At 41.5% G+C, this 247,165-nt stretch overlaps 1 protein-coding gene and 1 non-coding gene across 5 annotated transcripts; one reads left to right on the top strand and one right to left on the bottom strand.

Annotated features, from left to right (window-relative positions):
• Positions 1 to 3,759: 3,759 nt before the first annotated feature.
• Positions 3,760 to 203,175, bottom strand: LOC132386035 (speckle-type POZ protein-like). Of its 4 annotated transcripts, none has more exons than XM_059958326.1 (9): positions 203,068 to 203,175; positions 147,172 to 147,265; positions 134,823 to 134,944; positions 91,876 to 92,027; positions 81,314 to 81,441; positions 59,536 to 59,713; positions 29,944 to 29,999; positions 20,914 to 21,036; positions 3,760 to 4,308 (listed from the first exon to the last, which is right to left on the bottom strand). In XM_059958326.1, exons 1-9 carry the CDS (start codon positions 203,166 to 203,168, stop codon positions 4,165 to 4,167), a joined length of 1,098 nt encoding a protein of 365 aa, XP_059814309.1. In that variant the 5' UTR covers positions 203,169 to 203,175; the 3' UTR covers positions 3,760 to 4,164. The 4 variants fall into 4 exon arrangements, with proteins under 4 accessions (XP_059814309.1, XP_059814310.1, XP_059814307.1 ...); XM_059958327.1 differs by lacking the exon at positions 203,068 to 203,175 and adding an exon at positions 202,809 to 202,829; XM_059958324.1 differs by lacking the exons at positions 3,760 to 4,308; positions 20,914 to 21,036; positions 29,944 to 29,999; ... (3 more) ...; positions 134,823 to 134,944; positions 147,172 to 147,265 and adding an exon at positions 175,067 to 178,309 and having other exon boundaries at positions 203,068 to 203,132.
• Positions 203,176 to 221,651: 18,476 nt separating this feature from the next.
• Positions 221,652 to 221,723, top strand: trnaq-uug (transfer RNA glutamine (anticodon UUG)). Its single transcript has one exon. It is a non-coding gene; the product is annotated as a tRNA-Gln (tRNA).
• Positions 221,724 to 247,165: the final 25,442 nt, after the last annotated feature.

Raw genomic sequence — 247,165 nt, 5'->3', positions numbered from 1 at the left:
TGCTTTACAAAGAACCAATACAAAAAAGCAATGCAAAGAACCATAATTATACAATCCATAAGATGGCAAATACTATGATGAACAAATAATTAGAATACATAAATTTTGATAGATTTATAGTTGTACTTTTTTTTTAAATCTCTTGAATTACACAGAGCTAAATGAAGTTTTAGATTGCAATTGTTACAACCCAATAGTGGTTAAAAAATGAAAGCATTTAATGAAAGCTTTGCATAAAAAGCTATGTACTTAGTATAAAAAAGAGATTCTGCAGATGCTGGAAATTTAGAGCTATACACACAAAATGATGAAAATGTCAGCAGGTCGGGCAGCATGTATTGAGGGGAATATACATTTGATTTTTCAGGCCAATACCCTTCATCAGGACTGGACAATATGGAGGAAGAAGGCAGAATAAGAAGATAGGAGTAGGGGTATAAGTTGTAAGGTTTTAGATTAAGCCAGGTGAGGGGTAACACAGGTGGATGAGGGAAGGATGATGGTGTGATGGTCCACTTGCCTCTTTTTTAGATTCCTTCTTCTTTAGTCCTTTACCTTTTCCACCAATCATCTCCCATTTTTCTTTCATTTCTTTTTCTGAGGAATGCTTATCCAATTTTATCAATGAAAATCATGTAGTGCATGCTTTTTTTGAATCTTCAAATATGATTAATGTAGAAGAACTTAGAAAGCATAGCTTTTTTGAAGTCCTTAACAATATCCATTTTATGGGGGTCTTACTAAATATAAGCATACTGCTAATTGCTGCAGCATTGAGAATTAGGCACTTTTAATTATCAGTGCCTAATTTAATTGAATGCAAAATAAAATCTAATTATAAATACAAGTAAAGTTTGAAACACAAAAATTAGTGCATGTTTTTCAGGAACAATCCTCCCGGTGAGATTAAGATGGGGATTTCCGGTAAGATCGTGGTGCTTTCAATCGCAGCAAATTTTATTCAGCCAACCAAAGTTTTTATTATCCATTTTAAATGTATATTTTTAGTAACTGTAAGATCCTGTTAGAGATTAATAACTTAAAGTACTAAGAACTTAAGTACTGCAGGTTACCCTTTCAGCAAGTTGCTTGTTGGCAGTGAAACTGAAGGAAATGTGCAGGGAAAGGGCAGGGTGGCAAGTGCCCAAACTGGAGTTAGTACTGGCCTAGAGAATTTGTTCTGTAGAATTTTGTTCAACTGCAGACTGCTGCAATATTCATGGACAATATTTTTTTTACTGTAGTTTACTGATATCTTATTTATACTTGATTATGAGTTATACAGTACAGTATGTGGCTGGTGCTGTGTGTGACTGTGTTATGTACCTCGGCCTCTGTGTAACTATGTTTCATTTGGTTGTGTTCATGAATACTCATATATGGTTGAATGACAATTAAACTCAAACTTCCCTTAGCATTTTACTGGATTTTGGAATAATGTAGAAATATTTAGGAATATACCAAAACTCATTAGGATACCAAGCAATCTTAATAAATTCAATTATATCCATTCAGAATAACACACAAAATGCTGAAGGACTCAGCAAGTGGATCAAACTCCATAGACACAAATGGACAGTTTGCATTTGGATCAAGACCACTTAGTCTGTCCACTTACCCAATTAGTCTTCTCTGTAATTGATTATGTCAAGTCCATTTATTTATCTTTTAACTATATATGTATGTGTATATGTACTATATGTGTGTGTGTGTGTGTGTCGTAACACACACACACACTTACATACAGGTAGTCCCCAGGTTATGTACCAGTTCCATTCCTGAGTCCGTCTTCAAGTCGGATTTGTATGTAAGTCATAACAAGTACATCTGGTATTATTTAGCGTCAGTTCGTCAAACATTTGTCTTAGTATATAGTATATATTTTACCTTTCCGTGCATATAAAACACGTATGTATTTCAATAATTAAACCACTGCATTGCGTAGCAATAATTGTTTTCATCGGGGCAGGGCTTTTCACATGTTCCATTATTCTCACTTTATCTGTTAACCTTTAAAATTGTTCCAATCGTTGACCAACTACAGCCTAACGTTTTTTCCAGTGACCGATGGCGTTTCACCTCTTTCCAAACACTTTACTGTTTCCACTTTATTTTCAATCGCGATCGCTTCCCATCAATTGAACAGAAACACTGCAGGTGGCAGGTCACGAGCTCCGCCAGCTCCAGAAGTCCACTGGGTCTTAAGGACCACCGTACTGAGGCAGGCTGAATGGGACAACTAGGGGCTGTGCTGGGTTTGGGTATTTGATCCTCCACAATATTCACGTGGGAATTTAAACTGGAGGTGGCAGTGTTTTTTTTTACGAGGTCGAATTGCGAGTTCGACACGGATGGTATGGGAGTCACTGGATCGACATCAACCCGGTACGGGAGCAGACTGTCACTGGTTCCAACCTCTGTTCTTGAGGTCAGCACTGATCTCACTGCAAAGGGAACGGGGGGGGGGGGGGGGGGCACGGGGTCAGGGTGAATCCTACTAAGAAAAGTTTAAGCCAAATACAAAGTTAAACATTTAACAGTGTCAACGGCAACGACTTAAAATGGTGGACGGAATCAGGTTCTGACTTAAAATGTCCGACGGCAACGTGATCTGACTTAAAATATTCTCCTTTCTCTATTTGTAAGTACGAGTTGTCCGTTAAGTCAGACGTTCATAACTCGGGGACTACGTGTGTGTGTGTTTGTGTGTGTGTGTTTGTGTGTGTGTGTGTGAGTGTGTGTGTGTGTGTGTGTGTGTGTGAGTGTATGCGAGTGTGTGTGTCTGTTTGTGTGTGTGTCTGTGTGTGAGTGTATGCGTGTGTGTGTGTGTGAGTGTGTGTGTTTGTGTATGTGTGTGTGTGTGTGTGTGTGTGTGTGTCTGTGTGTGTGTGAGTGTATGCGTGTGTGTGTGTGTCTGTGTGTGTGTTCGTGTATGTAAATCTACAAATGAATTACGTATAACTAAATAATATATTAAATGGCACTGTATAAATTAACTGTTAATACTTCAAATGTAATATAGCAGTGAGTTCAAAAGCCTAACGGCCTGAGGGAAGCGATGTCTCCCATTCTGACCAGGCAAGCCAAAAAAAATCCATTCCATTAACAAACAGCAAATTACCCATGTTAAGCTTTTACCAAAGGTAAACCCATTTGTCATTAACATTGTTGCCACATGGCAACCTCACCAAGTAAGCAACATGAATTTCCAAAATAACAATTATCATTGACTGTAACAATTCATAACCACTCTCAATAGTTCCAAATCATCACAGTTCTTGTTCAATTTGTAGCACTGGTAATGATAAATATTGCAAGAGCAGGAACTATAAACTGTCATCTGTTCTAAAATTTCCATTCCTTCTCTAGCAATTATTAAAGGTGATATTGGTATGATTTGTAAAAGTAAGGTAAGTTTCTATACATTTATCCATGGCAATTCACCCACATACAACTCCCTCATGCTGCTCATCCCTCAGTTATTTTGAATTTGATTCCATTTGTCTAAAATGGTTCATTCACAGTTCAAGACCCAATTTAAAATTCATTAAGAGATTGGAAATCATCTATTTTATGTGATCAACTTGTGCTGAAATGTAACTGTATTGATGCACAAAACTGAGAGGGTACTAATGTCAAACCCAAACATCTTACTAGCCAGAAGACTTAAGATTTTCAATTCAAATTCTAAAATTGACGACTATGATTCAAATTTCAAAATTTTCCAATAAATTGGTAAAAGAATGATTATGAGGAAAACAGAAAATTAAGTTTGATAGCACAGTGAGAGATAATGTAACTCCGTACGTTGAGATCATCAAGATAGGAGATTGCCAACAGAAGACAAAGCTCTTTTATTTAGGAGATCCAGTATCAACATCAAATATTTTTATGCAGAATAGTGCTCGCTCAATACCTTAAGCCTGATTTCAGAACAGTGAAATACTGAAATATTACTGAAACACTACACTGAAATACTAGATTTCATAACGATCACAGGAAGATCACTGAATGTCTTTCAAATAATAGACAGCCTGGTATCATTTACCTCAGAGATTAATTCCATTTATACCCAAAGTTGTAAAGATGCCAGGACTGATTCATTAGCAATAAACACACATAATTTGATTATAGTTTTATCATAGCATTGAACTTCAATACTCACTAATTTATGAAGTCTACTGCTTGAATTTTGAGTTGATCTGCACTGTGTAGATCTGCCAGGATTAAAATTTCTGCTACATTTTCTACAGACAAATCGCTGCAAAGAGCATCCTCGCACATAACCTTCAAGCGCTCCAGAGCATACTGAAACAATAAAAGTTTATATTATTTAGAAGCAGATAAATGAAAAATATTGCATAACTGCGGATTCGCTATCGCCAGTGAAACTAATTTAAATTACAGTCTTTTTTGCACTTGTGACATCATTTCACCAAACCCTCAAAAAACCCATTCATATTTTAACAACTCATCAAAGGGAAATATGTCCTTACTATTTACTCCAACTGAACCAACTGTTCAATTAACTCTCACTTCAAGCAAAGATAACACCTTAGCCTACTCGAAAAAATCTGCAGATGCTGGAAATTCAAACAACACACACAAAATGCTGGTGGAGCACAGCACGCCAGGCAGCATCTGTAAGAAGCACTGTCACATCCTGACGAAGGGTCTCAGCCCAAAACATTGACAGTGTTTCTCCTTATAGATGCTGCCTGGCTTGCTGTGTTCCACCAGCATTTTGTGTGCGTTGTTTGACCTTAGCCTATTCAATCATTTCCAGTGAAAAACTATTTCTCTGCAGCAGCATTTCCCCAGCAACTAAACTATGGTCAAATGACGATGTCTCAAAAAGGCAAGCCATTAAGGACTCCATCAAGAAAGACATACTCTCTTCTCATTACTATCATCAGAGAGGCAGTATTAGAGCCTGAAGACACACACTCAATGTTTCAGGAACAGCTTCTAACATCAGATTCCTGAATGGAGATTAGACCCATGAACACTACCTCACTATTTTTCTTCTTTCATTTAGGCACTATTTATCTAATCTTTAAATTTGTTTTTATATTATTTATTGTCACAACATATGCCAGTGATATTAAACACGATTCTGATTCTTTGTACATTTCATCTGCACATTCCTTTTGTGCTATCAGATATTTACTGCATTGTTACAAACAACATAGTCAAGCTATATCTGAATCTAAATCTGGTAAAACACTAATTCTGATGTTAAACATATAACTCCCAAATGACTATTTAACTATAAAATAGTAAGAAATGACTTCCAAAATTATGTATAACGGAGAATCAACAAAAATGAAGTACTAATAATGTGTGAAAAATGTGATAAAGCTAATAACAATATTCATATATTAATGGCCAAGCACTATTTTTGTTAGACTGGTGAAAGTTTTTTCTAAGGGACATTCTATTTGTGCTAACTCCACAAGTTAGCTAGAACAGGTCCAAACTCAGATGCGAAAGGAAGAGGGTTGTGGACAGGGCTAGCAACTCCATCCTGTAAAACCCCAATGCTACAAAAACACCAACAGAAGCTCCAAAGACCTCATTCCTGGGAGAGAACGGATACACCAAGAAGATGGGCAACACTTGAAGATTACATGAAAGAGTGGCTGAGAACAGAGGACTCTGATGAGCTACAGTCAGCTCTGTATGCCCCTGTAGAGTGATGGGTTTAAGTAACCAATTCTGTTAATGCTAGTATCTTTCCAAGTGGTCCTGCTGCAGACTATCAATGGGTTGATATTGACAAGTCAGTTCTACTTTGGTTTGCTAGATAACGTAAGGTGGATTATTAAGAGTTTCATGAGTACAAAGTCTGTTCATATATATCATTGTTTGGGCTATTTGCAGGACAAAGGAGATTTAACACCACACAAGTTGAGTAGCCACTGAGTATTAAGCTTAGGGGATCAAGGCAGCATCTTTATGTGGACATCCCCCAACCATATTAAAAGTTTGTAACTGAACTGATCTTTTCATAGACCTTAATTGCATTCTATTCCTGCACAATTGTAAGTTAGTAAATTGTATAAATATACTTAACCATATCTCACACCATTGAATCTGAAACTGGTGTCTACAATCAGGCAACAATATAGAATCATGCTAAGATCCGTGAAATGAATCTGGTTTAGTTATCTGAAGAAGACAATCTTGAGGTTTTGTTGTTTGATGGCTAAATGTAATGAAATGAATTGAATTGTCTCTATTACTAACATCCTTCGTATACATAATTAAATATCTTTGCGTTTTGTCTCTGTTTAAATGTGCAATGAACAACTTATAGTATTGTATAATAAATAATATGTACAAAAAACAGAACAGTTAAATATAACATAGAAATACAGTTGTAGTTAATCAGTTATAGTTGTGAGTTAATCAGTCTGATGGCCTGATGGAAGCCGTCCCAGAGCCTGTTGGTCCTGGCTTTTATGATGCCGTACCGTTACCCGTACCGTTATCCAAGGCAGCTGGAACAGTTTGTGATTGGGATGATTTGGTTCCCCAATGATCCTTCAGGCCCTTTTTACAAATCTGACTCTGTAAATGTCCTGACTGGTGAAAAGTTCACATCTACAGATGTGTGGGGCTGTCCACACCACTCTCTGCAGAGTCCTATGATTGAGGGAAGTACAGTTCCCAGAACAGACAGTGATGTAGCCAGTCAGGATGCTCCCAATCATGCCCCTGTAGAAAGTTCTCAGGTTTTGAGGGCCCATACCAAACTTCCTCAACTGTCCGAGGTGAAAGAGGTGCTGTTGTGCCTTTTTCATCACATAACTGGTATGGACAGACATGTGAGATCCTCAGCGATGTGGATGCCGAGGAACTTCAAGCTGTTTACTCTCTCAACCCCAGATCCATGATGTCAATAGGGGCTAGCCCATCTCCATTCCTCCTGTAATCCACAACCAGCATCTTTGTTGTTGTGACATTGAGGGAGAGGTTGTTTTCTTGACACCACTGTGTCAGGGTGATGACTTCCTCTCTGTCGGCTGCCTCATTACTTTTTTTGAGATTAGGCCAATAGTGAAGTATCTTCAGCAAATTTAATTAGCAGATTGGAGCTATGGGTGGTGACACAGTCATGGGTATACAGAGAGTAAAGGAGATGGTTTAGGACACTGACCTGAGGGGCACCTATGTTGAGGGTCAGACAGAGGTACAGTTCCCATATCAGGCCGAGGTCTCTGAGCTTCTTGTCGAGCCTGGAGGTAATTATGGTGTTTAATGCTGAACTGTTGCAACAACAACATTCTCACATCCTTCTCCAGAAGGGTGGTATGTAGAGCTGTGGCTATTGGGTCATCTGAAAATCAGTTGTGTCAGTAGGCAAATTGTAGGGGGTCCAGTTTGGATGGTAACAAGCTGCAGATGTATTCCTTGACCAGCTTCTCAATGCCTTTGCTTATTATTGATGTAAGTGCAACAGGACACCAGTCGTTCAGACATGTTACCCTTGTCTGTTTTGGTACAGGGACAATGGTGGATATTTTGAAGCAAGAGGGCACTCTACACTGGGAGAGGGAGAGATTAAAAATGTAAGTAAACACACCAGCCAGTTGAGCCACACAAAAAATGAGTACCCACCCTGGGACACCGTCCAGACCCTCAGCCTTGTGACTGTCCACTCATTGGAAACACCAGCATACCTCAGCCTCAGGGATGACAAAGATGCCATTCTCCTCGGCAGCTCTCCTCAGAGGCTTAGTGTTGCCACATTGAATCGAGTGTAAAAAAGATTTAGCTCAACTGGGAGAAAGGCAGCGATGTTGGAAACTCCACTCCATTTAGCTTTGAAGTCTGCGACGGTGTGCAGACCTTGCCGTAAGCTGTATCTGTTGTTCATGGAGAGCTGTGTCTATATTTTGTCCCTGTGCTGTTGTTTCACTGTACGCTGTCTTGATGACTTGCAGATCGCAGCTGCATTTCTTGAGTTCCTGTTGGTCATCAGCAATAGATCCAAGGTTTCTGGTTTGGATAGACTATTATGGATTTCCTCAATGCACTTCCAGATAAAACTCATTTGACTCCTTCTGTGAACTCGGAGACATCCTCATTGTGGAAGACATTCCAGTTGGTTCATCAAAGCAGTCCTGTAGCATGGAGGCAGATTGGTTAGATTTTACTATGGCCACCTCTTATTTCAGCTTCTGCCTGTACTTCAGCAGAAGAAAAATGAAAGAGAAATCCAATTATACAAACTGTGGGCAGAGAAGTGCTTTGTAAGTGATGCAGAATGGAGAAAAGCAGTGGTCGAGTATGCTACTTCCCCATGTGCTTAACTGAATGTATTGGCAAAACTTAGTAGAGACTTTAGTCAACGACGCTTGATTAAAGTCACCGGCAATGACGAAGGCCGCCTCTGGGTGTGCAGGGAGCTGATAGTCTCAAACAGTTCCTAGAGAGCAGGTCAGTATCAGCCAGTGGCAGGATATACACCACCGTGATAATATTAGCCATGAACTCTCTAGGGAACCAATAAGGTCTACACAGCAGCACAAGGTACTCCAGATCTGGGGAATAAAAAGGATTTGAGGGCATGTACATTCTGGGGGTCTCACCAAGCATTATTGGCCATGATCCATGCCCCACCTGCTTTACTCTTCCCAGAGAGGTTTTTAGATCTGTCTGCCCAGAACAGGGAGAACCCAAAGGGCTTGATGGTGTGATCTGATACCTCCTTCATCAGCCAACAAAATGTTGCATGTTGAGATTCCCGCTGGTAGGAGATTATGGCTCTCAGTTCGCACAGCTTATGGTCCAGGGACAGAATATTAGCCAGAATGCTAGAGAATGGTGGCTGATTAGCACACTGGCTCAGTCTTACCAAGACACCGGTACTTCTCCCTCACCTCTGCCACCACTTCTGAGGTACCAGTGGTGTAATAAATGAGCTTCCCAAGGATTGTGTAAGTAGGAGGTTCCCAGCGTAGAAAAGGTGACACGTTTTGGGTAAATGCCATTTTCCCAATATTCTGAAGAGTCAGTCTATCATCTGATGTGACTATCAGCTACTTGAACAAGAAATGTAGAAAGGAATCACAGAAATTAAAGGTACACTGTAAAATTGAAACAGAGTTCACAAAATGGTTGTCGTATGTAGCATCATCTTGATTATTTTTTTAAAAGCGCTGACAGAATAAGAATTCTTTAAGAATGTATTACATGATCAAGTCTTCCAGATTACAAATGGAACAAATCACCTTCATGAATGGAATATCGTATCTCCCTCTACATATCAATGTTCTCATTAAATTAAGCAATGTTTGTAAATTGTTTAAAATAGAAGCTTTCTGGAATGTTCATAAACACTACTAGGTAATCCAAGGTACGTTTAAATGCATAACTTGGGTTCAAGATGATGACTTTAATAAATTTCTTTGGCAGTCTCTCAAGATAAAGATTAAGTTGTTTCAACTGATGTTCACAACTTACCATAACTGACAAAAAACTTCTTGGATCATTAAGACAATGCAGAAAAATTATTTAGCCAAATGCGTGAACTTGATTATTATAATATTATTCAAACCTCTGTAAATATATATGTATTTTAAGAAGTATTTTATACTTACATACTTATTAGTTTTCTCCTCTTTATCCATCTACAATGTTTAATATTCTGCTCCCACCTCACTGCCAGCACTTATCTTGAATATCTTATAATATTAACATTCAATGTCAAGACCAGAAGTCAATGTGTAGTTTGCTTCGTTTCTTCTATAATGCAACCACAATATGGAAATATATTCTACGGCTATAGTTAAACTGTTTTATGATCTGTGTGACTAATGTCCAGACAACAAATCAAAATTATTCAGATCACAATATGTGAATTCAATTCATTCTTTTTTTAAAATATTGTTTCAGATACTTCCACAGGACCTTGGATTCATTTAAATGACTTACATTATTCCACTAGATATGATGGATAAAAGGATCATTATTTTAATTGTACTTAACTTAGTAGAATTCCTAGGGTGGAGCATTGGCTGATTGGTAGAAAACAGAGTGGGAATAAAGGGATCCTATTCTGGCTGGCTGCCGGTTACCAGTGGAGTTCCACAGGGGTCGGTGTTGGGACCACCGCTTTTTATGATGCATGTCAATGATTTGGACTATGGGATTAATGGATTTGTGGCTAAGTTTACCAGTGATACAAAGATAAGTGGAGGAGTGGGTAGTGTTGAGAAAACAGAGAGCCTGCAGAGAGACTGCAGGAGAATAGGCAAAGAAGTAGCAAATGAAATACAATGTTGGAAAGTGTATGAACATGCACTTTGGTGGAAGAAATAAACAGGCACATTATTATTTAAATGGGGAGAGAATTCAAAATACAGAGATGCAAAGGGACTTGGGAGTTCTTGTGCAGGATGCCCAAAAGGTTAACCTCCAAGTTGAGTTGGTGGTGAAGAAGGCAAATGCAATGTTGGCATTCATTTCTAAAGGTATAGAATATAAGAGCAGCAATGTGATGTTGAAGCTCTGTAAGGCACTTGTGAGACTACACTCAGATACTGTGTTCAGTTTTGGGCTTCTTATTTTAGAAATGATATTCTGACATTGGAGAGGGTTCAGAGAAGATTCACAAGAATGATTCCAAGAATATTGTATTCCAGGGTTACTATATGAAGAATGTCTGGGAGCTCTGGAGTTCAGGAGAATGAGGGAACTCATAGAAACATTCCAAATGTTAAAAGGCCTGAACAGATTAGATATGGTAAAGTGATTTCTTATGGTAGGGGAGTCTAGGTCAAGAGGACACTAATTCAGGACTGAAGGGTGTCCATTTAGAACAGAGATGTGAAAACTTTTCTCAGAGGGTGGTAAAGCTGTGGAATCTTTTGCCACAAGTGGCTGTGGAGGCCAAGTCATTGGGTGTATTTAAGGCAGAGATAGATACCTCCTTGATTAGCCAGGGCATTAAAGGGAATGGGGAGAAGGCAGGGGAGTGGGGATGACTGGAAGAATTGGATCAGCCTATGATTGAATAGTAGAGCAGACTCAATGGGCCGAATGGCCTACCTCTGCTCCTGTGTCTTATGGTCTGATGACATACAACTGAAACAGCAAGCTCAAAAAAGAAACTAATTGACAATATTGCAATATATTTAATTTCTCTTAATTTACCCAACCATATTTCAGGTAAATAATATGTGGTAATCTATTAATTTTATTAAGAAATGCTCAGTTTTAAAATTAAAGAGTTACAACACAGAATCAGAATCAGTCTCTTTCAATGACAATTCAGCTTTATTTTCTTAACAAGCAAAGCCTTATCGTATTTATTTTTACTTATTTTTCATTATTCATCTGTTCAATTTAAACATTTGCCCCCTGGCATTACTCCCTGCAGATACAAGCAAACATCTTTATATCAGCACTATAATCAATGACCCATCTCCTGATTATATCTATCGAAATGTCTCCTCTTTCCACAAAAGTCCTATCTGTTCATTCCCTAAGATTTACCTCAGTTAAGTAACAATCCCATATATACTTTCATAGATCTCTAGAACAAATATATTTACACTCATAAGTTCTAATATGTATCCAGCAGCAGGAAGCCAAAAGAGAAATAAAATATGTAAGGCTAATTTTCTGCTCAACTGTAATTTCAAATATCCTGGGCCAACGTACCAATCTGATGTGCATTGTTTTGGTTGCGCTAGCTCTGTTCATGTGTAATTTTGTAAATTATTTTTTATTGAAGTTCATCATCAAACAAACATTTCTATAAGATGTATTTCAGACATTGTACATATATATCATATAATCATATATATCACAATCTCCACAAAGTATTTATCTGAGCTATACACTTATAGAAAAGAGTGGAAAGAAAAAAACAAGCAAAAGGAAAGAACTATGTACAAGTAGGGAGTGATTTTTTTTACTACATGTTCATTGATTTGTGAGAATAAAATCAGGCCTATGAGGCATTATGTAGTTAAATCATTTTTCCCAGTATGAATCAAATTGTTCCAGCTTATGATTAACAGATGTTGTTATCTTCTCCATTTTGTAAATGTCCATTGCAATTTCCATCCATGTATTTAAAGTTGGGCTCCCCTGTGATAACCATTTCCTAGTAAGAGTCTTTTTACCAGCCACCAACAGTATATTCATTAAATATTTATCTCTTTCCAACCATTCTTGAGGTATATATCCAAAATATATTGTCTTACTCTCCAAGGGTATTTCACATTTAAAGGGCATTGTGTATCCTCCTCCAATAGTTTTTGATAAAAGGGCAGTCCCAAAAAATATGGTAATGAGTTGCATTTTGATTTCCACAATTTCTCCAGCAGACAGGGAGGTTACTATCATAATAGGATTTCTGAGAGGGTGTAATAAAATATTTTATCAAGTTTTTCCAGCCAAACTCCCTCCACTTCTGTGAACTGGTACACTTCCATTGATACCTCCATATTGTTGTCCATTCTTCCTCAGATATAATTATCCCTCCTTCATTCTCCCATTTTGTTTTAGTGTATGAAGTCGAATGAGTTTTAAGATTTGACGAACCCTTATACATGCTTGAAATGATTCTACTACCATTATCTGAATTATGTGCTTTTCTAAAGAACTCTATCAAGCATGTACTTGCCTTGGTTACATTTTTAAGCGTCTTATTAACATATTGTCGCATCTGTAAATACTGATAAAAATCTTGTTTTTCTAATAAGTGTTTCTAATATCCGAGTAATACGCACACCATTTAAGAATTGCAATATCTCCCTCTAGATTATATTCTTTTATAGTAGTTTTCCATATTTTAAGAGTCAATTTCACAATAGTATTTATGTACCTTTGTAGGTTGTTATCAGCCAAAATTGCTTGTATGGGGATGGGAAGTACCTGCTCCTCAATGTTTTTCCATTGAGCGTCATATGGTGGGTTACACCAACATATCACAGCTCTCAACTGTGCTGCAAAATAATAATCTCTAAGAGAAGGCAAGGCCCATCCCCCCTTTTCCTTTGCTAATTGCAAAGTTTTGAGATGAACTCTAGGCCTTTTACTCTGCCAAATATACCTTGATAACATCTTGTTCCATTCATTGAATTGATTTTGATTAATCTCTGTTGGTATTGTCTGAAAGAGATATAACAGACTGGGCAGTATTTTCATTTTAATAGACTCAATCCTTGAACTGTGACTGAAAAAAGGAATCAGGCTCCATCTTGCCACATCTTCCTTAATTTTTTTTTATATAAAGGCTGATAATTACATTCTAATAATTTTGCCAAATCTTCTGACATAATGATGCCCAAATATTTGAAAGACTCTGTGTGCCATGCCCAGGGGTATCGACTTTCAATTTCTCTTGGTGGGCTATAGTTATATGAAGGTAATTGGGTTTTATCTATGTTGATCTTGTATCCTGATAATTGACCATATTGTTCAAAGGATTGCATCAATTTAGGTAAAGAGTATGTTGGTTGCCCTAGATAGATCAAAATGTCATCTGCACAACAAGCCAATTTATGCTCTGACACTTTCAGAGTAATTCCCCTGATATCTTCATTTGGTCTGATGTATTGAGCTAATAGTTCCATATATAACGCGATGTGTAATGGTGACCATGCACAACCCTGTCTCGTGCCCCTTTCTAGCATAAGACTATTTGATAAATATCCATTGATTTAATCCTAGCAGTAGGATTGTCATATAGTGTCTGTACACAGCAAAGATTTCCCTCTGTACTCCTCCTATATATACACACATACACACACACACACACACACACACACACACACACACACACACACACACACACATACACACACACATACATATATATATATATATATATATATATATATATATATTTGTGTATGTGTGTGTATGTATATATAGAGACACACACGCACACATATATATTATATACATACATATATTCTCATTTTGCTGGGGGAAAAGGAGTAAGTGAGCAAATAAAGAATAACAACTAAGTAATATAAAATCCACATTATAATAGGTATTTCTCGAGATAGGTATATCACCGTCTACTTTTGCTTCCGTTTAGCTTCTCAACATTTGTAAAGTTCGCCAAACCTTATGGCTCTTCTGAAGGGGGTGAGGACTGTCTTTAGGAAACTCCCAGTCTCTTCCTGATATATTTCTCTTGGCCTCCTTCCGTCTCCTGCCTTCTCGTTTCTCGTACTATTTCCCAAGTGGGGCGGGATAATTCCTCTGCCAGACTTTCCCTCATTTTGGTCACACTGACAGACAACTCTCTGGCCTTCAGGTCTGTAGTCACCTCTTCCACTGTCTGGTACAACCGCGTCCCATCGTCATAAAACACTCGAAATTTAGCAGGGTATGGAGTTTGAAATCTAATCTTGTTTTGCTGTAGTACTCACAAATTTCACAAAACAACTTTCAACTGACTCTTGCAATAACCTGATCGTTTCAATATATTTTGTAAAGTTGCCATTATCTTCAGCACATTCACTCTGCTCTTTTAAGTGCAGTAACTGGCTCAAATCCTCATTTTGTAACTGAGAGGTGAACAGTTTTAACTTCATCTTGAATGCATTGATGTCATTCGCTAAGCTAGGAAACAATTTGTTCTTGCCCTGGAGTTTCAAATTTAGATCCTTGAGATGGCTGGTAACATCAACTAAAAATGCTAAATCAAATAGCCAATTGGTATCACGTAAAAGGGCTCTTTCCTCAGGCAGCTCATTTTCTTTTCTAGAAAATTATGAACAATATTTTTCAGTTTCTAAATCTACTCAGAACCTGTCCTCTAGAAAGCCAGCGCAGCTCGTAATGAAGGACGAGATCGCCATATTCCACATCTAACATTTCACAATATTCTCTGAATTCTCATCTGTCTAATCCTCTTGCTTTAACTTTATTCACAAATTTCTCAACCAGTAACATAACGAGAATCTAGTTGTAGGTTTTCAAGGCATGATTTTACTTTGTCAAATGTGTCTGATCCTCTTGTTTCTCCATGAAGTGACTCAGACCGATAAGTTCTTCAAAGACACTAAAATTATCATCAATTCCTCTTATAAAAATGCTTAAATGGGCTATATCACATATGTCAGCAGATTCACCCAAAGTTAAAGAAGAGAGTACAAGTCTGAACAAGGACTTCCAGTTGCTCAGATACATCATGAGAGAGTTCCTCGGTGCATTTCATAACTCTGCTTTGACAGAGCAATTTCATCCACTTTCCTTTCAATATTCTAGCCTTTGACTAGATGTGTGCCACAGTGATCAGTGCTGGGTCCATTGTGGGATCCCCACAAGAGAATGAATCCCAGGAAAGCATCATCTCCGCAGTGAATACCTAGCTGAGTACTCAAGACCTGTGCTGACCAACTGACTGATATATTCACAGATAACTTCAACCTCTCACTCTGGTAGTTTGCAGAACCCACCTACTTCAAGCAGGCTTCAATTATACTGGTGCTCTAGAAGAGCGTGTGGTAACCTGCCTCAAGGACTATCAAGTGGCATTTACATCCACTTTGATGAAGTGTTTTGAGATGTTGGTAATGAAGCAAATCAGCTCCTGTCTTGAGTGGTAACTTGAAAACACTCCAATTAGCCTTCTGACAACAGGTCTACTGCAGATGTTACCTCACTGACTCTTCACAGAACGCTGGAACATCTGGACAGCAGAGATACATACATCAGGATGCCCTTATTGCCTACAGCTCAGCATTCAATACCATCATACCCTCAAAAACCAACCAATAACCTTCAAGACCTGGGTCTCAATACCCCCTTGTGCAATAGGATCCTGGATTACCTCAATTGTAGACCCCAGTCTGTTTGGATCATCAAAAATCTCCACAATCTCCATCAGCACAGGAGCACCATGGGGATGTGCCCCCTACTCTACACACCTATGACAGTGTGGCTAAATACAGCTCCAACACCATAAGGAAATTTGCTGATGACACCATTGTTAAGGGCTGCATTAAAAGGGAGTAATGAATCAGCATGTAGGAGGGTGTGTGGAGGGTGCATGCAGGAGCAACATGGCTTGTTTGGTGTAATAACAACAACCTCCCACTCAATATCAATACCAAGGATCTAACTGTAGAATTCAGGAGGGGAAAACCAGAGTCAGTAATCATCAGCAGATTAGAGGTGTAGAAGACCTCTGAATGGAGAATCCTACAAAAGAGTGTGGATTCAGCCCTGTACATGGTCCAGTGCTCCCAACCACTGAGGATGTCTACATGAAATGTTGCTGTAGAAAAGCAGCATCCATCATCAAAAAATCCTCACCAGGCATGCCGTGCTCTTTTCTCACTGTTGCCATCAGGACTCAAACACAGGAGCCTCAGGACTCAAAGTCAGGTCAAGTCAGTTACTACCCCTCAACAATTAGGGTCTTGAACAAAAGGGGATAGCTACACTTATTTAAGGGGTCTGTTAGAGTGTTATTTCATGCTCAATATTTATTGTAAATTACTGTAAATTCCGGACTATAAGCCGCTACTTTTTTCCCACGCTTTGAACACTGCGGCAACACTGCGGCCTATACTACGGTGCGGCTAATGCATGTTTTTTTCTCATGCCACCAAAAACATTTTGCCTCGTAACAGTAGACCAATAAAATTGATGAGTAGTTCACAGAGGTCCAATGCAATTGTACGATAAATCAAGCGCACTTTCACAATTAAATTACTGTAAATCAGTCATTTGTACTCACCCTCATCAACATGGAAAACACTCGAAGAAAAGCATATGATGCAGCTTTTATGTTAAAGGCGATCAATCTGGCGGTTGAAGAAGGAAATCGAGCTGCTGCACATAATCTTGGCATAAATGAATCGATGGTGAGACGGTGGAGACGCCAGCATGAAGAACTGAGTCTATGCAAAAAGACGACAAAAGCTTTCAGAGGTAATCATAGCAGATGGCCCGGAACTTGAAAACTTTCTTGAAGACTGAGTTAACACACAGAGAGCAGGCGGCCGCGGTGTTTCCACCGTGCAGATCAGACTGAAGGCTAAAGCAATCGCCACCAAAATGAAAATCGAAGATTTCAGAGGTGGGCCATCATGGTGTTTTAGATTTATGAGACAAAAAGGCCTGTCCGTCAGGGTACGCACGACTCTGTGTCAGCAGCTCCCTCCCGACCACGAGGAAAAACTTGCTAACTTCCGCACATTCACTCAAACAAAGATAGCGGAGAATTCCATCGGGCCAGATGATATCATAAATATGGATGAAGTACCTTTGACGTTTGACCTGTCTCTCACTCGGACTGTTAATAAAAAAGGTGACTCATCCATCACACTGAAAACAAGTGGCCATGAGAGAACGCATTTTACTTGTGTTCTGAGCTGCACAGCATCCGGACTAAAGCTTCCACCGATGGTGATTTTTAAGCGGCTGACAATGAAAGTTCAGTAAAAGCTGCCATCAAGAGTACAAACTCAATTCCAGCTGTGATTCCTGGGGGCACCATGAAGTATTTGCAGCCACTGGACATCAGTGTGAACCGGGCATTTAAAGTGGCGCTGCGCGTTGAGTGGGAGGCTTGGATGACGAGCGGCGAGAAATCCTTTACCAAAACAGGACGCATGTGAACAGCATCTTTAACTCAAGTCTGCCAGTCGATCCTAAATGCGTGGAGCCGTGTCACAACATCCACCATCACCAACGGGTTTCGAAAGGCTGGACTGCTGTGTGATGAAGAGGACCGCGTGCGCTCAAGTGAGAGCAACAACGAAGAGGCTGAAGTGAGTGACGAGATCCTGAGGTTTTATTCAATTCGGACACTGAAGAAGAGGACTTTGATGGTTTTAGTGCGCAGGAGGAAGATGAAGAAGGCGATCAATAACTTTTCCTGGTAGGCTGCAGTATATATATATTTTTTACCAGTCGTTAGGAGATATTGGAATGTTGTTCGTGCACTGTTCAGTAAAAAAGTATACGCAATGGAATTTGTGTGTTACCGATACGTATGTATATTTAAAAGTAGCTGTGTTACAGGCACTGTTCGAAAAAAAGCATTTGCAATATGTATTTGTTTATGTTACCATACCGATTTAATTAAAAGTTAAAAAATCCTCACGTGTAATATCTTTCTATGTAAATATCTCATATTACAACGTGGGACACCTGCGGCTTAAAATCCGGTGCGGCCTGTACAAGTACAAAATTGATTTTCTTTCTAAAATTAGAGCATGCGGCTTTTAATCAGGTGCGCTCTGTAGTCTGGAATCTACGGTATTTATTATCTGCAATTTGCACAGTTTATTTACAGTTCCTGATGTTTACAGTACAGAGATCCTGTTTACAGCTGCTGTTCTATAGATTGGCTACGTATGCCCACAGAAAATGGATCTCAGGGTTGTATGTACTCTGAAAATAAATTTTACTTCGAAATTTGAACATCATACTTTGAAGTCGATGCCATATATACTTAATCAGCAAACTTCAGTGAGCTATATCTTCTCATGCTTTGGATCCCAAATGGCCACTGCTCAAAATCTATCATCCACATATCTGTTACTTAAAAGTCCCTAATGTATTTACATTTGCCAGCACCCATGTAGGATGTTCCACAGATCTACCACCCTCTAAGTAAAAAAGCTACTTCTGACATCCCAACAGTATTTTCCTCCAATCATCTTAAAATAATCCCCCTTGTTTTGATTCAACTTCTGGCTCCATTTCTGCTCTGGTCAAGTCCAAGGGACCCAATCCATCAGTAGAATCAGCTGCAAAAGACACGTCGCTGAACTAGGTGGCTATAACAGTGTGCATGTAGAGAACAAGCTTGGATTCCAAGACTCCAAGTGGCAAAAAGCTGGCCATAGCCCTATGGGTAGCCTCAGTGCCAGAAGCTTGTGGTGGGTTCATGCCCCACCACAGAGAGTTGAGCAGATCATTCTGCCACGCTTTCACATAGATCTGAGAGACATTTGTACCAAGATGTTGTTCAACTGAAATAAATTTTACTTTGAACTTTGAACCAGCTGAACCACCATTTGGTAGGGGAATTGCAAGGCATCTGTCTGTAACTTCCTACAAAGGGTTTGAGGACTGCTGAAAGGATCATTGGAGCCTCTCTTTCAGGATATTTATCAGGAGTGCTGCATGTACAGTACCCTTAGCATTGTCAATTATTCCCACCCATTCAATAATCTCTTTGACATCCTGGTACTGCACAGGAGGTACTGCAGAATTAGGACAAGGTCTATTAAGGATGTGAAAGAATTTCTTCCCACATGCCTAAAACTGCTGAACTTCCTGCCAACATCTATGTCCCATTATATATGAAGCACATGTAGCATTATGCTATTAACTTTTTAACTTATACCAGATTCACACCTTATTTTTGTTGGTTTCTTTGTGATAATATTACTTCATGAGTTAAGTGTGTGAGTTATACATATTGGAATGTGCATTGAGTTCCAGTCCTGAAGATGGGTCATGGCCAAAAACATTTACTGTTTATTAATTTCCATAGACACTGCCTGACATATTGAGGATCTAATTGAAATCTATCAAATATTGGAAGAGTTTAGTAGAGTGAATTTGGAGAGGATGTTTCCTATAGTGGGTAACTCCACACCAGAGGGCACAATTCAGAATAGAAATATGTTCCTTTGAAATACAGATATTGTGTTATTACTTTTGTCAGAGGGTGATGAATCTGTTGAATATTGAATTTGTTTAAATTTGAGTATATTTCATTGAAATATGGAGTATATTTAAATTAAAGGTTGACAGGATGTTGATTAGTAAGGGTGACAAAGGTTATGGGGAAAAAATAGTAATATGAGGTTTAAACAGCTAAATAACCATTATTGAATGGCAGAGCACAAATGATAGGCCAAATGCTCTGATTCTGCTCCTATAGACTTTTTCCTCCTCAATGCTTTTCAAGGAGTTGTAGACGCTTTTAAAAGCTGTTTTAAATTCAGATATTAATGTCATTTTTCATGGAACTTTAAATTGTTGCCTGTCAGAGATATTAAGATAATTGACCAGATTAGTTTTGCCATCCATTATAAAAATGGATACTAAGATCTGTAGTACACATAATCTCTAACATATAAGATGACCATAGAATCTTACTCTCAGTGTCCTCGGAATTAGCATCTAAGGGTGCTCAGATACATTCTGTTAGACCTTGATGATTTTTATACCTTAAATGTACTAGCTTTAAAGTCTATTAGCTTTAAAAAAAATCCTAACTGCACCTCATCTCATTTTCAATCCTTTCAGCTTTTCTGATACCCTCTTCATTGAAGATCGATTCAAATACTTAAAATGTGAATTATCTGTCAATTTTTTCAATAACTAACATCTAAACTTACTCTAAGGCTTTATGTTACTGGCAAAAAAACCAAGGAAAATAGCCATGAATTAAAGTAAGGATGACCTTAAAGTGAACCATAAAATAATGAATCATTTTATCAACTATACTTCTGCTTTACAATGGTATCACACTGATATACTGCCATCATTATGAGTACTCAATTACTAAAGCAAAGTTGAGAAAACTGCAGTACTGTATTACAAAGTAACTAAACAGTGAAAATCAGTCATTCTTAACAAGCAGATGAATGATAAAAATGTCCAAAAATACCATAATGAATTTTAAGCCAAATATCTGTTTGACCAAATCTTCATTTCAAGTTACTGATAATAATGGACCACAATTCCATTCACATGCCTAAAACGAAACAAATCCCAAGAAGAAAAATAACTCCAACCAACATGAAGAATCATCAACTGATACTAAAGTATCAACTGATACTTCCAATGACAGAAGTATTTCTTTAGAAGTCAGTAGAACATAACTACATGTAGAAAACTTTTAAACTTATTTTGTTCACATTAAATATAAGCCAACTATGGACTCCTCCCACCCTCCTGTCTCACCTTATCAGCAGCTGCAAGCAAATCATCTGCCATTTTGTCAAGATTTGGTGCATTCCCTGTATAAATAAAGCACATCATCTCCTTAAATACTTCAGGCTCCACGTCATTGATTTCCACACGGTTCTAAAAAAAATTAGGGAAAAAGAAAATCATTTTGAATAAAATCCATCCTTATCAACAGTGTCCACATTTCAAGTATAAAAAAATTTTAAAAATTAAATTAACTCAGACTTTATAATTACACAATTACAACTTTTATATAAAGAATACTGTACAGAAGCATCTTGTTACTCCTTAGCTTGGCATAACTATACATTCAACAATTTAAAAAAACAAATTCCACTGGAGAAAGTATATTCATTTCACATTTTAAAAACTGGTAAGGCTAATGAGGGTTAATAATTCTTAACTGTCTAAATTCTAGAGATCTTATAGGTATAGCGGTGCAATAATTTTTTGCATTATCCTACATGCACAAGGAAATTTAGCAAACTATTCCCATTATGTAAAGTTGCAAAAAATTACCTGGTTTTCTGCATTAATTACTCATAAAATGTTCTGAACTTCATCTAAATCACAATAGCAAACAAACACAATTTGCCTTAACTAATATAACATACAATTGTACCTCTTCTTGTCATTTCTGAGTACAACCTTTAAACAAATAAAGTCTAGGTTAAAATAAGTATGTGATCCTCTGGGGTAATCCCTTCTACAAAAGCTATTTGGAGACAGGTGATTCAATTAATGAGATGAGAATGGAGATGTGGAAAGTAGACGTGCCACACCCTATAAAAAAGAAGTCACACAAAGTAAAGTTGCTATGTGTGCCTGCTCTTCTCAAGAAAAATCTCTTAATGTGCATAAATGCCTTGATCTAAACAACTCTAAGAGGACCTCAGAAGAGGAATTAAGAGCTGCACAAAGCTGGAAAAGGCTATAGAAATACTTCTGAAGACATGTGTGTTCATCAGTCCACAGTAAGAGAAATCATCTACACGTGGAAAAAACTCTGTACTGTTGCTACTCTCCCTAGGAGTGGGCATCCTGCAAAGCTCACATCAAGAACACAATGTGCAATGCTGAAGGAGGTGAAATAGAACCCAAGGGTAACAGCAAAAGACCTGCAGAGATCTCTAGAACTTGACAAAGCCCATGTTTATATATTCCCCGTATGAAAAACTTCAAACAGAAATGGTGTTTATAACCATATAACAATTACAGCATGGAAACAGGCTATCTCAGCCCTCCTAGTCCGTGCCGAACACTTACTCTCACCTAGTCCCACTGACCTGCACTCAGCCCATAACCCTCCATTTCTTTCCTGTCCATATACCTATCCAATTTTACTTTAAATGACAATACCGAAACTGCCTCTCCAACTTCTATTGGAAGCTCATTACACAATGGAAGGGCATCACGGAAGAAACAACGGCCCTCCAAAAGAAAAAATTGCTTCATGTCTCAAGTTTGCAAAAAAATGTCTCTGGATGTTCTACAGTGCTTCTGGGACAATGTTCTGTGCACAGATGAGAGAAAAGTTGAACTTTTTGACAGAAATGCACATCACTATGTTTGGAGGAAAGACGGCACTACAACCAACTCTGAAACTTCAACCCACCTGTGAAGAATGGTGGAAGAAGTATCATGGTTCGGGATTACTTTGCTGCCTTAGGGCTTGGAGAGCTTACAATAATTGAGGGAATAATGAATTCAAAATTGTATCAAGCCAGTTTACAGGAGAATGTCAGGGTAGCAGTCCATCACCTGAAGCTTAATAGATGTTGCATGACAAAACAATACAATGTTGTGAACCACAAGATTAAATAAGATATAGGAGTAAATTTAGGCTATTTGGCCCATTAAGTCTAATCTGCCATTCAATCACGGCTGATCATTTCTTTTTTCCCTCCTCAGCCCCACTCCCCGGCCTTCTACCCATAACCTTTGATGCCGTGTCCAAACAAGAACCTATCAAGCTCCTCCTTAACCAATGAGCTGGCCACATCTGCCAGTGGTAACAAATTCCACAAATTCACCACTCTCTAGCTAAAGAAATGTCTCCACATCTCTGTTTTAAATGGACAACTTCTATTCTGAGGCTGTGCCCCTTGTCCTAATTTTGCCCACCATGGGAAAGATTCTCTCCACATCTGTTCTGTTTAGGCCTTTCAACATCAATCCTCTTAACTTCTGAATTTCCTCAAGTACAGATCCAAGCTATGAAATGTTCCTTGTATGATAACCCTTTCATTCCCAGAATCATCCTTGTGAACCTCCTCTGGACCCTCTCCAATGCCAGCACATCTTTTCTTAGCTGAGGGGCCCAAAACAGTTCACAATACTCCAAGTGTGGTTTCACAAGTACCTTATAAAGACTATTCTAGAGCTCTTAAATTAATGCTAACATTGCATCATTGCATTTGCTTTCCTCACCACCTTTAGAATGTCCTGCACAAGACTCTGAAATCTCTTTACATCTCAGATACATTTTGTCCCCATTTAGAGAAGTCTGCACATTAATTTCTTCTACCAAAGTGCATGAACATGTATTTTCCAACATTGTATTTCATTTGCCAATTTCTTACTGATTCTCGTAATCTGTCTCAAGTCCTTCTGCAGCCTACTTGTTTCCTCAACACTACCTGCTCCTCCACCAATCTTCAAAGTTGGCAACAAAGCCTTTGTATTCTATCCTCTAAATTATTAATACACAGCATAAAAAAGTATACCACAAGTCAATGTTTATTACTCAATCTCTCCACTCTCCTCTCATTCTCAACACCAAGGAAATCCTCACTCCTGGTGACTTCAACAGTAACCCAGCTCCTCTCCATAATTCTCTTAATTGTTATTAAATATCTCCTTCCATTAGAATTGGTCTATTCACATTCAAAACTATTCTCTCTAAACACTATCTCTCTCATTAATCACAAACACATTCCAACCCTTATACCCATAACAATTGACCTCTGCGGAACATCACTAGTCAATGGAAACTAAAAAAGGATGTTTATATTCCCACTCGCTGTTTCTTATCAATCAGCCAATGCTCTAACCATGTTAATAGTTTTCCTGTAATGCCATGTGAGTGGCAACCTTGTTAAAGGCCTTCTGAAAGTCCAGATATACAACATCCACTGCATCCCCTTTGTTTATGCTACAAACCCCATTTCCAGAAAAGTTGGGATATTTTCCAAAATACAATAAAAACAAAAATCTGTGATATGTTAATTCATGTGAACCTTTATTTAACTGACAAAAGTACAAAGAAAAAATTTTCAATAGTTTTACTGACCAACTTAATTGTACTTTGTAAATATACACAAATTTAGAATTTAATGGCTGCAACACACTCAACAAAAGTTGGGACAGAGGCATGTTTACCATTGTGTTACATCACATTTCCTTTTAATAACTTTTTAATCATTTTGGAACTGAGGATACTAATTGTAGTAGATATGCAATTGGAAATTTTGTCCATTCTTGCTTGATATCAGACTTCAGCTGCTCAACAGTCCGTGGTCTCCGTTGTCTGATTCTCCTCTTCATGATGCACCATACATTTTCAATAGGAGTCAGATCTGGACTGGCAGCAGGCCAGTCAAGCACACGCACTCTGTGTCTACAAAGCCACGCTGTTGTAGCCCGTGCAGAATGTGGTCTGGCATTGTCCTGCTGAAATAAGCATGGACGTCCCGGGAAGAGACGTCGCCTTGATGGCAACATATGTCTCTCTAAAATCCTAATATACGCCTCAGAGTCAACGGTAACTTCACATACATGCAACTCACCTATGCCGTGGGCACTGATGCACCCCCATACCATCACAGATGCTGGCTTTTGCACCTTTTGCTGATAACAATCAGGATGGTCGTTTGGCATGGAGAACTCGATGCCCGTTTTCTCCAAAAACTAGCTGAAGTGTGGACTCATCTGACCACAGCACACAGTTCCACAGTCTTTCGGTCCATCTGAGATGAGCTCGGGCCTAGAGAACTCGCCGGCGTTTCTGCATAGAGTTGATGCATGGCTTCCTCCTTGCGTAATACAGTTTCAAGTTGCATTTCTGGATGCAGTGATGGACTGTGTTAAGTGACAATGGTTTTCCGAAGTACTCCTGAGCCCAGGTGGCTATAATTGTCACAGTAGCATGACGGTTTCTTAGTCAGTGCTACCTGAGGGCTCGAAGATCACACGCATTCAACAGTGGTTTCCAGCCTTGCCCTTTACACACTGAGATGTCTCTGAATTCTCTGAATCTTTTCACAATATTATGTATTATGTAGATGTTGAAAGACCTAAATTCTCTGCAATCTCGCATTGGGAAATGTTCCTTTTGAACTGACTAACAATTCTCTCACGAATTTTGGCACAAAGGGGTGAGCCACGACCCATCCTTGCTTGCAAAGACTGAGCCTTTGATGGACACTACTTTTATACCCAGTCATGATACCTCACCTGCTACCAATTAGCCTGCTTAATGTGGAGTCTTCCAAACCGGTGTTACTTGAATATTCTGTGTACTTTTCAATCTTATTTTAACTCTGTCCCAACTTTTGTTGAGTGTGTTGCACCCATCAAATTCTAAATTTGTGTATATTTACAAAATACAATTATGTTAGTCTGTAAAACTACTGAAAATCTTTTCTTTGTACTTTTGTCAGTTAAATAAAGGTTCACGTGAATTAACATAACACAGATTTTTGTTTTTATTACATTTTGGAAAATATCCCAACTTTTATGGAAATGGGGTTTGAACATGTAACTTCCTTAAAGAATTCCAACAGATTCATCATGCAAGATTTTCCTGTAAGGAAACCATGATGACTTTGTCCTATCTTGTCCAGTGTCACCAATTACTCCAGCACCTCATCCTTAACTATTGCCTCTAATATCTTCCCAACCTCTGAAGTCAGGCTAACTGGACTTCAAATTCATTTCTGCTGACTTCCTCCTTTCTTCCTTGTAATAGTAACTGCACCCACTTCTCTTCCTTCACACACTACAACATTTGGTACATGGCTAGTTCCTTCCACAGTGAAGACTAATGCAATATACTCACTTAGTTCATCTGCATCTCCTTGTCCCCATTATTTTTCTCATTTTCTAGCGATCCTATATCCACTCTCATCTCTTTTATTTTTTACATACTGGAAAAAACTTCACTTTGTTTTATATTTCTTATTTTCTTTTTTTATATTTTCTTTTCTTTATACTTGCTTTAATATTTCATCTCTTCCTCCTAATGATTCTTTTAGTTACTCCCTGTAGGTTTTTAAAAGCTTCCCAATCCTCTGTTTTATCACTAGATTTTGTTTTGTATGCCCATTTTGAATTCCCTAACAACCAGAATGATATAAAAAGAAGGAAATCTGTGTTTTGGAATGGCAAAGTCAGAGTCCTGATCTAAACCCAATTGAGATGCTGTGGCATGACCTGATGAGAGCTGTTCATGAAAAGTAACCCAGAAATATTGATTAACTGAAACAGTTTGTATGGTCTAAAATTCCTCCTCACCATTGTGCAAGTCTGATCAGCAGCTACAGGAAATGTTTGGTGGAGGTCACTGGTGCTAAAGAAGGCTCTACCAGTTATTTAATACAAGGGTTCACATACTTTTTCCAATATATTTAATAAAGACATGAAAAGTACAATTGTTTCTGTGTTACTAGTTTAGGCAGATTGTGTTTGTCTATTATTGTGACTTAGATGAAGATGAGGCCACACTTCAGGAATAATTAATGCAGAAAACCAGGTAATCACAAAGGGTTCACAAACTTTGTCTTGCATCTCTATATCTTGGGGATTCACAGCTTTAGACCATGAAAAGTTTGATCTAAAATTATCACTTCAGGGTCAAACTATCTCCATCATTAATGTTAACAGGGAAACTCAGAGAGCAGACATCCCAAATTAATCAAAGCTTCAGTGGATTAAGCAATCTAATGTTTTCACTGATGTCATACTTAAAGTTAAAAAGGAAACGGGAATTATTTCAACACGTATAACAAACTGGATAAACTCAGCAGGTCAGGCGAAACCGCTAAAAGGAGCAGTCAACGTTTTGGGCCGAGACCCTTCATCAGGACTAAAGGAGGAGGGGGCAGGGGCCCTATAAAGAAGGTGGGGGGAGGGTGGAAAACCAATCAGAGGAAAGATCAAGGGGTGGGGGAGGGGAAGCAATTGGGGGATAGGCAGGAGAGGTGAAGAAGGAATCTAAGGGGAAAGCACTGGGGTAGTAGAAGGAGGCGGAATCATGAGAGGTGATAGGCAGCTAGAAGAGGAGACAGAGTGAAGGTGGGATGGGGGAAGGGAGAGGGAGGGAATTAACAGAAGTTGCAGAATTCGATGTTCATACCAAGAGGCTGGAGACTACCCAGATGGTATATGAGGTGTTGCTCCTCCAACCTGAGTTTGGCTTCATCATGGCAGTAGAGGAGGCCATGAGAGAGTGCAGGGCAGTGCGTTCAGAGGGAGTGAGGTTGGAACAGGAAAGAGGAGTGGTGACGATGAGATTGTTGATGTCTTGGCGACAGTTGAAGAGGGTTGAAGATGGGAGAAGGGATCATCGATAGGGGGAGGGGAATCCTTGTCTTCAACCCTCCTCCTCCTCCTGGACACCCCCACTGGGCCTTCTACCTGCACTCGATCTTTTCACCTCCAACTGTCACCAAGACATCAACCTCACTTCACCACTCCTCTCTCCTGTTCCAACCTCACTCCCTCTGAACGCACTGCCCTCCATTCTCTCCGCACTAATCCTAACCTCACCATCAAACCAGCAGACAAAGGTGGTGCCGTAGTAGTCTGGCGGACGGACCTCTACCTCTCTGAGGCCAAACGGCAGCTCTCTGACACCTCCTCGTACTTACCCCTGGAACAGGACCCAACCAAAAACATCAAACCATTGTCTCCTGTACCATCACTGCCCTTATCAACTCTGGAGACTTTCCATCCTCAGCCAAAAAACTCATAATTCCCACACCGCACACTGCTCGCTTTTACCTCCTCCCCAAGATCCATAAGCCTGACTGTCCTAGTAGGCCTATAGTTTTGGCCTGCTCCTGTCCCACTGAAATTGTATCTGCCTACCTTGACTCCATTTTGTCACCCATAGTTCAGTCGCTCCCCACCTACATCTGGGATACATACCACACCCTCCAATAATTTCCAGTTTCCCAGTCCTGACCGCCTCATTTTCACAATGGATGTCCAATTCTTCAATTCCCCATCAAGATGGCCTTGAAAGCCCTCTGCTACTTTCTTGACAATAGACCTCACCAGTTCCCCGACACCACCACACTCCTCCAGTTGGCAAAACTGGTACTCAGACTTAATAACTTCTCTTTCGGTTCTTCCCACTTTCTCCAGATCAAGGGTGTAGCTATGGGCACTCGCATGGGCCCCAGCTATGCCTGCCACTTCGTGGGTTATGTGGAACAGTCTATGCTTCAAATCTATACTGGTACTGCTCCCCAACTTCTCCTTCAATACATTGACGACTACATTGGTGCTGCTTCCTGTACCCATGCTGAGCTCGTCAATTTCATTGACTTTGCCTCTAACTTTCACCCAGCCCTCAAATTCACTTGGTCCATCTCAGACACTTCTCTCCCCTTTCTCGATCTCTCAGTCTCCATCTCTGGAGACAGACTGTCCACTGACATTTTCTATAAACCCACTGACTCCCATAACTACCTCGACTGTACCTCTTTCCACCCTGCCAAATGTAAAAATTCTATTCCCTATTCCCAGTTCCTCTGTCCCTGCCACACCTGCTCCCAGGATGAGGCTTTCCATTCCAGGACATCTCAAATGTCCTCTTTCTTTAAGAATCATGGTTTCCCTTCTGCTGTCATCAATGATGCCCTCACCTGCATCTCCTCCATTTCCCGCACCCCATCCTCCCATCACAACAGGGATCGTGTTCCCCTTGTCCTCACCTATCACCCCACCAGCCTCCGGATCCACCATATTATCCTTCGCATCTACCTCCATCTTCAACAGGACCCCACCACTAAGGACATCTTTCTCTCTCTACCCCTCTCTGCTTTTCACAGGGATCGTTCCCTCCGCGACTCCCTGGTCCACACGTCCCTCCCCACAGATCTCCCACCGGGTACTTATCCCTGCAAGTGTAAGTGCTACACCTGTCCCTATGCCTCATCCCTTACCACCATTCAGGGCGCCAAACAGTCCTTCCAGGTGAGGCAACACTTCACTTGTGAGTCTGTTGGGGTCGTCTATTGCATCCGGTGTGGCCTCCTCTACATTGGCGAGACCAGACGCAGATTGGGGGACCGCTTCATCGACACCTACATTCCGTCCGCCACAACAGACAGGATCTCCCAGTTGCCACTCACTTCAACTCTGCTTCACATTCCCATTCGGATATGTCCATACATGGCCTCCTCTACTGCCATGATGAGGCCAAACTCAGGTTGGAGGAACAACATCTCATATACCGTCTGGGTAGTCTCCAGCCCCTTGGCATGAACATTGAATTCTCCAACTTCCAGTAATTCCCTCCCTCTCTCTTCCTCCATCCCAGTTTAACTCTGTTTCCTCTTCCAGCTGCTTATCACCTCTCAAGACTCTGCCCTCTTCTACTACCCCTAGTGCTTTCCCCTTAGATTCCTTCTTCACCTCTCCTGCCTATCCCCTCCCTGCTTCCCCTTGATCTTCCCTCTTACTAGTTTTTCATCTGATACCCACCAGCCTTCTCCTTCCTACCCTCCCCCCAGCTTCTTTATTGGACCCCTGCCCCCTCCCTCTTCAGTCCAGTCTCAGCCCGAAACGTTAACTGTTCGTTCCCACGGATGCTGCCCGACCTGCTGAGTTCCTCCAGTGTGTTGTACGTGTTGCTTTGACCCCAGCATCTGCAGTGTACTTTGTGTTTAGGAGTTATTTGAAGCATTTCATCCAGATATATTCATTAAGGTGAGCACAATTCATAAAATTACTGAGCATTTCAGAGACAAAGTACGGCTCTTGTTATTTTTGATTATGTACCAGATTAGGCATTACCTTTTTGCTCTCTTCCATTTCATGTTCAAACATAGCACTGAAGACTGGAGAACGAGCTAAATATAAACAGAAGTTTTTAAATTGAATTATTCAGGGTTTCTTGTTATAATTAACTCCCTAAAATTTCTTCCATTAAATATTATACTAATGTTAAAATTTGAATGAAGGCAATATGCAAAGTACAATGGCATGTAAACTAATTCATATTTCCATGTTTTGTACTGATTATACTTTAGAGAACTGAAGACTGACTTAAACTGCCAGCTATATACTAAATTAGAAAGTACAGATTTTGATAAAAAGTACAATCATAGGTCAACCTATCTAGCAGCTCTGGATCAAATTGTTAGTTTTTATACTTCAAACTAAAAAGGTTCAAGAGCTCAAAGTTTCATTTATTATCAAGGCATACAACTCAAAGTATATAATTCTTCAATTCTCAGGTAGCCATGAAACTAAGAAAGAAAAGAAAGGCAGCATTATCATCAACCTCTAACACCCATCACCCTGCAAAAAAAACCAAACACAGAACAGGCATATCAATTCCCAAATCAAGTAAAACGGATCAGGAACATCAAAACCCCACCCCAAAATCCCTACTTTTGCATTAATATAAGGAAAACAGATCAGGCACATTGAGCTCCAAATCCCTTTCACCATATGAAAAAACAAACAGAAGTTGGGTGAAAAAAAAAATACAGAACATAAAAACTACAAGACTGACAACAGTCTACAATCCAGGTCCACATTCAAAACACAGAAAAGTTCTTGACAACACTATGAACTTGGAATCTGCAGAGCACAGGATCACCCAAATTATCTCCAAACAGCAAAACAAAGGCACCAACTGTTCCAGAACCATGCTTCAAATGAGAAACAAATGTTAAGGAAATAAAAGAAGTGAAAAAGATGGTTTCATGATCTATCCATAAGATGTTGATCAAAGGAGCAAGGTATACAGGCACCATCTTAACCGGCAGAAAGAACAAAATTCAGACAGTTTTTACAGGTTTAAGACTATAGCTTTCAAGGATTGTAATATTATTTTCTATTACAGTACATAGCCCAGTGCATGATTAAACAAGGATAACACACAATCTAATGATCAATGACACAATCAGTTGAATTAACTCAACTGAAATGGATGTAGAAGGAATCAAACTGGATGAAAGACAACTAAACTTAAAGGTGATGTGTGGCAAATGTGACAGTTTAACCTTCAAATCATCAATTCAAACTGACATTATAGGAAGATTGAGCACATCAACAAGTCACAAAGTGTTCATCACGCATCAACCAGGGCACTCCCAAGCAAAAATTTTCTGACAGAAACAAGTTCCAAGATGTACCACCCAAGCTATTCTGAAGGAACACAAAGAAACAGGTAAGTCTGAGGATCAGAAATTGTGATTGGCCATGGAATTTGACTGCAGCAGACAAGAGATACATCAAACTGATGTTTCTTCTAAATCGGAAGAAGTCTAGCACAGCTATCAGCTCTGAAACCACAGAGAATCCAAGTATACTCTTCTACAATCCAGAGAAGTCTTGTCAGAAGTAGTCTTCTTTGAAGAGTTGCTGCAAAAATGCCATTCCTCTGAATGGAACAAAGCCAAGAGACTTACCTAAGCAGAGAAGCACAAGGAATGGGGTGCTGAAGAATGGCAGTAAGTGCTCTGGACTACAGAGTCAAAATTTGACATTTTTATCTCAAACAGGAAGTTTATAGAAGGGCTTGACAGAGCTCATGGATGAATATCTGCAGCCAATAATGAAGGATGATAGAGATTCTCAATAGGTTTGTGGTTGTAACAATGCCAATAGAGTTGTGATGTGGTCAGAATTAATGGAACAATCAAAAGTTGAAAAATACAAGGAGATTCTCATCCATCACACAAGACCATCAGGGAGGCATCTGACTGATCCCAATTGCATTCTGCAGCAGGACAATGACAGCAAACAACCAAGGCCATAAATAACTTCCTTCAATGAGAAAAAGAACAAGGAGTTCTGCAACAAACGGTATGGCCCCCATGCAGCCCTGATCTCCACATCATTGGGACTGTATAGGATTACTTGGAGACAAAGAAATAAGTAAGATAGCCAAATCTGCAGAAGAACTATGGTAAGTTCTCCAAAATGCTTGAAACAGCCAATTTTCTTACAAAACTTCATGGCAGCGTACCTAAGAGAACTGACATAGTTTTAAAGGCAAAGGGTAGTCACACCAAATATTGATTTAGTTTTTTACTGTTTACTGCTCTTTATAGAATTTTTTTGATATTTAGACACTTTTCATTTCATTATTTTTAAAGTATTATCACTTAACACTTTTTTTACATGTGCATAACACTTTTGCACAATACTGTATATATCTACAATAGACAGACTTCACCCTACAATTTAAGTTACCCAAGCAGTAGTCAACCAGACAAAACTGTTAAAAAGATGTTCACTAATAATAATCATAATGACAAAATATTTTAATTATTCAGTTATCAATATTATGGTAAAGGTAAAGATCCAAGTAAATTCTGTAAAACTTATCACTACTTATTCCTAATTAAAAAATCATCCATTACAAGTTTTTTTCACAAAATAGTGTGGAAATAAGGGTTTTGGCCTGAAATGTCAACTGTACTTTTTTCCATAGATGCTGCTGACCAGCTGAGTTCCTCCAGCATTTTGAGTGTGTTGCTGGCAATTAATGGTTTATGGTTAATAAAGTCACCGATCTTTACTGACAGTCTGGTAAATATGTTAACACATATACAGTGCTAAATATTCCATTCAGAAATCTGATGATAGAGGGGAAAGATCTGTTTCTGAAATGTTGAAGTGTAAGGGCAGGTGTAGCACTTGTTCCATTTACAAGGATAAATGCCAGGAGGGAGATCGCCACATCCCACGGGATCCCACTAACAAACACATCTTTCCCTCCCCCCAACTTTCTGCTTTCCGCAGGGATCGCTCCCTACGTGACTCCCTTGTCCACTCGTTCCCCCACCCCCCCGTCCCTTCCCACCGATCTCCCTCCTGGCACTTATCCTTGTAAACGGAACAAGTGCTACACCTGCCCTTACACTTCCTCTCTCACCACCTTTCAGGGCCCCAGACAGTCCAGGTGAAGCGACACATCACCTGTGAGTCGGCTGGTGTGGTATACTGCGTCCGGTGCTCCCGGAGTGGCCTTTTATTTATCGGTGAGACCCGACGCAGACTGGGAGACCGTTTCGCTGAATACCTACACTCGGTCCGCCAGAGAAAGTAGGATCTCCCAGTGGCTATGCATTTTAATTCCACGTCCCATTCCCATTCTGATATGTCCTCTTCTATTGTCAAGATGAAGCCACACTCAGGTTGGAGGAACAACACCTTATATACCAGCCAGGTAGCCTCTAACCTGATGGCATGAACATTGACTTCTCTAACTTCCATTAATGCCCCTCCTCCCCTTCTTACCCCATCCCTGACATATTTAGTTGTTCGCCTGTTCTCCATCTCCCTCTGGTGCTCCACCCCCCTTTCTTTCTCCCGAGGCCTCCCGTCCCATGATCCTTTCCCTTCTCCAGCTCTGTATCACTTTCGTCAATCACCTTTCCAGCTGTTAGCTTCACCCCACCCCTTCCGGTCTTCTCCTATCATTTCGCATTTCCCTCTCCCCCCACTACTTTCTAATCTCTTAGTATCTCTCCTTACGGTTAGTCCTGACGAAGGGTCTCGGCCCGAAATGCCAACAGTTCTTCTCCTTACAGATGCTGCCCGGCCTTCTATATTCCACCAGTATTTTGTGTATGTGACTTGAAGATTGACAGATTGGCATAACATGTGAGCTGCATGTTTATGTAAGTATAAAGTTACTCGCATTACTACAAAAACATAAGCAGTAGTATAAATATGTGACACATCAGTAATAAAAATTAAAACAGATACAGGTGAGAGTATGCAAGTGAGTTGGGAAGTTAATTGGGGTGGTTGAGTCAATAGGTATACATGGAGAGGTAGTAAATTGGATTAGACATTGGCTCAATGGAAGAAGCCAGAGAGTGGTAGTGGAGGATTGTTACTCTGAGTGGAGGTCTGTGACTAGTGGTGTGTCACAGGGGTCAGTGCTGGGTCCATTGTTATTTGTCAACTATATCAATGATCTGGATGATAATGTGGCAAATTAGATCAGCAAATTTGCTGATGATACAAAGATTGGAGGTGTAGTGGACAGTGAGGAAGGTTTACAAAGTTTGCAGAAGGATTTGGACCAGTTGGAGGAATGGGCAGAAAAATGGCAGATGGAGTTTAATGTGGACAAGTGTGAAGTATTGCACTTCGGAAGGTCAAACCATGGTAGAACATGCAAGGTAAATGGTAGAACACTGAGGAGTGCAGTAGAACAGAGGGATCTGGGAGTACAGATACATAATTCCCTAAAAGTGGCATCGCAGGTGGTTAGGGTCGTAAAGAGAGCTTTTGGTACATTGGCCTTTATAAATCAAAGTATTGAGTATAAAAGTTGGAATGTTATGGTGAGGTTGTATAAGACATTGGTGAGACTGAATTTGGAAAATTGTGTGCAGTTTTGGTCACCTAATTACAGGAGGGATATTAATCAGGTTGAAAGAGTGCAGAGAAGGTTTACAAGGATGTTGCCGGGACTTGAGAAACTGAGTTACAGAGAAAGGTTGAATAGGTTAGGACTTTATTCCCTGGAGCGTAGCAGAATGAGGGGAGATTTGATAGAGGTATATAAAATTATGATGGGTATAGATAGAGTGAATGCAAGCAGGCTTTTTCCACTGAGGCCAGGGAAGGAAAAAAACAGAGGTCATGGGTTAAGGGTGAAGGGGGAAAAGTTTAAAGAGAACATTGGGGGGGCTTCTTCACACAGAGAGTGGTGGGAGTGTGAAATGAGCTGCCAGAGTGTGGATGAAGTGGTGAATGGATTTGTTTACTGACTTTTATGAATACTGCAATGGGGGTCCTCAACTCACAAGTAGGAGGGGTTATCCCCCACAGCTGGACATTTCCTCTAGCTCAATGCAGGGTCTTCTACTAGAGACCTCAGCCTTGGAATCACACATTCGTTGCCACTTTTGTAATTAATTGCGTTTCTTGGTTCTTAATTGTTCAGGGAGTAGATCAATTAAGTCTTATTCTAACTTCAATGATACATTGACAGATAAATACAGATGGCTAAGGACAAGGTAAAATTAGACAATAGACAATAGGTGCAGAAGTAGACCATTCGGCCCTTCGAGACTGCACCGCCATTCTAAGATCATGGCTGATCATCTACTATCAATACCCGGTTCCTGCCTTGTCCCCATATCCCTTGATTCCCCTATCCATAAGATACCTATCTAGCTCCTTCTTGAAAGCATCCAGAGAATTGGCCTCCACTGCCTTCTGAGGCAGTGCATTCCAGACCCCCACAACTCTCTGGGAGAAGAAGTTTTTCCTTAACTCTGTCCTAAATGACCTACCCCTTATTCTCAAACCATGCCCTCTGGTACTGGACTCTCCCAGCATATGGAACATATTTCCTGCCTCTATCTTGTCCAATCCCTTAGTAATCTTATATGTTGCAATCAGATCCCCTCTCAATCTCCTTCATTCCAGCATGTACAAGCGCAGTCTCTCTAATCTCTCTGCGTAAGACAGTCCGGACATCCCAGGAATTAACCTTGTGAATCTACACTGCACTTCCTCTACTGCCAGGATGTCCTTCCTTAACCCTGGAGACCAAAACTGTACACAATACTCCAGGTGTAGTCTCACCAGGGCCCTGTACAAATGCAAAAGGATTTCCTTGCTCTTGTACTCAATTCCCTTTGTAATAAAGGCCAACATTCCATTAGCCTTCTTCACTGCCTGCTGCACTTGCTCATTCACCTTCAGTGACTGATGAACAAGGACTCCTAGATCTCTTTGTATTACTCCCTTACCCAGCTCTACAACGTTCAGATAATAATCTGCCTTCCTGTTCTTACTCCCAAAGTGGATAACCTCACACTTATTCACATTAAACGTCATCTGTCAAGTATCTGCCCACTCACCCAGCCTATCCAAGTCACCCTGAATTCTCCCAACATCCTCATCACATGTCACACTGCCACCCAGTTTAGTATCATCTGCAAACTTGCTGATGTTATTCTCAATGCCTTCATCTAAATCGCTGATGTAAATCATAAACAGCTGTGGTCCCAATACCGAGCCCTGTGGCACCCCACTAGTCACCACCTGCCATTCCAAGAAACACCCATTCACCATTACCCTTTGCTTTCCATCTGCCAACCAGTTTTCTATCCATGTCAATATCTTCCCCTCCCCCCAATGCCATGAGCTCTGATTTTGCCCACCAATCTCCTATGTGGGACCTTATCAAATGCCTTCTGAAAATTAAGGTACACCACATCCACTGGATCTCCCTTGTCTAACTTCCTGGTTATATCCTCAAAAAACTCCAATAGATTAGTCAAGCATGATTTGCCCTTGGTAAATCCATGCTGGCTCTGCCCAATCCTATCACTGCTATCTAGATATGCCACTATTTCATTTTTAATAATGGACTCTAGCATCTTCCCCACTACTGATGTTAGGCTGACAGGACAATAGTTCTCTTTTTTCTCCCTCCCTCCTTTCTTAAAATGTGGGATAACATTAGCCATTCTCCAATCCTCAGGAACTGATCCTGAATCTAAGGAACATTGGAAAATGATTACCAATGCATCCACAATTTCCAGAGCCACCTTCTTTAGTACCCTAGGATGCAGACCATCTGGACCATTCATTTCTTTTAAAGCCCATGGGCTATTAAATCTAATCAAAAGGGAATTTTATCCTAAATGAAAAATGAACAAGCCCATGTAGTATATTTACAGGAAACTCACTTAAGTGATAATGAGCATAAAAAACTAAAGAGAATGGGCTTTACTAATTTGTTTTTCTCCTCATATAAATCAGGACATAGGAGAGGTGTTGCTATTCTTATCTCAAGTAAGCTAAATTTTGAAAAAGTATTCGAAATGGGAGATAAAGAGGGTAGATATATTCTGGTAAGGGGGAAGAAGGACGGCAATTCAGTTACTCTAGTGAATATATACGCACCCCCGGGAAGTGATATTGGTTTCTTTCAGAAAATTATTGATATTATTGAAATAATATAATAATAATATTGAAATTATTGATATTATTGAAATAGGTCTCCTAATATGTGGGAGAGAATTAAATTTACAATTACAACCAAACTTAGACTCTTCCAATAGAAAAACCTATGAAACAAAATCTTTACATAAGAATATTAATGCACTTTTTGATGTTGGTTTAATTGATATATGGAGGGACCTATTCCCTGACAGAAAGGATTACACTCATTATTCTGCTCCCCATTCTATATATACAAGAATAGACTATTTCATAACATTTAGAAAAGACAAAGACAAAATAAACACCCGTGGAATTGGGACAATAGATGTAAGTGACCATGCACCTATATATTTATCTGTTGATTTTGACCTACAACCAAAGAATACTTTTTGGAAACTAAATTCAAGTCTACTCAATGATCCGTACTTTAAGGAACAAATTAAAAAAGAAATAGGTCTCTACTTAGAATTTAATGATAATGGAGAGGTTTCACCTCCCATTTTATGGGATACTCTGAAGGCGGTCATAAGAGGGAAAATTATAGCGATATCTTCATTTAAGAAAAAATAAGAAATAAAACATTAGAGGAATTACAAAATAGGCTGAAAGGACTCGAGAAAAAACACAAATTGAATTTGGCATGGATACATCAGGGGAAATTAGAATTAGGAATGAAATAAAGGAAAAACAATGTTTCTGAAACAGAGACATTATGAAAGTGGATCGAAATCTATGAAAATACTGACGTGGAAACTGAAAAAAAAAGATAGCAGAAAATACAATTCATAGATTTAGAGACCCAAGAATCAAAATGATAAAAAATAATCTAAGTGAAATTCAAGAAGTTTTTGAACTGTTTTACAAAACTCTGGGGGAAGCATACCCCAAATTGACATCTTCTTAAATTCTCTAGAGTTACCTACTTTAAGCGGAGAACAAAATAGAACGATGACCAACATATAATTCTCCGTAACTTCCGCCACTTCTAAAAGGATCCCACTACCACGCACATTTTTCCCTACTCCCTTTCTGCTTTTCACAGGGATTGCTCCCTACGCGACTCCCTTGTCCACTCGTCCTCCCCATCCCTTCCCACCAATCTCCCTCCTGGCACTTATCCTTGTAAGCGGAACAAGTGCTACACCTGCCCTTACACTTCCTCCCTCACCACCATTCAGGGCCCCAGACAGTCCTTCCAGGTGAGGCGACACTTCACCTGTGAGTCGGTTGGTGTGGTATACTGCGTCTGGTGCTCCCGGTGTGGCCTTTTATATATTGGTGAGACCCGACGCAGACTGGGAGACCGTTTCACTGAACACCTACGCTCGGTCCGCCAGAGAAAGCAGGATCTCCCAGTGGCCACACATTTTAATTCCACGTCCCATTCCCATTCTGATATGTCTATCCATGGCCTCCTCTACTGTCAAAAGGAATTCAAACTCAGGTTGGAGGAACAACACCTTATATACCGGCTACCTGATGGCATGAACATTTACTTCTCTAACTTCCATTAATGCCCCTCCTCCCCTTCTTACCCCATCCCTGACATATTTAGTTGTTTCCCTGTTCTCCATCTCCCTCTGGTGCTCCCCACCCACTTTCTTTCTCCCTAGGCCTCCCGTCCCATGATCCTTTCCCTTCTCCAACTCTGTATCTCTTTCCCCAATCACCTTTCCAGCTCTTAGCTTCAACCCACCCCCTCCAGTCTTCTCCTATCATTTCGCATTTCCCCCTCCCCCCCAATTTCAAATCTCTTGGTTAGTCCTGACGAAGGGTCTTGGCCCAAAATGTCGACAGCGCTTCTCCCTCTAGATGCTGCCTGGCCTGCTGTGTTCCACCAGCATTTTGTGTGTTGTTGTTAGAACGATGACTGCTGACATAACTCAAGTTGAATTAAAAGCTGCAATTAGTAGGCTTAAATTAATCAAGTCACCAGGATCAGATGGATATACGGCAGAGTGGTACAAAGAATTTAAAAATCAGATAATTCCTGTTTTACTCCCCACACTGAACTGGGCTCTAAAGAAGGCACAAATGCCACCAGTTGGAAGGAAGCGATAATCTCAGCTATACCGAAAGAAGGCAAGGATAAAATAAAATGCGAGTCATTTAGACCAATATCTGTTCTTAATGTAGATTATAAATTAATTACCTCCATCATGGCCAAGCCATTAGAGGAGTTTCTACCCATACTGATACGTAACGATCAGACAAGTTTTATACGACAATGTCAATCACAAGACAATATACGAAGGACACCACATTATGGATCATATACAAAAAATAAAATCGAAGCAATAGTGATAAGCTTGGATGCTGCAAAAGCATTTGATTCGGTTAATTGGAATTTTCTTTACAGAGTTTTACATAGATTTGGTTTCCAAGACCCAATTGTTAAAACTATACAGACGCTATATGACAACCCTACTACTAGGATGAAAATCAATGGATATTTATCAAATAGTCTTACCCTAGAAAGGGGCATGAGACAGGGTTGTGCATGGTCACCACTACTCTTCACATTATATCTGGAACCATTAGCTCAATACATCAGACAAAATGAAGATATCAGGGGAATTACTATTAAAGGGACACAGCGTGTTGGCTTGTTATTCGGATGACATCTTGATCTATCTAGGGCAACCAACGTACTCTTTACCTAAATTGATGCAATACTTTGAACAATATGGTCAATTATCAGGATACAAGATCAACATAGATAAAACCCAATTACTTTCATATTACTATAGCCCACCAAGAGAAATTGAAAAGTAGATAAAGGAAAATTATCAGAATTATCAGAATGTAATTATCAGCCTTTATATAAAAAAAATTAAGGAAGATGTGACAAGATGGAACCTGATTCCTTTTTTCAGTCACAGTTCAAGGATCGAGTCTATTAAAATGAATATACTGCCCAGACTGTTATATCTCTTTCAGACCCTGCCAATAGAGATTAGTCAAAATCAATTCAATGAATGGAACAAGATGTTATCACGGTATATTTGACAGGGTAAAAGGCCAAGAGTTTGTCTCAAAACTTTGCAATTAGCAAAGGAAAACGGGGGTGGGGCCTACCTTCTCTTAGAGATTATTATTTTGCAGCACAATTGAGAGCTGTGATATGTTGGTGCAACCCATCATATGACGCTCAATGGAAAAACATTGAGGAGCGGGTACTTCCCATCCCCATACAAGCAATTTTGGCTGATAACAACCTGCAAAGGTACATAAATACTATTGATAACCCATGGGTGAAATTGACCCTTAAAATATGGAAAACTAATATAGAAGAATATAATCTAGAGGGAGATATTGCAATTGTTTAATGATGTGCATATGACTCGGATTTTACACCAAATAAATTGGATGCTAGATTTAAGGACTGGACAGCTAAAGGAATAACAGTTCTTTGCAACATAATGAAAGAAGGAACACTGCTCAGTTTTGAAATGCTTAAAGAGAAACACTTTAGAAAAACAAGATTTCTATCGGTATTTACAGATGTGACAATATGGTAACAGGACGCATAAAAATGTAACCAAGACAAGTACATGCTTGATAGAGCTCTTTAGAAAAGCATATAATTCAGATAATGGTAGTAGAATCATTTCAGTCATGTATAAGGGGTTGTCAAATCTTAAAACACATTCGAGTTCATACATTAAAACAAAATGGGAGGAGAAAGGAGGGATAATTATATCTGAGGAAGAATAATATGGAGGTATCAATGAAAGTGTACCAGTTCACAGAAATGGAGGGAGTTTGGATAGAAAAACGATAAGATATTTTATTACACCCTCTTGCTGGAGAAAATGTGGAAATCAAAATGCAAATCGTTATCCTATTTTTTGGGACTGCCCTGTTATCAAAAACTATTGGAGGGGGATACACAATGCCCTACAAGACATCTTTAAATATGAAATACCCTTAGCGAATAAGACCATATATTTTGGATATATACCTCAAGAATGGTTGAAAAGAGATAAACATTTAATGAATATACTGCTGGTGGCTGATAAAAAGACTCTTACTAGGACATGGTTATCACAGGAGAGCCCAACTTTAAATGTATGGATGCAAATTACAATGGACAATTACAAAATGGAGAAGATAACAGCGTCTGTTAATCATAAGCTGGAACAATTTGATTCATACCGGGAAAAATGGTTTAACTACATAATACCTGATTTTATCCTCACAAATCAATTAATCTGTTGTAAAAAGATCACTCCGTACTTGTACATAGTTCCTTCGTTTTGCTCATTTTTTCTTTCCACTTTTTCTATAAGTGTATACCTCAGATAAATACTTTGATTTATGATATATAATTATATGATATATATGTACAATATCTGAAATACATCTTATGGAAATGCTTGATGATGAACTTCAACAAAAAATAAATTACAAAAAAAAGAACTGGCACATACACAACTGCCCACACTGACTTCATGGTCATGGAAGTCTTTCTCCAGGTAAACACACGTATAAAGCAGGTGTCTTTTTTTTCGTAAAAGCAAAAATCTTCTTTGGTTAGCAAAAACGTACCAATGTAGGTCTTTCATAACAGCTAGTTGTCATAAAGTGAATGTTTGAAAAACAGGGGCCACCTGTATATTAATTCAAAGAAATGAATCAGAATACAACTGAAACTGTGCACTGTAACCTTCCTCTTTTGCTCCCTGCAGCACAATCGACATTATCACATTACCAATATGGAAGAATAAGACTAGGAGTTTGTTATATTGAATGTTCTCTTTCTATAAAACTGCTATCTCTAGTTGATTCCAATTAACCAGGACACATCAGACTCAGTAGATTTTGGCCCAGTTAAGTGGTTATCCTAGTTATCTGAGGTTTCATGAAAATAATTAAAAAGATACAAATAAAAACTACCAAGTAACAGATAATGTGTTTAAGTAAAATACAGAACAATTCAGAACAACACCAATGCTAATACAGTATTATAAAGCTGCATTAATTGTAATAATTATCATGGGAGTAATTTATTCAGTGTACACTCTGTTCTATTGATTAACAATAATGAACAAAATCAGCCCGAACACCTTGTGCAGAAAATTAACTACGTTCATACAATGCTTTGACAACTGTATCTGAAGATGGAGGGGAAGAAGCTGTTCTGACTGGCTGATAGGGATCATTAATGATCAATGTAAACTTTCTGAGGCATTGCTTTTTGAAACTGTCCATGACGATGATGGATACCATGGAGAACTGTGCACTTGATGAAGCTAACACAAGTGAACCTGCAGATGCTGGAAATAATTAAAAACACAAAATGCTGGCAGAACTCAGTAGGCCAGACAGCATCTATGGGAGGAGGTAATGACAATGTTTCGGGCTAAAACCCTCCCGATGAAGGATTTCGGCCTGAAACATCGTCATTACCTCCTCCCATTGATGCTGTCTGGCCTACTGAGTTCTGCCAGCATTTTGTGTTTTTACTTGATGAAGCTAGCTGAGTTTACAACTCTCTGCTGCTTTTTCCAATCCAGTGCAATGGCCCTCCATATCAGAAGGTGATGGTCCATCTGTAGAAATTTACAAATTACTTTGGGGACATACCAATTCTTCTCTAACTCCTCACAAAATTTAGCCTCTGGTTTGAATTCTTTGTATTTGCATCAACACATTGGGGCCCAGGATAGATCTTCATGTTGCATCAACATGTTGACTACCAGGAATCTGAAACTTCTTAGCCTTACCACTCTGATCACTTGATCAGGAGTGATATGTGTGTTTTCCTGAAGTCCACAACTAATTTGCAATGGGGATGGGACCCGGAGCGATAGAGCAGTGAAAGGTGCATGGAGTAAAGCCAGGTCTAACATATAGAGAGGCTTTGAGGAAAGAGAAGCAGAACAAACGGTGTAAAGGTAGGAAGGTAGAAGGGCTAAAGTGTGTGTACTTCAATGCAAGAAGCATCAGGAACAAAGGTGATGAACTGACAGCTTGGATACATACATGGAATTATGATGTAGTGGCCATTACAGACACTTGGCTGGCACCAGAGCAGGAATGGGTTCTCAATATTCCTGGATTTCAGTGCTTTAAAAGAGATGGGGGGGGGAAGGGGAGGAGGGGTGGCATTACTGGTCAGGGATACTATTACAGCTACAGAAAGAGTGGGTAATGTAGCAAGATCCTCTTTTGAGTCAATATGGGTGGAAGTCAGGAACAGGAAGGGAGCAGTTACTCTATTGGGAGTATTCTATAGGCCCCCTGGTGGCAGCAAAGATCCCGAGGAGCAGATTGGGAGGCAGATTTTGGAAAGGCGCAAAAATAACAGGGTTGTTATCATGGGTGACTTTAACTTCCCTAATATTGATTGGTACTTGATTAGTTCCAAAGGTTTAGATAGGGCAGAGTTTGTTAAGTGTGTCCAGGATGGATTCCTGTCACAGTATGTTGACAGGCCGACTGGGGGAATGCCATACTAGATCTAGTATTAGGTAACGAACCGGGTCAGGTCACAGATCTGTCAGTGGGTGAGCATCTGGGGGACAGTGACCATCGCTCCCTGGCCTTTAGCATTATCATGGAAAAGGATAGAATCAGAGAGGACAGGAAAATTTTTAATTGGAGAAGGGCAAATTATGAGGCTATAAGGCTAGAACTTGCGGGTGTGAATTGGGATGATGTCTTTGCAGGGAAATGTACTATGGACATGTGGTCAATGTTTAAGGATCTTTTGCAGAATGTTAGGGATAAATTTGTCCCGGTGAGGAAGATAAAGAATGGTAGGATGAAGGAACCATGGGTGACAAGTGAGGTGGAAAATCTAGTCAGGTGGAAGAAGGCAGCATACATGAGGTTTAGGGAGCAAGGATCAGATGGGTCTATTGAGGAATATAGGGTAGCAAGAAAGGAGCTTAAAAAGGGGCTGAGAAGAGCAAGAAGGGGGCATGAGAAGGCCTTGGCGAGAAGGGTAAAGGAAAAAACCCAAGGCATTCTTCAATTATGTGAAGAACAAAAGGATGACAGGAGTGAGGTAGGACCGATTAGAGATAAAAGTGGGAAGATGTGCCTGGAGGCTGTGGAAGTGAGCGAGGTCTTCAATGAATACTTCTCTTTGGTATTCACCACTGAGAGGGAACTTGATGCCAGTGAGGACAATATGAGTGAGGTTGATGTTCTGGAGCATGTTGATATTAAGGGAGAGGAGGTGTTGGAGTTGTTAAAATACATTAGGACAGTTAAGTCCCTGGGACCTGATGGAATATTCCCCAGGCTGCTCCATGAGGCAAGGAAAGAGATTGCTGAATCTCTGGCTAGGATCTTTATGTCCTCTTTGTCCACGGGAATGGTATCGGACGATTGGAGGGAGATGAATGTTGTCCCCTTGTTCAAAAAAGGTAGTAGGGATAGTCCAGGTAATTATAGACCAGTGAACCAAGATTCTTGGAGATAGGATCAATGGGCATTTAGAGAATCATGGTCTGATCAGGGACAGTCTACATGGCATTGTGAAGGGCAGATCATGCCTAACAAGCCTGATAGAGTTCTTTGAGGAGGTGACCAGGCATATAGATGAGGCTAGTGCAGTGGATGTGATCTACATGGGTTTTAGTAAGGCATTTGACAAGGTTCCACATGGTATGCTTATTCAGAAAGTCAAAAGGCATGGGATCCAGGGAGGTTTGGCCAGGTGGATTCAGAATTGGCTTGTCTGCAGAAGGCAGAGGGTCGTGGTGGAGGGAGTACATTCAGATTGGAGAGTTGGGACTAGTGGTGTCCCACAAGGATCTGTTCTGAGACCTCTACTTTTTGTGATTTTTATTAACAACCTGGATGTAGCGGCAGAAGGGTGGGTTGGCAAGTTTGCAGATGACACAAAGGTTGGTGGTGTTGTAGATAGTGTAGAGGATTGTCAAAGATTGCAGAAAGACATTGATAGGATGCAGGAGTGGGCTGAGAAGTGGCAGATGGAGTTCAACCCAGAGAAGTGTGAGGTGGTACACTTTGGAAGGACAAACTCCAAGGCAGAGTACAAAGTAAATGGCAAGATACTTGGTAGTGTGGAGGAGCAGAGAGATCTAGGGGTACATGTCCACAGATCCCTGAAAGTTGCCTCACAGGTGGATAGGGTAGTTAAGAAAGCTTATGGAGTGTTAGTTGAGGGATAGAGTTTAAGAGACACGATGTAATGATTCAGTTTTTGCTATACACTGGGAGTGTAAGTACAGCCAAGTGATAAGACTTTCCGAAGTGTTGGAGTGGGGCGTATTGGTGTTTGTCAAGTTGGATTTCTTTTTCTTCTTTGAACATGTGCAGCTTCCCCACTTGAAAGAGATTGAATGCATCTACCCGAAGGTTTTTTAACCCGATTCCATTCAATGACCAAACTTTTCCTTTTTCTTCCTTTTATTTTTCACAAGTTCGGCAGTTTGATAGTTCCATCAACCATTACCCATTAATCATTAGTCATCAGCCATTAGTAATTAGTCATTAGTGAAAAGACAGGCTGCCTCTCCAGACTTTGTAGACATATTCGACCTGCACAGTCTCCGTTCCCTAGTAGACCGTTATGTTTTCAAACCAGTCAACCCTTCCCATCACGAGCTCTTCTTAAGCCTCATGCTGTTTCCGAGAAGAACCTGCGTGCGATGATCCCCGTGATGAAGTTAACCCAAACGCAGTGACAGCAGTGCTCTTTTCCATGAAACAGTCTCTCAAGTTATTTAAAGTTCAGCATCTCACCGCAGATTCCAACGCTGCTCCCGGACTGTCGCTGTGATGTTGCGGGGGCCCACCAAATGTTTGGGGCAGAAGCAGCACTCAGGCAGTGAGTTTCATTCGGTCTATCAGTGGATTCTTGCTATTACTTTTAAATTTCATTTTCTTTTGCCTCTAGGTTCCAATACTTTCTAGAAACTCTAGTTTGACTTGATGCCTCCCACTCAATCTTTCCATGGAAACAATAGGGAGATCTCCAGCTTCAAAGAAAAAATTGGTGGTCCCAGTTCAGTGTTCTTACGATGTATTGTTGACTTGACTTTCCATCTGTTCCTCAGCAGGTAGTAAGACAACCAGCTGCCTGATGTCGCGGGGGATCCTGTCAATTTTCTGTGAAGGAGATTGGATGCCTTGCTGTTACTTTCAGAGCTTTTGTCAAGAGAGCATTAGCTGTGCATTACGTATCTGAGGGTGTGTTCACGTCGGATGTATTGGACCTGTTCCCTGAGAAAAAACCAGTCGAGGGTGAGCTTCAGATACAGATAGAAAGATTAAGGTTGGATGTGGAGGAGGAAAGGGAGCATGAGCTCTGGATAAAGGAGATAGAAGCTGCAAGGCAGAGAGAAGAAGCTGATAGGCAGAGGGAGGACAGAGAGAAATAGAGGCAGTTTGCGCTGGAAATGGAGAGGTTAAAGGCATCGCAGGGAAGAGACCGGGTTGCAAACCCAAATGAGGGGTTCAAGATTGGTCAGGAGATCCAGTTGGTACCTACATTTGAGGAGATGGATGTCGATAAGTTCTTCCTTCATTTGGAGAAAGTGGCTGTGAATCAGAACTGGCCTAAGGGGAAATGGGCTGTTCTGTTACAGGGGGAAGGCTCAGCAAGCGTATTCGGCATTGTCCATGGATGAGTCTGGGAATTATGAGGAAGTAAAAAGGGCTGTACTGAGGAGTTACGAGTTGGTACCAGAGGCATACCGGCAGAAGTTCCGGAACTTGAGAAAGCCGTGGAACCACAAGTATTTAGAGTTTGCCTGTGAGATGCAAATGTATTGTGAGTGTTGGTGTGCCTCAAAAGGGGTCGTTGGAGATTATGATAAACTATTACAGTTAATACTGATGGAGCAATTCAAAGGTTGTATCCCTGAGAGTATGAAGACGTACTTGGACAAGAAGGAGACAGAGACTCTGTCTGCGACTGCCAAGTTAGCAGACGAGTACACCTTAACCCACAAGACAAAGTTTTCCTCAAATAAGAGCTACCAGACAGGCAGTAGGGATGGCAGAGAATAAGCTGGGAGCTAGTGGAAAAGGTAAAGAGGAGGAAAAACAGGCTGGCAGGAAAGTTCCCAAGCTGGTCATATAGCATCTAAGTGCTTTTCTCCGAAGAAGGAGACGGGAAAAGGGAAAACAGCAATCCCTACAGGTTGCATTGAGTCGGTCAACAGATCAATGAGGAAGGCAAAGTTAGATAGAGCCCAAGAGGGACATGAGAAGTTTATCTCGGAAGGGACAGTGTCTGTGAAGGAAGGAGAAACCCCAGTTGCAGTGCGGATCTGGAGAGATATTGGGGCTGATCAGTCGTTGATTTTAAGGAAGATGTTAGACTTTGGTCCTGAGACTGAGACTGGGGAGGTTGTGTTAAGAGTTATCGGAAAAGGGACTGAGGCTGTACCTTTGCACAGGATGTTTCTGAAATGTGACCTGGTATCTGGACCAGTCGAAATAGGGGTGCGGCCGGAACTACCGATGGACGGCGTGGACGTCCTACTTGGTAACGATCTGGCAGGTGGTGATGTGTATTCAGCAGTGAAATTAACAAGTAAGCCTGTAAGTGCTGAGGACCCGCCCATAGATTCCAAGATTTATCCCGCATGCGCGATCACTCGCAGCATGTCTAGAAAGGCGGCTGAGAAAGGGAGCAGTTTAAATTAGTCCAGGGTTGATTTAGCGGAGACATTTTTGCCGACCTTTTATAAAAAGGGGTTACCAGAGGAGAAGGAAAAGGATAGTGGAGCTATGGAAAGTAAGGGAGAAGAAGCAGATTTAGTGATGTCAAGGAATCAGATTTTGAACCTGGCTCATAAAATATCCCTAGGTGGACACTTGGGAGTGAGGAAGGAGGTTATGGAGGCACAGAGTAAAGATGAGAAATAAATGAGGCAGTTAGATCATCCAGGGTTGGACACGGATGATCTGTCTGACTTGACAGAACTGTTTTCAGTTGAGGAAGTGTGTTCCCGACAATGTAAGGGTAGTCCTGGATGAAAAGGATGCTGCTACCTTCAGGGAGTCTGCTGGGTTGGCAGATGAAGTTGTCTTAACCCACAAGGTTGAGTTTACTCCGGAGGGGAGTTGCCTAGAGAGTAACTGGGAGGATCAGGGGAACTTAGAATTTGAAAAAGGGACTGGTATTGAAAGCCTAGGAGAGGCAGATGTCCTGTTTGCTTGTGTTCAGGATGTGGAGTCAGAGGGTACTGAACCTAGTATTGAAGCTCAGGAAAAGTCTGAGGTATCTGATTTAGTTGAAAAGGAATGCAATCCTTTTGGGTCAGATGGACTTGGTTCAGAGAAGAAAGGGTTAACCTTGGCACAGGGAGAAAGTGAGAATTCTCAGTCACTTGTGTTAAAAGTTAGTGAGGAGATGAAAGCTGGTGATGTGAATATTATGGAAGGGAAAGGGAAAAGTATTGTTCCTAAACTTTTGAATAAAGAAATTTAAAGTCGAGTTTGGTTTCAGAATTGTTGACAAAAGTGAAGGAACCGTTAACTAAACAGTGGCTTGTTAACAAGGTACCTGAGAGTCAATTACAGTTTGTTTTGGAATTTAAGCATAAACAACTTGGTGATGTTGATCAAGGATGTGATTTGGAGAGACTGAACTTAAAGTGTTGTTTTGACCAAGAAGGATCACCTGCAGATGTTAAACTGGAAACTAATAGAATTAAAGATCCTGAAGATGAAATTAATGACCTGCTTAAAATTAATGAGTGGTTTGGAAGTTCAGCAAATGGGCTTAGTTTGGAAAACATTGATGATAAGACAGCTCCTGTGAAAGGAGTCTGTGATGGCCTATTCCACACTGGTGAGCAAGCTAACCACGTGAGGGTTAAGTGGAAAAGGGACAAAGGGTTGACCAAATGCCACTTTGAATAAAGCAGGAATTTGATTTTTTTTAAGCAAAGCATGTGAATAAGAAAGACAACATCATGGAAGACTGAATGTTAAGTTTAAAAGTAAAATAGAGATTAGTATTTGCACAAACTTCTGTAATGTACCACAGTATAATCACACATGTATTGGTTCACACTTTGTAATATACACCTAAGTTAAGAACACAATCCCTTTAGTATTTTTGGTTAACATGAAAAATAAAAATAGGTTATTAAGTTGGAGTCTGTTGTTACAGGAATTCGATATTAAAATACAACATGTAAAGGGGAGTGATAATGTAATTGCTGACTGTTTATCAAGATGTTAATTTGCAAGTGTATCTGTATTATTCTTGTAGTTAAGACCACTTCTGTATTTTGTTAAACTCTGTAATTCAGTAATATGATTTATTAGTTAATTTTCACCCTGGTGAAAATTTCCAGAAGGATGGGGGTGTTATGAGTAATGGACAGACCTGATGGACAATGGGGTGCAGAGTTAACCATTCCCAACCCCCCTCCTGAGAACTATGAACTATTGCTGTTGTTATGCTGCTCATGAGAGAGAGAGATAAAGTCCAGGCAAGAACATCTGCTACAGATAAGAGGGGGAGAGAGACTGTTGATTTACTGTATTATGACTCTTCCTGGATTATTTACCTTCCACTACAAAGACTTTACTTTCCTCGTTAGCATTCCTCAGGAGATAGCAGGAGTGGCCTGATTTGATGGACACGGTCATTCAGAGTTGATGGATAGCTGAGACCCCATGAGTGGGGATAAAAGACAGGTCTGGAGAGACGCCCTTCAGACACACCAGTGGACACTGACAGAGTTGGGAACCCACAGAAAGGTGGGGGCTTTGGATACTGAACCAGCAGATCGGTCAGTAAAGCTCTCAGTGTTACAGCAGGGCCTGTGGGGACTTGTGTGTGTGTCCACTCATGCCAGAGTGACAAGTCCACCACAGAACAACGATCTAGCTGAAGACCAGAGGGGTCATAACTGAATGACCACAACGAAATGACGGATTAAGAAAGCAAAGGGTTTGTCTGCTGTAGCTGTTACATCTCGCTCGCTCTCTCTCTCTCTCTCTCTCCAATGATTTCAACACAACAACCATAACTACTTTAGCATTTATGAACAATATACTTTCCTATGACAATTCATTTACCCCTAGATGTCGATATAACTTGTTTATTATTTATTATTATTCCTACACTTTTAGGTTTATTACTGCTAACTTGTTTTATATGTTTATTTGCATTTTTGATATTGCATTGTGTAGTTTACTAATAAACACCTTTAGTTTGGTACCACCAGACTCCAACGGATTCTTCTTTCTCTGTGGGTCAGACACACAGTTACGGGGTTCGTAACAATAGAAACGCTGTAGCTTGGGAAGATCCTGACCTTGATGTCCCTCATGATGCCTTTGCTGTCTGGATTAGTCTGGATGACTCTGCCAAGCTTGAAATGTCCTCTCAGTGCATTTTGGTCACTTAACCAGATGTCTCCAGCAGTGACCTTCCTCTGTGCAGTATGCCACTTGCTCCTGACAAACAAAATTAAGACCAGCGAGTTGGCTCCAGCACCTCCAGAACTTGGTCACCTCTGACCGCATTGCTCGGAGTCTTTTGTAGGGGTAGCTGGAAAAGTCAAAGGTTTTGAAATCCTCACTTTGAGATGCTCAACCGAGTAGAAGAGAGACATACTGAATACAGTCTTCCCGGTCTGTACCCTGGTGTCAACTGGGCGTTCATTGGCAAGGTTGGCTGCTATGTGAAGAGTTGTCTGGAACTCGCTGTAACTGAGCCCAGACTCCTTCCCGAGACTCTGGAGCACTCTCTTCACAATGCATACAGCGGTTTCTGCAGCACCATTCCTATGTGGAGAATCTGGCGGATGGATTTTCCACATCCACTCTGTTCAATTCTTTGCCGCGGTCTCTCACAGGGCTGCTTCGTTCAGACAGTCCAAGAATCTGTACGGCTCCTCCATGACTGGTTTTGCTCCAATGAATCAGTGCCTGGATCTGACTAGATCTTTCTTGGATGTCCCCTGATTGCTGTGAACCTTTGATAGGCCATCAGGAATCCTTCCATTGTCAGGGTGTTTACCAACTCTGCGTGGATGGCTAGACTGCTCCCCAGACTTTCAGTGTTACTCTTCCCTTGACATAATCTTTTACTTGGTAGGGTCCAAAGAGGTCCACTGTTGTGAACTGGAACGGTGCAGCAGGTTCAGTTCTTTCTGGCAGCAAGTCACCCATTACGTTGACATTTCCTTGCTTTTGCCTTCCTGCAGAACATGCAGCCATTGACAAGTTTTCAGGCAATTTTCCTTCCCCTTATGACCCATGCCTTTCTTCTCACCTTGAGCAAGGTTCCAGCCACTCCATCATGACTCTCATTGTGGACCTCCCGAGTTAACAGTGTGGACACCCAGGCATCATCAGGCAAGATGGGGACGCCAATTTGATCTTCTTTGAAGGTTTGCACTCGGCCACCACAAACCAACAGCCCAGAGTCTTGGTCTTTGTAGACTACCAGCCTGTCTGTAGTGGTGCTTGGGAAGGTTACACCTTCTTGTGCTGCTAGAAAAATGTTTCTTAGAGCACCTTCCCGTTCCCTGAGATGACTCCTGCCACAGAAACTACCTCCCACTTTGGACTGTCCACAGCTCGATTTTGTCCAATGAACTTTTTTGCTGCTCTCCAGACCCAGGCAACTGTTCTGACGAGTCGAGTTAGAACACACTGAACTGCTTGATGTCCACAAGACTTCGAATGGCTGACGCTGCAGACGATCTCCGTTGTTCTGTTTTGACCTGGTTCTGTTTTTGTGCTGGTTCTTGTTTCCTGGCCTTGGCCCTTGTCGAAGCAGCACCAAATGCCTTCTTTTGCAACTTATTGATGCATTCCCTGGCAGTGGCTGCTAGTTCTTTGGCTGATTTTATTGCCCACTCATTCACTGGCAAACTCAAGAACTTTGACCCATTTTGCCACTCTGACTCTTCATCCAGGTCTTGAGGGCTGGCTCCTCTGGCGATTACATAAGCAATATTTTGTGGACCAGGTATCCACTACAAGTCCTGGATCCCTGTGCTGTTTTGAATCTCTCCGATCCTATTTGCAAACAATGTTTAATAGACATAGCTTTCACGCTGTATTGCACCGTTTGGCTATCAACAAAATGGTATCACCTCCCAACTTGGATTTGGCTATGCAGCTCAAAGTACTTTCTCAGGCATGAGCCAAACACTGCTCCACACATCTCTGCTTTGACAGCATCACCTTTATGATCCAATGGAGTTAATTTGGCTTTAGCCTGAAGATTGAGCTCTGATCCAGTTCCACCTTAAGTACATCACTGCTCCATAGGCGCACTCGCTTCAGTCAGAGAACGAGCTTGCCCAGGGTTCCTCAGTGAAACTTGGTGGGGGGGGGGGGGGGGGTGGAATCAGTGCTCTGGTGAACTTTACCTTGCCAAGTTGAACGTACTCCTCAAAGAGCTTAATTGCATCCTCCCTGAGGCCATCTGAGAGTGCTATGTCCCATGTGTCTTTGACTGGACTCCTTTTGCCCTTTCCCTCTTGGAACGCCCTTCGTACCAGAATAGTTCCCTTCTGCTTAGCAGGAGTTACCAGGCCAACTGGGTCATACAATCCTGATACTTGGCTGAGCAGTTCTCTTCGTGTCAGGGGGTTTGGCGTCTGGTTTCTGATCTGCTCTTGTAGAAGGTCTTGGCCAAATCTCATATTTTTCTTTCTCTTCGAGAAATTTATTGCAATCATGAAATGGAGCTTGTCCTCTTTTACTATGTAGCCCAGGTCAAGCGCCTTGTTGTCATCATCGCACATTTGGTTTGGCAAGACCATGGTTCCTGCCTTGGACTTCTCCAGCTTGTCATTGCACTCTTTCCTCCCACTTTCCCAGAAAAGATTCAGGGCTTGAGCTCAAAACCTCCGGCCTTCAGGATCTGCTCCACATTTACTGTGATGGATTTCAGCTGGTCAAGGTTGTTGTGGGATGTGAGAATGTCATCAACGTAGCTGTCATGTTGGAGCACCTGCTGCTCCTCTTTGAGGTGGGTGAAAGGAGGGAGGTTAGCAGTTTTGCGCGTTGCTAGCGGCGCAATGCACCCTGTTGGTTTGTCTCCGATGGTCACTCTTGTGATTGAATCTTCCCCCAGCTCGTCCTCGTCCTCGGAGTCTCACCAGAGGAATCTATGCAGGTGCTCTTCCTGGTCTTCCAACCAAACCAAATTGTACATCTTTTTAATGTCACCCAGAGCAGTGTACACTCCACCCATACCCATTTCCCATAAGTGCCTGAGCGAGATGATCCCCGTGATGAAGCTAGCGCTAACCCAAACGCAGTGACAGCAGTGCTCTTTTCCATGAAACAGTCTCTCAAGTTATTTAAAGTTCAGCATCTTACCACAGATTCCAACGCTGCTCCCGGACTGCCGCTGTGATGCTGCGGGGTCCCCCCAATGTTCCGGGCAAAAGCAGCACTCAGGCAGTGAGTTTCATTCGGTCTATCAGTGGATTCTCGCTATTACTTTTAAATTTCATTTTCTTTTGCCTGTAGGTCCCAGTACTTCCCAGAAACTCTAGATTGACTTGACAGTGTTAATGATGATAATACAACAGTGGTGAAGTGTTTTGGCTGTTCTGTTCCATAAGTGATATGTTGCTGGTAGATGTTCAGACTTCTTCAAGGTGGCTTGATTGTAACCTCCCACAATGAAATAAAATGCAGCCGGGTTCTCTGTTTCATGCCTGTTAATAAGGTTGTGCAGCTTCTCAAGTGCCTACCTGTTGTTGACCTGAAGTGAAATGTACATTGCTATCAAACTGATGGCAGGAAACTCCCTTGGCAGTTGAAATTAGGAAGTGTAAAGTCCCAAATAAACAAAGGGAATCCCAAATATTTTGATTAATTTTGTTCTTTATACCCCCAGAGCCTGCGAGAGCGGGAGCTCTCTGACTGACCTCCCGGTAATGAACCTTGGCATGGACACAACAATGAATCAAGAAAGTGGCAATACTCTTGAGAAACCAGCAGCTGGACATGTTCTTCAGACCATGTGGCTGGACTAAAGTAACATCAATTCATGATCTTAAAATTCAACAAGGATTGAAGAAATGATTGAAAATCCCCAACCCAGGGCCCCGCATTGACCAGATTCTGTTACGAGTAAGGTCAAATCAGTCGGATAAAACTCAGCGGCAGGAAGAAACCCACAGTCCGCAGAGTATCAGCACCCTACGGGATGTGGAAGAAGTTTCAGGCACAAGCAGCAGTCCAAGACACAGCCAGGCACATCATAAAGTGGAGAACATGCAAGGACATAAGCCGTTGGTGAAATGACCAAAGTCTAACAGCAAGGAGTGGGAAACCATCAATGCAGATGTGAGCCAGATCTTAAGTGGCATCAAGGGATCAGCAGAAAAGAAGTTGGAGAAGATGGGCGACTGGAAAGGAGAAATTTGGAGTGAAGGAACAGGTCAGCAGGGAAGATAAGCCTCCTCCCCCCAAATCCTGTCGTCTCCAGGAAATCCAATGACTTGTTAAAGAAAGAAGAGGCCTGAGGAAGTTGCGGAGAAAAGCAACAGCAGAAGAAAGGAAGAGCATCAACCTCCTTCAAGAGGTCCTTAAACAGAGGCTCCTGAAGTTGCATAAAGCAGAGAGTTTAAGCAAATGACTTCTACAAAGACCCCTTTAAATATGTGAAAGGCATTTTCACAAAAGAGAAAAGTGGACCCTTTAAAATATCAAAAGAAGAGATTGAAAGGCATCTCAGAACAATCTACACTGATGAGCTAAAAGATGAACCAATACTCGTCCCAGCTAACATTCCACCATTCTTACCTTCACAATATCAATTTAACATCAGTCCTCCAAAGCTGAGTGAGGTGAAAGGCAGAGAAGAAGACAAGATCGGTATCTGTGCCAGGCCCTAACGGTGCTCCATATTGTGTGTACAAAAACGCCCAGCTATTTTGAAATTTCTCTGGATAAATATGAGGGTTCTGTGGGAAAAGCAAGTAATCCAAAAAGCCTGGAAAAGAACGGGGGATGTTCTGATCCAAAAATAAAAGAATTCATCCACCATCCAACAATTTTGCCAAATAAACCTTCTGAAGATAGAAGGCAAGGTCTTTTTCAGCGTGTTGGTGCAAAGACTTACAAAATATCTGAAACAAAACCATTTCATTGACACATCAATCCAAAAGGCTGGCTTAGCAGGCTTCTCGGGATGCCGTGAACATACCAGCGTCATGTGGCATCAAATCCAGACAGCTAAGAAAGAAGGAAAGGATCTGCATGTCTTGTTCCTCGACCTGGCCAACGCCTATGGATCAGTTCCTAATTTTGTGCTGTGGACTGCTTTTGAATTCTTTCAGGTGCCTGCAACAATAACAAATCTGGTCAAACACTACTTCCAGGATCTGCAAGTTTGTCTCACAACATCAGACTTCACCTCAGCTTGGCAACCACTGGAAGTAGGCGTCATGGCGGGGTGCACCATCTCCCCATTGGCCTTCACTATGGCAATGGAGCTCATTATCAGAGCTTCAAAATAGGTTGTGGGAGGAAAACGGCTACAGTTTGGTCAAAGGTTACCAACGATACGAGCCTATATGAACAATATAACAATACTGACAACAACTGTCCCCTGCACCAAGAGACTTCTGCAAAAGCTTCATCAAAACATCACACAGACGAGGATGAAGATCAAGCCCAGCAAGTGCAGAAGCATCTCTATTGTCAAAGGTCAAGTCACAGATCAAAGATTTCATATTGACAGAACACCTGTCCCAGCTGAGTCAGAAATGCCAGTGAAGAGCCTGGGCCGATGGTATGATGCTAAGCTTAAGGACACCGAGCAGTTTAAACAACTCAAAAAGGATACCATCACGTACATAGCTCACATCAACAAGACCTGGCTGCCAGGAAAATTCAAGCTGTGGTGCTTCCAGTTCGGCATACTCCCAAGACTCATGTGGCCTCTAAACAGTGTATGAAATCCCCATCAACAAGGTGGAAAAGCTCGAAAGAGTGATCAGCACACATGTGAAACAGTGGCTTGGACTTAAACAATGTTTAAGTCCTGTTGGACCGTACGGGAACGGCAAATTGGAATTAACAATTACAAGTCTTGTGGAAGAATACAAATGCACCAAAGCAAGGTTGGTCATTACCCTCACTGAATCTGAAGATACTGTTATTCGAACAGCGGCCCCCCCCCCCCCGTGTGGCAACGGGGAGGAAGTGGACCCCATCTGAGGCCGTTCAGAGTGCTAGGTCTGTTCTTCGCCTGAGGGATATGGTTGGCCAAGTCCAACATGGGAGAGCCGGTCTCGGGCTTGTCCCAAAGACTCCTCAATGGCACAAAGCAACATCAGTGCAGAAGAGACGGCTCGTGGCGGAGGAGGTGAGGGGACAGGAGGAGGCAGAGCGACACGCCTGAGCCGTTTCAATGGCCAAGCTGGGCCAATGGACTAATTGGGAGAGCCTGGAAAAGAGGAAACTCAGTTGGCGTGACATCTGGGAGCTGGAGGGATCTCGGCTAAGTTTTGTCATCAGAACCATTTACGACCTCCTACCCACACCCCAGAACCTGAGCCAGTGGAGGGGAGAAGACCCCACTTGCTCTCTTTGTCAAGCACCTGGATCACTAAGGCACATTTTAACAGGATGCACCATGAGCCTCAGCCAGGGGTGGTATACTTGACAGCATTACCAAGTTCTCAGACAGCTGGCATCAATCTTGGAACAGAGGCAAACCACCGAAAATGCTCTCCCACAAACATCGGCAGGAAATATCCACATTAAACGATTTGTACCAGCAGGCCAACCTCCGGAGCACCAAGTAACATCAAAGGATATAAGCATTCTGCATGTTGCTCGGGATTGGAAAAAGGACATGGACTTGGAGAAAAAGCTTGTGTCTCCCCCGGACATTGCGGCTACAATACTCCGGCCAGACATGTCCTGTGGTTCTCAACAGCCAAGCTGGCTTATGTTGTGGAATTGACAGTATCATGGGAAGATGGCGTTGAAGAAGTTTATGAAAGGACAAAGACCAAGTACCCTGAACTGGCAACTGAAGCTGCTCAGAACAGCTGGAAGACCAAGATTTTCCCTGTAGAATTGCGATGCAGAGCATTTAGGCTTACATCTACGAGCAGTCTACTGAAGAAGGTGGGGGTGAGGGGTGTCTCCCTCCAACAAGCAATCAAGTCCTTGTCAAATGCAGCAGGAGAAAGTAGTAATTGGATCTGGATTAAAAGACAACAACTGGGCTTCAAGATGAAGACAGGAGGGTATGGAACTGAGGGAGGTGTGTCTGGGACGCCAGGTAACACCATTGAGCCCTCTGGAGACATCGTGAGCTTATCAACGAAACGCCAAAGAAAGAGGGTGTCCACCTGATGACCCCGATGATGTATTTACCCTCCCTGTCACCACCCCAAGCCACTGCCAACACTGACTTATCATAGGGATTGAAACATCAAGTCCTATTAACTCCACTCAAATTTAAGAGTTGTCCTTCATAACTAATGGCCTAAATAAGAAATGACTCAATTAAAAGGAATCAACTGTATATTTACACATTCAACAAGTTCTTTATTTGCACGAAAATAGTTTATAGTCAAGCTGAGGTTCCACTTACTGCTACCATTATAATCCAACACAAGACAACATGAATGAAAATCAAAATTCAGAAGTAAAATTTGCCAAAAAAATAACAATGTCTTCAGATATTCATCAATGCTCCAAAAAGATATCATTAAGAATTCACTATTTTGACTTTTTCCTGAAAAGACAGGCAATTCAGCCCATCAAGTCTGCTTCACCATGCCATCATGGCTGATTTTTTATCCCTCTCAATCCCATTCTCCTGCCTTCGCCATGTAATCCTTGACATCCTTCAAAAAACCTACCAAACTCTGCTCTAAATATACCTAGTGACTTGATCTCCATAGCCATCTGTGACAATGAATTCCAAAGATTCACCACCCTCCGACTAACTTAATTCCTTATCATAGTATTTCTAAAGGTACATCCACGTAAACTGAGGTTCTGCCTTCCAGTCCTAGATAGGTTCAATATAGAAAACATAATCTCCACATCCACTCTAAAAAGGTCTTTCAATATCCAACAGCTTTCATACAGGTTTCTAATCTTCAGCAAGTACAGGCCCAGAGCCTACAAATGCACTTTATACATTAACAGGATCATTCTCATTAGACTCTCTCCAATGCCATACACGCTTTCATAAATAGGGGGCCTAAAACTATTCACAATACTATTACATTCTTGTTTTTATATTCTAACCCTACCTAAATGAACGTTAACATTGCATATGCCTTCCAAGTCAACTTACAAATTAATCTGCACAAGGACCCAAGTCCCTTGGCACCTCAGATTTTTGAATTATGCCTCCATTTTGAAAACAAATCTATCCGTTTATTTCTTCTACCAAAGTACATGACTCTTTCCTGATACTTTATTCCATCTGAGACCTCATTATCCATTCTCCTAATCTAAGTCCTTCTGAGCCTTTCCACTTCTTCAAAACTACCTGCCCCACCACCTCTCTTTGTATCAACTTCAAATTTGGCCATTGATCCAACAATTTCATCAGTCTCGTGACAGATATCATGAAAATATTTGGTCCTATCACAAACCCCTGTGGACCACCACTAGTCAAGAGCAGCCAGCCAAAAAAGGGTTCTGTCTATTCCCATTTTTTGCCTCCTGCCAATCAGCCATTGATTTATCCATGGTATTATCTTTCCTATAATACCATGGATTCTTATATTAGTTAGCTGCCTCATGGGCAGCACTTTGTAAAAATCCTTCCAAAAATCCAAGTAAACAAAATCCACTGACTCACCTTAGTCTATCCTGCTTGTTATTTCCTCAAACTCCAAGAGATTTGTCAAACACAAATCTTAAGGAAACCATGCTAACTTTGGCCTATTTAATCATGTGCCTCAAGTATCCTGAAACCTCAAATTTAATAATGGACTCTAACATCTTACCAGAGTAATTGGTCTATATTTCCAGTTCTTTGCCTCTTTCCTTCTTAAAGAGTGGACTGATATCTGTAAATAAGTCAAATAAAATAACTAGTCCTGAAGAACCATTGCAGAATCTAACATTTCTTGAAAGATCACTACTAATGATTCTGCAGTCTCATCAGCTACTGCTTTCAAAATACTGTGATCTGGTCCTTCTGATCCAAGTGAATATGTACCTACAGCACTTTCAGCTTCACAAGCACACTCTCCTTAGTAATGTCAGCATTCACCTCTTCCCCCTGATACTTTTGAATTTCTGGCATACTACTAGTGACTTATGCAAAATACTCAATGAGATCGTCTTCTATTTCTTTGTTCCCCATTATTGATTCTCCAGTGTTATTTTTCAGCAGTCAAAAATCCACTTTCACCTTCCAGTACCCTCTTTAATATTATTAGCTAAAAATCTGTCCTTAAGTATGACAGTATTAAAATTAACTATACATTCATGAGATGTACATGTTGGTTACAGTTATATTAATATAATAATGCTCCAAACCTGCTAGAATTGCTTTATGTGCTTGGAATTCTTGGCCGGCTACACAAAGGCAACAGTCTGTAAACCTAGAGTTTTCCCATAATCCTCCAAGCTCATCAGCTAACCGACATTCAGGAACTTTCACCATATTCATAGTGTTCTGGCCTGAGATATTCACCGAATCCTGGACCACACTAACCTACAGTACAAAAGAAATACATAACAGTGGTACGCTATTATTGCATTTAATTCCTAATGTTCCAGTCAACATTATTTCAAATAAATGCAAGATCACCATTATTAAAATAATGACATGGAAATAAAACTTTTTTGGGCTTCTAATTGCGTACAGATATTGATTATAACTGAGGTTTCAATGTCAAACAATGAGGATGGTGGAGTTTGTCATTGAAACATCAGTTACAATTGATACCTGTAACTGGTTAGAAGCCTGAAAAAGTTTATTCATCACAGACACCGAAGCACCAGCTCATTTGTTAAGACTTTTTATGCATATGTATAACAGAGGTCACAAGGAAAGTCAATATTAAATGTCTTACACCTTGATAATCTACTTGGAAAGCCACTTTACCAATAAAATTAAACATCACTAATTGACCACAACTCCAAGTTCAGATAGTCTGCAAAATTTATTGAACTCTGAAAGTGACTGAAACTGCAATTTACAAACTGAAAGAGCATTATGATTTTTAAAACACAGCTAAAAGCTGAAATGTAGCAGCATCATTGCCTTTACTATTTTCCTTTCAGTTATCTATAGTAGTTCCTGGAATAGTTATAATTCACAATTAAAGTAGATGAGTAAGTAATGCAATTTTAACAGAACAATGAGCAGAAAATACACAAAATTCTTGGAAAATTAGAACAAAGAATTTTATTTTGCCCTTCTTTACCTAATAGGAATTAAATATGCATAAATATACACCAATGATAGTTATTTGTCAATCTCTAAATGTTGAAGTAATGACTTCTAAATATATTAAGTGAATGATCTGCATAAAAATAAATTACTGGCTATGAACATTGAAACATATACATATAAATGTAAATTAATGAATATGCGAAGTTTGATTCTCAAAACCCCTTATATCTGTTTTAAATCTGCATTGCATTTTCATGGGAACACAGTTGGAGTTCACTCAGAAATCAAGAGGGCAAAGAAGGACATGAAAGAGATTCAGTATGTATATTAGAGCAAAAGGATATCTAGAGAATGAACTGAATTTATACGTTGAGACACAGCAGAAGGGTGCAGTCTTAAATAAAAACATAATCTTATTTAACATAGCGAAGTTCATGGAAGCTAGAAAATTCCAGGACGAGAACAGTGATTCCTGAAAGAGGTGCGATAGGAGTCCTGAGATTCATAAAGGTGGCTAATCCCAGATCCTGCTCAAGTTTTCAAAGGACAGTGTGAGAAACAAGGAAAGAAATTGCTAGTAGCCTGGCAGAGACATTTGCACCTTGCTTGGCCAAGGGAGATGTACCAGAAAATTATGTTGTTATGCATTTAAGAATGATTGCAACACCTGTTGTCAGCTTTGATAGCTTTCCTCATTATCCACTGCGCCTGCGATCTTGGTGTAACCTGCAAATTTTCTGATGTATTATCATCCAAATCAATAGCTCCCAAACTTTTTCTGGGTTTACAGCATCCCTTGCACTCTGATTCCCAGACCATATATTTATAAAAAATTTTGATAACTGATGCAGTGAAAGAAATTAGGAACTACAAATTCTACAAAGTAGTGACAAATGTTTGCAAAAATTATTCAAATCTGTTTAAAGTTTCAAATAAAATGATTTATTTAATTAATTACAATTTAAACAATTACATCAACAATTTTGGAGGGTACAGTAGTGGAGTAGTTCTGCAACGTTATTACAGCTCCGAGTGTCAGAATTCAGTGTTCAGTCCTGGCAACCTCCACAAGCAGTTTGTGTGTCTCCCCATGCAATGCATGGATTTTCTCTGGGTGTTCCTGTTTCTTCCCACAGTCCAAAAGATACTGGTTAGTAGCTTAGCTTATCATCATAAATTGTGCCATGATTAGGCTAGGATTAAATTAGTTATTGGTGGCGAAACTTAAAGAGCCAGAAGGGCCAATTCTTCATTGTTTCTCCAAATAAACAAATACAATAAAATTCACTACTTTGGTTTTTTTTGCACGTTTCCGTGAGATAGATGGAATGAAATTAGCTTCTCAACATCAGGTCATATGTCACTCATAAGCCTCAGATCTTCACATTCAGTACTATGCAGTCTGTTTGTTGTTTTGAAGGAAGTTGTGCAGCTGAAACTGTGCACCACTAAATATGTTGGAAAGGCAATAAAGAACATCTTGAAATATTCCATTAGTGTAGGATAGTGTATAGAGATTTTACTCTGCAACCAAAAGGCATGATATCATTTTTTTACATCAGCTTCAGCTCAAAGTCATTTTGTAACAAGATCAGTTCTTCATCTTTCCCGTGGTAAGACTGGGCTCCCTCACCTCTGCCCCTCTGACTCTTAACACAGATGCCCCTCAGGGCTCCGTACTGAGACCCCTCCTTTACTCCCTTATACCATGACTGTGTCGCCACCCATAGCTCTAATCTGCTAATTACATTTGCTGATGACACTACACTAATTGGCCTAATCTCAAATAATAATGAGGCAGCCCACAAAAAAGAGGTCATCACCCTGACCAGTGGTATCAAAAAACCAACCTCTCCCCCAATGTCACAAAAACAACAGGAGGACTACAGGAAGAATGGAGACAGGATAACCCCTTTTGACATCAAAGGATCTGAGGTTGAGAGGGTGAACAGTTTCAAATTCCTCAGCATCCACATCACCGAAGAACTCATGTGGTCTGTACACAAGTTGTGTGATGAAAAAGGCACAACAGTGTCTCTTTCACCACAGATGTTTGAGGAAGTTTGGTATGGGCATTCAATTCCTAAGAACTTTCTACAGGGGTACAACTGAGAGCATCCTGACTGGCTACATCACTGCCTGGTACGGGAACTGTACCTCCCATAATCACAGGATTCTGTAGAGACTGATGCGGACAGCCCAGCACATCTGTAGTTGTGAACTTTTCATAAGTCAGGACAGTTACAAGGACAGGTGGGTAAAAAGGGCCTGAAGGATCACTGGGAACACAAATCACCCCAACCACAAACTGTTCCAGCTGTTACCATCTAGGAAACAGTACCGCAGCATAAAAGCCAGGACCAACAGGCTCCGGGACAGCTTCTTCCACCAGGCCATCAGACTGATTAATTCATGCTGACATAATTGTATTTCTATGTTACATTGACTGTCCTGTTGTACATATTATTTATTACAAGTTACTATGATTTCACATAGACATAATGTAAAGATTTCAGCTCCTCATGTATATGAAGGATCTAAGTAATAAAGTCAATTCAATTCAATAAATTTCTCATTAGAAGTGTTCAGGGTTGTATTTATTACCCAAAATGCAATTTTAATCAAGAAAATATCCTAAAATCCCCAACAATGCTTTATTCAACTCAGCCAAGTAGACACAGTATACTTGAAGATTATCATCTATTCTTTCTTTCTCCTTTTGTTTCTAAAAGTCCTCATGGTGATTTTAAATAAGCCAAGTTTGTTTTATCAGAGTGTATTCTGTCCAATTGTTCAACTGGTCATTGCCTCATTTGAAAAATATTTTACACAGAACAAACACATTGGCTGGTGCTGTATAAATTTATTGCTCAGATACTCTAAGCTATATTGACTATACTTATTTTTCATTTGTACTGCTTCTGCCATTTTCAGTAAGGATTAATGACCATGGTCAATTGCCTATTGTTTAAGTCCAACCTTAAGTGCTGCAATTACTAAAGGGAAATGTTATGACTTTATCATAGCTCACACAAAACCAGACTCTCTGCCTGTAGGATTACAAAATGGGGCAGCAATATCCTTACTGGGCCATGCACCAGAGAAGTGCAATCAAGAGCATTTGAAATGGTAGATCTTGAAGTTTTCTCAATTGAACACTATACCATAGTTCAAAGGATTAGAGTATGGAAACCATACTAAAAAAACACAGCACTCGTAGTGAAAGGAAACAATACAAGGACTGGACCCAGAAATATCACGATCTTTTCAGTTCAGATTTATCACTATATTCCAAAGACTGAAGTGTCATAATGCTTTTCAGCAACTATTATGTACTTGGAAAAAAGTCTAAGAGAATGGTGGATTAGCAAGAGATGAAGTGATTGGGTGATTATTGTAATTGATTATGAGGCACTGAGGATCAAATGCTTATGATAAATAATTAATTTTTTAAATTAAGCCCATAGTCCCTTAGAAGCCTCTTGCTACATAATGCTCCTCCAATACTTCCTTTATATTTAGCTCCGCCTGTGATGAGGTCTGAAAGATTAATCAAAGTGAACTGTTCCTTTAAAAAGAGAGAGAGGGAGCAGACAGCATGTGTGCTATCTCAGAGAGAGAGCAACAGAAAGTCTGTGAGTTGCCTTGGAAACTGAAAGGTGGAGCTGTATGATGGACAGCTAGTGTTCAGTGCTTGTGGAATATATACAAGGTCAGTTGGCTTTGTAATCAGACACGCCAGACACCAAGGAAGGCACAGGTTGAGCTTTGCGTGCCCACTACAAAGGTGGGGTTTTTGCTCACATGTGGAGAAAGAGGTGACAAAAGGGATGCCATCAATGTATTTAATCCTTGCCTGGGTTGATAGCGGTACCATGTGAAAACAGCATCATTTTTTTGTGGTCAAAAATCAGTGACTTTGATAAGTTTCCGGAGCAGGAGGACGACGTGGATGATTCATTGGCATCAGCACTGGGAAGACAAAACAACTCTCTCTCCAACTCTACTCAAATCAAATTCTAGAACTGAACTGACTACTTACCATACCACCATAAGACTGCATCATCTAATCATCTGAGCTGGGAGAAGTTTGGGAACTTTATTTACTCACTTATACATGCATATACTTTCCTAATCTGTTTACCTTTTATATTACTTTATTCAGGTAGTTACTAATAAAATACAGTTGATAACAGAGGACTCAGACTCCAGGTGTGTCCATTTTTGCTGGTCCTTTTTAACCCGTTACAGGATATGTAAAACTCCTTAGAAACTCTCACCACCAAGTGCTCCAGTACCTCACCTATGGCTGACATTTTAACTACCTATGCCAGGGCCCTGACAAATTCTGCACTAGTCTTCCACAAGACTATTAGGCCCTGAGGATTTATACACTCTTATTAATTCTTCTTAAGACAAATTTCACAGTTTATTATCAAAGTATATATATGCCACTATATTCATTTTCATTCAGAGAAAATACAAGGAAACAAAACAGAATCAAAGAAAAACCACACCTAACAAAGACAGACTCATAAGCGAATGACAAAAAGAGTGAAAACAATAACCAATAAATATCGAGAACATGAGTTGGTGAGTGCATGGGTTGTGGAATCAGTTTAGTGCTGAGGTGAGTCAAGTTGACTGAATTATCCCTTTGGTTCAAAAGCCTAATGGTTGAGGACAAATAACTATTCATTAACCTGGTTGTGTAGAACCTAAGTCTCTTGAACTTCCTTCCTGATGGTTGCAGTGAGAAGAAATGATGAATTGTAGCAGTGTGCTACACGCAGCGCTAAAATAACGACACGGGAGTCGGTAAACTGCAGTCAAAGATAACTTTATTCGAACTCAACAGCCTTGCTTTAAAGCCTCCCTCAACCCGCCCCCCCCCCCCGTGGGCGCAGATGCTCCAAAAGACACGTACTCACCAACCCCCCCCTAGGCTATCTCCCTTAGCCTGAACGCTGGCTAATTGTGGGCCGGTTCGGGTGTGCCAGGAAATGGGTCGCCACAGAATGCTGCTTTCCTTGAAGATGTACCAAGTCATAGGGAGAGTTTTACCTGTGATTGACTTGACTGTATCTATTACTTTTTGAAAACTTTTCCATTCAAGGATATTGGTGTTTCCATACCAAGTGGTGATGCACCCAGTTAGTATCTTCTCCATTGTGCAGCTGAAGTTCAAAGTTCAAAGAAAATTTATTATCTAAGTACAAATATATCACTATCTTGCAAGCATCTCAATAAATCCATAAAAGAATAACTATTATATAATCAATGAAAGTGCACCAACTTGAGCATTCATCCAGTATGCAAAAAACACAAGAAAGATGAGAAAGAATAATAATAAATAAATAAACAATAAGAGTATAACATAAAGTGTCCTTGAAAGTCAATATATTATGTTGGGGGAACAGTTCAATGATGAATTTGAGTGAAGTCACCCCCTTTGGTTCAAGAGCTTGATAGTTGAGTGTTAACAACTATTTCTGAATTTACTGGTTTAAGTCCTGAAATTCCTGTACCTCCTTCCTGATGGCAACAGAGACTTTACAGTGGCACTATTTTGTGTAGTGCTCACTGATGGGGAAATCTTTCCATTGGATGGACTGGACTGTATCTACTACTTTTTGTAGGATTTCCACCAAGAACATTGATGTTTCCATGTCTTCTTCAATAAATGCTTTTATATGCCAGGCCCAGGACACAAATAATTACACAGAGGAAGTTCTAAATGACCATCTCCACCTATGATTCCCCCAACAAAGACTAGCGCATGGACCTCTTGCTTCTTCCTCCTGAAGTTAATAATCAGGTCATGCTGACACTGAGGAAGATCACTAAGTCAGAATTTCAATCTCCCTCATATGTTGATTAATCATGATAGTGGTGTATCACCAAACAACTATGATACTAAAACTATGCTTAGCCATATAGTTTTGTGTAAAGTGAGTAGAACTGGGGGGGCTAAGCACATAGCCACTGTGATACACCTGTGCTGATGGAGATTGTGGTGATATTATTGCCAGGGTAAACTGACCAGGGTCTAAAACTGAGTAAAACAAAAATCCAAATGCACAAATAGGTATCAAAGCTAAAGTCTTGAAGCTTAGTGATTAGTTTTGAAGGGATGCATTCAATTCTAATCTATAGCTGATAAAATGCATCCTGATGTGTGCATGTTTGCTATCCAGTTGTTGCAGGGTTTGAGTCAAGAGCCAATAGGACAGCATTTGCTGTGGAAAAGATCTAAGCTGCTTCCTAGATAGGAGTTGATATGTTTCATCACTTATGTCACGAATCCCGTGACAAGTTGAAAAGGACCAGCAGAAATGGAACACACCTGGAGTCTAGTTTACTATAAATTAAGACTATAATTATTACTACTACGAATTAATATCATTAAACCGGATAATACGATATAGGTTATAAACTATTATATATCAGGAAGTATAAGCAGTTCAGTTCACTTTGTGTTGCGTCGAGTTGAATTGATGGAGAGGGAGAGAGTTAATTGAGTTGATGTTTACGTTGGCAGCTTTAGTTGTTCTTGCTTCCGTAGTCTTTAGAGTCACTTCGTGTGAACCCCACACAGACACAGTTGGACAGAGCCCCTTCTAGGGAATGGTCTACTAACCCACGGCACGGGTTCCCCACCAGCAGACCCCCACAGGCAAGCTCTTACCCGCACTGGTAATCAGGGGTCGAAATTAATCAGTCCCTGGCCTCTTAAACCCCACCAGTGGTTTCTCAGGTAGCTTCCACACTTCTCCCGTGTCGTGTCTCCTCTGCCATTATCAGACCAACAGCTCCAACTTTTTATAATCCATCCGGAATTCCAACTGTCCGTTAACTCAACCGATCTGAGCTGTTACCATGGTGACTTCCCAGCTCGTGTCTCAGCTGGCGCCGTACTCTCTCTCTCAAGGTCACAATTAAAAATGTTATCAAAACTAAGTCAGAGTCCTCTTGCTCATTTAATTGTCTCCTTGTTCATTAGACTGCTGAACTTTCTAGCAGCTTCTCACTGGCATGGCACTTGCCTCTCAAAACTGTGGATATAAATGCTACTGGATGTATCATCATCTTGTTTTGGATGCTGTTGAGGGGGATGTCCTGACAGAGGATGACTACAGCGATCAGGTCCCTGATACTCAGACTGGTTCCGTAGTATGGAAAGAAGAGAAGAAGATGAGGAATGTGGTAGTCACAGGGGATTCCATAGTGAGTGAAAGAGCAAGGAGGTTCTGTCAGCCTGACAGAGATACCAGCATGGTGTATTGCCTCCCAGGTGCCAGGGTACAGGATGTCTTTGATCAGGTTCAGAGTATTCTGAATGGAGAGGGTGAACCACCAGAAGTCTGGGTACATTTAGGACCAATGACATGGGTAGAAAAAGGGAGGAGGTCCTGAAGAGATAATTCAGGGAGTTGGGTAGGAATTTGAAAAGCAGGATCTCCAGGGTAGTAACCTTAGGATTGCTGCCTGTGCTACATACTTACAAGGGCAAGAAGGTGTGGCTGAGAAACTGGTGTAGGGGGCAGGGATTCGGATTCCTGGATCACTGGGGCCTCTTCTGGGGAGGTACAACCTGTACAAAAAGGACGGGTTACACCTGAACCCAAAGGGGTCCAATATCCTAGTGTGCACATTTAATAGAGGGAGGGTTTAAACTAATTTGACGGAGGGTTGGGAACAGGAGTGATAAAGCTGAGGAGAGGGAAAACAGAAATAAATCACAGATAGCGTTCAACAGAGACTATAGAACGAACAGGCAGGAGATGAGGCTTAATCACAGCCAGTGGGATGAGTTACAGGACAATAGAGGCGTGGTGCAGTTAAAACAGAAAGCAACAAATACTGGACTGAAAATGTTATATTTGAATGCACACAGCATACGAAATGAAATGGATGATCCTGAAATTCAGCCACAGATTGGCAAGTATGACACTGTGGCCATCTCTGATATTTGGCTAAAGGATGGTTACCATTAACCATATAACATATAACTATATAACAATTACAGCACGGAAACAGGCCATCTCAGCCCTTCTAGTCCGTGCCGAATGCTTACTCTCACCTAGTCCCACTGACTTGCACTCAGCCCATAACCCTCCATTCCGTTCCTGTCCAAATACATATCTAATTTTTTTTTAGTAACAAAATTGAACCTGCCTCTACCACTTCTACTGGAAGCTCGTTCCACACAGCTACCACTCTCTGAGTAAAGAAGTTCCCCTTTGTATTAATCCAAAACTTTTTCCCCTTAACTCTCAACTCATGTCCTCTTGTTTGAATTTCCCCTATTCTCAATGGAAAAAGCCTATCCACGTCAACTCTATCCATCCCCCTCATAATTTTAAATACCTCTATCAAGTCGGCCCTCAACCTTCTACGCTCCAAAGAATAAAGACCTAACTTGTTCAACCTTTCCCTGTAACTTAGGTGCTGAAACCCAGGTAACATTCTAGTAAATTTTTACTGAACTCTCTCTATTTTGTTGACATTTTTCCTATAATTCAGTCACCAGAACTGTACATTGGGAGCAGAAAATCCAAGGATATTCGGTGTATCGGAAAGATGGATTATTAAGCAGTGGGGATGTTGTGGCCATGTGTATAATATTAAATCATTGGAAAGAGATGACATTGGATTAGAAGGTGTAGAGTCTCTATGGGTTCAGTTACGAAATGGTAAGATGTGGATTACAAACTACACCAGAAGATAGAAAAGGCGTGTCAGAAGGGCAACGTCATGATAATCGGTGGGGATTTGGAGCATAGAAGGTTGAGGGGGGACTTGATAGAGGTATTTAAAATTATGAGGGGGATACATAGAGTTGACGTGGATAGGCTTTTTCCGTTGAAAGTAAGGGAGATTCAAACAAGAGGATGAGTTGAGAGTTAGGGGGCAAAAGTTTAAGGGTAACACGAGGGTGAATTTCTTCACTCAGAGAGTGGTAGCTGTGTGGAACAAGCTTCCAGTAGAAGTGGTAGAGGCAGGTTTGGTATTGTCATTTAAAGTAAAATTGGATAGATATATGGACAGGAAAGGAATGGAGGGTTATGGGCTGAGTGCAGGTTAGTGGCACTAGGTGAGAGTAAGAGTTGGCTCGGACTAAAAGGGCCGAGATGGCCTGTTTCCGTGCTGTAATTGTTATATGGTTATATTTTAATATGAAAGAGGATTGGGAAAACTAGGTCAGTACTGAACCTCAAGAAAGAGAATTTATAAAATGTCTAAGGGATGGGTTTTTAGAACAGCTTGTTGCTCAGCCCATTAGGGGATCGGCTGTGCTGCATTGGGTGTTGAGCAATAATCCGGAGGTCATAAGAGAGCTTAAGGTTAAGGAACCCTTTGAGAATAGTGATGACTATATGATTGAGTTCACACTGAAATTTGAGAAGGAGAAACCAAATTCCAATGTGTTGATATTTCACTGGAATAAAGGAAATTACAATGGCCAAGGTTGAGTAGAAAGCGACACTAGCAGGAAGGACAGCAGACCAGCAATGGCTGGAGTTTCTGTGAAAAATGACGGAAGTGCAAGACTAAGGAGAAATTTTCAAAGAGAAGAACACTACCGTGGCTGACAAGTAAAGTCAGAGTCAAAGTAAAAACAAAAGAGAGGGCATACAAGGAAGCCAGAGCTAGTGGGTAGATAAAGGGGTGGCGAGCTTTTAAAGACTTGCAAAAGGCAACTAAGAAGGTCATTAGGAAAGAAAAGATAAATTATGAAAGGAAGCTGGCGACTAATATCAAAGAAGCTACTAAAAGCTTTTTAAGTATAAAAGGGTAAAAGAGAGTAGAGAGTAGATATAGGACCAATAGAAAATGATGCTGGAGATATTGTAATGAGAAACACAAAGATAGCAGAGGAACTGAATGAGTATTTTGCACCATTCTTCACAGTGGAAGATGTCTGCAGCATACCGGACATTCAAGAGTGTCAGGGAAGTGAAGTGCAATGAAGATTTCACCTGAGAAATGCTCAGGAAGCTTAATGGTCTGAGGGTGGATACATTTCCTGGACTTGATGGAATGTACCCTTGGATTCTGTAGGAAGTAGCTGGAGAGATTGCAGAGGCATTAACGATGATCTTTCAAGATTGAATCAATAGATTCTGGTATTGTACCGGATGAATGGAAAATTGCAAATGTTAAGAAGGGTGGTAGGCAGAAAGGAAACTATAGACCTGTTAGCCTGATATCAGTGGTTGGGAAGTATTTAATTTTTTTTTAACTTCATTTCTATTCTTTTGCCAATAACAGAACAAACAAAGACAGACAGGGTTATCATAGGTGACTGATTTTTTTCTTATACTAGAAAAAAAAAATAGCGAAACGGTTACGTTGCTGTATCAAGTTTAACCAAACTCTTATGTCCATAATTGTCCTTCAAAGTCTCAGCGGACCTTAAGATCCTTAAGACGTTAAAATCTATTCTGCAGACTCCCTCATAAGAAGAAATAAAACAAAGTTCTTTAAACCAAATAAATGTACAGTGAAGGATTTACCTCAGGCTCAAATAAAATGTCCAATTTTCCCAGTATCTTTCAAATTCTTTAGTGGTATGTCTCAGAGACAAAGTCAATCGTTCTATAACATAAATTTTTTGAACTATTTCTATCCATTCCAAGACTGTAGGAGACTCTTTGCTCAGCCATTTCCTGGTAATCGCTTTCTTACTAGATGCTAGTAGTATTTGTAACAAATATCTTTCATGCGTTTTGAACCCATTTGGTACATTACCCAAATAAAGAACGTTAAAGTCAAAATTAATCTCTGGGCTGATTATTGACTTTATCTCTGTTACCACATCTAACCAATAAGACAAAATCTTTGGATATTCCCAGAAAATATGAAGATGAACAGCCAACGTATTATCACACATTCTCCAATATTGACCTTGTTCAGGTCTGTTACTTCATAACCTCCTTATTTTTGGCATTATGAAAAATCTTAGAAGTATTCTTCCAGGTGAATTCCCTCCACATACGTTTAACCAATCATCTTCTGTCAATTTTATATTGGCTTCTTTCTCCTATTTTGATTTAACTTATATCGTGGAGAAACCCGTTATATTGTAAAATCAAGTAAATCCTGGTTATCAGTTTCTTTTTAATATTAACTTTATACACACCAATGAATATATTAATCAGACTTAACCCTTTCTCTCCAATAGTTTTAATATTATTGAAATATTGTTGTAGTTTAAGATATCAAAGAAGTGATACATTTCTGTGAGTTGTTTAAAGGACTCCAACCATTAATGGAGGATATTGTACAGTATGAGGTGATTCCATTTACTTGTCCAATGTGTAAATCTACCATCCAATTGTGCTGGAAGGAATTCTGTGTCATGTGCCACCCAACGTAGTATTCTTACATTTCATTTCATTCAGATTTTGGGTCTTTAAATTCTTTGTACCAGATGTTTAGAGGGACTGTTGTCCACCTACCGTAGTCAGTTTATTTAAATGCTTCTTTGGGAGTGTTTTATCCCCCAGTAAAGATTGGAGAGGGATATTTATTAGATTTCGTTCTAAATCCTTTGCTTCACAATTAGGGTCACACCAACAGACCAGACTGCACAGCTGTGCTGCTCTATAACAGTCTTCAGAGCAAATCCTCTTTTATCCTTAGGAAGCTGTAATGTCTGAAATCTAATTCTTGGTTTCTGTTTTCCCCAAATAAATGTTGAAATCATTCTTTTCCATTCATTGAATTGCTTAAAAGGTATTTCAACAGGCAATGATTGAAAATGGAAGATCAATCTAGGAAATACATTCATCTTTATGGTTTACATTCAACTATACATATTCATTGGCAGCAATGACCATCTATTTAAGTCTGCCTTAATATCAGCTGTTATGGGAATATAATTAGGTTTGGAGATAGTAAACAAGTCTTCAGGTATTTGCACTCCTAGGTATTTAATAATATTATCTTTCTGTTTGAATTTATTCATTCTGTAAATTTAAAGTTTGGGTTTTATGTAAATTTTATTAATAGCCAGAGTAAGACCGAGTTCTTTCAGCAGGGATAATTATTTAGGCAAACCTGCACTGGGATTGGTAAGAGTCACGAGAATGTCATCTGGACATAGACAGATCTTATATTCTGTATCTCTGATCAGTACACCTGTTATAATCTTGTCTTCTTTGATTGCCCGGGCCAATGTCTCAATAAAAGAGCGAAAAGCATGGGGCTTAGGGGCACCTTTCTTGACATCCCCTTTCAAGAAAAGTTGTTTTAGATAAATTCCTATTTATTTTAATTCTGACTGTAGGGGAGGAATATAAAGATTTCAGACATCCAACTACCTGATTATTAAAACCAAACCGTTTAAGTACCAAGAAGAGATATTCCCATCGTACCTAGTCAAAGGCCTTCTCAGCAACAAGACTAATAACTACAGATTCCAGGTTATTATTGCTCATATAGTCAATGAGATGAAGGGCCCTTCTCTCATTGTCCAGGATTTGCCTGCTTTTTACAAAATCTGTTTGATCTGAGTCAATTAGATCTGGAATTGTATTTTCCAATCATTTTACCTATATTAATGCAAATAATCTATACTCTCTGTTTAGAACAGTTATGGGCCTATAGAAACTGCATTCAGTCCGATCCTTACCACTTCTAGGAATTACTGAAATTATTGCTTGATTCCAGGACAATGGAGTCTCCCCTCCTCCGAGAACATAATTAAAACATTTCGTAAGCATTGGTATTATTATCTCTCTGAAAATTTTGTACCATTCTACTAGATAGCCATCAGCACCTGACATTTTATTTGTTTTTAATGCTGATATAGCCTTACCTATTTCTTCTTCTGTTATCTGCTGAGTTATTAGTTTATTTTGCTCCGTACCTAGAGATGGTAAATCTTTAAGAAATTAGATATTTCTGCTAACTCTACAATTGTGAAGCATCTTATTAGTCTGGGGGGGAGGGGGGGTGTCTTTCACCCTATATATAGATCTCTCAGCCTGTTGTTTACGTATTCTTCATGCAAGTAATTTAATAGATTTGGGAACATAGAAATTTTGTTTAACAAACAGCTCTCTTCTTAACATCACTTTCATAAATATTATTCAGAATTCATTTTGTATCCAAAATTTAAGACATTACTGTTATTATACTCCATACGCTTCCTCTCCAAAAATTGTAGTTTTTCAATAAGATCCTTGATTTGTTTCTCTTTTTCCTTCTTCTTCTGAGCTGACCACTTTATGAGTTTACCCCTAATAACTTGCAGCATCCCAGAGTGCTGGGGATACCGTTACATTATTGTTAAATATCATATAATCTTCAAACTCTTTCTTTAGGTATTTTAAATATAAGGGATCATTCAAAAGACTGGTATTAAGTCTCCACAAGGTATCTTTGGGTTTGTTGTCTAAATGTAATGTTAAGTAAATCCCTGCATGGTCAGAGATGTCTCTTAGCCCTATATCTCATTTTATGATCATGTGTCTCTCTGAATTAAACATTAAAAAAATCTATTCTTGAGTACACAGAATGGGGGTGAGAAGAAAAGGTGAACTGCCTATCGTGGCTGTAACTCTCTCCATAATCTATCATGCCTATTTCTTTGAACAGTTTCTTGACATGTAATGTTTCTGGGTTTATCTTTTTTGTTCTATTGGAGGAGTCCAGGGGTGTAACTGAATATCCAGTCTCCCCCACCTATTACCACACCAGATGTTTCCATAGCTATCATATTAAAAACCTTCTTAATCAGCTGTTTATCATTTCCTGTGTGACCTGTAAACATTCAGTAGAGTAACTTCTTTATGATCAATAAAACCCTTCACCAGTAAGTAACACCCTTCTTTGTCTGTAATCTGTGAGGAGAACTGGAAATTTACTTCATTTGAGATTAATATTGCAACTACCCTTGTGTTTCCCCTCTCAAAAGAAGAAAAACAATTTTTAAATCCCAATTTGCGTTTTTTGCCAAAAGATTGTAGCTTGCTTTTTCATCTTTATATTGTGGCTACCCATTTTCTGCACAGGCGCGGGGGAAGACTTTAGTAATGCACCTCCAACGTCATTTCCGCCTACAGCACCCGCACAGTGCAGTTGCAGTTCGGCGCCAGCTGGTTCACATGGGACTTCACAATGGCCACCGTGGCCCAAGCACTCCTGGGGGCGGACTTCTTGCAAGCTCACAGCCTGCTGGTCGACTTGCAAGGAAAAAGACTCGTACATGCCGAGACTTTCCAGACGTTCTCCCTGGGTGAAGCCAAGTTGCCCGCCCCACTCGATCACGCTGTTGGACAACAAATTCACCAGAATCCTGGCGGACTTTCAATCGATTTTGGCACCATGGTTCACAGAAGTCATGCCCAGACACGGAGTACAGCACCACATCCTGACCCAGGGTCCACCCCTCCATGCCCGCGCACAAAGGCTCCCTCCGGAAAAGCTCCACCTGGCAAAGGAGGAGTTCAAGAGGATGGAGGAGTTGGGGATCGTACGGAGGTCCGACAGTCCATGGGCCTCCCCCCTGCATATGGTGCCCAAAGCAGCCGGGGGTTGGAGACCATGCGGCGACTACCGTAGACTGAACGAGGCTACAACTCCAGACCGCTACCCCGTGCTGCACATACAGGACTTTGCAGCAAACCTGCACAGAGCAAGAATATTTTCCAAAGTAGACCTCGTCCGGGGTTACCATCAAATCCCGGTGCACCCTGAAGACATCCCCAAAACAGCACTCATCACCCCGTTCGGCCTGTTCGAGTTCCTCTGAATGCCGTTCGGCCTGAAGAATGCCCCACAGACATTCCAGCAGCTAATAGATGCAGTGGGACGCGACCTGGACTTTGCACTCATCTACTTGGACGGCATCCTCACAGCCAGCAGTGGTCGTCAGGAGCATCTGTCCCACCTCCGCCAGCTCTACTCCTGCCCAAGTGATTTCGGCCTCACGATCAACCCGGCCAAATGCCACTTTAGTCTCGATACCATCGACTTCCTGGGCCACAGGATGACCGAAGACGGGGCAACACCTCTGCCCACCAAGGTAGACACGATCCGCCACTTTGCCCGGCCCAACACAGTCAAAGGCCTGCAGGAGCTCGTTGGTATGGTGAACTTCTACCACCGTTTCCTCCCCTCAGCAGCCCGTATCATGCGCCCTTTGTACACCCAGATGTTGGGTAAAGGCAAGGACATTACTTGGGACGAGGAGGCCGCGGCTGCTTTCGTTAATGCCAAGGAAGCCTTGGCAGATTCTGCGATGCTGGTACACCCCAGAACGGACGTTCTGACCGCCCTCACGGTGGATGCATCCAACACAGCAGTTGGTGGGGTGCTGGAGCAGCTCATCGAGGGGCGCTGGCAACCCCTGGCATTCTTCAGCAAGCACCTACGACCACCCGAACTCAAGTACAGTGCTTTTAACTGGGAGCTGTTAGCACTGTATCTGGCAATCCGGCATTTCAGGCACTTCTTAGAAGGCAGGCCGTTCGCCGCGTTCACGGACCACAAACTGTTGACCTTCGCATTCACGAAGGTGTCCGATCCCTGGTCGGCTTGCCAGCAGCAACATCTCTCCTACATCCCCAAGTACACGACAAGAAAGGTCAACGTCGTGGCGGACGCACTCTCCAGGCCCTGTCCCTAGGGGTGGACTATGCAGCACTGGCAGAGGCGCAGCAGGCAGACGACGAGATGCCCAGCTACAGGACCTCAGTCTCGGGTTTGCAGCTGCAGGACTTTCTCGTAGGCCCAGGTGAGAGGACCCTCCTTTGCGACGTGGCTATCGGCCAACCTCGCCCTATCGTCCCGGCAGCCTGGAGGCAGCGAGTTTTTGACTCCATACACGGTTTGGCGCACCCATCTATCAGGACAACTGTCTGGCTGGTCTCCAGCAAGTTCACGTGGCACAGATATTGCAAGCAGGTCAGTGAATGGGCCAGAATGTGCGCGCAGTGTCAAACAGCCAAGGTGCAGCGGCACACTAAAGCCCCACCGCAGCAGTTCGAACCCACCCACCGGAGGTTCGACCACATTCATGTGGATATCATGGGCCCCCTACCAGTGTCCCGAGGAGTGCGGTAGCTCCTAAATATGGTAGACCGGTTCACGAGGTGGCCAGAGGCGGTCCTGCTCACCGACACATCTGCCGATTCCTGCACCCGAGCCTGATCGCAACCTGGGTAGCACGCTGTGGGGTACCGGCCCACATTACCTCCGACAGAGGCACCCAGTTCACCTCCAGCTGCACCACTACTGCCTACCACCCACAGTCGAACGGACTAGTGGAACGTTTCCACTGTCACTTGAAGTCGGCTCTCACGGCCCGCCTGAGAGGACCTAACTGGGTGGACGAGCTTCCCTGGGTCCTGCTTAGAAATCGCACAGCGCCCAAAGAGGATCTGCATGCCTCGTTGGCCAAGTTGGTGTATGGCGCACCCCTGGCCGTCCCAGGAGAGTTCATACCAGCCCCAAGGGAGCAAGGAGAAGAACCCGCAGCAGTCCTGGACAGACTACGTGAAAGGCTCGGCAACCTGGCCCCCTTACCGACTTCACAGCATGGACTGACCCCGACCCATGTAGCCAAAGAACTGCAAAACTGTAAGTTTGTGTTTGTACGAAGGGGCAGACACCAGGCACCGCTACAGCGGCCGTACGAGGGGCCTTTCAAGGTGATCAACAACAATGGGTCCACATAAGTTCTGGACGTTGGAGGGGGGGGGGGGGCGAGAGAGAGGAGGTTTTCATGGTGGACCGACTCAAACTTGGTGCAGCCGGTCGAGGTTCAGGCACAGTGACGCAGAGGCAGACCTCCCAAACAGAGGCTGATCCAGACTGTGGACACTGGGGGGTGTTATGTGGCGACCCACTTTCTGCGCAGGCGAACCAGCTCACAAATAGCCAGCGCATGGGGACAGACTTTGGTAATGCACCTCTGACGTCATTTCCGCCCGGAGAGAACAGGCGCTAGGAATTAAATGCCAGCACCACAAAGTTTTAATAAATTAGTCTCGAAACGACTTACAAACTGCATGTCGTTGTTTCTAGCTCTGTATGTAGTACATCGCTACAGCATCTTACTTTTTCATCTTTATTTTAGCTATGCCTCACTCCTTTTTATTGGGTTCTTGTAACCCATTCACATTAAGGGTGATGACTCTGTATTCTTGATATGGCATTCCACACCAATAAAAGAGATCCCTAGATGATCTAAACAAATGAACTTCTGTCTGTACGACAAGCTAACATTTAACATGTATCTGTGACTTCCATCTTTGAAGTTAAACCAAACTTCTAAGTTGGGGGTGGGGGTAAGCCTTTAAACCCGAAGAGGCCCCACCTAGCGCAGGTTGATGCTTCTGAATAATTGAAATCAGGACCATGCACAAAAAAGAACAAAATCAGACATTAGTTCCCAAGCTTGTGGTCCTTTATAGTAATAAGAGCTTACAGAGGAAAAATCATTTATGTTCTATTTTTAAGTTCTTAATCCAAAGTCAATTATCGTTTGGTGTTAGGGTAGATATGATTTTACCGACCTAGCTGAAGGATATTTCATCACTATACTTTTGAGAGCTCTCACAGTATCTTTGTTGCATCGAAATTCCTTTAGCTTGACCTGGGTGTTTTTCAGATGTGTTTCTCATTCCCAACGGGATTTTGCACCAGCTGTCTCCCAGGAAAGCTGCCTCAGTTTCACCGTGGCCGTGCCTTCCGTGGGGGCCACGACACAGTCCAGGAAAAATCCCCTGTTCTTTAGGCCTTCTGTCACCTCTGATGCTTCCAGTGCCAAGAAACACTCAAAGTTTGGCTGGATAAAGAGTCTGGAACCACAGCCCCTTTCCTTAAAGCATCTTTCTGATGGAGGAGTATGCCTTTCTTTTCATAAGTATTTCAGTTGGGTAGTCTTGATCAAAAAAAATACTCTTTTCCTGTTGTAATAAATCTCTTGTTGTTGCCAAGCAGACCAAAGCACCAACTCTTTAATTTTATACTCCTGAAAGTAACTAACTACGGACCTTGGGCTAGAACCTTGTGGTGGTTTGGATCCAAGACATCGACGGCAGCGTTGAATGCCGAGGGCAACATTGGGAAGGGACAAGTCTGTTTTAATAAATTTCCCGTTAATTCCTGTATGTTGTCTCCTTCCACCCCCTCAGAAATTCCATGGATACTTATGTTATTCCTGAACACGCCTCCAGGTCTGTTAGCCAAGCTTGAATAATCTGAAGTTCCAGTGTGCGGGAATGAACCGCCCTGGCCTCGGCCTTCCATTCCTCCACTTCTGTCACCCTTTGCTCCATATCCTCAACTCTGCCTGTTATTTCTTTTAAATCACCAACAACAACATTCAACTTCTAGTTAATTTCTTCTCTGAAATCCTCCAGTTCCTTCTTTAGAAAACCCATGGGATCACTCAGTTCTTTTTTCATATCCGAGCGAAGCGTCTGTATTTTGCCATGATGTTGGCATGAACAGCCTCCATATCCTCGTGTTCAGCTTGGTTGTCCTCACCATCAGTCGGTATTTTACTGCTTGTCTTCGGTTTTCGTTGCGGTTTTCCTCTTCTTTCGTTACCCCCTTTCGTGCTACAAGACCCACTTTTCTACTTAAATAAACCCTTTCTTACTGAGGGGGAAATAAGACCAGCCGCGAGCCCTTACTGATAATGCTGCTGGCTGTATCTGAGCCATACTGGAAGTTGGTGTATTTTGTTTTTAGAAGGTCTTTAACAAGGTGCAGTACATGAGGCTGTTTAGCAAGAAACGAGCCCATGGAATTACAGGTGAGTTAAAAGGATGGCTGGAGAATTGTCTGCTCGGTAGAAAACAGAATGGGTAAAGAAGTGGCAAATGAAATACTATATTGAAATGTGTATGGTCATGTACTTTGGTGGATGAAATAAACAGCAGACTATTATTTAGATGGGGAGAGAATTCAAAATGCAGAAGTGCAAAGGGACTTGCAAGTCCTTGTGCAAGATACTCTGAAAGTTAACCTCCAGACTGAGTCGGTGGTGAAGAAGGCAAATACAATGTTGGCATTCATTTCTAAAGGAATAGCATATAAGGAATATGATGTTGAGGCTCTACAAGGCACTCATAAGTACTGTGTGCTATTTTGGGCTCCTTATTTTAGAAAAGATATACTGTCATTGGAGAGGGTTCAGAGAAGATTCAAGAGAATGATTCCAGGAATGAAAGGGTTACTGTATGAAGAACATTTGGCAGCTCTTGGGCTGTATTCCCTGGAGTTCAGGAGAATGAGGAGGGGATCTCATAGAAACATTCCATATGTTAACAGTCCTGAACAGATTAGATATGGCAAAGTTATTTCCCATGGTAGGGGAGTCTAGGAAATCAGGGCACGACTTCAGGATTGAAGGATATTCATTTAGAAGAGAGATGTGGAAAAATTACTTTAGTCAGAGGGTGGTGAATCTGTGGAATTGTTGCAAAGAGCTGCAGTGGAGGACAAGTCATTGGTCCCCAGGAAGTAAAAGCAGTGTAGCATGGTTCCAACAAACAAGATTGATTACAGGCAGATGAAAGAGAAATTGTAATTGTTAACATATACATCAGTACATTAAAATATTTAAATTATTCATCATTAAAATGTAGAGTAATTCATGGAGTTATTTGAATTCTTAAAGAACATTGTCTGGAGACCAGCATTTCTTTTACTCTGTAGTAACAGCCCTTCATTACTAACCTACAAAATTGAGGTTAGTACAATTCTGATGTCTAAGGACAGAATAAGCAAGCAAGAGGAATTTGGCAGGTAAAGCAAAATTAATGTAAAAGAGTGGATGTTTTGGTCTGAAACCGTCAATCAGGACTGGAAAAAATGGAGAGGTCAGTATAAGATGTTGGGAGGGAAGGAAGGTGGCAGGTGAATGGTGAAACTGGGAGGGGGAAGGGGTCAAGTAAAAATCTAGGAAGATTTTTGGTGAAAAGAGAAAAGGCTGGAGAAGGAATCTGATAGGAGGACAGAAAGTGGAAAATGGGAGGGAGGGACTTTCACCATTTCAAACCAAAACCAAACGCATTACTTCCTCCTCCCCCTTCTGCTTTCCAGTTGACATTCCCTATATGACTCCCCTGTCCATTCATCCCTGCCAACTGATCTCCTTCCTGAAACTTACCCTCGCAACCAAAATAAATGCTACAACTGACCCCATACCTCATCTCTTACTAACATTCAGAGTCCCAAACAGTTTTTTCAGGTGATGTGACACTTCATCTGCGTTTAGTGAGATCATATACTGTATCCAGAGCTCATTGTGCAGCCTCCTTGTGGACCAAGTGTAGACTGCGAGACCACTTTGCTGAAAACTTAAGTTCCTCCCACCAGAAAAAGCAGGATGTCCCGGTGGCCACCCATTGCAATCTACATCCCATTCCCAGTTTGCCATGTCAATCAATGGCTTCCTGCACTGTTGCAAAGAGGCTACTTTCCAGTTATATTCTGTATGGGTCAGGCTCCACCTGATGGCATGAACATCAATTTCTCAAACTTCCAGTAATTTTGCACTTTTCACCATTAACCATCCCCTTTTCACTGTCTCACCTTATCTCCTTATCTACCCATTACCTGCTCTGGTGCTCCTCACTCTTTTCTTTCTTCCATGGCTTTCAGCCCTATCCAATCAGATTCCCTCTTCTCATACCCTTTATCTGTCTAACCATTCAACTTCCCAGTTCACCCCTTCCCCACTCGCAGTTTCACCTTGTACTTCTTCCTCCCCTACATGTTCTTACTCTGACTTCTCTCCTTTCTTTCCAGCCCAAAACATTTACTCTTTCCATAGATGCTGCTTGGCCTGCTGAATTCCGGTAGCATTTTGTGTGTGTTGATTTGGATTTGTAGCATCTGTAGATTTTCTCATATTTGTGAAAATAAGACAGTATATCTGTAATGTACCTCACAGAATAATGTGAGTTTATCATCAGGAAGGAGTCCATTAGCTTCATCCAAAAGGAAATCTCTTCGAATAAATTTCTTAAAACCCCAGTCTTTTCCTTGCACAAATCGATATGCCCGTTGGCTTTCTGCAAAATATATTTGGATGTATACTATTTAGCTTAAAGTGTAACATCGTAAATTTGTTTAACTATAAGTCACACGAATTTTCATTTCAACACAAGAGGTTTAACCAACATAGCATCCTGTACGTGCATTCTAGCTACAGAAAAATAAGTAGACTCCAAAGATGCCACCGAACTACATTAATAAATTGACAAAATTCAAATATTTTAATAGTAAAAATATAATTCTATTTTCTTGTAAATCAATAAACCTAACCATGCAATACCTAGGTGGTAACTGTTTTGGATTTCTGGAACAATAAATGCATTTGAAGTTGATTAAAGTTTTTAAGAGGCAAATTAAATGTAATTCTAACTAATACATTTATTTTGTAAATATTGACATTTTTAAAAATTGCAGTATTTAACAGTTTGTTAGATGTTATAACTTTAACTTCCTAATAAGAGTTTACCATCTGAGGTGACCAACTGAATATATTCAAATTATTAATCCAACCCTACAAGATAAATAATAAAATCTGTGAAATAAATAATTATTTCACTGACAAAAGTACTGAACATAATTTTTAATTGTAAAAAAGAAAGAATATTGCTTTCCTATAAATCAGGAAAGCAGCAACATTTAAAAGTTGGAAGAGCATTCCTCTTCTGGAATCACACTCAGTTTGTAAAGCCACTGTACTACTGACCAGCAAATCTAATTTTAAATGAATCAAGGCAGTCTCAGTCCAAACCTCATTGACAGTGCTAACTTGTCATATTTTAGTATTATACTACTAGAAATAATATAGCTGATGGAAGACTCAATTGTTCTCAGATGAGGTTGATATCTTCTAATGTATATCTTTAAAAGCAAGTACATCTTTAAACTTTAAATATATTTTTAAAATCAAGCTTTAGTGGGTTTACCCACTACAGAATTAAGTGCACTTGACACCTATTTTAAATGTCCCAATTTATTAAATATTCCACTTCAGAATTCAAATTTATTTCCCCTTACATACAAAAGTGTAAGTACTTTCTTCAAAAAATTTATATTTATAGGGAAGAGCAGAAATAAAGGCAGTTCGGCTTTCTTAAAAAATGTTGATCATGTATTGAGTAAATATCAAAAAAAGGTAAGATATTTAGATGTAAGATATACCTAAAGATAGAGATAAAAATATAATTCTTAGATATAAAACAAGGAACATGTAGACAAATTTTTCACTTTTATGGATATGTAAGAAAGTTCATGTAAATTTTGCAATTTGTAATAAGTAACATCTGGATGAATATAGTGTTTTAGATGACAAATTTAGCATGAAAGTAAAACTGAACTACTGACTGCATCCACAATTTATGCATCCACATAAATAATTCTACATGGTTTCTGTCAATTAGTAAACAGACAAAACATTACATACAAATTTAAAATACTTTATTACTTTTAAATTATCAGTTTGATTGTACAACTGCCAATTAACCACAAATCTAATTAATCACTTTTATATAGAAAAGTGCCTGAGTTCAAATAAATTACAATTGAAGTCAATTAAAAAGTTCCAATATTTCGGGAAAATTAACAAAATTTCCTAATGAAGATTTTTGTTACTTCTCAAGCTGAAATGCTGATTTACCTATTCTTAATCACTTAATTATTCTTCCATTATTTTATCAGGATTATCTATTAAAAATGTTAGAGCTGATAAATCTGAGGTTTACTGATCAAATGAGCAATTTCATTGGGCACTTACAAACTAATTATTCTGTGGTCAGAGATGAAGTTGTTTATTTGTCCTCTCCTGCATGCCAACTATAAACCCAGTAAATAAATCAAACAGAGGTATCTTAAAATGGGAAGACAGTACACCTAGACGTGCTGCCAGCATTTCTTTTGCATTAGTTTCCATATCCTTCAACAGAATCCAAATCAGTTTTAATATCACTGATGTACACATATTTATATATGTTTACTATAACTTTTGTTATAGTAAACAACTATTACAAGTTTTGTTCACTTCCTAGAAATTAAAAATTTGGAAACATAGAAAACCAGCATTCACTGGTGACAAGGCATCTTCAAGTTCTCTTTTTAGGGCAGAATGTGCCGCTTGCGTCATGTCAGTAAGAAGTACTAAACGAAGCCTCTCTGGGTCTTTGGGTGGCGCAGGCCCAGAAATGTGCAACGGCACCATTACTGTAACATCAGCTTTCTTGCTCGAGGCTTCGCTGTCTTTTCCCCCAGTTTTACTTCAAAGGTGCATTTTATTTGTCGTGTCAGTGTACAGCAATGTCCTGGGTTGTTCACGATGTTAAATATTCAGTTATCTCGAGCAGATGGCAAAGATAAACAAGTAGATTTTCAATAAAAATCGGGAGCCACACTCACACGCACCTACTCACTCCATGCTCAACTTGGAAGCCTCTTACGAAAGGGTCTTATAAGAGACTCTCAGATAGGTACATGGTACTTAGTAGAATAGAGGCTTAATATTTTATACTAGGTAAGCCTAGTATTTTCTAAGGTAAGGACATGTTTGAGTCAGCTTTGTGGGCCGAAGGGCCTGTATTATATAACCATATAACAATCACAGCACGGAAAAAGGCCATCTTGGCCCTCCTAGTCCGTACCGAACCCTTAATCTCACCTAGTCCCACCTACCCGCACTCAGCCCATAACCCTCCACTCCTTTCCTGTCCATATACCTATCCAATTTTACCTTAAATGACACAACTGAACTGGCCTCTACTACTTCTACAGGAAGCTCATTCCACACAGCTATCACTCTTCGAGTAAAGAAATACCCCCTCGTGTTTCCCTTAAACTTCTGCCCCCTAACTCTCAAATCATGTCCTCTAGTTTGAATCTCCCCTACTCTCAATGGAAACAGCCTGTTCACATCAACTCTATCTATCCCTCTCAAAATTTTAAATACCTCAATCAAATCCCCCCTCAACCTTCTACGCTCCAATGAATAGAGACCTAACTTGTTCAACCTTTCTCTGTAACTTAAGTGCTGAAACCCAGGTAACATCCTAGTAAATCGTCCCTGCACTCTCTCTAATTTATTGATATCTTTCCTATAATTCGGTGACCAGAACTGCACACAATATTCCAAACTTGGCCTTACCAATGCCTTGTACAACTTTAGCATTACATCCCAACTTCTGTACTCAATGCTTTGATTTATAAAGGCCAGCGTTCCAAAAGCCCTCTTCACCACCCTATCTACATGAGACTCCACTTTCAGGGAACTATGCACAGTTATTCCTAGATCTCTCTGTTCCTCTGCATTCCTTAATGCCCTACCATTTACTCTGTATGTTCTATTTGGATTATTCCTGCCAAAATGTAGAACCTCACACTTCTCAGCATTAAACTCCATCTGCCAACGTTCAGCCCATTCTTCTAACCTGCAAGCTTTGAAAATCCACCTCATTATCCACAACAACTCCTACCTTAGTATTGTGCTGTAGGTTTTCTATGTTTCCAAATTTTTAATTTCTAGGAAGTGAACAAAACTTGTAATAGTTGTTTACTATAACAAAAGTTATAGTAAACATATATAAATATGTGTACATCAGTGATATTAAAACTGATTTGGATTCTGTTGAAGGATATGGAAACTAATGCAAAAGAAATGCTGGCAGCACGTCTAGGTGTACTGTCTTCCCATTTTAAGATACCTCTGTTTGATTTATTTACTGGGTTTATAGTTGGCATGCAGGAGAGGACAAATAAACAACTTCATCTCTGACCACAGAATAATTAGTTTGTAAGTGCCCAATGAAATTGCTCATTTGATCAGTAAACCTCAGATTTATCAGCTCTAACATTTTTAATAGATAATCCTGATAAAATAATGGAAGAATAATTAAGTGATTAAGAATAGGTAAATTAACATTGAATTGCCATGCTCCAGGCAACATCCTTGTAAACTTCCTCTGTACCCTTTCTATGGTTTCTACATCCTTCCTGTAGTGAGGTGACCAGAACTGAGCACAGTACTCCAAGTGGGGTCTGACCAGGATCCTATATAGCTACAACATTACCTCTCAGCTCCTAAACTCAGTTCCACGATTGATGAAGACCAATGCACCGTACGCCTTCTTAACTACAGAGTCAACCTGCACAGCTGCTTTGGGCATCCTATGGACTCAGACCCCAAGATCCCTCTGATCCTCCACACTGCCAAGAGTCTTACCATTAATACTATATTCTGCCATCATATTTGACCTACCAAAATGAACCACTTCAGACATCTGGGTTGAACTCCATCTGCCACTTCTCAGCCCAGTTTTGCATCCTATCGATGTCCCACTGTAACCTCTGACAGCCCTCCACACTATCCACAACACCTCCAACCTTTGTGTCATCAGCAAATTTACTAACCCATCCCTCCACTTCCTCATTCAGGTCATTTATAAAAATCACGAAGAGTAGGGGGTCCCAGAACAGATCCCTGAGGCACTCCACTGGTTACCGCCCTCCACGCAGAATATGACCCGTCTACAACCACACTTTGCCTTCTCTGGGCAAGCCATTTCTGGATCCACAAAGCAATGTCCCCTTGGATCCCATGCCTCCTTACTTTCTCAATAACCCTTGCATGGGGTACTTTATCAAAAGCCTTGCTGAAATCCATATACACTACATCTACTGCTTTTCCTTCATCCATCGTTTAGTCACATCCTCAAAAAATTCAATCAGGCTCGTAAGGCACGACCTGCCTTTGACAAAACCATGCTGACTACTCCTAATCATATTATACCTCTGCAAATGTTCTTAAACCCTGCCTCTCAGGATCTTCTCCATCAACTTTCCAACCACTGAGCTAAGACTCACTGGTCTATAATTTCCTGGTCTATATCTACTCCTTTTCTTACTGCCCTCTATTGTGGACCTGTACTCTTCCAGGTTGAAGAAGAGGGCGGGGAACATCATAAAGGTCTCCTCCCATCCTGCGCACGGACTGTTTGAACTGCTTCCATCTGGTAGGCGCTTCAGATCCCTCCAGACTAAGACTAATAGGCACTGGAGAAGTTTTTTCCCTACTGCGGTCACTTTGCTGAACAGATAACTGCTGGTTAACTGTCGGCTAACTATTACTTGGATTGCACTACTTGTATGTATAATCTATATTTTCATTTATATTTATCATCTGTTATGAGCAGAGAGACAACATCTGCCGGAAGTAAATTCCTTGTGTGTGTACAGGTACTTGGCGATTAAAGTCTGATTCTGATTCTGATTCTTGAGTAAAGGAACAACATTCGCAACCCACCAATCCTTGAGAACCTCTCCCATCCTCATTGATGCAAAGATCATCACCAGAGACTCAGCAATCTCCTCCCTCGCCTCCTACAGTAGCCTGGGGTAAATTTCATCCAGTCCCGATGACTTATCCAAATTAATGATTCCGGAAATGATTCTCCAGCACAGCCTCTTTCTTAATATCTACATGCTCAAGCTTTTCAGTCCACTGCAAGTCATCACGACAATCACCAAGATCCTTTTCCATAGTGAATACTGCAGTAAAGTATTCATTAAGTATCTCTGCTATTTCTGCTGATTCCGTACACAATTTCCCACTGTCACATTTGATAGGTCCTATTCTTTCATGTCTTATCCTCTTGCTCTTCACATACTTGAAAAATGCCTTGGGGCTTTCCTTAATCCTGCCCACCAACACCTTCTCACGGTCCCTTCTGGCTCTCCTCATTTCCTTCTTTAGCTCCTTCCTATTTGCCTTATAATCTTCTATAACATTTACCTAGCTCTCTGAGCCTTTTGTAAGGCTCTCTGAGCCTTTCTTCCTTACTAGATTTATTACAGCCTTTGTACATCACGGTTTCTCTACCCTACCATAACTTCCCTGTCTCATTGGAACGTACCTATACAGAACTCTACACAGACATCCCCTGAATATTTGTCACATTTCTTCTGTACTTTTCCCTGAAAACATGTTTCCAATTTAAGCCTCCAATGTCCTGCCTGATAGCCTCATATTCCCACTTATTCCAATTAAACGCTTTTCTAACATGTCTGTTCCTATCCCTCTCGAATTCTATGGTAAAGGAGATAGAATTATAATCACTATCTCCAAAATGCTCTCGCACTGAGAGATCTGACACCTGACTAGGTTCATTTCCCAATACCCAATCAAGTACAGCCTCTCCGAGTGGAGGCTTATCTACTTACTGTCAAGAAACCTTCCTAAACACAGGTAACAAACTCCACCCATCTAAACCTCTTGCTCTAGGGAGATGCCAATAGATAGATGGGAAATTAAAATCTTCCATCCCAACAACTTTGTATTATTACACCTTTCCAGGATCTGCTCCTCAATATCCCTATTACTATTAGGTAGACTATAAGAAACACCCAGTAATGTTATTGACCCCTTCCTGTTCCTAATCTCCACCCACAGAGACTCCGTAGACAATCCCTTCCTGACGTCCATCTTTTCTGCAGCCATGACAATATCTCTGATCAACAGTACCAAGCTCCCACCTCTTCTGTCCCCCTCCCTGTCCTTTCAGTAAATTTAAACTAAAAGGTAAATCAGATGATAACTGAAAACATATTCTTATATTTTGTGTTGGATGGGAGAAGGTGAAGTTGCTGGAAAAACCCAACATTATGAATACATCTGAAGTTTCACTCCTAGATGACCTCAAACCCTCTTATGCACACTTTGAGAATAAAACTAAACCTGCATGAATCTGGTGACCCTATGATCTCTGTCCTGAAGGCAGATGTCAGAACTTCTTTCAGGAGTGTGAATCTGGAGCAAAGCCTTAGACCATGATGATATAACTGTAGAGCTCTGAAAACTTGTACCAACCAACTGTCAGGTATATTCAAGAACATCTTCAATCCTTAGCTGCTGCTGTTAGAGGTTTCTATCTGCTTTGAAAGGGTATCACTCATACCACGAAGAGCAGAGTGAGCTGTCTCAATGACAATCATATCACGTCCACTTTGATGAAATGATGAACTGTTTTGAACCAAGTCACCAAGACACTTGAGGTCTCCTTGCCTTCCCATATCCCAAACCAATACTTAGTACTAGCTACAACATCATAATTCCATGAGTCCATGCACTGAGCTCATCTGCTTTCCTACAACTTGCATTGAAATATATGCAATTCAGAAATATTAGTCACACAAAAGAAGCATTCAACTATCTTGGCTGGCATCACGAATGTTCTAACTGAGCAAATATAAAGAAGAAAAACAATAAATAAACTTGGAAAAAAATCTGCCTCCAAGATAGAGATCAAGTGTGAATTGGGAAGGCTGTTTTCTGGCAAAGATGTATTTGGTAAGCGAGAGTCATTCAAGAATTAAATTCGGAGAGTACAAATCTGAATGTGCCAGTCAGAATCAAAGGTAAAGGTGACAAGTTTAGGAGTTTGCTGCCCTGAGGCAAACTGACATGGATAAATCTGCAAGGTCTGACAAGGTGTTAGCTTGGGACTCCGTGGGAGGCAAATGAAGAAATTGTAGTAGCTCTAGCAGATATTTAAATCACTTTAATCAGTAGACATATTGGAAGATTGGAGGATAGCTAATGTGTTACGGTGTTTAAGAAAGACTCTAATAATATAGCAGCCTTATATCAGTAGTGAGAAAATTATTGGAAGGTTTCTAAGAGACCGATATTTGGAAATTTCAAAATGAAGAGTATATTAGATTAGACATTGACTTTATGAGATAAGTCAGAGTGGAGGCCTGTGACTAATGAAATACCACAGGTTTCATTCCTGGTTCAGTTGTTTGTCAGATGTATCAATGAGCTGGACGATAATGTGGTTGATACTAGGTCTGAGGGTGTAGTGTAAGACTATCATGGTTTGCAACAGGGTCTAAGACCAGCTAGAAAAATGGGCTGAAAAATAGCAGATGGAATTTAATACAGAAAAATGCAAAAAATAGGGCCAACTAGGATATGTCTTACACAGTAGGGCACTGCGAAGTGCAATAATAAAGTGATACTGGAAAACAGATCCATAATTCATTGAAAGTAGTGGCACAATTAGATTGAGCTGTCTATAGAGCTTTAGGTACATTGACCATAAATCAAAATATGTTATGTTGAAGTTTTATAAGATGTTGATGAGGCCTGATTTGGAGTACAGTCTGCACTTTTCGTCACCTACCTACAGGAAAAGTAAAAGTAAGGTTGAAAGAGTACAGAGAAAATTTAGAAGGATATTGCCAGGACTGGAGGATGTGAGTCTGAGGAAATTTAGAATAGGTTAGGACTTTATTCCTTGAAATGCAGAAGATTGAAGGGAGATTTGATTGAGGTATACAAAATTACGACTTGTATATATAGAATAAATGCAAGCAGTCTTTTTCCACGGAGATTGGGTACAAGACATCATGGTCTAAGGGTGAAAGGTGAAAAGTTTAAGGGGAACGTGAAGAGAAACCTTTTCACTTAGAGGATCGTCAGAGTGTGAATCAGCTACCAGTGCAATTGGTGCATGCAAGCTTGACTTCAATGTTTAAGAGAAGCTTGAATTTGGATGACAGGGATACGGTGGGGTGGGTGGGGTGGTGGCTATGTCTGGGTGGTTGTTGATGGGAGTGAGCAGTTTAAATAGCTTGGCACATACTGGATGGGTTGAAAGCCTTGATTTGATGCTGTACTTTTCTAAGACCACACACACACGTATATTTCTTTTATTGCAATATTTAATAATAAAAATAAGACATTAAAGCTGCACCATAACAAATTATGAAAATGGCAATGATATTAAGCCTATTCTGATTTGGGGTATATGTTTTTCTATTAGCAACAAATGCATACAGAAAAGAAATCCTTGGATAAGGGGCCATTGAAAACAATTACTGTAAATTCCAGTGTATAAGCCAAGAATCTAGCCATAAATTTTGGTCCTAAAATTAGGGGGTTGGCTTATATAGAGGGTGCCAACTTTGGAAAAATGAATACACGGAAGACAGGTCATATTTATTGGCTGTTTTTTGCATCAAATTCGTTCCACTGTTGACACATGAATTCTTTGAATGGTTTATTAAAACTCATATCTCGTGACTGGAGCACAAACGTCAGACCACCGGGGATGACTGCAACGTCCATATTTTCAGCTTTCAGTGCTGCTTTTGTCTCACATGACAAGTGCGCTTTGAACACGTCCCAGACAAATAGCGACTTTTCCTTCCTGACACTTTCGGGATGTCAACGCCACACCTCTTTAACCTACTTCAAGCAACCCGCTTCGTCCATCCAGCAGCGTTCTTGAATGTAAACAACACACCGTGGGAATTTTCTGAGCAATCCTTGTTTTTTGTCTCAACACAAGATCACATCTATTCATAAATTGGGTGCACCAACTTCACATAGCTTTGAAATTTTCGCTGACGTCACGGTGTTTTTCGTCCCATTTCAACGCTTGAATTCAAATCAGTTATCTGGTACCGAAGTATCCAGACGATTGCTGGTGATTCACCCATTCTAAAACTTTTTCTTCCAGTTCTGGCCACTGGCATGTTTTCCCACTGTTCGCACATTTCGTCTTTGGCATTTCCCTCAGCGTGTCCTCTGCCTTTCTCCACTCTCTCACTTGTTTCTTGTTTACACTAAACTTCTTAGCAGCTGCAGAATTATTCGTTCCTTTAGGAAAATCAACAATCTTCAGCTTGAAGCCAGCAGCATATCGCATTTGTTTTAATCTTTTGTGCATGGTGGTCGCAAACTCAATACTGAGTACACGTACTGATCCCGTCACTTCGTGTTATGTTTTAACGAGATTACGATGGGCTCTAAATGGTTTCACGGGGGTTACATTTCAGAGGATTCTTTTCTGTTGGAAACCTAATCCAAAATTTCCCTCCCAGATTTATTTATTTAGAATTCGCCTATAACGCTCTACAATGTGAGGGCCTGTTTTCTTAGCAGGTACTGGTTCACTAAATTTCCAGGTTCCAGATCCAGCAAACCTGAGTACCAGCACGTGAGATCTTGTAATCTTTTCTGGTTAAATGAAAAGCCTCTACAAAAGGGTATACAAAGGGTATACAGATATCTACAATAGGGTATAAGCTTATACAAAGGTAACATTATAAAGTCACTTTTTTAACTTGAAAATGTGGGTTGTCTTATACTCTGGGTCGGCTTATACACTAGAATTTATGGTATATTTGATCAAGAATAAACAAATCCAATATCTAATTGTTAGGCTTTTTATTTTAAACTAGATGTAGACTAGATAAACTTTCATTGTCCAAGAATCTGGTCTCAAGCATAAGATAATTAAACAATCCAAAAATTTGGAAATTATTTCTTTTATTTTAAGAAAGAACTTGCCAATGAGGTCAGAAAAGCACAAGGCAGGGAACATTTCAGTTATTTATAGTTGTTACTTTAAACTAGCTTGCACAAATACATAGAACTGCATTTAGGATACTGGCACTTCACTTACCCATTGCCTTAGTTTCTTCACCTTTTGCATTCAGAATGGAGAATTTAAATTTTGCTCTTACTTCATTTTTTGGACAGCTGACTAGCAGCAGGTAGAGTGATAGGTAATCTTTACTTTCCTCATCTAAACCTTTAGGGTTCACTCGGAGGCACCTTAAATATACATAAAAAATGAAATGTTAAAAAGAAAATGAATGAATCATACAGATAAAAACAATGGAAAGCTTTTTTTGTTTGTTTGTTCACCCTCCATTTTCATCTTCATTGTCTTCACCATAACTAAATATCATGTAATGCAGCTCATTTTGAAAAATTATCTCTCTACTTCTTAATTGAAATAAGTCTTTGTGTTACGTATTCAGGCAACAATAAATATATGAGTTCGGCAAGGGTTTCTTATAACAAACAACACGTTTATTAAACACAGAAAACAAACCCCCCCAAAAGTAAACAAACACTACCGTAACCGGAAACAGCTGTTTGAGCGGCTGTTCAAACAGTTCGTAAAGTGATATTCCAAAACAGTTCTTTAAAGTGGTATTCCAAAACAGTTCTTAAAAGTGATATTGCCAAAAGTTCGATATGCTCACAGTCCATTTAAAAGGAGAGACTTTACAGGACGATTTAGGTTCTCTTTCACGTCGCTTGGCTTCGATCCCCGACGTTGAACTTCCCACGAAGAATTTACGAAACAGAACGGCTTAAAGGCACTGACCTTTCCTTCCTCACTATCCTCAATCCTTTCTGGTAAACCCAGGGATTAACACGAAGATAGTCAACTAAATCCTTCCAAATAAGGATCAAACAAAGGTCGCCCCCGTTTCACCGTAGAAAGCGATTCTCCTCGATCTTTAACTTCCAACTTTGAATCTTCACTCTACTCTAATTGCAAAATAACAGAATCATAAAGATCCTGCTGGCAATGACCTTTTAAACTTTAGACATTAAATAAAAACTTCATCCTTCAAACTGCGTCGTCACTTCAAACACGCAGTGGCATGAAGTCAACTTGGCAAATGCTGCCACGAACTGCCCCTCCTCACAGGGTGGGGTCTACCTTTTATAACCTGTAAAAAAAACCTGTCACATGATCTCTACTGGCGGGAAAATGACATCATTCCACCATTACAAGACCATTACCTCAAGTCCAGGACAGCTTCAACCCCAGTCACATGACAAGGGCACCACTGTCATGTGTCACGAGTACGTAACACCTCCCTCCAAAAAAAACATTTTTGGTCTGACAAGAACAAAAATTTTTAACAATTGCTTACAAGAAAAACAAAGGTATAAATTTTATAACATACACAATACACAACACCATCATATAACAGCTTATAAGTCACAATACAGTAGGAGTGTTACAATTGAAAAAAAAATCACTCCATAAAAAAAAATTACAGTGTACATTCAACATCGAGATAGACAATCAGCAACCACATTATCTTTACCTTTAATATGAGTCATCACAATATTGTACTCTTGTAACATCAAACTTCAATTTAATAACCTTCTGTTTTTGTTTTTCATCTTACTCAGAAAAACTAACGGATTATGATCAGTGTAAACAATAAGTGGTTTCTGAGTAGTACCAACATATACCTCAAAATATTCCAAAGCTAAAACAAGAGATAACAATTCTTTCTCTATTGTCGAATAATTTCTTTGATGCTTATTAAATTTCTTAGAAAAGTAAGCTACTGGATGATCAACCTCATCACCCTCATTCCTTTGCATTAATACTCCTCCTGCAGCCTCATCACTAGCATCCACAGCCAATGAAAAAGGTTTCCCAAATTCAGGTGCCTTAAGCATAGGTTGTTGACATATCATTGTTTTCAATTTTTCAAATGCTTCTTGACAAGGCACCATCCATACAAACTTCTCATTCTTCCGCAGAAGGTTAGTGAATGGAAGGGCAACATTAGCAAAATACTTACAAAATTTCCGATAATATCCTACCATTCCCAAAAACCTTCTGAGAGTCTTTTTCCCCGTTGGAGTGGGAATCTCTAAAATTGCCTGAACTTTTGCCTGAACAGGAGCTACCTTACCTTGACCCACAACATAACCAAGGTAAGTCACAGTGGCATGTCCAAATTCACTCTTAGCTAAATTAATAGTTAAGTTAGCTTTTGAAAGCCTGTCAAACAATTTCTCCATCGTAATAATGTGTGCTTCCCAAGTATCATTTCCTGTCACTAAATCATCAATATAAGCATCGGTATCTTTCAATCCCTGAATCACAGAGTTAATCATCCTCTGAAAAGTACCTGGAGCATTCTTCATCCCAAATGGAAGAACATTATACTCATATAATCCAGATGGAGTTACAAATGCAGAAATCTCTCTACCTCTGTCCGTTAATGGAACACACCAATACCCTTTCAATAAATCAATCTTTGCAAGGAACTTTGCCTTTCCAACTTTATCTACACAATCATCTACTCTAGGAATTGGATATGCATCTGTTTTCGTTACAGCATTCACCTTCCTATAATCCGTACGAAACCTAATACTACCATCTGGCTTTGGCACCATAACACATGGCGAACTCCAATTCGAGTTAGAATGTCTAATGATATTATTCTCTAACATATACTCAATTTCTTTCTCAGCAAGTTCACATTTTTCCATGTTCATTCTATATGGATGTTGTTTAATAGGTTTGGCATCTCCAACATCTACATCATGTGAAGCTATAGAAGTCCTTCTCGGAACATCTGGAAACAACTCCCTATATTTAAAAATCAACTCCTTCATCTGTTGTCTCTGCTCTAACTGTAAATGTGCTAATTTTTCATCAATATTTTCCAGAATGGTTGAATTTGGTAACCTAACAGAAACAATGTTGGATTTAGAATGAAAGTCAGATGAATCATCTATCATGTTCCTAGTTAAATCAAACTCATTCTCACTAACCACAACAGTCACAGTATCAGATTGTTTCTCAAAATATGGTTTCAACATATTTATATGGCAAAGTTGTGTTGACCTTCTACGATCTGGAGTTTTTACCACGTAATCCACATCATTGATTTTAGACACAATTTCATAAGGACCATGAAATCTAGCTTGTAAAGGATTTGTCTGCACTGGGAAAAGAACCAACACCTTATCTCCAGGCTTAAACATCCTCATCCTAGCGTCTTTATCATACCAAGTCTTCATTTTCTCCTGAGCCAACTTTAAATTTTCCTTAGCTAAGCTACAAGCTTTATGTAACCTGTCCTTAAATTTCAACACATAGTCCAACAAATTAGTGTGTACTTCCTTATTAATCCACTGTTCTTTCAATAAAGCTAAAGGTCCTCTAACTCTATGCCCAAACACAAGTTCAAATGGACTAAAACCTAAAGATTCCTGTACCGATTCCCTTACTACAAATAAAAGTAAGTTTATACCCTCATTCCAGTCACTTTCATTTTCCACACAAAATGTCCTAATCATATTCTTGAGGGTAGAATGAAACCTCTCCAAGGCACCCTGCGATTCTGGATGGTATGCAGACGAAGTGATTTGCTTAGCTCCCAATTTATAAACTATCTGTTGAAACAATCCAGACATAAAATTACTGCCTTGATCAGTCTGTATCTCCTTAGGTAATCCAAAATAAGTAAAAAAATTTATAAGGGCCTTTGTCACAGTTTTAGCTTTTATATTCCTAAGTGGTACTGCCTCTGGAAACCTAGAAGAAGTACACATGATAGTCAACAAATACTGATAACCAGTTTTTGTCTTTGGTAATGGACCAACACAATCTACAATAACTTTAGAAAATGGTTCACCAAATGCTGGGAGAGGTTGTAATGGAGCTACTGGTGTAACCTGATTTGGTTTACCCACAATTTGACAAGTATGGCACGTTTTACAAAACATCGCCACATCTTTTCTTAGACCAGGCCAGTAAAAATGTTTTAAAATCTTGTCCACAGTTTTCCTTACCCCTTGATGTCCACCTAAAGGCACACTATGAGCTAAAGTCAAAATCTCATTTCGATAAGCTTTTGGAACAACTACCTGGTAAACAACATTCCAATCCTCACTTGCAGGAATTATAGGCGATCTCCACTTCCTCATCAACACTCCTTTTTCCAAGTAATATCCTACTGGCACCTTATCAATTTCACTATCTAGTAAAACCTGCTCTCTTAATTTTATAAACTCAGAGTCTCTATTCTGCTCTGCTATCATCTCCTTCTGAGACAAAGATAAATCTTTATAGTCAGACTTACTCCCAGAATCTTGTTCAAACAACGAAGATAAGAAAGTCTCTGACACATCCTCAAAACTCGAATCCTGAGTCGAACAGTCCTGAATAACAACCTCATTCTGCGCATCAATCTTTTTAGCCATAGCTCTAGTCACAACACAGGAAGAATCTGTGTTAGAATTCAACTCTGGTTCCTCTGACTCCATTGTCAAATGCACTTCAGGAAAAACTTGTCCACCTGCCAAGTCATTACCTAACAATAAAGAAATACCCTTCACAGGTAAACTATGCTGTAATCCTACTTTAACAAATCCAGTAACTAACACCGACTTTAAATTTACTTTATGTAAATGTACAGGCATAAAATCACTTCCAACACCTCTTATGTAATTTACCTCACCAGTATCAGACTCTTCATCAAACTTCAACACACTGTCTAACATCAGTGATTGAGAAGCACCAGTATCCCTAAGGATTTTTATTGGCACCAGAGTAGATCCTTCCTTCACGGACACAAACCCTTCAGTTATAAAATGATCATATCCCTTTCTAACTTGGTCAGACTCTAACAAAGCCTCATTTGTGTTTATCAAACCCTGTAACTTTACAGGTGCTTCAGTATGTTGCACACAAGCATCTGGAACTGCTTCCTTCTCTTTCTTTCTCAATTTGAAACAGTTAGCTATTACATGGCCAGGCTTCTTACAATAGTTACAAGTAAGACCAAACTGTCTTTCCTTCACAGGCTTTCCTTTCTCATCAACTTTCTCATTAACCTCCGATTTAATTTCAAATTTATCTGGAGTCTCCGTGTTATTTTTCCTCTTAAAAATTCTGCCCTGAGGAAATTTGTTCTTATGGATCAAAACATACTCATCAGCTAATCTAGCACAGTCCTGCAATTTATCAGTATCCTTCTCATTTAAGTAGGTCCTTACTTCAACAGGAATGCTTCTTTCAAATTCCTCCATTAAAATCAGCTCTCTCAATGTATCATAGTCCCCATTTACATTTTTAGAAGAAACCCATCTCTCAAAACACATAGCTTTATCATAGGCAAATTCCACATAAGTTTTTTCCACAGACTTTTTCAAACTTCTGAATCTTTCCCTATATGCTTCTGGGACTAAATCATATGCGTTTAAAATATGACTCTTTACAATATCATAATCAAGTGCTTGCGCAGCTGTTAAAGCTGTGTAAACTTGTTGTGCTTTGCCTTTAATTACACTCTGTAACAACACTGACCATTTATCTTTCGGCCACTCTGACATCCGAGCAATAGTTTCAAAATGTTGAAAATACCTTTCCACTTCTGTTTCACTAAATGGAGGAACCAATTTAATTTCTTGACTAGCAACAAAGGTTTTTTTTAGAACCAGAAGACTGATTTCCAGTCTTTAATTCCTCCATTGCATATGCAAATTCTCTCTTCTTTTGTTCTGCCTCCAATTTACACCTCCAAATCAGCTTTACTTTGTTCCAATTTCATTTGTTCGATTTGCAACTGCATCTCCAGATTACTTATTTGAAACGACTCTAAAATTGAGTCATCAAAAACACCCGAATCCACATAGTGCGACGCGATTTTTTTCTGTATCACAGCCTTAGAAGTAGTATGTAAAATACCTTTAAGTCGCAATCTACTAGCTAGCTCAAACACCTCAGTTTTTTTCGCCTTCGCCAACACCTCCGCAGCTGGCGAAGCCAGAAACTCATCAATATTTATTACTGCCGAATACCACAACAAGCCAAACAAAAGAACCGAGTAATCCCCGTTTCCAAAACATTGATTTAAAAGTCAGCAAGCATGCAAACTCAAAAGATTCAATCCCGGACGAGCCCCCATATTTAATGTTACGTATTCAGGCAACAATAAATATATGAGTTCGGCAAGGGTTTCTTATAACAAACAACACGTTTATTAAACACAGAAAACAAACCCCCCAAAAGTAAACAAACACTACCGTAACCGGAAACAGCTGTTTGAGCGGCTGTTCAAACAGTTCGTAAAGTGATATTCCAAAACAGTTCTTTAAAGTGGTATTCCAAAACAGTTCTTAAAAGTGATATTGCCAAAAGTTCGATATGCTCACAGTCCATTTAAAAGGAGAGACTTTACAGGACGATTTAGGTTCTCTTTCACGTCACTTGCTTCGATCCCCGACGTCGAACTTCCCACGAAGAATTTACGAAACAGAACGGCTTAAAGGCACTGACCTTTCCTTCCTCACTATCCTCAATCCTTTCTGGTAAACCCAGGGATTAACACGAAGATAGTCAACGAAATCCTTCCAAATAAGGATCAAACAAAGGTCGCCCCCGTTTCACCATAGAAAGCGATTCTCCTCAATCTTTAACTTCCAACTTCCAATCTTCACTCTCCACTAATTTCGAACTAACAGAATCATAAAGAACCTGCTGGCAATGACCTTTTAAACTTTAGCATTAAATAAAAACTTCATCCTTCAGCTAAACTGCGTCATCACTTCAAACACACAGTGGCATGAAGTCAACCTGGCAAATCCAGCAACGAACTGCCCCTCCTCACTGGGTGGGGTCTATCTTTTATAACCTGTAAAAAAAAACCCCATCACATGATCTCTACTGGCGGGAAAATGACGTCACCACCATCACAAGACCATCACCTCAAGTCCAGTACAGCTTCAACCCCAGTCACATGACAAGGGCTCCACTGTCATGTGTCACGAGTACATAACACTTTGTCCTACAACTTTGTCTTATACTTTAGGTAATAACTTGAGGGCAACCTTTTAAATTCACTTTGAAATCATTTCTAATACAGCAATTATTTCTGAGAAGTTTAGTAGAAAAGGCAAGTCAACAAATGCTAGCTCAAAACTCATATTTTAGTGGTCCCTCAACTCATTTTGAAATCAAGTTGTAACACATAACATTTAACCCCTACTATTATTGTGCAGCACCTGGAGATGTGGAAAACTGAATTAGTTTGGAAAAGGCAAATTGTTTTTCTGCTCTGGTGAGTTGTGCAGTGTGTCATCTCTTACCTTGGGAGCTTTTTAATCAAATTTGTTGATGTAACTGTGTACCAAAACCACAGATAAACCATTTCTTTGAAATGCAAATCACTTCAATTTCTTTTTGACACTATTCCAGGTTATTATTACAAAGGAGTTCTTGCTGTGCTTAAATATTCAAATGCTATTTTAGATCTATGTGAAAATAGTCAAATTCAGAGAAACAACAACACACACAAAATGCTGGTGGAACACAGCAGGCCAGGCAGTTTCTATAGGGAGAAGTGCTATCAACGTTTAGACCGTTTCGCTGAACATCGACGCTCGGTCCGCCAAAGAAAGCAGGATCTCCCAGTGGCCACACATTTTAATTCCACATCCCATTCCCATTCTGATATGTCTATCCATGGCCTCCTCAATTGTCAAAATGAATCCAAACTCAGGTTGGAGGAACAACACCTTATATACCGGCTGGGTAGCCTCCAACCTGATGGCATGAACATTGACTTCTCTAACTTCCATTAATGCCCCTCCTCCCCTTCTTACCCCATCCCTGACATATTTAGTTGTTTGCCTGTTCTCCATCTCCCTCTGGTGCTCCACCACCCCCCCACTTTTTTTCTCCCTCGGCCTCCCATCCCATGATCCTTTCCCCTCTCCAGCTCTGTATCACTTTCGCCAATCACCTTTCCAGCTCTTAGCTTCATCCCACCCCTTCCAGTCTTCTCCTATCATTTCGCATTTCCCGCTCCCCCCTCTACTTTCAAATCTCTTACTATCTTTCCTTTCAGTTAGTCCTGACGAAGGGTCTCGGCCCGAAACATCGACAGCGCTTCTCCCTATAGATGCTGCCTGGCCTGCTGTGTTCCACCAGCATTTTGTGTGTTGTTGTTTGAATTTAAAGCATCTGCTGATTTCCTCGTGTTTGCTCTTTAAATTCAGAGAAAAATGTTTGCCTGCTGTAAACTTAAAAAAACTTTTAAGCAAACAATCCTAATTGTTTGTGCCTCTGGTAGCTTTGACTATGGTCATTTTAATTAGTGTTTACATATATGTGTGTGTGTGTGTGTGTGTGTGTGTGTGTGTGTGTGTGCGCGCGTGCGCGCGCGCACAAACAATCCACTGCCACCAAACTCATAATTTCCTTACCTCACACTATCAGTTTCTATCTCCTAATCAACATTCACGACCTTGACAATCCAGGTAAGTCTTTTGTCTCTGCTTGCCCCTACCTCACTGAACGTACTTCCTCATATCTCACCTCTATTTTATCCCTGGGTCCAGTCCCTTCTCACCTACATCTGCAACACTTCTCTATTTCAATCTTCTTTCAGATTTTCAATTCTAGTATCAAAAAGTCCTTAAAACTCTCCACTTCTTTCTCAAAAAAAACCATTCAATTTTCCTCTGGCAGAATTGATTCATTAACATTTTATCTTCAACTCCTCCCACTTTTCCCAGACTCAGAGGATAGCCCACATGGGCCTCAGCTAAACCTGCCTTTTTATTGCCCATCTCTGCTACAATGAATGAATTGGTACTGCTTCAGGCACCCACGCTGAGATCATTAATTTCATTAACCTCTTCCTGTCTTCACCCTTAAATTCACCTGGTTCATTTCAGACATCACCCTCCTCTTTCCAATCTTTCTGTCTCCACCTCTGGAGACAATCTGTCTACCTTTTCTAAACCTACTGACTCTCACACCCATCTGAACTATACATTTTCTCCCACGTAACTTGTAAAAATGCCCACCCCTTCTCTCACTCCTGCAATGTTGATGCTGCCCTCAACCACATCTCCATTTCCCAAACATTAATGCTCACCCCATCTTTGCACTACATTAACAGTGATGGAGATTCTTTTGTCCTTACCTACCACCCCATGAGCCTTTGTATTAAACACATCTTTCTCCACAACTTCTGCCTGTTTTGATCCAAGATATTCTGATGAAAAGTTTTACTTCATGGTTTTGTTTCAAATCATTAGCCTCATAGAGAATGAACAATGTTTTGCAGTTGAGGAACAGTTTATCAGTTTTGACAGTGAATGTGAAATATTCCCTTTCTAACATTTGTTTTCTTCTTCCTGCCTGTACTTCCTAAGATTCAGTTGTCATTGCCAAAATGAATGTGAATTTAGTAATACTTAATTGTTGTGAGTATTAATTTTAGCCTTAAGGATCTGTTTTCCACAGAAATATTTTGCAGGGGTTTTGTAAGCCTGTGTATTCATTCATCACAATGTCTGAATGCGGTTGTACTACAGCTAACATGTTCGGTAATACCACATACTATGAGCAATTTATGGCTACTCAGCCAGGGTTAGATGGCAATATGTGCTCAGTGTCACACTCCTCTGAATACATGTCTACCAGATATCACAGCAGTTTCTTTGTCTTTAATCTCTAAGAGAAACATTCAGACCAAAAATGATCAGAGCCACAGTTTGATTGTTGTTATAGAATATCTGTCACGATCCAGATGCCCAAGAATGATTTACAGGCAGGGACGTACATAGATTTAAGTGGGTTCTATCACAATGTAAGAAGTACTGAAACCAATTTGCATGCAGACAAGATCCCAAAAAGGTAAACAGAGACTAACAACTTCATCCTCCAGAGATCCTACCATTAAGTATCTTTATTCTCCCCAACATCTCTCTGCTTTCCACAGGGATCATTCCCTCCATTTTCAGTCATCCATTTGTCCCTCCCCACCAATCTCTCTCCCAGCTCTAATCTCTGCAACTGGTTGAAGTGCTACATCTGGCCATTCACCTCTTCCCTCCTACATTCTGGGGCCCAAACAATCCTTTCAAGTGAGGCAACACTTTACCTACTATCTGTTGGGACCTGTTGTGTGCATTGCTCCCAATGATGAGCATTTCCACTCTTTTTTTCCTGGAGGCCATATATTTTAATTTGGATTCCCATTCATGTTCTGACATGCTGGTGCGTGGCCTCTTCTTGTACCACAATTAGGGTGGAGGAGCAATATCTAATATTCAATCTGGATAGCCTCCAACCTGATGGCAAGAATACTGATTTCTCCATCTGGTTAAACAAAAATCCTTCCCCTCCCACCCCTCTTCTTCTATTCCCCAGTTTGGCCGTTTGTCAACTGCTTATATCATTTCCTCCTGGTGCCCTTCTTCCATCCCTTTCTCCTATGGTCCACTATCCCCTCCTACTAGATTTCTTCCTTTCCTGGTTTTCATCTTTCCCAGCTATCACGTTCTATCTATCCTCCCTCTTCCCCCATCTTTTTATTCTGGCATCTTCCCTTTCCTTTTCAGTCCTGAAGAAGAGCCTCAGCCCAAAATATTGCTGTTTATTCATTTCCACAGATGCTCCCTGACGGAGCTCTTGTTTGCTTTGGATTTCCAGCATTCTGCAGAATCTCTTGCTTTTATATCAAATGAAGTTAAGAATACCAACATCAATAACAACATCAAAACCATCTCAAAGTGAAAAATGTTGAAGCAATTATGAATTCATCCCATATCAGAGGCATCAGAGTTCAATTCCGGCATCTTCTATAAGGAGTTTGTACATTCTCTACTTTTTTCTCTCAGCTAGATTATGTATTGCATTGAGCAGCTGCTGCTGCTAAGTTAACAAATTTCATGCCAAATGCCGGTGATAATAAACCTGATTCTGATTCTGACATCTACAGTATACCAGATATTCAAGAGTGTCAGGGAAGTGAAGTTTGTGCAGTGAAAATTACAACTGAGAAGGTGCTCAGGAAGCTTAATGGTCTGAGGGTGGATAAATCTCCTCGACCTGATGGAATGCACCCTCGGGTTCTGAAGGAAGTAGCTGGAAAGATTGTGGAGGCATTAATGATGATCTTTCAAGAATTGATGGATTCTGGCATTGTACCAGATGACCAGAAAATTGCAAATATTACTCCGCTATTTAAGAAGGGTGGGAGGCAGCAGAAAATAAATTATAAACCTGTTACCTGAACATCAGTGGTTGGAAAGTTGTTGAAATTGGTTGTTAGGGATGAGATTATGGAGTACCTGGAGGCACATGACAAAATATGCCAAAACCAACATGGTTTCCTGAAAGGAAAATCCTGCCTGACGAACCTACTGCAATTCTTTGAGGAAATTGCAAGCAGGATAGACAGAGTAAATGCAGTAAATGTGGAGTACTTGGATTTTCAGAAGGTTTTTGACAAGGTGCCATACAGGAGGCTGCTTAGCAAGATAAGAGCCCATGGAATTACAGGGCAGTTACTAGCATGGGTGGATAAAGCGTTGGCTGATTGGCAGAAAACAAGGAGTAGGAATAAAGGGATCCTATTCTGGCTGGCTGCCAGTTACCAGTGGAGTTCCACAAGGGTCGGGGTTGGGACACCTGCTTTTTACGATGTATGTCAATGATTTGGACTATGAAATTAATGGATTTGTGGCTAAACTTGCCGATGATACAAAGATAAGTGGAGGAGCGGGTAGTGTTGAGGAAAGAGAGAGCCTGCAGAGAGACTTAGATAGTTTAGGGGAATGTGCAAAGAAGTGGCAAATGAAATACAATGTTGGAAATTGTATGGTCATGCATTATGGTGGAAGTAATAAACAGGCAGACTATTATACAGATGGGAGAGAATTCAAAATACAGAGATGCAAAGGGACTTGGGAGTCCTTGTGCGGGATACCCTAAAGGTTAACCTCCAGGTTGAGTTGGTGATGAAGAAGGCAAATACAATGTTGGCATTCATTTCTAAAGGTATAGCATATAAGGAATATGATGTTGAGGCTCTATAAGGCACTCGTAAGTACTGTGTGCTATTTTGGGCTCCTTATTTTAGAAAAGATATTCTGACGTTGGAGAGGGTTCAGAGAAGATTCATGAGAATGATTCCAGGAATGAAAGGGTTACTATATGAGGAACGTCTGGCAGCTCCTGGGCTGTATTCCCTGGAGTTCAGGAGAATGACGGGGGACCTCACAGAAATGTTAAAAGGCCTGAACAGATTAGCTATGGCAAAGTTATTTGCTGTGGTAAGGGAGTCTAGGACAAGAGGGCACAACTTCAGATTGAAGGAAGTCCATTTAGAACAGAGATGCAGAGAAATTACTTTAGTCAGAAGGTGGTAAATCTGTGAATTTGTTGCCATGAGCGACTGTGAAGTGTTTAGGTGTATTTAAGGCAGAGATAGATAGATTCTTGATCAGCCAGGGCATCAAAGGATATGGGGAGAAGGCAGGGGAGTGGGGATGACTGGAGGAATTGGTTGGGCCCACGATTGAACCGAATGGCCTACTTCTGCTCCTATGGCTTAATTTGAAATCATCCTGTGACAATTAGCTACAAGTCCAGTTTATTAGAACGTTCAACTACTTCAAGTTAAAACATTAATTGATGGAAATATGAAGTAAAAGAAAACTGCCAGCGCTGGAAATCTAGAACAGCAGATTGAGCAGAATCTGCAAAGACAAAAATGGAATCACCATTTCAGTTCAATAGCCATGATAAAAAAAAGTGAGTATTTGTGGCATGTTTTTATATAAAATGATTCACTCTAGGTCACTTTAAAAGCATTGGTTGAATTAATAATTAAGTATCCAGCGGTCTAATCAGTGTTGGCAGCAGAGCCCTTCAAAAAGGTTACTCACAGGTCAGCAAATTTTGTACAAAAGGAGAGCTTCAATGGTGTTCCAATCAGAATATGGAGCAAAACACTTCAAATTATATAAAGGTACAGGTAGGACAAGTGGGGCGACCTTTGTTGGGGTGAACATTATTGGGAATTGGCCAGCAATGAGATTAGGAGCATTGGACTTTGACTCAAGATGTTTCAAAGAGAAGAAACCGAGGCCAAAGTCACAAGTTAGAGGATTTGGTCTTGGTTTCCCATTGTACAATGCAGGCAGAACGGCAGATATGGCAATGGAATGCTCCTCCTGTAGGATGTGGGAATTCATAGAACCTGATAGGCTCCCTAATTAATACAGCCGAAGGAAGTTCAGCCAACTCCAACTTATGAAAGACCGCATTAAGGAGCTGGAGCTGAACTAAGGATCATCTTGGAGGCGGAACAGCTGATAGATACATCTTTCAAGCAGGTGGCTACACCCATAATGCAGAATTCAAGGAGTAGATGAGTGGACACCGAGAGAGGTAAAGAGAGTAGGAATTCAGTACAGAGTCCCCCTGTGGCCATTCCCCTCAGCAACAGGAATGCCCCTTTGGATATTGATGAGGGGGTTGACCTACCTGGGTAAGACAGCAGCTAGACCAATAGCACTGTGGTCGACTCTGAGCCTCAGAGGGTAGGGTGAAGTCAGGAGGAACAATAGTCATGAGGACTCGATAATTAGGGTCCTGCACAGTACGCTTAGGGAGTTAGGAGGCTGAAGAGCAGGACTTTCAAGATGGTAGTCTCCAGATTACTCAAAATGCCATGATCTAATGCAGGTCAGAACAGGAATATATTGCAGATGAATGAGTGGCTGAGGGGATGGTGCAGGGGATTTCAAGTCCTTGGATTATTGGAACCTTTTCTGGGGAAGAAATGGCCTGTACAAGCGGGACAAGTAGCACCTGAACTGAAGGGGAACCAATATCCTGGGAGGGAGGTTTGCCAATGCTTTCAGAGAGGATTTAAACTAGATGTAGTCTTCTCGCACGGGTGTAAAAACTCTGAACTAAACACCAAGTATAAACCGGTCAATGAGGCGCAGTCCCAGTAAGATTAACCGTTTATTATTCACTCTTCCACAGTAACATATGGTGAAAACTGTTGATAAAACAATACAAAATATATACAGTATTTGTTTCCTTCTTGGCATCACATTTACATCATAAATACTTGCAAAAATAAGACTACAACAAACTATATTACATTAAAGTGCAACATACAGTCAGAATCTACCTACGCCATCAACTGCTTTAAATGCACTTCAACACAAACTATCTGCAACTCTTAAAATAACAAGAACATAAACTTTATCAACCATCATTACTTTTAACAGAATCAGTGTTAACATTTTTAGTTCAACATATCGATTATCTTATGAACTTATGGCATTGCTTCTACGATGTTTCTAGTGCGTAGAAAGAAAACTTTTCTCGTACTGATCCTGCACACACAAGCCCCCTCCTTCCCATTTCTCCAAAGCGGTATTTTCCCGCTGGACGCAGCAAAACCGGGTGTGATGTCATTGCATGCCGCGATATATCACAGACAACAAACTTACTTTCAACAACCTTAACTTTAACTAGAAAATGATTACAAATGAATTACTAAAGTGAAAATATAATAAACTAAATGAATGCCTTAAGGGCAACACACTCCCCGCCTGACCTTTGTAAGGTCACTATGAACATAATACAAACTTCAGTCTCTAGATCAGTCCTTAGGGAAAAGTAGAATGACTTCTGCAACTGGTCTTTGGTAAGTTTTCACATCACCTTGGTCGGTAGTTTTCAACTCAACCTTCCAGACATGTCCATCCCTACCAGGGAATGTGGCAGTGATTCTGGCCATTGGCCAGCTGTTGCGGGTGATCTGCTTGTCCCTGAGCAGGACTAAATCTCCAACTTGAAGATTCCTGCAAGGTTCTGTCCACTTATGTCTGTGTTGCAACAAAGGTAGGTATTCATGTCTCCAACGAGACCAGAACTGATTTGCGAGAGCCTGAACCTGTCTCCATTGCTTTGTGTACAAATCCTTATCTGAGAAGTCCTCAGGTGGAGGGGGAGCTCCTGTCTTCTGTGTAAGGAGCATTGATGGTGAGAGTATGAAGGGGCTTTCCGGGTCAGAAGACACAGGTAGGAGTGGTCGTGCATTTATAATGCCTGTGACCTCTGCCATTAGTGTGCACAGTACTTCATGGGTCAGTCGGGTGCGTTGCTGCAGAAACATTGAATCAAGGATCCTTCTGGCGATACCAATCATCCGCTCCCATGAGCCTCCCATGTGAGAGGAGTGTGGTGTGTTGAACTCCCAGTTGCATCCCTGCTCACTGAGGTACCTTTGCACCATCTTGTCCATCCCCAGCTCCTTGGACGCTCCAACAAAGTTCGTGCTGCAATCAGACCTTAACAGTTTTGCAGGGCCTCTTAGTGCAAAGAAGTGCCTGAGAGCATTAATGCAGCTGGATGTATCCAAAGATTCGATAACTTCAATGTGTACCACTCTTGAACTCATGCAGCTAAACATGATGGCCCACCGTTCACTCTTTGCTTGTCCTCCTCTTGTGCGTCTCGTAGTGATAGTCCAGGGACCAAATACATCGAGACCCACATATGGAAAAGGAGGGCAGGCTTCGAGGCGTTCTGGTGGGAGGTCCGCCATACGTTGAGCTTCCAACTTCCCTCGCAGTTTCCTGCAGGTTACACATCTGTGAAGTACTGAATTAATCAGTGTTTTACCTCCCAAGATCCACAGTCCCACTGCCCTTACTGCTCCTTCGGTCAGGTGACGGCCCCGATTCCTTACCTGTTCATGGTGATGGCGAGTGAGCAGTAAGGACACATGGCTGTCTTTGGGTAGGATTACTGGGCTCTTTTCTGCAGCTGAAAGGTGAGAGTGTATTAACCGGCCTCCAATGCAAATGATATCATTCTTCAGGATCGGGTTGAGTTTCCTCAAAGGGCTGTCCTTTGGTATTGGTTTATTGGCTTGGAGAGCCGAAAACTCCCTTGCAAAAGCTGCTCTTTGAGTTGCTTTAAGGATGACATCCTTTGCCTGGGCCAATTCATCCGCAGTGTACCCACGTGGGATATGAAGCTGTTTTAGATCTTGAAGTGAATCTCTCCAAGCCTCCCATCTGTTTAGCTTGTCTTCTGGTAGGGGAGTATCCCAGTGGTATCCCAGCTCAGAGGTAAGTTCTCTGAGAAGGACTCTTCCCTGGATCGTAACTGGCGCCAGTAGACCCAAGGGATCGAAAACACTGTTGACAGTGAAGAGAACTCCACGGCAGGTAAATGGTTTGATCATGGTCAGCACGGAGAACGTGAATGTGTCAGTCATATTCTCCCAAAGGAGACCCAAACTCCTTTGTGTGGGAATGGTTTCTCCATCTAGATCTAGGTTTTTGATTGCCGGAGCACATTCATCGTGTGGAAAGGCCTCCATTACTGCCTGACGGTTTGATGCGAACTTGTGCAAGCGGAGGTTTGACTCTGCGAGTGAGGCTTGTGTACGTCGGAGCAGATCGATTGCTTTGTCTTCTTTCTGTAGCGATATCAAGCCGTCATCGACATAGAAATGCCTTTCTACAAACTCAATGGTGTCGTCACCGTGCTCCTGTGTGAAAATACTCTGAAGGCTCTTCACAGCCCATAGATGGCCACGGCAGGTGACGGACTATTGCCGAAAACGTGGACTTTCATCCGGTACTCAATGACTTCCTTGTTAATGTCGTTGTCCTTGTGCCGTAAGAAACGGAGGAAATTGTGATGGTCCTCCTGTACTAAGAAGCAAAGGAACATCTGCTGGATGTCCGCTAGGATTGCAACCTTCTCCTTCCGAAAGTGCAGCAGGACCCCGAGAAGGGTATTGTTGGGGTCGGGGCCTGTAAGGACCACGTCGTTAAGGGAGACACCAGCGCACTGAGCACTGGAGTCAAAGACCACCCTGATCTGATTGGGCTTTTGTGGGCGGTAAACCCCAAACGTTGGGAGGTACCAGCACTCCTCGCCTTCCCTCAGTGGCGGTGCTACTTCAGCATGTCCGTTAGCGAAGATCTTCTCCATGAATGCTACGTATTGTTGCTGCATCTCAGGTTTCCTTTCCAGGGTTTTTTGCAAAGACGTGAACCGCTTGACTGCCTGCTCTTTGTTGTTTGGCAAGCGCTGGCGTGGTTCCCTGAAAGGTAGTGGGGCGACCCAATTATTTGCTTCATCTCTGAAGACCTTGGTGTCCATTATTTTTAAGAAGATGGCATCTTGTGCTGATGGAGCAAGTTTATTATCATGCTCAGTTTGAGCGAAGACTGACTGTCCCAGTGTCTTGTCAATAACTTTAGTACACTTGTTAAAGCCCTGTCGTGCTTCCTTGATACACATGTAGCTTGTGCAGGGTTGAAAAATTGAATGGCGGCCACTCTCTAGCACATTGGTCTTGAGTGTGCTAACCGTCGGTTTGTGTACATTGCCAAGGCACACCTCTCCTATCACCACCCAGCCCAGATCCAGGCGTTGGGCAAAGGGGGCATCGTGTGGTCCATTGACCTGCTGCCTGACCTTGTGCACCTGGAGAACGTCTCTTTCTAGTAGCAGGAGTATTTTTGCTTTTGGGTCCAGTGTTTGGCGATGTGGTGGAGATGCGGCTGGTGTCGCACAGCGCTTGGCGTCAGGATCTTGGTGCGGTTATTCAAAATTTCACTGCACTAAGAGTGGAGGGAGACAGATAACAACTTTACCATCCAGGGACTCGAGCTGGAAGCCTTCTGCCTTCCTGCCATATGTTTCCACGCTGCCTGAGCAAGTTCTAAGGTAGTATGGGAACTGATTACTCTCTACGTTGAACAAATCAAAGATTTCTTGACTGACTAGTGAGCGATTGCTCTGGTCATCCAGAATTACATAGGCTTTGATGATCTTGTCTTTGGCTCCCTCAGGGTACACCTTAGTGAGGCAGATCTTTAAACAAGAACAGCTTGACTGAGCTTGACCGCAAACTTCTGTGCAGCTCGAGCTGACAACAGTTGTCTTGGAGTGAGCCTCTCCCTCCCCGCCGTCCTGTTGTGAGCGTGAAGGAGCTTTGTCAGTTTGCGGTAACGGGCCGGAGTGCATGGACCCATCGTGACTAGCATTATTACATTCCAAGCACTTCACGGCGATCGTACACTCTCTAGCGAGGTGAGAGGTAGAGGAACAGCATTTAAAACTTATTTTTTTCTCCTTGAGAAGGGCCATCCTCTCGTTAAAGGGCTTTTTCCTAAACGTTCTGCATTTTTTGAGGGGGTGGAATTTGTTGTGCAATGGACAATTCTTGCTAGGGTCACTGTTAGTTATAGAGACTTCAGTTTTACGCACTGAGACAGGTTTATTCAAAGTGGATTTAACTGGCTTGGTGTAAATTGTACTGCTACCTGGACTCATGAAGCTAGGGTCGTTTCGCTTCTTCTCCTCCTTGCACACAAACCTAGTGAAATACTCAAAGGAAGGAAATCGACCAACGTTCTTTTCCTTGTACTCTGAGCCAACAGACACCCACCTTTCCTACAGCCCAAATGTAAGTTTGTCCACGATTTGTCTAATCCCGTATGAAGTATCTAGGCATAATAGACCAGTTAAATAGCCATCTTCTTTGGCGCCTTAAATCTCCATGAGTAAATCTCCGAGCTCTCTTAACTTAGTGTGGTCCTTGGCGGACACCTTGGGAAAATTTTCCAGACGTCGGAATAGTGCTGTTTCAATAATTTCAGGGGCCGCATAGCACTCCTGAAGTCTCTCTCATGCTTTGTGTAAGGCTAGCTTGGGGTTGTTGAAGCACACTGAACGTATGTGTCTCACTTGTTCGCATGATTCTTTTCCCAACCATTTTGTCATAAGATCCAACTCTTGGGTTGCTCCGAGCTGGACTCCGTGGATAGCGTTGGCGAATGAGTCCTGAAGTGACGAGATCTCATCGTGTTAAATACAGTGCCATGGGTTCAACTGCAATTGGCATGCTGGCTGGGGGAATATGTCGGCGGGTATATGACTGAAGGTGTACATTTGTTATGGGATTTGCTGTTCTGAATTCAGCCTTTGCCTCTCCTCTCGCCAAATCTGGTAAGTTTGGTGTCGAGAAGTATTTGTCATCAGCCCTTTCATTCTTGAATTCGTCGCGGAGTTGCAAGGGTAAATTGTCTTCCTCGGATAGATGTGATGCAATTGGACTTCTCTTTGACTCCTCATGAAATGGGACGTTAACAAATAAGTATGGAGAGGAAGAACGAATCTTCAAGTCCATTTGAGATCAGACAGAGTCGCTTGTGCATTCCAATCTGATCCTTTCTGAAGTAGATTTTACATCATCCAGAACATGCATTTCTTCAGCATTTTCTGATAATTCTGCTTCCACCCTGGCAGCTTCTGCTTCTCGGTGTAGTGTCAGCACTTCTAACTCTGACTCTATCCTTACCCTTTCCAACTGGTTTTCGGCTTCTCTGGCAGCCTTTTCCATTTTCAATTTTGCCTCCTGCTCAGCATATGACGCTCGCACCTTAGCGGTTTCTGCTTTAGCTCTTGCGTGGGCAGTCTTAGTTGTTGATGCCCTACTGCTCCTGGCGCTGGATGGCAATGATTTGACGCTGGATCACGATGCCATCGTAGCACTTGAAACACCTGGTAATGCCGCCTTTTCACTGCAGTGTTCTCACACAGGTGTAAAAAATCTGAACTAAACACCAAGTATAAACCAATCAATGAGGCACGATCCCAGCAAGATTAACCGTTTACTGTTCACTTTTCCACATTAATGTATGGTGAAAAGGTGTTGCTTCTACGATGTTTGTAGTGCGTAGAAAGAAACTTCTCTCGTGCTGATCCTGCACACACAAGCCCCCTCCTTCCCGTTTCTCCAAACTGGTATTTTCCCACAGGACGCTGCGAAACCAGATGTGACGTCATCACATGCCGCGATATATCACAGACAATGAATTTACTTTCAACAACCTTAACTTTAACTAGAAAACAATTACAAATGAATTACTAAAGTGAAAATATAATAAACTAAATGAATGCCTTAAGGGCAACACACTAGATTTGTAGAGGGATTGGAACTTAAGTGAAGAGGCAGAAGATGGGGCAGCTGGCGCACAAGTATTGACAGTTAATAGGGAGTTTATGAGAAAGGATAGGCAGATGGCAGAGCAAAAAAGGACTCAGCTAACTGGTTTGAGATGTGCCTACTTTAATGCAAGGGATATCATAAACAAGGCGGATGAACTTAAGAGCTTGGACGACTCACTACATGGAACTATGGTATTGTGGCCATTACAGAGACTTGGACGACTCAGGGCAGGAATGGCTGCTGAGTGTACTGGGCTTTAGAAGTTTCAAAAAGGACAGGGAGAGAGTCCAAAGAAGTGGGGGAGTGACATTGCTAATCAGGGATAATATCATGGCTGCAGAAAAGGAGGAAGTCATGTTGGGATTGTCTACTGTGTCACTGTGGGTGGAAGTCAGAAACAGGAAAGGGGCAATACCGCTCTCGGGTGATTTACAGACCCCCCCCCCCCAATAGTAACAAAGACATAGAGGAGCAGATAGGGAGGCAGATTCTGGAATAGTGCAATAATAGGATTGTTGTAAAGGGTGATTTTAACTTTCCTAATACTGACTGACATCTCCTTACAGCATGGGGTTTAAATGGGGAAAGGTTTCCTGATGCAATGTGTAGATAAGCAAACAAGAGGAAAGGCAGTACTTGATACAGTGTTGGGAAATTAACCTGGTCAGATGTCAGATCTCTGGGTGGCACAGCATTCTAGAGGTAGTGATCACAACTCTTACCTCCTTCACCATAGTGTTGGAGGGGAATAGGAACAGACAATTTGGGGAAAGATTAATTGGGATAAGGGGAAATAAGATATTATTAGGCAGGAACTGGGCAACATAAACTGGGAGCAGATGATTTCAGGGAAATTCACAGCAAAAATGTGGCAAATGTTCAGGAAGCATTTGCATGGTGTTCCTTCGAGATGGTAGGGTACAAATTCATGGTATACAAAGGATGTAGAAAATCTAGTAAAGAGCAAAATAAAATCTTATGAAAGGTGCAAGAAGAACAAGTATGTGAAGAGCAAGAGGATGAGCTGAGTGAGAATAGGACCAATCAGGAGCAAGAGTGGAAACATGTGAATGGAGTTGGAGAAGGCAGCAGAGGTACTTAATTAATATTTTGCTTCAGAATTCACCAGTGAAAAGGACCTTGCCAATTATAGGGATGACTTACAGCAGACTGAAATGCCTGAATGTATAGACATTAAGAAAGGATGTGCTGGAGCTCTTGAAGGTACATAAGTCATTGGGACCTGATGAGATATACTCCGGGATATGGGTAACAAAAAACGGGAGATTGCAGTGCCTCTGCCAATGATCTTTGCATCATTAATAGGGACAGAAGTGCCCGCAGACTGAAAGACTGCAAATGTTGCTCCTTTGTTCGAGAAAGGGAGGAGTCTTACTACAGTGAGTCCTACTACAGTGGTGGGCAAGTTGTTGGAGAAGATCCTGTGAGGCAGGATTTATGACAATTGGAGAGACATGATCTGATCAGGGATAGTCAGCATGGCTTTGTCAAAGGCAGGTCATGCCTTACAAACCTGATTGAATTTTTTGAGGATGTGACTAAACACATTGATGAAGATAGAGCTGTAGATGTAGTGTATATGGATTTCTGTAAGATATTTGATAAGGTATACCACGCAAGGCTTATTGAGAAAGAAAGAAGGCATAGGAGACCTTGCATTTTGGATCCAGAACTGGCTTGCTCACAGAAGGCAAAGAGTGGTTGTAGATGGGTCATAATCTGCATGAAGATCAGTCACCAGTGGAGTGCCTCAGGGATCTGTTCTGGGACCCTTACTCTTCGTGATTTTTATAAATGATCTGGATGAAGAAGTAAAAGGATGGGTTAGTAAGTTTGCTAATGACACCAAAGTTGAGGGTGTTGTGGAGAGTTTGGAGGGTTGTCAAAAGTTACACCAAGACATTCATAGGATATAGAACTAGACTGAAAAGTGGCAGATGGAGTTCAATGCACATAAATATGAAAAGGTTCATTTTGGTAGGTCACATTTGAAGACAAAGTGTAATATTAATGGTAACTCTTGACAGTGTGGAGGATCAGCAAGATCTAGGAGTCTGTGTCCATAGGACACTCAAAGCTGCTGCACAGGTTGGCTGTGTTGTTAAGAAGGTGTATGATGTATTGGTCATCATCAATTGTGGGATCCAGTTTAAAAGCCAAGAGGTAATGTTGTAGCTATATAGGCCCATGGTCAGACCCCACTGGTACGGTGCTCAGTTCTAGTCGTCTCACTACTGGAAGGATATGGAAATTATAGAAAGGGTGCAGAGGAGATTTACAAGGATATTGCCTGGATTGGGGAGCATGCCTTATGAGAATAGGTTGAGTGAAGTCGGCCTTTTCTCCTTGGAGCGACGGAGGATGAGAAGTGACCTCATAGAGGTGTATAAGATGATGAGAGGCATTGATCATGTGGTTAGTCAGAGGCCTTTTCCCCAGGACTGAAATACATGCTTGGAAATAGGTATATCTCCCATCTGCCTTCACCTATCACCTTCCTGCTGGCCTCTGTCCCTTACTCCACATTTTTATTCAGGCATCTTCCCCCATCATATCTCAGAAGGATCTCTGCCCAAAACATCAGTTAACTACGCATTTCCATAGATACTACCTGACCTGCTGAGGTCCTCCAGCGTTTTGTATATATTGTCTAAGAACAATAGCATTCTTCATGCCTAGTTGCTTAGAGACATGTTGGTGTCTCAGTTCAGCCATCTGTTGAGATTTGAAAGGTTCCTTTGAAGAAGCACAATTCTCACTGCAATTGTGGTGTTGATGACAGGAATAAGTATTCGGGGAGGTGACCGGAGATTGTATTCAGCAGACCACTTTGCTCCAGATGGTGTCAAGGTTCTTGTATGCTGTATACCTGTGCTTATTCAAACTGCTGAAGATATTCCTATAACAGGTCCTTTAAATTGTGGGCATGGACAACTTCGGACATGGATTTACCAGAGCATGTTCAGCTTTTGATTTGTTTCCAAGCATGTTTAGGTTTTGATATTTTGCATTTGACAATGGATTCAGAGGAACCAGAGTTGAATTCTAACACAGATTCTTCCTGTGTTGTGACTAGAGCTATGGCTAAAAAGATTGATGCGCAGAATGAGGTTGTTATTCAGGACTGTTCGACTCAGGATTCGAGTTTTGAGGATGTGTCAGAGACTTTCTTATCTTCGTTGTTTGAACAAGATTCCGGGAGTAAGTCTGACTATAAAGATTTATCTTTGTCTAGGAAGGAGATGATAGCAGAGCAGAATAGAGACTCTGAGATTATAAAACTAAGAGAACAGGTTTTACTAGATAGTGAAATTGAGAAGGTGCCAGTAGGATATTACTTGGAAAAAGGAGTGTTGATGAGGAAGTGGAGATTGCCTACAATTCCTGCAAGTGAGGATTGGAATGTTGTTTACCAGTTAGTTGTCCCGAAAGTTTATCGAAATGAGATTTTGACTTTATCTCATAGTGTGCCTTTACGTGGACATCAAGGGGTAAGGAAAACTGTGGTCAAGATTTTAAAACATTTTTACTGGCCTGGTCTAAGAAAAGATGTGGCGATGTTTTGTAAAACGTGCCATACTTGTCAAATTGTGGGTAAACCAAATCAGGTCACACCAGTAGCTCCATTACAACCTATCCCAGCATTTGGTGAACCATTTTCTAAAGTTATTGTAGATTGTGTTGGTCCATTACCAAAGACAAAAACTGGTTATCAGTATTTGTTGACTATCATGTGTACTTCTTCTGGGTTTCCAGAGGCAGTACCACTTAGGAATATAAAAGCTAAAACTGTGACAAAGGCCCTTATAAATTTTTTTACTTATTTTGGATTACCTAAGGAGATACAGACTGATCAAGGCAGTAATTTTATGTCTGGATTGTTTCAACAGATAGTTTATAAATTGGGAGCTAAGCAAATCACTTCGTCTGCATACCATCCAGAATCGCAGGGTGCCTTGGAGAGGTTTCATTCTACCCTCAAGAATATGATTAGGACATTTTGTGTGGAAAATGAAAGTGACTGGAATGAGGGTATAAACTTACTTTTATTTGTAGTAAGGGAATCGGTACAGGAATCTTTAGGTTTTAGTCCATTTGAACTTGTGTTTGGGCATAGAGTTAGAGGACCTTTAGCTTTATTGAAAGAACAGTGGATTAGAAAGGAAGTACACACTAATTTGTTGGACTATGTTTTGAAATTTAAGGACAGGTTACATAAAGCTTGTAGCTTAGCTAAGGAAAACTTAAAGTTGGCTCAGGAGAAAATGAAGACTTGCTATGATAAAGAAGCTAGGATGAGGATGTTTAAGCCTGGAGATAAGGTGTTGGTTCTTTTCCCAGTGCAGACAAATCCTTTACAAGCTAGATTTCATGGTCCTTATGAAATTGTGTCTAAAATCAATGATGTGGATTACGTGATAAAAACTCCAGATCGTAGAAGGTCAACACAACTTTGCCATATAAATATGATAAAACCATATTTTGAGAAACAATCTGATACTGTGACTGTTGTGGTTAGTGAGAATGAGTTTGATTTAACTAGGAACATGACAGATGATTCATCTGACTTTCATTCTAAATCCAACATTGTTTCTGTTAGGTTACCAAATTCAACCATTCTGGAAAATATTGATGAGAAATTAGCACATTTACAGCTAGAGCAGAAACAACAGATGAAGGAGTTAATTTTTAAATATAGGGAGTTGTTTCCAGATGTTCCGAGAAGGACTACTATAGCTTCACATGATGTAGATGTTGGAGATGCCAAACCTATTAAACAACATCCATATAGAATGAACATAGAAAAATGTGAACTTGCTGAGAAAGAAATTGAATATATGTTAAAGAATAATATCATTAGACATTCTAACTCGAATTGGAGTTCGCCATGTGTTATGGTGCCAAAACCAGATGGTAGTATTAGGTTTTGTACAGATTATAGGAAGGTGAATGCTGTAACGAAAACAGATGCATATCCAATTCCTAGAGTAGATGATTCTGTAGATAATGTTGGAAAAGCAAAGTTCCTTACAAAGATTGATTTATTGAAAGGGTATTGGTGTGTTCCATTAACGGACAGAGGTAGAGAGATTTCTGCATTTGTAACTCCATCTGGGTTATATGAGTATAATGTTCTTCCATTTGGGATGAAGAATGCTCCAGGTACTTTCCAGAGGATGATTAACTCTGTGATTCAGGGATTGAAAGATACTGATGCTTATATTGATGATTTAGTGACAGGAAATGATACTTGGGAAGCACACATTATTACGATGGAGAAATTGTTTGAAAGGCTTTCAAAAGCTAATTTAACGATTAATTTAGCTAAGAGTGAATTTGGACATGCCACTGTGACTTACCTTGGTTATGTTGTGGGTCAAGGTAAGGTAGCTCCTGTTCAGGCAAAAGTTCAGGCAATTTTAGAGATTCCCACTCCAACGGGGAAAGAAACTCTCAGAAGGTTTTTGGGAATGGTAGGATATTATCGAAAATTTTGTAAGAATTTTGCTAATTTGCCCTTCCATTAACTAACCTTCTGCAGAAGAATGTGAAGTTTGTGTGGACAGTGCCTTGTCAAGAACCATTTGAAAAATTGAAAACAATGATATGTCAACAACCTGTGCTTAAGGCACCTGATTTTGGAAAACCTTTTTCATTGGCTGTGGATGCTAGTGATGAGGCTGCAGGAGGAGTATTAATGCAAAGGAATGAGGGTGATGAGGTTGATCATCCAGTAGCTTACTTTTCTAAGAAATTTAATAAGCATCAAAGAAACTATTCGACAATTGAGAAAGAATTGTTATCTCTTGTTTTAGCTTTGGAATATTTTGAGGTATATGTTGGTACTACTCAAAAACCACTTACTGTTTACACTGATCATAATCCGTTAGTTTTTCTGAGTAAGATGAAAAACAAAAACAGAAGATTATTAAATTGAAGTTTGATGTTACAAGAGTACAATATTGTGATGACTCATATTAAAGGTAAAGATAATGTGGTTGCTGATTGTCTATCTCGATGTTGAATGTACAATGCAATTTTTTTTTATAGTGTGGTTTTTTTTCAATTGTAACACTCCTACTGTATTGTGAGTTATAAGCTGTTATGTGATGGTATTGTATATTGTGTATGTTATAAAATTTATACCTTTGTTTTTCTTGTAAGCAATTGTTAAAAATTTTTGTTCTTGTCAGACCAAAGATGTTTTTTTTGGAGGGAGGTGTTACGTACTCGTGACACATGACAGTGGTGCCCTTGTCACGTGACTGGGTTTGAAGCTGTACTGGACTTGAGGTGATGGTCTTGTGATGGTGGAGTAACGTCATTTTCCCGCCAGTAGAGATCATGTGACAGGTTTTTTTTTCAGGTTATAAAAGGAAGACCCCACCCTGTGAGGAGGGGCAGTTCGTGGCTGGATTTGCCAGGTTGACTTCATGCCGCTGCGTGATTTAATGTGATGACGCAGTTTAGTTGAAGGATGAAGTTTTTATCTAATGCCTAAAGTTTAAAAGGTCATTGCCAGCAGGTTCTTTAAAATTCTGCTAGTTCGAGAATCAGTGGAGAGTGAAGATCGGAGTTCGGGAGTTAAAGATCGAGGAGAATCGATTTCTACGGTGAAACGGGTTCGGCCTTTGTTTGATCCTTATTCGGAAGGATTTCATTGATTATTCTCACGTTAATCCCTGGGTTTACCAGAAAGGATTGAGGATGCCTTTAAGCCATTTCGTTTCGTTAATTCTTCGTGGGAAGTTAGACGTTGGGGATCGAAGCAAAACGACGTGAAAGAGAATTTAAATCGTCTTATAAAGTATCTCCTTTTAAATGGACTGTGAGCATATCGACTTTTGGCAATACCACTTTAAAAAACTGTTTTTGCAATATCACTTTAAGAACTGTTTGAACAGCCGCTCAGCAGCTGTTTCCGGTTACGGTAGTGTTTGTTTACTTTTGGGGGGGTTTGTTTTCTGTGTTTAATAAACGTGTTGTTTGTTATAAAAACCCTTGCCTAACTCATATATTTATTGTTGCCTGAATACGTAACAGAAGCAAGTCTGAATTCATATTGATAGTTTCATATTGATATGGCAAGACATTGTATGCTTTACTGCATACTCAAAAGTACAATCATTTGAATCCATTGTGTTGTATTTCAACAATGGAAGAACAAAAATGAAAAAATCTTAATGTCTATATTCATAGTTGACAGATTTTCCGAAATGCATATTTAAAAAAGGAAGCTGTTTTAGACTATTCAGTCATTACAAAAATAGTAAAAAGTTCCAGACTAAGTTCAATCATTAGAAAAACAGTAAAAATTACATCTCACAAGTTAGATTTATTCCATATACTTACACATCTATTCCATACATTTACACATATTTCACAAATACACACTTGGAAAGTTCAGTAATTTGATTAATATTCATCATAACTTATACAATGAAAAGATCAGCTCAGATTGGATAGGCAATGCATAATACTATTTTGATTTAAAGCAAAATGTAAATTCATAAGCATTACAATATCTTTTGATGTTTTTATGACATAAAAACCAGACTAGTTTAACTTTCTAACATCATCCTTCAAGACTGCATGAAATTCAAATTCTAAAAATTGTAATTAAAGGTTCTAGTAAATAATCATAAACACAAAGCTATGAAGATAATTTTTGACAATGAAATGTGACAAATTAGCAGTCTGCTGTTAAACTCATCATCCACTTTACATCACATTAACCACTCCTATTACCTCACATTCAAACTAAATGCAATATTCTGAACATGCAGTAGAAATCTAACAAGCTGAAGTTAAATGTTTACTGTTTCTAAGGGTTCTACGTGATTCATCAATTTTTTTAAGTATTTGGTGATCTGTAAGTAAAATATTTCTTGTAATACAGTCCTTACCTGCGAGTCATTTGTTTCAGGTCTTCCCAGGGATATCAAAAAAATGCAGATGCTCAAGTCCCTTATATAAAATGTCATAGTATTTGCATATAATCTACACACATCCTTCCATATACTTCAAATTATCTCTAGATTAATTATAATACCTAATACAATGTAAATGCCATGTAAATAGTTGTTATACTGTATTTTTAGGGAATATTGACAAGAAAAAAAAACTGTGCGTTTCTCTTGCTCACAATACAAGCAGCAAACGAGATGTGAGGCAAACAACGATCAAACGACGAGTAAAACGTAATACCTATACAGCAGTTGTTATATTGTCTTGTTTAGGGAATAAGGATGATTTGGAGCAGGATCAGAAATACTAAAGTCAGGATCTGTGGAGTTGAGGATCTTCAAGCATTGTAAGTCGAGACTTCAGAATGCAGATGCTTTAGTTAGAAACATTGTTATAGGAAACAGTTTCTACTTTTTCTTTGCATCATCAAACAGATGTTGCAAGGTAGCCTTTCTCTACTATGAGTTTCTTGAGCTCCTCTGGGAACGCTGCTCTGGGATGCTGACTCTTCCGTGATCTTTATATTCTTGAGGCTGTAGCACTTTACACTGACACCCAGCCATCCCTTACTAGCCTTAAGTTCTTTTCTCTCGCTCTCATCAACCCTGTCACAGTAGTACTCGTAGATGCTAAGAGCTTTTCCACGTATAATTTGGCCATCGACAGGGATATGCTTCTGTGACATGTCCGTTAGCCACACTTAATGTTTTCTCAGTCTTCGCAAGGACTTTATCACAAACCAGAGAGACCATTTTTGCCATTGTAGGGGCACCACTAAACCTTGCACTTTTCAAAAGATCTAATATTTCTACTTTCTCGGCAAGAGATAGCACTTTATGCTCCTTCTTAGCCTTTGAGGAATTACTTTGACTACTTAATTGCTTTTTAGGAGCCATTTTTTAAAAGGAACAAAGTAACGAAAGAACAAGACACTAGGCGAACAATGCTTGAACAACAAGTGCTGGAGAGAGAGAACTTCCGGGTTTTCCTGATTGGTTGAATTCACACATGCGGAACTCGCAGGTAAGGAGGGCTGACTGTATTTCTAAAAAGTAACTTTAAACACCTACTATGATTTTAGCAATGCCAAATCATTCATCATCAATACTGAAAATGACAACTGAGCAAAACTGCACATCAATTACAAGCACTGCAGCTATATCAGCAATATAATGTTTGACAGTCAGTAGTATCACCTTCACAATTCTTAAATTGTACCCCATTTACAAGATGCGACTCTTAAGTTTAGTAGTTTTCCACTTGTTCGGTTAACTTAATCTCCACTTTTCAATCAACTTGACACAAAAGCGCTGTGGAGCCACAAGAGGTTACTGAGTTTATTGACATCTATTTCCCTTGTAGTTTACTACGGAGAATATGACTGATGCCAAAGAAATGAGAGGAGTTACATGTGAGGTCTTGATTCTAATGCATAATATGTAGTAGGACATTTTTACAGCTTGGTAGTGTCCGTGAAGGCCTGCAATATCCCTGTGACAGGCCTCAGCCGAAGTAGTCTACAAAGACACCAGCACACTTAAAGAGTAGTAGCTGAAAGACCTCGATCAAAAGTGCCAGGATTGCAAGGAGAGACAACCCGACCCTTCAACGGGCATAATGTGCAACTGGGCTTCCCAGTTCAGGCTTTGTTTTCATCAGCAGCGTCACTGACATCATCATTCTTCTTCTTCCATGAAGAAGAAGGAGCCTGTATTACATTAAGGTGATCAAATCCATTGGGTCTCATGAAGTGAACTATGGGGCTTATGAGAAACTGTGGAAAAAACCTGTGGTTCTTGTAGAGTTATCTGCTTTATCACTAGCCACTGGAAAAGTTCTAGAAGACTGCAGAATGGTTGTCCCAGCGTTCAACTGTAGTAGGAACAGGCCATGGAACACAGGTTGGTAAGCCTGACTTTATTTGTAGGGAAGTTACTGGAAGTTTTGAGGGACAAGACCAGTTGAATAGCAAAGACTTGATCAAGAACAGTCAGCATAGTTTTCTGCATGGGAAGTCATGTTAAACAGATCTTCTGGAGTTTTTTTAAAGAAGAAACTAAGGAACAGATAAAAGCAAGACAGTTGTCTATGTGGACCAGTATTCTTTCGATTAAGATCTCACATGGCAGCTTGATCTGAAAGGTTAGGACATATGGCATTCAGAAGGAACTACCTAGATAAATTCAGAATGGACTTAATGATGCTCAAAGATTGCTTCTTCAGCTAGAGGACTGTGACAAGTGGTTAATGTTGACTACACTGACCCCATGTTCAATTTTAGGACCTCTGATTTTTATTATTTAGATATACATATAATACATGTCCTATGTTTTACAACTTGGTCCCAGAGGAACATTGTTTCACTTAGCTATATTCATGTACAGGGATGAATGACAATACACTTGAACTTGAACTTGGGATCTTGTTAACAGTAAAACAGGTTACAATGAATTGCAAAGAGATTTTGCTCAATTGGGGAGATGGGCTGACGAATGATAAACGGATTTCAATTTGTAAGCTGTTGCATTTTGTGTAAACCAGGGCATCGAATGGCAACATGGAACAGGGAGACCTGGAAGTATAAGTGCACAGGCTGTTGTAAGTGGACAGGGTGATAAAAAAAAAAGCATTTCGCATGCCACCCAGCATTAATCAAAGCATCACATTTTAAGTAAAGGGACATTATGATATAATTATTCAAGTTGCTCATGAAGCTGCATTTGGGAGTACTGTGTATGGAAGTAAAACATTAGGAGAATTATAGCTGAATGTGGGACTAACTTGAAGAAGTCTATAGTCAACAATAACCAGTGAACCAAAAGACCTGTTTTTTGTTGTATTACTCTACATTCATTGTTTCTACATTCTTCCCCAGCAATAGCACAGCATAACCTATGATTAATAAGCTGCATTGAATCAAATTACCTGTCTTTATTACTCTCCAGCACCTAAATGTACAACAGCAGTAATGACCGTCAATTCTCCTACCTCCCACAGAGTAACTTACGAATTTAATTTGAAAATATATATTGTTTCCTTGTAGTGCTTGTGTAGTCCTTCCATTAAAATTGCTTAGTAAGAAATCTGACACTGACTCAGCAACTATAAGCAAACAATATATTTTGTTCTGGTAGAGTTCATGCTAGCCTTCATAATAATACTACATCCCAAGATAAAGTCAAGACCTATTGTCAAAACTACATGTTTTCCTTTCTTATTGGAGTTATAGAAATAAACAAATCATTGATTTTTTTAAATTTCAAAATTCTGAACAAAAGGTGATTGCCTACTGACAGTTGAAAAGATAGTTACTGAACTTAAGACAATTGCCGTCACTAAGATAATTCGGATATTTAATCTAAATAAAATCTGTCAACATGTGCTCTAGCCATCAGGCTGCAGATTTCTAATTAATATTCCATCAGAAACTTCTTATAGAGATCTTTAAAACTCACAGTACGTACGTGATACATTCTAGAATGTTACAAGGGAAAGTACCTGTGTTAAACACTTGGCTTCAGTACTGCACCCTACTTAATTAATTGCAATCAATAAATACAAAGTTAATTACAGCACAAATATAAGACTTCCAGAATCATAATCAGGTTTAACATTATTGACATATATAATGAAATCGTTGACATATGGTACTCGACTAAACAACTAAAAACAGATATATATGTACCTCTTTTATAAATTAAACAAAATTAAGGGCAAAAACTGAAAAAGAGTAGTGAGGTAGTGTTCATGGGTTCAATGCTCATTCAGAAACTGATGGCAGAGGGGAAGAAGCTGTTCCTGAATCGTTGAGTGTGTGTCTTCAGGCTCCTGTACCTCCTCCCTGATGGCAGAGGGGAAGAAGCTGTACCTGAATCGTTGAGTGTGTGTCTTCAGTCTCCTGTACCTCCTCCCTGATGGCAGAGGGGAAGAAGCTGTTCCTGAATCATTGAGTGTGTGTCTTCAGGCTCCTGTACCTCCTCCCTGATGGCAGAGGAGAGGAAGCTGTTCCTGAATCGTTGAGTGTGTGTCTTCAGGCTCCTGTACCTCCTCCCTGATGGCAGAGGGGAAGAAGCAGTTCCTGAATCATTGAGTGTGTGTCTTCAGGCTCCTGTACCTCCTCCCTGATGGCACCTATGAGAAGAGGGCATTTCCTGGGTGATGGGGATCCTTAATGATGGATACCCCTTGACACATTGCTCCCTGAATTGGTCCTGATGAGTTTACCATTTTCTGCAACTGATTTTGATCTTGCGCAGTGGCCAACCTCCCACCCCTCCAATTCCAGACCGTGATGCTGTCAGTTAGAATGCTCTCCTCAGTACATCCGTAGGAAATTTGTGAGTGAATTTGGTGGCATAATCTCCCTGAATTCCTAATTAAGTATATCTACTGCCAACCCTTCTTTGTAGTTGCATCAATATGTTGGATCCATGATAGATCCTCATAGATAGTGACATCCAAGAATTTGAAACTGTTCACCATTTCCACTTCTGATCCCTCATGGAGAACAGGAATGTCTTCTTCGAATTACCCTTTGTGAAGTATACTATCAATTCTTTGATCTTACAGATGCTGAGTGCAAGTTTGTTGTTGTGACACCACTCAGTCAACTGATCAATTTCACTCCTGTACACCTTCTCCTCACCATTTGCCAAAAATTATGTCGTCAGCACATTTATAGATGTCATCTGAGCTGCTTCTAAGTAGAGTCATGGATGCAGAGGGAATAGAGCAGTGGGCTAAATATGCATCCTTGAGATGTGGCAGTATTGATTATCAGTGAGGTGGAGATATTACCTCTGATCTGCATAGACTGTGATAAGGAAGCTGAGGATTCAGTTATAGAGGGAGGTACAGAGGTTCTTGATTATGATTATGATTATGTTAAATTCTGAGCTGTAGTCAATTAGCAGCAGTCTGATGTAAGTATTAGTACAGTAAGCCCTACTTATCCTTATCCGCGAAATCAACCAACCGTGAATTGCGAAAACCAGGAAGCTATTGTTTCAAGCATGTACAGACTTTTTTTTCTTGTCATTATTCCCTAAACAATGCAGTATAACAACTAGTTTTCATAACAGTTACATTGTATTAGGTACTATAAGTAATCGAGAGATGATTTAAAATATACGAGAGGATGTGCATGCATGAATACCGATCGAAAAAGTCCAAGGTTCTTTTACTAAGTAAGTCAGAACAGGTACATCCGGTGTTATTTAGCGTCAGTTAGTCAAACGTTTGTCTTAGTATATAGTATGTATTTTACCCCTCTATGCATATAAAACACTTAAGAACTTATGTTTCAGCGCTGGGCTGGGAAAGTCCCCAAGTTTAATCCAGCAACATATAACTTCTGAGCGCGCTCTCCGTCGTGTCGGGTTGATGTGGAGGATCAAAAACCCAAAACCCAATAATTAAACCACTGCATTGCTTAGTAATAATTGCAGCTTTCATCAGGGCAGGGCTATTCTCACTTTTTCCTTTAAAATTGTTTTGATCGTTGACCAATGACCGATGGCATTTCACCTCTATCCAACTGATTCATTACTTCCACTTTATTTTCAATCGTTATTGTAATTATTTTTGTGAACAGAAACACTGTAGATCTCTGCCGCTGGGTCATTATGTCCACCGCACTGAGACAGGTTGAATAAGGTCCGGTGACATCATCGTCAAGAATGCAAGCTCAAATCACTAACTCCTTCGGAAAAACAAGTATTAAGCCCCGTTAACCTATCAAATATAGTATTTTTTGAAAAATGTTTGAACTGAAAAGAGGGTCAAGAATGGGGGAAAGGAATGGAAATAAAAAAAGCGCCACTGTGGAGCCTGCGTCCGAGAGGAGTGCAGCGAGCGGCTCTTCGACCCGACCGCGTGCTACCGAGGCAGCTGCTGGGCCTCGTTCAGGCAAAGTGGCGAATGTCTTCGAAATCCTGAAAGAGATAAGGGAGTTCCAGAAAGAAATAAAGCAGCAGCTACATGATATTAAGTCGGATTTATTTGTTGTGCCAAGTGATATTGAAATGGAAATAATTGATCCGCAAAATGACATCGAGCTTAAGGGAAGATGAAGGGACGGTGACTTTTGGCAGCTTGTCAGCAGGGAGAAGTTTCCTCATTTTACCACGTGTGCACTAAAAATCAGTGCCTACTTCGGGTCAACTTGTCTGTGTGAAACTGCATTTTCACAGATGAAAATTATTAAATCTAAGTACAGGAGCTGTCTTACTGACTTACACCTCACAGACTGTCTCAGACTGGATGTCTGTAGTTATGAGCCAAATTTCAGGGAACTAGCAGAAAATGTTCAGCCCTAGTCATCACACTGAGTGCAACAGCCAATTTTTATTCATTTATTTTTCTTGTTGAAATAAAATTAAATAATTAAACTTAGAAATAAAGATATTAAGTATTGTAATATTCTTAAAGCAAGACAGCTATGGCCTGTTTGATATGCTAGTTACAGCATTTTCTTGGTTGAATTAATTTGAAAGTTTGACAAAAGCAGTTTAGGTAATTCAATTAGCCCAAATAAAAGGCCTCAAGTTGAAAGTACAATCTGAGCTGTTTTTTCTCTCTAAACGATTTAGTGGGTCGATCTTGCCTTTCACTGAGGTCAAGGTAGGGGATCTTGGACTTAAAAAGGTTGGCAACCAGTATTCTATATCCTGAATTGGGAAGAACAGCCAGAGGTCATGGTGCATATTAGTACAGTTGATCCTCCTTACCCGCAGGGGATTGGTTCTGGGATACCCCCCATTCCCCACGGATACCAAAAAACTCCCTTACATAAAATGAGGTAGTATTTGCTTATAACCTATGCACATCCTCCCGTATACTTTAAATCATCTCCAGATTACTTATAATACCTAATACAATGTAAATGCTGTGTAAATAGTTGTTACACTGTATTGTTTAGGGAATAAGGACGCTTTGGAGGAGGCTCAATAATAATAAAGTCAGGATCTGTGGAGGTTGCGGGCTGAGGACCACTTCGGCAAGCGACATACCACTTTTCAAAAGATCTAATATTTCTACATTCTCAGCGTGAGATAGCACTTTACACTCCCTCAAGTCTTTGAGGAATTGTTTTGACCACGTTATTGCAACCAAACGAGACATGAGGTGAACAATGCTCAAATGATGAGTGCTGGAGAGAGAACTTCCGGGTTTTCCCAATCCATGGTTGGTTGAATCCGCACAAGCAGAACCCGCGGGTAAGTAGGGCCAACTGTACCAATGACATAGGTAGGGAAAGGGAGCATGTCCTGAAAACAGACTACGGAGAGTTAGGAAGGAAGTTGAGAACCACAAAGGCAGTAATCTTGAGACTGCCACGACAGTGAGTATAGGAAAACAATGAGGTGGAGGATAAATGCGTGGATGTGGGCTTGGAGCAGGGGCAGGGATTCAGATTTCTGGATCACTGAGATCTCAGTGACATGTACACAAATATCAAGCTGCACTTGAATCCCAGGGGAACAAATATCCTGGTTTGCTAAGAATATTGTGGAGAGTTTAAACGGAATTGCTGGGGGGTGGGAACCAAATTGAAGAGATATGCATGCACTGTCCAGAACTCCTGCTCCATCTGCGACTCAGAAGTACCCTCTGATTGTGGTTGATGAATTCCAGAACTTTCAAGTTTGGCAGACTCAGACTTCAGTTTCTCTGGATCAAAAACATTAATCTTCATGTCACTGAATCGCTTTTTGAATGCTGTGTAGATCGGATCATCTTCTTTACTCAGTCTAATGTATCGTCTGTCAAGTGAAGAAACGAGACTGGCAGTTCTCCGGTTTCTGGTGACGTCATCGTCGAGAATAGCAGCTTAAGTCACTAGTTCCTCCGGAAAAACGTGTTAACCCGACAATATAATATTTTTTGAAAAATATTTGAACTGAAAAGAGGGGCAAGAATGAGGGAAAAGAATGGAAATAACAAAAGTGGCACTCCGGAGCCTGCGTCCGAGAGGAGTGCAGCCATTGGCTCTCCTACCCGACCGCATGTTAGCGAGGCGGACGCTGAGCCTCATTCAGGTGAGGCAGTGAATATGATCGAAATCCTGAAAGAGATAAGGGAGTTCCAGAAAGAAATAGAGCAGCAGCTCCATGAAATCAAGTCAGAGCTCATCAGCGTCAATCAAAAAATAGCGGTGGCAGAGACTCATATTGAGAGGGTGGAAGATCGCGTTCAAAACGTGGAACAGATACTGAGTACGATGATAAAAATATTAAATCACCAAGGTTGGACTGGAGTTTTTTGAGGGTATAACAAGGATGTTAGACGAGGGTAAGCCAGTGGATGTTGTATACCTAGATTTTCAGAAGGCATTCGATAAGGTGCCACATAGGAGAGTGGTGAGTAAAATCAGAGCTCTTGGCATTGGGGGCAAGGTTTCAACATGGATAGAAAACTGGTTGGCAGATAGAAAGCAAAGGGTAGCAGAGAATGGGTGTTTCTCAGACTGGCTGGAGGTGACTAGTGGGGTACCACAGGGCTCCGTATTGGGACCACAGCTCTTTACGATTTATGTCAATGATTTAGATGAGGGCATTGAAAACTATATCAGCAAGTTTGCTGATGATACTAAACTGGGTGGCAGTGTGACATGCGAAGAGGACGTTAGGAGAATACAGGGAGACTTGGATAGGCTGAGTGAGTGGGCAGATACTTGGCAGATGTCATTCAATGTGAATCCACAGTTATCCACTTTGGAAGCAGGAACAAGAGGGCAGAGTATTGTCTGAACAGTGTAGAGTTAGGTAAGGGAGAAAAGCAAAGAGACCTAGGAGTCCTAGTTCACCAGTCAATGAAGGTGAATGAGCAAGTGCAACAGGCAGTGAAGAGGGCAAATGGAATGTTGGCCTTTGTTACAAGGGGAATTGAATACAAGAGCAAGGATGTCCTTTTGCATTTGTACAGGGCCCTGGTGAGACCACACCTGGAATATTGTGTACAGTTTTGGTCTCCAGGTTTAAGGAAGGACATTCTGGCAATTGAGGAAGTGCAGCGTAGATTTACTAGGTTGATTCCTGGGATGGCAGGGCTGTCTTACGCAGAGAGATTGGAGAGATTGGGCTTGTACACACTGGAATTGAGGAGATTGAGAGGGGATCTGATTGAAACGTTTAAGATAATTAAAGGATTTGATAGGATTGAGGCAGGAAATATGTTCCAGATGTTGGGAGAGTCCAGTACCAGAGGGCATGGATTGAGAATAAGAGGTCAGTTATTTAAAACAGAGTTGAGGAAGAGCTTCTTCTCCCAGAGAGTTGTGGAGGTGTGGAATGCACTGCCTCGGAAGACGGTGGAGGCCAATTCTCTGGATGCTTTCAAGAAGGAGCTGGATAGATATCTGATGGATAGGGGAATCAAGGGATATGGGGACAAGGCAGGGACTGGGTATTGATAGTGAATGATCAGCCATGATCTCAGAATGGCGGTGCAGACTCGAGGGGCCGAATGGTCTACCTCTGCACCTATTGTCTATTGTCTATTGTCTAAGAAGGTAAACTGCTTGACCTGGACAGAAGATCACGACGGAAAAATATCAGAATCTACAACGTTCCCGAAGGAGCGGAGGCTCGTCTATGACGGAGTTTTTTGGAAAGTTACTGCAGGACGCACTGGATCTTCCCCCGGCTATGAAGCTGGAAGTCGAAAGAGCCCAACACGCATTGGTCCGAAAACCTACCCAGGATAGAAAGCCATGCTCAATAATAATTAAATTCCTTCAGTATAGCACCAAGGCTGAGATTCTACGAAGGGCCTGGGGTAAGAAGAGAGTGCTTTTAGACAATAAATTAATATATTTCAACCAAGATCACTCCCCCTCCCCGCCCGCGGTCCTCCAGAAATGCAAAGAATACTCTGAAGTAAAGCTACTACTACGCAAAATAAGATTAGATTTCAAACTCCGTGCCCTGCTAAACTTCGAGTGCTTTATGACAACGGGACGTGGTTATACCAGACAGTGGAAGAGGCGACTACAGACATGAAGTCCAGAGGGTTGCCTGTCAGCATGACCAAAAGAAAGCCTGGCTGAGGTACTGTCTCACTCGGCTTGGGAAACAGTGCGAGAATCGAGAAGGCAGGAGCCGGGAGGAGGCCGAGAGAAACATATCAGGATGAGACCGGGAGTTTCCCAAAGTCAGTCCTCACCCCCTTCAGAAGAGCCATAAGGTTTGGCTAACTTTAAAAATGTTGAGAAGCTAAACGAAGCAAAAGTAGACGGTGATATACCTATCTAGAGAAATACTTATCATAATGTGGATTTTATATTTTATATTTTATATTACTTAGTTATATTTCTTTATTTGCTCACTTACTCCTTTTTCCCCACCAAAATGAGAATATATATATGTGTGTGTGTGTGTGTGTGTGTGTGTGTGTGTGTGTGTGTGTGTGTGTGTGTGTGTGTGTGTGTGTGTGAGTGTGTGTGTGTGTGTGTGTGTGTGTGTGTGTGTGTGTAATGTGTGTGTGTGTGTGTGTGTGTGTGTGTGTGTGTGTGTGTGTGTGTGCGCGCCTGTGTGTGTGTGTGTGTGTGTGTGTATGTGTGTGTGCGTGTGTGTATGTGTGTGTGCGTGTGTATAGGAGGAATACACAGGGAAATCTTTTCTGTGTAATTGATTTGTTCACTGACTTTTATGAATACTGCAATGGGGGCCCTCAACTCACAAATAGGAGGGGTTATCCCCCACAGCTAGACATTTCCTCTAGCTCAACGCAGGGTCATCTACCAGAGACCTCAGCCTTGGAATCACACATTCGTTGCCATTTTTGTTATTATTTGAGTTTCTTGGTTCTTATTTGTTCAGGGAGTAGATCGATTAAGTTTTATTCTAATTTCAATCATACATTGACAGATAAATACAGATGGCTAAGGACAAAGAAAAATTCATTTCTTTTAATATCAAGGAGCTATTAAATCCAAGAGAATTTTATCCAAAATGAAAAAAGAACAAGCCCATATAGTATATTTACAGGAAACTCATTTAAGTGATAATGAGCATAAAAAACTAAAGAGAATGGGCTAATCTGTTTTTCTCCTCATATAAAGCAGGACATAGGAGAGGTGTTGCTATTCTTATCTCAATTAAGTTAAATTTTGAAAAAGTATTCGAAATGCGATATAAGGAGGGTAAATATATTCTGGTAAGGGGGAATATAGACAGCAATTCAGTTTCTCTATTGAATATATACGCATCCCCGGGAAGTGATATTGGTGTCTTTCAGAAAATTACTGATATTATGGTAACGGAAACAGAAGGTCTCCTGATATGGGGGGGAGACTTAAATTTACAATTACAACCAAACTTAGACTCTCCAATAGAAAAACCTATGAAACAAAATCCTTACATAAGAAAGTTAATACACTCTTTGAGGATGTTGGTTTAATTGATATATGGAGGGACCTTTTCCCTGACAGAAGGGATTACACTCATTATTCTGCTCCCCATTCTGTATATACAAGAATAGACTATTTCATAACATTTGGAAAAGACAAAGTCAAAATAAACACCTGTGGAATTGGGACAATAGGTGTAAGTGACCATGTACCTATATATTTATCTGTTGATTTTGACCTACAACCAAAGAATACTATTTGGAAACTAAATTCAAGTCTACTCAATGATCCATTCTTTAAGGAACAAATTAAAAAAGAAATTGGTCTCTACTTAGAATTTAATAATAATTACCTCCCATTTTATGGGATACTCTGAAGGCGTTCGTAAAAGGGAAAATTATAGCGATATCTTCATATAAGAAAAAATAAGGAATAAAACATTAGAGGAATTACAAAATAGGCTGAAGGAACTAGAGAAAAAACACAAATTGAATTTGGCACGGGATACATTAGGGGAAATTAAAAGAATTATGAATGAAATTAATTGTTTGGCTATGTAAGAAATCAGAAAAAATTTAATGTTTCTGAAAGACATTATGAAAGTGGATCGAAATCTATGAAAATACTGGCGTGAAAACAGAAAAAAAAGGTAACAGAAAATACAATTCATAGAATTAGGGACCCAAGAACAAAAATGATTAAAAAAAATAAGCTAAGTGAAATTCAAGAAGCTTTTGAAATGTTTTACAAAACTCTATATTCCAAAGTTCCAGGAGGATGCATAACCCAAATTGACACCTTCTTTAATTCTCTAGAGTTACCCACTTTAAGCAAAGAACAAAATAGAACGTTGACTGTTGACATAACTGAAGTTGAATGAAAAGCTTAAATTAAGCAAGTCATCAGGATCAGATGGGTATACGGCAGAGTGGTACAAAGAATTTAAAAATGAGTTAATTCCTGTTTTACTCCCCACGCTGAACTGGGCTCTAAAATAGGCACAAATGCCACCCAGTTGGAAGGAAGCGATAATCTCAGCTATACCGAAAGAAGGCAAGGATAAAATGGAATGTAGGTCATTTAGACCAATATCTGTTCTTAATGTAGATTATAGATCATTTACCTCCATCATGGCCAAATGATTAGAGGAGTTTCTACTCATACTGATATGTAACGATCTGACAGGGTTTATACAACAATGCCAGACACAAGACAATATACGAAGGACACTTCACATTATGGATCATATACAAAAAAATAAAATCAAAGCAATAGTGATAAGTGTGGACGCTGAAAAAGCATTTGATTTGGTTAATTGGAGTTTTCTTTACAGTGTTTTACATAGATTTGGTTTCCAAGACACAATTATTAAAACTATACAGACGCTATATGACAATCCTACTGCTAGGATTTAAATCGATGGATATTTATCAAATAGTCTTACCCTAGAAAGGGGCACGAGACAGGGTTGTGCATGGTCACCACTACTCTTCACATTACATCTGGAACCATTAGCTCAATACATCAGACAATACCAGGGGAATTACTATTAAAGGGACAGAGCATAAATTGGCTTGTTACGTGGATGACATTTTGATCTATCTAGGGCAACCAACATACTCTTTACCTAAATTGGTGCAATCGTTTGAACAATATGGTCAATTATCAGGATACAAGATCAACATAGATAAAACCCAATTACTCTCATATAACTATAGCCCACCAAGAGAAATTGAACGTCGATACCCCTGGGCATGGCAAACAGAGTCTTTCAAATATTTGGACATCATTATGCCAAAAGATTTGGCAAAATTATCAGAATGTAATTTTCAGCCTTTATATAAAAAATTAAGGAAGATATGGCAAGATGGAACCTGATTCCTTTTTTCAGTCTCAGTTCAAGGATTGAGTCTATTAAAATGAATAAACTGTTATATCTCTTTCAGACTCTACCAATAGAGATTAATCAGAATCAATTCAATGAATGGAACAAGATGTTATCACGGTATAGTTGGCAGGGTAAAAGGCCTAGAGTTCATCTCAAAACTTTACAATTAGCAAAGGAAAAGGGGAGATGGGGCCCACCTTCTCTTAGAGATTATTATTTTGCAGCACAGTTGAGAGCTGTGATATGTTGGTGCAACCCATCATATGACGCTCAATGGAAAAACATTGAGGAGCGGGTACTTTCCATCCCCATACAAGCAATTTTGACTGATAACAACCTGCAAAGGTACATAAATACTATTGATAACCCATGGGTGAAAAGCACTCTTAAAATATGGAAAACTATTATAAAAGAATATAAACTAGAGGGAGATATTGCAATTTTTAAATGGTATGCATTTGACTCGAATTTTATGTCGAATAAGCTGGGTGCTAGATTTAAGGACAGCTAAAGGAATAACAGCTCTTTGCAATATAATGAAAGAAGGAACACTGTTCAGTTTTATATTTTATCATTTGTTTTGATGTTTTGATATACATAAAAATAAAGTTAATCTTGGGATTATTAGTAAAGGGGTCACCACGTTCCGGTTTAATATTGACAATATTCTTGCAGACCGGCCAACAGGGGTGGGGCGGGGTGGTGTTAATCGCAACCGGAACACAGTGATTCTCTAAGGAGGTTCTTTATGTCCAGTCAAATCCGCAATTTAGTTTTCATGGCTCTCGGCACATGCTTCTGTCTCGCTTGCTCACGTTTTTTCCGCTCAGAAAACTCAACAGGTTTGTCTTTAAAGTGCAGTTTTGAATGCTTCATTGCCTCATTAGACAGCCTCCTGGCACGAACTCCAGCCTCCCACCTGCCCACCGCCAGACGCCTTGGCCAGGTGCGCCTGGTCATAGGTGGGGTAAGAGGACAAGGTCAGGGCTGGAGGTCCCCGTGCCAGGGCCACAGAGGTGGTTGCAGTTCGGAGAGAGCGACCGACCTAGCGAGGAGTACCCACCCTCTTGTAGGATCTATCAGCCGACAAAAGTTTGTCTCGAGGGATGACTTTCAGTAGATCGCAGCGAGGTAGCTGCTCTGCTACTTACGAAACTCTGAGCCCAAATTAGGTAGTCTGTGAAAATATTAGCATTGGGTTCCCCATGAACGTTCAGTGTGGTAAAAAGGCTTAGAGGCAGTGTCTATCTATCTGCGCTCCAGGCCAGTGCCAACAGCACTTCCCGCCGGCCACACGAGGCGGCCGAGGCCAAGGGTATCACTGAATTTAGGTGACTTATGACCTCACGTGGGTTCAAGTTCAACAGTGGGCGTGACAGGAAATGAGGAAACATGCAGCTGACTTGTATTGTTTCATATCGCCAAATCATGTCGCAGCACGTGCTTTGCGGTCCGGTGGTTGGGGACCACTGTATTAGTAGAATATATAGAAGAGTTAAAGAAGATTATCAAATGTGGTCTAAGCATTACACCTATACTTTTAATTCAGAATTTTAAATTAAGGACTGAGACTTCCAAAACCTTGGAAAGGTATTAAAGGTATTTCTGGTTCAAGGGCAATGGAATACCTAAATTCATCAGTTAACAATATAAACAGTATCACAATGGAACTTCAGCAATTCCAATAATTATTTTGTTAAAGTACTCTTAAGATTTTGTTTATTTGAATCCCCACTATTAAAATCTATCACTAGTTTCATACTTACCATTTCAATTTATCATTTGCCCCTGACGAGAAAGTTGAACTCTTGATAACTTCTCCCATTTCCTCACGGCAAAAACTAAAATTGTTGATTGTCCACATATAGGAGAATTTCACAACTTTTATCTAGCAATTGACAAAATTAGAAAGACAAAGAGTAAAAGAAAATTGCAATTACACAATTAAAAAGTTGATTTTTGCTTAATTACAAACATGTATACCTAAGACCATCTTATATTTCTTAAAATTCCTAATGAGTGTACCTCAGAAAAAGTTAATAGATTAATTGTTTATAAATTCCAACACCATGGCAGAACATACTATGGCAGACATACTCCTCTGCAAAATAACAACATCTAAATCACAGTACTATTGAACTTATTAATGAACATATATATCTGTGACTTTCAATTTCGAAATAAGCTAAACTCTAAGGAAAGTTATTTCAAAGAAATCTAGTGGAAATAGTTTGTAACAGTTATCAGCTTCTGACGTGCATTTAATATTTCAGTAATGTTCAAGTAATTTTGTAAATATGCTGTTAATCAAGCAGCCATTGTTTAAAAATTCTTTTCAGATTATATGTAAAAATAAATAAGCATGACACTACCACGTGATATGTTGTGCCTTGCTTAAAGTAAAACATGAAGTTAGACTCACATTTCCAACTCTTGTATCTTTCTTTTAATTAGTTTTAACGTTTGGAGTTACAGATGTTACGTACCAGCAGAAATAGACCACACACTGAGTCAAACTTTATTAGTATCTACTCAAGAATATAGAAAATTAAACACCCTCTATTGGTCAGGAAAGCCAGAGACTGAGAGATGCCTTTTTGATGTTAGCTTTATGGTCAGGAACTCCATTGCTTCCAAACTTGAAAATAAAAATTGCTAGTGGGTCACTCCAACTGCATTGTCTCCATGCGCCAAATCGAACCAAGCAGCATGCCACACTATTCAGTGTAAGCGAGCTTTAGTCCTTGCATTCCTTGTGAGGCAGGTGTGTACTTTTTCTTTCTTGAGGAGCTTAGATTAGGCCACTTTTTCTACGCCCCTCTCTGTGGAGCAAGCAGTGCTGTCCCTGGAGAAGGCTGCTCGGTCAATCAGGGTGCTGCTGAATGATATCATCGTCTCTGGGGTCAACATCAGATGACCTATTCACCTGAACCACCTGAATTCAGGATCAGAACATGGATCCTTCAAAAAAGGACAAGTTTTACACTGATCTGCACAACCTAGTATGGAAAGCCCCTGCAGACGACAAGGTCATTATCCTTGGGAACTTCATTACCAGAGTAGGTCAAGATATAGAAGCCAGGAAAGGAGTACTTGGCAAACATGCTGTTGGAAACTGCAATGACAACGAGTGCCTCCTGATAAGAGTTCTGCGCGGAGCAGCAAATCACCATCACCAACACCATCTTCCAGCAGAAAGACAGACTGAAGACAACTTGGATGCATCCGTGGTCCAAGCACTGGCATATCGTCTTGTCTGCTGCAAACTCAGTCTCCATTTCAAACCCAAGCCAAAGAGAGAAGGCGTTCCAAGGAAGAAGTTTCAGGTTGGCAACCTCCAGTCAGCTGAAGTAAAAGCTGACTTCCAGGCGAATCTTCAGTCAAGACTTGAGGATCCCAGTTTCCCCACAGATCCCTCTCCAGAACAGCTTTGGGACACCTAAAAACCACCATCCTGCAGACCACTGAAGAAGTCCTTGGGTTTTCCACAAAGAAGAACAGGGACTGGTTCAATGAAAACAACCCAGAATTGCTAGCGAGAAAGAAATCCGCCCACCAGGCAAACCTTGCTCAACCTTGCATGCAGCAACCTCCAGCATAAGTATCGAGAGATTCAGTACATGTGGTTCACCAACCTTGCAAAGAGAACTCAGCTTTGCGCAGACACTGGTGACTACCGAGGGCTTTATGAAGCCCTGAAAGCAACGTATGGCACCTGCTCCAGGTCCAGAATCCCTTACACAGTGCAGACGGCCAGGCGCTCTTCACTGACAAGGCGTCCGTCCTGAACCGGTGATCGGAACATTCCTGGACTCTCTTCAGCACCAATCGCATGGTCCAAGACGCAGCAATTCATCGCATCCCACAACAGCCAGAGAAAACAGAACCGGGCAAGATTCCAACCCTGGAAGAGACAATCACGGCCACAGGGCAGCTGAAAAGTAGCAAGGCAGCGGGGGCTGATGGAATCCCACCAGAGATTTGGAAGCATGGGGGCCCAGTGTTACACAACAAACGCCAAGAGTTCTTTGTCTGCTGCTGGGAACAAGGCAAACTACTACTTTAGGACCTCCGTGATACAGTCATCATCGCCCTGTATAAGAACAAGGGGAAAAAGTCCCACTGCTCCAACTACCAGGAGATAACTCTGCTCTCCATCACAGGAAAAATCTTCGCAAGAGTACTCCTGAACAGGGGGAAATGTGAAATGATAGGGGAAGACCAGAGGGGATGGGATGAAGCTAAGAGCTGGAAAGGTGATTGGCGAAAGTGATAAAGAGCTGGAGAAGGGAAAGGATCATGGGACCACCTTTCCAGCTCTTAGCTTCAACCCTTCCCACCCCCACCGGTCTTCTTCTATCATTTCGCATTTCCCCCTCCCCCCCCACTACTTTCAAATCTCTTACTATCTTTCCTTTCGGTTAGTCCTGACGAAGGGTCTCGGCCCGAAACGTCGACAGTGCTTCTCCCTATAGATGCTGACTGGCCTGCATTTTGTGTATGTTGTTGTTTGAATTTCCAGCATCTGTAGACTTCCTTGAGTTTGCACAGGAAGATCAGCATGGCCAAGTCAGACACAACAACAACCTCTCAGAGCCCCTCCCAAAAGGCAATGGTGTAAAGCAAGGTCCTTGCGCTGACTCTCTTCACTACCTTCTTCAGCATGATGTATGAAAGAGCCACAGAACATCTTGATGACAAGGACAGTGTCTACTTCCGATACTGCACCGATGGCACCCTGTTCAACCTGAGGCGACTACAGTCCAACACCAAGACAATGGAGCAACTCATCTGAGAGCTACTCTTCGCCAACAATGCTGCCCTTGTTGCCCAAACTGAGATAGCCCTGCAGCGTATAGCATCCTGCTTTACAGAGGCTGCCGAGCTCTTTGGACTGGAAGTCAGTCTGAAGAAAACAGAAGTTCTCCATCAGCCCACACCTCAGGAAGATCACCACCCTCCCCACATCACCATCAGCAAGGCAGCGCTGAAGACAGTCCACCTGTTCAGCTACCTGGGGTGCACCATCTCGTCAGATGCCAGGATCAACAAAGAGATAGACTGGCAAAGGCAGACAGCACATTCAGCAGGCTGTACAGAAGGGTCTGGAACAACAAGCATCTGAAGAAAGGCACAAAGATCAGCGTGTACAGAGTCGTTGTACTGACCACCCTCCTGTTTGGTTCTGAGTCGTGGGTCACCTACCATCACCACCTATGACTGCTTGAGCGTTTTCACCACTGCTGCCTCTGCACCATCCTTTACATCCACTGGATTGTCTTAGTCACCAACACTGAAGTCCTCGAACAGGCAGAGGTCACCAGCATCGAGGACACCACCTGCCCAAGATTGTGCTGTATGGTGAACCCTGGCACCCACTGGCCACCGTGACTGGTGGGGGGGGGGGGGGGGGGCACCAAAGAAGAGGTACAAGGACTCTCTGAAAAAATCCCTTGGTGCCTGTCGCATTGACCATTGCCAGTGATCTACTCTAGTCCCAATCGCGAGGCCTGGCGACACACCATTCACCAGTCTGTCTCCTCCTTCGAGAACGCACACAGGGCTGGCCTTGAGGACAAAAGGAGAAGAAGGAAGAACCGTGACACAACAGCACCAAACCCAGAACAGATTTTCCCCTTGCAGACGTTGTGGCCGGGTCTGCCTGACCCCTATTGGCCTCGTCAGCCACCAGACGTGGGCAGCCCTCTTCCTAAATCTTTATTTGCAAAGCCAAGCCATGAATGAACCAACAGAAACAGCAGGCAGAGAATCAATTGTGTTGCAGTCAGTAATGAAAGTGAGTACTAACAAAATTTCAATGAGTACACAGAACCTGTCTGGCTGAACAAATTGCATTACCATTATAGAAGAGTTATGGAATTAGGTGATGATAACAGATATTGGAACAGCAGTGAATCAAGCATCAGAAGCTAGACAAGGAGTAGTAACTTACTCAACTTGGCGAGTGTGCATTAAAAAGTAGCACTTCAGAGGAAGTTTCAGTATTTGAACAGCAGCAAATCAAAGATCAGGATACTTTAATACGTGCAAATAAAAATAAGGCAGGAAAATAGAAGACTGTGGATTTTGAGACATTAGCTCTTCGAGGTTTCAGCATAATCTTCAGTGAGAAAAGACAAACAGTCATTGGCAGATATTTTTTCTGTTTAGTTATTGCTTACTTTATAATTGCATAATATAGTATGGATGCTAGGCAGGATAGTTAAATGCTCTTGTGGAACGTGGGATCAGTAAAAGTGCATGCAGCTATTCAATACTCTAGGTTAAGGAGTTGGGACCAGAACTAGATGATCTGTGGATCATTTGGGAGGATTAGAGCATGATAGGACATATTAGAGAGGAAGTTACACCCTAGGTGCAGGACACAGGAAACTGGTTTATATGAAGGAAGGAAGAAGGTGTTAAACAGCCAGTGCTCCTGTGGCCATCTGTCTTATCTGAACTTTGGTTACTGTTAGGGGGAATAATCTAGTCACAGTAGTCAGGTCTCTGGTAATGAGTCTGCCTCTGTGCCTCAGAGGAGAACAAAGGAAAAGAAGCAACCTGTGGCGAAAAGGTAATCATTGGTTTGGAAAATAGAAAGGATGTTTTCTGGATGAGAACAAGATTGATGGCATGAACATTGATTTCTCTAACCTGCTAATGCCCCTCCTCCCCTGCTTACCCATCCGCTTTCTATTTATTTATTTATTTATTTGTTACTTTTTCCCTTTTTCTCTCTCTCTGTCCCTCTCACAATCATTCTTTGCCTGTTCTCCATCTCCCTCTGGTTCTCCCTCCCTCGCCCTTTCTTTCTCCCTAGGCCTCCAGTCCCATGATCCTTTCCCTTCTCCAGCTCTGTATCACTTTCGCTAATCACCTTTCCAGCTCTTAACTTCATCCCACCCCCTCTGGTCTTCTTCTATCATTTTGGATCTCTCCCTCCCACTTTCAAGTCTCTTCCTATCTCTTCTTTCAGTTAGTCCTGATGAAGGGTCTCAGCCCAAAACGTCGATTGTACTTCTTCCTATAGATGCTGCCTGGCCTGCTGCATTTTGTCTGTGTTGCTTAAGATTCCCAGATGGTATGTTGCCTCTTGGGTGCCAACGTCTGGAACATCTCAGATCAACTCCTTGCATTTTTAAGTGGGACGGTAAATAGCCAGAAGTTGTGGTTTGTGCAGTTCTGCAAACTCATCAATGATGAGTTCTGCAAAGTTAGTTCAGGGAGATAGATGCTAAGTAAAAGAAGAGGATCTCAGGATTGCTACCTGTGGAATGTGCTAGTGAGGCGAGAAATAAGAAGAATATACATTATAAATGGCTAAGGAGTTGGTGTAGGAGTGAGGACTTCTGATTTTTGGATCATTGATCTCTCTTCAAGGGCAGGTAGGACCTTTACATAATAGATAATTTGCACCTGAACTGAAAGGAGACTAATATCCTAATGAGAAGGTATTCTAAAGTTACATGGAAGTGGAGGTTTAATATACATTTGCAGTGGTATGGGAACCAGAATGCCAAAATAAATAGTGGAGAGGTTTTGGAGACACATGATAAGACCTCAGACAAAGTCAGGAAGTAAAATGTTTAAGCATGGTAGGACTAATTTTCTGAGCTACATATATTTCAATGCATTAAGTTTTGTAGGAAAGTCAGATGAGCTTAGGGCATGGATCAATACATGGAGTTATGATGTTGCAACCATTAGTTAAACAGTTGCAGAAAGGGCAAGATCGGTAGCTCAGTATCCTGTGGTTCCATTGTTTTAAATGTGACAGAGCAGGAAGAGTTAAAGGAGGAGGGGTGAGTGATGGTACTAGTTAAAGGAAATGCCACAGCAGTGCTCAATCAATATAAAGGGTCTTTCAAGCTGCATTATTAACTCTGCTTCTTTACTCACAGGAGCATTTTGTATTTATACTTTTTATATAAACAAAGCTGCTTGGAAAATAGCAAAACTTCTATTTCCTGAAAATGTAAATACTTCATTCCCTGAAATCTACAGGACATTCTCACAGAAGATAAAAGGTTGATGTAACATTTTGGATGGAAATGATTAAAGATTTACACCATAATCAGAAAAACCCAGGAGGAGAGCAGAATTCAGTCAAAAGTTCTGATTTATAGATACTAAATATTATACCATCAGCATCTTTGTAGTATTCATCACTATAAAATAAAGCTTGATTCAATCATTTTCTAAAAGAAAATTCTGATAAATCAAAGACAACTTTAGATTATCAGCCTCACCAAGTTGATGGTACCTCAGCAGGATGTATTTCACCTTCAACTGAAAAGATTTTTTTAACCAATTACTAGGAAAAGGTAAAACTCTTCAATAAACCATCTGATTCAGAATTGACAAAATTATCTGAACAGAGGCAATTATCTCTGAGTCCTAAAAATGAAGCCAGATATCTGAAGTGGTCCTTTCTAAATTTCCATTCTGTGGAGGTTATATGCTTCATACTTTTAAAAGAGATAATTGGCTACATGGTTGTTCTGAATCCTCATGTTAATAGTTAATTCTCCATCTACACTAATATCCTTTTTATGCTTAAAGGATCTGCGATTATATACCTAAATAGTTAACAAAATGAAAACATCTAAAATATCTGTGGTGGATTAAAGTTCATATTCCTTTTACCTAAAGCTCAAGGCATTAGAGTTCAATTGGAGTTCACTGTTCAATTTTGTAAATTGTCCCATGATTAGGTTAGGTTTAAATTAGGGTTCTCAGGGGTTGCTAGGGTGGCACCATTCAAATGGACAGAAGGGCCTACTCCACCAGGTTTTTCTAAATAAACAAACTGTTATCTTAGTAAAAACCAGGACTCAGTCTACAAATCTGAAGATATAACAGCTCTAAGGGTAACCAGGAGAAACTCACCTTAAGCATTAAGACCACTTACACCCATAAACTTCAACAGCACCTGTCTAATAACAGTCTTTGAGGTATATTGCTGTGCATCAAGGGCATTTAGAAACATAGAAAATCTATGCACAATACAGGCCATTCAGCCCACAAAGTTGTGTCAAACATATCCTTACCTTAGAAATTTCTAGCCTTACATATAACCCTCCATTTTTCTAGGCTCCATATACCTATCCAGGAGTCTCTTAAAAGACCCTATCATGTCCACCTCCACCACCACTGCTGGCAGCCCATTCCACGCACTCACCACTCCCTTGAGTAAAAAACTTACCCCTGACATCTCCTCTGTACCTACTCCCCAGCACCTTAAACCTGTGTTCTCTTGTGGCAACCATTTCAGCCCTGGGGGAAAAGCCTCTGACTATCCACATGATCAATGCCTCTCATCATCTTATATACCTCTATCAGGTCACCTCTCATCCTCCATCGCTCCAAGGAGAAAAAGCTGAGTTCACTCAACTTATTCTCATAAGGCATGCTCCCCTATCCAGGCAACATCCTTGTAAATCTCCTCTGCACCCTTTTCTATGGCTTCCACATCCTTCCTGTAGTGAGGCAACCGGAACTGAGAACAGTACTCTAAGTGGGGTCTGACCAGGGTCCTATATAGCTGCAACATTACCTCTCAGCTCCTCAATTCAATTCCATGATTGATGAAGACCAATGCACCATACGCTTTCTTAACCACTGAGTCAACCTGCACAGCTGCTTTTGAGCATCCTATGGACTCGGACCCCAAGATCCCTCTGATCCTCCACACTGCCAAGAGTCTTACCATTAATGCTATATTCTGCGATCATAATTGACCTATCAAAATGAACCACTTCACACTTATCTGGGTTGAACTCCATCTGCCAATTCTCAGCCCATCCTATCAATGTACCGCTGTAACCTCTGACAGCCCTCCACACTATCCACAACACCCCCAACCTTTGTGTCATCAGCAAACTTACTAACCCATCCCTCCACTTCCTCTTCCAGGTCATTTGTAAAAATCACGAAGAGTAAGGGTCCTGGAACAGATCCCTGAGGCACTCCACTGGTGACTGACCTCAATGCAGAATATGACCCGTCTACAACCACTCTTTGCCTTCTGTTGGCAAGCCAGTTCGGGATCCACAAAGCAATGTTCCCTTGGATCTCATGCCCCCTTACTTTCTCAATACGCCTTGCATGGGGTACCTTATCAAATACCTTGCTGAAATCCATGTACTCTACATCAAATGCTCTTCCTTCATCAATGTGTTAAGTCACATCCTCAAAAAATTCAATCAGGCTCATAAGGCACGACCTGACCTTGAAAAGCCATGTTGACCACTCCTAATCATATTATACCTCTCCAGATGTTCATAAATTCTGCCTCTCAGGATCTTCTCCATCACCTTACCAGCCACTGAAGTAAGACTCACTGGTCTATAATTTCCTGGGCTATCTCTAGTCCCTTTCTTGAATAAAGGAACAACATCCGCAACCCTCCAATCCTCTGGAACCTCTCCCGTCCCCATTGATGATGTAAAGATCATCGCCAGAGGCTCAGAAATCTCCTCCCTCACCTCCCACAGTAGACTGGGGTACATTTTATCTGGTCACAGCGACTTATCCAACTTGATGCTTTCCAAAACCTCCAGCACATCCTCTTCCTTAATATCTACATGCTCAAGCTTTTCAGTCCACTGCAAGTCATCACTACAATCATCAAGATCCTTTTCCATAGTGAATACTGAAGTAAAGTATTCATTAAGTACCTCTGCTATTTCCTCCGGTTCCGTACACACTTCCCCACTGTCATATTTGATAGGTCCTATTCTTTCACATCTTATTCTTTTGCTCTTCACATACTCGTAGAATGCCTTTAGGTTTTCCTTAATCCTGTCTGCTAAGGCCTTCTCATGGCCCCTTCTGGCTCTCTGCATTTCCTTCTTAAGCTCCTTCCTGTTAGCCTTATAATCTTCTAGATCTCTAACATTTCTTAGCTCACTGAACCTTCCGTAAGCTTTTCTTTTCTTCCTGACTAGATTTATTACAGCCTTTGTACACCACGGTTTCTGTACCCTACCATAACTTCCCTGTCTCACTGGAATGTCCCTATGCAGAACTCCACACAAATATCCCTTAACATTTGCCACAGTTCTTCTGTACTTTTCTCCGAGAACATGTTTCCAATTTAAGCTTCCAATTTCCTGCCTGATAGCCCCATAATTCCCCTTACTCCAATTAAACACTTTTCTAACTTGTCTGTTCCTATCCCTCTTCAATGCTATTGTAAAGGAAATAGAATTATGATTACTATCTCTAAAATGCTCTCCCACTGAGAGACCTGACACTTCACCAGGTTCATTTCCCAATTCCAGATCAAGTACAGCCTCTCCTCTTGTAGGCTTATCTACATATTGTGTCAGGAAACCTTCCTAAACACACCTAACAAACTCCATCCCATCTAAACCCCTTTCTCTAGGGAGATGCCAATGGATATTTGGGAAATTAAAATCTCCCATCACAACAACTCTGTTATTATTACACCATTCTAGGATCTGTTTCCCTATCTGCTCCTCAATATCTCTTTTACTATTGGGGGGCCTATAAAAAACACCCAGTAGAGTTATTGACCCCTTCCTGTTCCTAACCTCCACCCACAGAGACTCCGTAGACAATCCCTCCATGACGTCCACCTTCTCTGCTGCCATGACACTATCTCTGATCAACAGTGCCATGCTCCCACCCTTTGTGCCTCCCTCTCTGTCTTTTCTGAAACATCTAAAACCCAGCACTTGAAGTAACCATTCCTGTCCCTGAGCCATCCATGTCTCTGTAATGGCCACCACATCATATCTCCAAGTACTGATCCACGCTCTAAGCTCATCCGCTTTGTTCACAATACTCCTTACGTTAAAATATACACACCTCAAGCCTTTGGTCTGAGCACATCCCTTCTCTATCACCTGCCTATCCTCCCTCTGGCATTGTCTACAAGCTTTCTTTATTTGTGAGCCAACCTCCCTTCCTCAGTCTCTTCAGTTTGGTTCCCACCCTCCAACAATTCCAGTTTAAACTCTTTCCAGTAGCCTTAGCAAACCTCCCCGCCAGGAAAAACACTATTGACTGTACCAGTAACGCCTCCCTCTCCCTGACACTCTAAACACCTTTTAAGTATTCTTCAAGGCATGCAACACAACTACAGCCATGAAAGCCATCACCCTGTTCCAGTTGAGCAACCATTGTTTATAACAGCAGTAAGTATGAGAAGGACTCTGCAGACAGTCAGCCCCCATAATATTTTGGGTCTGACAAATCCCAGGCTGAGTACCCAGGAAGTGTACACATCAGCTCACTGATGTTTTCATGGATAACTTCAACATATCACTTTTCCAGGCCTCTGTCCTCAAATGTTTCAAATCAGCTACCATCATCCTATATAAGAGAACTCTACACCTTCAGAACTAAACAAACTGTTGCCCAGTGACTATGATTTCAATCATCATTAAGTCACATGATGAGTCACATCAAAAACATAATTGCTGCCATAGCACTTGTCATACATCTGGCCCTGTTTCTGGATTTCAGTTGGCATTGAACACTGTTGTCGCACAGACATTGATGAACAAACTGCTATTCTTTGGTCTAAGTTCATCACTGTGCAACTGGGCATTGAGACTTTCTAACCAACAGATCTCAAGTAGACAGAATTCCTCTCCATCATTTACAACATGGATGCTCCCCATCCTCGGGCTACGTGCTGTCCATTCAACACACCTAAGACTACATGGCTAAACATTCAAGTAATCACATTGTCAAATTCTGCAATGACATGACAGTGGCACAGCTACCAGCAATGATCAGATTATGTACAGAGGAGGTAGAAGAGCTTGAACTTTGGTGCCATGCAAATAACCTCTTATTCAATGTCAACAAGACAGAGACGGTTATTGACTTCAAGAGAACACACACTGCACATACTAATCTTTAGATTGGTATCATTAAAGTGGAAACTACAAGCAGTTTCAAACTTCTGGAAGTGCACATGACACACAACCTCTCATGGTCCCAAAAAAAAATCCTACATAATCAAGAAATCATATGAACACCTCTATTTTTGAGGAGGCTATAGAGAGCTGGACTATGCATATTTATACTCATAGCCTTCTACATATGAGAAGTAGAAAGCAGCTTAATAATATGTTGCATTACCATTTAGAACAGAAACTACACTGGGGCGAACTGTAAGGTTCTACAATGGATATTCAAAACTGCCTAATAGATCACCGGTAAACTATCTGCTATCAAATTTATATAGAAGAAAGTGTGAAAAAAGACCGGTAACATCACTAAAGTTTACATATACCCTGCTCATGGACTGTTTAACCCATTCCCATTATGGAGAAGGATACAAAGGACCACAAGACAGAAAAAAAGGAGGTAAGGCTAATCAACACTTCCACCCTCTAACCCATTCTACCAAATCTCTAACCTACTATCATTACTTCATTTCCTGCCACTAGGCTAGTCACCTTCTATACAGACACTCCTGTACCTTGTGTCATTTTATGTACATATAATCAAGCTATGCATATAATATGTTATGTATTCATTTTATTTATTATTGTGTTCTTTAGCTTATTGTGTTTCTTTTGTGTTGCATCTGATCCCAAGTTACAATTAATTCTTTTACACACGAGTACTGTAAATGACATTAAAATCTACAGAAACTAAAATGTTGTATCCAGGAATCTACAGTACAACTTAGAGTCAAAGGAATCTCACAGAGCTGAAGATTTGTATCTCTAACTGGCTATATTATTTAAATTATACTTATCAATTTGTTACTCAAGTCAGCTAGGATAGAACAATGAATGAGCTAGTTTTCATTTACAAAGTTCATAAGCAATGCATTAATTTGATCCATCCATGAAGAATAATAACCAAACAACCTTTTACATTATTGCAGCTGCCAATGAAACCACCTATCTTACACGAAACATCAACCCAAGGACCAAATAAGATAGTTGAACAAGCCAGTACAACAGTAAGAAGTAATACACTAAATAGCACAATCAAATCCAATTACAGATCAAACAAGCATATCCAAAAATGACCACAGGAAGCTAAGAGACTAAATATATGTCATCACTATCTTTTATATCCAAGAAACATGAGAATGGACTATTCAAAATAATGACTTACCTGGGTATAGCACCAGCTCTCTGCCATTGGCCCACTTGACATTTCAGATAGAGGTGGAGGACTCGGTGCCCTTGACATTGCCAGTTCGACAGTGCTGCAGATATTAACAAGGTAGATGAAAGAAATCTCAGTATTATATTTTTCTAATGCTGTAAAAAGGTTAATATAAATTAGCAGAAAGAATTTTTTTGGCCTCATGGGAAATTATAATCAAGATAGTTTTAAATTCAATCTACAGGACAAAAAAGAATTGTCTGCATTATCACAGAATTCTAATAACCGTATCTTACAAGATAATAATGTCATTTGGTGCTGGGAAATCACATTTTCTCTAATCCAATACAAGTCGAATAAAAAGGCAACAAAATTGGAAGCCTTTACTCAAATTACATTTTATGTCAAATAGTCCACTTAATTTTCATAACTTAATTTGAACTAGATTTTTAACTATGGGATGTATTAATCACAGCAGCCACAATTAATCAAAATTAAGAGTATGGATCTAAACAGAACCATATATATAACAGAGAAACATGTCCACAAACCAAGTTAAAATTGTTTATTCACATGGTAAATAAATCATGTAATCTCTTGCCTTTAAATTCAGAAAAACTACTTTAAATCAAAATGACACAGCAAAACATCTTTGGTAATGAAGTACCAGGAATTACACGTCTGCAGCACAAAGCAATGAGGAGTTTGAGAAAATTGAAAGGACAACTCAGATGGGTAGAGGAAGGGATGCAGAAAAAAGTGCGGCAAGCCAGTAATAATCAAGAAAAACTTGTTATGAATTTATTTCTTGTCACTGGTTACTGTTGTAAAAATATTATTAAGAGAAGTGATTCCCTTGTTATGGAGTCAATAAACATGGACCTACTTTATTGCTAAGATAGATGAGAAAATCTGTAAAGAACTGTGCTCACCATCCAAGAGCAGCTGATATAGTAGAACGAGCAAATGGAACCCTAAAAAGTAAGCTAACTAAACTTATGCAAGAAACTGAACTAACCTGGTTTAAAGTTTTATCTCTGGCCTTGTTCCATATGAGAGATACATCCTCCACTAAAACTGGCTAATTCCCAGCAGAAATCATCTATGGAAAGCCTATGCAGACCCCATGAACACCGGAGTTAACTCATCCCTTCCTTGATAAAATAGATAATGCATAATGCATAGGGGAGGAATGGGAAAATATTTTTGCCAGCTAACCAAAATTTTCCAAAGCTTGCATTTACAGGAACGACAGGCCTATCGTGAGGACGAAACCCAGTCTAAGGGTGACAACCCCAGCAATGAGCACGGAGATTTTGCCCTGACTAAGAACTGGAATCATAAGAAGTAGGGACCTAGGGGGAAAGGACTATACCAATTGCTATTGACAACACCCACTGCAGTGAAGGTGGAAGGGCAGCTCCAGCGAATACATCAAACGGACTGTAAACGCGTTACTGGCGGAGCTGATAAGTACTGGTAAATGCTGATTTCAAATAACTTATGGGGACCTGCTCCTGTTTTGGGAGCATTTTTTTTCCCTCTGCCATATCTGCACTAAGCAAGAAGAGCAGGGAGCAAGTTGGGTATATTTTGTATTATGTTGTAGAAGAGACAATCTGTTCTGCAAAAGTTATCAAAAGATAAAAAGGAGGGAATAATAAAGTTTAAGGGATTTGGGGGGAATTCTCAGATTCCTGTAAATAATGGGTTGAGTACTGACTACGTCTGTGTATCTTGTGAGTGACTGCAGCATGTTTGAATGATGTCTTACAGCTGCTTCTTTGAAGCAAGATAAGGGTTAAAGTTCACCCAGATGCACATACAATGTCTCCTGATTTTTCACATCTTTTGGTTTCAACAAAAGGCAGTATGTAATAGAAATTAAACAGGGCATTCCCTTCTTAATTAAAACATGAAATGGATGTTCTTATCTTTGTAATCAAATTTTGGCTCCAGCAAACCAGGTAGGTCATTCCTTTCTTTAATTAAAGTGGCTGGAATGGTTGTCAAACTGATTGTTCTTTTGTATCGGTAGCCGTATACAGTGAACAACAGTGAACCACCAGAGGGATGAGAAGATTCTCCCCTGATGTCCGGACCATATTCCCTCACTGGCTGAGCGTGAAGAAATAAACTGGTGGAAAGATAAGTAACGATCATTTATGCTGTGGTTATTTGTGTTGTAATGTGAGTATTATTAAAAGTAAGTTAATACTAATTGGGAAGCCGTTAGTAGCCAGAGGTGGGATCCGGGGTTGGCGGAGTCTTTACTTCCGCTCTTTCACTCCCAGTATATATTGTATATAGTTCCTCCACCCCTGCCGCACGAGGTACCTGGAAGCCTCTGTACTGTAAATATCGTCTGCCGTCCCAGATAAAGATGCTCTTTTGGCCATCAAGTTGTCGAGTGGTCTTTTTGTAAAGTAGAAGTTACCACATATTTTTAGCGACGAAGTAAACTGGTTTTGTGGATGGCTTAGCCCTGTTTTCGATCAGGAGCTGAGCGCGGACGAGAAGCCTCGTGGGTGCGTTCGGGACTTGGTGGATTTGTGGAGAGAAACGAGGGGTGGCCGGAGTACGAGGAGAGGTTGGGTCACTTTTTCTGTGCTAATGGAATTACTGAGGAGGCTAAGAAGCGCTCTATTCTCCTGAGTGTGTGTGGGGCAAGGACATACAAGCTGATACGGAACTTGGCTACACCGCGGAAACCAGGAGAAATTCCATACAACGAACTGGTCAAGCTCGTGGGGAGCCACCACAATCCGAAGTCTTTGGTGATATTTCAACGGTTCAAGTTTCACAGCCGTGTCCGGAAGCCAGGTCAGTCTGTGGGCGGTTTTGCGGCCGAGCTTCGGCAGCTATCGGAGTGTTGCAATTTTGGAGCCGTGTTGGATGACATGCTCCGTGATAGATTAGTATACGGCATTAATAATGACACCGTACAATGCTGCTTGTTGGGAGGAACCCCACCGTTGACTTTCAAGACAGCCCTAGAGATTGCCCAAGGCATGGAGTTGGCTGCTAATATTGCCAAGGGTATACAGAAAGGATATGGGGGGTCGCAGTCGACGGCAGTGCTCCAAGTCAGGAGGGAGACTGGTGGACAGGCAAAGCGGGTGGAATATTTTCAGTGTGGAGGAACGCACTGTGCAAATGTTTGTAAATTCAAAGATACTGTCTGCTATGCTTGTAGCAAGAATGGACATCTAGTTAAAAAAGTGTAGGAGCATAAAGGGGAAAAGCATAAAGCATAAAGTTAAGCCTGGGCAGGGGAAAGTTCAACAGACTATGACCGCACGCACTCCAGCAAAGATGCTGATGGGGCACAGGCCTAAGTCAAGATTGGACCTGCTGCACCCGGGCAAAAGTGGAGAGAAAGCAGGAAAAGTGGAAGGAGGGACATGATCAACATGCGCAAGAGAGACAGTTAAAACAGTGTCTATGTGAGAAACAATCAGCAATGGCCAAAGTCCCTGGATTTGGTCTAGCGCTTTTTAAGTTCACAAATATGGCAGGTGGAACAGGGTCTATGGAAAGGGAAGGCAGGGAAAGATTAGCTCACTTGATTGGCCCATGGCAACAAGAAGCATAAATTAAATTGTTGGAATAATAACGCTAAGGGAAGAGGGATAGATGAACATGACTAAAGAGGCAATCCTAGGAGTTTGCAAGAGTTAGAATGATTTGTGAAGAATAGGTAAAGGACAGAAACAGACAAAGGAAACAGAGAAAGAAATTGTATCAGAGACAAAACATACAGTCCATGGAAGAACAAAAATAATTCTGGAGTACCCCTCCTTTATCCAGACATACTGACCGATTCCCCAAACGATACCAATGATGACTGGGAATGGATAAGTCAGCGTCTGTTTTACCATGGTCAGGTTCCACACTCCATATGACTCTCCCCCTTGTGCCAACTTGACAGTCATTGTATTGCCACTGAGCAATGTAGTTCCTCTAGAGTGGATGGGAAGCCCAATATCCATTTCTGCCTGCATGCGCAGTCAGACTGGACCCATGAACAAGGGCCATTGGTTTTACTGGAATCAATACAGGCTCAGTATCAATTGCCCACGAGCACTGTTCCTAACCCACAAGCTGGACTGGCAGGACAAGCACCTACTTTGCAAATCCATAATCCCTGGACCCCTCCTGAACTCAGTGGTATTCTGAATGCCACGCCTGACAAAAAGGTCGACCCCAAGGACTTGGTAATTATTTAAGAACTGTCCTGACTCTATATTCCAGAGATTTGTTCCTACTGGCTATGGCCGCCCTTACTCCTACTGATCAGACTCGATTCACCACTGGATTTGGGCATGGTAACTACGACCAGTTAATCGTGACCGGGCAAACTGAACCAAGGATGACTGAAGATATACTGGACACCTCGTCCCACACTCTGGTCCAGTCCAGATGTAACTAAGTTCTTAGAGGGTAAACCCAGGAAAGGTGGGACCCCTGATGATTTCCTAGAATGCTTTAATGTCATTTATTCTGCACGATTGGGAGATCCGCTGCATGCAGTAGGTAACCAATCCCACAGTACTATGCTCTCCTCGTCCAAGCCCTGCCCAGCAAGGTGGCTGAACAGGTTAAAGTCAACAACATGAACTGGTCAGAACCCACTCAAGCTTCTGAAAACAATTTAAAATGAATTAGTAGTTCACAAAGTATTTCTAGGAAAGCTGTAAATCAGATAAAGATGTTCAATATTTATCATTGTAGCTGTATTAACAATCTGTAGCTTTGAAGAGTCATATTTCAGTCTCTCAAATCAATCACAGAGACCATCCAAAGAGAAAAAAGTTCATTTAAACTTTAGTACATAACATTTCAGTGGGTGGTTTAATATTTGGTTTCTTTCCTTGTGAGGAAAGGTTGATTTTTTGATTTTGCCCAATTCTGAACCACATAAGGACATTACATTATACTTTTTAAAGAAAATTAGTTTGCTGGAAGAAAAGATTTACCGGTTTTTAAAAGGATTTTGTTATCAAGTGTGGCACCAATGTGGTAAAGACCTTAATAGACCAGAAGATACCAGATTCAGCCTTTGACCTGTGCTAATTAAACCCCATCGTTAATACATTACGCTGACTCAGATGCATAAATTCCTGAGACTTGTCAATTCCCTCCACTCTAAATATAAGGTCCTTCCCCAAATGAACCCCCTTCTCCATTTTTCTCCTGTTCTTCTGTGAACCCAGCCACCATTTTAGAATGCCCACCTGAGCATCTAGATTGTGCAACAATAAATCACCGACAGAAGTCTGACCTGACATGACTGACATCACCCTTGCTAACCCAGAATTAGTCTTCTATGTAGATGAGAGCTCCTTTATAGACAACCAAGGCCAGTGCCATGCAGGATACGCTGTTGTTTCTGTCACAGAAACCGTGCAGTCCGCTTCCTTTCTTTCTTCTCACTTGTTGCAGCCTGCTGAACTCGTCGTACTCATTAGATCATGCATTCTAGCCATTGAGAAACTGGCCAAAATTTTTAGACTCCTTTGTCTTTGGATATGACTTTGGGGTCACTCGTGACTTTGGCCAATTTTGGAAAGCTAGGGAGTTATGTCACCTCCTCTGGTATGCCTGTCACTAATAAAATTTACATTGACAACCTTTTGTCTGCCACCTGCCTTCCCTCACAATTGGCCATTATTAAATGCACTGCCCAGGTACTAAAGGTACTACTGAGATTGACCGTGCACAGAACTGACACAGCTGCGAAACAAGCTGCACTGATTGTTCCCCAAATTACAAATTGTCAGGGAAAAACTGAATCTAAAGGTATGCCTGGAATTAAGGATGTGTGTGCTTCACAGAGGGACACCTCTGAAAAAGAGAAAGCCACCTGGGAATCAGCTGGATGTTTTTACTCAGCGACCAAGAACCTCTGGCTTACTCCTGTCCGTCAAGTTTTGTGTACCTGAAACTATACTGAGCTATCTTGTAGATTCTGTACATACCAATGCTCACCTTGCCAAGGAGAGAATGGTAAGGCAATGTTTAGAATCATGGTGGAGCCCAGACCTGGAGAAAGTAGCAGAGAATGTTGCCAGAAAAGGCACCCCATGCCCAAAGGGATATATCCTGTTGTCAAGATACCCTTTCTGCCAATTTCAACTTGATTTTATCAAATTACCACGTGTGCACTATTATAAGTATTGCCTTGTAATTCTTGATGTCTTTAGTGAGATGGATTGAAGCATATCCCAACACAGATATCAAAGCCAATACTATGATGTGTAGTTTAGAAACATAGGGAACCTACAGCACAGTACCGGCCATTCAGCCCACAATGCTGTAACAAACATGTACTAGCAAATCACCTAGCCAGACACCGCAGCTAAAATATCAAATACCCAACACCCAACTGCTCTCTCACACAAAAATTAACAGATTGTCCACCGGGTACACTGCAGCTAAAACATCAAATCCCGATCTTTCCCTCACCCAAAACATGCAGCTCACCCACCCAGAAATGGCAGCTATAACATCAACTCCTAACTCATAAACTCTCATTTCCACTAAAACTAACTGATCATCCACTTGGCTAAAACAGCAAACTGCACGCTCCAACACAAAAGAAAGACAGTGACAATAACATCAGACACCCAAAGCACTCCCTCCCCCAAAAAACTGAAACAATACCATCACACACAAGAAGCAGCACAAGACCTGCCGCCTGCAGCTGCTGCTGTATTTTTTTTATTAAGTGCGATTGGAAACAATAGCCAGATCAGAAATGCTGATCAAGTCAACTAGTTCCCAAAGAGAACTCTGAGAGGCCAATCAGATGGTTCACCACTGCTCAGCGATAAATCCGCTGTTCTCTGTTCCATTGACGGAAAATGATTGCATTTGAAAATAAAGAGGAAATCATAAAGTGATTGGAAAGAGGTGAAACGCCATCGGTCATTGCAAAAGCGTTAGGCTACAGTCGGTTAACCATCAGAACAATTTTAAAGGATAAAATGAGAGTAATGGAGTATGTGAAAGGCCCTGCCCCAATGAAAGCTACAATTATTACTAAGCAACGCAGTGGTTAAATTATTGGAATACGTATGTTTCTTCGGTTTGTTTTATACGCATAGAAAGGTAAAATATATACTATATACTAAGACAGATGTTTGACTGACTGACTCTAAATAATACATTTACCTGTTCCGACTTACGTACCACTAACTTAAAGACGGAGTCAGGAATGGAACTCATTCATAACCCCAGGGACTGCATGTATTTTGCCAATTGCAATTCATTCCATTTCTTATCCTCCCATTCTTTCCATTCCTTGATCAAGGCTTTCCATTTGTTACCACAATTTTTTTTTCTTTTTTTTTATGCCTTGTTCTCAGCTTGTCCCTCCCCACGGCCACACTTCATCCCCTAATTTCTCATGTAAAACACCACTTAAAATACGCAAATCCTTCTCTTTATCAGGAAACCACTCACAAATCTACCAAGTGGAGTTCCTGTACTGTTTTTATCATACGAGAGGTCCTGTCCCATATCTTTATCTTTTTACCAAACTGCTCAATTCTCCTGATTTCTTTACCAGATCTTGATTCTTTCCCGATACCTGCACACGGTATCTACTATCCAATTTTCCTACTTCCTTTACCCAGCTTTAACTTTTACCCAACACCTTTCATCCATCCAATTTTCAAATAATTGGTCTATCTTATACAAGTCTCTTGGCAGATTTGATCCGGGTCCCATCAAGGTCCTGTGTTGAGGTCTGGGCGAGGTGCAGAGACTCTCACCGGTATTGCACGGAGTGAGAAATACAATTTGTCTTTGTGGGCCCAAACGGTCCCCATAGATAGTATGTTCCATCAGTCACTTACTTAGGCTGCCTCTCTGCTCACTGTGACAAATGTGGAAGTTGAATCCGGATAAAGTCACTCAGAGAGCTTATAAGTACGAGCTCTTTATTCAAAGTACCCGGGGTTTACTCAGTTAGTCACTCAAACAGGAACAGTCTGTCTGTGACCGTTCCTGCCCGATCTACTAACTCACAATTCCTCTTACAACACAAATATACCTGTCCAGATAACTGCCACACAAGACAGGCTGGAGTCAAAGTTATTTATTACTTGACAGTACTGAGAGACACATTACAGAACAGGCATAATGGCCTAATTACACAAAACAGGCTGGAGCTGTCCTAAAAGCTCTAGCTGGCTACCCTCAAGAAACAGCACTCTAATCAAATTCGCAGATCTGTTGATCAAGGTTACTTGCAGAAACAAAGGCTGCTATGTTTAATGACTGTGTTAACCTTTGACATACTTTATCAGGTTTATTTATGTTCAACACCCAAACCAGCAAAAGTGTGCACAGAACAAAATGCAAATTTGAGAAGTCCTTGAGTCAAATAGAATTTATCTGCAGAACTTCAGTGATATTTTTATATGTAACATATGAGCCTTCAATCTAAGGCTGACAACAAATCTGACTTCCTGCTACAGGAAACATAGTATATTCAGGAGTCTTAAAATGACTGAGAACAATTATGGCATCTTTTCTCAGCAATTTATAATTAGATTGGAAAATATCATTAACAGCCAATTTTACATTCAATATTGTATGAAATCACCTACAATAACCACATTTCAATGTTCTCCAATTTTACAACTAAAAGACAACTACCCTATTAACCATCCTCAAAAGAGCTCAAATATCCAAAATGTTAATTACTACTGTCGGTATGCTGAATATAGAGGCAATTTTCATCCCTATGGAAAATATCTGATTTAGATTAAATAGAAAAAAAACTCCAGATGCAAAAATGACCAACAGCAAAATGTTAAAAGTGAAGTGTAATGTACTGGCTTTTGAGACCTGAACAGAGTTTCAGTGTAATATTACAAAAGGAGTACTGCATGCCTTTGATCGAAAAAATGTTTTACCTCCACCAAAGCATTAATGCAACTTGCAGGATAATCATGTGAAAATAAACAATTTGAGCCATGGTATTGCTTGTACTAATGACAAATCAAGGCTTCCACATTCAAGATGGAAAATTCCAAGAATCCCATTGCATCATTCGAGGTACAACCTCGCTGTCGTGGATGTCAGCAAGTTAGACCAGCAGGAAGAATTTAAAAGGAGATAACTTTTTCTTCAGTGATTTGATCAAGGTACACTGCACAGATGTGTGGAGGTCAGAGAGATAAACCAGCAGGAAGCATTTTAAAAGAAGACTGCATTACAGACAGGCTGTTGGGAGTAGATGGAGTCGGAGTACAAGGGTCTTGGCTCAACGGGCTTCAGGAATAACAGATTGAGTTGAGTTAAATTATTTGTGAAGTATAGGAATAGGAAGTATGTGAGGCCGGTGTTCTGTACTCAGTGTCAGATGTGGAATGTCCCAGTCTCCCGTAATGCCACATCTGTGCCAGATGTGTTGAGCTGCAGCTCCTCAGGGACTGTGTTAGGAAACTGGTGATACAGCTCAATGACCTTCATCTAGTCAGGGAGAGTGAGGAGGTGATAGAGAGGGGTTATAGGCAAGCAGTCACACCAGGGAAGAGGGAATAGGGAAGAGCAAGAATCAGATACTAAAGAGTACCCCTGTGGCAGTTCCTTTACCATTAAGTACTCCTGTTTGAGTACTGTGGAGGGGTAGGGGTAACAACCTATCTGGGGTCTGGCCCTGTGCCTCAGAAGGGTAGGGAAAGGAAGGAGGCATCAGTAATAGGGAACTCTATAGTTAGGGGGTCAGATAGGTGATTCTGTGGATGCAGGAAAGAAAACGAATGGTAGTTTGCTCCCAGGTGCCAGGGTCTGGGATGCTTCTAATCACGTCCATGATTATATTAAATTTGAAATGTTACAATGATTTTTTAAATGTCAAGGTCAAAAGGAAGGCTACATTGTTGAACCTCTTTCTTTGGGGTATTTAAGAAACTCTCGGATAGGCACATGGTTGATACAAAAATGAAAGGTTATGTAGAAGGGAAGGGTTAGATTGAACTTGGAACACATTAAAAGGTCAGCATAACATTGTGGGCTGACGGGCCTGAATTGTGCTGTAATGTCATATGTTCTATGTTCTATATAACTGGTCCCCAACCAGTCAATTGTGATTGTCAACCAGTCGATCTTTGAGACTGGACTAGTAGATCCCAAAAAAAAAGAAAAATAAACACACAAATACATTATTCCTGATAAACCTTTTGATACAAAAGCAAATTTTACCCCTAGAGCGCATATGTACATTGCTTTTAACCCACACTTAGTCGCTTTCCCTGTTATTGTGTTTCTCTTTCTCCATTCCCAGTGTCAGCATCTTCTGACGTCATGCTGTTGTCTGTCAAGTTTCCATGGAGCGTGGGAGAGCTTCGTTTATGTTAAACGTAAACCAACAAACGGGCAAACTGTCCAATAGCAAAAGAAAACACGTGTGGTAAAAATGACTCACTTATGCATTCATGACTTAACTTTAATCTATCATCGGTTTTGACTCTATTATGCCGCTATTTATATTACACCATTTATGTGTTACGAACCACGTAACTGGGTGTCTTACCAGCAAAGATAGAAGTATCCGTTGGGGTATGGTGATACTATTTTTAACAGTATTTATTAGTAAAAATACACAAAAATAATATCGATGCAAATATACAGATAATATACGTCATCAATACTAAACCTAAAAGTGCGGGTATAATAATAATCAATAAGAAATAAGCTCTATCATTGTCTAGGGGATAATGAACTGTCAGATGGAAATATAAAGTTCAGTTCAGTTCATGCAGGCTGCGGTAGTTGTTGGTCACGGTGTTGCAATTGTTGGGGGGAGAGAGAGAGAGAGAGAGAGAGAGAGAGAGAGAGAGAGAGAGAGAGAAAGCAGTAACAGCTATTGACTTGCCGACTTTCCTTTTACAGTCTTGATCCATCGATGCGTTGTTGTTGTGGCCATTCACATATGACCCCTCCGTCCTTTAGCTAGACCATTCCGTGGAGGACTCATCACCCAGGCAAGGGTGGACACACACACAAGCCCCCACCGGTCTCGTAGCATCTCTCCTGGTGCGTCTGAGGTGTGTTCCCCAGACCCTACTTCTATCCCCACTCAGATGTCAATCAGGTTGGGATGATGCAACCCATCAAACCCGCCCCCTCTGGTTGCCCCCTAAGGGGTTTCAATGAATAGAACAGTACTCAATACACAATCCTTCTCCAAGAGACAATAGCAGTTATCAGTGGTTCTGTTCCACTTTTAGGAAGAGACAGTCCACTTTGTGTATCTCTGAGTCTCTCTCTCATTAACAGACATGAGCTGTTTATCAATAACAACTGTCTTGGCAGCTTTACTGTGTCTCTCTTCCTTCCTTGATAACAGCATCGGAATAATAGCGATTTGCGATTCTCCAAAAGGCGACTTTGCACCCGTCTGCCCATCAGAGTTGCTCCTCAATCGTAACACCCCCATCCTTCTAAGAATTTTCATCAAAGGGGAAAATTAACTAATACAGAGTCTTAAAGAATTTCAGAATCTAACACAAGAGATTTTTTTCACTACAGAGTAATACAGTTATACATTCAATTCAGCAACTAAACAGTTAGCGATGAAATTGTCATTTCCTTTAATATCTTAATATCTTGTACCTTAATAAATTTCTGTAGCATCAGATTCCAATAACCACCTATTTTTATTACTTTTTCTTCAGCAAAACAAAACTAAAGGGTTGTGATCTTAAGTATATAATACAAAATGTGAACCAATACACGTGTGATTATTCTGTAGTACATTACAAAAGTTTATGCAAATACTAATCTTTATTTTACTTCTAAACTTAACCGTCAATCTTCCGTGGTGTTGTCTTTATTATTTACATGCTTCGTCGAAATCCCTTAAAACCGGATCCTGTTATTTAAAATGGCGTCCCGTCAACCCTCGCCCCTTTTCCAGTTAACTCTCACGTGGTTAGTTTGCTCACCAGTGTGGAATAGGCTTTCGCATACTCCTCTCATAGGAGTTATTTTATCAACAATGTTTTCCAAACTTAGCCCATCTTCTGAACTTCCACACAATTCTTTATTTTTAAGCAAGTCATTAATTTTATCTTCAGGACCCTTCATTCTATTAATTTTCAGTTTCACATCTGCAAGTGATCCCTCTTTGTTCAAACAACATTTCAAATTCTGCCTCTTCACAGCACATCCTTGAATAATATTAGCGCGTGGGGGTACCTTTACATTCCAAATCAAACTGTAATTGATTCGCAGGCACCGTGTTAACAAGCCATTGTTCCTTCAGCCTGGTTACTGCTTCTGACACCAATCCAGACTTTAAATTTTCTTCATTCAAGAACTACACTTTTCCCTTCTCCTTCAATAATAATATTCACATCACCACCTTTTATCTCCTCACTAACTTTTAACACACCTTCTAACACAAACTGGGAATTCTCACTTCCCACTAGTTAACTCTTTCTTCACTGAACCAAGTCCATCTGACCCAAAAGGACTGCATTCCTTTTCAACTAAATCAGATTCCTCAGACTTTTCCTGAGTTTCATTACTAGGTTCAGTACCATGTGCATCCACATCTTGAACACACTCAGACAGGACATCTGCCTCTTCCAGGCTTTCAATACCTGTCCCCTTTTCAAATTCTAAGTTCCCCTGATCCTCCCAGTTACTCTCTGGGCAACTCCCTTCCGGAGTAAACTCAACCCTGCGGGTTAAAACAATTTCATCTGCTAACCCAGCAGACTTCTTCAAGGTAACGGCATCCTTTTCATCTAGGACTGCCCTCATTTCATTATTGGGAACACATTTAAAATTTTTTACCTCTTCAAACAGTTCTGTCAAACCAGACAGATCATCCATGTCCAACCCTGGACCTTCTAACAGCCTTATCTGTTTCTCATTTTTACTCCGTGCCTCTATAAATTCCCTCTTGGCTAAGGGTAGGTCTACCTCCTCTCCTTTACTGTCTTTCACCTCCCTATTCTCCGTTTTACCATCCACTAACCCCTCTTGGTACAGGATTGGTAAAAACGTCTCAGTGTCAAATCGACACTGGACTGATTTAAACTGTCCTCTTTCTCAGCTGCCTTTCTCAACATGCTGTGAGTGATCACGCATGTGGGATAGATCTTGGAACCTAGGGGAGGGTCCTCAACACTTAAACAGGCTGGCTCGGTAGGTCCATGGCCGAACCAAACGTCACCACCAGCTAAATTGTTACCAAGAAGGACGTCCACACCTTCTCTCGGGAATTCTGATCGCACCCCTATTTCAACTGGTCCAGATACCAGATCACAATTTATAATGATCCCATGCAAAGGTACAGCTTCTGTCCCTTTTCCTTTGCCTCTCAAAACTACCTCTCCCATTTCAGGACCAAAATCTAGTACCGTACTGAGAATCAATGACTGCTCAGCTCCAGTATCTCTCCAGATCCGCACTGGAACTGGTGTTTCTCCCTCTTTCACAGACACAGTCCCTTCTGAAATAAATTTCTCACACCCCTCTTGTATTTTATCTATCTGGGGCTTTCTCGTTGATTTACTGATCAACACAATACATCCTGTAGGGACTGTTGTGTTCCCTTTTTCTGTCTCCTTCCTCGGAGCAAAGCACTTAGATGCAATATGACCCACCTTTCCACAATTAAAACAGGTCAAGCCAGGACCCCTCCTGCCATCTTGCCTTTCTTCCTCCTTATTTTTACCACTAGCTCCTGGCTGAATCTCTGCCTCAGCCGGCGCGCTTTCTCTACCATTCCTACGGTCTTTCTGGTAACTCTTATTTGAGGAAAACTTTGTCTTGTGGGTTAGGGCATATTCATCTGCGAACCTAGCAAATTCAGATATAGACTTATTCGGCTTCTCGTTCAAATACATCCAGATATCATCTGAAACACAACCTTTAAATTCCTCAATCAGAATTAACTCTCTGAAACGCCAAAAATCCTCTTCCACCATTTCTGCTGCACACCAACGATCCCAAGAGCACACCCTTCTCATAGGCAAACTCTGCATATGTCTGATTCCACTCTTTCTTTAAATTTCTGAACTTTTGTCTATAGGCCTCAGGTAGCAATTCGTAGGTCTGAAGAATGGCCTGTTTTACTTCCTCGTAATTCTCAGACTCCTCCTCCTCCATGGACAACGTCGCATATGCCCGTTGTGCCTTCCCTTTTAACACACTTTGTAACAATGCCACCCACTGATCTCTGGGCCACTTCTGATTCACTGCCACCTTTTCAAAATGCAAGAAATAACTATCAACATCCGTCTCCTCGAACGGAGGTACTAACCTAAACTCCCTACTAACATTAAATCTCTCCTCTTGGTCTGCCCCTGGGACTCTTCTCTCTTTCCTTAACGTCTCCATTTCCAGCTCATGCTGCCTCTGTTTCTCCTTCTCCTCATACTCCCCATTTTTCAGTTCTTTCCTTCTCCCTTTCAGCTCTTCCCTTCTTTTCTGCTGCTTCCAGCTGGTTTAAACTAATTTCATGCTCTCTCTGCTTTTCAGCTCTTTCCTTCTCCTTTTCAGTTGCTTCCAGCTGTTTTAACCTAAATTCATGCTCCCTCTGCTTTTCAGTTCCTTCCTTCTCCCTTTTCAGCTCTAACTCCTTTAGCTGGAGCTCATACTCACTTTTCCTCTGTTCCACGTCCAACCTTAATTTTTTCAACTCTAATGGAGCCATCTCAATAGCTGGTACCTTTTCAGGGATCTGTTTCAATACGTCAGCCGAAAATACATCCTTCTCAATATAATACTGAGTTATGGCCCTCCGCATCTCCTGCTTTTTCATCGACAACCTCACCTCTGCTAGATTTAGTCCTTTCGCAATATTTATCAAGTCCGTCTTTGTGGCCGCCTCTAGCACCTTCAAAGTCGGGTTTTGTGTAAATTGATCTACGTCCATCTTTGCTGGTTTCCCGTCTGGTTACCTGCGCAACCAGATCAAAGTCTGGACTTAAAAGAGCGATTCACTGGCCCTCCAATTTGGTATCAAATCTCGAGACGAGGCCCCAAGTTGTTACAAACCCCGTAACTGGGTGTCTTACAAGCGAAGATAGAAATGTCCGTTGGAGTCTGGTGATACTATTTTCAACAGTATTTATTAGTAAAAATACACAAAAATGATATCAATGCAAACATACAGATAATATACGTCATCAATACTAAAACTAAAAGTGCGGGTATAATAATAATCAATAAGAAATAAGCTCTATCATTGTCTAGGGGATAATGAACTGTCAGATGGAAATATAAAGTTCAGTTCAGTTCATGCAGGCTGCGGTAGTTGTTGGTCACGGTGTTGCAATTGGAGAGAGACAGAGAGAGAGAGAGTGAGAGAAATCAGTAACAGCTATTGACTTGCGGACTTTCCTTTTATGATCTTCATCCGTCGATGCGTTGTTGTTGTGGCCATTCACGTATGACCCCTCTGTCCTTTAGCCAGACCGTTCCGTTACCCAGGCAAGGCTGGACACACACACACAAGCCACCACCGGTCTCATAGTGTCTCTCCCGGTGCGTCTGAGGGGTGTTTCCCAGACCCTACTTTTATCCCCACTCACGGGGTCTCAGGTGTCCAATCAGGTTGGGATGATGTAACCCATCAAACCCGCCCCCTCTGGTTGCCCCCTGAGGGGTTTCAATGAATAGAACAGTACTCAATACACAATTCCTTCTCCAAGAGACAATAGCAGTAATCAGTGGTTCCGTTCCGCTTTTAGGAGGAGACAGTCCACTTTGTGTATCTCTGAGTTGTCTCTCTCTCATTAACAGACATGACCTGTTTATCAATAACAACTGTCTTGGCAGCTTTCCTGTTTCTCTCTCCCTTCCTTGATAACAGCATCGGAATAATAGCGATTTGCGATTCTCCAAAAGGCAATTTTGCACCCGTCTGCCCATCAGAGTTGCTCCTCAATAGTAACATATGCAAAAGTTTGAGCAGTTGTACTTCTCTTTCTTTCTTTCAAATTTTTTGCCTTTGCTCGTGTGTATTCATGTTTAGCATTTCCAATAGTATGTTAATAATTAGCATTAATTTTATTTTTTACTGAAAAGTTAGCTCCTCTCTCTCTCTTGATTTAGCTGTTGTATTTTTTTACTGCAGCTTGTGCTACATCAAAGTGACCAATTATAACCATATAACAATTACAGCATGGAAACAGGCCATTTCGGCCCTTCTAGTCCATGCCGAACGCTTACACTCACCTAGTGCCACTGACCTGCACTCAGCCCATAACCCTCCATGCCTTTCCTGTCCATATATGTATCCAATTTTACTTTAAATGGCAATATCAAACCTGCCTCTACCACTTCTACTGGAAGCTCATTCCACACAACTACCACTCTCTGAGGAAAGAAATTTCCCCTCGTGTTACCCCTAAACTTTTGCCCCGTCTCAACTCATGTCCTCTTGTTTGTATCTCCCCTACTCTCAATGGAAAAAGCCTATCCATATCAACTCTATCTATCCCCCTCATAATTTTAAATACCTCTATCAAATCCCCCCTCAACCTTCTACACTCCAAAGAATAAAGACTTAACTTGTTCAACGTTTCCCTGTAAGTTAGGTGCTGAAACCAGGTAACATTCTAGTAAATCTTCTCTGTACTCTCTCTATTTTGTTGACATCTTTCCTGTAATTTGGTGACCTGAACTGTACACAATACTCCAAATTCAGCCTTACCAATAACTTGAACAATTTTAACGTTACATCCCAACTCCTATACTCAATGCTCTGAATTATAAAGGACAGCATACCAAAAGCTTTCTTCACCACCCTATCCACATGAGATTCCACCTTCAGGAAACTATGCACCATTATCCCTATATCACTCTGTTCTACTGCATTCTTCAATGCCCTACTATTTACCACATATGTCCTATTTGGATTATTCCTATCAAAATGTAGCACCTCACACTTATCAGCGTTAAACTCCATCTGCCATCTTTCAGCCCACTCTTCTAACTGGCCTAAATCTCTCTGCAAACTTTGAAAACTTAATTCATTATCCACAACACCACCTACCTTAGTATCATCTGCATACTTACTAATCCAATTTACCACCCCATCATCCAGATCATTAATGTATATGACAAACAACATTGGACCCAGTACAGATCCCTGAGGCACACCACTAGTCACCAGCCTCCAACCTGACAAACAGTTATCCACCACTACTCTCTGGCATCTCCCATCCAGCCACTGTTGAATCCATTTTACTACTTCAATATTAATACCTAACAATTGAACCTTCCTAACTAATCTTCCATGCGGAACCTTGTCAAAGGCCTTACTGAAGTCCATTTAGACAACATATACTGATTTACCCTCGTCAAGCTTCCTCGTAACCTCTTCAAAAAATTTAGAAAGATTTGTCAAACATGACCTTCCACGCACAAATCCATGTTGACTATTCCTAATCAGACCTTGTCTATCCAGATAATTATATATACCATCTCTAAGAATACTTTCCATTAATTTACCCACCACTGATGTAGAGCCCCTGCTATTTCTACACTAACTTCCCTCAAGGTCCTAGGGAACATCCCGCCAGGACCCACAGATTTATCTACCTTTTTATTCCTTAAAAGTGCTAGTACTTAATCATCATAGTTTCCTTAACTTCCCTACTTGTTTCCCTTACCTTACACAATTCAATATCCTTCTCCTTAGTGAATATCAAAGAAAATAAATTGTTCAAAATCTCCCCCATCTCTTTTAGCTCCACACATTGCTCTCCACTCTGATTCTCTAAGGGACCAATTTTATCCCTTACTATCCTTTTAGATCTAATTAGATTAGTTAAGAGTACAGACTGTGGCAAACATCAATATACGGCACTCGCTGGTAATATCCTGCAAGGTAGCTAGCTAGCATGGTGGAGACTTCACGAAAGAAAGTGAAAACGTACAAATTCCACCCAGAATGGGAAGAGGAATTTCTATTTACCTTGGTGAAAGACAAGTGTGTATGTCTGTTGTGCCACCAAACACAAGCACTGACTAAAAGAGGGAATCACATCACCAACCACCCCAAAGAGCGCAATCCGCGCCAGGAAAGTTGAGGAGCTGAAATCGGGGTTGAAGGTCAGCAATCGTTTTTCACAAAACATACTATTCAAAATAAAGCTGCTATTGAAGCATCATTTCATGTAAGTCACCTCTTGGCTAAACACAAGAATCCTTTTACAGATGACGATTTATTCAAGGAAGTAATGACCGCAGAGACTGTTTTTAATGATTTTAAAAACAAAAACAACATCAAAACCAAAACAACACACACAAAATGCTGGTGAAACACAACAGGCCAGGCAGCATCTATAGGGAGAAGCACTGACGACGTTTCGGGCCGAGACCCTTCGTCAGGACAGTGCTTCTCCCTATAGATGCTGCTTGGCCTGCTGTGTTCCACCAGCACTTTGTGTGTGTTGTTTGAATTTCCAGCATCTGCAGATTTCCTCGTGTTTGCTCATCAAAACTGCAATACGTAATATACTGTTTGGCCCAGCAACAGTGACAAGAAGGGTAGAGTCACTGTCACAGAACGTGGATCGACAAGTGTTAAAGTCTTGTGTTACGTATTCAGGCAACAATAAATATATGAGTTCGGCAAGGGTTTCTTATAACAAACAACACGTTTATTAAACACAGAAAACAAACCCCCCCAAAAGTAAACAAACACTACCGTAACCGGAAACAGCTACTGAGCGGCAGCCCAAACAGTTCTTAAAGTGATATTCCAAAACAGTTCTTTAAAAGTGGTATTCCAAAAACAGTTCTTAAAAGTGGTATTGCCAAAAGTTCGATATGCTCACAGTCCATTTAAAAGGAGAGACTTTATAGGACGATTTAGGTTCTCTTCCACGTCGCTTGCTTCGATCCCCGACGTCGAACTTCCCACGAAGAATTTTACGAAACAGAACGGCTTAAAGGCACTGACCTTTCCTTCTCCACTACCTTCAACCCTTTCAAGTTAAACCCAGGGATTAACACGAAGATAGTCAACGAAATCCTTCCAAATAAGGATCAAACAAAGGTCGCCCCCGTTTCACCGTAGAAAGCGATTCTCCTCAATCTTTAACTTCCAACTTCCAATCTTCACTCTCCACTAATTTCGAACTAACAGAATCATAAAGAACCTGCTGGCAATGACCTTTTAAACTTTAGCATTAAATAAAAACTACATCCTTCAGCTAAACTGCGTCATCACTTCAAACACGCAGTGGCATGAAGTCAACCTGGCAAATCCAGCAACGAACTGCCCCTCCTCACTGGGTGGGGTCTATCTTTTATAACCTGTAAAAAAAACCCCCGTCACATGATCTCTACTGGCGGGAAAATGACGTCACCACCATCACAAGACCATCACCTCAAGTCCAGTACAGCTTCAACCCCAGTCACATGACAAGGGCTCCACTGTCATGTGTCACGAGTACGTAACACTTGTCACTCAGTGAATATTTTTCACTACAGTTTGATGAATCCCTGGATGTAATGCAAACAGCTGAGCTTGTTGTACTTGTCAGAATGGCTTTCCAGGATTTTACATCAGAGGAGGACTTCCTCACTCTTTCGCACTTAAAGGAGAGAACGAGAGGTGAGGATATTTACGAGTTTAAAAAATGTCTGTGAAAATAACATTCCCATTCATAAACTGGTTGCAATTACTACTGATGGGGCCCCAGCAATGCACGGTGTGCACATTAATTTTATAGCACTGTGCAGTAATGATCCTGATTTCCTGGATTATCACTGTGTGATTCATCAGCAGGTCTTGTCTGAGAAGATCGTGGACTTTTCTCAGGTAATGACTGGTGGTCAAACTGATAAACTTGATTCGAGCAAAAGCGCTTCAGCACCACTTATGCAAGGCGTTATTGGATGAGCCCGATGCTGCTTACAGAGACATAATTCTTCATGATGATGTTCAGTGGTTGAGTCACAGCAAAGTGCTGCAACGGTTTGTTGCCTTGCTGCCTGAGATAAAGATCATCATCTCGGATTGCAAGACCCTGCAGCGGATAGTGAGGTCAGCTGAGATCATCCGGGTCTCTCTTCCCGCCATCACAGACATTTACACTACACACTGCATCCATAAAGCAAACAGCATTTTGAAGGACCCCTCTCACCCCTCATACAATCTCTTCTCCCTCCTGCCATCTGGGAAAAGGCACCGGAGCATTCGGGCTCTCACGACCAGACTGTGTAACAGTTTCTTTCCCCAAGCTATCAGACTCCTCAATACCCAGAGTCTGGACTGACACCTTACTGCCCTATTGTCCTGTTTATTATTCATTGTACTGCCTGCACTGTTTTGTGCACTTTATGCAGTCCTGGGAGGGTCTGTAGTCTAGTGTAGTAGGTTTTTTTTCTGTGTTTTGTTTTTACATAGTTCAGTCTAGTTTTTGTACTGTGTCAAATAACACCATGGTCCTGATAAAACACTGGCTCATTGTTACTATGTTCTGCACCAGCAGTTATGGTCAAAGTGACAATAAAAGTGACTTAACTTGACTTTTCTATCGACAAGAAACGAGGAGCACGAGGAACTGTCAGATGATGCATGGCTACTGGATTTAGGGTTTCTGACAGACCTAATGGCTAAATTAAACACACTTAACAACGAATTCATTGAAAAAGACCAACACCTGCCCCACATGATAAGTGCAGTAAATGCACTTAAGGCCAAGCTTGGTGTTTGGATTTCAAACTTAAAGAATGTGAGGCTGACACACTTTCAGTTACAGGCCATCAAGAAATATATGCTTTCGCTCTGAGCAGTACTGTGCTTACCTATACAAACTGGCAATAAGAGTTCGATCGGTATTTTGGAGAGTTAAATGTCATGAAAAATATTGCTGCATTTATTTCAAACACATTTCTGCTGATCAATATAGAACAGATAGCAGCCAATTTACAGCAAATATTTGTTGTGCCAAGTGATATTGAAATGGAAATAATTGATCCGCAAAATGACATCGAGCTTAAAGGAAGATGAAGGGACGGTGACTTTTGGCAGCTTGTCAGCAGGGAGAAGTTTCCTCATTTTACCACGTGTGCACTAAAAATCAGTGCCTACTTCGGGTCAACTTGTCTGTGTGAAACTGCATTTTCACAGATGAAAATTATTAAATCTAAGTACAGGAGCTGTCTTACTGACTTACACCTCACAGACTGTCTCAGACTGGATGTCTATAGTTATGAGCCAAATTTCAGGGAACTAGCAGAAAATGTTCAGCCCTAGTCATCACACTGAGTGCAACAGCCAATTTTTATTCATTTATTTTTCTTGTTGAAATAAAATTAAATAATTAAACTTAGAAATAAAGATATTAAGTATTGTAATATTCTTAAAGCAAGACAGCTATGGCCTGTTTGATATGCTAGTTACAGCATTTTCTTGGTTGAATTAATTTGAAAGTTTGACAAAAGCAGTTTAGGTAATTCAATTAGCCCAAATAAAAGGCCTCAAGTTGAAAGTACAATCTGAGCTGTTTTTTCTCTCTAAACGATTTAGTGGGTCGATCTTGCCTTTCACTGAGGTCAAGGTAGGGGATCTTGGACTTAAAAAGGTTGGCAACCAGTATTCTATATCCTGAATTGGGAAGAACAGCCAGAGGTCATGGTGCATATTAGTACAGTTGATCCTCCTTACCCGCAGGGGATTGGTTCTGGGATACCCCCCATTCCCCACGGATACCAAAAAACTCCCTTACATAAAATGAGGTAGTATTTGCTTATAACCTATGCACATCCTCCCGTATACTTTAAATCATCTCCAGATTACTTATAATACCTAATACAATGTAAATGCTGTGTAAATAGTTGTTACACTGTATTGTTTAGGGAATAAGGACGCTTTGGAGGAGGCTCAATAATAATAAAGTCAGGATCTGTGGAGGTTGCGGGCTGAGGACCACTTCGGCAAGCGACATACCACTTTTCAAAAGATCTAATATTTCTACATTCTCAGCGTGAGATAGCACTTTACACTCCCTCAAGTCTTTGAGGAATTGTTTTGACCACGTTATTGCAACCAAACGAGACATGAGGTGAACAATGCTCAAATGATGAGTGCTGGAGAGAGAACTTCCGGGTTTTCCCAATCCATGGTTGGTTGAATCCGCACAAGCAGAACCCGCGGGTAAGTAGGGCCAACTGTACCAATGACATAGGTAGGGAAAGGGAGCATGTCCTGAAAACAGACTACGGAGAGTTAGGAAGGAAGTTGAGAACCACAAAGGCAGTAATCTTGAGACTGCCACGACAGTGAGTATAGGAAAACAATGAGGTGGAGGATAAATGCGTGGATGTGGGCTTGGAGCAGGGGCAGGGATTCAGATTTCTGGATCACTGAGATCTCAGTGACATGTACACAAATATCAAGCTGCACTTGAATCCCAGGGGAACAAATATCCTGGTTTGCTAAGAATATTGTGGAGAGTTTAAACGGAATTGCTGGGGGGTGGGAACCAAATTGAAGAGATATGCATGCACTGTCCAGAACTCCTGCTCCATCTGCGACTCAGAAGTACCCTCTGATTGTGGTTGATGAATTCCAGAACTTTCAAGTTTGGCAGACTCAGACTTCAGTTTCTCTGGATCAAAAACATTAATCTTCATGTCACTGAATCGCTTTTTGAATGCTGTGTAGATCGGATCATCTTCTTTACTCAGTCTAATGTATCGTCTGTCAAGTGAAGAAACGAGACTGGCAGTTCTCCGGTTTCTGGTGACGTCATCGTCGAGAATAGCAGCTTAAGTCACTAGTTCCTCCGGAAAAACGTGTTAACCCGACAATATAATATTTTTTGAAAAATATTTGAACTGAAAAGAGGGGCAAGAATGAGGGAAAAGAATGGAAATAACAAAAGTGGCACTCCGGAGCCTGCGTCCGAGAGGAGTGCAGCCAATGGCTCTCCTACCCGACCGCATGTTAGCGAGGCGGACGCTGAGCCTCATTCAGGTGAGGCAGTGAATATGATCGAAATCCTGAAAGAGATAAGGGAGTTCCAGAAAGAAATAAAGCAGCAGCTCCATGAAATCAAGTCAGAGCTCATCAGCGTCAATCAAAAAATAGCGGTGGCAGAGACTCATATTGAGAGGGTGGAAGATCGCGTTCAAAACGTGGAACAGATACTGAGTATGACAATAAAAATATTAAATCACCAAGAAGGTAAACTACTTGACCTGGAAGGAAGATCACGGCGGAAAAATATCAGAATCTACAACGTTCCCGAAGGAGCGAAGGGCTCGTCTATGACGGAGTTTGTCAGAAAGTTATTGTGGGACGCACTGGATCTTCCCTCGGCTATGAAGCTGAAAGACGGGAGAGCCCACAGTGCGTTAGTCCCGAAACCCACTCAGGATAGAAAGCCACGTTCAATAATAATTAAATTCCTTTGGTACAGCACCAAGGCGGAGATTCTACGAAGGGCCTGGGGTAAGAAGAGAGTGCTTTTAGACAATAAATTAATATATTTCGACCAAGATTACCCCCCTCCGCGGTCCTCCAGAAATGCAAAGAATACTCTGAAGTAAAGCTACTACTAACGCAAAATAAGATTAGATTTCAAACTCCGTACCCTGCTAAACTTCGAGTGTTTTATAACAATGGTTGTACCAGACAGTAGAAGAGGCGACTATAGACATGAAGGCCAGAGGGTTGCCCGTCAGCATGACCAAAACGAAAGAAAGCCTGGCTGAGGAATTACCCTGCTCCACTTGGGAAATAGTGTGAGAATCGAGAAGGCAGGAGATGGGAGGAGGCCAAGAGAAATATATCAGGAAGAGACCGGGAGTTTCCCAAAGACAGTCCTCACCCCCTTCAGAAGAGCCATAAGGTTTGGCGAACTTTAAAAATGTTGAGAAGCTAAACAGAAGCAAAAGTAGACGGTGATATACCTATCTCGAGAAATACTTATTATAATATGGATTTTATATTACTTAGTTGTTATTCTTTATTCACTTACTTACCCCTTTTTCCCCACCAAAATGAGAATATATATATGTGTATGTATGTAATATGAGTGTGTGTGTCTATGTGTGTGTGTTTGTGTGTGTGTGTGAGTGTGTGTGTGTGTATGAGTGTGTGTGTATATGAGTGTGTGTGTGTGTGTGTGTGTGTGTGTGTGTGTGTGTGTGTGTGTGTGTGTGTGTGTTTGTGTGTGTGTGTGAGTGTGTGTGTGTGTATGAGTGTGTGTGTGTGTATATGAGTGTGTGTGTGTGGGTGTGTGTGTGAGAGTGTGTGTGTGTGTTTGTGTGTGTGACTGTGTGTGTGTGTGAGTGTGTGTGTGTGAGAGTGTGTGTGTGAGTGTGTGTGTGTGTGTTTGTGTGTGTGTCTGTGTGTGTGTGAGAGTCTGTGTGTTTGTGTGTGTGTGTGTTTGTGTGTGTGTCTGTGTGTGTGTGTATTTGTGTGCTTGTGTGTGTGAGAGTGTGTGTGTGAGTGTGTGTGTGTGTGTTTGTGTGTGTGTCTGTGTGTGTGTGAGAGTCTGTGTGTGTGTGTGTGTGTGTTTGTGTGTGTGTCTGTGTGTGTGTGTATTTGTGTGCTTGTGTGTGTGTGTGTGTGTGTGTGTGCACGTGTGTATAGGAGGAATACACAGGGAAATCTTTTCTGTGTAATTGATTTGATCACCGACTTTTATGAATACTGCAATGGGGGCCCTCAACTCACAAGTAGGAGGGGTTATTCCCCCACAGCTAGACATTTCCTCTAGCTCAACGCAGGGTCATCTACCAGAGACCTCAGCCTTGGAGTCACACGTTCGTTGCCATTTTTGTTATTATTTGCTTTTCTTGGTTCTTATTTGTTCAGGGAGTAGATCGGTTAAGATTTATTCTGCTAGCTTTAATGATACATTGACAGATAAATACAGATGGCTAAAGACAAGGTAAAATTCATTTCTTTTTATGTCAACGGGCTATTACATCCAATCAAACAAGAGAATTTTATCCTAAATGAAAAATGAACAAACCTATGTAGTATATTTACAGGAAACTAATTTAAGTGATAATGAGCATAAAAAACTAAAGAGAATGGGCTTTACTAATTTGTTTTTCTCCTCAGATAAAGCAGGACATAGGAGAGGAGTTGCTATTCTTATCTCAAGTAAGCTAAATTTTGAAAAATTATTCGAAATGGGAGATAAAGAAGGCAGATATATTCTGGTAAGGAGGAATATAGACGGCAATTCAGTTATTCTGTTGAATATATACACACCCCTGGGAAGTGATATTGGTTTCTTTCAGAAAATTATTGATATTATGGTAACGGAAAAAGAAGGTCTCATGATATGTGGGGGAGAATTAAATTTACAATTACAACCAAACTTAGACTCTTCCAATAGAAAAACCTATGAAACTAAATCTTTACATAAGAAAGTTAATACACTTGTTGAGGATGTTGGTTTAATTGATATATGGAGAGACCTTTTCCCTGACAGAAGGGATTATACTCATTATTCTGCTGCCCATTCTGTATATACAAGAATAAACTATTTCACAACATTTGGAAAAAATACCTGTGGAATTGGGACAATAGATGTAAGTGACCATGTACCTATATCTGTTGATTTTGACCTACAACCAAAGAATACCATTTGGAAAGTAAATTCAAGTCTACTCAATGATCTGTACTTTAAGGAACAAATTAAAAAAGAAATAGGTCTCTACTTAGAATTTAATGATAATGGAGAGGTTTCACCTCCCATTTTATGGGATACTCTGAAGGCTGTCTTAAGAGAGAAAATTATAGCGATATCTTCATATAAGAGAAAAACAAGGAATAAAACATTAGAGTAATTACAAAATAGGCTGAAGGAACTAGAGAAAAAACACAAATTGAATTTAGCGCACGATACATTAGGGGATACATCACCTCAATCATGGCCAAACAATTAGAGGAGTTTCTACCCATACTGATACATAATGATCAGATAGGTTTTATACGACAACACCAGACACAAGACAATATATGAAGGACACTTCACATTATGGATCATATAGAAAAAAATAAAATTGCATCAATAGTGGTAAGTGTGGATGCTGAAAAGGCGTTTGATTCAGTAATTGGAATTTTCTTTACAGAGTCCAAGACACAATTATTAAAACTATACAGGCACTATATGACAATCCTACTGTTAGGATTGAAATCAATGGCTATTTATCAAATAGCCTTATCCTAGAAAGGGGCACGAGACAGGGTTGTGCATGGTCACCACTACTCTTCGCGTTATTTCTGGAACCATTAGCTCAATACATCAGACAAAATGAAGATATCAGGGGAATTACTATTAAAGGGACAGAGCACAAATTGGCTTGTTATGCGGATGACATTTTGATCTATCTAAGACAACCAACATACTCTTTACCTAAATTGATGCAATCCTTTGAACAATATGGTCAATTATCAGGATACAAGATTAACATAGATAAAACCCAATTACTTTCATATTACTATAGCCTACCAAGAGAAATTGGAAGTTGATACCCCTGGGCATGGTACACAGAGTCTTTCAAATATTTGGGCATCATTATGCCAAAAGATTTGGCAAAATTATCAGAATGTAATTATCAGCCTTTATATAAAAAAATTAAGGAAGATGTGGCAAGATGGAGCCTGATTCCTTTTCTCAGTCTCAGTTCAAGGATTGAGTCTATTAAAATAAATATACTGCCCAGACTGTTATATTTCTTTCAGACCCTAGCAACAGAGATTAATCAGAATCAATTCAATGAATGGAACAAGATGTTATCAAGGTATAGTTGGCAGGGTAAAAGGCCTAGAGTCCAGCTCAAAACTTTGCAATTAGCAAAGGAAAAGGGGGGATGGGGCCTACCTTCTCTTAGAGATTATTATTTTGCAGCACAGTTGAGAGCTGTGATATGTTGGTGCAACCCATCATATGACGCTCAATGGAAAAACATTGTGGAGCGGGTACTTTCCATCCCCATACAAGCAATTTTGACTGATAACAACCTGCAAAGGTACATAAATACTATTGATAACCCATGGGTGAAATTGACCCTTAAAATATGGAAAACCACTATAAAAGAATATAATCTGGAGGGAGATATTGGAATTCTTAAATGGTGTGCATATGACTCAGATTTTGCACCAAATAAATTGGACTGGACAGCTAAAGGAATAACAGTTCTTTGCAACATAATGAAAGAAGGAACACTGTTCAGTTTTGAAATGCTTAAAGAGAAACACTTATTAGAAAAACAAGATTTTTATCGGTATTTACAGATGCGACAATATGTTAATAAGACGCTAAAAATGTAACCACGGCAAGTACATGCTTGATAGAGCTCTTTAGAAAAGCATATAATTCAGATAATGGTAGTAGAATCATTTCAAGCATGTATAAGGGGTTGTCAAATCTTACAACACATTCGACTTCATACACTAAAACAAAATGGGAGAAGGAAGGAGGGATAATTATATCTGAGGAAGAATGGACAACAATATGGAGGTATCAATGGAAGTGTACCAGTTCACAGAAATGCAGGGAGTTTGCATGGAAAAGCTTGATAAGATATTTTATTACACCCTCTCAGAAAACCCATTATGATAGTAACTTCCCTGGTTGCTGGAGAAATTGTGGTAATCAAAATGCAAATCATTATCTTATCTTTTGGGACTGCCCTGTTATCAAAAATTATTGAAGGGGGGATACACTATGCCTTATAAGACATCTTTAAATATGAAATACCCTTAGAGAGGGTAAATAGCCTTAGACCATATATTTTGGATATATACCTCGAGTGGTTGAAAAGAGATAAATATTTAACTAATATACTGTCGGTGGCTGGTAAAAAGACTCTTACTAGGAAATGGTTATCATAGGAGAGCCCAACTTTAAATACATGTGTAACGTTCTCCTTCGGGTGTAACGAAACGCCGAATTTAACGTCCGGATAAACCACAGCCAATGCAAACCAGATCGCAGTAAGATTAACCATTTACTGTTCACTCTTCACATTAACATATGGTGAAAACTGTTGATAAAACAATACAAGATCGATACAGTATTTGTTCCTTCCTTAATATCACATTTCAAGTGTAAATACTTGTAAAGGTGACTATAACTACATTACACTAAGGTGCAGTATACAGGGAGAGTTTACCTGCTCCATTGACTACTTTAAATACACTTCCATGCAAACTATCCGCGACTCTTTAACTAACGAAAGCATAAACATTATCTACCGTCGTTACCTCTAACAGGATCAGCATTAACATCTTAGTTAAATATATCGATTATCTATTAACTTACAGCGTTGCTCTCACTGTGATTTCTCATGCCTGCAAAACTGCTTGTGCTCAGGTGAGCCTCGTGGAAAGCCCCCACCCTCGTGCTAATTTCAAACCGGTGTTTTCCCACAAGACGCGGCGAAACCGGATGTGACGTCATCGCATGCCGATATATTTTACATGCAATGAATACACTTTAAACACTTCTAATTCTAACTAGAAAATACTATTGAATGAATTACTAAGCGAAAATATTATAAACTAAATAACTGTCGTAATGACAGCACACTCCCCGCTTGACCTTCGTAAGGTCACAATGAGCAGAGTACAAAACTTAGTCTCTTAATCAGTCATTGGGTAGAAGTAGAATAACTTCTGTAACTGGCCTTTGGTAAATTTTCACATCGCCTTGGTCGGTAGTCTTCAATTCGATCTTCCTGACATGTCCATCCTCGCTAGGGAATGTAGCAGTGATTCTGGCCATTGGCCAGCTGTTGCGGGTGATCTGCTTGTCCCTGAGCAGGACTAAGTCTCCAACTTGAAGATTCCTGCGGGGTTCTGTCCACTTTCGTCTCAGTTGCAACAAAGGTAGATATTTTTGTCTCCAGCGAGGCCAGAACTGATTTGCCAGAGCCTGGACTTGTCTCCATTGCTTTGTGTACAAATCCTTGTCTGAAAAGTCTCCTGGTGGAGGAGGTGCTCCTGCCTTCTGCGTAAGGAGCGTTGATGGCGAAAGTATAAAGGGGTTTTCTGGGTCAGAAGACACAGGTAGGAATGATTGTGCATTTATAATGGCTGTGACCTCTGCCATTAGGGTGCACAGTACCTCGTGAGCCAATAGGGTGTGTTGCTGCATCTCAGGTTTCCTTTTCCAGGTTTTCCGTAAGGACGTGAACTGTTTGACTGCCTGCTCTTTGTTATCTGGTGAGCGCTGGCATGGTTCTCTGATAGGCAATGGGGCAACCCCATTATTTGCTTCATCTCTGAAGACCTTAGTGTCTTTGGGTTTTAAAGAAATGGTATCTTGAGCTGATTGTGCAAGTTTGTTTCTGTGCTCGGTTTGAACGAAAACTGACTGACCTAGCGTCTCGTCGGTTACTTTACGCTTGGTAATGTCTTGTTGTGCTTCTTTGATGCACGGGACACTCGGGCAGGGTTGAAAGATTGAATGGCGGCCACTCTCTAGCACATTGGTCTTGAGTGTGTTAACCATCGGTTTGTGTACGTCACCGAGACACACCTCTCCTATCACCACCCAGCCCAGATCCAGACGTTGCGCGAAGGGGGCGTCGAGTGGTCCATTGACCTGCTGCCTAACCTTGTGTACCTGGATAACATCTCTTCCTAATAGCAGGAGTATTTCCGCTTTCGGATCCAGTTCTGGGATGTGTTTGGCGATGTGGTGGAGATGCGGCTGGTGTAGCACCGCACTTGGTGTCGGGATCCCAGCGCGGTTATTCATGATTTCATTGCACTCTAAGAGCGGAGGGAGACAGATGACGACTTTACCATCCAGGGACTCGATCTGGATGCCTTCTGCCTTCCTTCCTTGGGTTTTCATGTTGCCTGAGCAAGTTTTGAGGTAGTATGGGAACCGCTCACTCTCAATGTTGAACAATTTAAAGAACTCTGGACTGACTAGTGAACGATTGCTCTGATCGTCCAGAATCACATAGGCTTTGATGGCCTTGTCTTTGGCTCCTTTAGGGTACACCTTAGTGAGGCAGATCTCGGAACAAGAACGGCTTGACTGAGTTTGACCGCAAACTTCTGTCCAGTTCGAGCTGACAATTGTTGTCCCGGAGTGAACCTCTCCCTCCCCGCCGTCCTGTTGTGGGGGTGAAGGAGCGTTGACGGTTCTTTCATTCTTGACTTCATCACGGAGCCGTGAGGGTAAATTTCCTTCCTCATATGGATGTGGTGCAATCGTGACTCTCTGAGGTTCCTCGTAGCTGGGGAAGTTATTGAATACGTATGGAGAGGGGAGACGAGCCTGCCTGTCTATTTGAGATTGTACATAGTCGCTTGTGCGTTCCAGTCTGGTCCTTTCTAAAGTAGATCTTACTGCGGTCAGATCACGCGACCCTTCAGCTTCTTCTATGTACTTTGCTTCCGCCATGGCAGCTTCTTTTTCTCTTTCTCGCTGCAGCACTTGCAATTCTGTCGATATTTTTGCCATTTCCAACTGGGTTTCGGCTTCTCTGGCGGCCTCTTCTCTTTGTCTGGCGGCCCTTTCTTTCTGGATTTCGGCTTCTCTGGCAGCCTCTTCGGCTTCTCTGGCAGCCTCTTCTCTTTGTCTGGCGGCCCTTTCTTTCTGGATTTCGGCTTCTTTTGTGGCCAGTTTCATTTTCAAAACTGCTTCTTGTCTGGCGTAACGCAGTAGCACCTTGGCGGCTTCTGCCTTTCTGGCGGCCCTTTCGGCTTCTCTGGCAGCCTTTTCGGCTTCTCTGGTGGCCAGTTTCATTTTCAAAACTGCTTCTTGTTTGGCGTAATGCAGTCGCACCTTGGCGGCTTCTGCCTTGGCTCTTGCCTGTGCGGACTTACTTGATGTCGTTCTACTGCCCTTGTCGCTGGGCGCCATCGACTTGATCCCGGATCGAGCTGACATTGCAGCACTTGGAACACCTGATAACGCCTGGGTGGGCTTACTTGATGTCGGTTTACTGCCCTTGTCGCTGGGCGGCATCGACTTGATGCTGGATTGAGCTGACATTGCAGCACTTGAAACACCTGATAATGCTGCTTTTTCACTGTAACGTTCTCCTTCGGGTGTAACGAAACGCCGAATTTAACGTCCGGATAAACCACAGCCAATGCAAACCAGATCGCAGTAAGATTAACCATTTACTGTTCACTCTTCACATTAACATATGGTGAAAACTGTTGATAAAACAATACAAGATTGATACAGTATTTGTTCCTTCCTTAATATCACATTTCAAGTACTTGCAAAGGTGACTATAACTACATTACACTAAGGTGCAGTATACAGGGAGAGTTTACCTGCTCCATTGACTACTTTAAATACACTTCCATGCAAACTATCCGCGACTCTTTAACTAACGAAAGCATAAACATTATCTACCGTCGTTACCTCTAACAGGATCAGCATTAACATCTTAGTTAAATATATCGATTATCTATTAACTTACAGCGTTGCTCTCACTGTGATTTCTCATGCCTGCAAAACTGCTTGTGCTCAGGTGAGCCTCGTGGAAAGCCCCCACCCTCGTGCTAATTTCAAACCGGTGTTTTCCCACAAGACGCGGCGAAACCGGATGTGACGTCATCGCATGCCGATATATTTTACATGCAATGAATACACTTTAAACACTTCTAATTCTAACTAGAAAATACTATTGAATGAATTACTAAGCGAAAATATTATAAACTAAATAACTGTCGTAAAGACAGCACAACATGGATGGAAATTACAATTGATGTTTACAAAATGGAGAAGATAACAGCATCTGTCAATCATAAGCTGGAACAATTTGATTCAAACTGGGAAAAATGGTTTATCTACATGATGCCTCATAGGCCTGATTTTATTCTCACAAATCAATGAATCTGTTGTAAAAAAAAATCACTCTCTACTTGTACATAGTTCTTTCCTTTTGCTTGTTTTTTCTTTCCACTCTTTTCTATAAGTGTATACCTGAGATAAATACTTTGTGGAGATTTGTGATATATATGATTATATGATGTATATGTACAATGTCTGAAATACATCTTATGGAAATGTTTGTTTGATGATGAACTTCAACAAAAAATAAATTACAAAAAAAAAGACTAGCAGATCTCAATGATGAAGGGGCATAAATAGAGAAAGCGGAGACAGTGCAGTGGGAAAATAGGCAGGTGATAGAGAAGGGACATGCTCAGACTGACGTTTTGTGATGAGTCTATTTTAGTGCAAGGAGTGCTGTGCTTTTTGCTGCAACTGGCAATGTTGCCATGATTGCAGAGAAGTATGACTTTAATTTTGAAAGTTTACGTGGCTTGAGGGCATATTTGCAGGATGGTTTGAGTGCTTACAAAGAACTGTATGATAGAAAAATGCGCAAGGCTAAGCAGTCAAGCGTGCTGTTGTTTTTTAAACCTTCCACATCAGCCACAGCAGAAGACGAACCTCAACCTTCGACATGGAGACAGACAGACATAGAAGAAGGTGACCTGTCTACCCTGATGGAAACAGATGATGATGAGATGACACCCCAGCCTCCTCTAACTCCCACCACCCCAACCTCCGACAACTCAGCCTAACACACCATCATCAGTGTGCTCGCTGTCTTCCCGATTCCGATAAGTGAAACTACACTGTACATACAGTATTTCTACTTTATACAGGCTGTGTATGTTTATGTGTTATTTGGCAGCTTCATAGTTTAAAAGTTACGGGAAAGAGTGTTTCTGCTGAGAGTGCTTCTGCCGAGAGCATTTGCATGAGATTTTTGCTACGGTGGACAGTGCTGCAATAATTGTAGAAAAGTATTTCTACTTTATAAAGACTGTGTATTTATCAGATTATTCCTGTTGTTACTGTATGTTACTGTTATTTTAGGTTTTATGTGTTATTTGGCATGATTTGGTAGGTTATTTTTTGGGTCTGTGAACGCTCACGACTTTTTCCCATATGAATAAATGGTAATTGCTTCCTCACTTTACCACATTCCGGCTTATGAACCGTTTCATAGGAACACTCTACCTTCAAATAGCAGGGGAAACCTGTACACTAACTAAGCTGGCTGCAAACACTAGAGGAATCTGGCATGTATTTTGCTGATGAGCGACTGAGATACTGGGAGCAACCAAAACAGAAGGTTTGGTGTCTGATCCATCATACCTCCAGAATGGACCAGACCAAGGAAGTTGTCATCCAGCTGGGGGCTACCTCGGAGCATAAGGTTGGAATTATTACATGCACTCTGATTAATCATTCTGATTAAGCTGAAGGAAAATCAGGCTTTGCCCTCCATGCCCCAATACCCCCTGAAACCAGAGGCAGAAAAGGGGGTCTGAGCACTAACAGATTATTTCCTGGCACAAGGAATATTGATCCCCAGCAGCTCTCCTTGCAATACTATATTCCCAGTCCCCAAACCAGGATGAAGAATTAAGATTCAAGAGTTAAGAAAGATAAACGAAATTGGGTGTGTGGTCCCTCCTCACAAGGTAAAATGCTCTCAGGAAGAAGTTAAGTTTCAGGGTATTGTACTCTCGGCTAAGGAACGCAAATTAACAGAAGATCAAATGCACCCTATTGCTGATACACCTGCACCAACTATCCCCAAGAAGATGCATGCCTTCCACAGCCTTCTGAATTTTTGCAGACTACGATACCTAATGTGGCCATTTATTCTCACTTGGTAACTCCTTTGGCATCCTCCAATGTCCCGCCTAGTTTTACTCTAACAACCAAGCAAGTAACAGCATTTACAGATCACCCTTATACCATCACCCTTTTCAGCTGTATGTCACCATCAGAGAGGGCTGTGCCACTGTTGCCCTCATTCAGATTACGGCGACCGTAAGTAGTCGGTGGTGTACTACTCCGCAAAGTTAGATCCAGTTGCAACAGGATTGTCACCCTGCTCACAAGTGCTACAGGCAATTTACTGGCGGGCGTCACGTGATGACGTAGGATCGAGACGTGGGAATCCAGTTCTCCCGTAAAAAATCAGTAAATTAATGTTTAAGTGAAGAAAAGTTAGTAAATACTTTTTAAAAGTTACTTATGAACTTCTCCGGATTGTTTCAAACTATGCCTCACAAACAGAAGATGAAGAAAGCTACTACCTTGAAGACAACGTAAGTTGGAAAAGAATCAAGGCCGGCCACCATGAAAGAACCGTGGGCTCAAGTACATTTTGCCTCCAGTGATACAGAACAGGAAACTGCGGCAACATCAACCATTTCTAAAGAAAAAGACCAACAAGAATTGCACAAACGTGAAGGAAGGAGCATGCGCAAACGCGAGCAACCTGAACTACAAATCCCAGTTAGATTGAAACCGGAAGTAAAAGTGAATCTGAGGTAGATTCAGATTCTCTGGATAAATCAGACGAAGTTGGAGGTAAAAGTTTTTCTGGAAATATAGAAAAAACTTTGATGCAAATAATGCATAAATTAGAAAAACTAAACGCATTAAAAGCAATAAAAAAGATATTAAAAATATGATTATGTTCAACAAAATGATAAAAAGACAGGACAAAATGGATAAGAGAATTACAGACTTGGAAGTCACAACGGAAGAATGAATAAAATGGAAGATAATATTTCTGCCTGGACATCAGAAAGAAAACGGTTATTGGAAAAAGTGGACATGCTGGAAAATTTTAGCAGATGAAGTAATATTAAGATTGTTGGACTTAAAGAAGGTATAGAAGGAGAGGATCCGATAAATTTTTTTCAAAAATGGATCCTGGAAAACTTGGAAATGGAAGAAGGATCTCAGTTAATTGAAATTGAAAGGGCTCACAGAGCCTTAAGACCAAGACCTCAAGTTGATCAAAATCCACGATCAATCTTGATAAAATGCTTAAGATATCAAAATAAAGAAAAGATCCTGAAGGCGGCTGCCCAATGTGCCAGAAAGAGAAACGGGCCATTGATGATAGAAGGGAAAACAGTTCTTTTCTATCTTGATATAAGTTATGACCTTTTGAAGAAAAAGAAGGAAATTAACCCAGTGAAAAAAGTTTTATGGGAAAAGGATTATAAATTTAAATGCATCACCCGGCAACACTGATAATTTTTTTGGAGGATGGAAAAAGAAGATTTATTATCGAGATATGGAAGAGTTCGCACAAAAACTCCCAAATATTCGCTAACTACACACAAAGATTTCAAAGCGAAACAGATTAAAGATGAAGACAGGGACAGTGAATGGAATTGATGGACATTTAAGGACAGAAGAATATTTAAATATATTCCTATTTATATGATACAGGGGAAGAAAGGTAAAATGTTTGAGAAAGATTAATTGAGAGTAGTATTTTTTTCTTCTTATATATATACTTTTTTATATCACGGGGAGCTGGGGAACTTCGGATCGATTGCTACGGGAATCACGTGTGTAATCATGGCGATTGCCATGACCCGTACAATAGTAGGGGGTAATGTTGTGTTCTTTTTTATCCACAACATTAGTAGGGGGGTATTTTGTTTTTTTCTTTATAATCTATTTTTCTTCTATTGTTCTTTCTTTGCCTGGATGATCGGTGGGGACACACATAGCAACATGGAGAATTTTAAAAAGATTCCCCAAGGTACCACGAAAGTTGAAAGATTATGTATTATTATAGACTGGAGTAACCCAATTTAAAATAATGACCAATTTACTGAATTTTTAAAGTTTTAATGTTAATGGGCTTAATGGACCAGTGAAAAGTAAAAGAATTTTAACATATATTAAGAAAATGAAAACAGATATAGCTTTTTTACAAGAAACACATTTAACAGAAATAGAACATCAGAAATTAAAAAGAGACTGGGTTGGAAATGTTATTGCGGCTTCATTTAACTCAAAGGCGAGTGGAGTTGCAATTTTGGTTAATAAAACTTTATCAATTAAAATACAAAATGAATTAATTGATTCGGCAGGGAGATATGTAATTATACATTGTCAAATTTTTTCAGAATTATGGACTCTTATGAATATTTATACACCAAATGAAAATGATGTAAAATTTATACAAGAGGTCTTTTTGAATTTGGCTAACGCACATGATAAAATATTAATAGGTGGAGATTTTAACTTTTGTTTAGATCCAGTTTTAGATAGATCAACAAAGGTTGTTACAAAATCAAAAGTAGCAAAATTAACTTTATCATTGATGAAAGATTTAAATTTGATTGATATATGGAGAAGAATGAACCCAAAAGAAAGAGATTATTCATTTTATTCAAATAGACATAAAACTTATTGAAGGATAGATTTTTTTCCTATTATCAACGAATATTCAAGACAGAGTGAAAAATATGGAATATAAAGCAAGAATATTGTCAGATCATTCTCCCTTGATAATGACAATGATAATGATAGCTAAAGAGGAATCGATTTATAGATGGAGATATAATTCAATATTATTAAAATGTCAAGATTTTTGGAATTTTATGAAAAAGCAGATTCAGTTTTTTTTAGATACAAATTCACATTCAGTTGATGATAAATTTATATTGTGGGAAGCAATGAAGGCCTATTTGGGAGGACAGATAATAAGTTATACTTCTAAAATTAAGAAGGAATATATGATAGAAATAGATCAATTGGAAAAAGAGATTACAAAATTAGTAAAAGAATCTCAAAGATATATGACAGAAGAAAAACGAAGACAACTTGTTAACAAGAAGTTACAATATAATACACTTCAGACATATCGAACAGAAAAAGCAATTACGAGAACTAAACAGAGATATTATGAACTAGGTGAAAGATCACATAAGGTTCTTGCTTGGCAGTTAAAAACAGACCAGCCTTCAAAAACGATAAATGCAATTAGAACAAGAGTAAATAAAATTACTTACAAACCTTTAGAAATTAATTAAACTTCTAAGAATTTTTATTCCGAACTGTATCAATCAGAATCACAAAATGATAACGTCAAGATAGAAAAAGGTTTTTATCACAAATAACTCTTCCAAAATTGAATTCGGAAGAACAGAAGGGATTAGATATGCCTTTTACATTAAAAGAGTTCGAAGAAACTCTAGGATCACTTCAAAGTAATAAATTCCCAGAAGAAGATGGTTTGCCACCTGAATTTTACAAAAAGTTTAAAGATGTACTAATTCCTCCTTTTATGGAGTTAATACATCAAGCGGAAAGAACACATAAACTTCCAGAATCTTTTTCGACAGCTATTTTAATAGTATTGCCAAAAAAAGATAGAGATCTTTTAAAGCCAACATCATAGAGACCTATTTCTTTGTTAAACACTGACTATAAAATAATAGCAAAAGTTTCAGCTAGCAGATTATCTAAATAATTAACAAATTAATACACATGGATCAAACAGGATTTATCAAAAACAGACAATCAGCAGATAATGTAACCCGGTTACTTAGTATAATTCATTTGGCGCAAAAGAGAGAGGAAATGAGTGTGGCAGTTGCTTTAGATGCAGAAAAAGCATTTGATAGATTGGAATGGGATTTTTTTATTTAAGGTATTGGAAAAACATGGATTAGGAATATCTTTTATAAAATGGATTAAAACCTTAAATACTAACCCCAAAGCTAAAGTAGTGAAAAATTATTAAATTTCAACACCATTTCAGTTAACAAGGTCAACTAGGCAAGGTTGTCCATTATCATCTGCTTTATTTGTGTTGGCGATAGAACCATTAGCTGAATTAATTAGAATGGACCCAGATATTATGGGTTTCAGAGTTAACCAGGAGGAATACAAGATTAACTTATTTGCTGACGATGTTCTGCTTTATTTAACAAACCCATTGTACTCGCTGCGTAAATTATCTTCTAGATTCTAGAATACGGGAAAATATCAGGCTACAAAATAAATTGGGATAAAAGTGAAATTCTACCTCTTACTAGAGATTATAGTCAATGTCAATTAATAACTCAATTTAGATGGCCAATAAATGGTATAAAATATTTAGCTATAAGAGTTGATAATGATATAAAGAACTTAAATAAATTAAATTATTTACCATTATTTAAAAAATTCAAGAAGATCTTGATAAATGGATAATATTACCAATAACATTAGTAGGTAGAGTAACTGCCGTAAAAATGAATATATTCCCTAGATTACAATACTTATTCCAATCACTACCAATACAACTACCCCAGAAGTTTTTTCAAGAGTTAAATAAATGTGTGAGGAAGTTCCTTTGGAAAGGTAAGATGTCAAGAATATCATTGGAAAAATTGACATGGAAGATTGATCCAGGAGGGTTACAACTTCCAAACTTTAAGAATTATTATAAAGCAAATCAACTTAGATTTATTGCATCTTTTTTTGAGAAAGATAAACCGACATGGATTAGAATAGAACTAGATAAAATAGGAGAAAATATACCAGAAGATTTTATATATAAATGGGAATCTAAGTGGATTCGGGAAAAGAAAGAACCTCCTATATAAAAACATCTGGTTGATTTATGGAATAAGATAAATCTTGATGGTGAGATAAGGAAATCTTTATTAGCAAAGAGACCTTTAATTCAAAATAAACACTGTAAATTCCGGACTATAAGCCGCTACTTTTTTCCCACGCTTTGAACACTGCGGCAACACTGCGGCCTATTCTACGGTGCAGCTAATGCATGTTTTTTTTTCATGCCGCCAAAAACATTTTGCCTCGTAACAGTAGACCAATAAAATTGATGAGTAGTTCACAGAGGTCCAATGCAATTGTACGATAAATCAAGCGCACTTTCACAATTATTGTAAATCAGTCATTTGTACTCACTCTCATCAACATGGAAAACACTCGAAGAAAAGCATATGATGCAGCTTTTAAGTTAAAGGCGATCAATCTGGCGGTTGAAGAAGGAAATCGAGCTGCTGCACGTAATCCTGGCATAAATGAATCGATGGTGAGATGGTGGAGATGCCAGCGTGAAGAACTGAGTCAATGCAAAAAGACAACAAAAGCTTTCAGAGGTAATCATAGCAGATGGCCCGAATTTGAAAACTTTCTTGAAGACTGGGTTAACACACAGAGAGCAGGCGGCCGCGGTGTTTCCACCGTGCAGATCAGACTGAAGGCTAAAGCAATCGCCACCAAAATGAAAATCGAAGATTTCAGAGGTGGGCCATCGTGGTGTTTTAGATTTATGAGACGAAAAGGCCTGTCCGTCAGGGTACGCACGACTCTGTGTCAGCAGCTCCCTCCCGACCACGAGGAAAAACTTGCTAACTTCCGCACATTCACTCAAACAAAGATAGCGGAGAATTCCATCGGGCCAGATGATATCATAAATATGGATGAAGTACCTTTGACGTTTGACCTGCCTCTCACTCGGACTGTTAATAAAAAAGGTGACTCGACCATCACACTGAAAACAAGTGGCCATGAGAGAACGCATTTTACGTGTTCTGAGCTGCACAGCATCCGGTCTAAAGCTTCCACCGATGGTGATTTTTAAGCGGCTGACAATGCCAAAGGAAAAATTCCCAAAAGAAATCATGGTGAAAGTCAATAAGAAAGGTTGGATGACGGAGAGTCTAATGAAGGATTGGCTGAGAGAGTGCTACGCCAAGCCACCAGGGGGATTTTTTCACAGAGAAAAACGGCGCTGCGCGTTGAGTGGGAGGCTTGGATGACGAGCGGCGAGAAATCCTTTACCAAAACAGGACACATGCGAAGAGCATCTTTAACTCAAGTCTGCCAGTCGATCCTAAATGCGTGGAGCCGTGTCACAACATCCACCATCACCAATGGGTTTCGAAAGGCTGGACTGCTGCGTGATGAAGAGGACCGCGTGCGCTCAAGTGAGAGCGACAACGAAGAGACTGAAGTGAGTGACGAGATCCTGAGGTTGTTCAATTCAGACACTGAAGAAGAGGAATTTGATGGTTTTAGTGCGCAGGAGGAAGATGAAGAAGGCGATCAATAACTATTCCTGGTAGGTTGCAGTATATATATATTTTTTTACCAGTCGTTAGGAGATATTGGAATGTTGTTCGTGCACTGTTCAGTAAAAAAGTATACGCAACGTAATTTGTGTGTTACCGATACGTATGTATATTTAAAAGTAGCTGTGTTATAGACACTGTTCGAAAAAAAGCATTTGCAATATGTATTTGTTTATGTTATCATACCGATTTAATTAAAAGTTAAAAAATCCTCACGTGTAATATCTTTCTGAGTAAATATCTCATATTACAACGTGGGACACCTGCGGCTTAAAATCCGGTGCGGCCTGTACAAGTACAAAATTGATTTTCTTTCTAAAATTAGAGCGCGTGGCTTTTAATCAGGTGCGCTCTGTAGTCCGGAATCTACGGTAGTCCTTTTACAATGAATAATCAATTTTTATACAACTGGTTTCAAAAAGGGATTAGATACATAGGACACACAAAATGCTGGTAGGACACAGCAATCTAGGCAGCATCTATATGGAGAAGCGCTGTCGACGTTTCGGGCCAAGACCCTTCGTCAGGACTAACCGAAAGGAAAGATAGTAAGAGATTTGAAAGTAGTGGGGGGAGGAGGAAATGCGAAATGATAGAAGACCGGAGGGGGTGGGATGAAGCTAAGAGCTGGAAAGATGATTGGCGAAAGTGGTACAGAGCTGGAGAAGGGAAAGGATCATGGGCCGGGAGGCCTGAGGAGAAAAAAAGGAGGTGGGGAGCACCAGAGGGAGATGGAGAACAGGCAAACAACTAAATATATCAGGAAAGGGGAGGAGGGGCATTAACGGAAGTTAGAGAAGTCAATGTTCATGCCATCAGGTTGGAGGCTACCCAGCCGGTATATAAGGTGTTGTTCCTCCAATCTGATTTTGGCTTCATCTTGACAGTAGAGGAGGCCATGGATAGACATATCAGAATGGGAATGGGATGTGGAATTAAAATGTGTGGCCACTGGGAGATCCTGCTTTTTCTGGCAGACTAAGCGTAGGTGTTCAGCGAAACGGTCTCCCAGTCTGCGTCAGGTCTCACCAATATATAAAAGGCCACACGGGGAGCACCGGACGCAGTATACCACACCAGCCAACTCACAGGTGAAGTGTCGCCTCACCTGGAAGGACTGTCTGGGGCCCTGAATGGTGGTGAGGGAGGAAGTGTAAGGGCAGGAGTAGCATTTGTTCCATTTACAAGGATAAGTGCCAGGAGGGAGATCGGTGGGAAGGGATGGGGGGGGGGGGGGGACGAGTGGACAAGAGAGTCGCGTAGGGAGCGATCCCTGCGTAAAGCAGAAAGAGGGGGGGAGGGAAAAATTTGTTTGGTAGTGGAATCCCATTGGAGGTGGCAGAAGTTACGGAGAATTATATGTTGGACCTGGAGGCTGGTGGGGTGGTAGATAAGGACAAGGAGAACCCTATCCCGAGTGGGGTTACGGGTGGATAGGGTGAGGGCAGATGTGCGGGAAATGGGAGAGATATGTTTGAGAGCAGAGTTGTTGGTGGAAGAAGGGAAGCCCCTTTGTTTAAAAATGGAAGACATCTCCTTCGTCCTGGAATGAAAAGCCTCATCCTGAGAGCAGATGCGGTGGAGACAGAGGAATTGTGAGAAGGGGATAGCCTTTTTGCAAGAGACAGGGTGGAAAGAGGAATAGCTGTGAGAGTCTGTAGGCTTATAGTAGATATCAGTAGATAGGCCAACTCCAGAGATGGAGACAGAAATATCAAGAAAGGGGAAGGAGGTGTCAGAAATGGACCAGGTAAATTTGAGGGCAGGGTGAAGGCTAGAAGCAAAGTCAATGAAGTCACCGAGCTCAGCATGCGAGCAGGAGGCAGCACCAATGCAGTCGTCGATGTAGCAAAGGAAAAGAGGGGGATGGATACCGGTATAGACTTGGAACATGGACTGTTCCACAAAGCCATCAAAAAGGCAGGCATAACTGGGACCCATACAGATGCCAATGGCTACACCCTTGGTTTGGAGGAAGTGGGAGGAGCCAAAGGAGAAATTATTGAGAGTAAGAACTAAATCCGCTAGACGGAGGAGATTGGTGGTAGAGGGGAATTGATTAGCTCTGGAATCCAAAAAGAAGTGAAGAGCTTCGAGACCATCTTGGTGGGGGATGGAGGTATATAAGGACTGGACATCCATGGTGAAAATAAGATGGTGGGGGCCAGGGAACTTAAAATCATTGAAAAAATTCAAAGCATGAGAAGTGTCACAAACATAGGTGGGAAGAGATTGAACAAGTGGGGGATAAGACAGTGTCAAGGTATGCAGAAATGAGTTCAGTGGGGCAGGAGCAAGCTGAGACAATAGGTCTACCTGGACAGGCAGGTTTGTGGATCTTGGGTAAGAGGTAGAAACGGGAAGTGCAGGCTGTGGGAACTATGAGGTTGGTGGCAGTGGATGGGAGATCCCCAGAGCTGATAAGGTTGGTGATGGTATAGGAGACAATGGCCTGGTGCTCCTTAGTGGGGTCATGGGGTAAATAAGAATTTATTTATCAGCTTTGCTGGAAAGCGAAGGGAGGTTATAAATCTAATTTATACTTTTCACTCATAACTTCTCGATACTTCCTTCTTTCAGCAAAGACTTCAGGAGGATAGTCTTTGACTATACCAATCTGTGGTGAATTAAAGATTAAGTTCCGTTTTCTCTCTGGCTTCTCGAAGAATAGCTTCTTTAGTCGTATAATAATGCAAAGAAAGCACAACTGCTCGAGGATGTAATTCAAATGAATGCCGAGAAAATAGAATTCTATGGGCTCTGTCAATTAAGGGGTTAGTTTTGAGGGTCCCATTGAAAAGTGAGTACAACATATCTGAAAAGAATTTTTACAGATCTCCAGCTTCAGTATTTTCAGGCAGTCCCAGAATGCGCAGATTCCTCCGACGCCCTCTACTATCTAAATCAACCATTCTTTTCTTCGTTTTAGATAGTTCCGAGGTAATTTCATTGATTTTCTTTTCCATCGAAGATATCTTCATTCCTTGATCGTTAATAGTTTGCTTGAATCGATCATGCTCACTCTCGATTCGGGTTGTAGTCTGCTGAAGTGTTTGAAGTTGAGAATCCAAGTTTTTCAGCGAGTCTCAAATCATAGAAATAGCTTTTTCAAGCTTCCCGTTTGATGCAGCCAGCTTATCAATTTTAATATTAAGCGATCCAAATTCCGATTTTATGTCTTGTATTGAAGAAAATATTCCTGCTAATGTAACAGCTTTCTTTATTTGTTCCATTTGTTCCATTTCAGAAAAAGTCTTGCCACTTCTCAGTTCAATACCAAATCGACTTCTTTCGGCCTTTGTAATTAAGTCGTAAATCCTTCAGTAGAAGTAGTAAATCATCAAAACTAAAAGGGATCTGTCAGTGGGATGTAAAATATATTAAAAGAGAGAGAGCCGCTAGGAATGCGACTTACTCCATTATGGTGCAAAATGAAATCCTCCACAAACTCATCACTCTGTTTTTAAAAGCCTATTTCTGACACCCCCACCCCTAAACTTTCCTCCATTCGTCTTAACATTATACCCCTTCATATTAGCTAATTCCCCCCAGGGGACAAAGTGCCTGGTTGTCCACTTGAAATATGTCTCTTATCGTATTGTATACTGTTAAGTCACTTCTCATCCTCCTTAACTCCAAACAGAAAAGCCCTAACTCACTCAAACTATCCTCATAGGACATGATCTCTCATCCAAGTAGCATTCTGGTAAATCTCTTCTGATTCCACTCTAAATCTCCAACATCCTTCTTATAATGAAGCAACCAGAAATGAAAGCAATATCCCAAGTGTGATCTAACATTACTTCATAGCTCATGGGTAATATATAACATATAACAATCACAGCACGGAAACAGGCCATCTCGGCCCTTTTAGTCAGAGCCAACACTTACTCTCACCTAGTCCCACTGGCCCGCATTCAGCCTATAACCCTCCATTCCTTTCCTGTCCATATACCTATCCAATTTTACTTTAAATGAGAATATTGAACCTGCCTCTACCACTTATACTGGAAGCTCATTCCACACAGCAACCACTCTCTGAGTAAAGAAGTTCCCCCTCGTGTTACCCTTAAACTTTTGCCCCTTAACTCTCAACTCATGTCCTCTTGTTTGAATCTCCCCTACTCTCAATGGAAAAAGCCTATCTACGTCAACTCTATCTATTCTCCTCATAATTTTAAATACTTCTATCGTCCCCCTCAAACTTCTACGCTCCAAAGAATAAAGATCTAACTTGTTCAACCTTTCTCTGTAACTTAGGTGCTGAAACTCAGGTAACATTCTAGTAAATCTCCTCTGTTTGACAGAGGACAGAGAATGACAGAAATTGATAGGTTCTTGATTGGACACGGCATCAAAGGCCAGGAACTGGGGCTGAGGAGGAGATAGGAATAACAGATCAGCCATGATTGAATGGTGGAGCAGACTCAATGGGCCAGATGGTCTAATTCTGCTCCTATGTCTTATGGTTTTATAAAATAAAGCCTGGAATTGGTGCCTGGAACACTGCCAGAGGAGAAAGAAAAAAATAACATAGGTATGCTTAAGAAGTATTTATACAAGCACATAAACAGGTAAGCAATGGAAGGATGCAGTCAATGTACAGAGAGATTGTTGAGAGTAGAGTAGCAGTGAGAATAGGAGCACAAGGCTTTGACTCGAAGTTTTGACAGGAGGCAGAGGCCAAAGACACAGGTTATAAGGGTTAGTTTTTTTCCTTGCATTATTGCTGATCTGGTCTTGGGTTCCCATTGTACAATGCAGGCAGAACGGCAGATATGGCAGTGGAATGCTCCTCCTGTAGGATGTGGGAATTCATAGAACCTGATAAGTCTCCCTGAAGACTACCTCTGTAGGAAATGCAGCCAACTCCAGCTCATGAAAGACTACATTAAGGAGCTAGAGCTGGAGTTGTATGAACATAGGATAATCCAGGAGGCAGAACAATTAATAGATATGACTTTTGAGCAGGTGATTACACACAACCCAGAATGCAGAATTCAGGGAGCAGAAGGGTGAACACTGAGAGAGGGAAAGGCAAAATGGAAGTCAGTGCAGGGTCCCTTGTGGCCGTTTTCCCCTTTGTATACTGCTCAGGGCAATGCCTGTCTGGGCAAGGCAGCAGCAGCCAGACCAATAGTACTGTGGTCGACTCTGAGCCTCAGAAGAGTAGGGTGAAGTCAGGCAGAACAATTGTCAAAGGAGACTTGATAGTTAGGGGGACAGATAGGAGATTCTGTGACAGTAAAAGAGACACAGGATAGTGTGTTGCTTCCCGGGTGCTAGGATCTAGGATGTCTCTGAGCGGTTATAGAATACTCTTGAAGGGGAGAGTGAGCAGCCATAAGTCATGGTACATGTTGGTACCAGTGACAAAGGCAGGAGAGGGGTAGAGGACCTGCACAGTAAGTTTAGGGAGGTAGGAAGGAGGCTGAAGAGCAGAACCTTCAAGATGGTAGTCTCCAGATTACTCCCAATGCCATGATTTAGTGAAGGTCAGAACAGGAAGATATCGCAGATGAATGAGTGGCTGAGGAGATGCCTGCAGGGGTCAGGGTTTCAAGTTCTTAGATCATTGGAACTTTTACTTTAGAGTGAAATAGTCTGCACCTGAACCAGAGGGGAACCAATATCCTAGAGGGAGTTTGTTAATGCTATTGGGGAAGTTTTAAACTGGTTAAGAAGAAAAGCTTAAAACAGGTTCAAGAAGATAGATGACTATATGGTAAGGAAATTCTAGGTAGTTTCTAGAGTAGGTTACATGGTCAGCACAATATTGTGCACTAAAGGGCTTGTAATGTACTGTAGATTTTCTATATTCTATGAGATTAGTTTGGATTTACATCATGGTCAGCACAGAGGCTATCCTGTGCAGCACACTGAAACAATAATGGATGATGAGGGAGTAAGAAATTAATTTGAAATAGTGAATTTTAACAAATAACTTTTTGGAATTCTGCTAAGTTTAGAAATTTCTCATATCCATTATTTCAGAATTGTCATTAACATTATATTGTGGATAACATATATAACATAAAATTGTGGATAGAAAATTCATTCATTAGTGAAACAAAAGCCAAATTAGATCTAATATGACAGAAATTTTCACATTTCTTTTTTTTAACGCATTGTCAATTTTCCTCAACATTTAAGCAAGTTTGCTTCAGTTCTGATTCCAAATGTAAAATGCTAAAACACACTGAAAGGTGGGTGCAACTGCAGCTTTACATTATGTGCGTGTTAAACTTTCTTGCAGTCCAAGTTAACACTAAACTAAGAACCTTTATGTGATTAAAAATACATTGTTTGAATGGATAGCTTTAAGATTCAATCACAGCACTGAAATTCCGCTAGGAATAGACTGCTCATGATGATCAAAAACAAAACTACAGGAACTTTAGATAGGCTATATTACATTAAAGCCACTGATCAAATTCAAAAGATTCAACTGATACTCCTCTGATTCTGAGACATCAAATGAATTATGATTTTATGATTCACTATGAATAAAATCTTATAATCATTCACTTTGTGTAATGCACAAATTAATCAGAATTTATCATCAAACAACTGTCACAGATTACTGCAGTACATATTGACAAACATTTTCCTGGCAGTTTAAAAGTTAACCTTAATGATACAGCAATTATTCTTTGAATTAATAAAAAATGAATGTTTATTCAGAAAATTCAGAAGGCAGTTGAATATTGAGTAACAATTGAAAAAGGAATAATGATCAATGGAACAATAGTTTAATGACTGAGAAATTAACATATAAAATCCCATTTTGAGTTGAAAATATTCGAAAGATACGTACAATGCATGGTTAAAGGCCCTCTGTTCCTCAAGATTGACCATGCAGGTTGCCATAAATGTCATAATTAATTACTCAAAAACAAATTACAGAACCTTGATTCACAACACTTAGCTCACAATCTTAAAGCACTACTGGGGTGTTTTCTGGAGATATGCAGTATAGCAAATATTCATTTCAATAGCAATTAGTCCTCAGATCTGAATAGGGATTTTAGATTGAATTTGAAATGATGCTCATTTGGTGCTGCATTTTAGAGTAAATTGCAGACCAGGAAACACCACATTGACCAGAGATGCCTGCAGATGCATGATGATGACTCAGAACAAAGGTAATTAATATTTATTTAAAGTGTGTTGGTGGGAAGCATTGGTATTTGAAAAAATTACATGTAATTCACGCAATGAATTATTAATACACTGTAACTATTAAAAATAATCCTGTTACCTTTGTTCTTTAACATATAAAAAGTGCTGTAATGTTGGATCGGGGAGCTTTTTCCTCTTTCAAGTAACTCCAAAAACTGTCAGCATGCATGTGTCTTGGAATAAAGACTTCTTTATCTACCAGCTATGTCTCTCCAGTTGCTTCTTTCACAGTTGACATTTGAGGGCTCGTCAAGGATATGATCATTTCCCATCATGCAACCAGCAATCACTGCAGTCTACCTATTTGGGTAAGTATTTTTAAGATTAGCACTTGAACCTGTTCAGATCAATGGCTATGGGATCACAAAGTATCACAAAAATGGCTAAGAGCTGCATTGAAAGAAGTATGGTACTGTGTATACTACTCTGTGCATATGTACTTGTATAAGAGACTAGACATTTTTGTGTCATTTAGTGAGACCAGGCCACCATTTGAAAATTGTGGTTACTAACTATTCAGAGCACCAGTGGGGTGCATGTACAACAGTATGGATATCTGTATGGTAACAAATTCATTTGTGAGTGTGTATGTTTTAAGAATAAATCTGGAGCCTTAGTGATACTTGAAGGAGTTTGATTGCAAAGGAATGCAACAGACATAAATTCAGAAGCACTTAAGAAGAAGATTGCAGAGTACATATTTTGCAGTTTAAGGAATGTACTGTTTAGTATTTACGCAATTTATATTTTGTGTAGAGTGGAAATTAAGAGTGGAGATATTTGAGGGCCTCATTATACCTAGATATATCTGTCAGCATGTCACCAATGGAGGGCACTGTCGACGTTTTGGGCCGAGACCCTTCATCAGGACTATATCTAAGTCCACAGTGCATCTCCTTATAGATGCTGCCTGGTCTGCTGTGTTCCACCAGCATTTTGTGTGTGTTGTTGTTTGAATTTCCAGCATCTGCAGATTTCCTCGTGTTTGGCCTTTATAAATACTTTCCTGCAATCATTGTAGCGTAGCGAAAAACTCACTACATACCGGAAGCAGTCTCACTGGAAGCAGTCTCTCCAGTAACCTTTAAGATATGAAGCTGCCAAATCATACCAAATAACACATAAAAATACACAGCCTATATAAAGTGGAAATAATCATACAGGTTGGGATGCTTGGCAATTTTTTCCCAGTAAATTGCAGTTTCATCACAGTTAAACATTTGCTTATTTGAATAACCACCTTCTGTAGTTATTTTCTTCAGTTCCACTGGGAACTTTTCGGCAGCTTCAGTATCAGCCGAAGCACTCTCTCCAGTAAACATTAAACTATGAAGCTGCCCTCGCCTCAGAAACCGATCAAACTACCCTTGACTACCTTTACATTCCACTTTCACCACACTTCCATCACCATCGTCCAGTGCTTTCTGTTTCAGCTTATTAAATAGACTGACTGATTTCTCCTTAAGTATAAGATAACTTAATGGTACACCACACTTTGTACACCCATCAATCCACTCAAGAAATAGACTTTCCATTTTATCCATTATTGGATGCCGACTAAGAGAGACCACTTTGCTATGAGCAGGACCAATAGTCACATCGACAGCTTTCAAAACTCTTTCTCTCTGTGTATAAATAGTGTGAATAGTTCAACGTCAATGTCCTTATTTCATTCACCACAATCGAAACACTTTATTATGTCTAGTTTTACGTTAAGTGTTACCCTTACGAGCTCTTTTAGGCTTTTCTGATACCTTAGAACTCATCTTGCTAAAGGATGCACATAATAAATTGACATAAAGCACGTGTTTAAACAATGGCGGCTAAATGCAGTTCTGGAGGAGGAGTTTGGCTGCTCGGGGTCGCATTGTCTTTTCCATAACTGAAAACACCTTCTGTAAGCGAAAACAAGTAACTAATTTAGGTCTTTCATAACAGCAAGGTGTTGTAAAGCAAACCTTCAAAAAATGGGGGACACTGATGGCCAACACTGAGTTTTAGCTTATCAGAGAATGGAGGGGTGAAATAAGAAAATAATTAAATACAAACAGACAGCAGGGAAAGAAGCAACAGGCATACAAATGACAAAACTGCACTTTAAAGACTACTGGCCAAATTTCTGGCTAGCTTCTCTGTGTGTGTTAGAATAAAAAGTTCTATATCTACCAAATGCATCTTTCTGGAGGTTTCATTCAGTCATGACAGCACTATCTTACACAATGTCAGGTCACTTTTTATTGTCATTTTGACCATAACTGCTGGTACAGTCAGCCCTCCTTATCCATGAGTTCCACATGTGGTAATTCAACCAACTGCAAATCGTGAAAACCCATAAGTGCTCTTCCAGCACTTGTTTGAGCATGTACAGACTTTTTCCTTGTCATTATTCCCTAAACAATGCAGTATAACATAGCATTTTACATAGCATTTACATTGTATTAGGTATTATAAGTAATCTAGAGATGATTTAAAGTATACAGGAGGACGTGCGTAGGTTATCATGGATCGAGATCGAAAAATAAATCTGAAGTTCTCTTACTAATTAAGTCGGAACAGGTACATCTGGTATTATTTAGTTTCAGTCAGTCAAACGTTTCTCTTATTATATAATATATATTTTACCTTCCTATGCATATAACACACTTAAGAACGTATGTTTCAGCGCCGGGCTCGGGAACAAAAGTTCCCGAGTTTGATCTAGTGACAGATCACCCCCGAGTGTGCTCTCCATCCGTGTCTGGTTGATGTGGAAGATCAAAAACCCAAAACCCAATAATCAAACCATGGCATTGCTTAGTAATAATTGTAGCTTTCATCAGGGCAGGGCTATTCTCACTTTATCCTTTAAAATTGTTCAGATTATTGACCGACATAGCCTAAGGCTTTTCCAATGCCCGATGGCGTTTCACCGCTTTCCAATCGTTTTATTATTTCCACTTCCACTTCCTTGCAAAAGGCTTCCAGTTCTGTGAAATTCTTGTGCATGTACTGCTCTTTTGAGGTCTATCCACAGATCTTCAATAATGTTTAGGTCAGGGGACTGTGAGGGGCCATGGCAAAACCTTCAGCTTGTGCCTCTTGAGGTAGTCCATTGTGGATTTTGAGGTGTGTTTAGGATCATTATCCTGTTGTAGAAGCCACCCTCTTTTCATCTTCGGCTTTTTTACAGACGGTGTGGTATTTTCTTCCTGAATTTGCTGGTATTTAATTGAATTCATTCTTCCCTCTACCAGTGAAATACTCCCTGTGCCACTGGCTGCAACACAAGCCCAAAGCATGATCGATCCACCCCCCATGCTTAACATTTGGAGAGGTGTTCTTTTCATGAAATTCTGCAACCTTCTTTCTTCAAACATACCTTTGCTTATTGCAGACAAAAAGTTCTATTTTAACTTCATCAGTCCACAGGACTTGTTTCCAAAATGCACCAGGCTTGTTTAGATATTCCTTTGCAAACTTCTGATGCCGAATTTTGGGGTGAGGATGCAGGAAAGGTTTTCTTCTGATGAATCTTCCATGAAGGTCATATTTGTGCAGGTGTTGCTGTGCAGTAGAACAGTGTACCACCACTCCAGAGTCTGCTAAATCTTCCTGAAGGTCTTTTGCGGTCAAACGGGGGTTTTGATTTGCCTTTCCAGCAATCCTACGAGCAGTTCTCTCAGAAAGTTTTCTTGGTCTTCCAGACCTCAACTTGACCTTCACCGCTCCTGTTAACTCCCATTTCTTAATTACTGAGGAAACGGCTACCTGAAAACATTTTGCTATCTTCTTATAGCCTTCTCCTGCTTAGTGGGCATCAATTATCTTAATTTTCAGAGTGCCAGGCAGCTGCTTAGAGGAGCCTATGGCTGCTGATTGTTGGGACAAGGTTTGAGGAGACAGGGTATTTATAAAGCTTTGAAATTTGCATCACCTGGCCTTTCCTAACGATGACTGTGAACAAGCCATAGCCCTAACAAGCTAGTGAAGGTCTGTGACCTTCGTAAAAGTTATCTGAGAGCTCAAATCTCTTGGGGTGCCCAAACTTTTGCATGGTGCTCCTTTCCTTTTTTTCACTCTAAAATTGTACAAAACAAAAATAATACACTAATCTTGCTTAAAATGTTGAAAATAATGTTTCATCTTTAACTTTATGACTTTTGGAGATAATTCATCTTCTGTTCACTTAATTATTCACAATAACAGAAATTTTGACCGGGGTGCCCAAACTTTTGCATGCCACTGTGTACACCAATATGAAGATTTTCATTAATACGTAGTGCTATTTACAAATTTAATATCAAAATGTGGCGACCTACTTTAATTGAGCAGTTTTGTCCATAAGACCCTAAGACACAGGAACAGAATTAAGCCATTTGGCCCATCAAGTCCACTCCACAATTCAATTATTGCTGGTTCTTTTCTCCCCTCCTCAGCTTCACTCCCCAGCCTTCTCCCCATAACCTTTGTTGTGTCCAATCAAGAATCTAACAATCTCTGCCTTAAATACACCCACACATGGCCCCCACAGCTGTCTATGGTAACAACTTCCACAGATTCACCACCAGCTATCCTGAGGCTGTGTTCTCTTGTCCTAGACTCTCCCACAATGAGAAACATCCTTTCCACATCCACTCTGTCTAGGCCTTTCAAAGATCTGAAAGTTTCAATGAGATCCCCCTTCATCCTTCTAAATTCCACTGAGCTCAGACCCAGGGTTATATAACAATTCTCCAATGATATTCATTTCACTGCCAGAATCATCCTTGTGAATCTTGTCTGAACCCTCTCCAATGCCGGCACATCTTTTCTTAGATGAGGAGCCCAAAACTGTTCACAATACTCAAGGTGAGGCCTCACCAGTGCCTTATAAAGCCTCAGCATCACATCCTTGCTCTTGTATTCCAGATATCCTTGAAGTGAATGCTAACATTGCATTTGCCTTCCTCACCACTGACTCAACCTGCAAGTTAACCTTTAGTGTGTTCTGCACAAGGCCTCCAAGTCCCTTTGCATCTCAGATATTTGAATTTTCTCCGTTAAGAAAACAGTCCACACATTTATTTCTACTACCAAAGTGCAAAGTGACTGTGCATTTTTCAACATTATATTTTATTTAACACGTTCTTGCCTATTCTAATCTGTCTAAGTCCTTCTGCATCCTACCTGTTTCCTTAACACTACCTGCCCCTCTACCAATCTTTGTATCATCTGCAAACTTGGCAACAAAGCCATCTATTCCATCATCTAAACCACTGACATAACAGCATAAAGAACCTCTGTGGAACACCACTACTCACAGCCTCCTACCTATCAGCTACTGCTGTAACCATGTCAGTAACTTTCCTGTAATAACTTGGGTTCGTAATTGAGTAAGCAGCCTCATGTGTGGCATCTTGTCAAAGGCCTTCTGAAAGTCTAAGTATTCATCAACCATCATCTGTCACCAACTGCTTCCCAGCCACTGAGGTCAGGCTAAAAGGTCTATAATTTCCTTTCTGCTGCCTTCCTCTGTTCTTAAACAATAGTGTGACATTTATAATTTTCCCATCCTCTGGCACCATGCCAGCTTCCAATGATTTTTAAAAGATCATTATTAATATCTCCACAATTTCTACCAGTACCTCTTTCAGAACCATAAAGAGCAATTCATCTGGTCCGAGTGACTAATCCTACCTTTAGGTCTTTCAGCTTTTTGAGCACCTTCTCCCTTGTAATAGTAACTGAACTCACTTCTCTTTTCTCACACCCTTGAACATCTGGCACACTGCTAGTGTCTTCCATTTAGTTCATGTGCTATCTCCTTGTCACCCGTTAGTACTTCTCTGGCCTCATGTTCTAATAGTCCTATATCCATTTATCCAAAGAAATAATGCAGCAAGGAAATAAGGCGAAGGCTAACAAAGGCACGCACAAGCACTACCAAACTCTGGAACACCTAGAAAGATAGATCTGTGAGCATTGACACCAAGATACGCCTCAAGAGTCTCGTCTGGCCAGTAACCCAATATGGCTTTGAAACGTGGACCCTAAAAACAGCTGATGAAAAGAAGTTGACAACATTTGAGATGTGGACATACAGACGGATCCTCAGGGTATCATACATTGATAAGAGATCCAACAATTTCATTCTAGAAAAGACTGGCACGAAACCAGTATTTCTAGAAACCGTTATCCAAAGGAAACTTCACTATTTTGGACACATCTCAAGAAATGATGACACACTGGAATGCACCGTGATTGAAGGTAGAGTAGAAGGAATCCACTCCCAAAGCAGACTGAAGACAACCTGGATCGACAACGTCAAGAAGTGGACCAGCCTCACTGCCAGGGATGCAAGAGGTTTGATCGCAGTGGAAGAAAGTGGTCGCTGAGGCTCTGGCAGAGTGTGGCACATGACGATGATGTTAATGATGATATCCACTCTTCTTTTATTTTTTACATACTTGAAAAAGCTTTTACTTTGATATTATTTGCAAGCTTACTTTCTTATTTCATCTTTTCTCTTCTAATGAATGTTTTAGTTGCTCTCTGTAGACTTTTAAAAGCTTCCCAATCCTCTATCTTACCATTAATTTTTGTTTTGTTGTTTGCCCTCTCTTTTGCTTTTATGATAGTTTTGACTTCCCTTGTCAATCACAGTTGTACTATTTTGCTACGAGTATTTATTTGTCTTTGGAATATATCTATACAGCACATTCTTCATTTCCCCAGAGACTCACGCACTGTTGCTTTGTCGTCATCCCTACCAGCATCTCCTTCATCATTCAGGTACAGAAGACAGCTTTAACAATCAGCTCTTCATAGCCATTTCCTTGGAGTCTGGGAGGTACAGTCATTTATATAAAGTGAGAATAGGAGGGATGAAGAAATACATCCCAGGCAAGCTTTTGTGCTTATAGCCATGGATGGGCCAAGAAATAGCCAAGTCTTATATACTGCTTCCTTTCTTCATTAGTTAGGTCAAAAAACAATAGGATACAAGAAGGTGGCACACTTAGGTTCCAGAAGACTGATGAGTAGGTGACTATAGAGAAGGGAACTAGCCAACATATAGTGGCTGTTCTCCTCACCAGCATTCTAGATATGGGGAGGGGAACACCTGCTAAAGGGGGGGCCACAGTAGGGACAATGGCTCAAGAGTGAAAGGGCAGGGAAAGTATGGTGATGATAGGAAGATTCCATAGTAGAGAAGTAAATTGGAAAGTATATGGATGTAATAGTGAGTGCCAAATGGTATGTTGCCCCTGAAGTGTCAGAATCAGGGATGTTTCAGATCAACCATGACATTTTAAAGGGAGAGGGTGAGCAGCCAGGTGTCTTGGTACAAAATGGTGTCAATGACATAGGAACGAAGAAAGGTGGTCTTGAAGAAAGATTTAAGAAGTAGAACGTTGAAAAAACAGGACCTCAAGAGTAACAATTTCTTGAGTGCTGCCTGTACCATGCACTAGTGAGTGTAAGAATAGAATGAATTAAAAAATAAATATGTGGCTGAGAAACTGGTGCAGAAGGCCAGGGTTTCAGATTTCTGGATCTTTTCTGAGGAAGTTACGACCTGTACAAAATCCTTGCAGGCAGGTTTACTAACTTCACAGGGAGATTGGAACCAGAGTAATGGGACTTGAGGATAGGCATGTTGGTTTACAAGCAGGGATAGTGTAGAGTGAGACTTTTAAGAATGACAGGCAAATGATAGAGTACAATTGTGATCAGTGGAACGGGTTGCAGAGGGTTAGGGAGACAAGTTGAAAAGGGTGACATACACAGTTTTGAAGATGTTATATTTGAGTGTACACAGTATAAAACATCAGGTCATCTTGTAGTGCAGTTAGAGATTGACACGTATAATGTAGCAGGTACCGCATTCATCATGGCTGAAAGACAACTGTAATTAGGAACAATATCTAAGTATACACCATATATCAAAAGTACAAACAGGTAGACAGAGGAGAAGTCATTCTGCTGGTAAAAAATGAAATCAATTCTTTAGAAAGAAGTGACAAAGAATTGAAAGATCTAGAATCTTTTTTGGCAGAATTAAGAAACTGCAGGGATCAGGATACTGATTACTCCAAAAAGTAGCCATTAGTGTATACAAATTATGGAGGAAAACAAGAAGATAATGCTACAATAGTCATGGGCATTTCAATATGCAACTAGATTGGTAAAATCAAAGAGATGCTGGATCCCAAGAGTGGATTGCCTTAATATGGCTTTTTGAGCAGCTTCTGATCCACTAAGGGATCTGCTATTATGGACTGTGTGTTGTTTAATGAAGTAGTATTGAAAACACCTTCAATGATAGATGCCTCAGGAAGCCGGCATCCATCATTAAGGACCCCCACCACCCAGCACATGCCCTCTTCTCATTGTTACCGGTATGAAGCTGATACAGAAAGTGTATGGGGTTTGACGCAGAGAAAGAGGGGCCAGAGTAGATAGTGAACCGCTACAAAATATCTCTTGCATTTCTTGTACCCCATAAAGACCTGCTTTGTTCCTACCTGCCCTCAGTTACTATGCGCCTATTTTTTTAAGCAGGGTCTCAACATCTATTGAAAGCCAAAGTCCCAAAATGTTAAGCGGTACCGATATGTATACTACTCACGGGCAGATCCTTAACTCTGCCAAGGCCTCAGATCAACCTGGAATAAGAGGAGGGGCGAAGAGAAAGGAACTTTGAGAGAGGCAATGAGTTACATAAAGTTTTAAAAGTGACGAAACCGACTGAGCGGCCTGCGGAAATGCATGGACCAGAGAGGAGCAGCGGAAATGGTGAAAATACCATCAATTCCCAACTCCAAATGCCCCCTCCCGCTTATCCCACACCCCCCTCCCACGAACCCTCGTCCCGCCGATAAACTCACAGTCTTGACTGTTTGCTGCGATTTGTAACCAACCAGTTTCTCCTATCGACCGGTACCTGCCGGCGCAACTCCACGGGATAACAAAAATCATTAATTCCCATCCGGTGCCTTTGCCGAATGGGAAATGACGTCATGAAGGGGCGGGAGATCACAAGGGAAACGGGAGGGGGGACGGGGGAGAGAGATATATGGACGAGGCAGATGAAAGTAAGGCAACAGAAAGCGAGGGTGAGAGCAAACGATGAGAGTACGAAACAGATGAAGAAAGGAGACAGTAAAACAGAGACGGGGATACAGTGAGGGACAATGAAACATAGAAAGAGATACAGAGTGGAATAGTTGATGCACCATCAATAACTCACACTGAGACGTAAGGCGAGATATCGGCTTTTATTGACTGGAAGAAGGAACCAGGAGTGAGTGTCCATCATACTATGTCCTGGAGACTGAGGCCGAGCGTTGGGCCTCAGATCTCCTTTATACAGGGGCCTGTGGGAGGAGCCACAGGAGCAGTCAGCAGGGGCGTGTCCAGACAGGTATACACATAGTTCACCACAATAGTGAAACAGACAGCTGGAGACATAAAGTGAAACAGGCAGAGAGAAGGATACACTGATGGGGAGTGAAGCAGACAGAGAAAGGGATACTGTGAGTGACAGGTACTCCATAATCTCATCCTTAACAATCAATTCCAACAACTTCCCAACCATTGATATCAGGCTAACAGGTCTAAAGTCTCCCTTCTTCCGCCTCCCACCCTTTTTTAATAGCAGTGTAAAATTTCCAATTTTCCGGTCATCCAATGCCAGGATACAATGCCAGAATCTATCAATTCTTGAAAGATTATTGTTAATACCTCCACAGTCTCTCCAGCTATTTCCTTCAGAACCCAGGGGTGCATTCCATCAGGTTCAGGAGATTTATCCACCCTCAGACCATTAAGCTTCCTGAGCACCTTATTGGTCATAATTATCACTGTACAAACTTCAAATCCCTGACACACTTGTATATTCAGTATAATGTAAAACCCTTCCACTGTGAAGACTCTGCCATCTCTGAGTCTCTCATTACAATATATCCAGCATAATTATATATCTACACTCAACTCTCTTTTACCCATCATATACTTTAAAAAGCTTTTAGTATGTTCTTTGGTATTAATCACAAGCTTCCTCTCATAATTCACCTTCTCCTAACTGATGACCTTCTTAGTTCCTTTCTGCAAGTTTTTAAAAGCTTCCCAATACTCTTATCTTCCCACTAGCTCTGCCTCCCTTGTATGCCCTTTCTTTTTACTTTTACTGTTGCTCTGATTTCACTTGTCAGCCACAGTAGTGTCCTTCTTCCATTCAAAAAATCTTCTTATTTATTCTGCCTTTCACTTCCCTCATTGCTGTTCTGCTGTTTTTCCTGCTAATGTCCCTTTCCAGTCAACTTCTGCCAGTTCCTTTCTCATGCCACTGTAATTTCCTTTGTTCCACTGAAATACTGATTCATGTACATTGGAGTTTAGTTTCTCCTTCTCAAATTTGAAAGTGAACTTGATCGTATTGAAAGCACTTATTGAGAACCCTAAGGGTTCCTCAAACTTGTGCTCTTATCACCTCCAGATCATTGCACAACAACCAATCCAGCACAACCAATTCCCTGGTGGATTCAAAGACAAATTGTTCTAAAAAGCCGTCCCTTATTCATTCTACAAATTCTCTCCTTTGAGGTCCAGTACTGGCCTGGTTTTCCCAATCCACTTTCATGATAAAATCCTCAACGATTATCATGACATTGCCCTTCTGACATGCCTTTTCTATCTGCTGCTGTAATCTGTACTCCACATCCTGGCTGCTGTTTGGAGGCCTGTATACAATTGCCATTAGGGTCCTTTTACCCTTGCCATTTCTTAACTAACCCATAGATTTTACACCTTGTAATCCTATGTTATCCATTTCCAATGATTTAAAATTGTTTCTTATACACAGGGCCACAACTTACTGCTTACTAACCTATCTTTCCAATACACTGTGTATCCTTGGACATTCAGCTCCCAATGACAGCCGTCCTTTAGCCAAGTTTCAGAGATGACCACAATGTCATATTTGCCAATCTGTAGCAGAATTTCAAGATCATCCATTTTATTCTTTATGCTGTGAGCAACACTGTCTGTCCAGTATTTGTTGCTTTTTGTTTTAACTGCACCATGCCTCTATTGCCCTGTAACTCATCCCATTGGCTGTAATTAAGTCTCATCTCCTACCTGTTCTTTCTATAGCCTCTGTTGCACGTTATCTTTGGTTTATTTGTTTTCTCCTTCCCCAGCCCTATCACTCTGGTTCCCATCCCCCCGCCAAATTAGTTTAAATCCTCTCAAACAGCTCTATTAAATGTGCCCACTAGGATATTGGACCCCTTTACATTCAAGTGTAACCGGTCTTTTTTGTACAGGTCGTACCTCCCCTAGAAGACACCCCAATGATCCAAGAATCTGAAACCCTGCCCCCTACACCAGTTTCTCAGCCACACATTAATATGCCTGATCATACTATTCTTGCTCTCACTAGCACTTGGCACAGTCAGCAATCCTGAGATCACAACCCTGGAGGTTCTGTTTTTCAGTTTCCTCTAACTCCCTGAATTCTCTCTTCAGGACCTCCTCCCTTTTTCTACCTACGTCATTGATACCAACGTGTACCAAGACTTCTGGCTGTTCACCCTCTCCCTTCAGAATACTCTGCACCCAAATGAAGACATCCCATATCCTAGCACCTGGGAGGCAACACACCATGCAGGCTGACAGAACCTCCTGGAATCTCCTATGACTACAGCATCATTCATCTTCTTCTCTCCCTTCTGCACCAGGGAACCAGGCTTGATGCCAGAGACTCGATCACTGTGGTCGTCCTCTGTCAGGTCATCCCCCTCAACCGCATCCAAAACGAGATAACGACTACTGAGGAGGATGGCCAGAGGGGTGCTCTCTACTATCTGAGCTCTTCCCAACCCTTCCCTGACAGTCACCCACTTGTCTAACTCCTTCAGCCTCGGGGTGACTAACTCCCTGTAGCTCCTATCTATCTCCTGTTCACTCTCCCTGATAAGCTGTAGGTCATCAAGCTGCAGCTCCAGATCCCTAACACGGTCTCTCAGGAACTGCGCCTGGTGCAGATGTGGCCATCTGGGAGACTGGAAGATTCCCAGGATTCTCACATCTGACACCCAGAGCAAAGTACTAACCCTACAGTCATACTCTCTACTCCTCCAAAAAAAATGAAGTCCACCTCCCCACTTACCACTTAGAACAAGTCTCTCCAGGGTCTTCATGATGTGGGAGGTCAATGCCACTGGTCTGTAGTCATTGGAGCCACTGGGGCGTGGCATCTTCGGTACTGGGAGGAGGCAGGATGTCGGAGGGGAGGAATGAAGTAAAGAGTTGTGAAGTTTACCGGTGAAAGAGATACAGGGCTGGATAAGGGGAAGTCTAATAGGAGAGGACAGAAAGCCATAGAAAAAAGAGAAGGGGAGGAGCACCAGAGGGAGGTGATGTTCAAGTAAGGAGATAAGGTGAGACAGGGAAAAGGGAATGGGGAATGGTGAAGAGGGAGGTTCCATTATCGGAAGTTTGAGAAATCGATGTTCATGTCATCAGGTTGGAGGCTACACAAATGAAATATACAATGTTGTTCCTCCATGTGGCCTCTTCATGACAGTAGGGAAGCCCATGGATAGACTTTTTGGAATGGGAGGTGGAATTAAAATGGGTGTCCTTGGAGCTGAGTAAGCAGGTTTTAGAGTCACATCATCTCCCACACCAATGCTTCTTGGCATTCCTACTTTGTTTTGCCTGAGAAGCATTGGAGAATTGTGTAGAAGTAACTTCATAATGATTCAAGTTATTTGGGGTTTGAATGAAGTCTGAGGTTGAAGAGTACTGTACGTTATGTATCTGATATATTTCAAGGAAGACACTCATGAGAGTTGCTCCAATTTTCAGAGTGCAGGACACTCCATTTAATATGTATGGATTTCCTTTCCACTGAATCTGATTCCAACAATGCTGTGAATGTCTTGGACATCACTGATCATTACATCACACCAGAGCTCAGTGAGGTGATTAAGGACTTGAGTTGCCAGAAAGCCTGAGTAATAGACATAACATTCCCAAGTAGACAGAAAAGGACACTAGATAAGATAAGAAAGTCTTAGAGAGTTAGGAAACCCCTCGCCCCCAGATAGTCTGGCATTTGGTGCAGTAGTGAGCTATGTTACTGCCATTAATACTGTGTTGTTAATTATAGTTTGATAAGTTCCAAAGTCATGGGAACATGACTATTTTTAAGTCTAGAAGAGTATAAGATTAAGATTTTTACTGCTAAGGTTATAGAGTGTTTCATTCAGTAGCTTTTGGTAATGTAGTGTGTTCTGTTGGTAGAATATTCAGGTGTCTGCTAAAGCAGTTGTGATGTTCAACTTAGGAATGTTGTGGGCATTACAATCAGACTGGTTAATGTTGTGGGCAACCACCATCAGACTTAGGGACCATAAGGAGAAGTAAAGCTCAGAGGCTATTCGACCAATGTATACTTCCTAATATTTCCATTGTTACGTATCCCGTAACTGGATAACTTACCAGCAAAGATAGAGAGGTCCGTTGAAGTCTGATGTCACTATTTTCAAATGTTTTATTGATAAAGGAACACAAAAGTAGGGTTAATACAAACATTCAGATAATGCACATCGTCAACACTCAATCTAAAGTGCGGGTATAGTAATAATCATCATTAAGAAGTGAGCTGTACGGTTGTCTAGGGGTTAATAGATTGTCCGTTGGAAATATAAAAGTCACTCAGAAAGTCTGCAGGCCTCAGCCCTTTGAGAATCGCTGGGTTTTGCGTGGGGCGACCGAGAGAGAGAGATTGGGGGAGAAGAGAAAGAACTTGCCGAGTCTCGATGAATCTTCCGTGAAATCGGGGGGGGGGGGGAAGCGTTGGTTTCCTCTCCCCGATGTTAGTTAAAAGCGGTTTTCTGTGATTCCAGCCACAAATTCCAATCCCGGAATCTAACGCACGTGGCTTCCTTCAGAATAGCTTCCCGCTGCTGCGGGATCACTCTCTCGTGTCTTCTTGGTGCGTCTGGGGGGCTGTCCCCCTGAGACTTTCCTTTATACTTCCTCACGGGGTCGCAGGTGTCAATCAGGTTGGGATGATGCAATCTCTCTCTCAACCAGCCCACCTTGCCCGAGGGCTTTACACGTGGTCTCCATGAGACAATAGTCGCTGTCGTCTTATTCTGTATCCTGGGTGGGACGTGCAATTTGGCACATTCCTCTCTCTCTCTATCCTACTGGGTCTACTGACCCCCCCCCCACTTCGACGGGTGCTCTTGCGATTCTCACAAAGGAGGGGGTTGGGATCATAACACCTCCCCTCTTAAAACGTTTTTACCAGCGGTTAAAACGGAGTGGTACACAATCTTGCAGGAGTTTTGGATCTAACACAATACACAAGTTTTTCTTTTCACCGTTATACATTCAAGTCAGTATCTAAATAGTTAACGATTACAGTGTCCCTTTCTTTCATATCCCCGTACATCAGACTTCAATTCAATAACCACCTATTTATTTTTTTTCTTAACCTAAGGAGGTGTGACCTTAGCTTAGGTGCATTTACAAAAGTTTACGCGAATACTAATCGTTTCAGTCATTTAACTTAACCGGCAGGTCTCCAAAGGGCTGTCTTTATTATTCACAGGCTTTGGCACAAACCCGTTCAACCTGCTTGGCTGTCTAACAATGGCATCCCCATTAACCGTCGCCTCTTTATCAGCGAGCCCCCCCCCCCCCCGTGGGGAACTTGAGTAGTTCTGCGTGGTGAACTCCCGCCCGCCCCGTTCATCGGGGTTATTTTAGAAACACCATGCCCCAGACTTAGACCATCTCCACCCAATTCTTTGATTTCACCCAGGTGGCTGGCCCTTTTATCAGTCCCCTTCAGGCTATTGGTGTTTGATTCGAACTCTTCATTCAAGTAGCCTGTCGAAGGCAGCCTTTTCACACCCCATCCTGGCATAACAATAGAGTGGGGGGCCCCGCTATTCCCCTGGCTCACACTGTGAGCGATCTGCCAGGTTTAAGATTTCTTCCTTCGAGTTGGAAACTACAGACTTTTCGTTTCCTTCGCCAACGATCCTCACCCCCCCATTCTCAAATTCTGCATTAACTTTGAACACTCCTTCGAGTACAAACACCGGTTACCAAGGTTAACCCTTTTCCCACTGAACCAAGTCTATCTGACCCACAAGGACGGCCGCCCCATTCCACTGAATCAGATACCTCAGACTTCTTCTGAGCTCCGTTACCAGGTTCAGCACCTCGTGCATCCCCATCTCGGACACACTCAAACGGGACATTGGCCTCTTCCAGGCTTTCAACACCCGTACCTTTTTAATTCTAACTTCCCCCGATCCTCCCAGTTACTCTCTGAGCAGCTCCCACCCGGGGAAGGCGCAACCCTGCGAGCTGAAACAACCTCCTCGGCCCTTTCAGCAGATTCCTTCGAGGCAAAGGTATCCTTTCCATCTAGGACTGCCCTCCTCTCATTATCGGGAACACCTTTAGAACTCTCAAGTTCTTCAAACAATTCTGCCAAACCAGTCAGATCATCCATGTCCAACTCTGGACCTTTTAACAGCTTTATCGGTTTCTCATCTTTATTCCCTACCTCTAGGACCTTTCTCTTCGCTAAAGGCAGATCTATCTCCTCTCCCTTACCCCCTTTCACTTTACTACTCATTGTCTTACCACCCTCTAAACCCTCGTGGCACAGGGTCAGCAAAGACGTCTCGGCCAAATCAAAACTGGCCAGATTTAAACTGCTCTCGTTCACAGCTCTCTCTCTCGACAGGCTGCGAGTGACCGCGCCAGCGAGATGGTCCTTTGGCGCTAGGGACGGGGCCACCACACTCTCCGGTCGGCAGGTCGGCAGCATGGCTGACCAAACCTTACCCCCTGTTAAGTCGTTTCCCAGCAGGATGTCCATGTCCCCTCTCGGGAATTCTGAGGGCACCCCCACTTCAACTGATCCATACACCAGCTCACAATCCAGAATGACCTTCTATAAGGGCACCATTTCTATCCGTTTATTTATTCCTTCCACCTTTACCATGCCCGTTTCCCGACCAAATTCTAGTACCTTACGGCTAACCAGGGATAATTCAGAGCCCGTATCCATCCAGATTCGTACGGAAACTGGTGTGTCTCCCTCCGTCACAGACACGGTTCTGTGTGACAGACAACTCCCAGAGCCCTCTCGTACTCTGTCTACCCTTGGCTCTCTGGTCGATTTGTTGATTACCACGGCACACCCGATAGGGACTGCGGCTTTCCCCCTTCCTATCTCTTTTCTCGGAGCAAAGCATCGAGATGCAATGTGCCCCTCCTTTCCACAATTAAAACAGGTCAAACCTGGAACCCTCTGGCCGTCTTGCCTTTCCCCCTCAACCTTACCGCTAGCTCCTGGTGGAACCTCTGCCTCACTCGTCGGACTTTCTCGATCATTCCCACAGTGTCTCTGGGGACCTTTATTCGAGGAAGTCTTTGTCTTGTGGGTTAGGACATATTCGTCCGCAAACCTAGCAAATTCTGACATGGACTTATCCGGCTTCTCATTCAAATACACCCGGATCTCCTCCGGAACACAACTTTTAAATTCCTCGATCAAAAGTAACTCCCTGAGACGCCCATAATCCTCGCCCACTCTTTCCGCGGTGCACCAACGGTCCAAGAGCACTCCCTTCTCATGGGCTAGCTTGGTATACGTTTGATTCCACCCTTTCCTTAAATTTCTAAACTTTTGTCTATCAGCCTCAGGTACCAATTCGTAAGTCCGGAGAATGACCTTTTTTACCTCATCATAATTCTCCACTCCTCCCTCCTCCAGGGACAAGGCCGCATATGCTCGTTGGGCCTTCCCCTTTAACACACTTTGTAACAACGCCACCCACTGCTCTTTTGGCCACTTCTGATTTACTGTCACCTTTTCAAAAAGCAAGAAATAACTATCGACATCTGTTTCCTCGAAAGGGGACACCAATCTCAACTCCCTACTAACATTAAACCGCTCCGCTTGGTCTAATCCTTGATCTCTTCGCTCGTTCCTCATCTTCTCCATCTCCCAGTCATGCTTCCTCTGTTTCTCTTTCTCGACTGCTTCTAGCTCCTTTAGGTGAATTTCATGCTGTCTTTGCCTTTCTCTCTCTCTCTCTCTCAATCCTTTCTCTCTCTCTCTCAGCCGCTTCCAGCTCTTTTAACTTAATTTCATGTTCCAGCCTTAATTTCTCCACCTCTAACTGAACCGTCCCACTTGATGGTACCTTTTCAGGGATATCTCCCAATACCTCAGCTTCAAACACCTTCTTCCCAAAGTAATACTGGGTTATGGCCCTTCGTACCTCCCGCTTTTTCATGGATGACCTCACCTCTGAGAGGTTCAACCCCTTCGCTAAATTTAACAAGTCTGATTTGGTGGCCGCCTCTAGTGCCCCCACCGTCGGGTTTTCCATAAATTCACCCATGTCCATCTTTGCTGGTTTCTCGTCTGGCTACCCGCGTAACCAGATTCAAGTTTTTTGATTTACAAGCCCGATTCACTGGCCTCCCAATTTGGTGTCAAATCCCGAGACGAGAAACCCCAAGTTGTTACGTATCCCATAATTGGATAACTTACCAGCAAAGATAGAGAGTCTGATGGCACTATTTTCAAACGTTTTTATTTATAAAGGGACACAAAAGTAAGGTTAATACATACACTCAGATAGTGCACATCGTCAACACTCAATCTAAAGCGCGGGTATATTAATAATCATCATTAAGAAGTGAGCTCTGCTGGAGTCTAGGGGTTAATAGATTGTCCGTTGGAAATATAAAAGTCATTCAGAAGCCTGCAAGCCTCAGCCCTTTGAAAATCGCTGGGTTTCAAGTGGGGCGACCGAGAGAGAGAGATTGGGGGAGAAGAGAAAGAACTTGCCGAGTCTTGATGAATCTTCCGTGAAATCGGGGGGTGGGGGGAGCGTTGGTTTCCTCTCCCCGATGTTAGTTAAAGCGGTTTTCTGTGATTCCAGCCACAGATTCCAATCCCGGAATCTAACGCACGTGGCTTCCTTCAGAATGGCTTCCCGCTGCTGCGGGATCACTCTCTCGTGTCTTCTTGGTGCGTCTGAGGGGGCTGTCCCCCTGAGACTCTCCTTTATACTTCCTCACGGGGTCGCAGGTGTCAATCAGGTTGGGATGATGCAATCTCTCTCTCAGCCAGCCCACCTTGCCCGAGGGCTTTTCATGTGGTCTCCATGAGACAATAGACGCTGTTGTCTTTATTCTGTATCCTGGGTGGGACCTGCAATTTGGCACGTTTCTCTCTCTCTCTCTGACTGGGTCTACTGACCCCCCCCCCCCCCACTTTCGATGGGTGCTCTTGCAATTCTCACAAAGGAGGGGACAGGAATCATAACACCATGTTGGCAAACTCGGTCATTAGCCAGTCCCACTCATTCAAGACATTTCAGTACGTTTAGCCAGAAAGTTAATGTTGGTCACCAGTGGAGTGCCTCAGGGATCTGTTCTGGGACCCCTAAGTAATTTTTAAAAATGACCTGGATGAGGAAGTGGAGAGATGGGTTAGTAAGTTTGTTGATGACACAAATGTTGGAGGTGTTGTGGACAGTGTATGATAAATTTGTGAGTCCAAATCCAAACACGTATCTCATCTCTGCACCCTTTTAAAGCACTTAAGCCAACACAGGTCGATTATTTAACTATTAAATACTAATTTGTCAACTATTGATCTGCTCAGCCAGCACATCTCTGCAGAAGGTGCAAAACTCCTCCCATCAAAAATAGCCATGATTATACATTTCCCACCGACATGCACCACTAAAAAAAAGGAATTTCTAGGTGTAGTGAATTCCCATCACTGCGTCATACAAATATAGAAAACCCACAAAGTTGTGCTGAACATGTCCCTACCTTAGAAATTACTAGGCTTACCCATAACCCTCCATTTTTCTATGTACTTATCCAGGAGTCTCTTAAAAGATCCTATCGTATCATATCCACCTCCACCACCATTGCCGGCAGCCCATTACATGCACTCACCATCCTCTGAGTGAAAAAACTTACCCCTGACATCTCTTCTGTACCTACTCCCCAGCACCTTAAACCTTTGTCCTCTTGTGGCAACCATTTCAGCCCTGGGAAAAAGCCTCTGACTATCCACACTATCAATGCCTCTCATCATCTTGTACACCTCTATCAGGTCACCTCTCATCCTCTGTCGCTCCGAGGAGAAAAGGCCGAGTTCACTCAACCTATTCTCATAAGGCTTGATCCCCAATCCAGACAACATCCTTGTAAATTTCCTCTGTACCCTTTCTATAATTTCCATATCCTTCCTGTAGTGAGGCGACCAAGTCAGTACTCCAAGTGGGGTCTGACCAGCTGCAACATTACCTTTTGGCTCCTAAATTCAGTTCCTTGATTAATGAAAGCCAAGGCACATACGCCTTTTTAACCACAGAGTTAACCTGCACAGCTGCTTTGAGCGTCCTATGGACTCGGACCCCAAGATCCCTCTGATCCTCCACACTGCCAAGAGTGTTACCATTAATACTATACTCTGCCATCATATTTGACCTACCAAAATGAACCAATTCACACTTATCTGGGTTGAACTCCATTTGCCACTTCTCAGCCCAGTTTTACATCCTATCAATGTCCTGCTGTAACCTCTGACTGCCCTCCACACTGTCCACAACACCCCCAACATTTGTGTCATCAACAAACTTACTAACCCATCTCTCCACTTCCTCATCCAGGTCATTTATAAAAATTACTAAGAGTGAGGGTCCCAGAACAGATCCCTGAAGCACTCCACTGGTCACCGACCTCCATGCAGAATATGACCTGTCTACAATCACTCTTAGTCTTCTGTGGGCAAGTCATTCTGGATACTCAAAGCAATGTCCCCTTGGATCCCATGCCTCCTTACTTTATCAATACTTTCTCCTCCTTTCATTCAATGAGCTGAAGAACTTGGGCTTCCCCTGTATTGTGGAGCCGATTGTGCACTTCAGGAAGGGTAAGATGAAAGAACACATACCAATCCTCATAGAGGGATCAGAAGAGGAGAGAGTGAGCAGCTTCAAGTTCCTGGGTGTCAAGATCTCTGAGGATCTAGCTCGGTCCCAACATATCGATGCAGTTATAAAGAAGGCGAGGCAGCGGCTATATTTCATTAGGAGTTTGAAGATATTTGGTCTGTCAACAAATACACTCAAAAATTTCTATAGATGTACCGTGGAGAACATTCTGACAGGCTGCATCACTGTCTAATATGGGGGAGGGGGGTCTACTGTACAGGACTGAAAGAATGTATCAGTATGAATTAATCAATCTGATGGCCTGGTGTAAGAAGCCCATGGAAATGTTTCCCGGATGGTAGCAATTGGAACAGTTTGTGGTTGGGGTGACTTGGGTCTCCAATGATCTTTCAGGCTCTTTTTAAACACCTGTCTCTGTAAATGTCCAGAATCATGGGAAGTTCACATCCACAGATGCTCTGGGCTCTCTGCTCCACTCTCTGCAGGGTCCTGCGATTGAGGGAAGTACAGTTCCCGTACCAGGCAGTGATGCAGACAGTCAGGATGCTCTCAATTGTGCCCCTGTAGAAAGTTCCTAGGATTTGGGGGCCCACACCAAACTTCCTCAACCGTCTGAGGAGAAAGAGGTGCTGTTGTGCTTTTTTCACCACACAGCTGGTATATACAGACTATGTGAGATCCTCGGTGATGTTTATGCCAAGGAACTTAAAACTGTTCAGCCTCTCAACCCCAGATCCATCGATGTCAATAGGGATTAACCCGACTCCATTCCACCTGTAATCCACAACCAGCTCCCTTGTTGTTGTGACATTGAGGGAGAGGTTGTTTTCTTGACATCGCTGTGTCAGGGTGATGACTTCTTCCCTGTAAGTCACTTCATTAATGTTTGAGATTAGGCCAATCAATGTAGTGTTGTCAGCAAATTTAATTAGCAGATTGGAGCTGTAGGTGTTGACACAGTCATGGGTATACAGAGAGTAAAGGAGGGGCTTATTACACAGCCCTGAGGGGCACCTGTGTTGAGGGTGAGGGACCCATCTTTACCACCTAGTGGCGATCTAACAGGAAGTCCAGGATACAGTTACACAAGGCAGGGTGAAGGCCGAGGTCTCTGAGCTTCTTGTCGAGCCTGGATGGAATTATGGTGTTGAATGCTGAACTATAGTCCAACAACAACATTCTCACATCCTTCTCCAAAAGGGTGGTATGTAGAGCTGTGGCTATTGGGTCATCTGTAAATCAGTTGTGTCAGTAGGCAAATTGTAGGGGGTCCAGTTTGGATGGTAACAAGCTGCGGATGTATTCCTTGACCAGCTTCTCAATACCTTTGCTTATTATTGATGTAAGTGCAACAGGACACCAGTCGTTCAGACATGTTACCCTTGTCTGTTTTGGTACAGGGACAATGGTGGAAGTTTTGAAGCAAGAGGGCACTCTACACTGGGAGAGGGAGAGATTAAAAATGTTTGTAAACACATCTGCCAGTTGTGCTGTTTATATCCTGAGTACCCGCCCTAGGATGCTGTCTGGCGCCACAGCCTTGTGACAGTTCACTCATTCGTGCCTGAGAACTGGAGATGGACTGTGATGCACCATCAATAACTGTCTGAGACGTGAGGCGAGATATCGGCTTTTATTGACTGGAAGAAGGAACAAACAGTGGTTGACCACCATACTACATCCTGGAGACTGAGAGGCCGGGCTCAGGCCTTGATCGCCTTTATACCGGGGTCTGTGGGAGGAGCCACAGGAGCAGTCAGCAGAGGGCGTGTCCAGACAGGTTGTCATTACATAATTAAATATTTTACACATTTTGTCTTTCTGGAGTTCAATGAATTAGTTGTCATGGATTCCCTTAGACATAAAATTCCTCATGTCTTTTCATTTGCAAAAACCTACATACGCTTTCAATATATATTGGTATTTATTTATATTTTCAGTTTGTTGTCTTCTAAGTGTGCTTCTATTGATTTTTGTTAAGTGCGTCCTCAGGAGAAAAAATTTCTGGGTTGTAGTGGTGCCGCGTGCACTCTGATAATAAATTTTACTTTGAAATTTGAACTACGTCGGTGACGTCAACACGACTTGTTAGCGTACAGTACTGTGATTCGTCGCGGAAGAGAAGTCCTGGTTCTAAATGGTTAAACAGCTAGCAACATTTATGTAAGTTTACTGTGAGCAATCTGCCGATGGGATTCCTATACAACAGCAGTTATAAAACCGATCACTCCTGTGGTGAACTATGTGCCTGTCGGGACACGCCCCTGCTGACTGCTCCTGTGGCTCCTCCCACAGGCCCCTGTATAAAGGAGACCTGCGGCCTGAAGATCGGCTCAGTCTCCAGGACCTTGTATGATAGACACTCACTCCTGGTTCCTTCTTCCAGTCAATAAAAGCCGATATCTCGCCTACGTCTCAGTGTGAGTTATTGATGGTGCATCAATTTTATTGACTGGAAGTTTTAAAACATGGAACCCGTTTTGCGTCCAGACCGGTTGGATTTGGACCCTCAAGACCCTGACGCAGCTCTCGCTTTTGAACACTGGCTTGCATGCTTCCAATCGTACTTGGCGGAGCTTCGTGCGACTGAACCCGCCGTTATGCACAGAATCCTACTCTCGAGGGTCTCCTCCAAAGTTTACTCCTTTATCCGGGACCTGCCGACCTACGAAGGGGCACTGGACGCCCTCAAACGACAGTACCTGCGGCTGGTGAACACCGTCTACGCAAGACATCGCTTAGCTACCCGGCAACAGCGGCCTGGCGAATCGTGCGCTGAGTTTCTCCGAGCACTACAGATACTCGTCCGAGCTTGTGACTGCAAGACGCTCACGGCAGAACAGCATGCGGAGCTGCTGGTGCGAGACGCCTTTGTGACGGGACTGAGGTCAGTGTACATGCGCCAGCGGCTGCTGGAGAACTCGGATCTTACCTTAAGCTCGGCGATAGAGAAGGCCAACGCTCTAGAAGCTGCGCGGCATAACGCCGACGCTGACCAGTCGCGCGATTCCCCGCCGGTTTCGTGGACGCCTCAGACCCCGCCACCGCCGGCTCCCGGGAGCGAATTCGCCAACGCCGCCGCCAGTCGCGATTCCACGAGCTCCCCGACCCAGACCACGGCTGTGGCCCGTAAGAAACTCGTGCTTTGTTATTTCTGTGGCCAAAAGAAACATCCTCGACAACGCTGTCCAGCGCGAGAAGCGACCTGCTCCAGCTGCGGAAAGCGGGGCCACTTCGCCAAGGTCTGTAAGTCTCAACCTCGAGCGGAGTGCAGCGCTGCGGGTGAAACGTGGGGGCCGCCATCTTGCATGCCGGGATGTGGGCGGCCATCTTTGTCGACGTCAGCACGCCCCGCCCCCGATCCTCGGATGCTGACCGGGTACCCCGGATGTGAGCGGCCATCTTTGTCGGCGTCAGCATGCCCCGCCCCCGACCCTCCGATGCTGACCGGGTACCCCGACGGCGATCCAACTCTGGCCACTGTGACTCTCGACCAAAGCGCCCCACACCAGCTTGCAAGATCCATGATGGACATCCAGGTGGAGGGGCATTGGACTGGATGCCTGTTTGACACGGGCAGCACTGGGAGTTTTATTCACCCGGACACAGTGCAACGCTGCGGACTTGCAACGCGGCCGGTCAGTCGGAGGTTCCATTTGGCCTCTGGGTCGCAGTCCGCAGACATCCGGGCGGGTTGTGTAGCGACTTTGGTGGTGCAAGGCACAGTATATCGGGACTTTGAACTGCTGGTCATGCCTAATCTGTGTGCACCTGTGCTATTGGGGCTGGACTTCCAGAGCCATCTCGAAAGTGTGACTATGGTATACGACGGGCCCCTCCCACCACTCACTGTCAAGAATCCTCAGTTTTGTGGGACTTCTTCACATACCCCGCTACTGACCACACACACACACGGACACACACATCCCATCCAGAACCAGGCCAACAGCTGCGCTACCGACACTTGCAGCCTCTCCACTCTCAAGATCCCTCCCCCACCGCTGTTCGCCAACCTGACCCCCGACTGTAAACCTGTGGCAACCAAAAGCAGGAGGTACAGCGCGGGGGATCGGGCCTTCATTCAGTCGGAGGTGCAGCGGCTGCTCAGGGAGGGGATCATTGAGCCGAGCACCCCTTGGAGGGCCCAGGTGGTTGTTGTTCGGACTGGGCAGAAAAATAGGATGGTGGTGGACTATAGTCAAACCATCAATAGGTTTACGCAGCTTGACGCATACTCCCTACCCCGCATCGCGGATATGGTCAACCAGATTGCTCAGTATAAGGTGTACTCGACAATAGATCTGAAATCCGCTTATCACCAGCTCCCCATCTGCCCAGAGGACCGCCCCTACACCGCCTTCGAGGCGGGCGGCCGGCTCTATCACTTCCTGCGCGTCCCTTTCGGTGTCACGAATGGTGTCTCTGTCTTCCAGAGGGAAATGGACCGGATGGTGGACCAGTACCAACTGCAGGCCAGATTTCCCTATCTGGATAACATCACCATCTGTGGTCATGACAGGCCAGATCACGACGCCAACCTCCAACGGTTTCTCCAAGTGGCCGCAGCTCTGAACCTTACTTATAACAGGGACAAGTGTGTTTTTGGTACCACCCGCCTTGCTATACTTGGGTATGTCGTGGAAAACGGGGTTATTGGGCCTGATCCCGAACGTATGCGCCCCCTGTTAGAGCTCCCTCTTCCCACCACTCTCAAGGCCCTCAGACGGTGCCTGGGGTTTTTTTCCTATTACGCCCAATGGGTCCCCCATTACGCAGACAAGGCTCGCCCCCTGGTCAAGTCTACCTCATTTCCCCTCTCTGCTGAGGCCTGCGCGGCCTTCAACTGCATTAAAGCGGACATTGCCAAAGCTACGATGCATGCAGTGGACGAGACCGCTCCCTTCCAAGTGGAGTGTGATGCCTCCGATTTCGCTCTGGCTGCTACCCTTAATCAGGAAGGCAGACCAGTAGCATTCTTTTCTTGCACCCTCCAAGGCTCTGAAATTCGGCACTCCGCAGTGGAGAAAGAAGCCCAGGCCATAGTGGAGGCTGTTAGGCACTGGAGGCACTATCTTGCTGGCAAAAGATTCACTGTGCTGACCGACCAGCGCTCGGTTGCGTTCCTGTTCAGCAACCAACAGCGGGGCAAGATCAAAAATGATAAGATTTTGCGGTGGAGGATAGAACTCTCCACCTACACCTATGATATCCTGTACCGGCCTGGCAGACTCAATGAGCCCCCTGATGCCCTATCCCGGGGAACATGTGCTAGCACGCAGCTCGACCAGCTGTACGCCCTTCATGCACAACTTTGCCATCCGGGGGTCACCCAATTTTACCATTTTGTGAAAGCTCGGAACCTGCCGTACTCCCTGGAGGACATCAGGACGATGACCAGGGACTGCCAAATTTGTGCCGAGTGCAAACCGCACTTCTACTGTCCTGACACGGCACAACTTGTCAAGGCCACCCGCCCTTTTGAACGCCTGAGTGTTGACTTTAAGGGCCCCCTTCCCTCCACTGACCGCAATGTCTATTTTCTCAGTGTTATTGACGAGTTCTCACGGTTCCCCTTTGCCATCCCCTGCCCCGACACCACTGCCATGTCCGTCATAAAAGCCCTGCGCCAGCTCTTCACTCTGTTCGGGTATCCCTGCTATATCCACAGTGATAGAGGGTCCTCCTTTATGAGTGAGGAGCTGCGCCAGTACTTGCTAGCTAGGGGCATTGCTACCAGTCGGACCACGAGTTATAATCCCCGGGGTAATGGCCAGGTAGAGCGGGAGAATGCCACAGTGTGGAAGGCCACACTTTTAGCCCTTAAGTCCAAAGGGTTGCCGGTCTCTCGATGGCAGGAGGTCCTCCCTGAGGCACTGCACTCTATCCGCTCTCTGTTATGTACGTCCACCAATGCCACCCCTCACGAACGCCTATTCTCTTTTCCCAGGAAGTCTGTCACTGGGACCACCCTACCAGTTTGGCTGACGTCCCCGGGGCCAGTGCTGCTCCGGAAACATGTGAGGAGCAATAAATACTCCCCGCTGGTGGAGAGGGTTCACCTTCTCCATGCGAACCCCCAGTATGCTTACGTGGTCTTACCTGATGGGCGGGAGGACACGGTCTCCATCCGCGACCTGGCACCCGCAGGTGCAGCAGACCACTACCCTGAAGGCTCTCCGGTAACTGTGAACCCTGCACCAGAGGTGACACCGTACTCACCAGGCCCTACACAGACTCCTCACGACACTTGTATACCGGGCGTTTCGTACGCATTTATACCAGGCGCCTCGCACATGCATGAGGGATCACCGGCGCCTAGTGGGCAAGAACACGCGCAACCCCCGTCCCCTGTGCAATCGCCAATGTTGCCGGCACCTATGCGGTCACAGCCGGTGCTACGTAGATCGCAGCGACAGATTCGACCGCCTGATCGGCTTGACTTGTAAGAACCTTCGCTACATGAGGACTTTTTCAAACGAAGGGGGGGTGAATGTGGTGAACTATGTGCCTGTCGGGACACGCCCCTGCTGACTGCTCCTGTGGCTCCTCCCACAGGCCCCTGTATAAAGGAGACCTGCGGCCTGAAGATCGGCCTCAGTCTCCAGGACCTTCTATGATAGACACTCACTCCTGGTTCCTTCTTCCAGTCAATAAAAGCCGATATCTCGCCTACGTCTCAGTGTGAGTTATTGATGGTGCATCACCTCAACCATCAGGAAGGAAGTACAGGAGCCTCAGGACACACTGCTCCTGGTTCAGGAACAGTTATTGCCCCTCATGTGGTGAACTATGTGCCTGTCGGGACACGCCCCTGCTGACTGCTCCTGTGGCTCCTCCCACAGGCCCCTGTATAAAGGAGACCTGCGGCCTGAAGATCGGCCTCAGTCTCCAGGACCTTCTATGATAGACACTCACTCCTGGTTCCTTCTTCCAGTCAATAAAAGCCGATATCTCGCCTACGTCTCAGTGTGAGTTATTGATGGTGCACCAACTCCCTCCCACTCTCATTTATTTTAAAATTTGCACAGCGGAAGTGGGCGCACTCAACACTCACAAAGAAGAGAAAATCTGCAGAGGCTGGAAATCCAAGCATAACACACAAAATGCTGAAGTAACAGTCGACATTGCAGTTCTGCTGATGAGTCTCGGTCCGAAATTTCGACTGCTTATTAATTTCCATAAAAACTGCCTGGTTCCTTCGGCACGTTGTGTGTGTTGTTCGGAACTCTGACGGTTGAGCGGCGGGTGACGTCACAGGATCTCGGTCTTCTAGTTGTGCTAGTGCCCCGGGGAGAATGTGCCGTACTTTAGGAATGAAATAATCAATGCCATTTCTAGAAGGCTGACACTTCGTTACACCTTAAGAACAACAATAGAGAAAGAATGAAATGTCAAACACAGACTGCTTTATTAAGTATTTGATCCAGCGTTTTCTTCAGAATGGTCTCATGGTGTAATGGTTAGCACTCTGGACTTTGAATCCAGCGATCCGAGTTCAAATCTCGGTGAGACCTTTATTTACTCTGTCTGAGGCAATAATGCTATTGTTTGTTATCCTTGTAGGGCTTTTTATTACTGGAGCAATGACTATAATATTTTTTTTATTTTTTTAATACATTTTACAAATTAAAAAACCCCGAATCACAATGAGGAACATTAATACAGTGCAAAATTAAGCAACAATGACAATATGATAGAGAGAATTTTTTTAAAAAGCACCTAAATTGAAGACAAGTAAACTTAGTGTCCTCCCCCAACTCCACAACACAAAAAAAACTCCAGACCAACCACAACACAATATAGAGAATATAAATCAGGACAATCAAACTCCCAGACTGTGAATACACTTAGCAACAGAGGATAGTAATGCCTACTACCAAAAAAAAAGGAGCTGAAAGCAAGGGACCGAAAAGGAAAAAAAACCCTAGTCAAGAGGAAGGTTATGAAAGTACTCGATAAAAGGTCCCCAGACCTTATGGAACTTTAGATCCGAATTGAGAACTGAATAATGAATTTTTTGGAGGTCTAACCAGGCCATGATGTCGTTAAGCCATTGAGCATGAGTGGGCCGGGCAACATCTCTCCAACTGAGGAGGATCAAGCGTCTAGCCAGGAGAGAGGCAAAGGATAATATTCGGCATTTGGTCGGACTCAGACGTAAATCTGTCTCGCCCCTGAAACCGAACAAAGCAATTAAGGGGTTTGGTTCTAGGTGCTGATTCAGAATATACGATAACGTAGTGAAGACATCTTTCCGAAATTTCTCCAAGCTAGGACAGAACCAGTACATATGAATGAGAGAGGCCACGCCCCTCTTGCATTTATCACAGAGCGGACTAATGTCAGGGTAGAATCGAGATAGTTTAGATTTAGACATATGGGCTCTATGAACAATCTTAAACTGTAAAAGGCAACGGCGAGCACAGAGAGAGGTTGAGTTAACTGATTTGAGAATCGAGTCCCAGCTCTCATCAGATAAGGAGGTATTTAAATCATGCTCCCATGCCATTTTAGTTTCATCCACAGGGGCCCGTCGTAAGGCTGCTAATTTGATAGTATTTTATTTAATACAACAGATCAACAGCAGATGACCGCGTCTCTGCATTCACAGTATCTTCCCTTAAAACATCACTAAATTCTAAAACCTGGGCCTTGATACCTCCATATCCACCCATCTCAATTTTGTTGCTTGCAGACACCAGTTAGTAAGGAATCGCAGTAACATCTCCTCTACTCATAGGTACATCACAAGTGTTTAACTCTTTGCCTTACTTACTTTATAATTATGAATGAGCAGCTGATTATAACTCCAGTGCTGTATTCAAGTTTGCTGATGATATATCTATTACTGGGTGAATCCAATATAGTGATGAATTGGAATATAGATGGATGACTGAAAATCTGATTGAATGCTGCTGGAACATCTACTTCTGATTCAACCTCAACTGCATGAGGAAGAAACCTGGTACATGAGTCAATCCTTATCAGGATACTGGATATAGAGAGTTTAAGAAATTTTAAATATTTCGGTGTTATATCAGAGGAGCAATCCTGGGATCAGCATGTAAATGCCATCATGAAGAATGCATGACAACATCAGGCTGCTTCTCCGGATTAGATAACTTTATTTTTCACAACTTACCTGATTCAGTCTACAGACTTACTGTCATAGATATTTAAACAAATCATGTATTTATCTGAACAATATGTCTTCTTTTTCACATTGGTTGTTTGTTTATGTGTAACTTTTCATTAATTCTATTGTATTTTGTTCTATTGTGAATGCCCACAAGAAAATGAATCTCTGGGTTGTATATGAGTGATATATATGTACTTTGATATTACATTTACTTTGAACTTAGAACTTGGTAATCGTTATCTGAAATTCCTTTTAATTTTCTTTTCCTTCCTGGAGTCAGAGGAGAGACCCATTTTCACATGTCTTGATTACACATTTATATTATATCAATAATATTATTTACTCCTGATTCCAGTCATGATTTAAAATTATTCCATTGAGCAATCCCTTTATCTCTAATCTTTTGTGCCTTCTGTACCACTTACCACTCAATGTCTTGCTCCTTGCTTGCTTGCTCCTTCTCAAACGGTTTTCTCTTCATCTATTTTAAAATTACTTCAAATAAATTTATTTTTATATGTCCATTGAAAATTTCTGATTAAATATCAATACCAATATGAAGTATGATTCCAAATCCTGACCTGCCTCTTTTGAGTACTTCTGGATTAAAATAAACTGCAAGGTAAATGATATCTCAAAATAAGTTATACATGGAATTTATACATATTTTTCCCACTAATAAAAATGTGCTGTGATGAAGAAATAGTTACGGAAATATATATACGGAGTTTGAATTCTAATAAAATTTTTATGATCAAGATATGTCAAGCCTTGCTTTCCAGCATGGGGCATGGAACAATCACTTACCTTTTAAAAAGGGAAAGGCTGCAGGAAAAGGGCTTAAAGATATTCTCTTTCCCAGGCTTAAAATGACTTTGGAATTGTGAAGTTTCACCTGAGGTAAGAAATGCTGTGATTAAACTGAAGGTAGTAAAGCAACTACTTGGAAGCAGAATCCAACTTATGCACACAATTTGCTATAAATACAGTATGTGAGATCACTGTTCCTTGAGTCCAGTTATAGTGAATTGTCTCTATATGTTGTGCCTAACTAATTAAATTCATAATTTAATGGACAGTTCAGCTAACAACTTACCTATGCATTGTTCATATCCTTCCAGCTCCTTCACATTCATATGACTATATAAATGTCTTTAAAAAACCCCCAATGAGACCATAAAACCATAAGGCATAGGAGAAGAATTTGGCCATTCAGCCTATTGAATCTGTCCACCATTCCATCATAGATGATTTATCATCCCTCTTAACCTTATTTTCCTGCCTGTTTGCATAACTTTTGATGCCCAGACTAATCAAGAATTTAAAAACCTCTAAATATACAATGGCCCCCACAGCTGTCTATGACAATGAATTACTCTGATTCACCAGTCTCTGGCTAAAGAAATTCTTTCTCAGCTCTGTTCTAAGGTGCATCTTTCATTTCTGAGACTCTAAGTCTAGACTGACTATACAAACAACCACTCAACATCCACTGTCTCTGACTTTCAATAGTTGATGGATTAAAATGAGATAACCTCTCATTCTTCTAAAATCTAGTGTGTAAAAGGACATCAAATGCAAATCATACTCTAACCCTTTCATTCTCAGAATAATTCTCTTGAATATTCTCCAATACCAGCACAGTTTTTCTTAGATTAAACGTCCACACTATACTCTGTGTGGCCTGACCAATGTGCTTAAAGCTTCAGAAGTACGTCTTTGCTTTTATATTCTAGTCTTCTTAAAATGAATGTTAATATTGTATTTGCCTTCCTCACCACCGACTTAACCTGGAACTTGACCTTAAGGAAATTCTGCATGTACAGGGGCTCCCTTTGTACTTCAGAAATCTTAATTTTATTTTCTTTTCTCTCTTAATAGTCTTTGCCTTCGATCAACATGCATAACCATACACTATGTTCCAGCAACCACTTCTTGGCCCGTTTTCCCTATCTGCCTAAGTCCTTCTGCAGCCTTCTGTTTCCTCAATACTACCTGCCACTCTACCTAACTTCATGTTGTCTGCAAACTTGCCACAAAGCCATCAATTCTGTCAATAGTTGATGTATAATGTGGGAAGGGATCCCAATACTAACCCATGCAGAACACTACTAGTCACTGGCAGCCAACCAGAAAAAGCACCCTTTATTCCTAAACACATTTCTTCCTGTCAATCAGCTTTATCCATGCTTCTATCTTTCCTGTAATACCTTGGGTAATTATGGTGTTAAGCAGCCTTGTGTGTGGTGCCTTGTTAAAGTCTTTCTGAAAATCCAAGTACTTGCTCTCCCACCTGCTGTCTCTCTCTCATTCTCCCTCTCTCCATTTTCTCTATCACTCTTTCTCTCCCCCATCTCTTTTGCTCTCTCTAGGTCTCCCTGTTTCTCTTTCCCTCTCTCTGTCAAGCTCTCTCTCTCCCTGTCTCTCACTCTCACTTGTGTTACAATATGGCAACAATGAATATAGAATTAAGACAAGTTCTTAAAAAAATAAAACATTTATTAAACACTGCTCCAAAAAACCCCAAAAGTTATCAAACGACTAACTTAACCAGAAGTTAACTGCAATACGGCAACATGAACAGTTCTTAAAGCGAGAAATGCGAACGCAGTTAAAAATATTAAAGTTCTTAAATGATGTATACAGTCAATTAGGAGAGACTTTCCTGAAGTAACAAATTCCTTAATGGCGCGACGTTACTGCTGATCCCAGCCAAGATATGCCTTGCCCAAAGGATTTATGAGGAAGGAAATAAAATGGCTTAAAGGTGCTGACCTTTCCTTGGCGAAACCCTGCTCCAGTCCTTTCTGCTCTTTAGCAGGCACTATCTCGGATACAGGTTACTAATTCCTTTCGAATGAGGATCAGATAAGGTCGAACTTGTTTCACCGCTGACAACACCAACTTTTCTCGATCCTTCAGGTTATCCATACTTCAATAAATTCTTCACTCTCCAACTGGACTGCAAAGGTGGGAATCAAAACTGGCAATGTTTTTATCCCCTTCTCACAATTCTTCCGTCTCCGCCGTATCTGCTCTCAGGATGAGGCTTTTCATTCCAGGACGAAGGAGATGTCTTCCTTTTTTAAACAAAGGGGCTTCCCTTCGTCCACCATCAACTTTGCTCTCAAACGCATCTCTCCCATTTCCCGCACATCTGCCCTCACCCCATCCACCCGTCACCCCACTCGGGATAGGGTTCCCCTTGTCCTCACCTACCACCCCACCAGCCTTCAGGTCCAACGTATAATTCTCCATAACATCTGCCACCTCCAACAGGATCCCACTACCAAACACATTTTTCCCTCCCCCCCCCTTCTGCTTTTCGCAGGGATCGCTCCCTACGCGACTCCCTTGTCCACTCGTCCCCCCCCCCCATCCCTTCCCACCGACCTCCCTCCTTGTAAACGGAACAAGTGCTACACCTGCCCTTACACTTCCTCCCTCACCACCATTCAGGGCCCCAGACAGTCCTTCCAGGTGAGGTGACACTTCACCTGTGAGTTGGCTGGTGTGGTATACTGCGTCCGGTGCTCCTGGTGTGGCCTTTTATATATTGGTGAGACCCGATGCAGACTGGGAGGCCATTTCACTGAACACCTGTACTCTGTCCACCAGAAAAAGCAGGAGCTCCCAGTGGCCACACATTTTAATTCCACGTCCCATTCCCATTCTGCTATGTCTATCCACGGCCTCCTCTACTGTCAAAATGAATCCAAACTCAGGTTGGAGGAACAACACCTTATATACCGGCTGTGTAGCCCCCAACCTGATGGCATGAACATTGACTTCTCTAACTTCCATTAATGCCCCTCCTCCCCTTCTTACCCCATCCCTGACATAGTTAGCTGTTTGCCTGTTCTCCATCTCCTTCTGGTGCTCCCCACTTTCTTTCTCCTGAGGCCTCCCGTCCCATGATCCTTTCCCTTCCCTCTATCACTTTCGCCAAACACCTTTCCAGCTCTTAGCTTCATCCCACCACCTCCAGTCTTCTCCTATCATTTTGCATTTCCCCTTCCGCCCCACTACTTTCAAATCTCTTACTGTATTTCCTTTTGGTTAGTCCTGATGAAGGGTCTCGGCCCGAAACGTCGACATCGCTTCTCCCTATAGATGCTGCCTGGCCTGCTGTGTTCCACCAGCATTTTGTGTGTGTACTGGTTTTAACATCTGTTGGCACAACTTACAATAGAAAGTAAAACTCCACTTTAAAACAAAACTGCGTCATGAGACAAATACGCAGCATAACAGAATCACTGATGAATTAAGCCACAACTGACCTGCGTCACAGCAAGGCTTTCCCCTTTTATGCTATTGAAACAGGCCATCACGTGACCTCACACTGGCGAGAAATTACATCACCCTACCATCACAAGACCATTACATCATGTTCAGCAGAGACTCAATTACATCATGGTCATGTGACAATGTCATGTGACAGTCACAGGATACCCATGTGGTATGTAACACTTGTTCTCTCCCAACCCTCTCTCACTTTCTTCCTCTCGTGCTATCCCTCTCGCCATCTTACTCTCACAAGCTCTCCCTCTCTCACTGTTCTCTATCACACTCTCTCTGACACTTTTGCTTACTCTCTCCCCGTCTCTATCCATCTCCTTCCCTCTCTCTGTCATTCTTGTTCTCTGCTTATCTCTCTTGTTTTCTTTCTGCCTCTTTTTCATGTTCTCCCTCTGTCACTGTCTATCTCACTCTCGCTCTGTCTCTTTGTCACTCTTCCTCTCTTGTTTGCTCTCCTCACTTTCCCAAACTCATCTCTCTCTCCCTCTCTCTCTCACTCTCTCTCTCTCCCTGGCTCAGTTGCTATCTCCCTGTCTGTCGCTCTCACTCCTTCTCTCATTTGCTTTCTCTCGCTTACTCCCTAGCTCTCTGGCTCCCTCTCTCTTACTGTCTCTATTTCCCTGTCTTATTCTCTCTCTTGATCTCTATCTCGCCCTCCCTCTCTCTCCATCTCTCTCACTTTGAGTCTTCCTGTCTCTGGTTCTCTGCCTCTTTTACTCTCTCTCTTTGTCTCTGTGATGCACCATCAATAACTCACACTGAGACGTAAGGTGAGATATCGGCTTTTATTGACTGGAAGAAGGAACCAGGAGTGAGTGTCTATCATACTATGTCCTGGAGACTGAGGCCGAGCGTCAGGCCGCAGATCTCCTTTATACAGGGGCCTGTGGGAGGAGCCACAGGAGCAGTCAGCAGGGGCGTGTCCAGACAGGCACAGAGTTCACCACACTCTGTCACTCTCATTCCCTGTCTTGCTTGCTCTCTCACTTTCCCATTCTCAGTTTCTCATTCCCTGCCTCACTTGCTCTCTCACCTTCACTGTTTCTCTTTCTCCCTGTCTCTCTTGTTCTCTTTCCCTCTCTTGATCTCCATCTCACACTCTATTTATTTCCTTCTCTCTCTCACTGTCTTTTTTGTTCCCTCTTGCTCTGTCTCCCTGTCTCTTTTGCTTCCTCTCTCTTACTTTCCCATTCAAATCTCTCTCCCTGGCAGATGCTCTCTCTCTATCTCTCTCTCTCTTGCACTCTCTCTCTTTTTTTCTCTCTCACTCTTACTTTATCCCTCTCTCAATCTTTCTCACTCTCTCAGATGCACCATCAATAACTCTAGGAGACTGGAAGTGAACAATAGGCTTTTATTAGCAGCAAAAGGGATCATGTTGAAGACTGAGGGTGGAGCAGTGCCTCCAATCGCCTTCATACGGGGGTCCGTGGGAGGAGCCATGGTCAGAGGGAGGAGCCACAGGAGCAGTCAGCGGGGGGGGCGTGTCCAGACAGGTATATGTAGTTCACCACATTCACCCCCCCTTTGTTTTAAAAGAGAGTCCCCACGGGGCGAAGTTTCTTACAAGTATATTTACAGGTTAAGTCTATCAGGTGGTTGAATCTCTCGCTGCAATCTACGTAACATCGATGATGATTGCACCATTGCCAGTGGTGATTGCGCCGGAGACAGTGGTTGTGCTGGCTCCGGCCTGACTTGAGGTGTCAGCCCACTAGGCGTCAGTAACCCCTCATGCATGTGCATGGTGCCCGGTATGGGAGTGTCATGAGGAGTCTGTGTAGGCTTGATGTGCGCGGTATCTTATGGGTATACACCTCGGTGGGTACGGGGTTCATAGTCACCGTGGAGTGTTCGGGGTAGTGGTCTGTTGCTCCTGCGGGCACCAGGTCATGGACTGAGACCGTATCCTCCCGCCCATCAGGAAAGTATCCCGTAGGCATACTGGGGGTTCACATGTAGTAGGTGAACCCTCTCTACCAGCGGGGAGTATTTATTGCTCCTCACATGTTTCCGGAGCAGCACTGGCCCTGGGGACGTAAGCCAAGCTGGTAGGGTGGTCCCAGTGGCAGACTTTCTGGGAAAAAGAAGAATCGCTCATGAGGGGTGGCATTGGTGGACGTGCATAACAGGGAGCGGATGGAGTGGAGCGCCTCGGGGAGGACCTCCTGCCATCGAGAGACCGGCAACCCTTTTGACAAGGGCTAGAAGTGTGGCCTTCCACACTGTGGCATTCTCCCTCTTCACCTGTCCATTTCCCCGGGGATTATAACTCGTGGTCCGAATAGTAGCAATGCCCCTAGCCAGCAGGTACTGGTGCAGCTCGTCACTCATAAAGGAGGACCCTCTATCACTGTGGATATAGCAGGGATATCCCAACAGAGTGAAGAGCTGGTGCAGGGCTTTTATGACAGATGTGGTGGTGGTGTTGGGGCAGGGGATGGCAAAGGGGAACCGCGAGTACTCGTCGATTATGTTGAGAAAGTAGGCATTGCGGTCAGTGGAGGGAAGGGGGCCCTTAAAGTCAACACTCAGTCGCTCAAAGGGCCTTTTCAGGACGGTAAAAGAGCGGTTTGCACTCAGCGCAGACTTGGCAGTCCCTGGTCATCGTCCTGATGTCCTCAAGGGAGTAAGGCAGGTTCCGGGCTTTCACGAAATGGTAAAATCGGGTGACCCCCGGGTGGCAAAGATGTGCATGAAGGGTGTACAGCTGGTCGAGCTGTGTGCTGGCATATGTTCCCCGGGATAGGGCATCAGGGGGCTCATTGAGTCTGCCAGGCCGGTACAGGATATCATAGTTGTAGGTGGAGAGTTCTATCCTCCACCGCAAAATTTTATCATTTTTGATTTTGCCCCGCTGTTGGTTGCTGAACATGAACACATCCGAGCGCTGGTCGGTCAGCAAGATGAACCTTTTGCCGGCGAGATAGTGCCTCCAGTGCCTAATAGCTTCCACTATGGCCTGGGCTTCTTTCTCCACCGCGGAGTGCCAAATTTCAAGGCCTTGAAGGGTACGAGAGACTACTGACCTGCTACTGACCTGCCTTCCTGATTGAGGGTAGCAGCCAGCGCGAAGTTGGAGGTGTCATTCTCTACTTGGAAGGGAATGGTCTCGTCCACCACATGCATCGTTGCCTTGGTAATGTCCCCTTTAAAGCGGCTGAAGGCCGCGCGGGCTTCAGCAGAGAGGGGAAATGCAGTGGACTTGACCAGGGGGTGGACCTTGTCTGTGTAATGGGGGACCCATTGGGCGTAATAGGGAAAGAAGCCCAGGCACCGTCTGAGGGCTTTGAGGGTGGTGGGAAGAGGGAGTTCTAACAGGGGGCGCATACAGTTGGGATCAGGGCCAATGACCCCGTTCTCCACGACATACCCAACGATAGCAAGTCGGGTGGTTCCGAACACACACTTGTCCCTCTTATCGGTAAGGTTAAAAGCTTTGGCCACTTGGAAAAATCGTTGGAGGTTGGTGTTGTGATCCTGCCAGTCATGACCACAGATGGTGATGTTATCCAGATAGGGAAATGTGGCCTTCAGTCGGTACTGGTCCACCATCCGGTCCATTTCCCTCTGGAAGACAGAGACACCATTCGTGACACCGAAGGGAACACGCAGGAAGTGATAGAGCCGGCCGCCCGCCTCGAAGGCGGTGTAGGGGCGGTCCTCTGGGCAGATGGGGAGCTGGTGATAAGTGGATTTCAGATCTATTGTTGAGTACACCTTGTACTGAGCTATCTGATTGACCATATCCGCGATGCGGGGTAGGGGGTACACGTCAAGCTGTGTGAACCTATTGGTGGTTTGACTATAGTCCACGACCATCCTATTTTTCTGCCTGGTCCAAACAACAATAACCTGGGCCCTCCAAGGGCTTGAGCTTGGCTCAATGATCCCCTCCCTGAGCAGCCGCTGCTCCTCCAACTGAATGAAGGCCCTGTCCCCCGCGCTGTACCTCCTGCTTTTAGTTGCCACAGGTTTACAATTGGGGGCAGGTTGGCGAACAGCGGTGGGGGAGGGATCTTGAGGGTGGAGAGGCTGCAAGTGGTGTTGGTAGCGCAGCTGTCGGCATGGTGCTGGATGGGACTTGTGGTTCGGTGTGTGTGTGGTCAGTAGCGGGGTATATGGCGAAGTCCCACCAAACTGAGGATTCCTGTCCATGAGTGGTGGGAGGGGCCTGTCATATGCCATAGTCACACTTTCGAGATGGGTCTGGAAGTCCAGCCCCAATAGCACAGGGACACAGAGCTGTAACCAGTAACGCAAAGTCCCGATATTCTGTGCCCTGCATCACCAATGTCGCTACACAACCCACCCGGATGCCTGTGGAATATGACCCAGAAGCCATGGTGACCCTCTGGCTTACTGGCTGTGTCATGAGTCTGCAGGGTTGCACCGTGTCGGGTCAATAAAACTCTCAGTGCTGCCCGTGTCAAACAGGCAGCTAGTCCAGTGCCCCTCCACCAGGATGTCCATCATTGACCTTGCAAGCTGGTGTGGAGCGCTTTGGTCGAGGGTCACGGTGGCCAGAGTTGAATCGCCATCTTGGTCTGGCGCTGTGGGGTGCCCGGTAAGCAGCCGTGGGTCAGAGGTGGTGCGATGTGGTGGCGACCAAGATGGCTGCCCCCATGCCAAACACGCGGCACTGCTTGACCCCGCTCGTGGTTTGGACTTACAGACCTTGGCGAAGTGGCCCTTCTTTCTGCACCTGGAGCAGGAGCTTCTCGGGCCGGGCAGTGTTTTCGGGGGTGCTTTTCGAGTCCGCAGAAGTAACACTGCGCGGACTCGCGACTGGCAGCAGCTGAGGTCGATTCGCCTGTGGGTTGCGGGGACTTCACAGACTCGCGACTGGCAGCAGCCGAGGTCGATTCGCCGGTGGGTTGCGGGGTCTGCAGCGTCCACGGGGCCGGCGGGAGATTGCCTGCTTGGACAGCATCAGAGTTGTGCAGAGCGGCCTGCAGCGTGTCGGCCAGCTCGATCGCCAAATGTGAGGTAAGATCGGCATGTTCCAGCAACCATTGGCGCATGTACACTGACCTGATCCCCATAACGAAGGCGTCTCATTCCAGCAGCTCCGCATGCTGTTCCACTGCCGGTCCCCTGCTGTCGCAGGCCCGCACGAGTGTCTGTAGGTCCCGGACAAACTCAGCGCTCAACTCTCCGGCCCGCTGCTGCAGCGTTGCTAAGCGATGGCTCATGTAGACAGTGTTCACCGGCCACAGGTATTGTCTTTTGAGGGCATCCATCGCACCCTGGTAGTCCGTTTGGTCTCTGATCATGGAGTAGACCCTTGCACTGACTCTGGAGAGGAGAACCCTGCGCAGCGTAGCAGGGTCGGTCACATGAATCTCCTCCAGGTACGATTCGAAGCATGCTAGCCAGAGTTCAAAAGCATCACCAGCTTCCTGGGATTGAGGGTCGAGATCCAATCTGTCTGGTCGTAAAATGCTCTCCATGTTTTAAAATTGCTGCTAATAATATTGATGCACCATCAATAACTCTCGGAGACTGGAGATGAACAATAGGTTTTATTAGCAGAAAAACAGAGCACGACATCTCGGAGACTGAGGCCGAGCGTCAGGCCTCAGATCGCCTTTATACAGGGGTCTGTGGGAGGAGCCACAGGAGCAGTCAGCAGGGGGCGTGTCCAGACAGGTATACATAGTTTACCATACTCTCTCACTCTTCCTTTCTCTATTCCTTTCTCTCACTGTCTCTTCCTCTTTGTCATTCCTGCTCCCTATCTTGCTCTCTCTGCCTCTCTCTCTCTCTCTCTCTCTCTCTCTCTCTCTCTCTCCCCCTCCCTCCCCCTCGCTCTTCCACTCTCGCTCCCTTCTTGCACTCGCTGTATCTCTTTCTCTCTGGCTAACCATCTCCCTGCAACTTACTCTCTCCCTCTCTCTTTTGCTTACCTTGTCGCTCTCTCTATCCCTCTCCCTCTCCCTCTCCCTCTCTCTGTCTCTCTCATCATCTGTCTCTCTCATTTCTCTCTCTTGCTCTCTCGCACTCAACCTCTACTCTTTCTCTCTTTCTCTCCCTCTTTCTCTTACTCTCTCATCTTCTCTCTCTTTCCAACTCTCCTGCTCCATCACTTTCTATCCCTCTCCCTCTCTGCCGCTCTCTCTTTTGCTCTCTCTCGCTCTGTCTCCTTGTCTCTAGGTCTAACTCCCAGGTTCTGTCAGCTGCATAAATCTAGGGAAGAGTCTCTAGCCCCACCAAATGGGTGAAATTGAGCTGTAAGCTCACCTGGAACTTCTTGTTTGTGTGGATGATGTGTGATGTGCTCCCCTGGTACAAATCAATACTGTGAAATAACAGAGAGTACATCTTATGCAATTAAACAATTTAGCTTTACAGTTCATAATTTGACTAGAGCGTTAGCAAAGTAAAACAAAAGGAAAAGGGCCCATTTTAATGAAACAGTCTAATGTGCACATTGGAGCTCATGGTTTCCATTCCACCGATCCTCCTTCAGTCTCCCCAAGTTTCGTCAACTCCTGGCCCCATTCCTAGTCCGCTCCTACAACTCTCCTCTCCGGCATCTTCTCGCTCCATTTCCCCTGAACAAAAGACCCAGATTGCCTTAGTGTCAGGCACACAACATGAAAACACACTCTCTTCATTGATGGCTCATATTCAAAGCCCCCATTATCTCCAGCCATAACCCAAACACTGCTTCTACAGAAAAACCATTACATTAGCAGTGAAACCTTTTCCAAGGTGCCTCACTCTCCCCCACCAAAATTAGTCATGTCCTCATGACATTGAGATAATTTGCCACCCCTTCAGACCAAGCACTAAGTCCAACCCAAATGTAAGTGGCAGTGACATAGCTCCTCAGAGTGGTAAGGGCCACACTCTTTTCCCCTGGTGCTACATAGGCCAGGTCTCTGTACAGTGGTCTCCTAATTCTTTGAGACCTCTGTGAGAGCTAATGTAAAAGCAAAAAAAACTACAACAAAACAAAAATTAGTGGAAAGGTAGAGGATTGGGAAATTTTTAAAACCCTACAGAGAGCAAATATAGTCAGTAGTCAAAGAGCTATATCTCAATGCATGGAGTATAAGAGATAAGCTAGATTATCTTGCCGCACTATTACTGAATCATGACTGAAGAGTAATTGTAGTTGAGACTCTGATTAGGAATTAGGAGTTGCTTTGTCAAGGGCAGGTTGTGCCTTACGAGCCTGATTGAATGTTTTGAGGATGTGACTAAACACATTGATGAAGGTAGAGTAGTAGATGTAGTATATATGGATTTCAGTAAGGCATTTGGTAAGGCTCCTTTTGTAAGGCTTGTTCAGGAAATAAGATCCATGAAGACTTTGCTTTGTGGATCCAGAACTGACTTGCCCCCAGAAGGCAAAGGGTGGTTGTAGATGGTTCCTATTATATATATAGGACAGTGACCAGTAGTGTGCAGTGTGAATCTGTTCTCTCCTTTTTGTGATTTTTACAAATGACCTGGATGAGGAGGTGGTGGGGTGGGTTAGTAAGTTTGCTGATGACACAAAGGTTGGAGGTATTGTGGACAGTGTGGAGGGCTGTCAGAGGTTACAGCGGTACATTGATAGGATGCAAAACTGGGCTGAGAAGTGAGAGATGGAGTTCAACCCAGATAAATGTGAAGTGGTTCATTTTGGTAGGTCAAATTTGAAGACAAAATAGAATATTAATGGTAAGACTCTTGGCAGTGTGGAGGATCAGCGAGACTTAGGGTTCATTGTCCACAGGAAACTCAAAGCTGCTGCATAGGTTGACAGGGTGGTTAAGAAGGCATATGGTGTGTTGGTCTTCAAGAACCATGGGAATGAGTTTAAGAGCTGAGAGGTAATATTGCAGCTATATAGGACCCTGGTCACTTGGAGTAACGTGCTCTGTTCTGGTTGCCTCTCTACAGGAAGGATGTGAAGTGTCGCCTCACCTGGAAGGACTGTCTGGGGCCCTGAATGGTGGTGAGGGAGGAAGTGTAAGGGCAGGTGTAGCACTTGTTCCACTAAAGATTTCCCAGATTTCTTTAATTGTTCTAGTGCTTGCCAGTTTTCTTATCTAAGTTATTTTTCAAACCAGCTACAACTGCCTTTATTTGGGAAAATAAATTCCCAAGGGTTAATAAGTGCATTCTCCAAAGAGGTTGTGACGTAGATGGAACAGGCCTTCCTAGCTTTATTCATTATTACTGGGCATCAAATATTCAAAAGGTATTATTTTGGCTTCACCGGCCAGATATAAACTAGTGCCTGCTTGAGTCATGGTCTTGCCTCTCCTCGTCTCTGCCAGCTTTAGTGTATTTTTCCTTACCATTGAAATCCTCTCAATTCACATCTAACCCGGTTCTGTTCTCCAGCCTCAAAATTTTTAATCAATTTCACTGCCACTATAAGTTCACATCAGCTTCAGTTTTGGGTCCCATTCATAGAAACCATCTATTTCTTCCCTCCACAGTCAATTCAGTTTTTAGACAATGGGGTTGTAAACTGATAACATATTTGATAGTTTTGATAACCTGTGCAGTAAATATGGCCTTCTACATAATCATTTTTTAAAATACCTGCAGATTCGCCACATTGTCAAAACAGAAAAAGAAGTACAAGTTGTTTCATGATAAAAAGAGAAAATGACCTCCTTTAAGTGGTATTTTACATAAGAAATTGGGGGGTGAAGCGTGGCAATGGGGAGGGACTTGGGATGGACAGGCTGAGATCACGCTGTAAAAATGGCCTGAAAAAAGATCAGTCTTAATAAATGCAAACCCTTGAACAAAGAACAAAGCTGAAGGCCAGAAGTGACAAATAGGGAATGAAATACAAGATCCTGGGAGCTTGTCTGGATTACCGACCCTGTTTGATGACGGTGATCACGATAAAGACTGACCAGTAATAAGACCTGGGGATCTGAAAATTCTCTGGGGTTCTTTAACACTGTGGGAGGAAGGGTGAAACAAAGGGGAGGGGGAGGATAGTTCCCCTCTATCTAACCATCCCGTGAGATGAAACTCAAGAACAGATAAACTCAGTCCCTGAGAAAAGTCCCCCACCACAACCTGAGTCAGTTACCTACCCAAATAATGCCAAGGTGGGGGAGCAACATCAGCCGGCGGTTATCCCTGTCTATACTCCATGGACGTCACAGGAAATGATCATGATAATGTATCAGGTCCATGACAGAAAAGAGAAACAGGTGCTCTTCACACAATCTATGCAGAGCACAGTTCAGATGTATAACACTACACCCCCTGGATCGTTTCAGACGATATTATCTATGGATGAGGGATGGAAATGGAAGGCAGAACTGGGATACCAGCCTTACCAAGGACTGGGGGGGGGGGGGGGGGAGGGGGGGTGTTGTTGCCAAACGGTGAGCAGCAGACCAACCAGATGATCCAGGGCTCGGAAAAAGCACTCCAGCAGCCTATTAACCCCACTAGAATGTAAACCGAAAGCCGGGGAATCAGGGTCGGATTACTGGGAGCATTCTCTATCTTGCTACGAGACTTATGCAGGAGACCAGATCTTCAATAATGGGAATACTTCCCCCCAGTTTATACGCTTCTGCTCCAATGTCCCCCTTTCAAGTTAGCCACGATGATTAAAACCAACAATATGGACTGGCCAGATAATGACCGTAATCGAATGCAATGGGCCGTAGTCTGGACCCACCTGAAAGGGGGTTGCAGTTAAGCATGAATTTGTCCAACAGGGTGAGGGACACCGACGGGGTTCAGATAATGGTCAGTATTGTAACCATATGTCTGAACTGGGAAACCGGGATTGGGATCAATTCCCTGATTGGCCTTACCCCACCTATGATGATCGATATGCCCCAGGGCCCAGCCAGGTGATGTCAATAAGGGGACGACCCCAATGACCTTATCTCCCTGTGAAGAAATGGGCCACCAGGGCCAAAAGGGGCAGTGACCCCATTCCCCGTGAACAATCCTTTTGCTAACTGACTCTTCAAAATGTTGTCTGTTGTAAGTGGCGACCTGCAAGAGGAACCCAGCATAATCCTTCACCTGATCATGAGATAACATCAGAGCATAGATTCCGTTTTTCTGGGGCCACCATTGCCCTCTCAGGGTCTGAGAGGTCTGAACGAGCATGCCAAAGAACAGGACGTCTATGGGTGGAGTTTCAGGGAAGACAGTAACATCACCCTGGTAACATCAGCCTGTAAATGTGCTCTCTTCCCACTCGGGGGTGTAGTTTTTGACCTCCTGAGAGACACAGCACCTCTCTCAGGCACGACCAAATCTCTATGAGACAGACTTACTGAGCAACCCACTGCTGACATATTCTCACGGCTCCACTTCAAACCCAGCCACTTTCCTAATGTCACCACTCCAGGTTACAGACAACTCTGAACCCGATTGCGTGCTGTGAAATCAATTTCTCACTACAACCCATGAGGACCTCACGGACCAACCCCTACAGGACCCCGACATAACCTTGTATGTCGATGGAAGTTCTTTCACGGGCCCTCAAGGTTGGAGATGTTCAAGCTATGCTGTGGCCACAGATAACACGGTGCTCGATCAGGCAGCCTTTCAACCAGCCGTGTCAGCACAAAAAGCTGAGTTATTTGCCCTCACGTGCCTGCATCCTGGCTGCCAACAAACGTGCAAACATCTACAGTGACTCTCGATACACCCTCGGGGTAGCTCATGACTACGGAGCGCTTTGGGAATACCAGGGTTTCCTCACCTCCTCAGAACATCCATTAGCAATGCTACGTTTGTACAGAATCTCCTCACCGCCTTACAGCTTCTAAAGACATCGGCCATCGTTAAACGCTCCGCTCATACCTGAAGAAATGTTAAAATCTCCACCGGTAACACCATGGCTGAAGAGGTTGCCAAGGTCACAGCCCAGAAACGAAATTATAGCCCCACCAGGGCCCCATCAAAACCCCCTACCCTCTCAGACAGCACGGGTATGACTGACATGCAAGTCGTTCGCTCCCGAGGAGGAAATCAGACTATGATCACAAATGGGCTGTAAGGAGGGTCCCGTCATGGGCTTCTGGTACTCCCCTGCGGGACAGGTCTGTGTCCCTACCCAATTTCTACCAGTCCACCTTGATAATATTCATACTAGTACCCACCTCGGAAAGGAGGGAAGGGTAAACAGTTTGCTGTAAACATAGCGGTATTCAAAATTGCAGTAAGCACCAACGTAGAGGGCAAAAGTATGTTTAATATGCCGTAAGAACAATGTGGGAAAGGGGACACCATGTGTTACTCCCTTAACCTGGAGGCCCCTTTTAATGTTTACAAATTCATTTTATTCAACTACCTAGAGTGCATTGTTACAAATATTGCTTAGTGATCACAGATGTGTTTCATAGACAGGTCGAGGCAATCCCTGCCACAAACAATCAGAATCAGGATCAGGTTTATTATCAGTAACTTGTGACGTGAAATGTATTAACTTAGCAGCAGCTGTTCAATGCAATACATAATCTAGCAGAGAGAGAAAATAATAATAGTAATAATAAAAAAACAGGTAATATATAAAAACAGGTAATCAATTACATATATTGAATAGATTTCTAAGATGTGAAGACAGAAATACCGTTTATTAAAAAAAAGTGAGATAGTGCTCAAAGAATCAATGTCCATTTAGGAATCGAATGGCAGTGGGGAAGTGCCTTCAGAATTTCTGTATCTCCTACCTGATGTAACAGTGAGAAAAAGACATGCCCAGGTGCTGGAGGTCCTTAATAATGGAAGCTGCCTTTCTCGAGACACCGGTCCCTGAAGAAGTCCTTGATACTTTTTAGGTTGGTGCCCAACATGCAGCTGACTAAATTTACAACCCTCTGCAGCTTCTTTCAGTCCTGTGCAGTAGCTCCTCCATACCAGAGAGTGATGCAGAGTGTCAGAATGCTCTCCGCAGTACAACTGTAGAAGTTGTTGAGCATATTTGTTGACATGCCAAATCTCTTCAAACTCCTAAGAAGCCCTGACAGCAGCTAAAATGCTGCCAGCATGGGCTGCCAGAAATACTGAGTTCAGATAACAGTCCCCACTTTGAAGACAAGTTAAAAAAGGAAATCTGCAATGTCTTATCTATCAAACAACAATTCCATCACTCTCACCATCCCCAAGCTGCAGGTTTAGCACAGAAGGCAAATGATAAATTAAAAACCAAATTGGTAAAACTCATGGAGAAGACGGGGTTTAACTGGTTAAAGATATTGCCCTTAGCATTATTCCAGCTGAGGGCCGCCCCCCCCCCCGAGAGGGAAAAACGGGACTGTCACCAGCTGAAATTATCTTTGGAAAGCCCCCAAGGACTCCATGAGGTTCCGAGTGGTCTCCCACTCTTGATATAAACGGGCTACCTATCTAAGATTCTCCGAGCCTTATATTCAGAGGTGCATCAGGCATACGAGGATGAAGACATTATGACAAGAGAAGGCGACTACCCCAACATTGAACCTGAGGACTAAGTACTAACTAAGAACTGGAGCCGTGGCAAATTAGAACAACGGAGGAAGGGACCATTCAAGTACTGCTCACCACACCCACGGCAGTCAAGTTGGAAGGACAACCGCAGTGGATATATCGTACTGACTGTAAAAAAATTATGGACTAAGAGCCTATTACAGACTTCACCCCCATGCTGGGCCGTTGTCTTTTGCCTTCTTTTTGCGGGCTTCCAGACAACTAGAGTCATACATGAGGGTGGGAACAGTGGCCACGGAGGACGTGGCAGATCCCCAAAGGTTAGAACCATCTTTTCCCCAAGGGCCACACAGGGAGGAGTTTACCAAGTACCGTGGCCAAAACATCCCCCCCCCCCCCCCACTGTCTGATTTTGCCTATAATACTTCCCTGTCCCTTTACTACAAACATGCCACACAGCAAGAAACAGGGGAATGTTAGATATGTACACAATATCCTTTCATGGAAAGACTATGGTACAGTTGTCAGTGATCCCCCTCAATTCTAGGGAGGAACTCTCTGACTGTGGATTCTCTAATAACACCTGGAGTAGTGAAGTCCAGAATTGCAAGGGGACCTCAAGCAATTGCAAGTGTCAGGGTTTTGAAGGGTGGCACCTCAGGTCCCTGTTGAATATGACTTCCTCCCCTGAAGCCTCTTGGCTACACCTACATGTGCCCCATGCCCGGGTGACAAATACAACTTGTTACTGTAATCGCCAGGGGAAGCTTTTCCTGAGAAACAGAACTTGCAGCATCTATAAATAGAATGTTAATGGCGGACTTCTCCCCAGCCCGACTGTCACCTATTGGGTTTGTGGGGATAAAGCCTTGTTGTGGCTACCCGGGGAAGTGATTAACAGATGGGACCCACAGCCACCCCAGAAGAAATGGAGCGGGTGCTGTTATCTAGCTTACCTAGTCCCCAGCCTAAGGGTAGTGCCCGAGCTGTAGGATCACTCCCACAGAGGCAGAAACGGGGAATCACAGAATCAGAGAGGTTCTGGATAATTACCTTCCCATCTGATGGCATGGCCAGGAACTCCTGAGAAACATAGAAAACCTACAGCATAATACAGGCCCTTCAGCACACAAAGTTGCTACCTTAGAAATTAGCACACAAATTAGAAATTAGCACACAATGTCCCTACCTTAGAAATTACTAGGGTCACCCACAGCCCTCTATTTTTCTAAGCTCGAAGACCTGTTGCCTACTGTTAACTCAAGGCTGTACTCAGCAAAAATTACTGCTTTGTTGATCATGTAATGATCAAAAAGAGGGAATGATAAAGTATGTAAAAGGATTAACACATTAGTTAAACAATAGCAGCCTGTTTTTCTGAGAGAAATTACAGATGATCAACAGATATGCTGATTTTGTTATTCAATGCCAAGCAATATTTCTTTTTGAAGGTAACTAGCTAGGGCTTCAGGATGCTTATCTCCTTGTGCAGTCGTGTGTAGCAATAAGACAGCTCCAGTCTATTTTATATATGAGGCCATTATGCCTGTTCTGTAATTTGTCTCTCAGCACCTTCAAGCATAGATAAGTCTGTCTCTCACTTGGTATGTGTGCGGGTATCAGAGCAGCTACAGTCAGCCTTCCTTATCCATGGCTTCCACATGCACGGATTCAACCAACTGCGAATCAGGAAAACCCAGAAGTTCTCTCTCCAGTACTTGTTGTTTGTACAGACTATTTTTTGTCATTATTCCTTAAGCAATGCAGTGTAACAACTATTTACATAGCATTTATGTTGTATTAGGTATTTTAAGTAACCTAGAGATGATTTAAATTATACAGGAGGATGTGCGTGGGATACCACAGATTGGGATTGGAAAAATAAAGTGGATTCGGAGCTCTGCTGGGTCCTAAAGTCCACTGTACTGAGATGGGTTAAATAAGGTCCTGAGCTCCACTGGATCCTAAATGGTTTAAGTCCGTGGAAGAAGCTCATGAATTCCTTGAGTTTCAATGTTCCATCTCAGCTGTTTGATAAATGTACTGTTTCTTCGTGTCTGTATTCATTTGGTTTATAAGTTAATAACCAGTTCATAGATCTGAAATATTGAAGTTTGTAGATTTTTTCCCTTGGTTTGTTAACACTTGTACTCTGTTTCAGAGTACGGATGTTTATCATGCTTCTATGTTAAAGTTCCTTTGTTTCCTTTATTTTTTAATTAAGAATTTTATTTGGCAATCTTTTTCCTCTAAAATATTAATAAGATTGTATTCTGTTTCACTTTTCAAGATCTCGCCTTTTAAAATGTTTTGCAAATGGCTGATTTTTTAAACATTTGTTTGGTGTTTTTTATGGCATTCCTCTTTCAATGTTTTGACTATAGGTGTCATTTCACATTCTTTTCAACTTTTCATGTCTGTATTCATTTGATTTATGTTAATAACCAGTTCATAGATCTGGACCTTTAAAGTTTGAAGATTTTTGCTCTTGGTTTGATAATACTTATACTTTGTTTTGGAGTACGGATGTTTATCATGCTTCTATGTTAAAGTTCCTTTTTTTTCCTTTGTTATCTTGTTATTTTCAATTGTTCATTTCTGAAAAAATTAAGAATCTGAGCTAGTGATTGATCAAGTGGCTGATTTTTTTTTAACATTTGGTGTTTTTTTTTGGCATTCCTCTTTCAATGTTTTGACTACGGTGGTATTTTTTTCAATTTTAGAGATTTGCCTTCAAGAGAGTGGGGGGGTAGGGGAATTTCTAGTTAGCTTTCTGGCTGTCTATTGGTCAGTTTTCAGACTTTTGTGGAGGGGTGGGGCTATTTTTAGATTAATTTTTTTCACCTGGGCTGATCTGAAACTACAAATACATCTGAATTGTCATAACTTCCGGTTCCCCTTTGAACCTTAATCCCACTTCCTGATTCATGAGTTTCCTATGCAGTAAGGTTAACCCTTTACATACCACATGGTTTATTCAAATAAAATGGATAATATTATTAACTTTGTCTCATGGAATATGAATGGTTTGAATCATCTGATTAAATTGAAGAAGATTTTTAAAGTTTATCTTTGCTCAGATTACCTTTGCCCAGGAAATTCATGTGAGGAAGGAAGATAATCAGCATTTCTTTAGGAAAGAACAACAATTTCACTCTAATTCACAAGCTAAGGTGAAAGATGTATTTCATTTGTTCACTATGAAACAATCTCAGACCGGAATGGTAGATTTCTATTACTTACTGGTTTACTTTATAACCAAAATATTGTTATGGTGAATATCTATGCACCAAATGCTGACTATCCTGAATTCTTTAAGCATTTATTTTCTTCTCTTCCTAATTTAAATGAACATACATTGATAATAGGCAGAGATTTTAACTGTTGCCTGAATCACTTTTCTTTTCTCATGTATATCATAATTACCTAAAATTGTTTACTTTTTTATCCACTCTCAAATAAATCCATCTGTTACTGCCTGTGAGTAACATGCAATCGCCATTTCTGATCATGTGTCCTTGAAGTTACCAAATTAACTGATGTGACTTTTAGTGCTAGACAATGGTGGTTCAATTCTACTCTACTTCAGGACTTAAAATGTATTAACTTTATTAAAGAACAGATTGCCTTTCTCTTTTCTACTAACTTTATGTAGGGAATTCCAGTGGGATATTTGAGATACTTTTAAAGTATACATTCGTGGGCAAATTATTTTGTATTTTGCTGGATTGAGAAAATGAATTAATAATGAAATACTTACATTGGTTGATAAGATTAAAGAAATCGATTAAAAATATTCTACTGCTTTAATCTGGAGCTTTATAAAAATGAGCTGAACTTCAGATGCAACACAGTTTGTTATTAACATACCCGATTAAAAATCAATTACTTAAAACATAAGAGTCAATTTTTTATGCATGGTGATAAATTGGGTGAATTACTGGCCAACCAACTAAAAGTTGCTTCGGCTAAACGTCAGATTATTAAAATTCGTAAATGGGATGGTATTTTGATGGCTGACCATGACGAATTTAATAGTTACCTCTTTATACCAATCAGAATTTCCTGACAATTCTACAATAATGCATGAATATTTAAAGAAATTGAATATTCTGAAATTACCACTTAATGAATGTTTAGCATTAGATGCACCCATCATGGAAGAAATAAAGAAAGCAATTTCTTCAATGAATTCTGGTAAAGCACCTGGCTTGGATGGGTATACATAAGAACTTTTAAAATCCTTTTCAAACCTACTTTCTCCTTATTTGTAGGTAAATTACCACAATCCTTTTATGAAGGATCTATTTCTTTAATTCCTAAAAAATTCCTAAGAAAGTTAAAGACCCACTGAACGTGCATCATATAGACCCATATCCTTGTTGAATGTGGATTTCAGTATCTTTTCCAAAATATGACAATTAGATTGTAAAATGTATTGCCATAACTTGTCTCTGATGACCAGACAGGATTTTTTAAAATTGTTATTCGTATTTTAACGTTAGGAGGTTAATAAATATTGTTTATACTCCTTCATCTAAAACCACAAATGTGTTATTTCGCTTGTCACTGAGAAGGTATTTGACAGAGTTGAATGAGAATATTTATTGCCCATAAATACATGCTTGAGAAATAGCCCAAAGTTTATATCTTAGATTAAATTGATATATCATATACCTTCGACTTCCGTACTTACCAATAATCAGAGACATCCCTTATTCAGGCTTTTTTGAGCTACTAGTCAGGGCTGTCCTTTAAGTCCTTTACTATTTGATATTGACATGGAGCCCTTGGCAATCGCTCTTCGTGATTCACCCAATATATTTGACATTATTCGTGGGAATGGGATGCATAAGGTTTCACTATATGCAGATGACCTGTCACTATATATTTCTAACCCAGAGAAATCCTTCCCTGCAGAAATCCATCACTACTTGCTCAGTTTTGTAGTTTTTCTGGTTATAAATTGAATCTTAATAAGAATGAGCTTTTTCATTAAAAATGCAAGTTCCAATCTATAGATAATCACCATTTAGACTGGTTACTGACTTAATTGGGTGTTAAAATTACTAAGAAGCATAAGGATCTATTTAAAGTTAACTTTTTACCCTTAATTGATCATGTTAAACAACTACTTAATAAATGGTCCCCATTGTCCTTATCATTGACTGGTAAAATTAATGCTATTAAGATGATTATTTTACCTAAATTTCTTCTATTTCAGGCAGTACCAATCTTCATTTCTACATCCTTTTCTGATATTATTGATTCTAAAATGTCTTCATAAAATCCTAGGTTAAATAAGAAATATTTACAGAATTCAAAAAAGGATGGTGGTTTGGCAATGTCAAACTTAAGATTCCATTATTGGGCAATTAATATTTGATATTTAATGTTCAGGACACAAGATCTGGATGAAATTCAATGACCATGATGAGTGAACCTCCAGTGCGAGTCTGTAAAGGAGTTTTCATTGGCTTCTAGTTTAGGGGCATCACTTCCCTTTGCACTTACTAAACTGAATAAACAAATGACTAAACCAATAACGAAACATACAATTATGGTTTCAATTTCTTAAATATTTTGGATTGAATAAATTTATCTTATCAAATCCCATTATATCTGTTTTTTTTCCCAACCGTCCAGAACCAATCAAACTTTTCTTTTGTGGAAAACAAAGGGGATAACATGTTTTCGTGATTTATTAAGCTTCCAGTAAAAGTGGTAGAGGCAGGTTTGGTATTGTCATTTAAAGTAAAATTGGATAGGTATATGGACAGGAAAGGAATGGAGGGTTATGGGCTGAGTGCAGGTCGGTGGGACTAGGTGAAAGTAAGTGTATGGCACGGACTAGAAGGGCTGAGATGGCCTGCTTCTGTGCTGTAATTGTTATATGGTTATATTCATGGATAACTGTCTCATGTATTTTGTACAGTTGTCTAATAAATATAATTTTCCTAGAACACATTTTTTAGATATTTACAGATTAAAAACTTTTTGAATATTATTTTACCTACTTTTCTGATATCACTGAAATTACTCAAACTGAAATTACAGACAAATCTTTAGGTTTAACTCCTATCAGAAGAGTTTAATAGCAATTATTTATGATCTGATTACAAAAATACATCTACTTCTATCTGTTAAGAATGAATGGGAAAGAGAACTTCAGGTATCTTTACCTATAGAGAAATGGGAGAAAATTCTCCAACTAGTTAACCCTTCTTCAATGTGTGCTAGACACACTTTGATACAATTTAAGGTGGCTCATAGGACCCATATATCCAAGGATAAGTTAGCTTGTTTTTGTGGCTATATAAATGCTGTCTGTGACAGATGTAATTCTGAGGTAGCTTCCTTGACACATATGTTCTGGTCTCGTCCTCTTTTGAAAAAATATTACATTTTTGATACAATTTCAGCAGTTCCTCGTATTGATTTACAACCTCATCCTATTACTGCAATTTTTGGATTACCAGTGAGGGACTCTAGTCAATTATCCCTTTCAGTTTGCCCTTTGATTGCATTTGGTACGTTAATAGCTAGAAGATCCATTTTATTTAAAAGGAAAGATTCTAATTTCCCTACTACATTTCAATGCTTTTCCCAAACATGTTAAACTTAGAAAAAATTAGGAGTGGCATTATCGACTCTTAGGTTAAATTTGAAGAAACTCGGAGGCTATTTATTCAACATTTTCATATGATGTAAGCTGAGCTTTTCCAAATCCTTCTCAATGACTTTTTGTTCGTGCATAGAGGAGCAGAGTTAATGACAAATAATGATTTTAACTGATGAAACATGGCAACCCAGCTTTTGTATTTTTAAGCATGGGGGACTTTTTTTCCGTATAAATTTTTTTGGAATCTTTTTCATGTTCATTAATTAAGAGATTGGGAGGCTTAGATTACACATGTTACTCAGAGTCTGTTCTGTATACGTTAACCATTATTGGTGTAATCCCCATCTCTTGGTATCATCATCATTGCTATAACTATTCAAAACTTAATAAAAAAGATTGAGAAAGAAAAAGTAAAAATTGTAGTTTCATTGAGGCAGGGCCTTTCTCACTTTATCCTTTAAAATTGTTCTGAATATTTACCGACCGTAGCC

The sequence above is a fragment of the Hypanus sabinus genome, assembly GCF_030144855.1.
Source record: "Hypanus sabinus isolate sHypSab1 chromosome Y unlocalized genomic scaffold, sHypSab1.hap1 SUPER_Y_unloc_8, whole genome shotgun sequence".
Taxonomy (NCBI): Eukaryota; Metazoa; Chordata; class Chondrichthyes; order Myliobatiformes; family Dasyatidae; genus Hypanus; species Hypanus sabinus.
Note: the sequence above shows the minus strand (reverse complement) of the source record. Positions and strands in the feature narration are given on the sequence as shown.

What these genes read in the sequence shown, in the direction of transcription:
- LOC132386035 (XM_059958324.1), bottom strand. Translation starts at nt 178,142, where the DNA reads ATGTCAGCTCAATCCAGCATCAAGTCGATGCCGCCCAGCGACAAGGGC.